This window comes from Salmo salar, chromosome ssa04 (genome assembly GCF_905237065.1).
Source record: "Salmo salar chromosome ssa04, Ssal_v3.1, whole genome shotgun sequence".
Taxonomy (NCBI): Eukaryota; Metazoa; Chordata; class Actinopteri; order Salmoniformes; family Salmonidae; genus Salmo; species Salmo salar.
The window spans coordinates 53325417-53563895 of NC_059445.1; the positions used below are offsets into that span (position 1 = coordinate 53325417).

The 238479-nt window shown below is 43.7% G+C and overlaps 1 protein-coding gene across 4 annotated transcripts; it reads right to left on the reverse strand.

Moving 5' to 3' along the window:
• Window positions 1-31236: 31236 nt before the first annotated feature.
• dscama (Down syndrome cell adhesion molecule a) lies at window positions 31237-211376 on the reverse strand. 4 transcript variants are annotated; one of them, XM_014197410.2, is made up of 33 exons: window positions 210033-211375; window positions 167869-168186; window positions 161950-162099; window positions 107838-107984; window positions 107319-107597; window positions 106887-107162; window positions 98956-99252; window positions 93833-94108; window positions 91696-91974; window positions 87970-88089; window positions 82309-82488; window positions 51808-52007; window positions 51468-51564; window positions 51215-51343; window positions 50771-50938; window positions 49959-50029; window positions 49522-49771; window positions 48950-49096; window positions 43308-43463; window positions 42666-42799; window positions 42189-42342; window positions 39831-39948; window positions 39371-39534; window positions 39104-39202; window positions 38782-38970; window positions 38340-38630; window positions 36816-36992; window positions 36654-36684; window positions 36355-36470; window positions 35936-36085; window positions 35101-35298; window positions 34564-34866; window positions 31237-33177 (listed from the first exon to the last, which is right to left on the reverse strand). In XM_014197410.2, the coding sequence occupies exons 1-33, from the start codon at window positions 210073-210075 to the stop codon at window positions 32783-32785; spliced, it is 6102 nt and encodes a 2033-aa protein (XP_014052885.2). In that variant the 5' UTR covers window positions 210076-211375; the 3' UTR covers window positions 31237-32782. The 4 variants fall into 4 exon arrangements, with proteins under 4 accessions (XP_014052885.2, XP_014052884.2, XP_014052886.2 ...); XM_014197409.2 differs by having other exon boundaries at window positions 35927-36085; XM_014197411.2 differs by lacking the exon at window positions 34564-34866 and having other exon boundaries at window positions 35927-36085; window positions 210033-211376.
• Between the last annotated feature and the right edge of the window lie 27103 nt (window positions 211377-238479).

The window sequence follows — 238479 nt, forward strand, 5'->3', positions numbered from 1 at the left end:
TTCCTGCTCACTTTACATTATTTGAAAACGAAATCATCTCCAAAATATCATTATTTTTAATACAAAGATATTAACATTATTAATTCATTTAGAATCATATACAAGCCCCTTAGATATTCTCACAGATATATTATTAACCCTGTTTTTCACAAGTGTAGCAGGCTGTGAATTCTGCAAACAGCATTTCTAGCAGAACAATATATATTGGTCATATTGGTCTTGGCTCCCGAGTGGCGCTCAATGGGATTACCTTGCAGAGCAGAATGGCGATGGGAGGAGGAGGAAGGGGAGTGGGGCGGGGTGGACCCCCACCCCTTCCCACTGGGTGGCACAGAGCAACACTTTAAGGGGCATTGCATTAATAATGGTGCTGACTAGGGAAACGTTCCCGCTGTTCTTAGTGCCTGTCGTCACGTTCAGTCTAATACAATGTAACTAATAATGGCATGAAAAATGCCCCTTAGATATGAATTCGGAGGGCAGATATTATTACATTTTAAAGCGTTAGACCTCTCACTAAAGGCGTTAGTCAAAAGTTATTTTTAAATCTGAACTGAATTGAACAAAAAATGACATGAAAAGTGCATATTTGTAAATCCAAAACTCTAAAAGTAATTGGAAAGGTAGATACAAATTATTTGTGACATTGTGGTTACAATAAAGCATGTAAACAGGATGTAAACAAGATGCTGTGTTTTTATTTACAGTAGTAATGGACAGCTGGAGGCATTTTGAAAACAGGTTTTCAAACACAAGTGTACCGTAGCACTGTAGCAGGTGTAGCCCTACAGTATTAGACTCTTTAAAACCTTGCTGTATTTGTTGCGTTGTTGTATCGTCAATTTCTCTAGCCAAAACGTCTTAATGACCTTGACCAGTTCATCTTTTCTGAATATTTTCAGTTGATGCCAAACAAGTTCGATCGGGTTTAAATCAGGAGAACTACATGTAGAGATTTAAAAAACATTTTTAGATGGACTGTAGGCCTACCGTAGGTGTTGTACGGATTTGATTTGTTTATTTTTATTGAACCTTTATTTTACTACATAAAGGTCTACTTACTCTGCTGGCGTCTTGACCCAGTGTATGCCCTCATTTGCAATTCAAACCCGGGGGGCAATGTGTTTTGGGTCATTGTCTGCATTTGGAGAAGAATTTTTTTTATTTAGCCTAACAGCCAACATTAGGTACAATACTAGAAATATACATGTAAATAGGCCTAAACATAACAAAATATTGCTAGAGTGCCTTGCAAAAGTATTCACCCTCTTTGGCGTATTTCCAATTTAGTTGCGTTACAACCTGTAATTTAAATAGATTTTTATTTTGATTTAATGTAATGGACATACACAAAATAGTCCAACCCAATCAAGGTTGGGTTATAAAAAAAATTCAGAAATTTGAACATCCCACGGAGCACCATTAAATCCATTATTAAAAATGTTTAAGAATATGGCACCACAACAAACCTGCCAAGAGAGGGCCGCCCACCAAAACTCACGAACCAGGCAAGGAGGACATTAATTAATCAGAGAGGCAACAAAGAGACCAAAGATAACCCTAAAGGAGCTGCAAAGCTCCACAGCAGAGACTGGAGTATCTGTCCATAGGACCACTTTAAGCCGTACACTCCACAGAGCTGGGCTTTACGGAAGAGTGGCCAGAAGAAAATAGGCAAACATGTTTGGTGTTCGCCAAAAGGCCTGTGGGAGATTCCCCAAACATATGGAAGAAGGTACTCTGGTCAGATGACACTAATATTGAGCTTTTTGGCCATCAAGGAAAATGCTACGTCTGGCGTAAACCCAACACCTCTCATCACCCCGAGAACAACATCCCCACAGTGAAGCATGGTGGTGGTAGTATCATGCTGTGGGGATGTTTGGGACTGGGAAACTGGTCAAAATTGAAGGAATGAGGGATGGCACTAAATACAGGGATTTCTTGAGGGAAACCTGTTTCAGTCTTCAAGAGATTTGACTGGGACGGAGGTTCACCTTCCAGCAGGACAATGACCCTAAGCATACTGCTAAAGCAACACTTGAGTGGTTTAAAGGGAAACATTTCAATTTCTTGGAATGGCCTAGTCAAAGCCTAGACCTCAATCCAATTAAGAATCTGTGGTATGAGTTAAAGATTGCTGCATACCAGCGGAACCCATCCAACTTGAAGGAGCTGGAGTAGTTTTGCCTTGAAGAATGGGTTCGGGGCATAGCCGTTTCAGGGCGTAGCCCCCACTCCGCCTGCTGATCCCTCTGCTTTTGTGCCACCGGACCGTGGATCCTCGTCAGAGGAACCAGACTGTTGATCATTGCCGGAGGCTGTGGGCTGCGGGCCGCCGCTGGAGGCTCCGGGCTGCGGGCCGCCGCTGGAGACTCCGGGCTGCGGGCCGCCGCTGGAGACTCCGGGCTGCGGGCCGCCGCTGGAGACTCCGGGCTGCGGGCCGCCGCTGGAGACTCCGGGCTGCTGGCCGTCTCAGGAGGTTCCGGACTGCGGGCCGTCTCAGGAGGTTCCGGACTGCGGGCCGTCTCAGGAGGTTCCGGACTGCGGGCCGTCTCAGGAGGTTCCGGACTGCGGGCCGTCTCAGGAGGTTCCGGACTGCGGGCCGTCTCAGGAGGTTCCGGACTGCGGGCCGTCTCAGGAGGTTCCGGACTGCGGGCCGTCTCAGGAGGTTCCGGACTGCGGGCCGTCTCAGGAGGTTCCGGACTGCGGGCCGTCTCAGGAGGCTCCGGACTGCGGGCCGTCTCAGGAGGCTCCGGACTGCGGGCCGTCTCAGGAGGCTCCGGACTGAGGGCCGTCTCAGGAGGTTCCGGACTGCGGGCCGTCTCAGGAGGTTCCGGACTGCGGGCCGTCTCAGGAGGTTCCGGACTGCGGGCCGTCTCAGGAGGTTCCGGACTGCGGGCCGTCTCAGGAGGCTCCGGACTGCGGGCCGTCTCAGGAGGCTCCGGACTGCGGGCCGTCTCAGGAGGCTCCGGACTGCGGGCCGTCTCAGGAGGCTCCGGACTGCGGGCCGTCTCAGGAGGCTCCGGACTGAGGGCCGTCTCAGGAGGTTCCGGACTGCGGACCGTCTCAGGAGGTTCCGGACCGGGGACCGTCGCTGCAGGCTCCATGCCATGGATCATCACTGCAGGCTCTGCGCCATGGATCACCACTGGAGGCTTTGTGCCATGGATCGTCACTGGAGGCTCCGGGCCATAGATTATCACTGGAGGCGTCGTGCCATAGATCATCTCTACAGGCTCCGAGATTATCCCTACAGGCTTCTTGCCATGGATTATCACTGGAGGCTCCGGGCCATGGATTATCACTGGAGGCTTCATGCCATGGATCATCACTGGAGGCTTCGTGCCATGGATCATCACTGGAGGCTTCGTGCCATGGATCATCACTGGAGGCTTCGGACCATGGATCATCACTGGAGGCTTCGGACCATGGATCATCACTGGAGGTTTCTTACGTGGAGCCGGAACAGGTCTCACCGGACTAGGGAACGTCGCTGGAGGCTCTGGACTGGGAACTGTCACCAGAAGCTCTGGACTGGGAAGGCGCACTGGAGGCCTGATGCGTGGGGCTGGCACAGGTGGCACCAGACTGGTGACACGCACCTCAGGGCAAGTGCGAGGGGCAGGCACAGGGCGTACCAGGCTGGATATACTCACTGGAGGCCTGGTACGTGGGGCAGGCATAGAGCACACCGGCCTGTGAATGCGCACTGGCGACACAGTGCTTGCTCAGTCACTCGCTCCCCACGGTAAGCACGAGGAGTTGGCTCAGGTCTCCAACCTGACTCTGCCAATCTCCCCGTGTGCCCGTGGGATCTTCTGTGACGGACGTCAAAAGGAGTAGACCAAGGTGCAGCGTGGAAAGTGCTAATATTTATATTTATTGTAACTCAGAACAGTCAAACAAAATAACAAACCAAGGAACAACGAACATCACGTTCTGCAGGCTTACTGCATTGACAAAAACAAGATCCCACACTGAAGGGGGGAAAAATGGCTGCCTAAGTATGATTCCCAATCAGAGACAACGATAGACAGCTGCCTCTGATTAGGAACCATACTCGGCCAATCAAAGGAAAAAACAACATAGAAATATAACACATAGACTGCCAACCACACAGCCTGACCTAACAAAATAGAGAAATAAACCGTCTCTCTCAGGTCAGGGCGTGACAGATACAAACCCCCCAAAAATCAATTTTAATTCCAGGGTGTAAGGCAACAAAATAGGAAAAATGCCAAGGGGGTGAATACTTTCGCAAGCCACTGTATAATCCTACCTTGAAAGAAACAAACTTGTCCCAAAAACACCTCTCTTACACACCTCTCTGACATAGGGTCCAGCATATCTCTTATTTCCATATCTCATATTTCTTCCTCAAAGAATTCTCGAGTCACGATACCTGAAAAAGGAGGCAACAGTGATTTATTTAAGCATTCTTTTTAGCATTATTAGGCCTACTTTACAGTATTGTCGCCTACTGTGCCTGTTCATTTTCTGGGCTTTCGCGTTCGGCGTAGCACAGGCATTTGATGATAGTGTTTGCGAATAGCACTGTCCGTGGCCAAAATCCCCAAGTCTACCAGTATTTTTGAAATGTCTCCAGTAGATTTTCCGTTCCTCCTGAAAGCCCTAATCTGCTCACTTAAATGAATAGATACCCTGGTCGTGGTGCTACAGTATGTTGTTACAGCATAATCAAAGTGAGGACAATCGGCGATCTGCTGTATACTTATGGCCTATTGTAAGCACTTTCAGTTAAACCCACCAGAAAAAACAGAACAAAAATAATACAACAAATATTGTGGTTCAACTCAAATATCCTAATTCATTAAAAAAAAACATTTATTAATTGGAACATTAATCATGTAGAAGGGGGGAAAAAGTATAATTATTATTATTATGTATCACATCCGACTGTGATTGGGAGTCCCATAGGGCGGCACACAATTGGCCCACCGTTTCTCTCCCTCTAAAAACAGAAATAAATGTGTTTGCCTTTTTTAAGATTACAATCGCTCACTTTAGTTTTTTTGAAAACGAAATAATCTCCAAAATATCATTATCATGAATCATTAATCAAATTGATGGCACCATCATACAGCCCGGCACCTACATAAAGCTGAGTGACTCATTCATTCATGGCTTTGGATCAACATTCTTTCTGATAGTCTTTAATAAAGAAATGTTTTGGTTATCCTGACCTGTGTTATAATAGCCCATTATTATTGAAATGGGAAGTTTACAAATTTCTTGTTAACAAACTATAGTTTTGGCAAGTAGGTTAGGACATCTACTATGTGCATGGCACAAGTCATTTTTCCAACAATTGTTAACAGACAGATTATTTCACTTATAATTCACTGTATCACAATTCCAGTGGGTCAGAAGTTTGCATACACTAAGTTCAGTGTGGCTTTAAACAGCTTGGAAAATTCCAGAAAATTATGTCATGGCTTCAGAAGCTTCTGATAGGCTAATTGACATCATTTGAGTCATTTGGATGTGTACCTGTGGATGTATTTCAAGGCCTACCTTCAAACTCAGTGCCTCTTTGCTTGACATCATGGGAAAATCAAAAGAAATCAGCCAAGACCCCAGAAAAAAAATCTGGTTCATCCTTGGGAGCAATTTCCAAATTCCTGAAGGTACCACGTCCATCTGTACAAACAATAGTACGGAAGTATAAACACCATGGGACCACGCAGCCGTCATACCGCTCAGGAAGAAGACGTGTTCTGTCTCCTAGAGATTAACGTACTTTTGTGCAAAAAATGCTAATTAATCCCAGAACAACAGCAAAGGACCTTGTGAAGATGCTGGACGAAACAGGTACAAAAGTATCTATATCCACAGTAAAATTAGTCCTATATCAACATAACCTGAAAGGCCGCTCAACAAGGAAGAAGCCACTGCTCCAAAACTGCCATAAAAAGCCAGACTACGGTTTGCAACTGCACATGCGGACAAAGATGGTACTTTTTGGAGAAATGTCCTCTGGTCTGATGAAACAAAAATAGAACTGTTTGGCCATAATGATCATCGTTATGTTTGGAGGAAAAACGGGGAAGCTTGCAAGCTGAAGAACACCATCCCAACCGTGAAGCACGGGGGTGGCAGCATCATGTTGTGGGGGTGCTTTGCTGCAGGAGGGACTGGTGCACTTCACAAAATAGATGGCATCATGAGGGAGGAAAATTATGTGGATATATTTAAGCAACATCTCAAGACATCAGTCAGGAAGTTAAAGCTTGGTCGCAAATGGGTCTTCCAAATGGACAATGACCCCAAGCATACTTCCAAAGTTGTGGCAAAATGGCTTAAGGACAACAAAGTCAAGGTATTGGAGTTGCCATCACAAAGCCCTGAACTCAGTCCTATAGAAAATGTGTGGGCAGAACTGAAAAAGCGTGTGCGAGCAAGGATGCCTACAAACCTGACTCAGTTACACCAGCTCTGTCAGGAGGAATGGGCCAAAATTCACCCAATTTATTGTGGGAAGCTTGTGGAAGGCTACTCAAAACGTTTGACCCAAGTTAAACAATTTAAAGGCAATGCTACCAAATACTAAACTTCTGACCCACTGGGATTGTGATGAAATAAATAACAGCTGAAATTAATAATTCTCTCTACTATTATTGTGACATTTTACATTCTTAAAATAAAGTGGTGATCCTATCTGACCTAAGACAGGGAATCTTTACTAGGATTAAATGTCAGGAATTGTGAAAAACTGAGTTTAAATGTATTTGGCTAAGGTGTATGTAAACTTCCGACTTCAACTGTACCTTTACCAACACCTCTCTGTAATTTGATACTTTGTGCAAGGCAATTGATCAGCATTAACAACTTGTGGCTTGGGCCACCCAAGTGGCGCAGCGGTCTAAGACACTGCGCCACAGTGCAAACTGAGATTCTGTTTCGATGCCGGCTGCCACCAGGAGCTCCATGAGGTGACTTTTAGTTTCTCCAGAAATAAATAATTCTAAATAACAAACTGACTTTATTTACAAATTAGTGAGAATGTCTCACCCCATGTTCAAGAATGGCCTTTTTCTCGCTCGCTCTCGTTTAAATGAAAACTATATAATCTCCAAAATATTGTTACTTTTTAAACAAAGCGATTATTATTATTGTTAATTCATTTAGAATGATATATTCTCAGATATTCACACAGATCCTAATGAAAAAATGTCCCTTAGATATTAATTTAGAATCCTCTAAATGTAATTATTGATGGAGAGTCCCGTCATTGAAAAAATATTTTTTAGATATACTGTAGGCCTACCGTAGGCGAAATGAGTCTCACTAGTGTTGGGTAATGTGCTGTTAAAAGTGGTGTATGTCTTATTTATTTAAAAAGCATATTGAAGTTAGAAGCAATAGGATTTGAAGCAATAACTATTTCTGCATTGTTTCGCATTGCTCTGAGACAAGCATGGGGACTGGTCTTGATAAATCAATTATATTTTTATTTTCACTGAATCTCCATTTGGGTATTGGTTACACTACAATTAGGGTGTGGAAATGTTATGCCCCTTAGATATAAATTTAGAATCCTCCAATCCTCTTATGCTGTAGCCTACTCCCGACCGTCACGTAGTACAGCACCATATTTTCCATTCCATCCTAACAGAAACCCTGAGGGTTTCGTTTTTCATTTTTCTTGGAATAGAAAAATCAAATTAATTAAGCTACATTTCTTAAAATCAATCCCATATACTATGTTCTTACAAAAAGGTTTTAAATTCTATAGTAATGCCAATATGGAAGACTATCAAATGCTTCTCAAAGATGTCCTCTGATGGTCAAACTATCACTAACTTGCATTAATGGTAAAAATGGCTGACAATTAAATAACGTGCCATAGAATTCTGCAGCAGCTGTAACGGTCGTCGTGAACACAGGACCAAAATGCAGCGTGGTAAGTGTTTGTCATTTTTAATGATAAAACTGAACACTAAATCCGACAAGCAAAACAAAAGAACAACCGAACAGTTCCAACAGGTGCAAAACACTAAACAGAAATGATCTACCCACAAACCCCAAAGGAAAACAGGCTGCCTAAGTATGACTCCCAATCAGCGACAACAAAGTACAGCTGTCCCTGATTGAGAGCCACACCAGGCCAAAACAAAGAAACACAAAGCCTAGAAAAAAGGACATAGAACGCCCACCCCAGTCACACCCTGGCCTAACCAAAATAGAGAACAAAACCCTCTCTATGGCCAGGGGCGTGACAGCAGCCCGCAAGGTGTGCTGCAGTATGACGCAACTTTTAAAGGAGGAAACACTGTACATGTACAAATTACCTTGACTAACCTGTACCCCTGCACATTGACTCGGTACCGGTACCCCCTGTATATAGCCCCGTTATTGTTGTTTTATTGTGTTACTTTTTATTATTTTTTACTTCAGTTTATTTGCTAAATATTTTCCTAACTCTTTTTTGAACTGCACTGTTGGTTAAGGGCTTGTAAGTAAGCATTTCACGGTAAGGTCTACACATAAAGTTGGATTTGATTTGATTTGATTTGAAAAGGCACATCTCAACAAGTGGTCCAGATATCCTATTGAAAAAGAGCTGAAAGAGGTGCCGGTTTAGATAATAGGTACAACTGTCCTAGAGTCCAGGTTAGAGGACAGAAATGACCAGTAGGAGACAGATACACAGTTCACACATTTATTACCAGACAGACATTCCCACACAGACAGAAAACAGGAAGAGGATAATAATGAAAGTGATAATGATGGTGATTAGTGATGTTCTGTAGGACAGAAGAGAATATAGAGCATGTATTACATAATGGCACTAATGAGTATATAATAGCAATGCTAACAGTGCTATGCTAGCAGTATTTCACAGCAGTAGTACATAATGCAATCCCAAACAAATAGCAGTATAGTAATATAGGCTAGCAGAAATGGCAGTAAAGAAATAGCAGGGCTATAGGCTAGCATATATTGGCTATAGCATATATTGGCTAATAGGCCTTAGTCTATTGACTGGCATAGCAAAAATATGAACGGTATACACATGGTGACTTTTAGCAGGGCTAGGCTCACAGTGTTGGCTAATGGGGTTGCTATAGCACACAGTATTCCTGTATAGACAATAGCAGGTAGCAGTAGCATGCTATGCTACTGGTGCTGAGCTAGCATGTTAACAATAGCAAGGCCATGGCTGCAGGAAGTGACCAAGTGCTCAGAACCAGTGCTGGTTGTGGGTCTGGCTGTGCTGTGTCCTCGGGGGGATGGTGAAGGTTATGGACTAGGGCTGTAGCTGATGGCATTGGGCCTGTGACAGTGGATGGAGGGCCCAAGACTGGAACTGAGTCGGCTGGTGGGACCAGGGCTGGGCATTCAGCTCAGAGTTGGTGCTGGGTCTGGAGATGGGCCCAGGTCAGTGCTGAACTGGTCCTCAAGGACGCAGTGGACACTGGGTCCAGGACGGTGGTCAGGTCTGGTGACAGCAGGTCGACCAGGAGAGACATGGGTTGTGTCGGTTGGGGTGCCAGCTCAGGTACCGGTGGCTGCAGATTGGGGTGGCAGTCTGCAGGCGGAGGTGGAGCAGGCTGGAGCTCTGTTGATCGCAGGGCAGGCTGCAGCACTGGCAACAGCTTGTCTGACTTAGGTGCTGCTCGTGGTAGCACCGGCTGTGTTGCAGGATGGTGCTTGGCCGGTTGCTGAAACGAATTGGGCTCTAGTGGCTGTCGTGTTGGAGGCTCGAGCACCGGCAGTTGTTGGTCTGGCTGTACCACTGTTGACTGGGTGACTACTTGGAGCGTGTTGGAAGTAGTTGGATGCAACTCTGACAACTGCTTGGCTGGCTCAAGGGCTGGCAACTTGGTTCCGGCAGCTGGGCAGAAACAGGACTCAGGACTGGCGCTACAGGTCTTCTAAGCCTGGGTAGTTTCATGTTCTTTCTAAAATAGTTTTGGTAGGCCTCCAACTGCCATCTGGCTCGTTCCTTCCTGTAGGGGGACAGCAACCCGACTCAGGAGGTCTGCTGAACTTCCCAGTCCTAATTTTTTTGCCAGCGTGTGTGCCTTGTCAGGGGCATGGCTTGCGGCATGATCTGCATCCCGTCATTACTGGTCATAGTCCAGGACAATTGTACCTATCCGGCTTGAAGATCCATGAAAAAGAGCAGTCTGGTGAATAAAAGGACCCATGTTTTTTGTCCCTTTAAGCTACTCTAATCCCATACAATCAGTACCTACTCAATGTACAGGATAGGATCATGAATATGTTGTATGGAGAGACTATTGATTTACAGCACCATAAGGTGTACTGTGGTGGAGCTAGCCAATCCTCTTCAGTCTGTGTAGAATGTTTCTATGGCTGACCCTAACCCATGAATGTCGTATTTATCCTTTCCACTGACAGCTGCTGCACACTTGTGCTTTCACGTACCAAGAGATACAGCCTTATGACTCAGTGCTGGTGGTCAATAGAGGAGGGTCTGCGTCAGAGGTGACAGAGACAATCAACACTCTACTCTAAATACATTGCACGCGACCAATGACTCTCAGTAGCGATTTGCCAAGAGGTTAATGCACCCCTGAGCCCATGCAGATGGAACGTCATATTAGCAATGTTGGTGTCAGACTGGGATAAAGCATAAAGCTGAGTGACTCATTCATTCATGGCTTTGGATCAACATTCTTTCTGATAGTCTTTAATAAAGAAATGTTTTGGTTATCCTGACCTGTGTTATAATAGCCCATTATTATTGAAATGGGAAGTTTACAAATTTCTTGTTAACAAACTATAGTTTTGGCAAGTAGGTTAGGACATCTACTATGTGCATGGCACAAGTCATTTTTCCAACAATTGTTAACAGACAGATTATTTCACTTATAATTCACTGTATCACAATTCCAGTGGGTCAGAAGTTTGCATACACTAAGTTCAGTGTGGCTTTAAACAGCTTGGAAAATTCCAGAAAATTATGTCATGGCTTCAGAAGCTTCTGATAGGCTAATTGACATCATTTGAGTCATTTGGATGTGTACCTGTGGATGTATTTCAAGGCCTACCTTCAAACTCAGTGCCTCTTTGCTTGACATCATGGGAAAATCAAAAGAAATCAGCCAAGACCCCAGAAAAAAATCTGGTTCATCCTTGGGAGCAATTTCCAAATTCCTGAAGGTACCACGTCCATCTGTACAAACAATAGTACGGAAGTATAAACACCATGGGACCACGCAGCCGTCATACCGCTCAGGAAGAAGACGTGTTCTGTCTCCTAGAGATTAACGTACTTTTGTGCAAAAAATGCTAATTAATCCCAGAACAACAGCAAAGGACCTTGTGAAGATGCTGGACGAAACAGGTACAAAAGTATCTATATCCACAGTAAAATTAGTCCTATATCAACATAACCTGAAAGGCCGCTCAACAAGGAAGAAGCCACTGCTCCAAAACTGCCATAAAAAGCCAGACTACGGTTTGCAACTGCACATGCGGACAAAGATGGTACTTTTTGGAGAAATGTCCTCTGGTCTGATGAAACAAAAATAGAACTGTTTGGCCATAATGATCATCGTTATGTTTGGAGGAAAAACGGGGAAGCTTGCAAGCTGAAGAACACCATCCCAACCGTGAAGCACGGGGGTGGCAGCATCATGTTGTGGGGGTGCTTTGCTGCAGGAGGGACTGGTGCACTTCACAAAATAGATGGCATCATGAGGGAGGAAAATTATGTGGATATATTTAAGCAACATCTCAAGACATCAGTCAGGAAGTTAAAGCTTGGTCGCAAATGGGTCTTCCAAATGGACAATGACCCCAAGCATACTTCCAAAGTTGTGGCAAAATGGCTTAAGGACAACAAAGTCAAGGTATTGGAGTTGCCATCACAAAGCCCTGAACTCAGTCCTATAGAAAATGTGTGGGCAGAACTGAAAAAGCGTGTGCGAGCAAGGATGCCTACAAACCTGACTCAGTTACACCAGCTCTGTCAGGAGGAATGGGCCAAAATTCACCCAATTTATTGTGGGAAGCTTGTGGAAGGCTACTCAAAACGTTTGACCCAAGTTAAACAATTTAAAGGCAATGCTACCAAATACTAAACTTCTGACCCACTGGGATTGTGATGAAATAAATAACAGCTGAAATTAATAATTCTCTCTACTATTATTGTGACATTTTACATTCTTAAAATAAAGTGGTGATCCTATCTGACCTAAGACAGGGAATCTTTACTAGGATTAAATGTCAGGAATTGTGAAAAACTGAGTTTAAATGTATTTGGCTAAGGTGTATGTAAACTTCCGACTTCAACTGTACCTTTACCAACACCTCTCTGTAATTTGATACTTTGTGCAAGGCAATTGATCAGCATTAACAACTTGTGGCTTGGGCCACCCAAGTGGCGCAGCGGTCTAAGACACTGCGCCACAGTGCAAACTGAGATTCTGTTTCGATGCCGGCTGCCACCAGGAGCTCCATGAGGTGACTTTTAGTTTCTCCAGAAATAAATAATTCTAAATAACAAACTGACTTTATTTACAAATTAGTGAGAATGTCTCACCCCATGTTCAAGAATGGCCTTTTTCTCGCTCGCTCTCGTTTAAATGAAAACTATATAATCTCCAAAATATTGTTACTTTTTAAACAAAGCGATTATTATTATTGTTAATTCATTTAGAATGATATATTCTCAGATATTCACACAGATCCTAATGAAAAAATGTCCCTTAGATATTAATTTAGAATCCTCTAAATGTAATTATTGATGGAGAGTCCCGTCATTGAAAAAAATATTTTTTAGATATACTGTAGGCCTACCGTAGGCGAAATGAGTCTCACTAGTGTTGGGTAATGTGCTGTTAAAAGTGGTGTATGTCTTATTTATTTAAAAAGCATATTGAAGTTAGAAGCAATAGGATTTGAAGCAATAACTATTTCTGCATTGTTTCGCATTGCTCTGAGACAAGCATGGGGACTGGTCTTGATAAATCAATTATATTTTTATTTTCACTGAATCTCCATTTGGGTATTGGTTACACTACAATTAGGGTGTGGAAATGTTATGCCCCTTAGATATAAATTTAGAATCCTCCAATCCTCTTATGCTGTAGCCTACTCCCGACCGTCACGTAGTACAGCACCATATTTTCCATTCCATCCTAACAGAAACCCTGAGGGTTTCGTTTTTCATTTTTCTTGGAATAGAAAAATCAAATTAATTAAGCTACATTTCTTAAAATCAATCCCATATACTATGTTCTTACAAAAAAGGTTTTAAATTCTATAGTAATGCCAATATGGAAGACTATCAAATGCTTCTCAAAGATGTCCTCTGATGGTCAAACTATCACTAACTTGCATTAATGGTAAAAATGGCTGACAATTAAATAACGTGCCATAGAATTCTGCAGCAGCTGTAACGGTCGTCGTGAACACAGGACCAAAATGCAGCGTGGTAAGTGTTTGTCATTTTTAATGATAAAACTGAACACTAAATCCGACAAGCAAAACAAAAGAACAACCGAACAGTTCCAACAGGTGCAAAACACTAAACAGAAATGATCTACCCACAAACCCCAAAGGAAAACAGGCTGCCTAAGTATGACTCCCAATCAGCGACAACAAAGTACAGCTGTCCCTGATTGAGAGCCACACCAGGCCAAAACAAAGAAACACAAAGCCTAGAAAAAAGGACATAGAACGCCCACCCCAGTCACACCCTGGCCTAACCAAAATAGAGAACAAAACCCTCTCTATGGCCAGGGCGTGACAGCAGCCCGCAAGGTGTGCTGCAGTATGACGCAACTTTTAAAGGAGGAAACACTGTACATGTACAAATTACCTTGACTAACCTGTACCCCTGCACATTGACTCGGTACCGGTACCCCCTGTATATAGCCCCGTTATTGTTGTTTTATTGTGTTACTTTTTATTATTTTTTACTTCAGTTTATTTGCTAAATATTTTCCTAACTCTTTTTTGAACTGCACTGTTGGTTAAGGGCTTGTAAGTAAGCATTTCACGGTAAGGTCTACACATAAAGTTGGATTTGATTTGATTTGATTTGAAAAGGCACATCTCAACAAGTGGTCCAGATATCCTATTGAAAAAGAGCTGAAAGAGGTGCCGGTTTAGATAATAGGTACAACTGTCCTAGAGTCCAGGTTAGAGGACAGAAATGACCAGTAGGAGACAGATACACAGTTCACACATTTATTACCAGACAGACATTCCCACACAGACAGAAAACAGGAAGAGGATAATAATGAAAGTGATAATGATGGTGATTAGTGATGTTCTGTAGGACAGAAGAGAATATAGAGCATGTATTACATAATGGCACTAATGAGTATATAATAGCAATGCTAACAGTGCTATGCTAGCAGTATTTCACAGCAGTAGTACATAATGCAATCCCAAACAAATAGCAGTATAGTAATATAGGCTAGCAGAAATGGCAGTAAAGAAATAGCAGGGCTATAGGCTAGCATATATTGGCTATAGCATATATTGGCTAATAGGCCTTAGTCTATTGACTGGCATAGCAAAAAATATGAACGGTATACACATGGTGACTTTTAGCAGGGCTAGGCTCACAGTGTTGGCTAATGGGGTTGCTATAGCACACAGTATTCCTGTATAGACAATAGCAGGTAGCAGTAGCATGCTATGCTACTGGTGCTGAGCTAGCATGTTAACAATAGCAAGGCCATGGCTGCAGGAAGTGACCAAGTGCTCAGAACCAGTGCTGGTTGTGGGTCTGGCTGTGCTGTGTCCTCGGGGGATGGTGAAGGTTATGGACTAGGGCTGTAGCTGATGGCATTGGGCCTGTGACAGTGGATGGAGGGCCCAAGACTGGAACTGAGTCGGCTGGTGGGACCAGGGCTGGGCATTCAGCTCAGAGTTGGTGCTGGGTCTGGAGATGGGCCCAGGTCAGTGCTGAACTGGTCCTCAAGGACGCAGTGGACACTGGGTCCAGGACGGTGGTCAGGTCTGGTGACAGCAGGTCGACCAGGAGAGACATGGGTTGTGTCGGTTGGGGTGCCAGCTCAGGTACCGGTGGCTGCAGATTGGGGTGGCAGTCTGCAGGCGGAGGTGGAGCAGGCTGGAGCTCTGTTGATCGCAGGGCAGGCTGCAGCACTGGCAACAGCTTGTCTGACTTAGGTGCTGCTCGTATTAGCACCGGGTGTGTTGCAGGATGGTGCTTGGCCGGTTGCTGAAACGAATTGGGCTCTAGTGGCTGTCGTGTTGGAGGCTCGAGCACCGGCAGTTGTTGGTCTGGCTGTACCACTGTTGACTGGGTGACTACTTGGAGCGTGTTGGAAGTAGTTGGATGCAACTCTGACAACTGCTTGGCTGGCTCAAGGGCTGGCAACTTGGTTCCGGCAGCTGGGCAGAAACAGGACTCAGGACTGGCGCTACAGGTCTTCTAAGCCTGGGTAGTTTCATGTTCTTTCTAAAATAGTTTTGGTAGGCCTCCAACTGCCATCTGGCTCGTTCCTTCCTGTAGGGGGACAGCAACCCGACTCAGGAGGTCTGCTGAACTTCCCAGTCCTAATTTTTTTGCCAGCGTGTGTGCCTTGTCAGGGGCATGGCTTGCGGCATGATCTGCATCCCGTCATTACTGGTCATAGTCCAGGACAATTGTACCTATCCGGCTTGAAGATCCATGAAAAAGAGCAGTCTGGTGAATAAAAGGACCCATGTTTTTTTGTCCCTTTAAGCTACTCTAATCCCATACAATCAGTACCTACTCAATGTACAGGATAGGATCATGAATATGTTGTATGGAGAGACTATTGATTTACAGCACCATAAGGTGTACTGTGGTGGAGCTAGCCAATCCTCTTCAGTCTGTGTAGAATGTTTCTATGGCTGACCCTAACCCATGAATGTCGTATTTATCCTTTCCACTGACAGCTGCTGCACACTTGTGCTTTCACGTACCAAGAGATACAGCCTTATGACTCAGTGCTGGTGGTCAATAGAGGAGGGTCTGCGTCAGAGGTGACAGAGACAATCAACACTCTACTCTAAATACATTGCACGCGACCAATGACTCTCAGTAGCGATTTGCCAAGAGGTTAATGCACCCCTGAGCCCATGCAGATGGAACGTCATATTAGCAATGTTGGTGTCAGACTGGGATGTACTGCCCAGTGATTTGATGTATGTCTGGGACTGAGGCATGAGGGACCATCATGCAGATATGTGAGGTGGTTTCTATTCCTGGAAAAAGCTGCAAGATTTTTGGTTCAAGTCCCACTCAGGTCACCCCCGAATTTGATGCACTGTTCTTATATTCTCCCTCTGGTAATGAATTGAGCTCTGGATACTCACTACATGTATGATGCAGAAGCTATTTTTGTATTCATATCACTCAATCACCTATATAAAGTTCTACGATCAAAGTAAGTTCTGAGACAAAAGTACTGTTTGATGTCAAAGCACTCAGGATGCCAGGTTTGAAGTAGACCAATATACTGAGTAGAATGGTGGTAGATTGGATAAATACACTGACTTTAGAGTAGGATGGTGGTACAATGGAAGTTAAAAACCAATGCAGTAGATTATTGATCCCCAGAGGTACGCAACTGATCCCCGATGGTACGGCAACTGTAGGTTACTGTAACACACACCCAGTTCAATAATGCTTATTTCATCTCCATTGAGTCATATGTTCGAAACAATCAATCTTCCCACTTCCATGTCATTATATACCCATGTCCCACTATCTCATAAAGAAAATGGTATGTACCGTATGCCACACCAGATGCCAAACAGACTCCATACCCCCACCCTCTCTAAACACACACTCGCACGCACACACACGCACACACACACACACTCCCTTAATCCCTTGGCCGACGGTGTGATTGCGTTTAACACATCCTAATTAAAGCAAATCAAGCTGCACTCCACGTCCTTCCCCAGATGCAATCAACATCCCACCTGACCTGGTGACAGAAAGCTCCATATTTCTCCTTCAGATCAAAGCGAAGAATTCAATCTGGCCCTGCCTTTTATTTATGACAGCAGTTTATAACGGCCAAGTGTGGTGGGCCGAGTAAATCTCTGTCACCACGCTTAATTTGTTGTGTACTTCAGAAGCGGATGGCGAATATAGTTGTCATGCTGAGTAATACGCCTTCCCATTAGTCTGTGATATAGGACTGTAGAAGCAATTTTCAGGCTGAGGTGTTGTTTGGGGAGCTCAGGCTGAATCTCCAGAGTGACAGTCTGGAAGGCTCTCAATCAATAGACCAATTTAGGAGAAAGGAGCTTCTCTACTCAAGTCACAGCTCACTGGGGGATTGAAATGGAGCAGTTTTAGCACCTAATGGGTTAAAATGACAAGTTGTGCCAGCAACTGACACCTCAACTCGCACCTCAGAGAGATTTTGTTTGAAGGGATTTAATTGTTAGGCCCTGAAACATAGCCTTTGCATTCCAGTAGCAACTGAGTGTGTTTGTTTAGGTTTCACTCATGCGAAGCAGTCCCATGAGAGTTGAATGTAGGCTAATTCTGACTGTAATTGGCACACACTTATTTGCAGCAGGTGCGTAAGGATTGATTAGTGTGATCCATCCTGGCTATGGATCCTGTCAGGTCTCATTCCCCCTCTCATTCTCCCTCTCATTCCCCCTCTCATTCTCTTAATAGTCTTTGAGAACACCACACACACAGATTCTCATTTCCAGGCCTCTACCAACAATATGTCACAGAATGGAAATCATCTCCTGGCTACACTCTTAGAAACAAAGGTGCCATCTACAACCTAAAAGGGTTCTTTACCTGTCCTCAAAGGACAAGCCTTTGAAGAACCCTTTTTGGCTCCAGCTAGAACATTTTGGGGTTCCATGTAGAACCCTTTCAACAGAGGGTTCTACATGGAACCCCAAAGTGTTCTATCTGGAACCAAAAAGGGAACCCTTTTGGAACCCTTTTTTCTAAGAGTGTACACTACTGCCTTAAATCCTATTGTTCCTCGATGGATTTGATGTCAATGTCCTTATCCGCTGATTATTGCTGATTAAAGCATCTACAGGTGTGACAGACTGAATAAGGGGGACAAACTTGACTGCTTTTGGGAGAGGCCCCTTTTGGGATAGCTTGCATCCAAAAATGAAAGGGGCAAAAGTTATCTCGACCAACATCAAAGAAGCTCTTATAAAACATTGACTCAAAAACAGCCCAATCGACTATTTCACAGAGTTATCATCATAGTTATTATCATAGTTCTACAGATAATCATATTCACAGGGGTATTGTCAGTAATAATCTTGTGATCATAAAGTTGAATTCAGCTGTTAACTCTGTTACTGTTAGCCCAATTGGGAAGCCCACTGTGGTGAACATGTCCAGTGCTATTATTTCAAATACCATAAATATGAATAACCCCTATGATTTAAAATCGCGTAGAGGGACCACAGAATCGTGTTTCTCATGGTCTGAGAGTCTTTAGGTTCCTTTTAGCAAACTCCAAGCGGGCTGTCATTTGCTTTTTACTGAGGAGATGCTTTCATCTGGCCACTCTACCATAAAAGGCCTGATTGGTGAAGTGCTGCAGAGATGGTTGTCATTCTGGAAGGTTCTCCCATCTCCACAGAGGAACTGTAGAGCTCTGTCAGAGTGACTATCGGGTTCTTGGTCACCTCCCTGACCAAGGCCCTTCTTCCCCGATTGCTCAGTTTGGCCAGGCGGCCAGCTCTAGGAGGAGTCTTGGTGGTTTCAAACTTCTTCCATTTAAGAATGATGGAAGCCACTGTGTTCTTGGGGACCTTCAATGCTGCATACATTTTTTTGGTACCCGTCCCCAGATCTGTGCCTCGACACAATCCTGTCTCGGCGCTCTACGGACAATTCCTTCAACCTCATGGCTTGGTTTTTGCTCTGACATGCACTGCCAACTGTGGGACCTTATATAGACAGGTGTGTGCCTTTCCAAATCATGTCCAATCAATTGAATTTATCACATGTGGACTCCCATCAAGTTGTGGAAACATCTCAAGGATGATCAATTGGAACAGGATGCACCTGAGCTCAATTTCGAGTCTCATAGCAAAGGGTCTGAAGTAAGGTATTTCTGTTTTTACATTTTAAAACATTTCTAAAAAGCTGTTTTCGCTTTGTCATTATCGGGTATTGTGTGCTGATTCCTGAGGAAAATGTTTTATTTAATCCATTTCAGAATAAGGCTGTAACGTAACAAAATGTGGAAAAAGCCAAGGGATCTGTATACTTTCCGAAGGCACTGTATCTGTTGCCGGGGGGACGCTGTTGGTTCTATTTCTGAGTATTTCAAACCTTTTATGTCATCTGAGTAAGTTGTCTCAGGGGATTTTAATTTGGCTTACCGTGGCCTCAGACCATTTGAATAATATTTGTCTTGACTGCAAAACCCACACGGATGAATGTAAAAGATTCAGCAAACTCCTAACTGATTGACCTAATTCTGACTTAAAGCCCCCACAAGTAATTGTCCAATGGTGGCTTTGCTAATGATCTCAGTGATCACTGTCCTGTTGCATGTATTAGAGATATCAAACAGATGAACACTGATCCTCTTATTTTCGATTTAGGACAAAAAGTTAGTGCCTGAAATACTATTTCAAGTTTGGTACTGATAGTCCTGCTATGTCTTTCCCTCTTAGTAAGTTTGTTAATTTTATCTGGGATCGCTTACCTTGCCATATACATTTCAATACCACACTATGGACTTTATCCCAATAGCCAGAAGGGGGTGACAAGAGAAGCATTGAACTACAGAAATTCAGCTGTGGTAATATATTCATTTTGACAATAGATATTCTGCTGGTTAAAGCAACTGGGATGTTAGTCCATCTACTGAGGTAGAATTGATTTGTGTCAAAGTTTCTATATAAAATAAATAGAGCCGCACACTCATAAGCTCCACCACGTACCTTTATTAATAAACAAACAACATTTCCATCCTACAAGGATCATTGAGGTGGTAATCAGATATGTTGGAGAGCCTTGGTTGTCTGTGGATTGTAGTTGGTCTTGTTAGATGTCCAGAATGGCATTCATGTGTGTCTCAATAACCAGTAGGTATTCAGTTAATTCTAACAATATGCTGTTCAGAGAATCAAAAAATGTAGGATTATATGAATTTGGAGTATACACACTAATAAAAGCATTTTTTTTTGCATTATACAGTTAAAGTCGGAAGTTTACATACACCTTAGCCAAATACATTTAAACTCAGTTTTTCACAATTCCTGACATTTAATCCTAGTAAAAATCCCTGTCTTAGGTCAGTTAGGATCACCACTTTAAGAATGTGAAATGTCTGAATAATAGTAGAGGGAATGATTTATTTCAGCTGTTATTTCTTTCATCACATTCCCAGTGGGTCAGAAGTTTACATACACTCAATTAGTATTTGGTAGCATTGCCTTTAAATTGTTTAACTTGGGTCAAAGGTTTCGGGTAGCCTTCCACAAGCTTCCCACAATAAGTTGGGTGAATTTTGGCCCATTTCTCCTGACAAAGCTGGTGTAACTGAGTCAGGTTTGAGTTCTGCCCACAAATTTTCTAAAGGACTGAGGTCAGGGCTTTGTGATGGCAACTCCAATACCTTGATTTTGTTGTCCTTAAGCCATTTTGCCACAACTTTGGAAGAATGCTTGGGGTCATTGTCCATTTGGAAGACCCATTTGCGACCAAGCTTTAACTTCCTGACTGATATCTTAAGATGTTGCTTCAATATATCCACATAATTTTCCTCCCTCATGATTCCATCTATTTTGTGAAGTGCACCAGTCCCTCCTGCAGCAAAGCACCCCCACAACATGGTGCTGCCACCCCCGTGCTTCACGGTTGGGATGGTGTTCTTCGGCTTGCAAGCCTCCCCCTTTTCCCTCCGAACATAACGATGATCATTATGGCCAAACAGTTCTATTTTTGTTTCATCAGACCAGAGGACATTTCTCCAAAAAGTACGATCTTTGTCCCCATGTGCAGTTGCAAACCGTAGTCTGGCTTTTTTATGGCGGTTTTGGAGCAGTGGCTTCTTCCTTGCTGAGCGGCCTTTCAGGTTATGCCGATATAGGACTCGTTTTACTGTGGATATAAATACTTTTGTACCTGCTTCCCCCAGCATCTTCACAAGGTCCTTTTCTCTTGTTCTGGGATTGATTTGCACTTTTCACACCAAAGTACGTTCATCTCTAGGAGATAGAACGCGTCTCCTTCTTGAGTGGTATGACGGCTGCGTGGTCCCATGGTGTTTATACTTCCGTACTATTGTTTGTACAGATGAACGTGGTACCTTCAGGCGTTTGGAAATTGCTCCCAAGGATGTACCAGACTTGTGGTGGTCTACAATTTTTTTCAGAGGTCTTGGCTAATTTCTTTTGATTTTTCCATGATGTCAAGCAAAGAGGCACTGAGTTTGAAGGTAGGCCTTGCAGTACATCCACAGGTACACCTCCAATTGACTCAAATGACGTCAATTTGCCTATCAGAAGCTTCTAAAGCCATGACATAATCTTCTGGAATTTTCCAAGCTGTTTAAAGGCACAGTCAACTTAGTGTATGTAAACTTCTGACCCACTGGAATTGTGATACAGTGAATAAGTGAAATAATCTGTCTGTTAACAATTGTTGGAAAAATGACTAGGCCATTCTAAGACATTTAAATGTTTCCCCTTAAACCACTCAAGTGTTGCTTTAGCAGTATGCTTAGGGTCATTGTCCTGCTGGAAGGTGAACCTCCGTCCCAGTTTCAAATCTCTGAAAGACTGAAACAGGTTTCCCTCAAGAATTTCCCTGTATTTAGTGCCATCCATCATTCCTTCAATTCTGGCCAGTTTCCCAGACCCTGCCAATGAAAAACATCCCCACAGCATGATGCTGCCACCACCATGCTTCGCTGTGGAGAAGGTGTTCTCGGGGTGATGAGAGGTGTTGGGTTTGCGCCAGACATAGCGTTTTCCTTGATGGCCAGAAAGCTCCATTTTAGTCTCATCTGACCAGAGTACCTTCTTCCGTATGTTTGGGGAGTCTCCCAAATGCCTTTTGGCGAACACCAAATGTGTTTGCTTATTGTTTTCTTTAAGCAATGGCTTTTTTCTGGCCACTCTTCCGTAAAGCCCAGCTCTGTGGAGTGTATGGCTTAAAGTGGTCCTATGGACAGATACTCAAATCTCCGCTGTGGAGCTTTGCAGCTCCTTCAGGCTTATCTTTGGTCTCTTTGTTGCCTCTCTGATTAATGCCAACCTTGCCTGGTCCGTGAGTTTTGGTGGGCGGCCTTCTCTTGGCAGGTTTGTTGTGGTGCCATATTCTTCCCATTGTTTTAATAATGGATTTAATGGTGCTCCGTGGGATGTATTTTTTTATAACCCAACCCTGATTTGTACTTCTCCACAACTTTGTCCCTGACCTGTTTGGAGAGCTCCTTGGTCTTCATGGTGCTGCTTGCTTAGTGGTGTTGCAGACTCTGGGGCCTTTCAGAACAGGTGTATATATACTGAGATCATGTGACAGATCATGTGACACTTAGATTGCACGCAGGTGGACTTTATTTAACTAATAATGTGACTTCTGAATGTAATTGGTTGCACCAGATCTTATTTAGGGGCTTCATAGCAAAGGGGGTGAATACATATGCACGCATCACTTTTCAGGGTCTTATTTTTTAGAATTTTTTGAAACAAGTAATTTTTTTCATTTTACTTCAGCAATTTGGACTATTTTGTGTATGTCCATTACATGAAATCCAAACAAAAGTCAATTTAAATTACAGGTTGTAATGCAACAAAATGGGAAAAACGCCAAAGGGGATGAATACTTTTGCAAGGCACTGTATTGCCATATTTAGCCCAAATGGATTTAATGCGCTGTTGCCACACAAGGAAACATTTTACTCCAGTGGGCTAAATCAGGGTCACACACAGTGTTTCCTGTTAGTCTTAAAGTATAAGACAAATACACCTCACACACATGGTTAGGGGCTTAAAAAAAGAAGACACCTGTACCGTGTCAGATATAGAGTTGAAATGTATTCAAATTTGAGTTTGTAACCCAATATCATACTTTATATACATTACAGAAGACTGAAATATAACAAAATTGTTTCACATAAACACCAGATTTTTGGGAGTATTTAAAAAAAAAAGTTTATTAATTATGTCATTATTACTGTGAAAATGTCCTGGACCATAGGCAATATAATTATAACAAGTTCAGTGCTCAGTATTAATAGTAATATTGTTCCTTGTACCTAAACATGAGGGGTGTCCTCATCATTGTCTGATTGTGCATGGATAGCCACCTGAATAATGAGCCAATCATGGGGTTCCATCTGTCGTCTTGTCCCCTTGTGTGTTGGATTTGATGTGCTTCTCGAAGAAACCATGTGTTTGAGGTATTTGATACCATTCCACCCAGCCATTAGCACAAGGCCATTCTCCCCAATTAAGGTACCACCAACCTCCTGTGCAGCAGTTTCAAGTCCTGTGATCCGCACATTTAATTTACGGGAATGATTTGAGTGATTCTATTTTCTCTTTTACGAGTTTAATTATCCCTTCCGATTTAGCTCGCGCTGTTTCCAGGTCATGGAGTCGCACCTCTGTCGCAATGGCTATCCTCACCAGACTTTCCACTTTAGTAGAATAGGTATCCACTTTAGCAGTGAATACTGCCAATGATTAATTTACCGGTTTTAATTGTAAGTCAATGGGAGAGATAATCTCCTCACAAACAATCTCTTGTATAGCAGTGACCAGCTCCTTCTGTTGTTGAGAGTTGCCATGTTCCCACAGTTGAATTGTGGACAGACAAATTCTAGTTGCTGGAGTGTAAAAGACCTGCTTGTTATTTCTTGTCACACAATGAATGCTCCATACCTTAATATAATTTTTAGGAAATAGGTCTGTCAATTCATAGTAATTTTGCAACAATTTGCAACATATTTAAAGGGATGGCTTAAGATAAATGTACTGAAAACCCTATTGAATGAAAAATTAGATAGGGTTTTCAGTACATTTATCTTAAGCCATCCCTTTAAATACGGTGTACCTTTAATTTCAATTTTATCGAAAGACTAGAATACATCGAGAGAATGGGTTCAGAATATAGGGATCAATGAAAGAAAGTATAAAGGCACAAGGTGAGACCCAGATGCAGACACGGGAGGCAGATGGTTTGAGTCTTCATATTTATTAAACAATCCAAAAGGGGAAGGCAAGAGAATGGTCATGGACAGGCAAAAGGTCAAAACCAGTTCAGAGTCCAGGAGATACAGAGTGGCAGGAATAATGGTCAGGCAGGCGGGTACGGTGTCCAGAAAACAGGCAAGGGTCAAAAACCAGGAGGACTAGCAAAAGAGAATAGAAACAGGAGTACAGGAAAAACGCTGGTTGACTTGAAAAACATACAAGACGAACTGGCACAGAGAGACAGGAAACACAGGGATATATACACCAGGGGATAATAAGTGACACCTGGAGGGGGTGGAGACAATCACAAGACAAGTGAAACAGATCAGGGTGTGACAGAAAGACACCTAAATATATGCATATTCGTCTCCGTTTCAACAATTGGTCAATTTAAAAATACTCCGATTTTGTAGATTATTTAGGCAAATTTTAGGGTCAGGAAAGTATGTTTGAATCATAAAAAACAGGTTTGGATAAACTTTACACACTAAATATATTAATGAATCATTAATACATTAGTTTGATTCATCCTGAAAGTTGCCATATTCAAGTACAATCCATTAAATATTGCAAGGCGAAAAAAAGTGTACAATAGGAGTTCAACAATAGTCCTATAAATGTACCCTTAATCCTCACTATTCATGTAACTCTATTACAACAGTCCAGTTGTTGTGAACCATGTGCCAGGCTCCAGGTTTAAACTGCTACCTGGTCTGAGTTCCATAATGATTCAAATAGACTACATGTCCCAAATTACTGCACAACGTTAGCCTAATATGATCCACTAATGCTAGCAACCCCCAGGAACAACTACACGGACGGGAAAGAGGAAAGAAAGGTAAACAGAATGGAATGTAATGATGCAAATTGTAAGCAACAAATTGAAGGAAACTAAAGTGACAGTTCTAAATATATGTGGGTATTACTGACAGTGATAGGATTGTCAGTTTGCTTCCATATGACTGGTTTAACATTCACCTCCATGGATCAAAAGGAACAGTTATCTAAAACAATTGCTATGTGTATTTACAATCCCCTTTTCCAAACAGATTACTCATTTACCTAGCTCTTAACAATATCTCTTATCAATTTATAAATTACAGTGAATTGAGAATGCTGTTATTTCTATTGGAAAAAAAGAAAGTCAATACTTTTCCCATTTATAACTGGCAGGTTCACTCAACCTTATTAATGGATTCCTCGCTCGTAAACGTGGTGGAATTATGGGGGAATTAAATTAAGGTCAGGATACAGCATATCTGTAAAAACACCTCCGCCACACCTTAATTTTGTTAATCTCCACCGCAAACGAATAGTGAGTGGGTGAATATCACGCTACTTAAATTCACGTCAGAATACACATAGAAAAAGTGCATAAAAGGGGAATTTAATTTAATTTACACATGCTTAACTCAGTTCGGAATTCCCCCCTTTTTGTCTATAAAGACCTCTTGCATAAACCTCCGCCATACCTTACGTCATTCATTGTTAACCTTCGGACGTATAAATGACCAGACCTGGACTCAGGGATGACCAACCCTAGAGATCCGTTCAGTCTCCAGCCAGTTAGGTAAATCTGCTTTTTTTCACCTGGAGATCATTTTGGAATGATCTCCAAAACTTCATAAAGTGGGTGGAGTTGGTGCCTCTAGGGCAATTCAGGCGGATGTTTCTATTTTACTGAAGAATGTGTTTGTTTCATCTGATTGTGTTATGATATTCATGTATTGTGTAATTGATTTGCATATAGATATGTATAGTGTAATTGATTTGCATATAGATATGTATAGTGTAATTGATTTGTATATAGATATGTATAGTGTAATTGATTTGTATATAGATATGTATAGTGTAATTGATTTGCATATAGATATGTATAGTGTAATTGTTGTTTATTGATGTGTTCATGCAGGGCTCATCTGCGAAAGAGACTGTGGTCTCAGCATGACTCCCTGCTTAAATAAAGGTTAAATAAAAATTGTATAAGTCGATAGGAAGGAACAGTCTCACACCCTTCACAATACATTAAGTATGCAAGATGGCAATCATTACCAAATTTGCTCAAAGTTAGTGTTATAATCAGAAATATGAGAAGGTAAGTGTGACATTTGCCTGATATGACTGGAGGCAACTTGGAGATGATGAGTTAGATGAGGTATGTTATTCAATGCAATGCAGGTAGGCAGCTTAACTTTGCAACACTGCCACCTGCAGGCAAGGAGTTGCGCACATGTTAGCGTCGATGTCTGCGCCCCACCCCCGGAAATCCAATTAGCATTAAAAATCAAAATCCCCATCAAAATCAGTCTGTTTAAGCTTGAGATTTCTGTTTTTTTTGCATGGGCTGCGTCTTAATCCACCGCATCTGCTGATGTTGACATTCCACATCTGTGGTGGAAGGTGGCAGAGGTACAGCGGGGTTTGTCAGAACAGGACACATCCCGAAAATCAGTCTTCTCACGATTAAGTCTGTAGCGGCCAAACGGAACATGACGATGTTCTCCATTTTGCTCTATGACACCCACAAGCATCACAGGACGGTTCTGAGTCGGTACCGCCGATCTGCCAACATCTCTCTGTAGTGTCCAACCAGTTTGTGCTACACACTAAAGGCGTCTGCATAAAAAGTTTGGTTTGCTACTAGCAGAATGCGGCTAAGTGAAGTGATAACTCAAGAAATCTGTAACTAATTATGACGTTTTTTCCGAGGAGGTCTCACTCGAGCAATTTTACATCTAACTAAGATGTTTGGTGCAGTATTTCTCAAGTGAATGAAAACAAGTAATCTCTCATCTCTCATTAAGAAAGATGGTGCCGGAGAAGAAGGCAGACGTTTTATGTGCCCCCAGCCATTTGTTTTTTTGTTTGTTTATTTGTGTTGTTTGTAATATATTTTTTGTACTTATTTTGTACATAATGTTGCCGCTACCGTCTCTTATGACCGAAAATAACGTCTAGACATCAGGACTGCGATTACTCACCACGGAGTAGCAGAATCCTTTTTTTCCTTTCACGACTCTAATGAGCCAGAAGAGAAAGGTATACTGCTTCCTCGGGAAGAGGCCCCGATTTGCATGAAGAGGAGGTGGAGAAAGAGGGCTGAAGGGCGGGCTGCCTTCTGAGAATTCACTTCGCTCCATTCTGCTAGCAAACGTGCAATCCTTGGAGAAACAAATTGACGAGTTACGCTGAAGATTAAACTACCAACGGTACATTCAAAACCGTAACATCTTATGCTTCACGAAGTCGTGGCTGAATGACGACAATATCAACATACAGCTGGCTGGTTATATGATGTACCGGCAGGATAGAACAGCTGCGTCTGATAAGACACGGGGCGGCGGACCATGAATTTTTGTAAAGAACAGATGGTGCACGATATCTAAGGAAGTCTCAAGCTATTGCTCGCCTGAGGTAGAGTATCTCATGATAAGCTGTAGACCACACTACCTACCGAGAGAGTTTCCATCTGTATTCTTCGTAGCTGTTTACATACCACAACAGTCAGAGGCTGGTACTAAGACAGCATTGAATTAGCTGTATTCCGCCATAAGCAAACAAGAAAACGCTCACCCAGAGGCGGTGCTCCTAGTAGCTGGGGACTTTAAAGCAGGGAAACTTAAATCCGTTTTACCTCATTTCTATCAGCCTGTTAAATGTGCAACCAGAGGAAAAATAACTCTGGACCACCTATATACCACACACACAGACGCATACAAAGCTCTCCCTCACCCTCCATTTGGCAAATCTGACCATAATTCTTACAAGCAAAAATTAAAGCAGGAAGCACCAGTGACTAGATCAATAAAAACGTAGTCAGATGAAGCAGATCTAAGCTACAGGAATGTTTTGCTAGCACAGACTGGAATATGTTCCGGGATTCCTCCAATGGCATTGAGGAGTACACCACATCAGGTCATTGGCTTCATTAATAAGTGCATTGATGACGTCGTCCCCACAGTGACCATACGTACATACCCCAACCAGAAGCCATGGATTACAGGCAGCATCCACACTGAGCTAAAGACTAGAGCTGCCACTTTCAAGGAGCAGGACTCTAACCCGGAAGCTTATAAGAAATCCCGCTATGCCCTCCGACGAACCATCAAACAGGCAAAGCATCAATACAGGACTAAGATCGAATTGTACTACACCGGCTCTGACGGTCATCAGATGTGGCAGGGCTTGCAAACCATTACAGACTACAAAGGGAAGCACAGCTGAGAGCTGCCCAGTGACACGAGCCGACCTGATGAGAAAAACTACTTCTATGCTCGCTTTGAGGCAAATAACACTGAAACATGCATGAGAGCACCAGCTGTTCCGGAAGACTGTGTGATCACGCTCTCCACAGCTGATGTGACTAAGACCTTTGAACAGGTCAACATTCACAAGGCCGCAGGGCCAGACGGATTACCAGGACGTGTACTGCGAGCATGCGCTGACCAACTGGCAAGTGTCTTCACTGACATTTTCAACGTCTCCCTGTCCTCCCTGTTCGAGTCTGTAATAACTCGGACAGTCTGCATAAAACATGTTTTAAGCAGACCACCATAGTGCCTGTGCCCAAGAACATTAAGCTAACCTGCCTAAATGACTACCGACCCATAGCACTCATGTCTGTAGCCATGAAGTGCTTTGAAAGGCTGGTCATGGCTCACATCAACACCATCATCCAAGAAACCCTAGAACCACTTTAATTTGCATACCGCCCCAACAGATCCACAGATGATGCAATCTCTATTGCACTCCACACTGCCCTTTCCCACCTGGACAAAAGGATCACCTATGTGAGAATGCTATTCATTGACTACAGCTCAGCGTTCAACACCATAGTGCCCTCAAAGTTCATCAATAAGCTAAGGATCCTGGGACTAAGCACCTCCCTCTGCAACAGGATCCTGGACTTCCTGACGGGCCACCCCCAGGTGGTAAGGGTAGGTAACAACACATCCACCACACTGATCCTCAACACAGGGGCCCCTCAGGGGTGTGTGCTCAGCCCCCTCCTGTACTCCCTGTTCACTCATGACTGCACGGCCAGGCACGACTCCAACACCATCATTCAATTTGCTGATGACACAAGTGGTAGGCCTGATAACTGACAACAAAGAGGTAGCCTATAGGGAGGTCAGAGACCTGTCCGTGTGGTGCCAGGACAACAACCTCTCCCTCAATGTGATCAAGACAAAGGAGATGATTGTGGACTACAGCAGGAAAAAGAGGATTGAGCACGCCCCCATTCTCATCAACGGGGCTGCAGTGGAGCAGGTTGACATCACCAACAAACTAACATGGTCCACGCACACAAGACAGTCGTGAAGAGGGCATGACAAAACCTATTCCCCCTCAGGAGACTGAAAAGATTTGGCATGGGTCCTCAGATCCTCTAAAGGTTCTACAGCTGCGCCATCGAGAGCATCCTGACTGGTTGCATCACTGCCTGGTATGGCAACTGCTCGGCCTCTGACCTCAAGGCACTACAGAGGGTAGTGCGAACGGCCCAGTACATCACTGGGGCCAAGCTTCCTGCCATCCAGGACCTCTATACCAGGCGGTGTCAAAGGAAGGACCTAAAAATTGTCAAAGACTTCAGCCATAGACTGTTCTCTCTGCTACCGTACGGCAAGTGGTACCAGAGCGCCAAGTCTAGGTCCAAGAGGCTTCTAAACAGCTTCTACCCCCAAGCCATAAGACTCCTGAACATCTAGTCAAATGGCTACTCAGACTATTTGCACTGCTCCCCCCCCCTTTTTACACCACTGCTACTCTCTGTTGTCATCTATGCATAGTCACTTTAATAACTCTACCTACCTCTACATACTACCTCAACTAACCGGTGCCCCTGCACATTGACTCTGTATTGGTACCCCCCTGAATATAGTTTCGCTATTGTTGTTTTACTGCTGCTCTTTAATTACTTGTTACTTTTCTCTCTTCTCTGTATTTTTTTTAAACTGCAGTGTTGGTTAGGGGCTCGTAAGTAAGCATATGTGACTAATACAATTTGATTTGATTTGAATGACAAAAACTTAATTGAAGAATCGCTACTGTTGACCAATCACTGACAAAGGGGCGTAAACTTTGGCTACTGAACTTCGGTTGCCTCAGGAAAAAAATGATTGTGCACGAACAGCCAAAAACACCCTTACTGAAGACCAAAACGAACAAAAACATCACAAAGTAATATATAATGTAATATACTGTATGCACAAACTGTTTCAGATGGGAAGCATGTGGACGCCTTAATATGAGCCCACCATTGAAAGATGGGACTCTCACGAACACATCGGTTGTTTTGCTCTAGGACGCCCACAAGCCCCACAAGACTTGTCTGAAGGTAGTCTGGGACCAGTTAAAAAATTCATGGAAGTATACTGTATATGGAAGTATGCTGTATATGGAGGTATGCTGTATATGGAATTACTTTAGTGACCAAAAAATTGTTAAATATGTGTAATTCTTTTTTTAAAGAATTTGATGATCTTTCTTAAATCTCTCAGATATAGGACAGACACTACAAAACATACTTCCTTTTTATTTTTTGGGACTATTTTGCCATGTTTGAATATTTTATTCAATGCGCTTCAATGGGCTAATAGCAGTAAGGCCAAATTCAATGTTTCATCAAATAATTTTCTACATATTTTGGGGGGATGCTTAAAGGGGTATAAATTAACCTTGGTATGATGATCTTAAAACAATGACATATGTTAGCTTAGTAGAAACCCAGCCACGGGCCCTTGGGGGGTTTAGTACTGAAAAAACATGAAATGTCATTGGTACAACAATATTTTTATTTGGAGAGTTTGAGTTTTATGAGACTCATGAGTGCTTTTACATAAACAGGAATTAGTGATAATCAGTGACTGTTGTTCAAATTCATTTCAGATGAATTACCCAACAATCCACCCCTATCACCACTCAATCACTGACTCAGTTCCTCGCTCACTTATTCACTCACTCACCCAGTGACACACCCCACCCACAACCTTTGCGGGCGTGCTCCTCTATCCGTGCCTCTAAACAACCCATCGCCAGTCATTCATGTCAAACTGTGAAGGATCATTTGGGGAACAGCCTTTTTATTAATAAAATGTGAACTGTGGGTTAGTTTCTCTTTATTTCAGTGCCACCATGGTGAACACCATGTTAAAAATAAAAAGCGACATCTTGTTAAAAGGAATATCATAATGAAGACAATTAAAACAAATAATATAAACTGGCAGTAATGACCACACAGCATTCTTATCAAACTCTCCCTCCAGGACTAAAATACAAAGAAAAATGGGCCAGGGTAAACAACAACTAAAACTGTGTAGTTATATCCACACTTTAGATAGACATTTCCCATAGATTTTGGTTTGGTTTGAAGGGGGGGGATTGTCTCAAGTTTTTTCCCTGTAGAGGAGCATCACGGCAATGCAGCGACAATAAATCTACTGAGGAGGAGAGTGAGAGCCTTGAAGACTCGACCTAGTGCACTGAGAATAGGGGCTCTGTCTGGACTGTTGTTGGGGGTGTCGCGAAGTGCAAACCGTTATATCTCTGACCCTCCCTGTTCTAACTAACTTCATTTACCACCCTGGCAAATTAGCAGTGGTAAACTACACCTGAATACATAGCTGGGGTTTGTCCCGCCCTGTAAGTATACTAACATAGTTATTCTTCATTACAGTACAGTATAGAGCAAATAGTATCAATATAATTTTCATAATCTTTTTTCATATTGCACCATCAGAGTATGCGACACAGAGAAAGATCAACAGAGACTCCATTTCCTAATCAAAACAAGATATGTGCAAACATGACTAAGGACTTTATTAACCAAATCAATTCTTCCCTGTATCCACAAATAAAAGTGATTTCTCTTTTTATATATATATATATATATATATATTTATATTAATAAGAATAATAAATCTTCACATTTGATAATTTCATAGTGTGACAAAAATGGTCAACTGGGCTGTCCAGTCGTGATCATAATCCTCTTAATCGTCTTTAATTGGTCAGTCCCCATGCATCCATAGGAAATAGATTTTTTTTCTTCAAAAAAGTAATAATTTGAGAGCAGCTGACAAGTTTGGACTGGTGTTGATTGCTTCCATTCCAGATTTCTCCAAAGTTTCATTCTGTGTTTTAGAGGAAGTTTCCATAGAAAAAAATGACAGGCTCCAAATTATCATCTCATACTCCGGGAAAAAAGTTGTCCAGGTTCTAATTCAAATAGTGTAGTAATGGTAATAATCGATCATTTGTAATCAATAATTAATAATCATTAATAGTTGAGAACTAACAACAAATAATCAATGATTAATAATTCATGATTAACAATAATAATCAAGAATAAATAATGTTCCCTCATAACATAATTATCTTGGCAAGCTCCGCATGGAGTCATTTCAGATGAATGAATTTTCTCACAAGTTTAAAAAACAAAGAAAGAAAGCTCCAAAAATAAATAAAAGAAGATTAGTAAAAGTTACCCATCCTTTAAGAAGAAAGGGGACATTATATACAGGACTGTTTGGTGAGAGTCAGTTTACTGCACTTGTAAGTGTAATAAGTCCAGTGTTAGTGTGAGTTTTAGTCTGGCCCCATGCCACTGATGTTATACCAGCGTGTAGGACTTTGCGTAGGGGTTGTTGGTCTGTTTGAGGTGTCCTCGTGAGTCCAGCAGGGACTCTTGGGAGGAGCTAAGCTTGGCAGCCTGGGCCAGCTCTGAGCCCTCTCTGTGGGGCAGGGTGGCTGCTGAGCCGGGTTGCCACTGGGCCACTGGGTCCCTGCTGCTGGCCCTGCTGCTGGCCTGGGGGGCCTCCGTGGGAGTTGGGGGCGCCATGCGTGATGGCCGTTTCAGGGAGCGACTCTTCTGGGGCTCCAAGCAGGCCTGGCCCATGGCCCCCTCTCCCCCGGCGCCACCCCTCCCTCCAGTGCCAGAGCACGATATGCCGCGGTTCAGCAGGAAGTCCATGCGCAGGTAAGGAGGCAGGTGCACTAGCTCGCCCCCTAAAGGACAAAGGAAGGAAAGAGAGGGGAGTTAGTTATGATGCATTGTGTTTTATGGACAACAACCCCATAGAATACACATATGGCCAGTGGAATTATGGAAAAATCTCATTCAAAACACTTCAGTAAAGAGAAATGACTGGCCCTGGGGAAAAGGTTAGGTGAGATACAAGCTCATCACATCTTCCACACCAACCCACTAAACTAGGGTAGTTTATATGCCAAAGTCATCCATAGATTCTGACAGACTATTAAAGTATACTGCTTTGTCTGGTTATTGAGGTAATATGCCAAAGAATGTTCTTCATCTGAATTTGGCCTTGACCATCATTAAATGAAATGGCAATATTTTACAATGTCATTAAACCCCCCCAGATCCCATTATACTTATTAGGTTAATGGATGGAGAAGGAGACTGTTGCTTTTCTATAACATAAATAAGTAATGTTATAGATTTAAGACTCCAGCGCAGCTCATTACAAATGTATCTGAGTAAAGTCTACAGAGTTTAATAAAATATAACTATAATGAACCAAAACTATATAGAATGAATAAGATGAAGACTTTATCAAAAAGACTGAATTCATGAGGTGAAGTGACCTCATAGCAAGTGGCCTCAAACAGATTTGGAGTTTTGTCAATAGAATAAGCTTAATTCATTCATTAATACATTACCTTAATTAATACATTAATTTATTCAAATCGCTGTCTGCAAAACTTCACATTTATTCCTGCAAGTAGCATTACTAGGGTTGCAAAATTCTGGAAACTTTCAATAAATCCCCTGGTTTTCCAGAAATCCTTTCATGTTTATTCCCTGTTGATTCCGGGAATCCTCCATCTGGGATTTCGGGAAAACCAAGGAATTTATTGAAAGTTCCCAGAATTGTGCAACCCTAAGCATTGCTAGACCATTATCTTCAGAACAGTTAAATTGATATATCAGTAGTAAATATTTACGAACCCCAAACCCTGGGATATGATCTCGTTGGCCTGACATTTACGAGGGTGAGGGAAATGGCCCTGAATTGATTTGTTTGGTCTGACTGACCAGCTTTGTGTTTTAAATGGATATTACAGAGTTTGTTAGTTTTTATTGGCACATGAAGAACATAATACCTTGAAATGTTACGACACAGAGTTATTCAATTCAGCTACAGTTCCGCATACAGGTAACAGACCATAGACTAACCCCACAGTGTATATATGAAGAAAATATGTATCAGATCTTAAAGTGAACGTTAGGGTTAGGATTAGCGTTAGGGCTTGGGGGGGGCTCTCAAACCATAGCATTACAGGCATGGTGAAGGCTAGCAAACATTAGCAACAGAGCTCAGAGTTAGCTACAGCTACAGCAGAGTTAGCAATGTGTCTACGTGGCCTCACCCGGTCTGTGAGCTTTTGGTGCGGCCATGTTCATGACTCGGCTGACGTCCTGAGGCTTGGGCGGGGAGGCAGTGAACCTGCAGATGCCTGACTCGGAGGGTGTGCTGGACGTCAGGCTGTCTGTGTATTCATTGGTGCCTGCTGTCATCTGCTCCGACGACGTATCCGAGATGAAGCACTCTGTGATGGTAAACTTGGCGTGCCGCAGCTGCTCCTCCATCTTGGCATGCTCGTAGGCCCGCGCCAGCTCCTCGTAGGTGGACGAGGCGCTCTCTGTGGACACCATGCTGCTCCGTGCCCGGTCTATACCAGGGGTTAGGGTTAGAGGCCATGTTAGTAGAGCAGTTAGGGGCTAACACTAGCAGTAGCATTGCTATAAACTGTTGGCATTGTTGAAAGTTCTATAGTAGGCAGATCTGTTTTTATTAAAGAGGTGAGAGGTGTTGTTATGGTTAAGGGTGATGTTACAGACATTCTTATATGGGGACTGTTACAGCGGTTGTTACAGACTTGTCTCATCTTCAGGTGCGTTGTTACCTGTGTCCTGAGATGGGCTGACGCTGTAGCTGTCACTCTCCTTGTCCACAGAGCCGGCCACCCGTGGCGTGGGCAGTCTCCAGTCAGTGCTCAGGGTGTGGGCCGAGACAGGCGGGTGTGGTCGGTTCAGGGTCCACTGGCTAGCGTAGCGGTTACGTGCGGCAGGGCCTGCTTTGGCTGTGCGGCGGGCTGTGGGATCTGACAAGGAAGGATACAGAAAATGACATCACAGTCACACACCAGGGTGTTATGTCACATAGCAAGGGTTCATCTTGAGTACTGCAATGCTCTGTTTTTTTAAGCTGACTGTGAGTGTTTTTAAGGGTGGCAGTAAGTGTGTATCTGGCAATAGCAATGACGGCTGGACACCCAATCCTCACATAAACCAACGAAAAGAAAACGCCCTTCATCACAATATCTCACCTGGAGTTCATCTCAGGACCTCGTGTCCACACAAATACAATAGCTTACAATAACAGTGAGAAAACGGTTTGATTGGGTTGACTGCAGCCCTCCACAAATATGTACATTTTTGATTGGATGCAATACACATACATAATCATTCATGTTTAGAATTGAAAATAATATAACAGCAATAATCACTGTGTTGAAAGTAAATGGTTATCAGTGTGAACAACATCAGTGGAGATGGTAGGGGCAGTGCTCCTAATGCTTCTGATGACTCTCTGAGGACTGGAGCTGAATGAAACCAGTCTGTTGTCTGGAATCAACTCTAGCTGAATAAATTCCAGCTGTATGAATGCAATCCTGATCGCACTTATTAATTCTAGCTCCACCGCTAGTAAAGTAAAGAGGATGTCCGTACTGGACTTACTGGTTCCTGGCCTAGCATCAGATACATCCACTAGAGGTCCGGTGGCCTGGGACAGGGACTGGTAGTGGACGGTGTGGGTAACCGTAGATGACTTCTGTTTCTGAGTCTCCCCAAAGTCATTGTCAGTCAGCAGCACTGTGGACCTGTCGTCTGAAATAGAGAGAATCATTTCACAAACATGGTCACCCACAGTATGATGAGAATCGCCACAGTAGATACTACTACCACATAGAAGGCCACAGATATGTGATATTCACATATTGTTATCCAATGTTACACAAGTTTCCCACTCGTATTTCCTACTTGGAAGCTCATTATGAGTTTTGACATGTCCGGGAGCTTTCCTGGAGTTTCAGTCCAAAGTTTCCGATAATTCAGAGAACACATGAAAGCAGCATAATGTATCAGTGTCCACTCACCGACTGTCTCCATGGTGTCTCGCTCCTCTATGAGCAGCTGGGCTCGGGGGATGTCGATGTGCATTCTAAGGGTCTGCTGCTGCTTGTTGATGGTGTCTGCAGGTCGTGTGTTTTTACTGTGGAACACAGGAAACAACATACGCTGGTCAATAAAGACCTCATTACACTGCATCAGATATTCAGATACTGGTGATTCTAATATGATTCTATAGATACAGTACTGAATGTTTTTTCTTCCATTAATGCATTAGACAATAGTAACTGTCTATAAAGTTATATGTCAAACTGCTCATGCTTACCTCATCAGCATCTCTGCCAAACTTTTCGCATCTACAGAGAAAACAAGAACAAAAATCACATTACATACAGATGATACTCACACTATACTTGACAATAGTTACAGAAATTTTATAGAAATCTAACCAATCAGGTGTTGCCCTGTTGCTGCTGTGACCTCTCACCTCTGAGCCTCTTCAGTCTCTGTTCCCTCCTCCTCCTCCTGAGGACTAGCAGCAGGACGAAGACCAGCACGATTCCCACCAGCACACAGGAGATGATGGTCACCATCTTCAGACCCTCGTTACTGGACGTACTGTCCACACTCACCGTTGGAGCCTTCACCAGTGGAGCAATGGTACCTTGAGAGGTCATAGAGATGTCATTAGCTGACAAACTATGACATGTGTTATGACAACATTATGTAGGTTGATGTATAACACCCTCAGCGGGGCTGGGTAAATTAGGTTTTCAGGGGAATTGGAAGAGTGCCTGTAATGCGACTTCCGCTTTGGCGATCTTAACTCCTCCTCTATATTTAGTGGATTGGTTGAATTGTGCAGAAGAGAAACTCCCTGACAGTTTTCTTTCTCGTCAGGACCAGAATCTGGGGCATCCCACTCAGGCGTTTCTTTAACGCCTGCTACGTTAGGTTACTTGTACAATAACTAGAAGGTTGTCAAGTGTCGCAACCAGGCCTGGTAGATGAGAGAATGACTGCAAAAAAATCATCCAAACACGAACACATATTAAGCCTATACAGCAGTGGAGGCTGGTGTGAGGAACTATAGGAGGACAGGCTCATTGTAATGGCTGGTAGTGGTTTCCATATGTTTGATGTGTTTAATACCGTTCCCATAATTCCATTCCAGCCATTACAATGAGCCTGTCCTCCTATAGCTCCTCCCACGAGCCTCCTCTGCTATGCAGTGTCTGTTGATGAATAGTAAATACTAAATGAGCTTTGTGTTAATGTTTAAAACATGGATCAAGCACCTGGCACAAGGTAACAGTGCCTCTACATCTTGAATCCCAATCTTAATGTATTTTCCATCAAACCCACCCAATCTGCTCCAACAAGCTGCTGCAGCACTGCGCTAGCTGCAATCAGCACCTGACCTTCTGCCAAACTGGCAGTAATGCCCACTTGACAGAAAATCAACTCATCCTTCTTAGCTGAAAACAAAGCTCTTTTTTCCCCCTTTTACACTTCCTGGATGGCTGGGGGGTTAGATGGATGTGGTGGGGACAAATAGACTAAGGTCTAGTGAAGGTGTGTGTGTGTGTGTGTGTGTGTGTGTGTGTGTGTGTGTGTGTGTGTGTGTGCGCGTGCATCTGTGTGTGAAATCGCCACGGCCACTGGAGTCAGCAGAACATCTACTTGAGGTACTTTACTGCCCCATTCATCAGTTAGGCCTAGAGCCTTTTAAAGCCTGGACCAGGGAAAGACTAGCATGAGACAGTCACTTTAATGGCAAGGAGGAGAGAAGAGCTCCAAGGACCAGTAAGTAGCTAAATATGAGGTAATTTCCTTCTCCTCTACGGCAGGTATAGGACATACCGTAAATGAACGTTTTTGATGGAACCTCAGGCAGTTGTGACACAATTTTCAAGGAATGGTTAGGTAAACTTTTAAACTACAGTTCTTCATTCTTTATTCAGATATCCTGAATAAGTCACTATAAACGTGTATAGACAAGTGAACTCACTGCCATCGTAGCTCAGAGTGGAAAACTTGACCCTCTTCTCTGCTGAGCCGGCGCTGTTAAACACCTTCATCTGCAGTTCGTACCAGGTGGCCTCGGCCAGGTCATACAGGATGTAGCTCTTGGTCAGAGAGGTGCGCTGGGCCGTGGTCCACGTGGGAGACTCCACCGAACGGTACTCTAACGTGAAGGATGTGATTGGACAGCCGCCGTTGTTCCAGCCAATCAGGTTGAGCCTGACACGTGTGGCATTGATACTGGTGAAGAGCTCCTGTTCTTTAGAGTACTGGGGTTCTGTTGGGAGTGAGGAGAGAGGAGTCAGACCACACAAACACTTCAATGAGAGGTCTTTCCATAAGAATGAGTTTTTCCATTAATTCAGTAAAAGCAATGGGGTCACTATTTATTAAAAACCATACGTAAAAGGATGTCACCATCTCCCTACCTTTCCCATGAGTCTTAGCCTCGATGATCTCACTGATGCGCCCTGGCCCCACAGCATTCTGGGCAGTCAGGGTGAACTTGTACCAGGTGCCACACTTCAGGTTCTCCAGTCGATAGGAACGCTCACTAGGGCTGATGGCAAAGTTGCCCCACTTCTCACTGTTGTCCTCTGAGTATTGCAGGATGTAGCCTGATGTGTGAGAGAGAGGTTGGGATGTTACAGTGTTGCCTGCTATTTAATAAAGTCAGTAAGTTGTTGTCCAAGGGAAAACAAAAATCTCCAATAATAGTTAGTGCTGCTGCTAGCTGCGTTGGTGTCTGACCTCGTATGGAGCTGCCTCCGTTGTCTCCTGGTATCCAGGACAGAGTGATGGAAGTGGTGGTCGTCTTGGTAACGGTGAGACGAGGCTGGTCCGGGGGAACTAGAAGTACAAATATGGATTTTATTTAAGTCCTTCTACCTCATGATGATATCCTTTCACTTCACTACCTATGACTAGCTATGATGAATACATGTCTATTTAGTATTGTTATGAACTGACCTGAAGACTGGTAAACTGGATTGTTCCACCATACACTAACTGACTTACCTTGAACCTGCAGGTTGAGGATGATTTTATCTGGCCCAAAACTGTTGCTAGCCACACAGGTGTAGTTCCCAGAATCCTCAGCTTTCACTGTGCGGATGACCAGGCTGCCGTTACCCTGAACGATGCGTCTACTGTCAATCACAGCAGGGGCGGGGCTTCCATTGCTGAATCACAAATGTACGAAAGACAGTCAGACAATGAACTACAGTGAGATACACCACAGAGAAAATCTTTGAAAAGTATTGGATAATGTTACAATACTTTTATGTGTATAGGAATATGCGACACATGTAAACAAACATAATTTTTTTACATTCTGCTGATAAGTGTGAAAGGATAGTGCAAACACACAAGGTCTTCACTGGTATTTAGTGTGCGTTAAAAGTGACTCAGAACACAGTCTGTACTAAGTTCTACTGTCTGTCCTACATGCAGCAGATGTGTTGTACTCTGTACTCACGTCTCCTTGAGCCACTTGACCGTGGGGGCTGGGTCGCCCACCGCCTTACAGGGCAACACGATGTCCCTCATCCAGGGGGTGGTCACTGTGCCGTTGAATGTCAGGATCTGAGCAGGAGCTGCACACACACACACCACAACCGGGTCAAATACTTTGGCTGACTTGATTTAGTTTTCCTGGTACAACAGAAGTAATGGAATAGACCCAAAGGTGGAAATTGATCCCAAATACTTTCAAGGGAAGCTCTATAAAAGCAGAGTAAACTGTTAGTTTCTTATCCAACTTTATTGAATTCCCCACCTCTTTGTCTACACCTGCACCCCTTAAGACATACAGAGCCCATCTCTGTGCTTAGACAGATATAAAGTGGTCTGTTTGCAGAGGTGTAAAAAGTATTCAATTGTCTTACTTGAGTGAAATTAAAGATACTTTAATGTAAAATGACTCAAGTAAAAGTGAAAGTAACCCAGTAAAATACTACTTGAGGAAAAGCCTAAAAGTATCAGATTTTAAATGGACTTAAGTACAGTGGTGGAAAAAGTACTCAATTGTCATACTTGAGTACAAGTATAAAGTAAAAGTAAATGCTATACCTCAAATTCCTTATATTTAGCAAACCAGATGGCACAATTTCCTTTTGTATTACTTTTTTTGATAGCCAGGGGCACACTCCAGCACTCAGACATAATTTACAAAGGAAGAATTTATGTTTAGTGAGTCCACCAGATCAGAGGCAGTAGGGATGACCAGAGACATGTGAATTTGACCTTTTTCCTGTACTGCTAAGCATTCAAATTGTAACTGTACTTTTGGGTGTCAGGGAAAATGTATGGAGTAGAAAGTACATACTTTTCTTTAGGAATGTAGTGAAGTAAAAATAAAAGTAGTCGAAAATATAAATAGTAAAGTAAATTACAGATACCCCAAAAAATGACTTAAATATTTTTACTTAAGTACTTTACACCACTGTCTGTTTGGGACGAGGATGGTCAGGCAGCAGATTGATTTCTAAAACACATCAGGTCTGGAACTCCAGACTGGAAACCACATGTATCACCCTTGCCTCTAACAGGATGAGAACGTCCAGATAATGTCGCGAGGTCCCGACTCTAACCACTACACTGCCTACCACTGCTCACCATCAGCTTATCAGTTCTCACCAAGAAGCACAGCGCTGTTAGCTTATCAGTTCTCACCAAGCAGCACAGTGCTAACAGCTTATCAGTTCTCACCAAGCAGCAAAGTGCTGACAGTTTATCAGTTCTCACCAAGCAGCACCATGCTGACAGCTTATCAGTTCTCACCAAGCAGCACCATGCTGACAGCTTATCAGTTCTCACCAAGCAGCACCATGCTGACAGTTTATCAGTTCTCACCAAGCAGCACCATGCTGACAGCTTATCAGTTCTCACCAAGCAGCACCATGCTGACAGCTTATCAGTTCTCACCAAGCAGCACCATGCTGACAGTTTATCAGTTCTCACCAAGCAGCACCATGCTGACAGCTTATCAGTTCTCACCAAGCAGCACAGTGCTAACAGCTTATCAGTTCTCACCAAGCAGCACCATGCTGACAGTTTATCAGTTCTCACCAAGCAGCACCATGCTGACAGCTTATCAGTTCTCACCAAGCAGCACAGTGCTAACAGCTTATCAGTTCTCACCAAGCAGCAAAGTGCTGACAGTTTATCAGTTCTCACCAAGCAGCACCATGCTGACAGCTTATCAGTTCTCACCAAGCAGCACCATGCTGACAGTTTATCAGTTCTCACCAAGCAGCACCATGCTGACAGCTTATCAGTTCTCACCAAGCAGCACAGTGCTGACAGCTTATCAGTTCTCACCAAGCAGCACAGTGCTGATAGCTTATCAGTTCTCACCAAGCAGCACAGTGCTGACAGCTTATCAGTTCTCACCAAGCAGCACAGTGCTGACAGCTTATCAGTTCTCACCAAGCAGCACAGTGCTGATAGGGTGAAATATCAGACTTATTTCATTCAGTTTGATGAGCTCGTTTCAACTACATTCACATCCTGAGATGGAGGTGGGGATAGTATGGTCTCCTCTTTTTACTGATCTTACCTAAATTCATCCTGATGAAACTCTCTTCCAACTTTTGTCAATCTGAGTAAACTCTAAGTTAGGCAACTCATAGGGAGAGGTTCTCAGGGTTATGCCCCTTTAAATGTTCTGATCAAGACTTTGACAGAAAACATAACTCAAATACATCAGCACACATGCACACAGTGAAAATGAGCTGATGTCTTTTGTGTCTTCTAAAAACATTCAGAGACTGAGACACCTCAACTTATCATCTGTTTCAGGATAATGAGAAGGGAAACAATAAGCTCCACCTACCCTCGGTCTGGGGCTTGACGGTGATGATGTCGCTGGCGTTGCCACGGCCGGCTGCGGTGACGGCCACCACCCAGATGCTGTACTGGCGGTTCCTGCTCAGGTTGGGGATACGGTAGAAGAATACGTCTGGAGCTGCTTCAAACTCACTGCTCACCTGTAGGCGGGGAGAGACCGGCATGATGTTAGCAGAGAGATACAGGACTTACTCCAAATGTCTGTACCAAGGTATCAATTATTAGAGTTGAACATTGATGTCACAGCCCAGACAATTTTAGATAGAGGGTTTATAAGCCAGCAGTACTTCATCAGTCTCCCTGTAGCCTTGTGCACCATGCAGGCTTCTTATCTAGTCTAGCCCTTGAACCTGGTGCCTCCCTCTCCTCCAATTATATCAGGTCTCTTAAATCTACTGTATGCCCACCACTGGCATGGCTTCATCCCTGTACTCTGAAACCCAGTACTCTGTGTCCTCCTTACCGTGGGGTGTGGGTTAGAGCAGAAGACTGTGTATTTCCTGATGATGCCGTTGAGTTTGAGAGGAGGGAGCCACGACACAAACACCATCGAGTTAGACGCCGCCGCTGCCTTCACGCCAGCCGGCGGACCAGGAACTGGTGAGGGAAAACAGTGAAATAGGGAAATATACATTATTACCCTTATCCTCGTTTTGTGTATCATCTAAGGAAACCACTCTGTATTTAAGTTTTGCCAGTGTCAAAATCAGTCATTCCAGTAACCGTGCCTGAACGTCTGATGCTACAGGGCGATCTGCAATATGCAGGAGCTGCAGTTTTTCAGCTACTTATGTGAGTCTTCTGCACCAACTGTCAACAAAAATTGATATAATTTCACACCAAATTCAAACAGAAGTCCTGTCATAATTATTTACTTTTCAAAACGCTCTTCCATAATGCAAGAGGGGATATGCAAATCTAGGCACGGTTGACCTACCACAGTTGACCCCTGACCTCTAGTATGATTAGTATGATGCAGTTTCCCCTACACAGTGATCTAAGGTCAGTTTAGCATCTTCCCCCTAATAGTTAAGGTTAGAATTTAGGGAGCATAAGCTGATCCTAGATCAGTGCCTGAAGTCTTCTGGTCTACTGGTGTGCGTACCGTCCTCCTTGGTGCGGGTGAAGATCTGCTCGCTGCGCACCCCGTCCCCGGCCCGGGTGAAGGTCAGCACCTGGATGCTGTAGTTGGTGTACTTCTCCAGACCATCCAGCTCCAGAGACGGCTTAGAGGTGGTCACGTTTCGGATCTCCCCCAGCTCTGAGATCGGAGAAGGAGAGGAAGGGATAGAGGGCAGTGAGAGGAAATAAGGGTAGGGAGCATGGAAAAGAGACAGGGAAGAAGGGAGGGAGAAAAACAAGGATGTCAAATGCAGAATTACTGTAAATGTCAACTAACTTAGATGAAAAGGTGCTTGTATGCTACAGGTAAATACAAAACATTAAGAACACTTGCTCTTTCCATGACATAAACTGACCAGGTGAATCCAGGTGAAAGCTATGATCCCTTATTGATGTCACTTGTTAAATACATTTCAATCAGTGTAGATGAAGTAGAGGAGACAGGTTAAAGAATGATTTTTAAGCCTTGAGACATGGATTGGGTATGTGTGCCATTCAGAGGGTGAATGGGCAAGACAAAATATCCAAGTGCCTTTGAACGGGGCATGGTAGTAGGTGCCAGGCGCACTGGTTTGTGTCCAGAACTGCAACGCTGCTGGGTTTTTCACACTCAACAGTTTCCTGTGTGTATCAGTAATGCTCCACCTTCTAAAGGACATACAGCCAACTTTACACAAATATGGGAAGCATTGGGTTCAACATGTGCCAGCATCCAGGTGGAATGCTTTTGACACCTTGTAGAGTCCATGCCCTGACGAATTGAGGCTGTTCTGAGGGCAAAGGGGGATGCAACAATATTAAGAAGGTGTTCCTAATGTTTTGTACACTCAGTGAATGCTTGTATAGTATAACACATACAGTACCAGGCAGTAGTTTGGACACAACTACTCATTGCAGGGTTTTTCTTTATTTTGTACTATTTTCTACATTGTAGAATAATAGTGAAGACATCAGAACTATGACATAACACATACGGAATCATGTTGTAAGCAAAAAAGTGTTAAACTGACCAAAATATATTTTTGATTCTTCAAAGTAGCCACCCTTTGCCTTGATGACAGCTTTGCACACTCTTGGCATTCTCTCAACCACCTTCACCTGGACTGCTTTTCCAACAGTCTTGAAGGAGTTCCCACATGTGCTGAGCACTTGTTGGCTGCTTTTCCTTCACTCTGCGGTCCAACTCATTCCAAACAATCTCAATTTTGTTGAGGTCGGGTGATTGTGGAGACCAGGTCATCTGATGCAGCACTCCATCACTCTCTTCTTGGTCAAATAGCCCTTACACAACCTGGAGGTGTGTTTTGGGTCATTGTCCTGTTGAAAAACAAATGATAGTCCCACTAAACGCAAACCAGATGGGATGGCGTATCACTGCAGAATGCTGTGGTAGCAATGCTGGTTAAGTGTGCCTTGAATTCAAAATAAATCACAGTGTCACCAGCAAATCACCCCCACACCTCCTCCTCCATGCTTCACGGTGGGAACCACACATGCGGAGATCCTCCGTTCACTTACTCTGCGCCTCACAAATACGCGGCGATTGGAACCAAAAGTTTCAAATTTGGACTTATCTAATGTCCAATGCTCGTGTTTCTTGGCCCAAGCAGCTCTCTTCTTCATATTGGTGTCCTTTAGTAGTAGTGGTTTCTTTGCAGCAATTCGACCATGAAGGCCTGATTCACGCAGTCTCCTCTGAACAGTTGATGTTGAGATGTGTCTGTTACTTTTATTTATTTGGGCTGCAATTTCTGAGGCTGGTAACTCTAATGAACTTATCCTCTGCAGCAGAGGTAACTCTGTGTCTTCCTTTCCTGTGGTGGTCCTCATGAGAGCCAGTTTCATCATAGCGCTTGATGGTTTTTGACATTTTCCAGATTGACTGATCTTCATGTCTTAAAGTAATGATGTACTGTAACTTCTCTTTGTTTATTTGAGCTGTTCTTGCCATAATATGGACTTGGTATTTCACCAAATAGGGCCATCTTCTGTATACCACCCCTACCTTGTCACAACACAACTGATTGGCTCAAACGCATTAAGACAGAAAGAAATTTCACAAATTAACAAGGCAACTGTTAATTTAAATGCATTCCAGGTGACTACCTCATGAAGCTGGTTGAGAGAATGTCAAAAGTGTGCAAAGCTGTCATCAAAGCAAAAGGTAGTTACTTTGAAGAAGCTCAAATATAAAATAAAAAACACTTTTTTGGTTACTACATGATTCCATATGTGTTATTTCATAGTTTTGATGTCTTCACTATTATTCTACAATGTAGAAAATAGTAAAAGAAGACAAACCCTGGAATGAGTAGGTGTGTCCAAACTTTTAACTGGTGCTGTACATAAAATAATATGTCCAAGGATGTCATAGCAGTGATAGCACAGCCTTGAATCAAAACATGGACACAAATACAGGATTAAAAAGCCCATCCAAGGTCTGTTCTGGTGTGTCTGCCCTTGACTCTGACGATGCTTTTCTAAGTGTTGAATAATGGATGCCTCTCCCTCTCTCTATTTCTCGATCTTCCCCTCCTCTACTGCAGTCTGGATTAGAGCCACAGTCTGTTAATGCTCCATCCTCCCTGTTAGTACACTTAATAGGTTTATGAGTCATAATAGTGTGATTTGGAAACGTGCAGTAAAATATATGCTGTATACTACAATAGCTGTGATCAATGAATTCTGACTCACTGTACTGTAGGTACTGTGCATTCGGTAAATATTCGGACAATTTCCCTTTTTCCACATTTTGTTAGATTACAGACTTATTCTAAAATGGATTAAATAAAACACTTTCCTCATCAATCTACACACAATACCTCATAATGACAAAGCAAAAACAGGTTTTTAGACATTTTTGCAAATGTATTACAAATAAAAAACAGAAATACCTTATTTACATAAGTATTCATTTGCTATGAGACTCAAAATTGAGCGTCATTTGCTATGAGATTCGAAATTGAGCTCAGGTGCATCCTGTTTCCATTGATCATCCTTGAGATGTTTCTACCACTTGATTGGAGTCCATCTGTGGTAAATTCAATTGATTGGACATGATTTGGAAAGGCACACACTTGTCTATATAAGGTCAAAAACCAAGCCATGAGGTTGAAGAAATTGTCCGTAGAGCTCCAAGACAGGATCGTGTCGAGGCACAAATCTGGGGAAGGGTACCAAAATATTTCAGCAGCATTGAAGGTCGCCAAGGACACAGTGGCCTCCATCATTCTTAAATGGAAGACATTTGGAACCACCAACACTGAGCAATCAGGAGAGAAGGGCCTTGGTCAGGGAGGTGACCAAGAACCTGATGTTCACTCTGACAGAGCTCCAGAGTTCCTCTGTAGAGATGGGAGAACCTTCCAGAAGGACAACCATACCTGCAGCACTCTACCAATCAGGCCTTTGTGGTAGAGTGGCCAGACAGAAGCCACTCCTCAGTAAAAGGCACATGACAACCCACTTGGAGTTTGTCAAAAGGCAACTAAAGGACTCTCAGACCATGAGAAATAAAATTCTCTGGTCTGATGAAACCAAGATTGAACTCTTTGGCCTGAATGCCAAGTGTCCCGTCTGGAGGAAACCTGGCACCATCCCTATGGTGAAGCATGGTGGTGGCAGCATCATGCTGTGGGGATGTTTCTTAGAGGCAAGTATCGGGAGACTAGTCAGGATCGAGGGAAAGATGAACAGAACAAAGTACAGAGAGATCCTTGATGAAAACCTGCTCCAGAGCGCTCAGGACCTCAGACTGGGGTGAAAGTTCACCTTCCAACAGGACGATGACCCTAAACACACAGCCAAGACAACGCAGGAGTGGCTTCGGGACACTCAATCGAACATCTCTGGAGAGACCTGAAAATAGCTGTGCAGCGACGCTCCCCATCCAACCTGACAGAGCTTGAGAGGATATGCAGAGAAGAATGGGAGAAACTCCCCAAATACAGGTGTGCCAAGCTTGTAGCGTCATACCCAAGAAGACTCGAGGCTGTAATTGCTGCCAAAGGTGCATCAACAAAGTATTGAGTAAAGGGTCTGAATACTTATGTAAATGTGATATTTCCGTTATTATTATTTTTATACATTTGAAAAAAAAACTGTTTTTGCTTTGTCATTATGGGGTATTGTGTATAGATTGATGAGGGGAAAAAACTATTTAATCCATTTTAGAATAAGGTTGTAATGTAACAAAATTTGGAAAAAGTCAAGGGGTCTGAATACTTTCCGAATGCACTGTATATGAAATCCATAAAATATCTGATAAATATACACCATTGATGGGTGCTGAGTTAGATTACTGCAGTGACAGACTGGTGCCAAATGTTTAGAGCAGAGTTGATGGATAAGACAGTTGCTCCACCATCTTAGAAAAAGGGCCTATATCCCCCTCTGCTGGTGCATGAGGTGAACAACCCATGATACTTTCCCAACAACAACATTTATATTGCTCACATTTAAAATATATGAAGAGCACAACAGGCCCTGGCTGAGGGTTTAGACAAGTGTCTTTGACAATAAATACATCAATATGATATCTATCACACATATCACACATTCTTAGTATATATTTTCAGTGAATATATGGATTGCATTTGGATTACTGATACAATGTAATTTGGGTTGTTCATTTAATTCCTTCTGACATTTCTTAATTTCTTAATTTTAGATTATTTGTATATTTGTTTGACATTTTACTGCACTGTTAGGAGCTAGACATTTTACTGCACTATTAGGAGCTAGTAACACAAGCATTTTGCTGCACCCACTATAACATCTGCTAAAAAACTGTGTACGCAACCAATACACTTTGATTTGACATAATTAGTGACATTTTTCATTTAAATGAATAATATATGTATTCATATGAATTGTTGTTAATGTTACATAAGATATCAATATATATATAATATATGTAATACATGGCTATGGCTGTAGTATTGTTGGGAGTGTGTCCCAATATGACATGCACTGTTACTATGCAAACTAGATTGAGTGTTGCTTTTCAATTGGTGCATCCAGGGGCCATCAGAGGGGATGTGATATGACAGATGAGGAGTCAAAAGCAACGGGGCTGTCAGAAGCCATCACTCTGACGTCTCTCCAGCACGTGGCGACTGCATGCCATGCCAGGCTGTCTGACTTGGACTAGAAAGCCTGGGTCACTGCTAATATGTCTCATTCACCCACTTGAATTATCATGCATAGGTAATCATGTTGATACTGTATACATTCTATGTGTCTTGGAGGTTACGGACTAGGGCAGATACAGTCTAACATCTACATCATTCTCTCTCTTTGTGTGTGTGTGTGTGTGTGTGTGTGTGTGTGTGTGTGTGTGCCTGCATGCATCTGTGTGTGTGTGCCTGCATGCATCTGTGTGTGTGTGCCTGCATGCATGCGTGTATGTGTGTGTGTGTGTGTGTGCCTGCATGCATCTGTGCGTGTGTGCCTGCATGCATCTGTGTGTGTGTGTGTGTGTGTGTGTGTGTGTGCCTGCATGCATTTGTGTGTGTGTGTGTCTGCATGCATCTCTGTGTGTGTGTGTGTGTGTGTCTGCATGCATATGTGTGTGTGTGCCTGCATGCATCTGTGTGTGTGTGTGTGTGTGTGTGTGTACTGTACCTCCGTCGGGCAGGTTGGCCCAGTAGATGACTCTGAAGCCGAGCAGGATGCCGTTGAGAGCGTCTTTAGGAGGGGTCAGCCAGGATAGAGAGATGATCTCTGGAGACGCTGCTGTGGCCTGGACGTTCTCTGGAGGCCGGCTGGGAACTGTCACAACCAGGGAGGAGGAAAAACAACATTGTTACCTCAGTCTCCAAACAAGTAGAATGAACAGAGGAGTTTACTGAAGAGAAGAGAATATTGAGATACTCTTGGAAGTGAACTTAATAATGCTTAAAACTAGTGTTTTGGGACCAAGCCTTCATCAGGTATGTTTTTAGCCATGACAAAAATGACCAGCCATGCATGACAATACTGAACATGATAGACACGGTGTCACTATATCAGCAGTACCAACATCATCCACTAGATGTCGATAAAACTCCATCCTGGGAGTTCACTTCCTTCAGAGACAAAACATCAGCCATTTGACCCTTGATGCACCACAATACTGTTTGAAATCAGTCAGATTTCCACTGTCCACAATATTGTTACTGATAGCTAAAGGCAGACTGTGTGTGTGTCCTCCTCACCATCCTCCAATGTGGTAGAGATGACCTCCTGGGAGGAGGGTCCTGTCCCAGCGCTGTTGCTGGCCTGCACCACCACTCCATACTGGGTGAACTTCTTCAGGTTGTCCAGGGTGACGCTCTCACTGTGGTCGTTGTCCCCCGTCGTCTCCATGCTGATGACGTTGAACTGGTAGTTTCCCCCGGTGCTGAACTCCCTGTAGCCCACCTGGTAGCCACGGATCGCCCCGTTCTGGAGGTGCTTCTTAGGGGCCTGGTGAAGGACAGAGGGAGGGAAGAGAGGGGAACGTACATTTAGGTATTGGGGGACATCTTCTTGAGGACAGAATAATGGTTGTGGCCCTCAATGACCTGATATGTAACAGACCATGTAGCTAGTAGACCACTGAGCTACAGTAAATTCTTCTCAGTCCTGATGGAATTGATTGAACATATTTTACCCTCCAGGAGACTCTGATGCTCTGAGAGGAGAAAGCTTCAAGCTGCACATCTTGTGGGGGACCATCAGGAGCTAGAAGGAAGAACATACATCAAGGTCATTCAGATCTGAGCTACTGTCAGTTGAGTAGAGAAGGTGCAGGAAGGCAGAAATTAGTCAGCAAAGGAATTAAACTATCCAGTCTGAGTGTATTCTGTAGATTATTCCAGGGTTAAGGCAAAGATCCTGAGACATGGAAGGCTAAGGTTCTACTGTATCTTTGGGTTGACCAGAGTATTTGGTCTCAGATGGCCCAGCCCACTTGAACAGTAATAAAGATGGAGGTCATGTTTATGAGAGGTCATGGGGGACAGAGTCAGAAGAGAAGTGAGAGAGAGAAGTGCAGTAAGGGGATTTGGAGGAACCACCAAAGGGAATGGGAGCAATTTACAGAGGGGCTGGCCAGTGATCTATTGACCGCAGTGTGACATTTACAACATGGTCTGCTAATTGAAAAGTCACGCTTTTAGTGCAGGGTCAGCATGTGTTCAATAATGCAACGGAGCCAATGGAGCTGATGTCACTCTGCTGTTAATGAATTGACTTCCTCATCCCCATTACCCTCTTTTCTACCTCTTTCATCCTAGTCACTTATGTAGGTCTTTCCTTTTGCAGTTCATCATCCTGCCTGTTTGCCTTATGTATTTATGTAGTGCAACAGTCTAAATGTGTATGTACAGTATAGCTACGCATGTCTGTGTGTGCTTGCCTTGTTGTTGTTGTATGTCTGTGTCTGCATACAGTGTGTGTATACATATAGTGGTGGTCTAATACCTGCTTCGTCTGTGGTGATCGTGAGTTCGTTGCTGGCCTCACTCTTGCCGATGTGGTTCTTGGCAAACATGCGGATGCTGTATGTGGAGGAGGGGTGCAGGTCTATGATGGTGGCCTGGTTGAGCTGGGGAGACACGTCTTTGGTCCTTTGGGCCATTTCCCAGGAGCCTGTGGGGCCGGGGTCAAGGGTCAAGGTTTACAGCTAAGTGGGGCTGTAGGTCAAAGCCTGCTAAGTGCATTAGTCTGCTGTATTGAATTATAGCACTGAGAAAAAGTTTAAAAAAATCATTAAAAATCATTATCTGGAAGGCAAGAGGAGCACATTCAGCTTAACATGAGGATACAGAGAATAATTTCATCAGGAGAGACCTTAAAAATACACAAGAAGTGAAAATATTTGTGTTCTGTGCCATACAGAAAAGATAACTCTTGTTTGTCTTGTACCTGATTTGTTCTTGCACTCAATGTCGAAGCCTGTGATTGGGCTGTTTCCATCGAAGCCCATGGTCCAGCGGAGGGCGATGGTCCTGTCCTTCACCTCTCTGATCTCCACCTCAGGAGGGTCCGGGGGCTCTGAGGGACACCACAAAGTCATACAACGCTAGGGTGTTGATTTTGCATCATTACCCTAATTGTGGCGTTATATTTTGTATTTCATTATGTTTTCATGACAATTGTCAGTGGAAGGCAGCTGTACCTTGCACTGTTAGCTGAATGATCCCTCTGTCTTCACCATAGGAGTTGATGGCATGGCAGGAGAAGAAGCCAGAGTCTTCCCTCACTGTCGGCCGGATCTATGTGAAGGGGAAAAGAGGGTCAGCTACATAGATGAGGAAGTGCATGGGCTATATCATTCACAGACAGGGCTCATGATGAGCCATCATCAAACCTGTCTACAAACTGACGAACTTAGTGCAGGCTTTTGCTACACCGCTTTACTCCAAGCAAATGCCCTGCATACCCAGTAGTTCTCCACCTGGCCTCAGCAGAGGTAACTGGGAACAGGGCAGCACCATTCCACTGGTGTGTCTGTATACCTGCAGGGTGGAGATGACCTCGTCGGCCACCTCTTTGACGGTGACCACGTAGCGGTGGCTGCTCTCCGGGTTGATGATGCGCTCCTCCTTCTCCCAGCGCACCATGATGGGTTTTTCCCCGTGGGCCGTGCAGCTCATCCTCTTCTCACTGCCCTGCGTGGCCAGCGTGGTGTTGGGGTACGACGTGATCATGGCCGGGACTGGAAGGGAGAGAGAAAAGGGGGAGGGAAAGAGAGAGAGAGCGAGACAGACAGACAGACAGACAGACAGATAGATGGACAGCAAGAGAAGAGAGGGTGAGAGAGAGAGACAGCAAGAGAGAGAAAGAGAAAGAGTAGAGGAGAGGGGGAGGGAGAAAGATAGAGAAAAGAGTAGAAGGGACATATTACATTAGTTATGAAGTAAGACAGGCTGAACATAAACACGGTTAGCCATAATCCAATTCCAGTTGGACATCATAGTGATACCTGTCACATGGAGGGTCGTTAAAAGACAGGGGAACAGTGTAATGAATCAAATCTCTCTGCTCAAATGACACTTAATTGAGTCATAGTAAAGCTAACCAGTGGTTGCTAAGTGTTTTGGTTTACATTCTGCAGACATTGCTCCAATTTCTAACATAAAACACAGTGAACGCCATGCTTCTTGTTGAACTGTGACAACAAACATCTTATGACAACAAGCAGTCAAGGCTTGGATCTGAGAAAATCCCTATTGGCCGGTCCCTGACAGCACACTAGAACAGCACACTACACACACTAACGACTCACACACACAGCTCATTACCCCCACAACCGAGTGTGTAATGACACACACACACACACACACACACACGGCTCGGCTCCTGTGATGTGATGGAAAGTGTCAGGCGAGGGGTCCCAGATGTTTAAGCTTCATCTCTTATTCATTCCCCGGCCATTTTGAGACACGCTGCAGAAAAATAAGGTTGATTTATTTTGCATGAAAACTATGAATTTTTTGTGAGATGCACTTGAAGTAGTGAGGGAAAAAATAACTCCTCACCCCTTCGGTAAATGTTAGCGTTTTGAGCAACGGTAGTCTCATTGTGCCATTTAAAGTGGCTCCGAGGTGAAAGTTTACCCCAGACAGAGACTGACACTACACTAATGGGTTAATTATAAACTATAAGCTCAAACTAGCCTAGCTAAGACTAACATCATGATGAGATCAGGTGAGAGCCCTCCAATGGGACACTACAGTGTTGATGCGTAGTCAATGAAACACCTATTGTACAGAAGGACTACATGAGGTGAGGTGGCCATAACACAGGGGGAGATCACACAGACAGGACCAATGTAATCAGTGTGTGAGTGGGAGAGTAGCACAGCTGTGTCTGTCTGCCCCGAGGCACATGCCACGGTGCCAGGCTGTTTCATGGGCCTGTAATTGCTGTGTTGATGTATTTTTTTAATATCCGGCAGAATTATGGGTAGTGGAACACGGCTCTGGGGGCGTGGGGGCGAGGTGACTCCTCCACTGGGAGACTCAAACATTGGACAGACACTCATTTTTTATTTCACACAGTGAACTACATAAACACACATGCACATGGTTTAATTAGCAGTACTGACTGATATGTGTATCTCTAGCTGACAGAGTAGAGGTTAGGAGAGCCCCGTCTCTAAACCTGAAGCCCAGAGGGCAACAAACATGATTTATATCAGCCTGCCTCACTAACTGCCTGCAGGGAATTCTGGGATATTCTGCTCCCGTGAGACAAAAGCTGCAGCTCCCCCTCCCAGGCTCCCTTTCACCAGACCAGGTTACCATGCCAACTAGCATCGGACAAGCTATATCTCCCTCTCCCTCTTTCCCTCCATCCCTGTCCTCAAAGGAGGCCATTTATAGTATCCAGGAATAGAACATGGAGCAGCCATTGATTTTCTACAGGACCATGATTACATTATCCCAGCCCAGAATGTCGCAATGCAGACCCAAAATGAAAACAGGGATATACAGTACCAGTCAAAAGTTTGGATAAACCTACTCATTCAAGGGTTTTTCTTTATTTTTATTATTTTCTACATTGTAGAATAATAGTGAAGACAGCAAAACTATTAAATAACACATATGGAATCATGTAGTAAGCAAATAAGTGTTAAACAAATATATATATATTACATTTTAGATTCTTCATAACAACCACCTTTTGCCTTGATGACAGCTTTAAACACTCTTGGCATTCTCTCAACCAGCTTCACCTGGAATGCTTTTCCAACACTCTTGAAGGAGTTCCCACATGTGCTGAGCACTTGTTGGCTGCTTTTCCTTTACTCTGCAGTCCAACTCATTCCAAACCATCTCAATTGGGTTGAGGTCGGGTGATTGTGGAGGCCAGGTCATCTGATGCAGCACTCCATCACTCTATTCTTGGTCAAATAGCCCTTACAGAGCCTGGAGGTGTGTTTTGGTCATTGTCCTGTTGAAAAAAAATGATAGTCCCACTAAGCGCAAACCAGATGGAATGGCATATCACTGCAGAATGCTGTGGTAGCCATGCTGGTTGAGTGTGCCTTGAATTCTAAATAAATCACAGACAGTGTCACCAGCAAAGCACCCCCACACCTCCTCCTCCATGCTTCACAGTGGGAACCACACGGTGGGAACCACACAACCTACTGGTGGACCGCAGACCTATACAGTCGCCCATGGTCTGTGAGTCTTCCACACCCTTCTCTTGTCCACCACGGTCTAATAGCCCCTCTCACGCCTGCCGAGAGACATCGGAGGTTACGTGAAACCTGCGCCTCTATTGTGGAGAGAGTTACCACCTACTCAATAGCTGTCCTATTCGCCCCCCACAAAGGGGTGACCACAACCCCTCCACTTCCGCCTGGGTAAGCACCTCTACATTTTTGAATATTACCAAAAGGCAGTTTGGTATCCCGGCTCTTCTTTCTGCTAATGGGGTCACTCAGTTTGCGGAGGGACTAGTGGACTCGGGGGGCTGCAGGTAATTTCATTGACAAACAATTGGCACAACAGTTAAGAGTCAAACTAATCCCTGTTAATCCGCCCCTTAATGTGCTGGACGGATAACCTCTCGGAACTGGTCTTGTGACTCACATGACCGAAAGTATAACCCTTCAGATTGGCCTCCTTCACTCTGAGGTCATTCAGTTAACCTGTTGGGGGTAGGGGGCAGTATTTGCATGGCCGGATAAAAAACGTACCCGATTTAATCTGGTTATTACTACTGCCCAGAAACTAGAATATGCATATCATTATTGGCTTTGGATAGAAAACACCCTAAAGTTTCTAAAACTGTTTGAATGGTGTCTGTGAGTATAACAGAACTCATATGGCAGGCAAAAACCTGAGAAGATTCCTTACAGGAAGTGACCTGTCTGACAAGTTCTTGTTCTTCTTGGCTCTGTTTATTGAAAACTGAGGATCTTTGCTGTAACGTGACACTTGTTACGGCTCCCATAGGCTCTCAGAAGGCGGGAAAAAGCTGAATGATGTAATTCCAGCCACTGGCTGAAAAACATTAGCGCTTTTGGTAAGTGCTCTATCAGAGGACAATGGGACGGAGGCGCGTGCACGAGTCGACCCCATGTTTTTATTTTCTCTCTCTTTGAACCTAAACACGCATTCCCGGTTGGAATATTATCGCTTTTTTACGAGAAAAATGGCATAAAAATTGATTTTAAACAGCGGTTGACATGCTTCGAAATACGGTAATGGAATATTTAGAAATGTTTTGTCACGAAATGCGTCGTGCGCATCACCCTTCTTTACCATTCGGATAGTGTCTTGAACGCACGAACAAAACAGAGGATATTTGAACATAACTATGGATTATTTTGAACCAAACCAACATTTGTTATTGAAGTAGAAGTCCTGGGAGTGCATTCTGACGAAGAACAGCAAAGGTAATAACATTTTTCTTATAGTAAATCTGACTTTGGTCAGGGCTAAACTTGGTGGGTGTCTAAATAGCTAGCCCTGTGATGCCGGGCTATCTACTTAGAATATTGCAAAATGTGCTTTCACCGAAAAGCTATTTTAAAATCGGACATAGCGAATGCATAGAGGAGTTCTGTATCTATAATTCTTAAAATAATTGTTATGTATTTTGTCAACGTTTATGGTGAGTAATTTAGTAAATTCACCGGAAGTTTTGGGTGGGAATGCATGTTCTGAACATCACATGCCAATGTAAAAAGCTGTTTTTGGATATAAATATGAACTTGATTGAACAAAACATGCATGTATTGTATAACATAATGTCCTAGGAGTGTCATCTGATGAAGATCAAAGGTTAGTGCTTCATTTAGCTGTGTTTTGGGTTTATGTGACATATATGCTTGCTTGGAAAATGGCTGTGTGATTATTTGTGGCTATGTACTCTCCTAACATAATCTAATGTTTTGCTTTCGCTGTAAAGCCTTTTTGAAATCGGACAATGTGGTTAGATTAATGAGAGTCTTGTCTTTAAAATGGTGTAAAATAGTCGTATGTTTGAAAAATTGAAATTATTGCATTTTTGAGGTTTTGTATTTCGCGCCACACTCTTCCACTGGCTGTTGAATAGAGTGGGACGGTGACGTGCCACCTAGCCCATAGAGGTTAATGGTGTTGTCTTCACCTAAAGAACCCCTCATCCTCGGTCACCCCTGGCTAAGCCTTCACGACCCTGCCATCTCCTGGCGGCAAGGGGAACTACTGTCATGGTCTCCCGCCTGTTTTAAGAACTGCTTCAATCTACTCTGTCGAGCCACCTCTATAGAAGGATCGGAGACGGCCATTCCAACCCACATCCCACCTGTATATGCCCAGTTCCAGAGTGTCTTCAGCAAGAAAACGGTGTCCATTCTGCCCCCCTCATCGCCCGGAGGACTGCACGATCGACCTCCTTCCTGGGGCATCGCCCCTGAGGGTTGGATCTACCCCTTGTCCATCCCAGAGAATGAGGCTATGGACACCTATATAGAAGAGGCGGGAGACCATGGGATTAATCCGTCCATCCACATCTCCGGCTGCATCCAGTTTCTTTTTTGTGAAAAAACGATGGTAGTCTCCATCCCTGCATAGATTACCGACCCCTCAATGACATTACTATCAAGAATCGCTTCCCTCTTCCTCTGATTACGGCCGCACTAGAACAAGTTGGACAAGCTACCATCTACTCCAAGCTGGACCTACGTAGTGCTTACAACCTGGTCCGTATCCGAAGTGGAGATGAGTGGAAGATGGCGTTCATCACCACTAGGGGTCACTATGAATACCTGGTTATGCCCTATGGTCTCAACAATGCTCTCGCAGTCTTCCAGTCCTTCATGAATGATGTTTTCCAGGACATGATCAACCAGTTCCTCATCGTGTACATTGACGATATCTTGATCTACTCAACAGGTCCTCCAATGGCTACAGGACCACCATCTTTATGTCAAGGCTGAGAAGAGTGCCTTTCACGTTACTACGGCCTTCCTAGGTTTCGTGTTGACACCAGGAGGGGTCAACATGGATGAAGGGAAAGTCACGGCCGTACTTAGCTGGCCCAAACCTACCACCGTAAAGGAACTACAACATTTCCTAGGATTTTCCAACTACTACCGCCGGTTCATCCGAAACTGCAGCAGCACAACCGCTCTTCTCTCAGCTCTCACCAGTCAAAAAACTTGTATCCTCCAATGGACCGACACCGCCCTTACTGCATTTGAGATCTTGAAATGCCTCTTTGCCTCTGCACCCATCCTTAGGCAGCCAGATCCTACCCTTCCTTTTGTTCTGGAGGTTGATGCATCCGAGGTCGGCGTAGGAGCGGTTTTCTCTCAGCGGATAGGGACACCTCCCAAATTACACCCATGTGGCTTCTATGATATCAGGAACCGAGAGCTCCTTCAGCTGGCCATCGAAGAGTGGCGCCACTGGTTAGAGGGAGCTCATCACCCATTCCTTGTCCTTACCGACCACCGCAATTTGGAGTACTTCAGGAGTGCTAAGAGGCTCAACCCCAGACAGGCTCTGTGGACACTCTTCTTCACCCGATTCAACTTCAACTTCACCGTCACCTATCTACCTGGCAAGAAAAATGTGAAGGCTAATTCCCTATCCCATCTATTTGACTCCCCTTCCTCTAACCCAGCTCCCGAGCCTATCCTGCCTCCGTCTTGTGTTGTGGGACCCATACAGTGGGAAATCCAATCAGCCATCCAAGAGGCCCTATGCCATGACCCAGCACCTACCGACACCCCTGCAGGCAACACCTACGTTCTGGCGTCCGTCAGACCCCAACTAATGCAGTGGTGCCATACCTCGCTGAGTTCTGGCCATCCGGGATCACCCAGACCCCGGAGCTACTGACATGCAAGTTCTGGTGGTCATCCCTAACAGCAGACATCCGAGATTACGTTCTTTACTGTCCCGTCTGTGCATGGGCAAAGAGCCCTCACCAACTACCTACCGGTAAGCTCGAGCCTTTACCTACACCACACATACTATGGTCCCATATTGCCATGGATTTCCTCACTGATCTGCCAGACTCTTCGGGCTTCACTACTATTTTAGTTGTAGTGGACCGGTTCTCCAAGATGTGCTGACTCATCCCCCTTCCGCATCTACCTAAGGCCATGGAAATGGCCGAGTGCATGTTCCAACAGGTGTTTCGTCTGTATGGGATCCCGGAAGACATCGTTTCGGATCAGGGACCCCAGTTCGTCTGCAGGGTGTGGTGAGCCTTCTGCGACCGTCTGGGGGTCTCCATCAGCCTATCCTCCGGATACCATCCACAAACCTACGGGCAGACGGAACGCCTGAATTAAGAAATAGGGAAGTACCTTTGCCAACACTGCACCCACCAACCACACGAGTGAGGTTGCTATCTAGCCTGGGCCAAATATGCACAGAACTCCCTGGTTCATTCCTCACTCCATCTCACTACTTTTCAGTGTGTCCTCAGATACCAACCCCCTGTGTTCCCATGGGAGACAGAGCCCAGAACTGTGCCTGCCATCGATGAGTGGTTTCGACGGAGTGAGCAGGTTTGGGAGACCACACATCGGCACATAGATCAAGCTTCCCTCTCCCAGAAACAGTTCGCTGACCGGCGTCGCCAACCTACTCCACTCTTCCACCCTGGGCAACATGTGTGGCTCTCAACCCGGGACATCCGGCTTCGTGACCCCTGCAAAAATTTCAGTCCCCGGTTCATTTGTCCCTTCAAAATAACACACAGCATCAATCCTGTCACCTACCATCTCCAGTTGCCCCGCCATTACCAGATCTCCTCACCCTTCCATGTGTCCCTTCTCAAACCTGCGAGGTACAGCCCTCTCCATCCTCCAGTAGCGCACCTTGGCACACCCCCTCCATTTGACGTCGGCAGTGCACCGGCTTATTCCGTCCAAGCCCTCCTTGACTCCAAGAGCCTGGGTGGTCGCATCCACTACCTGGTGGATTGGGAGGGGTACAGACCCGAAGAACGGTCCTGGGTCCCTGCCCAGGACATCATCGACCCAGCCATGATCCTGGCTTTCCACCGTAACCGTCCTGCCCGCCCAGGTTCACGTCCCCGGGGGAGGCCCCCTGCTCAGCTTCCTAGGCCTTCAACATACACTCAATTAGTATTTGGTAGCATTGCCTTTAAATTGTTTAACTTGGGTCAAATGTTTCAGGTAGCCTTCCACAAGCTTCCCACAATAAGTTGGGTGAATTTTGGCCCATTCCTCCTGACAGAGCTGGTGTAACTGAGTCAGGTTTCTAGGCCTCCTTGCTCGCACACGCTTCTTCAGTTCTGCCCACAAATGTTCTATAGGATTGAGGTCAGGGCTTTGTGATGGCCACGCCAATACCTTGACTTTGTTGTCCTTAAGCCATTTTGCCACCACTTTGGAAGTATGCTTGGGGTCATTGTCCATTTGGAAGACCCATTTGCGACCAAGCTTTAACTTCCTGACTGATGTCTTGAGATGTTGCTTAACCTGTTGGGTCTAGGGGGCAGCATTTGCACGTCTGGATAAAAAAATGTACCCGATTTAATCTGGTTACTAATCCTACCCAGTAACTAGAATATGCATATACTTATTATATATGGATAGAAAACACTCTAAAGTTTCCAAAACTGTTTGAATGGTGTCTGTGAGTATAACAGAACTCATTTGGCAGGCAAAACCCTGAGACATTTTCTGACAGGAAGTGTGACTCACATGACCGAAAGTATAACCTCTTCACTCTGAGGTCATTCAGTTAACCTGTTGGGGGTAGGGGCAGTATTTGCATACGGATAAAAAACGTTCCGATTTAATCTGGTTATTACTACTGCCAGAAACTAGAATATGCATATCATTATTGGCTTTGGATAGAAAACACCCTAAAGTTTCTAAAACTGTTTGAATGGTGTCTGTGAGTATAACAGAACTCATTGGCAGGCAAAAACCTGAGAAGATTCCTTACAGGAAGTGACCTGTCTGACAAGTTCTTGTTCTTCTTGGCTCTGTTTATTGAAAACTGAGGATCTTTGCTGTAACGTGACACTTGTTCTACGGCTCCCATAGGCTCTCAGAAGGCGGGAAAAAGCTGAATGATGTAATTCCAGCCACTGGCTGAAAAACATTAGCGCTTTTGGTAAGTGCTCTATCAGAGGACAATGGGACGGAGGCGCGTGCACAGTCGACCCCATGTTTTTATTTTCTCTCTCTTTGAACCTAAACACGCATTCCCGGTTGGAATATTATCGCTTTTTACGAGAAAAATGGCATAAAAATTCGATTTTAAACAGCGGTTGACATGCTTCGAAATACGGTAATGGAATATTTAGAAATGTTTTGTCACGAAATGCGTCGTGCGCATCACCCTTCTTTACCATTCGGATAGTGTCTTGAGCATCGAACAAAACAGAGGATATTTGAACATAACTATGGATTATTTTGAACCAAACCAACATTTGTTATTGAAGTAGAAGTCCTGGGAGTGCATTCTGACGAAGAACAGCAAAGGTAATAACATTTTTCTTATAGTAAATCTGACTTTGGTCAGGGCTAAACTTGGTGGGTGTCTAAATAGCTAGCCCTGTGATGCCGGGCTATCTACTTAGAATATTGCAAATGTGCTTTCACCGAAAAGCTATTTTAAAATCGGACATAGCGAATGCATAGAGGAGTTCTGTATCTATAATTCTTAAAATAATTGTTATGTATTTTGTCAACGTTTATGGTGAGTAATTTAGTAAATTCACCGGAAGTTTTGGGTGGGAATGCATGTTCTGAACATCACATGCCAATGTAAAAGCTGTTTTTGGATATAAATATGAACTTGATTGAACAAAACATGCATGTATTGTATAACATAATGTCCTAGAGTGTCATCTGATGAAGATCAAAGGTTAGTGCTTCATTTAGCTGTGTTTTGGGTTTTATGTGACATATATGCTTGCTTGGAAAATGGCTGTGTGATTATTTGTGGCTATGTACTCTCCTAACATAATCTAATGTTTTGCTTTCGCTGTAAAGCCTTTTTGAAATCGGACAATGTGGTTAGATTAATGAGAGTCTTGTCTTTAAAATGGTGTAAAATAGTCGTATGTTTGAAAAATTGAAATTATTGCATTTTTGAGGTTTTGTATTTCGCGCCACACTCTTCCACTGGCTGTTGAATAGAGTGGGACGGTGACGTGCCACCTAGCCCATAGAGGTTAATGGTGTTGTCTTCACCTAAAGAACCCCTCATCCTCGGTCACCCCTGGCTAAGCCTTCACGACCCTGCCATCTCCTGGCGGCAAGGGGAACTACTGTCATGGTCTCCCGCCTGTTTTAAGAACTGCTTCAATCTACTCTGTCGAGCCACCTCTATAGAAGGATCGGAGACGGCCATTCCAACCCACATCCCACCTGTATATGCCCAGTTCCAGAGTGTCTTCAGCAAGAAAACGGTGTCCATTCTGCCCCCTCATCGCCCGGAGGACTGCACGATCGACCTCCTTCCTGGGGCATCGCCCCCTGAGGGTTGGATCTACCCCTTGTCCATCCCAGAGAATGAGGCTATGGACACCTATATAGAAGAGGCGGGAGACCATGGGATTAATCCGTCCATCCACATCTCCGGCTGCATCCAGTTTCTTTTTTGTGAAAAAACGATGGTAGTCTCCATCCCTGCATAGATTACCGACCCCTCAATGACATTACTATCAAGAATCGCTTCCCTCTTCCTCTGATTACGGCCGCACTAGAACAAGTTGGACAAGCTACCATCTACTCCAAGCTGGACCTACGTAGTGCTTACAACCTGGTCCGTATCCGAAGTGGAGATGAGTGGAAGATGGCGTTCATCACCACTAGGGGTCACTATGAATACCTGGTTATGCCCTATGGTCTCAACAATGCTCTCTTGCAGTCTTCCAGTCCTTCATGAATGATGTTTTCCAGGACATGATCAACCAGTTCCTCATCGTGTACATTGACGATATCTTGATCTACTCAACAGGTCCTCCAATGGCTACAGGACCACCATCTTTATGTCAAGGCTGAGAAGAGTGCCTTTCACGTTACTACGGCCTTCCTAGGTTTCGTGTTGACACCAGGAGGGGTCAACATGGATGAAGGGAAAGTCACGGCCGTACTTAGCTGGCCCAAACCTACCACCGTAAAGGAACTACAACATTTCCTAGGATTTTCCAACTACTACCGCCGGTTCATCCGAAACTGCAGCAGCACAACCGCTCTTCTCTCAGCTCTCACCAGTCAAAAAACTTGTATCCTCCAATGGACCGACACCGCCCTTACTGCATTTGAGATCTTGAAATGCCTCTTTGCCTCTGCACCCATCCTTAGGCAGCCAGATCCTACCCTTCCTTTTGTTCTGGAGGTTGATGCATCCGAGGTCGGGCGTAGGAGCGGTTTTCTCTCAGCGGATAGGGACACCTCCCAAATTACACCCATGTGGCTTCTATGATATCAGGAACCGAGAGCTCCTTCAGCTGGCCATCGAAGAGTGGCGCCACTGGTTAGAGGGAGCTCATCACCCATTCCTTGTCCTTACCGACCACCGCAATTTGGAGTACTTCAGGAGTGCTAAGAGGCTCAACCCCAGACAGGCTCTGTGGACACTCTTCTTCACCCGATTCAACTTCAACTTCACCGTCACCTATCTACCTGGCAAGAAAAATGTGAAGGCTAATTCCCTATCCCATCTATTTGACTCCCCTTCCTCTAACCCAGCTCCCGAGCCTATCCTGCCTCCGTCTTGTGTTGTGGGACCCATACAGTGGGAAATCCAATCAGCCATCCAAGAGGCCCTATGCCATGACCCAGCACCTACCGACACCCCTGCAGGCAACACCTACGTTCTGGCGTCCGTCAGACCCCAACTAATGCAGTGGTGCCATACCTCGCTGAGTTCTGGCCATCCGGGGATCACCCAGACCCCGGAGCTACTGACATGCAAGTTCTGGTGGTCATCCCTAACAGCAGACATCCGAGATTACGTTCTTTACTGTCCCGTCTGTGCATGGGCAAAGAGCCCTCACCAACTACCTACCGGTAAGCTCGAGCCTTTACCTACACCACACATACTATGGTCCCATATTGCCATGGATTTCCTCACTGATCTGCCAGACTCTTCGGGCTTCACTACTATTTTAGTTGTAGTGGACCGGTTCTCCAAGATGTGCTGACTCATCCCCCTTCCGCATCTACCTAAGGCCATGGAAATGGCCGAGTGCATGTTCCAACAGGTGTTTCGTCTGTATGGGATCCCGGAAGACATCGTTTCGGATCAGGGACCCCAGTTCGTCTGCAGGGTGTGGTGAGCCTTCTGCGACCGTCTGGGGGTCTCCATCAGCCTATCCTCCGGATACCATCCACAAACCTACGGGCAGACGGAACGCCTGAATTAAGAAATAGGGAAGTACCTTTGCCAACACTGCACCCACCAACCACACGAGTGAGGTTGCTATCTAGCCTGGGCCAAATATGCACAGAACTCCCTGGTTCATTCCTCACTCCATCTCACTACTTTTCAGTGTGTCCTCAGATACCAACCCCCTGTGTTCCCATGGGAGACAGAGCCCAGAACTGTGCCTGCCATCGATGAGTGGTTTCGACGGAGTGAGCAGGTTTGGGAGACCACACATCGGCACATAGATCAAGCTTCCCTCTCCCAGAAACAGTTCGCTGACCGGCGTCGCCAACCTACTCCACTCTTCCACCCTGGGCAACATGTGTGGCTCTCAACCCGGGACATCCGGCTTCGTGACCCCTGCAAAAATTTCAGTCCCCGGTTCATTTGTCCCTTCAAAATAACACACAGCATCAATCCTGTCACCTACCATCTCCAGTTGCCCCGCCATTACCAGATCTCCTCACCCTTCCATGTGTCCCTTCTCAAACCTGCGAGGTACAGCCCTCTCCATCCTCCAGTAGCGCACCTTGGCACACCCTCCATTTGACGTCGGCAGTGCACCGGCTTATTCCGTCCAAGCCCTCCTTGACTCCAAGAGCCTGGGTGGTCGCATCCACTACCTGGTGGATTGGGAGGGGTACAGACCCGAAGAACGGTCCTGGGTCCCTGCCCAGGACATCATCGACCCAGCCATGATCCTGGCTTTCCACCGTAACCGTCCTGCCCGCCCAGGTTCACGTCCCCGGGGGAGGCCCCCTGCTCAGCTTCCTAGGCCTTCAACATACACTCAATTAGTATTTGGTAGCATTGCCTTTAAATTGTTTAACTTGGGTCAAATGTTTCAGGTAGCCTTCCACAAGCTTCCCACAATAAGTTGGGTGAATTTTGGCCCATTCCTCCTGACAGAGCTGGTGTAACTGAGTCAGGTTTCTAGGCCTCCTTGCTCGCACACGCTTCTTCAGTTCTGCCCACAAATGTTCTATAGGATTGAGGTCAGGGCTTTGTGATGGCCACGCCAATACCTTGACTTTGTTGTCCTTAAGCCATTTTGCCACCACTTTGGAAGTATGCTTGGGGTCATTGTCCATTTGGAAGACCCATTTGCGACCAAGCTTTAACTTCCTGACTGATGTCTTGAGATGTTGCTTAACCTGTTGGGTCTAGGGGGCAGCATTTGCACGTCTGGATAAAAAAAATGTACCCGATTTAATCTGGTTACTAATCCTACCCAGTAACTAGAATATGCATATACTTATTATATATGGATAGAAAACACTCTAAAGTTTCCAAAACTGTTTGAATGGTGTCTGTGAGTATAACAGAACTCATTTGGCAGGCAAAACCCTGAGACATTTTCTGACAGGAAGTGGATACCTGATGTGTTGTATTGACTTTAAACCTATCCCATTGAAAAACACAGGGGTTTAGGAATATTTTGGCACTTCCTATTGCTTCCACTAGATGTCACCAGCCTTTACAAAGTGTTTTGAGTCTTCTGGAGGGAGATCTGACCGAACAAGAGCCATGGAAAGGTGATGTCCCATTAGACACCTGGCGCGCTACTTCATGTTGGGTACCCTCGTTCCAATACGTTATAAAAGGCTATGCATTCGTCCACCTTGAATATTATTCATGTTCTGGTTAAAAAAGGCCCTAATGATTTATGCTATACAACGTTTGACATGTTTGAACGAACGGAAATATATTTTTTCCCCTCGTTCATGACGAGAAGTCCGGCTGGCTTACATCATGTGCTAACGAGACGGAGATTTTGGACATAAATGATGAGCTTTTTGAACAAAACTACATTCGTTATGGACCTGTGATACCTGGAAGTGACATCTGATGAAGAGAATCAAAGGTAATGGATTATTTACATAGTATTTTCGATTTTAGATCTCCCCAACATGACGTCTAGTCTGTATCGCAACGCGTATTTTTCTGGGCACAGTGCTCAGATTATTGCAAAGTGTGATTTCCCAGTAAGGTTATTTTTAAATCTGGCAAGTTGATTGCGTTCAAAAGATGTAAATCTATAATTCTTTAAATGACAATATAATATTTTACCAATGTTTTCTAATTTTAATTATTTAATTTGTGACGCTGACTTGACTGCCGGTTATTGGAGGGAAACGATTTCCTCAACATCAATGCCATAGTAAAACGCTGTTTTTGTATATAAATATGAACTTGATAGAACTAAAAATGCATGCATTGTCTAACATAATGTCCTAGGAGTGTCATCTGATGGAGATTGTAAAAGGTTAGTGTATCATTTTAGCTGGTTTTATGGTTTTGGTGACCCTGTCTTTGACTTGACAAAACATTACACACAACTCTTGTAAATGTACTGTCCTAACATACTCTAAATTTATGCTTTCGCCGTAAAACCTTTTTGAAATCGTAAAACGTGGTTAGATTAAGGAGATGTTTATCTTTCAAATGGTGTAACATAGTTGTATTTTTGAAAAATTTGAATTTTGACATTTATTTGGATTCAAATTTGCCGCTCTTGAAATGCACCTGCTGTTGATGGAGTGCACCACAGGTGGCACGCTAGCGTCCCACCTAGCCCCAAGAGGTTAAATATATCCACATAATTTTCTTTCCTCATGATGCCATCTAGTTTGTGAAGTGCACCAGTCCCTCCTGCAGCAAAACACCCCCACAACATGATGCTGCCACCCCCGTGCTTCACGGTTGGGATGGTGTTCTTTAGCTTGCAAGCCTCCCCCTTTTTCCTCCAAACATAACGATGGTCATTATGGCTAAACAGTTATATTTTTGTTTCATCAGACCAGAGGACATTTCTCCAAAAAGTTCCATCTTTGTCCCCATGTGCAGTTGCAAACTGTAGTCTGGCTTTTTTATGGTGGGTTTGGAGCAGTGGCTTCTTCCTTGCTGAGCGGCCTTTCAGGTTATGTCGATATAGAACTCGTTTTACTGTGGATATAGAACCTTTTGTACATGTTTCCTCCAGCATCTTCACAAGCTCCTTTGCTGATGTTCTGGGATTGATTTGCACTTTTCGCAACAAAGTACGTTAATCTCTAGGAAACAGAAAGTGTGCATCATCCTTCCTGAGCCGTATGATGGCTGCGTGGTCCCATGGTGTTTATAATTGTGTACTATTGTTTGTACAGATGAACGTGGTACCTTCAGGCATTTGGAAATTGCTCCCAAGGATGAACCAGACTTGTGGAGGTCTTCAAATTTTTTTTGAGGTCTTGGCTGATTTCTTTTGATTTTCCCATGATGTCAGGCAAAGAGGCACTGAGTTTGAAGGTAGGCCTTGAAATACATCCACAGGTACACCTCCAATTGACTCAAATGATGTCAATTAGCCTATCAGAAGCTTCTAAAGCCATGACATTATTTTCTGGAATTTACCAAGCTGTTTGGGCGAGCGTCCCACCACGACAACATCCTGTGAAATTGCAGAGCGCAAAATTCAAAATACAAAAATCGTAATATTAAACATACATGAAAATACAAGTGTCTTACATCGTTTAAAAGCTTAAGTTCTTGTTAACCTCTTATGGCTAGGGGGCAGTATTTTCACGGCTGGATAAAAAACGTACCCGATTTAATCTGGTTACTAATCCTACCCAGTAACTAGAATATGCATATACTTATTATATATGGATAGAAAACACCCTAAAGTTTCTAAAACTGTTTGAATGGTGTCTGTGAGTATAACAGAACTCAAATGGCAGGTCAAAACCTGAGAGATTCCTTTACAGGAAGTGGCCTGTCTGACCATTTCTGGAACTTCTTTGCCATCTCTATCTTTTAACTAAGGATCTCTGCTCTAACGTGACACTTCCTACGTCGTCATAGGCGCTCAGAGCCCGGGAAAAACCTGAATGTCGTCATCCCAGCCCCAGGCTGAAACACATTATCGCCTTTCTCAAGTGGCCGATCAAGGTACTCTGGGCTTAGGCGCGTGACCTGGTCGCCCCCGTCTTTGTGATTTTTTCCTCTGTTTGCCGAAAAGGAGATTCCCGGTCGGAATCTTATCGCTTTTCTACGAGAAAAATGGCATAAAAATTGATTTTAAACAGTGGTTGACATGCTTCGAAGTACGGTAATGGAATATTTAGAATTTTTTTTGTCACGAATTGCGCCATGCGCGCGACCCTTCTTTACCATTTCGGATAGTGTCTGGAACGCACGAACAAAACGCCGCTATTCGGATATAACGATGGATTATTTTGGACCAAACCAACATTTGTTATTGAAGTAGCAGTCCTGGGAGTGCATTCTGACGAAGACAACAAAGGTAATGAAACTTTTGTAATAGTAAATCGGAGTTTGATCAGGGCTAAACTTGGTCGGTGTCTAAATGGCTAGCCGTGATGGCTGGGCTATCTACTGAGAATATTGCAAAATGTGCTTTCACCGAAAAGCTATTTTAAAATCGGACATATCGAGTGCATAGAGGAGTTCTGTATCTATAATTCTTAAAATAATTGTTATGTTTTTTGTGAACGTTTATCGTGAGTAATTTAGTAAATTCACCGGATGTTTGCGGGGGGTATGCTAGTTCTGAACGTCACATGCTAATGTAAAAGCTGTTTTTGTGATATAAATATGAACTTGATTGAACAAAACATGCATGCATGGTATAACATAATGTCCTAGGGTTGTCATCTGATGAAGATCATCAAAGGTTAGTGCTGCATTTAGCTGTGGTTTTGTTTTTGTGACATTATATGCTAGCTTGAAAAATGGGTGTCTGATTATTTCTGGCTTGGTACTCTGCTGACATAATCTAATGTTTTGCTTTCGCTGTAAAGCCTTTTTGAAATCGGACAGTGTGGTTAGATAAAGGAGAGTCTTGTCCCTTTAAAATAACACACAGCATCAATCCTGTCACCTACCATCTCCAGTTGCCCCGCCATTACCAGATCTCCTCACCCTTCCATGTGTCCCTTCTCAAACCTGCGAGGTACAGCCCTCTCCATCCTCCAGTAGCGCACCTTGGCACACCCCCTCCATTTGACGTCGGCAGTGCACCGGCTTATTCCGTCCAAGCCCTCCTTGACTCCAAGAGCCTGGGTGGTCGCATCCACTACCTGGTGGATTGGGAGGGGTACAGACCCGAAGAACGGTCCTGGGTCCCTGCCCAGGACATCATCGACCCAGCCATGATCCTGGCTTTCCACCGTAACCGTCCTGCCCGCCCAGGTTCACGTCCCCGGGGGAGGCCCCCTGCTCAGCTTCCTAGGCCTTCAACATACACTCAATTAGTATTTGGTAGCATTGCCTTTAAATTGTTTAACTTGGGTCAAATGTTTCAGGTAGCCTTCCACAAGCTTCCCACAATAAGTTGGGTGAATTTTGGCCCATTCCTCCTGACAGAGCTGGTGTAACTGAGTCAGGTTTCTAGGCCTCCCTTGCTCGCACACGCTTCTTCAGTTCTGCCCACAAATGTTCTATAGGATTGAGGTCAGGGCTTTGTGATCTTAAGTTCTTGTTAACCTCTTATGGCTAGGGGGCAGTATTTTCACGGCTGGATAAAAAACGTACCCGATTTAATCTGGTTACTAATCCTACCCAGTAACTAGAATATGCATATACTTATTATATATGGATAGAAAACACCCTAAAGTTTCTAAAACTGTTTGAATGGTGTCTGTGAGTATAACAGAACTCAAATGGCAGGTCAAAACCTGAGAGATTCCTTTACAGGAAGTGGCCTGTCTGACCATTTCTGGAACTTCTTTGCCATCTCTATCTTTTACTAAGGATCTCTGCTCTAACGTGACACTTCCTACGTCGTCCATAGGCGCTCAGAGCCCGGGAAAAACCTGAATGTCGTCATCCCAGCCCCAGGCTGAAACACATTATCGCCTTTCTCAAGTGGCCGATCAAGGTACTCTGGGCTTAGGCGCGTGACCTGGTCGCCCCCGTCTTTGTGATTTTTTCCTCTGTTTGCCGAAAAGGAGATTCCCGGTCGGAATCTTATCGCTTTTCTACGAGAAAAATGGCATAAAAATTGATTTTAAACAGTGGTTGACATGCTTCGAAGTACGGTAATGGAATATTTAGAATTTTTTTGTCACGAATTGCGCCATGCGCGCGACCCTTCTTTACCATTTCGGATAGTGTCTGGAACGCACGAACAAAACGCCGCTATTCGGATATAACGATGGATTATTTTGGACCAAACCAACATTTGTTATTGAAGTAGCAGTCCTGGGAGTGCATTCTGACGAAGACAACAAAGGTAATGAAACTTTTGTAATAGTAAATCGGAGTTTGATCAGGGCTAAACTTGGTCGGTGTCTAAATGGCTAGCCGTGATGGCTGGGCTATCTACTGAGAATATTGCAAAATGTGCTTTCACCGAAAAGCTATTTTAAAATCGGACATATCGAGTGCATAGAGGAGTTCTGTATCTATAATTCTTAAAATAATTGTTATGTTTTTTTGTGAACGTTTATCGTGAGTAATTTAGTAAATTCACCGGATGTTTGCGGGGGGTATGCTAGTTCTGAACGTCACATGCTAATGTAAAAAGCTGGTTTTTGATATAAATATGAACTTGATTGAACAAAACATGCATGCATGGTATAACATAATGTCCTAGGGTTGTCATCTGATGAAGATCATCAAAGGTTAGTGCTGCATTTAGCTGTGGTTTTGTTTTTGTGACATTATATGCTAGCTTGAAAAATGGGTGTCTGATTATTTCTGGCTTGGTACTCTGCTGACATAATCTAATGTTTTGCTTTCGCTGTAAAGCCTTTTTGAAATCGGACAGTGTGGTTAGATAAAGGAGAGTCTTGTCTTTAAAATGCTGTGAAATAGTCATATGTTTGAAAAATTGAAGTTTTTGTATTTTTGAGGAATTTGTAATTCGCGCCACGCCTATCATTGGATATTGGAGCAGGTGTTCCGCTAGCGGAACGTCTAGATGTAAGAGGTTAATCCAAACGCGTTGTCAGATTTCAAAAAGGCTTTACGGCGAAAGCATACCATGCAATTATCTGAGGACAGCGCACCGCATACACCAGCATTAAAAACATTTTTCAAACCAGCAGAGGCGTCACAAAAATCAGAAATAGCGATAAAATAAATCACTTACCTTTGAAGATCTTCCTCTGTTTGCAATCCCAAGGGTCCCAGCTACACAACAAATGGTCGTTTTGTTCGATAAACTCCTTCTTTATATCCCAAAAAAGTCTGTTTAGTTGGCGCGTTTGATTCAGTAATACCGTTCCACTCGTTCAACATGCAGACAAAAGGAATCCCAAAAGTTACCGGTAAACTTCGTCCAAACAAGTCAAACAATGTTTCTAATCAATCCTCAAGTACCCTAATATGTAAATAAACAAGACAGAATGTAGTTTATTCAATACCGGAGATAAATAACGAAGTGCATGCCCTCATTCACGCGCGCTACAAGATTAGAGTCCTACTGAGGGACACCTTGAAAAACTACAACTACTTGATCATTTTTCAAAAAACAAGCCTGAAACCCTTTCTAAAGACTGTTGATATCTAGTGGAAGCCATAGGAACTGCAATCTGGGAGGAATTATTTTGAATATTCCATAGACTAGCATTGAAATTGCCTGTGACCTCAGAAAATACATTCCTGGATGGATTCTCCTTGGATCTTCGCCTGCCATATCAGTTCTGTTATACTCACAAACATTATTTTAACAGTTTTAGAAACTTCAGAGTGTTTTCTATCCAATGCTTCCAATTATATGCATATCCATATCCAGTTTACTTTGGGCATGTCAGTCATCCGAACTTCCGAATACTGCCCCCTAGCCCAAAGAGGTTAAAGGCACAGTCAACTTAGTTTATGTAAACTTCTGACCCACTGGAATTGTGATACAGTGAATTATAAGTGAAATAATCTGTCTGTAAACAATTGTTGGAAAAATTACTAGTGTCATGCACAAAGTATATGTCCTAACCGACTTGCCAAAACTATAGTTTGTTAAAAAGAAATTTATGGAGTGGTTGAAAAACGAGTTTTAATGACTCCAACCTAAGTGTATGTAAACTTCCGACTTCAACTGTATATTCGGAGCTCTGTTTTTCCCGTAATTTAATCCTCCCGTGTATCATAGTTTTTGCCTGCCTCACTAATGACGCCTTTTGCCTATTATTCCCTGCCTGTACCTTAGCCTATCGGATTTCCTGTTATCAACCTATTGCCTGATCTCCCGGACGACGTTACTATCCTTTACCCTGCCTGTACTGTTGCCTTTCTGGACCCCCTGTGTATGACCTTCTGCCTGCCCCTGGACCCAGCTACCTGCCTCCTCCTGTGTATGACCTTCTGCCTGCCCCTGGACCCAGCTACCTGCCTCCTCCTGTGGTCCTTTACAAATAAACACCTGCTGCGCCCTGCGCTTGAAACCAGCTATCTGTCTCCCATCGTGTTCATTACAAAGGCTAAGATTGGCTACTTTGAAGAGTCTAAAATAGAAAATACATTTTGATTTATTTAACACTTTTTGGTTACTACTTCCAGACAAAGACATGAATAATATTGCTTCAGGTTGTCTTACCAGCCAGGCTTATATACATTCAGGTCCATAATTATTGGTACCCTTGATAAAGATGAGCAAAAAAAAAGACCGTATAAACCAAATAATACAAATATTGAGCTATATTGTATGCAAAAAAAAAGGGAAATTATTTATACTAGTACAATTGCTCAGATAAAGTAGATTTTTTTATTTGTTATTATCAATTAATAAAAAACATCTAAAAAAAGATAGGAGTCAAAAGTATTGGCACACTTGTTTGCAATACTCTAGCACTCTCCCTTCGCAAGGATAACGACACTGAGCCTTTTTCTAAAATGTTTTATGAGATTGGAAAAAATGTTGGGAGCAACAGTATCTTAGACCATTCCTCCATACAGAATCTTTCCGGATCCTTGATATCCTTTGTCTGCTCTTATGGACTGCCCTCTTGAATTCAAACCACATGTTTTCAATGTGGTTCAAGTCTGGAGACTGAGATGGCCATTAAACATTTTGATTTTGTGGTTAATTAACAATTTCTTTGTGGAATTTGATTAGTGCTTGGGGTTATTGTCTTGCTGGAATATCTACTTGCGGCCAAGTGTCAACCTCCTGGTAGAGGTAACCCTGTTTTTGGAAAGTAATTCTGACCTCTATCTTTTTTGTATATTTTTGTATTACTTGTTAAACAAAATCTCTTTCTCTGAGAAATTGTATTAGTATGAAATAATATAAGCACAGTATTTGTATTATTATTTATTTGATTGTCTTTTTTTATTATTATTATCAAGGGTGACAATAATTATGGACCTGACTCTCGATCTACCATACTTATGCCAGATGTGAAATATACAGTAGGCCTACATGTCCACCATCTTATGTAGTCAGTTGAAACAGACAAAACTTCCTGTCTCCTACCAACCTTTTTATTTTATATATATATTTTTTAACCTTTATTTAACTAGGCAAGTCAGTTAAGAACAAATTCTTATTTACAATGACAGCCTACCAAAAGCCAAAAGGCCTCCTGCGGGGACTGGGACTGGGGCTGGGATTAAAAATTACAAATAAAATACAAATATAGGACAAAACACACATCACGACAAGAGAGACACCACAACACTACATAAAGAGAGACCTAAGACAACAACATAGCATGGCAGCAACACATGGAAACACAGCATGGTAGCGACACAACATGCCAACAACATGGTAACAACACAACATGGCAGCAGCACAACATGGCAGCAGCACAACATGGTAGCAGCACAAAACATGGTACAAACATTATTGGGCACAGACAACAGCACAAAGGGCAAAAAGGTAGAGAGTACAATACATCACGCGAAGCAGCCACAACTGTCAGTAGGCCTACTTGTCCACCATCTTATTCAGTCAGTTGAAACAGACAAAACTTCCTGTCTCCTACCAACCTTTTTGTTTTTTTATGACACCACTGTTCCATCCACATGCAGTACATTTAATCATATCCATATCTACCCAGCATGGACATCTAACAGTAACATTAACCTATGACTGTAGATTCCAGGTCGAATAGATAGCCGCAGGCATCAGGCTCCGTTTACCCCACCAGAGTGAGTGTCTGGCTGTGGAATGTAGGCCACAGGGTGCCCTGGTTGGATGACTGGGCCATGGGTGTGAGACGAGAACAAGACAAGATCACTCCCTACTGGAACCCACTGCCCCTGGGGCATTGTGTGTGTGTGTGTGTGTGTGTGTGTGTGTGTGTGTGTGTGTGTGTGTGTGTGTGTGTGTAGGTAGGGGGAAGGGCGGTGATGGCACAGATTTGACTGGTTCACTGGGTGCTAGCTCCACTCACTGCACCAAAATAATTCCCTTAGCTGCACAATTGGGTTGGACATTGAGCATGATGCTGAGTATATGGCTGCAGACAGGCTGCTTTGTGTGGGTAGTTGGAGGGCTGAAACAAGGGAAGGAATGAGAGAAAGAAAGCGAGAGTGAGAATAATTCTTACTTCAGTCTGAGGGAAGCGGTCTGATTGGGTGATTGGGAGCTTGGCGACCAGGCGACAACGCTGTTTTTCTCCAGTTAAGTCTCATTATGTGTGTGCTCTCATCATTGTGTCTCGGTGCGTTATGAGTGTAATGCTCTTAATTGATCCTAATTGGCACTGATAAACATTGAGTGGCTGTTGACCCACTCTGATAGAATAAACCTACTCTGGATTAGTGATGCATCCAGTCAATTGCATCAGTGGAGGTAGGTATACGGTAGAGGAGACTGTCGTCATTTACACATGGGAATGGGTTCAAATCCTGTTGTTGCCCTCAGCTGCACAAAATATAAATAAAGACATGGATAGTTTTAAGTAAGGTAGACTTAAGTATTAAGGTGTCTAGGCAATATGCCAAATATTATGAACCTATGATGAATAAAGAGTGAATACTGTGAGCACACACACAAAGCTGTGAAAATACTGCTATTGCGACATAAGCAATTTCAGCTGACTGTGGGTGTCTGTGACATCGTTCATATACGAGGATGCATGGTGTATTATGGTTAGGCATTAGCCTATGCACAGACACTAATCACAATAAAAGTGTTTCACTACGACATCACAATAGCTGCAATTCATTTCCCTGTGGGTCCGCCACAATAGCCTGGCCGAATGGAATCTGTCGAAACCACTGAATTACAGTAGCAGCCTGCGAGGGCCATGATTCTTCAGTAATGGCCTCTCTCTCTCTCTCTGTGTGTGGTGTGTGGTGTGTGTGTGTGTGTGTGTCTATTAGTGTCTTTTCCAGAAACACAACCAAGTAAACTTGTGAGCGGGGTAACCCAGCCAAGAGCTCATCCAGTACTGTATATCACCTGACCACTTTACAACCAGTCAGTTCCAGTGATGCTGTAATTGTCTCCTAAGCCTCTTAAGTGGCAGCAGCTTCTCCAGCAGCAGTGGTGTCGTATGGCCTGGATAAACAACACACACCAGCACAGCACAGAGTGTACTGTACGCTACAGTAGTCTGCTGAATGTTTACTGTCTATGAAGAGGAGGACACAGTCTGGTGTGTGTACAGTATGTAACATTACACCTGCTCAGAAGAGGACAGGTTCAGTGGGTTAATGAGGGTCACGTCTGGCACAAATGCACTGATCCACAGGACACCAGGGAAGAAGGCTCCCAGGGAGGCTCAGGTTCCAGAGAGCAGGAGGGCCAGACACAACCAACACCCTGACCACACGACCACCCGCACAACGATCAAAACAACAACCTGAACCTGAGCTCAGCTGAGGGAGAACACTGACACAGGCTCACAAACAGATACACACACACACACACACACACACACACACACACACACACACACACACACACACACACACACACACACACACACACACACACACACACACACACACACACACACACACACACACACACACACACACACACACACACACACACACACACTACAGAGGGACATTAATAACAGGGTGTGTTCATGTGTGTGTGTGTACGTGTGCGTGTGTGTGTGGACACAGAAAACACTCGAAGCAGCCTATGTCCAAACAATTTACACGGGGATGAAAATCGACCACTGCTATGGGTACTCTGCTGTGTGTGTCTAGACATAAGGTTTTAGCTACTGTAAGTACATATAATTGTGTTTATCGGGGTGTGCATCCATATGAGTGTTTGTAAGTGTATGTGTCCTGGTATATGTATTGTGTGTGTGTTTCTAAGTGTACGTGTCCTGGAACATGTATTGTGTGGGTGTGTTTGTGTAAGTGTGTGAGAGTATTATATGAGTGACTGAGTCAGAGAGACTGGCTTGGCAATCTCAAATGGAGGTCGCTATGGAACATTTTCAATGGTGCAGTGGCTGTGTTTATTTTGTTTTATTCCGGAACAATGTGGACTGCCCTGACTTTCAACGCAGCAACTGTTTGCTTGCAGAGGACTATAGGGTCGAAGTAGCTACTCTTAGAAAACAAGTAGCGAACCTGCACAAGCTACTTGGGAATCCACGCCTGTATACTTTTTCTTTTTCTTCTACCCCAGTAGCAGGACGCCGTTCTGGTCTGGTGGAAGTGTCGGCTCTCCACAGACAACTTGTCGGTACTGTGCAGGGATCCCTCCCCGGAGGGGCCTCCCCCTTCCCTGGAGAACGAAGCTAGCAGGATGCTCCTGGATGATGGGGGATGTTCCTGTTCTTGACCCAACCAACCAGCCATGGAGATACAGTGAGGGAAAAAAGTATTTGATCCCCTGCTGATATTGTACGTTTGCCCATTGACAAAGAAATGATCAGTCTATAATTTTAATGGTAGGTTTATTTCAACAGTGAGAGACAGAATAACAACAACAAAAAATCCAGAAAAACGTATGTCAAAAATGTTATAAATTGATTTGCATTTTAATGAGGGAAATAAGTATTTGACCCCTCTGCAAAACATGACTTAGTACTTGGTGGCAAAACCCTTGTTGGCAATAACAGAGGTCAGACGTTTCTTGTAATTGGCCATCAGGTTTGCACACATCTCAGGAGGGATTTTGTCCTACTCCTCTTTGCAGATCTTCTCCAAGTCATTAAGGTTTCGAGGCTGACATTTGGCAACTCGAACCTTCAGCTCTCTCCACAGATTTTCTATGGGATTAAGGTCTGGAGACTGGCTAGGCCACTCCAGGACCTTAATGTGCTTCTTCTTGAGCCACTCCTTTGTTGCCTTGGCTGTGTGTTTTGGGTCAATGTCATGCTGGAATACCCATCCATGACCCATTTTCAATGCCCTGGCTGAGGGAAGGAGGTTCTCACCCAAGATTTGACGGTACATGGCCCCGTCCATCGTCCCTTTGATGCTGTGAAGTTGTCCTGTCCCCTTAGCAGAAAAACACCCCCAAAGCATGTTTCCACCTCCATGTTTGACGGTGGAGATGGTGTTCTTGGGGTCATAGGCAGCATTCCTCCTCCTCCAAACACGGCGAGTTGAGTTGATGTCAAAGAACTCCATTTTGGTCTCATCTGACCACAACACTTTCACCAGTTGTCCTCTGAACCATTCAGATGTTCATTGGCAAACTTCAGACGGGCATGTATATGTGCTTTCTTGAGCAGGGGGACCTTGGGGGCGCTGCAGGATTTCAGTCCTTCACGGCGTAGTGTGTTACCAATTGCTTTCTTGGTGACTATGGTCCCAGCTGCCTTTAGATCATTGACAAGATCCTCCCGTGTAGTTCTGGGCTGATTCCTCACCGTTCTCATGATCATTGCAACTCCACGAGGTGAGATCTTGCATGGAGCCCCAGGCCGAGGGAGATTGACAGTTCTTTTGTGTTTCTTCCATTTGCGAATAATCGCACCAACTGTTGTCACCTTCTCACCAAGCTGCTTGGCGATGGTCTTGTAGCCCATTCCAGCCTTGTGTAGGTCTACAATCTTGTCCCTGACATCCTTGGACAGCTCTTTGGTCTTGGCCATGGTGGAGAGTTTGGAATCTGATTGGTGTCTTTTATACACGTAACAAACTGAGATTAGGAGAACTCCCTTTAAGAGTGTGCTCCTAATCTCAGTTCGTTACCTGTATAAAAGACACCTGGGAGCCAGAAATCTTTCTGATTGAGAGGGGGTCAAATACTTATTTCCCTCATTAAAATGCAAATCAATTTATAACATTTTTGACATGCGTTTTTCTGGATTATTTTGTTGTTATTCTGTCTCTCACTGTTGAAATAAACCTACCATTAAAATTATAGACTGATCATTTCTTTGTCAGTGGGCAAACGTACAAAATCAGTAGGGGATCAAATACTTTTTTTCCCTCACTGTATGTCACTCATCATGTATCATGGAGATACTGTATGTCACTCGCCATGGAAGTCGAAGAAAACGTCCTCTGGCAAAGAGGGCCTCCTTGGAGATGTTAAGCCCGGACCGGACACAGACCAGAAACGGCTTTGCTGCCCTGGATCCAGAGGTTCCGGCGCATTCTGCCCTAGTGGTGTGGTCATGTACCACAAAGAGGGATTTAGGAAAATTACAATTGGCTCAAAACAGGGCAGTACGGCTGGCCCTTAAAAGTACACGAGGAGCTAACATTAATGATATTTGTATTGAAACTTTATTTAACTAGGCAAGTCAGTAAAGAACAAATTCTTATTTACAATGACGGCCTACCAAAAGGCAAAAGGCCTCCTACGGGGATGGGGGCTGGGACTAAATATTTTAAGTAAATAAAATAAAAATATTGGACAAAACACACATCACGACAAGAGAGACAACACAACACTACATAAAGAGAGTCCTAAGACAACAACATAGCATGGCAGCAACACATGACAACACAACATGGCAGCAGCACAGGGTACAAACATTACTGGGCTCAGACAACAGCACAAAGGGCAAGAAGGTAGAGACAACAATACATCACGCAAAGCAGCCACAACTGTCAGTAATAGTGTCCTTGATTGAGTCTTTGAATGAAGAGATTGAGATAACTGTCCAGTTTGAGTGTTTGTTGCAGCTCGTTCCAGTCGCTAGCTGCAGTGAACTGAAAAGACAAGCGATCCAGGGATGTGTGTGCTTTGGGGACCTTTAACAGAATGTGACTAGCAGAACGGGTGTTGTATGTGGAGGTTGAGGGCTGCAGTAGATATCTCAGATAGGGGGGAGTGAGGCTAAGAGGGTTTTATAAATAAGCATCGACCAGTGGGTCTTGCGACGGGTATACAGAGATGACCATGATATGCATGTCAATCTCTAATGGCTCAAAATGGAAGAGAGATTGACTTCATCACTACTTGTTTTTGTAAGAAGTGTTGACAAGCTGAATGTAGCAAGCTGTCTGTTTAACCTACTAGCACACAGCTCGGACACCAATGCATACCCCACAAGACATGCCACCAGAGGTCTCTTCACAGTCCCCAAGTCCAGAACAGACCATGGGAGGCGCACAATACTACATAGAGCCATGACTACATGAAACTCTATTCCACATCAGGTAACTGATGCAAGCAGTAGAATCAGATGAAAAAACAGATAGAAATATACCTTATGGAACAGCGGGAACTGTGAACAGACACTCACAATGGTACAGACACACGCATTCACACACACGAGCTAGCACATGCACTCTACAAAAATGTACATTGTAATATTGTTGTATGGTGGCATTAACCATTTAAGCAATAAGGCCTGAGGGGGTGTGGTATATGGCCAATATACCACGGCTAAGGGCTGTTCTTATGCATGACGCAATGCGGAGTGCCTGGACACAGCCCTTAGCCGTGGTATATTGGCCATATATCACAAAACCCCAGAGGTGCCTTTTGCTATCATAAACTGGTTACCAACATAATTAGAGCAGTAAAAATAAATGTTTTGTAATACCCATGGTATACGGTCTGATACACCACGGCTTTCAGCCAATCAGCATTCAGGGCTCGAAACACTCAGTTTATCATTTGTATTCTAGACATGTAGTGGTGTAATAACGTTATATGATGTACTGTTTTATCTTTTATTTTATATATAACATAAGTGCCTTAATGTGTTTGGACCCCAGTAAGAGTAGCTCAGCTGATGGGGATCCTTTATAAATACAAATACAGACCGACAGACAGTAGTCATGAGGGAGCAGTATTTAGCTGTGGCAGACAGACAGACACTCTGCAGGGCGGCCTCTGCTCTGGCCAGATAACAGCTACAAGGATATAAGCCCCCACACTGTGTGACTCGGATCAAATGAGCACCCAGCCCAGCCATAGGGGAGCAGCGGGACATCGCACATGCATGCGCGTACAGATACACACACATGTACACAAACCGTGCACACATACAGTACCAGTCAAAAGTTTGGGCACACCTACTCAATGCAGGGTTTTTCTTTATTTTTACTTTTTTCTACACTGTATAATAATAGTGAACACTTCAAAACTATGAAATAACACATGAAATAATTTAGTAACCAAAAAAGTGTTATAAAAATCGAATTATATTTTATATTTGAGATGTAAGGGCTATTTGACCAAGAAGGAGAGTGATGGAGTGCTGCATCAGATGACCTGGCCTCCACAATCACCCGACCTCAACCCAATTGAGATGGTTTGGGATGAGTTGGACCGCAGAGTGAAGGAAAAGCAGACAACATGTGCTCAGCATATATATGAACTCCTTCAAGACAGGTGGAAAAGCATTCCTCATGAAGCTGGTTGAGAGAAGGCCAAGAGTGTGCAAAGCTGTCATCAAGGCAAAGGGTGGCAACTTTGAAGAATCTCAAATATACGTAATTCCATATGTGCTATTTCATAGTTTTGATGTCGTCACTATTATTTTACAATGTAGAAAATAATAAAAATAAAGAAAAACCTTGAATGAGTAGGTGTCCAAACTTTTGACTGGTACGCACACAAACAACACATACCTCTAAGACACACTAAGAGCCTGATTTACCCAACAACTTTGGCGTATAATGTTTACGTTGATTCAGGAGAATCAACAGTTCCTCTTTCATACAGAAAATCTATGCAGTTTACACAGTCTATTCACCATCAACATCAAAAGTGGGAATCCTTCAACAGACAAGATAAAAACAATAGTCTAGCCTCAATTTTCTACAGTTTACTTTTTTTCACCTGAAGAGGGCAGTGTTTCTATTGGGAAAATCTACAGTGAGAACGTATAGTATAGTATAGTATAGTATAATGCGGTATGCATGTGGGAGCAGCAGACTGAAAGTAAGGAATGCTTGGAGGGATCCCGCTTTTGATTAGTTGTCAAATAAAACTGCTTTCATTTCACTTGAAGCACAAGAATATGGTACAGTGCATGTCATCTAGGTTGTATAACTACTTTGCATCGTAAGAAATAATGCCACATTTAATTGTAGAGATAACGTTAGATTGGGAACCATGTCTGAAGAGGCTGAAAACATCAAATCAATGGACGTGTGTGTGTGTGTGTGTGTGTGTGTGTGTGTGTATGTGTGTGTGTGTGTGTGTGTGTGTGTGTGTGTGTGTGTGTGTGTGTGTGTGTGTGTGTGTGTGTGTGTGTGTGTGTGTGTGTGTGTGTGTGTGTGTGTGATGAGGGGGATGGAACTGGCTCTAGAGAGGGGGTGATGGGCACAACTCCCCATCATGTCACTACCAATCAAATCCCAGTGGTTAGACTGGGAGACATACAATGATGGGAGATGGAGGGAGGAGGGAGGAGAGATAGATACAGACAGACAGGGGAGGGGAAATCATATTGCATCAGAAATGAAATACAGTTAAATACTACACACACATAAAGACAGAGAGGGAAATACAGAAAGGGAAGACTGAGCAAAATAGGAAGCAGAAGAGGAGGAGGAGGAGGAAAAGGAGGAGAGGAAGCCAGACATACAGAAAAGCATCCTAGGGAGGGGGAGAAGAGAGAGAAGGGAAGAAAAGGGAGGGAGATAGACTGGTAGCCCATCCCTCCCCCATCCCTCTTTTCCACATGGCAGCCTCTGCCTGCATATAGAATTCAGAGCCTAATGGAGGGGAGCTAAGTCCATGGCCACTCAGCGGATAAACGTCTGTGTTTCTCAGAGAGAAAGAGAGCGATGGAGACCGGCGACACTGCATGGTTGCTTTTGTGGGATGTGTTCAGGCAGAATGACACAGGGCCGTGGTGGTGGTGGCACCACACTGGTGGCCTCTCTGTCACAGAGCACAGTGACTTCAGTCATCTTAACCTTTAGCCATTTAACGCCACCACCACCACGCAGCACTTTACTGGATCACCCCACTGTAAATACAGGGAAAGATGACCAGCTAAAAACCGCTGTCCATCCATACAGGCTGAAATGTGGATCTTTATAACACATTATTCCGAAACAGAGACACTCACTCCAGCACAGAACAGTAATATGACTCAACAACAAACAGACTCCACAAAATGAGTGCTATAAATGTCTCTAATGGGGGCCAACATGTAGCCTACTGCTTCCCCATGGGTCTCTCTTTGGAAGTTACAGTACATGATCCTTTCAAGAAGAGAGGTCTTACTTTTAACACTGAGCTTTAAAAAAAAATGGACATTGGAGAACACAGACATTCCAGGATAAAGAGGGGGTCTTCCATTTGACACTGAGATCCATGTATAAAGCCATGAAAGATGGGGGTCTTTAGTGACTTACTTTTGACGTTGAGGTACATGGACTTGCTGACGTCAGCTCCCACGTCATTGCTGACTTTACACAAGTAGTAGCCGCTGTCCTCCTCCAGCACGTGTTTGATTAGCAGAGAGCCGTTGACCAGCACCTGGATACGGAAGCCTGAGTTCAGGGCTATAGGCTGGAACTGGGGAACCCCCGCACCTGGGGAGGGAGAGAGAGAAAGGGAGGGGTGGATGGAGGGAGAGGAGGAAGATGCTTTAATAACACCCTTACATTGTTTATGATCAAATTACGAGAAATTATTACATAATGGATGGATGTTTTGCATCAACAAACATTACAGTACATTTCCTTTTACTCTGTTATCGTAATGTGAGAAGCTGTTGCTTTCCTTTCTCTTACTGTTGGTTTAGACTTACAGTACAGTGCTGTGCTTTCACCATTCAACCTCAAGGCTGTGGACACTGTGTTTGCTGTTTTGGCTCTCATAAACTAATAATCTATAATAAAAAAGCTTGCCGTAGAACACACAATGTTGTGTTTACGCAATTCAGCAAGATAGTCAGAGGAGTAGAAATGGAAGATGCACAGTTACAAAATAACTCTGTTCTCCTCAATCATGAACCCAGTGTGTAAACAGATCATCATAGTGGTCAGAAGCGAGAAGAGTAGCTTCTAATTAATGCTGGGATGTGTTCAGCAGGGTACACTGTACTGTAGCAAAACGTTTTGCAATGGAAAATGAACATGTGTGTTCTAATTGGACAGGTTCAGGCAGTACCACACCATTTCACTCCATGTCAAGACATTTACTCTCTACTAAACACAACCCTTGTACACTGAGTGTACAAAACATTAGGAACACCTGCTCTTTCCATGACAGACTGGCCATGTGAAAGCTATGACCCCTTATTGATGTCACTTGTTCAATCCACTTCAATCAGTGTAGGTGAAGGGGAGGAGACAGGTTAAAGAACGGTTTTTAAGCCTTGAGACAATTGAAACATGGATTGTGTATGTGTGCCTTTCAGAGAGTGAATGGTATATATTGACTCTTTTTTTTTAGGGGGTAGATCAGCTATAATATTACAGATAGATTATAGCTTTCATCAATGTAATTGTCTGCATCATTTACAATCCCCCCTATATTTTTAAGTCTCTGAATGTCCTTGAGTGGCCCAGCCAGAGTACAGACTTGAACCCAATCTAACATCTCTGGAGAGACCTGAAAATAGCTGTTCAGCGACGCTCCCCATCTAAACTGACAGAGCTTGAGAGGGTCTCCAGAGAAGAATGGGAGAAACTCCCCAAATACAGGTGCGCCAAGATTGTAGCGTCAAACCCAAGAAGACTCGAGGCTGTAATCACTGCCAAAGGTGCTTCAACAAAGTACTGAGTAAAGGGTCTAAATTGTAAAAAAACGAACTGTTTTTGCTTTGAGTACAGGGTCTAGGTATTCTTATGTAAATGTGATATTTCCATTTTTTATTTATGATACATTTGCAAGAATTTCTAAAAACCTGTTTTTGCTTTGTCATTATGGAGTATTGTGTGTAGATTAAGGAGAGAAAAAAAACAATTTCATCTATTTTAGAATAAGGCTGTAACGTAACAAAACGTGGAAAAAGTCAACAACAACAAAAAGTCAACTTCACAGATCTTCATTGTAAAGGGTTTAAACACTGTTTCCCATGCTTGTTCAATGAACCATAAACAATTAATGAACGTGCACCTGTGGAACGGTCGTTAAGACACTAACAGCTTACAGACGGTAGGCAATTAAGGTCACAGTTATGAAAACTCAGGACAATAAAGAGGCCTTTCTACTGACTCTGAAAAACAACAAAAGAAAGATGCACAGGGTCCCTGCTCATCTGCGTGAACGTGCCTTAGGCATGCTGCAAGGAGGCATGAGGACTGCAGATGTGGCCAGGGCAATACATTGCAATGTCCGTACTGTGAGATGCCTAAGACAGCGCTACAGGGAGACAGGGCGGACAGCTGATCGTCCTCGCAGTGCCAGACCACGTGTAACAACACCTGCACAGGATCGGTACTTCTGAACATCACTCCTGCGGTATAGGTAAGGGATGGCAACAACAACTGCCCGAGTTACACCAGGAACGCACAATCCCTCCATCAGTGCTCAGACTGTCCGCAATAGGCTGAGAGAGGCTGGACTGAGGGCTTGTAGGCCTGTTGTAAGGCAGGTCCTCACCAGATATCACCGGCAACAACGTCGCCTATGGGCACAAACCCACCGCCGCTGGACCAGACAGGACTGGCAAAAAGTGCTCTTCACTGACGAGGCGCAGTTTTGTCTCACCAGGGGTGATGATCGAGGTGGAGGGTCTGTCATGGTCTGAGGCGGTGTGTCACAGCATCATCGGACTGAGCTTGTTGTCATTGCAGGCAATCTCAACGCTCGGCGTTACAGGGAAGACATCCTCCTCCCTCATTTGGTACCCTTCCTGCAGGCTCATCCTGACATGACCCTTCAGCATGACAATGCCACCAGCCATACTGCTCATTCTGTATGTGATTTCCTGCAAGACAGGAATGTCAGTGTTTTGCCATGGCCAGCAAAGAGCCGAATTTCAATCCCATTGAGCACATCTGGGAACTGTTGGATCGGAGGGTGAGGGCTAGGGCCATTCACCCCAGAAATGTCCGGGAACTTGCACGTGCCTTGGTGGAAGAGTGGGGTAACATCTCACAGCAAGACCTGGCAAATCTGATCTGGTGCAGTCCATGAGGAGATGCACTGCAGTACTTAATGCAGCTGGTAGCCACACCAGATACTGACTGTTACTTTTGATTTTGAATCCCCCTTTGTTCAGGGACACATTATTCAATTTCTGTTAGTCACATGTCTGTGGAACTTGTTCAGTTTATGTCTCAGTTGTTGAATGTTGTTATGTTCATACAAATATTTACACATTGTGGTAAACCGTGGGGTGTTGGGTTGAGCGTGCTGAGATTGACACAGAGACAGGGAGGTTTTAGTCCGCAAAAACAACTTTGCTAAGACAGAAAATAAACATAACAAAGAAAATCACTTAGGTTTGGCTTGGTCCTTCTTCTCTACTGTGGCTTGGTGTCGGTCTCTCCCCGTTCTCTCTCGCGGTGTGGCACCGTGCTCCTTCTATTTGGCCTCCATGGCTGGTTGGCACTTTCCTCTAATTACCCCCACTTAGAGCTATCCGTGTCGGGGTGCCCAGCTCCTGTATTCCCAGCAGAGGGAGCCAACGTCGCCTCACGTACCTCCCCTCTATTACCATCCCCCGGGGTAGACCACCTGGGATACCACAACATGTTAAGTTTGCTGAAAATAAACGCAGTTGACAGTGAGAGGTCGTTTATTTTGTTACTGAGTTTATTTAAGATATAATTGGAAAAGATTCTATAAAGTTATATAACATTTCAAAAAATAATGTTCTTTTAATCAATTACTATATTTGAGTTTAACCACAATATATGTTGTATTATTTGTTCTTTCTCTTATGGTGGATTAAACTGAAATTGCAACCTTTCTATGGCTTGTTTAAAAATATACATATTTTGGAGATGATTTCATTTTCAAATAACCGAAAGTGAGAGGTTGTAATCTGAAAGGGGAAATGGGAAAAGGGCATTCTAGAACATGGGGTGAGACAGTTTTACTAATCTGCTATAGAACCAGTTTTAAGTATAACTTTTGTATGACTGACGCCTTTAGTGAGAGGTTTAATGCTTTAATATTTAATCATTTCTGTCCTCTGAATACATATTCATTATATAAATAGGCCCGTTTAATTATGTCTGGCTTGCTGTTCCAAATAAAATGGAATATTTTGGGCTCATATAGTTTAAAAAAACAGGTCACTAGGTGTAGGCAAGACCATAAGCAAATATGTAAACTGGGATATGACTAAAAAGTTAATCAGGGTGATTTTTCCACAAATATACAGGTATTTATCTTTCCATGGTAGAAAGATCTTATCTACTTTTGCTAACTTTCTATTCAAATGTATTGAAGTGAGATCATTTCTTTCTTTGGGGATATGTATACCGAGTATGTCCACATCACCGTCAGACCATTTTATTGGTAAACTACACGGTAATGTAAAAGTTTTATTTTTTTTGTGATCCAATATGTAATATAGAACACAATTTGGTTGTAATCCAGAGAGGTTAGAAAAAGTATCTACATCCTCTATGAGGCTGTGGAGGGATCCAAGTTGTGGATTTAAAAGAAAACATGAATTATCAGTGTACAATGACACCTTTGTTTTTAAGCCCTGGATTTCTAACCCCTTGATATTATTGTTGGATCTGATTTTATTAGCTAACATTTCGATGGCCATAATAAATAGATACACAGATAGTGGACAACCTTGTTTTACTCCTCTTAACAGTTTAATACTTTCCGAGAAGTATCCATTATTTACTATTTTACACATAGGGTTACTATACATAACTTTAACCCATTTTATAAGAGATTCTCCAAAATTGAAATATTCCAGGCATTTATATATATCAATTCCAGTTGTACTTAATCAAAAGCCTTTTCAAAGTCAGCTATGAATACCAGGCCTGATTTCCCAGATGTTCATAGTGTTCTATTGTTTCCAGTACTTGTCCTATATTATCTCCAATATATCGTCCATGTAAAAAACCTGTCTGATTAGGATGAATAATATCCGACAATACCTTTTTAATTCTATGCATTTTGCTTGAATTTTTGCATCACAACACTGAAGTGTAAGGGGACTCAATTTTTTTCAATGGACTAGGTCTTAATATTTACCACTTGGATACTGTTTCAGTAATAGCGGCATGTAGCCTAGTGGTTAGAGCGTTGGACTAGTAACTGAAAGGTTGCAAGATTGAATCCCTGAGCTGACAAGGTAAAAATGTGTTGTTCTGCCCCTGAACAAGGCAGTTAACCCACTGTTCCTAGGCTGTCATTGAAAATAAGAATTTGTTAACTGACTTGCCTAGTTAAATAAAGGTTAAAAAAAATTGTTGAGTATCTGATAATCTACCATTTTTATAGGAGTGGTTAAAACATGCTAATAAAACAGTCCTCTGAGTATTTCAAAAAATGTTTTGTATACCTCCACTGGTATGCCATCCAGCCCTGGAATTTTCCAGACTTAAAGGCTTTAATTGCATCAAGAAGTTCCTCCTCTGTAATTTGGCCTTCACATGAGTCTTTCTGCACAGCTGTTAATTGTACATTATTAATAGAAAAAAAATCCATACAATTAACTTCGGTTAGTTGAGATGGAGGTGACTGAAACTAATACATATGCTTTAAGTACTTTGCTTCCTCTTTCAAAATATGGTTTGATGAATCATGGGTGACTCCGTCATTTGTAACAAGTTTTAGTCAATCATTTTAGGTAGCATTTCTATGTTGAAGATTAAAACATTATTTGGTGCATTTTTTCCAATATTCCATCCATTTCGCTTTACTTGTATAATATATTAAACTCGATTTTTCTGGAATAAGTTCCTCCTTTTATTTTTGTTTTTCCTTTAACTAACTTCTGTGCCTCTATGGTACACATTGACACCTTATAGAGTCCATGCCCTGACAAATTGAGGCTGTTTTGAGGGCAAAAGGGGGTGCAACTCAATATTAGGAAGGTGTTCCTAATGTTTTGTACACTGAGTGTATATTGTGGTGCTATTTACCTTTGGAATACTTCCACACTATGGTAGGGACGGGGTATCCCTCTGCAGAGCAGTTGAGGATCACAGCTTTCCCATAGATGCCATCCTGGTCCTTGGGCTGCACCACAAATTTGGGAGGGACTGGTTAGGAGAGGAACAGAAAAAAGGTAATTGATTATTGTATACCTTTATTTAACTAGACAAGTCAGTTAAGAACAAATTGTTATTTACAATGACGGCCTACCCCGGCCTAACCCGGACGACGCTGGGCCAATTGTCTACCTCCCTATGAGACTCCCAATCCCGGCCGGATGTAATGCAGCCTGGATTAACACTGGTTATACGGTTATGGTGTTTTAGTTTGAGTTTGTAATACATTGTGGCTTAAATAGTGGAAATTAGAAATTATATATTTTCACACCGAGTGTAAGAAAAACAAGAAGAGCCAATGCTAACGTAGGTTAGCATATTAGCAGGGTTGGGGTCCATTCCATTTCAATTCCAGTCAGTTCATAAAGTAAACAAAATTCAAATTCAAATTTGTTCCTCATTGAAAAACATCGAAGAGAATTGGAATTTCAGTTTCCTTTGTGAATTGACTGGAATTGAAATGGAATTAACCCCAACCATGCATATTAGCCTTCAGTAGTGGAATCTCACATCACAACATTAAAATAAAATTACGGTAATCGCTGCTATTGGGATTACATGCTGACCAGAGCGAAAGGGTCGCGTGCTCGAGTGTTACAAAATAAATTTACACATACATGTTATTCAATCATTGCAGCCACACTGCTCGTGGTGTTTTATGCGCGTCAGCGAGCATCTGCGAAGCCAGGTGCTAAAATAGAACTTGGTTCTATTTCTGACGCTCAACGCGATGCAAGTCCTGCCTTAAAGGGGTTTGGGATCAGCCAGGATGTTCTGGAGAGGGTGTACAGCAGCTTGGTGGAGAGCATCCTCACGTTCAATATGGCAGTCTGGTATGGTAATCTGAGTGTGAGGAGCAAAATCAAACTGACCAGAATAGTAAACACAGCCAGCAGAGTAATTGGTTGACCACAGGCATATTTGAACATTCTGTTCCACAAGGCAACCAAAAAGAAGGCACTGGCTGTCATTGGCGACCCCTCCGACCCTCTACACCCTCAGATTGAGAGGCTTCCCTCTGGCCGGCACTTCAGAAAGCCCATGACCAAGAAGAAGAACATGTTCAAACATGAATTCGTTCCTTGTGCTGTTGGACTACTAAATGCAAAATAAATTGTATCGGTATACAGTTGACGTCGGAAGTTTACATACACCTTAGCCAAACACATTTAAACTCAGTTTTTTAAGGTCAGTTAGGATCACCACTTTATTTTAAGAATGTGAAATGTCAAATAATAGTAGAGAGAATGATTTATTTCAGCTTTTATTTCTTTCATCACATTCGCAGTGGGTCAGAAGTATACATACACTCAATTAGTATTTGGTAGCATTGCCTTTAAAAAAATTTACTTGGGTCAAACGTTTCAGGTAGCCTTCCACAAGCTTCCCACAATAAGTTGGGTGAATTTTGGCCCATTCCTCCTGACAGAGCTGGTGTAACTGAGTCAGGTTTCTAAGCCTCCTTGCTCGCACACGCTTCTTCAGTTCTGCCCACAAATTTTCTATAGGAGTGAGGTCAGGGCTTTGTGATGCCACAATACCTTGACTTTGTTGTCCTTTAGCCATTTTGCCACAACTTTGGAAGCATGCTTGGGGTCATTGTCCATTTGGAAGACCCATTTACGACCAAGCTTTAACTTCCTGACTGATCTTGAGATGTTGCTTAAATATATCCACTTAATTTTCTTTCCTCATGATGCCATCTAGTTTGTGAAGTGCACCAGTCCCTCCTGTAGCAAAGCACCCCCACAACATGATGCTGCCACCCCCGTGCTTCACAGTTGGGATAGTGTTCTTCGGCTTGCAAGCGTCCCCCTTTTTCCTCCAAACATAACGATGGTCATTATGGCCAAACAGTTAAATTTTTGTTTCATCAGACCAGAGGACATTTGTCCAAAAAGTACAATCTTTGTCCCCATGTGCAGTTGCAAACCATAGTCTGGCTTTTTTATGGCGGTTTTGGAGCAGTGGCTTCTTCCTTGCTGAGCGGCCTTTCAGGTTATGTCGATATAGGACTCGTTTTACTGTGGATATAGATACTTTTGTACCGGCTTCCTCCAGCATCTTCATGAGGTCCTTTGCTGTTGTTCTGGGATTGATTTGCACTTTCGCACCAAAGTACGTTCATCTCTAGGAGACAGAACGCATCTCCTTCCTGAGCGGTATGACAGCTGCATGGTCCCATGGTGTTTATACTTGCGTACTATTGTTTGTACAGATGAACATGGTACCTTCAGGCGTTTGGAAATTGCTTCCAAGGATGAACCAGACTTGTGGAGGTATACCATTTAATTTTTTTGAGGTCTTGGCTGATTTCTTTTGATTTTCCCATGATGTCAAGCAAAGAGGCACTGAGTTTGAAGGTAGGCCTTGATTGACTCAAATTATGTCAATTAGCCTATCAGAAGCTTCTAAAGCCATGACATCATTTTCTGGAATTTTCGAAGCTGTTTAAAGGCAGTCAACTTAGTGTATGTAAACTTCTGACCCACTGGAATTGTGATACAGTGAATGATAAGTGAAATAATCTGTCTGTAAACAATTGTTGGAAATATTACTTGTATCATGCACAAAGTAAATGTCCTAACCGACTTGCCAAAACTATAGTTTGTTAACAAGAAATGTGTGGAGTGGTTGAAAAAAAAGTTTTAATGACTCCAACCTAAGTGTATGTAAACTTCCAACTTCAACTGTATCTAGTGCAGTTGGGACACCGGTTGTTTGTGAATGAATGTATTAATGTCTTCTATGTTTTTAGTGTATGCAACATGATGGACATGATGGTTTAAATGTGTATGATGTGAGAATGTCTGATTATTTTAATGAAGGTGATGCCAAAAAAAATAAATGTCCATCCTGGATGGACAATAAAGTTTTATTCTATTCTATTCTATATCCTCATTGTTTTATAGGGGCATACACCCAATGCCATCTCCTCATAGATTTTTAGGAGCATATACCCACATGGGTGATTAAAAGATGAATTGAGGTCCACACTCCGGTCAGTTATGGTAACGCACCTTAAAGTAGGTTGCCAACCGCCATATGAAGTCCAAAGAAGAAGCAGTTTGAAGGAAGGAGGAGATGACTAGAAACAAATTCGGTTTTATCTGTGGATTAATTGACGGAGTGGAGAACCTTGTGAATTACAGGTAAAATAACAACCCAATGTTTATATCCCAGGACAAATTAGCTAGCAACAGCAAATTAATATAATTGGTTCAGAGTTTGTTTCAACCTGCGTGTCCTGATCGCTACTGGTGTGGGTGGACAAAATCAACTTGCGTGAGATAGCGCACGTGGGCGCACGCGTTCGTGCGGTCTGGTCAGCATGTTAGGGTTATATTTTGTTTAAGCATATAGTTTTGCCAGGTTTTCCTGAGCTATACCCAACATAGGCCTAGTGGTAGGTTGATTTGGATCCACTCCAACTGTAGGGGAACATATGAAGAGAGTTGTATCTAGCAAAATACTGTCAAGCCTTCTCGCCCCTTTTCCCCATCCTCCCTCCCTCCCTCCCTCTCTCCCCTTCTCACCCCTCTCCACCCCGCCCCTCCCAGCCCACCTCCACCCTTTCTCCCTCCCCTCCTCCCTCACCCCTGACAATGAGCTGACTCTGGTGTTCCACGATGGCGGCCTGGTTGCGTGCAATGCAGGTGTAGTTGCCATTGTGCAGGAGAGACAGGTTGGAGATACGCAGGGAGCTGGTGAAGTCTATGTTGTCGATGGTTACACTCAGGCTGGCCGGGATTGGCTGACCGTCCTTCTGCCATGTGATGAAGACAGGCTGGTCACCTGACATCACCACACATGGAATGAACACACGCTGGCCGATGGAGAAACGAGGGAACTCGAAGGGATGGATGGTGGGAGGAACTACGGAAGAAAGAGAGGGGTTGAGTTAAGGCAAGCATATTTATTTATGTCTCTAAAAGCAAGGATTCAACTCAGTCAGTTGTATTTGTGCATTGTAAGTTTAGCAGGTACCATCCTGTGAAACCCCTGTGAAAAGATTTCCCTAATCAACCATCATCACATCCAGTCCATCACCTTATTAATAGCATGGCTTAACACAGTGGAGATGCAAGTGAGAGAGATAAACTGATTATATTTCCCATTGTGGGGAGGCAGAATTCTCACTGAAATAACACGAATATGCCTGACTGCATGAGCATGGATGTGCTCTCCCTCTCCCTCTCTCTCTCTAGGGACACTGTAGACATCGTGAGAAACAGATGCTTTGGAGAATTAATGATTTAAAATAACATTGGAATAAGCAGCACTTCAGCGCTTATTTAATTCACAACAAAGTAGGCATAATGGGCTCCTGGGGATTCCCTCTCCTCTCCTCTCCTCAGCCTCGGAATGCTAAGCAGCCGAGAGGCAAATTAGGCAGAGTGGGAATGACAGTGTTCCCAGCTTTGTCTAGGGCCGTAGCCAGCGTGATTTCCCCCGCCTTGCACACTCGTTAACGTGTAAATCACCAACAGTGTCACCAGCAAGCACCCCCACACCATCATACCTTCTTCTCCATGCTTCACGGTGGGAACCACACATATGGACATCATCCGTTCACCAACTCTGCGTCTCACAAAGACACGACAAATCTCAAATTTGTACTCATCAGACCAAAGGACAGATTTCCACCGGTCTAATGTCCATTTCTCGTGTTTTTTTTTGTTGTTTTTTTTAAGAGCAAATTCTTCTTTTACAATGACAGCTTACCCCGGCCAACCCTCCTCTAACCCAGACGCCGCTGGGACAATTGTGCGCCGCCCTATGGGACTCCTGATCGCAGCCAGATGTGACACAGTCCGGGATCAAACCAGGGTCTGTAGTGACGCCTCTAGCACTGAAACGCTGTGCCTTAGACCGCTGCGCCACTCGGGAGCTTGGTCCATGCAAGTCTCTTCTTCTTATTGGTGTCCTTTAGTAGTGATTTCTTTGCAGCAGTTTGACCATGAAGGCCTGATTCACGCAGTCTCCTCTGAACAGTTGATGTTGAGATGTGTCTGTTACTTGAACTCTGTGAAGCATTTATTTGGGCTGCAATCTGAGGTGCAGTTAACTCTAATGAACTTATCCTCTGCAGCAGAGGTAACTCTGGGTCTTCCTTTCCTGTGGCGGTCCTCGTGAAAGCCAGTTTCATCATAGCGCTTGATGGTTTTGCGACTGCACTGCAAATTTTCCAGATTGACTGACCTTCATGTCTTAAAGAAATTATGGACTGTCATTTATCTTTGCTTATTTGAGCTGTTCTAGCCATAATATGGACTTCGTCTTTTACCAAATAGGGCTATCTTCTGTATACCACACCTACCTTGTCACAACACAACTGAAACGCATAAAGGAAAGAAATTCCACAAATTAACTTTTAACAAGGCACACCTGTTAATTGAAATGAATTCCAGGTGACTACCTCATGAAGTTGGTTGAGAGAATGTCAAGAGTGTGCAAAGCTGACATCAAGGCAAAGGGTGGCTACTTTGAAGAATCTCAAATATAAAATATACCGTTTTTTGGTTACTACATGATTCCATGTGTTATTTCATAGTTTGATGTCTTCACTATTATTCTACAATGTAGTAAATAATATACATTTATTAAAACAATGGAATGAGTAGGTGTGTCCAAACTTTTGACTGGTACTGTAGCTCTAGGTCGGGGAGCCCTGCGTTATATGTTTATTAACTGAGTCTGGCAGAGTGAGACCAGGTTTGAGTGCGTACTGTACCTTTCACACTGACGTGCACACTTTGGCTGGTGGAGAGAGAAGGTGAGACCAGCACGCTACACGTGTACTCTCCCTCATCCACATCCTTCTGTACATCATACAGCTTTAGCGTGCCATTGTTCTCAAACGCCCGCTGCCGGTGGTTATAGGGGAGCAGGTTGGCATCCTTGTGCCACTTGATGGAGTAGTACGGGTAGCCAATGACGCGGCAGTGGATATACATGTCCCGCCCAGCAATGGCGGTGAGGTTTTTCATTGGTCGTATGCTGGCAGGCCCTTAAAGGAGACAGAAGAGAAATACCTCTCTTAAAATGATTTTGAGGCTAAGAAATGTGAAACTTTAGAAGTGTGAGATGTTGAAGTGTGTCAAAAACCATGGATACAGACAGTGATTCATTCTGAAAGACAAAGGAAACATTTATTGGGGATTGTAACATATTAAAACAATATCTTACTGTGGATAATAGATTGGTATAATATCAACACCTCTTTTCCCTGTAATTAGTAAATAAAGGGTAAGAATTTACATTAAAAAAACAATTTACAAAAATAAATACTTCTCTATTATAAAGCAGTGCTCATTTATGTAAATTCTTGCCATTTATTTCCTATAATAGTCTTATGGAATAATAGCAATATAAAATCACCTCGTCCTGGGACCTATCCATAGCTGAGTGTTCCAGAAGGGGTTTACCAACCTTCCAATTTTACTCTCTCTGAGGTGAAGTGAATATTATTATACTGTTCTAGCACCTGCTAGACGCCAGCCATGATTGTGTTTGACAAGCATTAGAGTACAATGTTCCCATTCTCCACTCATGAACCTATTATCAAAACTATTACTCATGTTCCCCCTGCTCTCTCTTTCACTGCTGGAAAACCCACAGCATATATAACAAATATGACTCCATAATACAACCCCTATCAGGGATACTGACTGACTATAAGTATATTTGACATACTGTAGATCAGTGTTTCCCAACCCTGGTCCTCCAGTACCCCCAACAGCACACATTTTTGTTGTAGCCCTGGACAAACACACTTCATTCAGCTCAATGAGGGCTTGATGATTAGTTGACAAGTTGAATCAGGTGTGCTTGTCCAGCGTTTCAATAAAAATGTGCACTGTTGGGGGTACTCGAGGACCAGGGTGGGGAAACACTGTACTAATCTACATTTGGATACTGTAGCTCGATACAGTGCCTTCAGAAAGTATTTACACCCCTTGGCTTTTTCCACATTTTGTGGGATTAAAATGGATTTAATTGTAATTTTTTCTTAACGATCTAGAAATTCTAACATTTGTAAAACATTTATGAAAATCATACACTTATATATCTTGATCAGATAAGTATTCAAGAGTCAATACATGTTAGAGTCACCTTTGCAAATGATTACAGCTGTGAGTATTTCTGGCTAAGTCTCAAAGAGCTTTCCACAGCTGGATTGTGCAACATTTGCCCATTATTATTTTCAAAAGTCTTCAAGCTTTTGAAATAAATAAATTCTCCCCAATTTCGTGATATCCAATTACGATCCAATTACAATCTTGTCTCATCCCCGCAACTCCCCAATGTGCTCAGGAGAGGCGAAGGTCAAGTCATGCGTCTTCTGAAACATGACTTGCCAAGCCACGCTTCTTAACACCTGCTCGCTTAACCCGGAAGCCAGCTGCACCAACGTGTCGGAAGAAACACAGTTCAAGTTACAACCGTGGTCAGCCTGCAGGCGCCCAGCCCGCCACGAGGAGTCGCTAGAGCGCGATGAGCCAAGTAAAGCCCCCCCAGCCAAACCTTAACCTGGACGAGGCTGGGCCAATTGTGAACCGCCCTATGGGAGTCCCGGTCACGACCGGATGTGACACAGCCTGGGATCGAACACCAGGATGTAGTGACGCCGTAACACTGTGATGCAGTGCCTTAGACCGCTGCGCTACATGGGAGGCATAGCCCATCTTTCTGATGCTGTATGGTCAAAAATAATATGATATTGTTGCCACCTGTAGTATTGAATGCAAGGGAAGCCATCAACCATTTGGCCTCCCTTCATAAAAAAAATATGCAATAACAGCCAATCAGCGTAGCACTAAACTGACTGAGCTCAACTGTGAATGGCCCTGGCGCACTAAAAAAAAGTGTCAATGGAAACCAGCTTGGATTTGGCTTCACAACAATCACATCACATCAAGCCAAAAGTAATTTGACAGAAATAAACTTGAATTGTTGCATCTCATTGTGTTGTTGTCCAATGGTGGCTAGTTAGCATGCTAGCTAAAATTGTCCCTTTCCTAAATTAGCCATGGATGGAGATAGGGATTTGGACTTGTGGTTTTACTTAATTCTCTGTACTGGCCAAGTATTATAAGGATAATTCTGATCCAACCGTAAATTCATACATAGTGCCTCTGGCCTGGGAGGATGGAAGTTCAATATATAGATAGATGTAGTAGGCTAATGTTAACTAACTGGCTAATCGTTGCCCATGAAAGGAAGTTTGGCTAGCGAGCAAGTATTTTAACCAGGTAGCCTTAGACAACAAAAACTAAAAGCGTGTACTGTACGACAGAGTCCACCTTTACTGCAACATGAAAGAGAAGAGGACGGCATTGGCGTTTCTCTACAAGTAGGGTGAGCCAACAGGTTTCTTCTACACGCAGACACACACACACACACACACACACACACAAATTAGTACTATAGACAGCCACATGATATTTAGCTTACATTGATTGGACTAAATTGTTTTTGGAATCTTTTAGTTGTCACTGTATTAGTGATATGTGATTTAAAGATGTTGAAATGTTGAAGTTGAAATGGTGCTGGAATAATGGAGGAAGCTCTTGTTTTCATTGCGACTTGCGGAAACTCCCCAGTGTTCTAAATCAATAGTGGGTTAGTAGTCTGAAAAGGTCGGAAACATTAACTTGATTGACCATGCTGTAGGTAATGTAACTAACTGTTTGTTACATGCAATATCCTTTGCTGACTCCACCGGACAGATGTTGCTCTCCAGTTTTGTGATGAAACAAAGGTGTGATTGAATTTATTCTGCCACTGTGTCTTATTGTCTTGGCCTATGGCAAGGCATTTGAACAAACAGGTTCAGGCTTGGCTTTCCCAGTTATTTTACCCACGCACTGCTATTGCTGGCAACTGAGTTAGGAAGGACACCTGCGTCTTTGTAGTGATTGGGTGTATTGATACACCATCCAAAGAGTAATTCATAACTTCACCATGCTCAAATGGATATTCAATGTCTGTTTTTTTTTTTTTACCCATCTGCCAATAGGTGCCCTTCTTTGTGAAGCATTAGAAATCCTCCCTGGTCTTTGTGGTTAAATCTGCTCGACTGAGGGACCTTAGAGATTATTGTATGTGTGGGGTACAGAGATGAGGTCGTCATTCAAAAATCATGTTAAACACTATTATTGTACACAGAGTGAGTCCATGCAACTTGTTAAGCAAATGATTACTCCTGAACTTGTTTAGGCTTGCCATAACTAAAGGATTGAATACTTACTGACTCAAGACATTTCAGCTCTTCATTTTTGATTAATTTGTATACATTTTTAAAACATAATTCCACTTTGACATGATGGGGTATTGTGTGTAGGCAAAAACAACAACAATGTAATCCATTTTAAATTAAGGCTGTAACACAACAAAATGTGGAAAATGTCAAGTGGTGTGAATACTTTGAAGGCACTGTCGAATAGAAGACAGTTTAACTATGTGGTGGTGTGCACCTCTAGTGCATTGCACAGGCATCCACGCTGCTACTCTCTTTAGCACGATTAAGGAGCCAACGATGCGAGAAACAGTCATTACACTATCTCCGCAATGGCACCTGTGGAGATTTATCTTCTATGCTTGGCTGCATTCAGTGCTGTGCTCTGCGCTAGGCTAGCTAGCCTACTGACCTGGAGACTTTAACATCCCTTCACTAAGCCCAAGCTAAAGCTGCAACATGGTGATTTCCAGTAGGGTTGTCATGATACCAGTATCGCGTTACTAGGATACCTAATAATTATAAGAATTGTTCTTAACTGACTTGCCTAATTAAATAAAGGTAAAATAAAATAATCAAAAAACAGATTTTCCATGGCAAAAAGGAAAACACAAAGCAGACTAAACTCTTTGGTCCTTTAAAAAACCTACTCTATGTAAAATAGTGTGTGCTATAGCCTGGGGAAAAAACGTGATTCTAGTTGACAACATAAGGTTGCTTGTTTCCAACATTAGGACTGTTTTCCTTCATGTTTTGTTTCCTTGCCACGATACCTCTGAGTATCGCGATACTGGTATTGTGACAACTCTACTTTCCATGGGGCAAACCATCAAAAGGAGTTATTCAATCCGTAACACATATGCCTATCCTTCTCTGTTTTGAATTAGCATTAAGTAGAGGATGGAGGGCCTGGAGTCTCTAGATAGACCCCCAGAAACCATGGTGACAGTCAGTCCTACAGTAGCTGGCTTTAAAGCTGCCTGGCACCTCCCTGCTGAGTGTAGATTGCTCCTCAGTCATATGCTAGTGCAAGTGTAAATCAACTTAATGGTGTCCCAATATCAAGCCATCAGCGGGTGTTAGATAGGGCATTAGAGAAGTTACCACTGACAGCAGAGAGTGATGATCGCAGCACTATACGAGCCCCTAGGATAATTTGCCATGTTCTGAATAGGAAATGAAAGCAAAAGGGGAAAAAATTGGGACAGACAGACAGAGGAACTAGTTGACACAAAGAGACCCACATCGACACAGACAGGACGACAGATGGGGAAAACAGACCAGATAGAACACACAGACACACACATCAACACACACCCAGAGGAAGACACACAAGTACACAAACCCAGACACACGTACACCTCTTTGTGATGACATACGTAAACAAAACATGAAGGAAAGAAACAAACAAATGGTGCACAACTAACACAGCACACACAGAAAACACACACAACCAACATAGAGACCCTGGAAAGAGCTCAAAAGAGGTTATTCAGGCACACTCAAAGGAGCTTAGCAAAAAAAAACACGCATCAGGAAAAACAACAAAAACAACAAATTCATTCATAAACATGTGTAAAATGTAATTGTTTTGGAGGAGCTGATCTGACAAGCACCTCTTACGTTTATTCGCGCCTGGTAGGAGACCGCCCCGGCCGAATTGTTGCAGATACACCGGTAGACACCCCCGTCCGGCCCCGTGGTCTGGCTGATGTTCAGGTGGCTGACCACATGGCCCTCCTGGTTGGTGTAGTGGCCGATCCGGTGGCGGGAGTCCCTGATCACCGGCTCATCGTCCAGCGTCCACGTCACCCTGGGCTCCGGAGTGCCTTTCACCGTGCAGAACAGTGACACAAACTCATTGGTTCCAAACACTTTCTCACTGAAGGAGGAGATGATCTTGGGCGTGCCATCTGGAGAGAAGGGGAGAGAGAGACAATATGGGAGGTGGGTTAGAGCTAAAGGTGTTTCTTCTAGTAGATGTGGGGCGGGATAGAGCTAAAGGTGTTCTAGTAGATGGGAGGTGGATTAGAGCTAAAGTTGTATCTTCTAGTAGATGGGAGGTGGGTTAGAGCTAAAGGTGTTTCTTCTAGTAGATGGGAGGTGGGTTAGAGCTAAAGGTGTTTCTTCTGGTAGATTGGAGGTGGGTTAGAGCTAAAGGTGTTTCTTCTGGTAGATGGGAGGTGGATTAGAGCTAAAGGTGTTTCTTCTAGTAGATGGGAGGTGGGCTAGAGCTAAAGGTGAATGTTCTAGTAGATGGGAGGTGGGCTAGAGCTTAAGGTGAATGTTCTAGTAGATGGGAGGTGGGTTAGAGCTCAAGGTGTTATAGTAGATGGGAGGTGGATTCGAGGCAAACGTGTTTCTTCTAGTAGATGGGAGGTGGATTAGAGCTAAAGGTGTTTCTTCTAGTAGATGGGAGGTGGATTAGAGCTGAAGGTTTTTCTTCTAGTACAGTGGTTCCCAACCAGGGGTACCAGGACTTGGTACTTGGCTTATCCATTGGGGGAACTTGAGAAGACTCATTAGACCATAAGCTTAAAATGCACACGAGGGAGCACTTCAGGGGTATTTTGGGCAGAGCAGAATTCAGTTAGTGGTACAGTAACCGAAAAAGGTTGGGAACCACTGTTCTAGTAGATGGGAGGTGGGTTAGAGCTAAAGGTGTTTCTTCTATTTACAGATCTAAGGTCAGATGCATATTCTCCCCCTAAAGGTTAAATTGGATTTGAAGGTGAGGATTAGGTTTGGGTTAGTTGATCGTAGATATGTGTCTACAGACAATTTCTACCTGGAGTGTATACAAAGAAGCAGTGCATTAGCTGACAATAAGTAAACATCACTGTTTAGCAGGTACAGTAAATCAGGGAGAAATAAAATAGTTGACTTTAATTCACATGCATTGAGGGACCCATACGAAAAAAGGTATATTAATTTTAAGTATATTTAAAATATATTTTAATTAAAATGTTCAAATAATGTGTTTAATACATTTTAAATACATTCCAACATATATTCTGGATGTCACAACTTCCGTCGAAGTCGGTCCCTCTCCTTGTTCGGGCGGCGTTCGGTGGTCGACGTCACCGGCCTTCTAGCCATCGCTGATCCACTTTTCATTTTCCATTTGTTTTGTCTTACACACCTGGTTTCATTCCCCCAATTACTTGTTCATTATTTAACCCTCTGTTCCCCCATGTTTGTTTGTGAGTGATTGTTTGTTTGTAATACGGTCCGTTATTGTGAGCTCGAATTATTGCATTGCATTTGTTAATATTTGAGTAAATTATATTTATTACTCATATCTGCTGTCCTGCGCCTGACTCCTCTACACCAGCTACACACAGGCACTATTACACTGGAAAGTATTTAGAATGTATATATAAATGTATACAACATTTATATCCCAATATATGTTAAATGCAAAATTGATTTAATGTATTTCAAAATCCATTCTGAAATACACTAAGCAATGTATTATAGAATATATTTTCACATGTATTTATTGATATATTTGGTAAATGTATTTGGAATTGTCTTATGAAATATATTACATTTTATTGTAGTTGTAAGAAATATATGTCACATTAAAATGTATGGCAAATATATATATATATATATATATATATATATATATATATATATATATATATATATATATATATATATATATATATATATACACTGCTCAAAAAAATAAAGGGAACACTTAAACAACACAATGTAACTCCAAGTCAATCACACTTCTGTGAAATCAAACTGTCCACTTAGGAAGCAACACTGATTGACAATACATTTCACATGCTGTTGTGCAAATGGAATAGACAACAGGTGGAAATTATAGGCAATTAGCAAGACACCCCCAATAAAGGAGTGGTTCTGCAGGTGGGGACCGCAGACCACTTCTCAGTTCCTATGCTTCCTGGCTGATGTTTTGGTCACTTTTGAATGCTGGCGGTGCTTTCACTCTAGTGGTAGCATGAGACAGAGTCTACAACCCACACAAGTGGCTCAGGTAGTGCAGCTCATCCAGGATGGCACATCAATGCGAGCTGTGGCAAGAAGGTTTGCTGTGTCTGTCAGCGTAGTGTCCAGAGCATGGAGCCGCTACCAGGAGACAGGCCAGTACATCAGGAGACGTGGAGGAGGCCATAGGAGGGCAACAACCCAGCAGCAGGACCGCTACCTCCGCCTTTGTGCAAGGAGGAGCAGGAGGACCACTGCCAGAGCCCTGCAAAATGACCTCCAGCAGGCCACAAATGTGCATGTGTCTGCTCAAACGGTCAGAAACAGACTCCATGAGGGTGGTATGAGGGCCCGACGTCCACAGGTGGGGGTTGTGCTTACAGCCCAACACCGTGCAGGACGTTTGGCATTTGCCAGAGAACACCAAGATTGGCAAATTCGCTACTGGCGCCCTGTGCTCTTCACAGATGAAAGCAGGTTCACACTGAGCACATGTGACAGACGTGACAGAGTCTGGAGACGCCGTGGAGAACGTTCTGATGCCTGCAACATCCTCCAGCATGACCGGTTTGGCGGTGGGTCAGTCATGGTGTGGGGTGGCATTTCTTTGGGGGGCCGCACAGCCCTCCATGTGCTCGCCAGAGGTAGCCTGACTGCCATTAGGTACCGAGATGAGATCCTCAGACCCCTTGTGAGACCATATGCTGGTTCGGTTGGCCCTGGGTTCCTCCTAATGCAAGACAATGCTAGACCTCATGTGGCTGGAGTGTGTCAGCAGTTCCTGCAAGAGGAAGGCATTGATGCTATGGACTGGCCCGCCCGTTCCCCAGACCTGAATCCAATTGAGCACATCAGGGACATCATGTCTCGCTCCATCCACCAACGCCACGTTGCACCACAGACTGTCCAGGAGTTGGCGGATGCTTTAGTCCAGGTCTGGGAGGAGATCCCTCAGGAGACCATCCGCCACCTCATCAGGAGCATGCCCAGGCGTTGTAGGGAGGTCATACAGGCACGTGGAGGCCACACACACTACTGAGCCTCATTTTGACTTGTTTTAAGGACATTACATCAAAGTTGGATCAGCCTGTAGGGTGGTTTTCCACTTTAATTTTGAGTGTGACTCCAAATCCAGACCTCCATGGGTTGATAAATTGGATTTCCATTGATTATTTTTGTGTGATTTTGTTGTCAGCACATTCAACTATGTAAAGAAAAAAAGTATTTAATAAGATTATTTCTTTCATTCAGATCTAGGATGTGTTGTTTAAGTGTTCCCTTTATTTTTTTGAGCAGTATATATATATATAAAATTGTCAAATTATAATGAATGGTGACTGTTTTAACAATGGAGCTCTTTAGTATCACATGCACTTACACTGAGTGTACAAAACTTTAGGAACACCTGGTCTTTCTATGACATAGACTGGCCAGGTGGATCCAGGTGAAAACTACGTATGATGCCTTATTGATGTCACTTGTTAAATATACTTCAATCAGTGTAGATGAAGGGGAGGAGACAGGTTAAAGAAGGATTTTTAAGCCTTGAGACAATTGAGACATGGATTGTGTATGTAACAAATATGTAAATATGGTACAGTATGGTAGTAGGTGCCTGGTGCACCAGTTTGAGGGTGTCAAGAACTGCAACGCTGCTGGGTTTTTCACACAACAGTTTCCTGTGTGTATCAAGAACGGTCTACCACATAAAGGACATCCAGCCAACTTGACAGTACTATTGGAAGCATTGGAGTCAACATGGGCCAGCATACCTTTGGAACGCTTTTGACACCTTGTAGAGTCCATGCCCCAAGAAATTGAGGCTGTTCTGAGGGAAAAAGGGGGTGCAACTCAATATTAGGAAGGTATCCCTAATGTTTTGTACACTTTGTGTATGTCAGTCTCATTAAGACTACAGAACTGGTAGTGTACAAGCTAAACCTTTAATAACAAGGTACAAGATAACACATGAACTGACATGACACTTTCTCAGATGGGTGGCCTAACCAAAACTCACTCAAGGCCACGCCTCCAACAAGCCACATCTCCAGATCCACAGGTGGCCGCAGCTACAATACATTTTGTCCAAATTGATTTTATTGTACTTAACACATGCCAAAGGCATACCTAAAGCACTCAAATGCATTTAAATGCATTTACAGTGCATTCAGAAAGTATTCAGACCCCTTCACTTTTCCCACATTTTGTTACGTTACAGCCTTATTCTAAAATGACTTAAATTGTTTGTTTTCCTCAATCTACACACTATATCCCACAATGACAAAGCAAAAACAGGTTTTTAGATTTTCTTTTGCACATTTATTAAACATAAAAAACTGAAATGTCACATTTACATAAGTATTCAGACCCTTTACTCAGTACTTTCTTGAAACACCGTTGGCTGCGATTACAGCCTCAAGTCTTGGGTATGAAGCTTGGCACACCTGTATTTGGGAGTTTCTCCCATTCTTCTCTGCATATCCTCTCAAGCTCTGTCAGGTTGGAAGGGGAGCGTCGCTGCACAGCTATTTGAAGGTCTCTCTAGAGATGTTAGATCGGGTTCAAGTCCGGGATATGGCTGGGCCACTGAAAGACATTCAGTCCTGAAGCCACTCCTGCGTTGTCTTGGTTGTGTGCTTAGGGTCGTTGTCCTGTTGGAAGGTGAACTAGTCCGAGGTCCTGAGCATTCTGGAGCAGGTTTTCATCAAGTATCTCTCTGTACTTTGCTCTGTTCATCTTTCCCTCAATCCCGACTAGTCTCCCAGTCTCTGCCACTGAAAAACATCCCCACAGCCTGATGCTGCCACCACCATACTTCACCGCAGGGATGGTGCCAGGTTTCCTCCAGACGTGACACTTGTTATTCAGGCCAAAGAGTTCAATCTTGGTTTCATCAGACCAGAGAATCTTGTTTCTCATGGTCTGAGAGTCCTTTAGGTGCCTTTTGACAAACTCCAAGCGGGCTGTCAAGTACTTTTTTACTGAGGAGTGACTTCTGTCTGGCCACTCTAACATAAAAATCTGATTGGTGGAGTGCTGCAGAGATGGTTGTCCTTCTGGAAAGTTCTCTGGAGCTTGGTCAGAGTGACCAACGGATTCTTGGTCACCTCCCTGACCAAGGCCCTTCTCCCCTGATTGGTCAGTTTGGCTGGCCAGCCAGCTCTAGGAAGAGTCTTGGTGGTTCCAAACCTCCTCCATTTAAGTATGATGGAGGCAACTGTGTTCTTGGGGACCTTCAATGTTGCAGAAATGTTTTGGTACCCTTCCCCAGATCTGTGCCTCGACACAATCCTGTCTCGGTGCGCTACGGACAATTCCTTCAACCTCATGGCTTGGTTTTTGCTCTGACATGCACTGTCAACTATGGGACCTTATAAAGACAGGTGTGCGCCTTTCCAAATCATATCCAATCAATTGAATTTACAATAGGTGGACTCCAATCAAGCTGTAGAAACATCTCAAGGATGATCAATGGGAACAGGATGCACCTGAGCTCAATTTCGAGTCTCGTAGCAAAGGGTCTTAATACTTACATAAATAAGGTATTTATGTTTTTTCTTTTTAATTTAATCAATTTTAGAATAAACCTGTAACGTAAAAAAATCTGTAAAAAGTCAAGAGGTCTGAATACTTTCCGTATGCACTGTCCTCCATTGTCTTCTTTGTTTTAATATTATATGGCCACAGGGAGAAATGATGGTACCTGTAAGTGTGACATAGCCTATTTCAAACAAGTTGATGTTTTGTTAATAAGTTATTATTTTTGTTCCTGTCACGCCTGCTCCCGCTCTCCCTCCCTGGCGCTCGAGGGCGCCAGGCTGCCCACCATTATGCACTCCTGCCACCATCATTACGCACACCTGCTTCCCTCGTCACACACATCAGCGATTCATTGGACTCACCTGGACTCAATCACCTGTGTCATTACCTCCCCTATACAGTATCTGTCTGTTCCCCAGCTATGTTCTCCGCTTCTGCATTAATTGTCATATGTCGTTGTGTTACCCGGTTCTGACGCTGTTCCTGTCCTGTTCCATGTCTGTGCAAAATGAAATGTTCACTCTCTGTACCTGCTTCTCTACTCCAGCGTTGGTTCTTACAGTTCCCTCTTTAGGCCTTATCAATAATGAATTGAATCTTGCTTATTGAAAATGTTTGGCATGTCCATGCTGAGCCATAATGTAATTTACAATTGGCCTAGCCCCTATATCAGTGTGAATGCTATTGAAGCCATGCAATTACTTAGAACAATGTGGACTGCAAATGGGTTCAAGTTAACGTATTTAGCAAAGATAGATCTTCATTTTGTTATTTAGTGTTTGTAAGCCATTTCCATTCACTCTGGGCTCCTGAGTGGCGCAACGGTCTAAGGTACTACATTTCAGTGCTAGAGGTGTCACTACAAACACCCTGGTTCAAATCCAGGCTGTATCACAACCGGCCATGATTAGGAGTCCCATAGGGCGGCGAAACAATTGCCCCAGCGTCATCTGGGTTTGGCCGGTGTAGGCCGACATTGTAAATAAAAATGCGTTCTTAACTGGTTTACCTAGTTAAAAATGAAAATAATTTAACAAACTATAACAGACTAACATTGGAGTTGACTCCAAGGAAATACATAAAATACCGTAAATGCACAACTTAAAGCAAGCACATATTTCGCCATAGAGCATGTTCTGATTGGCCAGTGAGGGGCCAAGACTTGACATACCCACAACTTATTCATCAAAACCCAGCCCTTCCGCACCAACGCCAGCAAGTGTGCCGATAATTGTGATAGTGAAAATAGCAAAAATGTTTTTCACACTCCCCTGAACCTATTGTGCTTCCGCCTGTGCTTAGATTTACCATTGCGTTAGGTTTGTTAAAATAGAGCCCTAGATGTCATAGCCATGCATTTCTGGAATTGTCAGGCATTACATGCACTTGAGCAAAAATGCAAATGTACATGTATTTGAAATACATTTTACGTGAAGTTAAATATATTGAAATGTCTGTATGGGGATCATGAAGAGCACATACTGTCCATTCAAGCTAATACTGTATATTTCAATATACTGTGTGGATTTCACACGTGGGCCAGCGAGAGAACTGAGTGGAGAGAGGTTTTGAAATTGTTCCTCCTCCTTCTCATCACCATTATAGATTATCAATACCGTCTTTATACTGGTCCATGGCAATGGGAGACAGTTGCCCCAGCAACGGAGCTCAGGCGATGTGAGCAATGCGAGGCTCATTCTGATAATCTAATAACAGGGGCTGTGGCAGGGCTTTACTGCAGCCCTCATTAGCACACACACACAGACACAGACACACACACACACACCTGATCAATTGTTGGTGTTCCCCCATTCTGCATAGTCACACAAACATACACAGAAACATGCAGGCAAGCACACATAGTGTATGGACACACTATGCATGGTCACACAACGCTCACGCGCACATATACACTAAAAACACTCAAATACCTAAACACAAAAACCCACATTCAGAGACGTTCCCTACTGTTATTCACAGTAACATCATTCATATGTAATCAAATAACTCCCTGACCACACAGACATCCACTGATTGTACTGACCTTCCAGGATGACCTGGACAAAGTCCTGGGCGGACATCTTGCCATTCCTGGCGAAGCACTGGTAGGCTCCTCCATCACTCTTAGCCATCCCAGCCATGACCAGGTTCTCCCGGTTGTTTCCAGTCATGCGGACACTGTTTCCAGGGTAGATGATCTCTCCATTCCGGTACCAGGACAGCTCGTACTCCTCCGAGCCACTCACGCTGCACGACAGAGACACCTGGCTACCCACGCTGCCTTTCACCTTCCTCGGGCTGACCACCGCCTTCAGCGGCTCTGGGAGAGTTACACATATGTCAATGTGACATACTCTATGTCAGCTAAATACATATCAACTCTGAAATGGATTTTAAACTCCAAAGACAAACATCATCTTAACAACAAACATACTGTACATTTAGCACAACATGCTGCACACAGTCTATTACTGACCTTTGACCTGCAGTCTCCCCACCACCTCTGCATTGCCATAGCTGTTCCACACCTCACACACGTAGCTTCCCGTGTCACTGGGCTGGGCCCTCTCGATCAGCAGGCCCGTCACACTCTGCCTGAAGCGGCTGTCCGGCTCCAGCGGTCGGTTGTCCTTCAGCCAGCGATATTTGGGGGCCGGGTGACCAGATGCCTTGCATGGCAGCTCCACCCGGTGTGATGTCATCACCTCACGACGCTCAAAGCCATCCAGGATGGCCGGCGCCGAGTTAGTGGGGTCTGAGGGAGGAGCAATGGCCAAAGGTGAGATGGATTCAATATTTAATGCATACTGTAGCATGGTCAAAGGTATGCATTGTTAGCCATACTCTGTTAACTAGCTTGGAGCAGGTTCAGACTGAAGGAGTGAAGGGAAACAATAGTCAAACCTAGCAATATTCAGAGTGTATTCCATGCAAACAGTGGCACCCAGACTTGCACAACAGAAAGGCATCCAAACTGTAATGTCCCTCTGCTTACCTGACAAAAAGAGGCGTGCACTGTTGCTCTGCCTGGTCTCTCCTGTGTAGCGGTGGCGTGTCATACACCTGTAGTTATACAATCCATCCTCATTCTGCACGTCCAGGATGTACAGGGCTCCTGTGGAGGTGATGAGGAACCTAGGCGCTGCAAGACAAAACATACATCACATCGTTAGACATACTGTACATACAGCAACATGCTGTACAACCATCTGTAGCTTTGCTTTTGAATTGAAATTCACACCAGAATGGAATCAAATCAAATTGTATTGGTCACATGCGCCGAATACAGTGAAATGCTTACTTACAAGCTCTTAACCAACAATGCAGTTTTAAGAAAATACCCCAAAAATAAAAAAAATAAAGTAACAAATAATTAAAGAGCAGCAGTAAAATAACAATAGCGAGGCTATATACAGGGGGTACCGGTACAGAGTCAATGTGCGGGGGCACCGGTTAGTCGAGGTAATTGAGGTAATATATATATGTGGGTAGAGTTATTAATGTGACTTAGGCATAGATAATAACAGAGAGTAACAGCAGCGTAAAAGAGGGGTGCAATGCAAGAATGTCTGGGTAGCCATTTGAATAGATGTTTAGTAGTCTTATGGCTTGGGGGTAGAAGCTGTTTAGAAGCCTCTTGGACCTAGACTTGGCGCTCCGTTACCTCTTGCCATGCGGTAGCAGAGAGAACAGTCTTTGACTAGGGTGGCTGAAGTCTATGACAACACCACCCTGTGTAGACACTATAAAAACACTCAAAGCCCTACTAACAGTAGTACATAGAATATCAAAGTGGCTTTGTAAATATTTGCCTGGCCATGAGACTACAAACACTGAACACCAGTTCCAGCCCATTTAGATGAACACATTTGAGAGGAAATATGACAGTGTTGTGTTGTGGCAGTCTAACACAGCTCTTTATCATGTAGCGCTCTCTTTCTCAGACTAAAGCAGAGTGACCCAGGGATAGAGATTGCACAGAGCTTTGATATGGCACCGTGGCACGGCGCAGCTCAGGTCGGCTGTGCTAATATCATGCTAATTGGTGGGAAAGCTGGGAATGGGGGGAAGTCGTCAACGTGTAGGAGGGCTAATGCCTGATGGCTGCCGGAGCTGTCATAGCAGGCTGGGAGGATATTCCTCAGTCACAGATGATAGAGGATACTGTTTGGGATGGTGTTGGGGATGGCATGTGTACAGTACCTCCCATTTCCTTCCCATCTAGACTATGCCAGTCAGTATTGAAGCTATGAGAATCAGTTCAGTGACCGACACCTCTTATAGAATATTGTCTCAAAAACACAAAACCCATTACAGCACTGCTTCAATCTACACTATTTTCAACATATTTTGCCCGAATTTTCTTTTTGATATAGAAAGGGAAACATTTGTATTGCGACATACTGTATTGTTTTTCCACTGGGCACGCCAGGTCATTTCAATGTGGATAATTGGGTAATATTTTGTTGAGACGTTGACCAATGAGATTACAACTAGGAATTGATTCACCGATAAGCATCGGTTCCCAGTTCAAATGTTTGAGTGCATGTTGTGGCAGTCTAACAAACTCCAAAACGATCCAAATGTAGCATTCATCGATCAGAAAATCGATTCAAACCTTACGAATCACTGGTTCATTAAAATATTTTGGTCATATTACTTTCTTTCTAGCTTCCAAAAATACCTTTAATCTTTTGTGACAAATGCATCCTCTCCTTCAGTGTCGAACTAAACTGCAGATGATGTTGACAGTCGTTAATCTACAAGTCATTTTGCATGCTGAACAACCCCGGGCAATATCAGCAGCCTAACTGCACACTGTGGGCAGCTTCGCACGATGACCAATGAGAGGTAGACCTATTCCTGATGTGGCACATGTTTGTGTCACCTTCAACATTCAAATATTTATTAAATGGCTTGCATAGTATTAGGCTTTATTAGTTGAGTAACAACTAAATGTTTTTTTACCGGCATAAAAGTAGCCTAAACTACTGCTGGAGTGTCACAACTTTAGCCGAAGTCGGCTCCTCTCCTTGTTCGGGCGGCGTTCAGTGGTCGACGACACCGGCTTTCTAGCCATCGCCGCTCCATTTTTCATTTTTCCTTTCATTTTGTCTTGTTCCCTGCACACCTGGTTTTCATTCCCCAATCACACTACATGTATTTATTCCTCTGTTACCCCTCATGTCTTTGTGTGTGATTGTTTGTGTGTTACGTGTTTTGTAACGCGCCAGGCTGGCGTTCGTTATTTTCCGTGTTATTTTCACAAAGCTTGTATGAATTGTTAAACATTGATGTTTTGTGACTGTTTTTACGCGTGTTACACTTTGCCTTGTTGGCTGGAGGTTTTTGACGCAGCTGCGTCCGTCTGTATATTTCTCCTGACGAAATAAAGTGTGCGCCTGTTCACAATTCTCTGCTCTCCTGCACCTGACTTCACCACAAGTACGCACACGCCTGACATGGAGACAACTCTCATCTGGCTATAAGTAGGCTACATGCTGATCGGGGCTTGCATTACATTTTATTTGGATTGTTCAGATTCACTATCAGCAAATTTGGTTTGAAACAGTCAGTATTTATGGTCATTTTTAGATATACAGGGTAAAGTTGATAATTTCATAATGAGGACAGCGATCTCTTTTGCTACCCGCACTGCATGGTCCAAGAGGGAGAAAAAGAGAAGCTAACACTTTTAATCTGCAGGGCCTTCCCTGTGGCTCAGTTGGTAGAGCATGGTGTTTGCAACGCCAGCATGGTGTGTGCAACGCCAGGGTTGTGGGTTCGTATTCCCACGGGGGGCCAGTACAAAAAAATTAAAAATAAATAAATAATAAATAAATAAAATGTATGCATTCACTACTGTAAGTCGCTCTGGATAAGAGCGTCTGCTAAATGACTAAAAATGTCAAAAGAAACGTAAAAATGATGATTTCAAATGAAAAAAGAAAATAATATCTTCCTAATATTGAGTTGCCCTCAGAACAGTCTCAATTTGTCGGGGAATGGATTCTACAAGGTGTTGAAAGCGTTCCATGCTGGCCCATGTTGACTCCAATGCTTCCCACGGTGGTGTCAAATTGGCTGGATGTCCATTGGGTGGCGGACCATTCTTGATACACAAGGGAAATGGTTGAGCGTGAAACACCCAGCAGCACTGCAGTTCTTGACCCACTCAAACCTGGCACCATTCTAAGGCACTTAAATGTTTTGTCTTGCCCATTCACCCTCTGAATGGCACACATGCACAATCCATGCCTCAAGGCTTAAAAATCCTTCTTTAACATGTCCCTTAATTTACATGGATTGAAGTAGGTTTAACAGGTGACACCAATAAGGGATCATAGCTTTCACCTGGTCAGTCTATGTCATGAAAAAAGCAGGTGTTCTTAATGTTTACACACACACACACACATAACATCAAACCGAATCGCATCGATTCGTTCCTCTATTGAAACCGAATCCCACCGAATCGTTTAAAACTAAAACGTTTCGTTCCTGTATTGTATTGGAAACCATGTATCTACTATAAATATGCATCGTCTTGAACGGGCAAAAATGCACATTCCTTATTACAACCTATATTCACCCACTCAAAAATCAGCCAAAATTCTTTCAACCATCTAAAAGCACAACAAAATTCCAATGGAAAAACAATTTCTGATTATTGTTTTAGTTGTTACCCAAATGTCTATAACTGCGCTTTCAACTATTTAAAAGCACAGCAAAGTTCAGGAATACAATGTGAATTTATTTTTATTTATACACCAAATGAATGTGTTATCACTGTGCTTCATCTAATAGCAGAACCAAATCACGTGGTTTGCCATTGAGATTACATTAAAAGTTACTCATTTTAAGGTTGAATGTTGTAAGATAGCCTTTACTTTAGGCTATTTACTGTATTACAAGTACTATTATATAAGTAATACAACAAGTAATACAATAAGTAAGACAACTCAACCAAATATCAACATTTAAAGGAGCTGTATCTACTGCTTGGATAGTTACATCTGAGCCACTGGCTTAATCACATTCTTTAACTTAAAATGTTGGTTGAGTTGGAGACATGAATCTATCAAATCATTTGTTAACTTGTCGACAAGTTAATATGCTTTTTATTGTATTTGAAAAGTGATACTGAATTGTGTTTGGTTGTCAAAGCAACCAAATATAAACATTTCAGGGAGATTTAAATCTGTTTGGATGGTTCCATCTGCGCCGGTCGACAGGAAGTTAAAGCTTGGTCATAAATGGGTCTTCCAAATGGACAATGACCCCAAGCATACTTCCAAAGTTGTGGCAAAATGGCTTAAGGACAACAAAGTCAAGGTATTAGAGTGGCAATCACAAAGCCCTGACCTCAATCCTATCGAAAATGTGTGGGCAGAACTGAAAAAGCGTGTGCGAGCAAGGAGGCCTACAAACCTGACTCGGCTACACCAGCTCTGTCAGGAGGAATGGGCCAAAATTCACCAAACTTATTGTGGGAAGCTTGTGGAAGGCTACCCGAAACGTTTGACCCAAGCTAAACAATTTAAAGGCAATGCTACCAAATACAAATGTATTTAAACTTCTGACCAATGGAAATGTGATGAAAGAAATAAAAGCTGAAATAAATCATTCTCTCAAGTATTATTCTGAAATTTCACATTCTTAAAATAAAGTGGTGATCTAACTGACCTAAGACAGGGACTTTTTACTAGGATTACATGTCAGGAATTGACAAAAACTGAGTTTAAATGTATTTGGCTAAGGTGTATGTAAACTTGCGACTTCAACTGTACATGGTTATACCTCATTTGCTCACTTTGTATATCGACTTATTTTTCTACTATATTATTGACTGTATGTTTGTTTTACTCCATGTGTAACTCTGTGTTGTTGTATGTGTCAAACTGCTTTGCTTTATCTTGGCCAGGTCGCAATTATAAATGAGAACTTGTTCTCAACTTGCCTACCTGGTTAAATAAAGGTGAAATAAAATAAATAAATAATAAATGGTTCAGGTGATCAATGCTGTTCGAGATTCTGCACAGATTATTACAGCAATTGTGAAGATCTCCACAGACCTGAAATAACTTATGCATGTTACATTAGCCTTAACTTTAGACTCTTTACTGCATTACAAAAGTAATATTGAATTGTGTTTGGTTGGAAACGTAACAAAATACCAGGTACAAATTCAAGGTTGGTCTATGTTGAAATTTGTTGAAATGGTTACCATGATGATGATGGTTGAAATTTCACTCTCAAAACAACAGTTTTTACTTTTTTCAAATAGAATGTTTTTAGACGTAGATTCCACGTCACAATACGTTGACACATTATGTTGAAGTAACGTTTATTCTATCAGTTCGTGCCCGGTGGAATGGGCCTGTGTATAGAATGCTACAATAATCCAAAGAAAGCAGTAAAATGAACCTCTGTTCATGTAATTGATGTTTAATTAAAGAATATTGATTCAACCTTGTGGGGTTTTACATTTAATAGAAATAAGAGAGTTGACATAAAGGAGAAAAAACATACACACAGAGAAAAACTGAAATAGAGAGAGAGAAAGAGAGAAAGATAGCTAGAGAAGGAGAGAGAGAAGGAGGCGAAGAGGATGCAGCAGCAGTAGTGTATTGTGAGGAGCGAGCGTTGACCTAGTTAGAGCATAGATTTGATATCCTGAAGGGCTTTTCAGCTTGTGGTCTAGCTGCAGTTGTGTGTGACAAGCAACCACTGGTAAAATAAGGGGGAAAGGAGAGTGTGCATACATCTGTGTTATCAGAGGGGGAAGCAGTCAGTCTCTCCTGTCTTTCTTTCTCCTCCTCCTTCTCTTCTCACTTTCTCCTGAACCTTGCCTGACAAGCTGCTAGATGTCGAAAGGTGAAAAGATTTTGTTCTATGGGTTTATGAATGAGAGGCGCTTTCATTAAAACAGACTGCCCTTCATCCATGGGTAATGTGAGTGTGAAACAAGGTGTGTGTGTGTGTGTGTGTGTGTGTGTGTGTGTGTGTGCGTGTGGCGAGGGGTGTGTGTGCATGCGCGCTTCAAAAGCATGTTAAAACAGCACCAATGCTGGGTTAGCGACAAACAAACACACACACACACTGTCTTGCTCACTCACACACAAACACACACAGAGAGCAGCTACATTGTTGAATCCCTCTCCTCCTCTCAGTGCAGGGCTGTAATCAGATTTCTGATTCATGCGAGGGGTGTGTGCACGTGCTTCAAAAGCCTGTTAAAACAGCACCAGCACTGGGGGTCTGTGACACACACACACACACACACACACACACACACACACACACACACACACACACACACACACAGACACACACAATTACACACACACAGAGCCTCTAGATTGTTGTATACTGAATCCCTCTCCTCCTCTCAGTGCAGGGCTGAAATCAGATTCCTGGTGCATGCTTAGGGGTTTCTCTCTACAACCATCCATGATCATATTTATTTTCTCAAGCCCAATTAATCAATACATTTTTTAAACAATTCTTTGGTGATAATTTAGCATTTTGAATGTTCTACTGTCCCCTACTACAGTAACCATTGAGATGAAACATTTGTCCATACATCTGACCTCATACCCCAGTCCTCTCTGTCTGTGTCCCTCCCTTTCTCACACCCTCCCTCCCTCATGAATAACACAGTCAGGTCAGGCCTTGGCATCTCTGACCTCCAATAAGTATCCCACAGTGCACTGGGGCACTGTACTGCCTCTGCTCTGCTCGGCTCTGCTCTGCTCTGCTGAGAGATGGATCCTAGCTGGGACCACGCCTTAATGGAGAAGACCCTCCCTCACCTCATCACGCTCTCTCTCTCTCTCTCTCTCTCTCTCTATTTCCACTCTCTCACCTTCTCTCTCTCCCCATTCCCCCTCTCTACCACCATGTTCACTGTCAAGGAGCTCTGTGTCTGAGAAAAAAATTGCCCTGTTAGTGTGTGTGTGTGTGTGTGTGTGTGTGTGTGTGTGTGTGTGTGTGTGTGTGTGTGTGTGTGTGTGTGTGTGTGTGTGTGTGTGTGTGTGTCTCTGCAGCACAGGGCTACACAGATGATAACAATCCACAGCGCTCTACTATGCCCTTCCCTGCTCCCCCAGTCCGCCTGCTGCATACTAACACAAATAAGGTCTGAGAAAGAGAGAGAGCCCTCTGTGTTAACGCAAAGCTGTGGGAGTGTGTGTGTGTGTGTGTGTGTGTCAGTGAAAGTATCTGTGTGTGTCTGAGAGTATGGCAATGGCATCACCAACCCCAGGTGGCATCAAGCCCCTTACATCCCTTTCCCCTCTCCTTCCTCTAGCCAGGTGCTTGGCATGGCCATAGTCAGGGACACAAGTCCCCCTTCTGTGTGTTTCCACAATATATTCAATTGTTCCTCATACAAGCTGCAGAGCTTTCACATAGACTCTGTATTCTCTACATTGGAGGATTTTGCTGAAACTTCACGAAATCACATCCATGGATAGTAATTCAACAATATTACACCAAAAAATGAATAACAATAACAAATCATGTGATGACATTGTTGAGCTCTTCCTCCAGGCTGACCGTTACTTGCTGGGTGACAAATGCCATCTGCCTAAAAGGTGACTTTCTCCATGTCAGTCAACAACACCACTGCATAAGACCCGCAGCTCAGCTCTGAGGCTTCTGCTGATTGTACACTAATACACAGAGAGAGAGAGAGAGAGAGAGAGAGAGAGAGAGAGAGAGAAAGAGAGAGAGAGTGAGGATGGATATTATGAGTCTGGGATACAATCACTCTGTCATCTAAAATGACTTACAAATTAGCATGCACCAATGTACTCCCTGTGCAAGAAAGATAGGAAAAAAGAGAAGACAACTTTCATATGCTAATATAGATCATGGCCAGGCAGAGCAATTATCAAAGAAATATCAGCCATATCTGTTTGACAGATCCCATCAGGCGCCTGAAAAATCTGACCTCACAGACTCGCTCTCTGTCTCTGTCTCTGTCTAAATGGGAGGAGAAACATAGTTAGGCATTTAAATGCTTCTTTCACAAACATTTTTCTCATCCCTTTGCTGAGTTAATGGTATAATGTCACAATGCAAGCTGTCTTTTAGGAGCATAAAGACTTTCATATCACTTTTGAACTGAACCGTGGCAGCTGATCAGCACGCTCACATAAATAAAAACTACACCCCAGCTATCTTTCAACAACAAAAATAGAAATTTGCTTCATCATCATTCTGATTCTCCTCCAAGGAGGGCAGAAGCCCAGTCCCTCTAGAGCCAGCCTGCTAACTGTAGCTGGTGCTCTCTGCCAGGCTGTCTGTGCCAGGCTGTCTCTGCCAGGCTGTCTCTGCCGTGTTGGGGTGTGGAGGTTGGTTCACGCCCTGAGACATGGGTTATTACTGTCACTGTAACCTTGGCCAGTCAGTCACACTACCTAACATTAACAGCAGTATGGTGGCCCTCCTGCAGCTATCTGCATCTATAATATATCCTCTACACGCTCTCTCTGTCTTCACTCCCTCTGTGTGTATGCGCGCGTGCATGTGTGCGTGTTCCCTGCTGCGCTGAGACTTGAACCTGCTGTTGAAAAGACATGAACTGCATAATTATCATGTTCTCTCCACTTCTGAAAGACTCTTTTAAGTATTCACAAGATTTCCACATACTATAATTATTTTCAACCCAGGACTGCTGTGTACAGTAAGTTCTGTCCTGTGTACGGTGCATTCGGAAAGTATTCAGACCCCTTCACCTTTTCCACATTTTGTTACATTACAGCCTCATTCTAAAATGGATTACATACATTTTTCCCTCATCAATCTACACACAATACCCCATAATGACAAAGTGAAAACAGAAATAGCTTATTTACGTAAGTATTCAGACCCTTTACTATGAGACTCGAAATTGAGCTCAGGTGCATCCTGTTCCCATTGATGATCCTTGAGATGTTTCTACAACTTGATTGGCGTCTACCTGTGGTAAATTCAATTGATTGGACATGATTTGGAAAGGCACACACCTGTATATATAAGGTCCCACAGTTGACAGTGCATGTCAGAGCAAAAACCAAGCCATGAGGTCAACGGAATTGTAGAGCTCCGAGACAGGATTGTGTTGAGGCACAGATCTGGGGAAGGGTAGCAAAACATTTCTGCAGCATTGGAGGTCCCCAAGAACAAAGCGGCCTACATCATTCTTAAATGGAAGAAGTTTGGAACCACCAAGACTCTTCCTAGAGCTGGCCGCCCAGCCAAACTGAGCAATCAGGGGAGAAAGGCCTTGGTCAGGGAGGTGACCAAGAACCAGATGGTCACTTTGACACAGCTCCAGAGTTCCTCTGTGGAGATGGGAGAACCTTCCAGAAGGACAACCATCTCTGCAGCACTCCACCAATCAGGCATTTATGGTAGAGTGGCCAGACGGAAGCCACTCCTCAGTAAAAGGCACATGACAGGCAGCTTGGAGTTTGCCAAAAGGCACCTAAAGGACTCTCAGACCATGAGAAACAATATTCTCTGGTCTGATGAAACCAAGATTTATTTATTTGGCCTGAATGCCAAGCATCACATCTGGATGAAACCAGGCACTGCTCATCACCTGGCCAATACCATCCCTACAGTGAAGCATGGTGGTGGAAGCATCATACTGTAGAGATGTTTTTCAGCAGCAGGGACTGGGAGACTAGTCAGGATTGATGGAAAGATGAACGGAGCAAAGTACAGAGAGATCCTTGATGAAAACCTGCTTCAGAGCACTCAGGACTTCAGACTGAGGTGAAGGTTCACCTTCCAACAGGACAACAACCGTAGCTGTGCACGACACTCCCCATCCAATCTGACAGAGCTTGAGAGGATCTGCAGTGACGAATGGGATAAATTCCCCAAATACATTTACATTTTAGTCATTTAGCAGACACTCTTATCAAGAGTGACTTACAGGATCAATTAGGGTTAAGTGCCTTGCACATCGACAGATTTTTCACCTTGTCGGCTTTCGGTTACTGGCCCAACACTCTTAACCACTAGGCTACCTGGAATGTTGGCACAATACAAGCTCATACTCAAGAAGACTCGAGGCTGTAATTGCTGCCAAAGGTGCTTCAACAAAGTACTGAGTAAAGGGTCTGAATACTTATGTAAATTTTATATTTCAGTTGTTTATTTTTATTGAATTAGCTAAATTAAAAATGAAACTGTTTTTGCTTTGTCATTATGGGGTATTGTGTGTAGATTGATGAGGGGAAAAAAAACATTTTAGAATAAGGCTATAATGTAACAACATTTCGAAAAACTGAAGGGGTCTGAATGCTTTCCGAATGCACTGTATGTAAGAGTAGAAGAGGCCCTGACTTGTACTGTAATTAGCAGGCCTCAGAAGTAGCTGTGTATCTATATCGCAGTAATGTACTGCACAGAACAGTAGAGGGGGATCCCACCACATTACCCCTCCTGTAATAACCACCATTTGTCACCATTACAGGAAGCTGTTGACAGCTGCTGGGGTTGTCAGGGCAACGCTATCCCTCTCCCAGAACCTTCCCACCAAACAATTGTCTGCATACTGTACTAAGCACACAATAGAAACACATACACATGCATGGACAATAAGTTAGTACACACACATACCGATTTACACAGATACATCACGTTTTCTCTAGCGAAATGTTCCTCTCTTACCTGGTTGAGCTTACATTTTGGGAACAGTAGAAGGCAAGTTAGACTATCTAACATTGAACCCAGGCAGGCCATGTAGTGTAGATGTACATTATGTATGCAGAGTTGAGTGAGTAACAGTTTCTCTACATGGTGATAATCAGGAGCAACATCCCGCTCTTCATTAACTAGTCACAGTAGCCTGGGGCTAATGACTCCCTCCTTCACTCCGTATGTATGTACGCCTGCGTGGAAGATAAAGATGTCATATTCTGCCTGACTGAACACACACTACTGCTATTAACTGTGGACGGACGTTTAACATTGTCCCAGTGACAAGACAATAATAGTTGAACTAACGATGTCCTGGAGCAAGAGACTGTATCAATCACTCACTACTGTCTGTTCTTGGTCATTGCACGGCATGTTTTAAATTCATATTTAACGTTCATATATTGATATATCTAACGAGGATCAAGGCATTAAAAATGATTAAAAAAAACAAATCAATTATCATCTGCAGTACAACCCCATGACAAGAGCAGGCCGAGACGATGTTCCCTTGATACAAGAATTTCTAAAATAGGGTCACTCACACGTACACAGACACAGTAGTGGCTTAAGGGCATGATGATGTGATGAGCAGAACTGTCTCAATGCTCATACTGCTCATTAGGACTAACTTACAGCAATTCAGCGCTGTCTACTACACACACTCCTACTGTACTGAAGCAGTTTGTACTGGAGCTAAGATTTCTATGGAGCTGAGGTTCTTTGGTTCTTTTGCTCTTTCATGGCCAACTCACATGCATGCAAACACATACAAAAGCGCCACGTGTCTGGTGTTTGGATGTGAATACAGGCTCGTTTCAGCCTCTTTTCTTCTGAAATGAACAGGGGCCATTGGGCCATGGTGAGTGACTGTGCGTCCTAATTGGCCAGTGTTAGACTCAAGTCATTAAGCCACTGATGGCTGTGCATTTACAATGCTATCATTGGCTTCTCCCTGGCCAATGCTAAATGGCCCCAGTGTTGGGCCTCAGCTGTATACCTCATGAATATGTATAGTATTCCCCTCTCAGCTGCACTGATGTGAAACCTTTGTGCATAAGGCTACCGCACCACACTGGCAAGCATTAAGGAAGCTATCATTATCTATTCAATTACTATCTATGATCTGAACACCCAAAATGATGCCACATTTGGAAACAAATGAGCTTTCTATGCACATGACAAACAAGTGGGCCTTTCTCCAGAGAGAGAGAGAGAGAGAGAGAGAGAGAGAGAGAGAGAGAGAGAGAGAGAGAGAGAGATTCCACATGCACGCACACACAAACACCTGCCCACTTTCATGTCCAAACTGTTTTTTTTTTTTTTTTAGAAATTCTGTATTGTAAAATGTGATGTCAATGCAACCTCTGATAACCAGTGAAGCCTCTTAACACACCTATGAAAACCCAACTCAGCTAAGTGAGAGAAAAAATGTCAGTGGAGAATCTTTTAATCCTTGTGATGTTTTATTTGTGCTTCCCATGACCGGGTTATTGTATTTTAATGTGTATATATACACACTACGTGGCCAAAAGTATATGGACAACTGCTCGTCGAACATCTCATTCCAAAATCATGGGCTTAATATGGAGTTGGTCCCTCTTTGCTGCTATAACTGCCTCCAATCTTCTGGGAAGGCTTTCACTAGAGGTTGGAACATTGCTGCGGGGACTTGCTTCCATTCAGCCACAAGAGCATTAGTGAGGTCGAGCACTGATGTTGGGCGATTAAGACTGGCTTGTTGTCGGCGTTCCAATTCATCCCAAAGGTGTTCATTGGAGTTGAGGTCAGGGCTCTGTGCAGGCCAGTCAAGTTCTTGCACACCAATCTCGACAAACCATTTCTGTATGGACCTCGCTTTGTGCACGGGGGAATTATCATGCTGAAACAGGAAAGGGCCTTCCCCAAACTGTTGCCACAAAGTTGGAAGCACAGAATCATCTAGAATGTCATTGTATGCTGTAGCGTTAAGATTTCCCTTCACTGGAAATAAGAGGCCTAGCATGAACCATGAAAAATAGCCCCTTATCATTATTCCTCCTCCACCAACTTTTAAACTAGTAATATCATCCACCATGTGTAGTTAACTAGTGATTATGATTGATTGATTGTTTTTTATAAGTTTAATGCTAGCTAGCAACTTACCTTGGCTTCTTACTGCATTCGCGTAACAGGCAGGCTCCTCGTGGAGTGCAATGTAAAACATGTGGTTAGAGCATTGGACTTGTTAAATAAAGGTGTAAAAAAATGTTTTTTTTATGAAAACTTGAAATCGGCCATTCCGATTATTCGGTCGACCTCTATAGTGTTCTCCTGGAATCCGCCAAACCCAGATTCGTCCGTATGACTGCAAGATGGTGAAGTGTGATTCATCACTCCAGAGAACATGTTTCCACTGTTCCAGAGTCCAATGGCAGCGAGCTTTACACCACTCCAGCTGACGCTTGATATTGCGCATGGTGATCTTAGGCTTGGGTGCAGCTGCTCGGCCATGGAAACCCATTTCATGAAGCTCCCAACTACAGGGAGGAGGTAAAGGCCCTCGGAGTGTGGTGTCAGGAAAATAACCTCACACTCAACGTCAACAAAACAAAGGAGATGATCGTGGACTTCAGGAAACAGCAGAGGGAGCACCGCCCTATCCACATCGACGGGACAGTATTGGAGAAGATGGAAAGTTTTAAGTTCCTCAGTGTACACATCACGGACAAACTGAAATGGTCCACTCACACAGACAGCGTGGTGAAGAAGGGGCAACAGCTACCACTAGAGTGCTACCACTAGAGTGAAAGCACCGCCAGCATTCAAAAGTGACCAAAACATCAGCCAGGAAGCATAGGAACTGAGAAGTGGTCTGTGGTCCCCACCTGCAGAACCACTCCTTTATTGGGGGTGTCTTGCTAATTGCCTATAATTTCCACCTGTTGTCTATTCCATTTGCACAACAGCATGTGAAATGTATTGTCAATCAGTGTTGCTTCCTAAGTGGACAGTTTGATTTCACAGAAGTGTGATTGACTTGGAGTTACATTGTGTTGTTTAAGTGTTCCCTTTATTTTTTTGAGCACTGTATATGTTATAGTTTCTTTTTTCATGATCACAATCTTGTGAAACCCGAACCCTCCAAAATCTCCCCACAGTTCCCCAATCGCTGTCCCTCAACCAATCGAGACCCCTCACACAGTCCCGCCCCCCCACTGAAAAAAAATACAATTAATTCCATTCCATTCCCCACCCCCAAGAACCCCCCAATGCACCAACAACCAAGAGAATGAACTAACGAGAAAAAAGGAAAAGACAGAAGAAAACAGCAAACAACAATGCAAAAAAAAGTAATAATATTCCATTTAAAACAAAGGACATCAAGAACAACTGAAATCTTTACAGCAATGCCTACTTTCTATGTTTGTGTGCATGTCTGGCACTATTACATGTATGTGTGTGTTCTTGTATGTGTTTATTTGAATGAGAGTGTGTGTATATGCATGTGTACAAACACCTGCACGGCATCAGCCTCAGGTAAACCGGCATTAGTTGTAAAAACACTGCCACTTAGTGTCATTCAAATGTATTTTTATTATGTTTTATTTTGACTTTTTTTTCTCCTTTATCTTTGACCATCATTCTCTCTCTCACACAGCAACTCCACTCCCACTTGTCTCCAATTCCACATACCAACCCTCAGCTTCCCTCAGCCCATCCCATCTATCTCTGCTGGCCACCCACTTCGTGTTTCTACACAACACATATCTTTCAACTATGCAATGATGTTTAACATACAATTTCAATCTATCTAATCAAATAGAATCTACAGATTGCGTGTTGAAGATAAATACTTTTACTAAGAGTATTAGTATATTAGTAATTGACTGACCCGGTCGCTCCAGATCTCCTAACAGTACTATTTCTAGGGTCAATTTTAGATCAATGCTATGCATTTTCAGCCATTCCTGAACCTGAGACCAGAAACAGGCTACCTTGATGGCAATACCAAAATAAATGGTCTATTGATTCTGTATCCTCACAACAAAATCTGCAGAGCTTCGATGATTTTATGCCCCAAATATTCAACATTTTGTTGGTGGCAAGAATTCTATATAATAATTTTAGCTGAAAAGCACGAAGTCTTGAATCTTGCGTTGTTTTATATATCAACTCATACACCCTGTACCATGGAATCGGTACATCAAAAATCTCTTCCCATCTATTTTGCAATCTGTACGGCACAGTTGTAAACTTCCTGGTCCTCAAATGAAACTGGTATACTTTCCTATTTATGCTATTATTATTCCTCTGCCAGTTTTGATCCTTTATATTGGGCAGACAGACCAGTTCCTTACCTCCTCCCGCTGCCACCCGCCTCCTCCATTTTTGGGGCTATGCTGTAATCAATTGGTTGTACTCTTGGATTGAGCAGACCTTCCCGTACAATTCTGATAACTCCATGAAGGACATAACTCTACCATTACAATTTACAATATCATTTAAGAACAGAATACCCTTTTCAAACATCTTTCCCATAAATACAGGTATTTTATCAACCAGTACATTTGAGTTCAGCCATAATATTTGTTGTAATATTTGTTCTCTCCTTTCAGGGGGATGAAATTGAAATTGTAGCCAGCTCTGCAATGCTTGTTTGAAAAAGACAGATACTCTGAAAAAAGTATCATTTTCAATTCATCGAATCTGCACAAAGGCAAAAAGGCAATTTTTAAACAATGGATGAGCTTTTCTTATTAATCTACTTGAGAACCATTTAGGGTTCAAATAAAACTTTTGAATGAGTGAAGCTTTTAGAGAGAGTTTTAGTGCTTTTATATTTAATAATCTCAACCCACCCAATTCATATTCATTATATAGATAGGCTCGTTTTATTTTGTCTGGTTTAGCGTCCCAGATAAAGCTAAATATTTTTTGCTCATATGATTTCAAAAACAAATCATCAGGAGTAGGCAGCGCCATAGGTAAGTGAGTAAACTGAGATATGACTAAGGAGTTAATCAGGGCAATTTTTCCATAAATAGACAGGTATTTACCTCTCCATGGTTGCAGGATCTTGTCTATTTTTACTAGTTTTCTATTGAAATTCAATGTGGAGAACTTATTTATATATTTTGTGATATGAATACCGAGTATGTCTACTTCACCATCAGCACATTTTATAGGTAAGCTGCAAGGTCATGTAAAAGTTGTATTTTTTAAGGATCCAATACGTAATATTGTACATTTATCATAATTAGGTTTTAGTCCAGAGAGTACAGAAAAGTTATCTAGATCGTGAATGAGACATTGCAGGGATCTAGCTTGCGGACTTAACATAAAACTTGAGTCATCGGCATACATGAACACCTTTGGTTTTAAGCCTTGGATTTCTAATCCTCTAATGTTGTTATTGGATCTGATTTTAATAGCTAGCATTTCGATGGCCATAACGAATAGATATGGTGACAGCGGACACCCTTGTTTAACTCCTTTTGACAATTCAAAACTCTCTGAGAAGTAGCCGTTATTTACTATTTTACACCTGGGGTTGCTATACATTATTTTTACCCATTTTATAAGAGAATTACCGAAATTGAAAAAAATCCAGGCATTTATAAATAAAATCCAGTCTTACTTTATCAAATGCCTTTTCAAAATCCGCTATAAATACCATTCCTGGCTTCTTATATGTTTCATGATGTTCTATTATTTCAAGTAGTTGTCATATATTATCTCCAATGTATCGTCCATGTAAAAAAAACCTGTCTGATCAGGATGAACAATACCTGGTAAAACCCTTTTAATTCTGAGTGCTATGCATTTTGCTAGTATTTTTGCATGACAACATTGAAGTGTAAGGGGCCTCCAGTTTTTTAGATAGACCGGGTCTTTATATTTGCCATCTGGGTCTTGTTTTAATAATAGAGAAATCAGACCTTCCTGCTGAGTACCTGACAGACTACCATTTCTATAGGAGTAGTTAAAACAATCTAACAATGGAGCTTTTAGTATATAAAAACATACTTGATATACCTCTACCGGTATGCCATCAAGCCCTGGGGTTTTTCTAGACTGAAAGGATTTTTAATAGCCTCAAAAAGTTATTCCTCTGTAATTTGGCCTTCGCACTGATCTTTCTGTACATTTGTTAATTTTCCATTTTTTATATTATTTGGAAAGAATTCCTTACCGTAATCTTCATTCAGTGGGAGAGGATGAGACAGAAAAGAGAACACCTGCCTAAAATAATTCGCTTCCTCTTTTAAAATATCATTCGGAGAATCATAGATGACTCCGTCTTCAGTAACGAGTTTCTGCAAATTATTTTTGTTAGCGTTCCTGTATTTGAGATTCAGGAATAATTTTGTGCATTTTTCTCCATAGTCCATCCAGTTTGCTTTATTTTTGTAATAGATTACATTAGATCGTTCTTGAATAAGTTCCTCAAGTTCTTTTTGTTTTTCCTCAAACTTATTTTGTATCTCTGTAGTATCATTTCTATTGCTATCTACCTATACTATTAGTTCATGGATTTCCCTTGTTAGTCTTGTTTCTTTAGCCAGAAACTGCTTTTTTATTATTGAGGAATATTGAATTGAATGACCCCTGAAGGTACATTTAAAGGTATCCCAAACAATAAGGGGATTATCTGAACCTATATTATACTGGAACAATTCAGTTATAAATTCTTTTGTCTTAGTTAAAAATAAGTTGTCCTCCAATAAACTTTGATTAAATTTCCAATATCCCCGTCCACGTGGAAAATCTATAAGAGTTATGTGAATGCCAATTAGATGATGATCCGATCGCATTCTGTCTCCTATTAAAAAACTTTTTTAACCTTTGATGCAAGAGAGAAAGAGACAAGAAAGTAGTCAAGACGACTAGCTTGATTAAGTCTCCTACATGTATATCTCACTAGGTCGGGGTTTTTTAGTCTCCAAATATCCACTATTTGTATTATGTGTCCATAATATTTGTGATTTCCTTAAGGGCACGGTGATGATAGGTTGTAGAGCGATTACCTTTATGGGCCATTGAGGTACTTAACACTGTGTTATAGTCTCCTACCATAATGATTAGATCATTTGTTGCATGTAAGTTCAATAAATTGGTATAAATGTTTTCGAAGAAGTGTGGATCATCCTGATTTGGACCATATAGAATAATGAGCCAAGTCTATTTTTTTGTCCAATTTCATATTCAAAAGGTACCACCTTCCTTGTGAATCATTCCTGATTATTTGCACATTCAGATTGAAATTTTTGTTAATTAATATCATCACACCCTTTGAGTTCCTTTGTCCATGACAGAAAATTATTTCACCACCCCATTCATTTTTCCACACAACTTCATCTAAGGATGTAGAGTGAGTTTCCTGTAAACAGTATATGTTATATTCCTTTTCTTTTAGCCATGTAAAGACTGATCTTTTTTTATAATCTGCCAAACCGTTACAATTATAACTAGCTGTACTTATTTCACCCCTTACCATAACTAGATACTATTCTCAGGCTAAATTGACCATAATTAGTGCTTGTAAAGTTACTGCCATCAGAGGTATTATGAAGGTCAAAACTAGAGCTTTCAAATGTCTGATATTTAGAATTCAAGAAATAGGTTCTAGCAATATTTTTTGTATTCCCTTGCCTGTTTGCCTGTGAGCCAATGCCACAAATGTTAGAAAATTGAGACAAATTATGTGTGTAACAAATCTGAGTAGGTTGATGTGTATGATATTGGATATGATATAATGAGAGTGTGTATGATGTCTGTATAAGAGTAAGACTATAATGTGTGATGTCCAAATAAATAATAACTCTGCCAATTTGCATGTTTGAGTGTCTATGTGTGTAACATGTAGTGCATATAGCCTTAATATTCATAATTGTAATCCATATCGTATCCCCATCATAGTTGCATCATAATTACCTTTAACATAATTGAAAAACACATCCCAGCATTTCCATAGCAATTGACGTTTCGCATGATCATGAAAGAGACCTTGCATTACTCTAAAGACGGCTTCACTACAGTACAAATGTATTCCGTACAATATGTTATTATTCCCCAATGCCCCTATTTTGATATCTTCCCCTTGCTTGTTGTAAGCATATATAAACTTGTAGACAAATACATAAAAAGATAGACAAACAATAAACACATTAAATTCTAAAACAGTTTTCGACAATAGAGAGAGAGGGAGAGAAGAGAAGAGAAGAGAAAAGAGAGAAAGAGAGAGTGAGAGAAGAGAGCGAGAACAGGTGTGTGTTCATATCCACTTCATAATGTTCAGATATTTTAAACAGTTCCCATACCTTCTTTTTTTTCGTAACCTGAAGTCCCTGTAGAATTTAGTACAGCCACGGTGTTATGGAGCTGTCTCGGAATAGCTGTCCATCTATAAAGAGTTTGTCCACAATGATAAAGGCATGCCTACCATCCATCCTTTGTTGTCTTTGTACCGGATACAGTCTCTTACGACGTTCGTTTATCTCCTTTGGAAATTGGTCATTGAGACCGAATTTGGTCCCTTTAAGCTCCCTTCCTCTGCTTTTGATCAGCTCCTTTTGTTGGTAGTGTTCAAATTTTGCGATGATCGGTTGGGGACCCTTGGTCTTGTCGCTCCGAGCTCCAAGTCTGTGTACTCGGTGAAAAGCCACCTTGTTTACAGTCTCTATAGGAAGTTTCCATGCGGATTTCATGAATTCTCTGATCGCGCCCTCTGGATTATCGGATGCGTCCTCAGGAATACCAGAAAAAAAATGATTTTCACGCATGCTACCACTTTGTATGTCTAATAGCGTCTCCTTCATCACCCTGTTTTCCCTGAGTAGACAATCCATGTTGGAATCGTGTATTTTTACCTTGGCTGTGAGTGTCTTGTTTTCTCTTTGGAGCTTGAGAATTTCACTCTGGCTGAACTCCAAACTCCCCCTCAGCCCTGCTACCTCCTCACACAACTTTTCCATTGTTGCATGGATTCCAGCCAGAGCACTAGCCTCTACCTCAATGGTAAGTAAATCGTCCGTGTCTGTAGATGAATCTGTTTTTCTTTTTTTGTCAGGTTAAAGTTATTTTGTGAGGTGGTCCTTACCATGAAGGAGTATGTTGTTCCTCCATAGCGTAAAGCTGTTGGTACTCGTCGATTTCCCTCAGGATCTGCTTGGTATCCAGATTGCTCTATACTGCAACCAGTTGTTTTACGAAAAGATAACAATGAGTCTTTCCCACGACGACGACAGGTGTCTGTAGTACAGCCAGCTAGCACTCGCGGAATCCACGCAAAAAAAAGGAACAGAAACTTGCAGTCTCAGCCGTAAAGGCTAACTGCGTTGTGGAATCCTTAGTAACAAAACTTTAGTTCGGATTAAAATCGATTTAATGAAATGGTTTTAATGTAAACAACAAACGGAGTGTAGACAGTACAGTGTCCTGTTGCGCGCTCTGATGACGTCTCTCTCTCTCGTAACACGACAGTGTTTTAGTAAATAAACAAACCAAACAACACACCGACATGAAACAGAGTCAATAACACCTGAGGAAAGAACCAAGGGGAGTGACAGATATAGGGAAGATAATCAAGGAGGTGATGGAGTCCAGGTGAGTGTCATGAGGGGCAGGTGTGCTTGACGATGGTGACAGGTGTGCAGGATAATCAACAGCCTGATGACCTAGAGGCCGGAGAGGGAGTATACGTGACAGTACCCAGGCTCCAGCCGCAGGACGCCGACAAAGGGGATGAACCTGGGGATCAGGAGCGGACCGGTCAGCCCTGCTGAAGCGTGGGAACCTGTCACGCCGGCTGAGACGTGGGAACCTGTCAAGCCGGCTGAGGCAGGGAAGCCTGTAGCGGCTTCCGGACCCAACGTCATTCCCACCGAAAAAAACACGAGGCGCTGGTGTGCTTGACCATGGTAACAGGTGTGTGGGATAATCAGCAGCCTGATGACCTAGAGGCTGGAGAGTGACAGTGTTTATTTTTGTTCAGTGTAGTTTGGGTATAATGTGCATATTTATGTTGTAAAAGAGACCTAGGTCTCCATGTCTTCCCTATTAAAATAAAGGTTACATAAAACATTTAAAAAGATGTCTGTACTCCTATAGTGTAGTTTCCTTTGACTTCCCGTTGGCCTCAAGTATAGACTGGTCTTAGGTAAATCTAGTGTTCATTGGCATTTCATGGTAATTTGTGGAGGCAAGCGGAGGGAGCAGGCAGTGTGCAGCACGGTAAGTAAAACAGAAGGGCAAGGGAAGGATTAGATAATCAAACAGTGTGCCACTTTAAATAATCTCTGGCTCCTTTGGGATTGGTGAGACTCAAAGCCCAGGCCATTCTGCTTTAATTGTCTGATTCTCCCTTCATTATGGTTAAGGGCCTCCGTAATTCTGCTACCATTAAACATTCAGGAGCCAGACAGAAAAAGAGAGAGAGAGGGGGATGAGAGAGAGAGGGGTGAGGGGGGGAGCGAGCGAGAGGAGAGAGGGAAAGTGAGAGCGAAGGAGAGAGGCTGAGAGAAGACACACTGTGTGAAGATATCCCTCCGTGCTCTACCTCACTCGCTCTAGCTCTTAACAGCAGGCATATTAAAGCTGGGAATCTTTTATATGAACAGTTGCTGATCTTTTATATGAACAGCTGCTGATCTTTTATATGAACAGCTGCTGATCTTTTATATGAACAGCTGCTGCCTGATTGATGCAGTTCAACATGCATATGTTCCACTGAGATAAAACAATCACAACCACTTGTATCATGCTTCATGTAAACTGGCTTTTGACTTTTTAAGAAACCTTTTACGCTGGAGTAAAGATACTGTATGATGCTGCAGGGGAGTTGCTTTAGTTGATGACCTGAAACTGTTTCAAATAAAAAGGAGTGAAAACAAACCACTGAGTACTCTTTGTTTAAGGCCAAATAGCATTCTAGTTTGCTCAGTTTTTTTGTTAATTCTTTCCAATGTGTCAAGTAATTATCTTTTTTTTTCTAATGATTTGGTTGGGTCTAATTGTGTTGCTGTCCTGGGGCTCTGTGGGGTCTGTTTGTCATTCTGAACAGAGCTCCAGGACCAGCTTGCTTAGGGGACTCTTCTCGAGGTTCATATCTCTGTAGGTGATGGCTTTGTTATGGAAGGTTTGGGAATCTCTTCCTTTTAGGTGGTTGTAGAATTTAACGGCTCTTTTCTGGATTTTGATCATTTGCGGGTATCGGCCTAATTCTGCTCCGCATGCATTATTTGGTGTTTTACGTTGTACACTGAGGAAATGTTTGCAGAATTCTGCATGCGGAGTCTCAATTTGGTGTTTGTCCCATTTTGTGAATTCTTGGTTGGTGAGCGGACCCCAGACCTCACAATCATAAAGGGCAATGGGTTCTATAACTGATTCAAGCATTTTTAGCCAGATTGGTATGTTTAATTTTATGTTCCTTTTGATGGCATGGAAGGCCCTTCTTGCCTTGTCTCTCAGCTCGTTCACAGCTTTGTGGAAGTTACCTGTGGCGCTGATGTTTAGGCTGAGGTATGTATAGTTTTTTGTGTGCTCTAGGGCAATGGTGTCTAGATGGAATTTGTATTTGTGGTCCTGGCGACTGGACCTGTTTTGGAACACCATTATTTTTGTCTTACTGAGATTTACTGTCAGGGCCCAGGTCTGACAGAATCTGTGCAGAAGATCTAGGTGCTGCTATTGGCCCTCTTTGGTTGGTGACAGAAGCATCAGATCATCAGCAAACAGTAGACATTTCACTTCAGATTCTAGTAGGGTGAGGCCGGGTGCTGCGGACTGTTCTAGTGCCCTCGCCAATTTGTTGATATATATGTTGAAGAGGGTGGGGCTTAAGGGCAGCAGGTAGCCTAGTGGTTAGAGCGTTGGACTTGTAACCGGAAGGTTGCAAGATCGAATCCCTGAGCTGACAAGGTAAAAATCTGTCATTCTGCCCCTGAACAAGGCAGTTCCTAGGCTGTCATTGAAAATAAGAATTTGTTCTTAACTGACTTGGGGTGAGACAGGGATGCAGCTTATTTTACTAGTTAAATAAATAAAATATAAATTAAGCTGCATCCCTGTCTCACCCCACGGCCCTGCGGAAAGAAATGTATTTTTTGCCCATTTTAACCGCACACTTGTTGTTTGTGTACATGGATTTTATAATGTTGTATGTTTTTCCCCAAACACCACTTTCCATCAATTTGTGTAGCAGACCATCTGCCAAATTGAGTCAAAGGCTTTTTTTAAATCAACAAAGCATGAGAAGACTTTGCCTTTGTTTTGGTTTGTTTGTTTGTTTGTTTGTCAATTAGGGTGATGTACGGTAATTTGGTAAAAAGCCAATTTGACATTTGCTCAGTATATTGTTTTTACTGAGGAAATGCACGAGTATGCTGTTAATGATAATGCAGAGTATTTTCCCAAGGTTGCTGTTGACGCACATCCCACTGTAGCTATTGGGGTCAAATTTGTCTCCACATTTGTGGATTGGGTTGATCAGTCCTTGGTTCCAAATATTGGGGAAGATGCCAGAGCCAAGGGTGATGTTAAAGAGTTTAAGTATAGCCAATTGGAATTTGTTTCTGTATATTTTATAATTTCACTGAGGATACCATCAACACCACAGGCCTTTTGGGGTTGGAGGGTTCGTATTTTGTCCTGTAGTTCATTCAATGTAATTGGAGGATCCAGTGGGTTCTGGTAGTCTTTGATAGAGAGAGAGAGAGAGAGAATAAACTGTCTCGCTCTCTCTAAGGGAGGGGAAGGCAGGGGGAGTGGCAAGGCAGGCCACTCTCATGCAAAGGTGGCCCTGTGTTGCCATGGTAACAGTTAGGACACAAGGTCAGGCTGCTTGTTCACTGAGGCCTAGACTCCTTCATTAGTCCAGCCTCAGCTTTATGGCCAAACCGCACAGGTTTACACACACACACAGACACACACACACACACACACACACACACACACACACACACACACACACACACACACACACACACACAGACACACACACACACACACACACACACACACACACACACACACACACACACACACACACACACACACACACACACACACACACACACACACACACACACACACACACACACACACACACACACACACACACACACACACACACACACACACACACACACACACACACGTATGCAGTCACACACACACACTCACACACACGTGTATGCAAAGTACTGTATATATTGTGCCTCATTTCAGCAGTGTTGATACAGGATTTGGGGGTTGACCAACACGTATTCTCATGATTCCTTTCCACAACACCACCATTTTCACCACATGCTGCAGTGTTAAATGAACCTCCCCTCCCCCTCTCTCTGTCATCAACCTCCCCTCCCCCACTCTCTAGCTCCCTGAACCTTTCTCTACCCTTACCTCTACAGCTCCCCTCTCTCTCTACTTCACTTCCTGTCTCCCAGCCCCCACCACTCCTATTTCTCTCCCTGACCTCCATCCCTCTGGCGGATGAGAAGAGTGTTAGCCTGCAGTGGTCAGCCCTGCCACTCCACCTGAAGAATATCAATCAATGTTACTGTGGAGACAAAAAAGAACAGAACAGAGCTTCTCTCGTCTCTGGGTTCTCTTCCCTCTCTCTCTCTCTGTGTACAGTGTAAACATACTGTACAGTTCAGTGCTAACCAGAGTCATTCACTGAGAAAAGAATTGTCCATATATATTCAATGGGGTGCCATTGCAGTAGGCTCTGTCCATGTCATCTACTGTATTCTCAAACTATTACAACACAGTCTCACAAGTCTCGTCTGCTGTGCGGGGTAGTTGGCCAGTCATTTCTATATATCTATCACTAAATTGTTTTTAAAAATCACTGTTGTTTTTCTCAAGACCTTGGTTAGGATTGCATCCCTCCTCGGGGTCAGAGAGGCAAGGCGGATGGATATGCTGCTGACTCACTTAAGCACTCAGAGACAGATAAATGTGAGTAGGATTATTTTTACGTCTTGTGTAGCTAATTACTTTGAGGTGCGACTAATTAGGTTTAGGATGCAAACTCTGAGATGTCTCCAGCTATCACTCTAAACAACACAACCAGACAGATAGACATGCAAAGAGATGGAGATGTCTGCCACCACTGACACAGTCACTGACACATCAATCAAACACTGCACCCTGAGTCTTCTTATGGAGATTATCAGCCTAAAAATAGCGTTGGATTAAAAAATCTAAATTAGTCAAAAACCAGCAGCCCAGGCACCATGCATGCCCCAGCACAGCTCCTCTGCTGTTGATATACAACACCAGTCTCCCCATAGACCCACCAGGCCAGAGCCAGAGCCAGAGCCAGAGCCAGACCAGGGTAAGCAAATATTGGGCGAAGAGGAAGGAAAGCAGCTGCTGTCTCAGTCTTATTGTGTTCCTGCTCTCTCTGTCCCAGACCCAGGCTGGCTGGCTCGCCAGTATAAATCACAAAGAGCAATTAGTGCAGCATGTCCCCTTGCCCTCGTTAACCAGCAGGAGGGAACCCCATTTACATCATGCTCCACGATGGCTGGAGACACGCCTCTAGTCTGGAGACACTGGATGGGTTAACTGGGCTGGAGCCTGCAGGGAGGATACATACACCATACTGTACAGATAGACAGGCTAGGTACCTCCATTACAAATCAATGCACCTTCAATGTAATCAACGTCCCACTATTTCCATCAATGAGTAACTTGTATTCTGTGAGAGGGGAAATTGATGTGGGTATGTGTGGCACTATAAGAGTACAACATACATAGGATGAGGATGAGGAAGAGGGTGATGTTGATGAGAATGATAGTTTAATAACAGTATCAGAAAAATCTAAATGATTAGTCCACTACCCAGTACCCATCATCTAAAATGATCTGAAAGGTAATTCCACAAGATGAATAAATTAAAATAAACTGCTTAGAGAAATAGCCATCAACACCCTCATTTCCATATCGCTCTAAATTACCACAATCACCAGGGGAGCCTTTAACATGTGACAGCCCCCTTGCCCCCCCATCCATTGAAAAATCCCTCTTGCAAATAATGTCAAAATGAATGTAATTGATTTATATTGCGTTTTAGCTGTGATTGCCGCGGTAACAGTGGCTGTTGTGTCCAGGATAATTAGGTGGTAATGAGGGTGTAATTGGCGGCGTCTGAGCATGTGCAGTAGGGCGCAGAGCAAAGCGTGCTAGTGCTCAGGTGGCAAACCAACGAAGGACTAGCCTTGTCTCTGGAACGAGACTGCCTGCAGGGCTACTCTACACACTGGGGCTGGGCAGACAGAGACAGCTCCCCCTCCACCAGGAGAGGGATGGGGAAAGTGAAAGGAAGGAGGGAGGTGGGTGGTGGTTTGTGATGGGGAATTTTGAAAAAATATGACTGTCCTGTGAAGCCTGCAAATGTACAAAAGCAAGGTTGTCATGTCAGAAACGCCCCACGCCCTCCACACATACACCTCCTTCTCCCTCTCTCCCTCCCCCCTCCACACATACACCTCCTTCTCCCTCTCTCCCTCCCCTTCACACATACACCTCCTTCTCCCTCTCTCCCTCCCCCCTCCACACATACACCTCCTTCTCCCTCTCTCCCTCACCCCTCCACACATACACCTCCTTCTCCCTCTCTCCCTCCCCCTCCACACATACACCTCCTTCTCCCTCTCTCCCTCCCCCCTCCACACATACACCTCCTTCTCCCTCTCTCCCTCCCCTTCACACATACACCTCCTTCTCCCTCTCTCCCTCCCCCCTCCACACATACACCTCCTTCTCCCTCTCTCCCTCCCCTTCACACATACACCTCCTTCTCCCTCTCTCCCTCCCCTTCACACATACACCTCCTTCTCCCTCTCTCCCTCCCCTTCACACATATACCTCCTTCTCCCTCTCTCCCTCCCCCTCCACACATACACCTCCTTCTCCCTCTCTCCCTCCCCTTCACACATACACCTCCTTCTCCCTCTCTCCCTCCCCCCCTCCACACATACACCTCCTTCTCCCTCTCTCCCTCCCCCTTCACACATACACCTCCTTCTCCCTCTCTCCCTCCCCCTCCACACATACACCTCCTTCTCCCTCTCTCCCCCCCCTCCACACATACACCTCCTTCTCCCTCTCTCCCTCCCCCTTCACACATACACCTCCTTCTCCCTCTCTCCCTCCCCCCTCCACACATACACCTCCTTCTCCCTCTCTCCCTCCCCTTCACACATACACCTCCTTCTCCCTCTCTCCCTCCCCCCTCCACACATACACCTCCTTCTCCCTCTCTCCCCCCCTCCACACATACACCTCCTTCTCCCTCTCTCCCTCCCCCTCCACACATACACCTCCTTCTCCCTCTCTCCCTCCCCCTTCACACATACACCTCCTTCTCCCTCTCTCCCTCCCCCTTCACACATACACCTCCTTCTCCCTCTCTCCCTCCCCCTTCACACATACACCTCCTTCTCCCTCTCTCCCTCCCCCCTCCACACATACACCTCCTTCTCCCTCTCTCCCTCCCCCCTTCACACATACACCTCCTTCTCCCTCTCTCCCTCCCCCTCCACACATACACCTCCTTCTCCCTCTCTCCCTCCCCCCTCCACACATACACCTCCTTCTCCCTCTCTCCCTCCCCCCTCCACACATACACCTCCTTCTCCCTCTCTCCCTCCCCCCCTCCACACATATACCTCCTTCTCCCTCTCTCCCTCCCCCTTCACACATACACCTCCTTCTCTCTCTCTCCCTCCCCCCTCCACACATACACCTCCTTCTCCCTCTCTCCCTCCCTCCCCCTCCACACATACACCTCCTTCTCCCTCTCCCTCCCCCCTCCACACATACACCTCCTTCTCCCTCTCTCCCTCCCCCTCCACACATACACCTCCTTCTCCCTCTCTCCCTCCCCCCTCCACACATACACCTCCTTCTCCATCTCTCCCTCCCCCCTCCACACATACACCTCCTTCTCCCTCTCTCCCTCACCCCTCCACACATACACCTCCTTCTCCCTCTCTCCCTCCCCCTCCACACATACACCTCCTTCTCCCTCTCTCCCTCTCCCCTCCATCTCTCTCCTATTATTTCTTCTCCCACTGACAGCTGTATCTTTTCTGGGGGAGTTCTGCATGGCGCTGGATAAAAACAGAAGAAAAACAGAAATGTGAAACAACAATTTGCCATTTCTGAAACATGTCTCTCGCCCTTTTTGGGGGGATGGGGGGTGTCTACGCTCTCACTCACTTCAAGACCCCCTCCTCACTCCCTACTTCCCTCCCTCTCTCCCTCCCTCTTTCTCTCTCTCCTCGCCAGCAGACATATTCTTCTCTTTAGGTGCACTGTGACTGGAGAGAGAGGTGAACTGGTTACTGTGGTAACCAGGAGAGTGACTCTCAGGCGATGACATGAGCATGGGAAGAGAGGGTGTGGAGTTAGGGAGAGAGGGATGGAGGAATATGAGAGGGGGGGTTGGAAGAAAGCAGGAGGCAGATCAGAGGGAGGTGTCAGTGGGTTACTCCGAGAAGCAATGCACCCTCTTTTTTTCTGTCAGAAAAAAGGAAAGTAAAAACAAAAGAGTCTGGTGAATGAGTGCTGGATTGGGCCGTCAGAGCTCTGCTGTTAACAACCTGACCTGGCTGTTCCTGTTCCTAGAGACACAGTGCAGACTGGAACTGCAGAGGATTGGGTCTGCATTTCCCTCTGTGAATACAATATCATCTCAGTCCATACAGATAGATGCATCATCTGTAGCAATTTACTCTCAATTACATACACTAAATGCATTGGATTAGAACATTTATCAGACAAATAGTGGAATTGACCAAAATTAGGTTTTCATTTCCTCCAAACCAGGTCAGACCAGTTCTGTTGCCATTGACTATACTCTGACTCACACAAAGCGTCCTTTAGCCTTCCCAGGATTGAATGAGGCAGACCAGTAGACCAGTAGCTAACGGCTAGAGATGGAACTACTGTGACAGTCTTGGAGTGCTGTGAGGATGAGTGTGATACTGTAGCTCTTTGACCTTTAGAACGAGGTGAGGGGAGCCCACAGAGAAACAGACTGTCAGGGACAAATTGAGCTATGGGTTGGCTGTAGTAAATATGCTGCCCAATATGATGGGGATGACCTTATGAAAGCAAAAAAAACAACAACAACAACAAACCGTGGATGCTGCAATGCCTGCTGGGAGCTGCCTATGTGGAAGGACAACGGTTTGAAATACCAATTGGAACCAGGTCTCATCCACTATGACTATCTGGTTACACACTATTAAGTTACAATAACTCACGAATAAGCCATTATAAATGATGATCCTTTATAAATGATTTAAAAAATGATGTACATGCACTGTTCTAATATCATACTTTGGACAAAACAACCAATCATAGCCAGGAATACTGCAGTCCTGTTTATCCAACAGCCAATCAGTGAGGCCACACATTCAGTCCCATGACAGAGAAGTTGATGTCCCTATCAGACTGGACACGATCAGATCTGATGATGTCATGGTAATAGAGAGGTACACTACATGACTAAAAGTATGCTCGTCAAACATCTCATTCTAAAATCATGGGCATCAATATGGAGTTGGTTCCCCCTTTGCTGCTATAACAGCCTCCACTCTTCTGGGAAGGCTTTCTTCTAGATGTTGGAACGTTGCTGCTGGGACTTGCTTCCATTCAGCCACAAGACCATTAGTGAGGTTGGGCAATTAGGACTGACTCGTTGTCGGCGTTCCAATTCATCCCAAAGGTGTTCGATGGGGTTGAGGTCTGGGCTCTGTGCAGGCCAGTCATGTTCTTCCACACTGATCCCGACAAACCATTTCTGTATGGACCTTGCTTTGTGCACGGGGGCATTGTCATGCTGAAACAGGAAAGGTCCTTCCCCAAACTGTTTCCACAAATTTGGATGCACAGAATCGTCTAGAATGTCATTGTATGCTGTGGCGTTAAGATTTCCCTTCACTGGAACTAAGGGGCCTAGTGCGAACAATGAAAAACAGCCCCAGAACATTATTCCTCCTCCACCAAACTTTACAGTTGGCACTATGCATTTGGGCAGGTAGCTTTCTCCTGGCATCCGCCAAACACAGACTTGTCTGTCGGACTTCCAAATGGTGAAGTGTGATTCATCACTCCAGAGAGCAAGTTTCCACTGCTCCAGAGTCCAATGACGTCAAGCTTTACACTTCTCCAGCCGACCCTTGGCATTGCGCATGGTAAAATTAGGTTTGTGTGAGGCTGCCCGTCCATTGAAACCCATTTCATGAAGCTCCCGACAAACAGTTATTGTTCTGACGTTGCTTTCAGAGGCAGTATGGAACTCGGTAGTGAGTGTTAGACAGACAATTTTTACGTGCTACATGCTTCAGCACTCGCACTCTAGCAGGCCGAAATTTTACGAACTAACTTGTTGGAAAGGTGGCATCCTATGACAGTGCCATGTTGAAAGTCACAAAGCTCTCCAGCAAGGCCATTCTACTGCCAATGTTTGTCTATGGAGATTGCATGGCTGTGTGCTCGATTTTATACACCTGTCAGCAACTAGTTTGGCTGAAACAGCCGTATCCAGTAATTTGAAGGGGTATCCACATACTTTTGTATATGTAGTGTATTTCATGACACACTATCTACTTCAAACATTCCAGAGTTAGCTAATGGTTATCAGAAGTCTCTTTGCTCCAGTGTATCATGCCTGCTGCACTACCTGTGACTGCAGTGTAAGGTTAACAGACTCCCCTCATTATGCAAGAGGAGCTACACATGGGGTCTGTGATCTCAGCAACACACTCTGTATCAAAAGGTAACAGCCAGCGCCACGCACTACACGATGCCAGAGAGGGAAAGACACATCCTTATGTTTCATAGACGGCAGGGGACTTTCAAGTCATTGTGAAGGAGACCTCGGGGGGGGGTCACAGCCAGGCATATGGTACCTTGAATTTTTGGGAAATGACAAGTGACAGGTTAACTGAACAGTTGGTGGGGGGTAGCGCGTGGTAGGGTGCAGAGGGAGAAGGGTAGAGAATAGGAGGAGAGAAGTAGAGGGTGGGGGGGTAGCAGTAAGGTTGCTAAACGCTCCCATCTGTTCCTATCCCGAGGCACTCCAGCTCTAGAGTACCTGCAGTCTTATGTAGATGAATCCGGAGCGGAGCTCTTCACTTACAGACCATATATAAATATATTTGAATAATGAGAGCAGTCAAATGTGAAAAGCAGGAGCGTATGGGATCAACTGTTGCCTAGAAGTGTTTCAGGATGTTGCCGGTAACTCCTGCCAATGGTGCTCTCCTCATTAAGACCTGCTTTGCTCTGTGCCCTAGCATCGTCCCAGGAGAGATGGGCTTAACGGGGCTCTTCTATGGACTGTATCTCAAATCATACATTATCTACAGAGCCTCAGACCAACATGAAGCAAATAGCATCATGCTTACGGTATTGTGGATGTATCTGTGAAATCTACTGCTGTTCCTCTGCTGTTACTCTACAGGCCTATTGACAGGCCTACTGACAGTGACTGAAGACTTGTAACCTGACCTGTGAATGATATGTTACAGTACATAATCTTGTTTTCTTTTATCTAACATACTGATCCAGTAATGACTTCCTTAAACCATTCCAACTAACCAGTTTAAGGCATGATATAGCCATTTCTTCCTTATGATTTAAAATCCACAAAACCATTTACAAAACCATTTACAAAACCATTTACTAGCTCATACGTATCAAGTTGTATTTTATTCATGTATCTATCTATTAATCTGCTTGCTGTTTTTTAAAGGTGTGTGTGTGTGTGTGTGTGTGTGTGTGTGTGTGTGTGTGTGTGTGTGTGTGTGTGTGTGTGTGTGTGTGTGTGTGTGTGTGTGTGTGTGTGTGTGTGTGTGCCAGGCTGCACTGTTAGTCACACATCTATACCCCAAGTTCTACGATAAAACAGTGAGATTTGCGGCTAGACATTGGTTCTGTGTCTATAGATGTGGATCTCTAAACTGAGCGGATGAATAAGAGAGAATACTGGGGTCATCCCTGTCCATGTGCTCAGTTTGTGCTCCCATTAAACGATAGCATATTCTAATGAGGATAAGGAGCTTTGGTGAGTGTGGGACAGTGAGAAGTGGGTGAGGTAAAGCACTGGCAGATTTACATCTTGAAAAACTTTTATATAGTGGGATTACCAGTAGAACTCTCTGGCAAAAATAGAGGCCCTAGTTATTTACTAGCCTTACAGCTGCAAACCATCTGTACTTAATTGTAAGACACAAACTTTATAAAGATCAACAGGAGATTTGGCCACAAAGCCTCTTACCCTGTGGAATTGGTGTCCACTGGTCCTAAAGAGAAAGGGAGGTTGCTTTGGACTCTCATCACATCATGTGCTTTAAGAAAACAGATGTCACTAATCAGACTGCTCTGTCTGTCCTACAAACACCCACTTTTTGTCTCCATGTCCAAATTAGGGGATTTTGTCAAGTGTGTGTACTATACTTTTCAATCAAAAGGCCTATATCACTGTTATTTACAGTTTAGTGCAACATGGACGTAGAAATGTTGAGGTAGAAAAACACCTAGAGCAGTCAGTAAGCATCAAAGCAGCTAATTGCCTTGAGCCTGAGTGCCCTTCAGTGTGAGGCCACCCATTAGATCCCAATTAGGCATGAAATGCCCCGCTATCGGTGCTTAGCTAACAATGCTTAGCTATGGAAATCAGTACTGAAGGGAAACTACTAGTAGTATAAAAGCTAATCACTGGAGAGGGGCAGCACAGGTATCATAATATTGGTATTATTATTATTCAATATAAATAGTCCCATGTCGTTGTTGGCAGCCATTTGCAAACCAGGAGATGCATAAGAGTACTATTTTAAGCACCTAGCGACAGCTAGGCAGGTAGCCAGTCTAATCCTATTTAACAGGATCTGGCTGTGATGCACGAGGGTGGCTGGGCTGGGGCAATACCAGGAGTGCAAGTGGGGTCAGGGATGGTGATGTGTTAGCCTATGTGGCTCAGTTGGTAGAGCATGGTGTGTGCAACGCCAGGGTTGTGGGTTCGATTCCCACGGGGGGCCAGTACAAAAAAAAATGCATGAAATGTATGTATTCACTACTGTAAGTTGCTCTGCTAAAATGTAAATGATGTGTTAGCCCAAACCAGGCATAGACCTATGTCGTTAGCCCTTAACTCACCTCGAAGCACCTCATTCAAACCTGCACCCTCCAAATCATCTGAACAGGCACCATTTGGAGCATCCATTAGGTAACATTCAAGAGAAGAATAAGGTGTCCTTTAGTCATGCAGTATGTTACTGAAATGCATCTGAGATAACACCCAAAGAGCCAAGCCATGCCATCAATCAAGGCTTTCCAGAAGTGTCCCAATCTGTTCCAAGAAACTCTGCGGTAAGGCAGACCGGTTAGCCAAGACAAAATATTGGGGCCCTGAGCTGCTGGCCGCTTTAACTCATTTATTTTCTTCCGCTGTGTTAATTCCAGCCATCTCCATATGTTGGGGAGATTAGAGACATATTACAACCATACTGTCTGGACCAGACCAGGCCCTCCCTCCCTCCGTAATCACTGGGACCGGGAGAGGCAGGGGGAGGCTGGCTTTAATTCTGTGAGAAGTGCGCCCGACTGACCGACCAGGTGGATGCAGGCAGAGTGAGGCCCCCCTGGGTAAAGGCCAAGCTAGAGCTAGTCTGGGCTGGTATACTGACCCTACTCTCTGACATTAGGCCTGCCATTGGCCACCACAGCTGTGGCTACTGGGGTTGGGGGTTATAAAAACAACTTGACCGCTAGATCTCAAAGACTGAGGGAAGGAAGGATGTTGGAATCCCAGGAAAGGTCTCTTCCATAGAGATATCTATGTAGAAGTAGAGGTATCAGTCTCTGTGGGCACTTAACAAGGAGATAATAGTTATCTACATGAGACACCAACCTTGGGCAAGTCCTCAGAGCATTCTTTTGACATGAGGGTGGGAGGGGATATTAGCCTCTAAAACTATTGTGAGCATTATACAGTCACACAACTTCAGAATGAAGCTCTTTTTCTGTGTTCCACTTTGTTGTATATTATGCAACAATGCATTTCCTCCTAAATAAACACAATATGGAGGGTGTAGGTAATAAAAAAAAAAGATTGTCATGACAACAACCTGCCCTCACCCTAGATTTCCCTCCTACCTCCTCTCCATCCCTCCATAAAGGGCTTAGAATCTGGCTCAACAGGCTGTTGTTGTGTTGTCAGGAGTAGAGAGGAGAGGACAGGGGTCAGCTTGCCACAGATAAGCTCACAGGGGACACAGGGTCAGACAAGTTCTTTGGCAAGGTGACTTCATAACTGTAACAACCTACCCACCCTGCTGCCCACCCTCCTGTCCCACGCGTTCCCACAACCCCCTCACCCCTCCTCCACCTCCTCCACTCATTAGCAGGTATAATCCCTGTAGACCCATCTGCCAGACACACGGCCACAGAGCAGCAAGCAAACAAGCCTTAGAGAAACGACAATTAGAACAGCCATTATGGGCTATTTGAATTGGCTAGCTGATCACCTACCTCACCTGACTGTCTGCTCTGCCTGTACAGATGCAGACAATAGTGCCATTATAGCGTCTCTCTTTCACACAAGATAAGGAACTGTTTGAGTTGCAGGAAAATGATTGTGGCTGATGAACAAGCACACCTGTTGCTGGGTTTCTGTTATGGTATGAGTCTCCCGTCCCTCCGTCTCTGTCTCTGTTTCCATCAGTAGAAGACAGCGTCATATCTCTGATGCAGTGTCTGACACCAATGCAACCATGCTGGAGTCGTTTGAACTTTTATAAGAGATAAATGAAAAAACTCCATGTCAGAATGTTTGGTAGAACATTCCCCACCTATGGGTTCTAAAGGGTTAAACCTAATATTTTTCCTTGTGTTACTGAACTCTACGTTTCGTCACACAGACACTGAGAATAGATAATCGACCAACTATGGTATTATCACTTCATATCTCTTCACCCATAAGACTATAGCTAGGTTTCCATCTAATCGGCAACAGATTTTCATGTGAATATTCTAAAATACGCATAAAAAAATGTGTTTTCATCAAACTGACTTGCTGCAGATAAAAAGCTGTGTGTGATAACGTAGGGGACATAAAAACACGTAAGGTTCCATGTACCAAAAACAGAAGTTCAATGTGTTTCCATCACATCTTCAACTCTACCGATGGTTTTGTCACAAAAACTGTTGCGATAAATAGCAAACTTGCCCAATCTGGTTTTGGCGCATGCTCTTCAGACAGCAGTTCACTGATGAAGTGGACAGGGTAGGTTATATGAGATACATATAAGAGCACAATCATTTTTATTTGATGATTGGCAGCCAAGCACCGATCGTCATGTCACCAGCATTCAAATAATACCACCGATATGCACACAACCACCATAAGATATACAGTTCATAATAACTTATTTCATCTGCCTATAAACTCTTCATGCCAACATCGTGGTGGTATCCTACAACATAGCATATCATCACGTGACTCCAAGTTAACTTCGACATGATGGCTATTATCAGTATTTTTATTATCAGTATTTGCACATAAATGCATTTCCACCGCAATTGTTTCGTTTCACCGACAGAAAAATGATCCACCCTTGTCTAACGTATTATGTTTTGTTGACATCGGGAAATTTTTTAGACAAATTTGCTGTTTCCATCAGGCCTGTCGTGACCTTTAGTGAGGTAATTCATCCGCTTGAAATGGTTGGATTGAAACCTGGTTATTGACTAGATATTTGATTTAGAACTCATTTCAGCTCTTTAAAGAATTTCATTAACAGCCTAGGGGAGATAGAAAAGAAAGACTGTGCTGATTATATTTTTTCTATATTGATCAATTCATCTTTTCAATACTCAGGGAGTCCCAGGCAGCACTGTCTTCGATGTAGTATCAGAGGCCTGCTCACAAAATGGCTGCCGTTGGTTCACAACATAGCCCCATGGCTCCCAGCAGTGCTCCCTGGAAAGAATAAACTCATTACCAGCGGCCTTCCTTCTCTGTCTGTCTATTCACCCTGATTGGGAGCAGATTCAGAACTATCTGTTGTATAAGATAGTTGATTGCTTTTTCTTCAAGAGTATTGCCATGGATGCCAAGAAATCTTGGGTTGCGTCGCACTCATTGAACAAGGCTTTGTGGAAAAGTAATCCTGGTTTGGGGCTAAACTAGGATCAAGGAACCAGAAACACACAATGTAATCAGTGACACATCACACCCAATGAATCAGACACTAGGATAAATCAACTCAGATGTTTACCTACAATGTCAATTACAACATATGTTATAGCGTACTAATTGGAGAGTATTAAATGTGCCATTCAAGGATTCGAGGAGCCTGTGTCAGAACACGTCGTTGCAAAACAAACAAAAGAAATGTACAGTGCTACCAAATTCTACAGTTCCATTCAGATATTTCTGAGAGTTCATAAGAGATATAAATAATAGAGAGAATCTGTAGCCTGTCCATAATCTATTAAACACCTGCAGGAACACTAATTTTGGCATTTGTAAATACTTAAAATACGCATCTATTCAAATAAAATATTAAAAATAATATAATATTCAATATCAGTTCATAAATTGCAGAAAAACATATTTTTAAATGGCATTAAAATGGCAGGAAATTCTGTGGTGTAGAGGAGTGCATGGTGCCTTCCACAGAGGGGGGTTCTTCCACTACAATCCTAGGGATGTGTGAGAGACCCCACAGTGATGTTCTGTGTGTGTGTGTGTGTGTGTGTGTGTGTGTGTGTGTGTGTGTGTGTGTGTGTGTGTGTTTGTGTGTGTGTGTGTCTCTCTCTCTCTCTCTCTCAGTGAGACAGAGAGAAAATGGCTGCACAAGGTCACATGGTCTAGCCTCCATTTTGAAGTTTGAATAATGTTTCTGCAGGTTCAACTGCTGCCTGTCATGTGAAAAACACCCCACACACACACACACACACACACACACACACACACACACACACACACACACACACACACACACACACACACACACACACACACACACACACACGGTAAAACCTACGCCACAGTGCCGTGAGTGCACACAGGCAAAAGCTTTTAAAAACCAGAATTAAAAAAGAAGAAGAAACTGTCTAACATACAGTGAACTTAATAGCTGTTGAGAGAGAGGAGCTTATCTTCCCACCACAGCTAATATGAGCTTCTCAATGAGATGAAAGCCTCGCTCCCTTTCTTACATTTTTAGTTCAATTTCTCCAGGCAATTTATTTGGAGAGAAAAAAACAGTGTACGCGCTGCAAACGCTATTGGCTAAGCATTCGACAAGTCATCCACCCAATGCACCAATCCGGTGCCTCAGCTAACATCAACTGAGAACCTCAGCAACAACATGGCTATTTACTGTAGGTTCAGGGATGTTATGGAAATCCTGACAGACAAATATTAATACATCAAACACAAAAGACATCACATTAAATACAATTTCATTACTCAATATTATTTGACAAAAATTTTGTTATATATTTGTTCTATAATTTTCAAATATTTCATACATATAGCCTAAATGTACACACTGGTAGGCTCTAAAACCCGAAATTATTTTGCATATTGTATTGCGTGATCAAAAAATTCAAATCAATGGCATGGACAAGAGCAATGACACACACCAGATCATGTTTCATCATGCCATTTAAAAGGGTTCCTCCGCATTTGAACGCTGTCACTGGTATTTTTAGTTAACACACTTCCTTCTGTATTCTGTGTTATAGATTAGCCTGGATTATGCAAAGAACCCTACACACACATTTATCAGTTTAATTCCTTTGTGCCCAGAATCATTTTTACAACTGACTCTCCTAGTATTGTATCTCTCTCTGCAGCTGCAAGTGTAACTAAAGGATTATGCAAGCAGCTTCCGAAAGCAAATAGATTTCTACACCTCAGAGAGAAAATGCTGGATGAAAATGCTGTACCACTGTCCACCATACATACACAATGTGCACTTGAGTTGTATGACTAGGCTTTCAGTGTGCATGTTAGGGGGATGGGGTCCAGGGTGAAACTGACCTTGACATGGGAACACTGTATATCTTTATCAAATAAGAGCTCACCTGTGATGGGCCACAGTTTTATTTTTTAAGAATGACACTCCTATATTTACATAGATTACAATATATACATACATTTACATTATTCTAAATATATTTTGTAATAAATATTTACAGTGGAAACATAATTTGTTGACTGAATTGAAAAACAAAAACAAAAAGATTTGATAAATATCTTTAACATATCAATAAAAAATCTATGAGCATGAAAAAATATAAATGCAGTCTTTTAATGAAAATAACATCAACGACTAATTATATTATCTATACAAAATCTCATTACAAATGTAGCTTAGAAAATGCAACATCAAAATATAAATGTGTTATATTTAGTTTCATTTCATTACTTCAGATATGTAGAATATAATCATTAAAAACACTACAACCACCATCATTTGTTTGTATTACAAAATGTAACAACAGTGAAATTCACTATAAGTAAAACAAATATAATTTCCATATTCAAATTTTAAATTAGCAAACATTGTGATCATAAATAGATTTTTCATTCATCTATCTACTAAATTCTACCTATTTACGTTATTCGAAAATAGATTAATTACTACTCATGATAAGAAAATCGCCTAATACAAACACCCACAAACAAACAATTTCTAAGGGCCTTAGAGTGTAGACACACTACTTAGCATACATCTTCCAGTCATCGTTCCCCATCTGTTCTTCAATACCACATCAAACTCAAGGTCCTTTATTACAGCATTTAATAAATACACTTCTAAGAGTAAGACATGACATGACAGTGCATCTGGATAGGGGAGACTGGGACTGCGTGGGGCGAGATGGAGGGTGGGGTGAGATGGGGGCTGGGGTGGGAGGTAGAATTCCCAGAACCCACTCTGCTATTCGGCACAGTGATGTGCCCAGGGATGTCACTATCCCAGCTGCCCAACATGTCTACCTATCTATCAAGGTGATTTCCCCTGGTGGGGAGGTACTGTAGCCTTGGAAACACCTTTGGGCAGGTCACCTGATGGCAGGTCAGCCTTATCCTGGCAGAGCACCTCCCTCCCTGATGAATTAATGAACTGTATTATTCTCTGTTCTGATTAGCATCATGACCTTCGGGGGGTTTCATCATCACTATACACTATCTGCTTTTGACAAACTGGGAAGGGAGGGACGGGATGGGGATGACTGAGCTCTTCCTCTGATTAAGTTGATCAAGATTCCTACATTTTTATATTCAATAATTGAAAGTATGTTGTCAATAAATAATATTTAGTCTACATACAGTTTGGATGAGCAAATCAGGCATGTTTTTGAAAGAGGATTTGTTTTGCAGCTGAGGGGATCTCAGGGCCATGGGACTTGTAACCAAGGTGATTTTGTTTCTAAGGGCACTGTAAACATTGGTTCACTCGGCTGTGAATTACACATGATTCCAACAATTCATACAGATGGGTTGATTTCTGTATCAAAACGGTACAAATTATATATCTGCAGAAGTGGTGAAAAAGAATGGGTTGTTGTAATATATTATATACATTTTTATATCTCAATAAATGTATGTAATACATATGAAGAGTTTATTTTCAAAACGCTATATCCACCAATTTTTCACAATTGTGTTGTTTCATCAGAAATGATTGCTTATGGGTACCTTTATGTGTGTGTAAAATATTACTGATCTCAGATTTTTAATTAATAGATTTTAAATATCTATTAAAACATTTTTTTGTCGCAAAACACTATATATCCATTGTTTAGCTGGAATGGAATGTTCGTATCCTGTATATTTAACATATAAATAGAATATATAAAACATAAATATTTTCATGAGATGACTGGTAATGTTGTATAGTTTTAGAAAGGTCTGGAACTCACATTTCTGTTAAGAATAGTTATACATTGCTGAGATGACACAAGCTCAAGTACATAATACAAAATTATGAAAAGTGGGGCTTGAAATGACTGAAATGCATTCTAAATATAGTAACAATAGAATTATAAATGACTTACTATAAGAATTCACCTTATAACTGTAAAATAAATCTAATCATGCTTAGTTAAAGAACAATATTTCATATAACTGACAACAGAGAATTTTCTCCTAAATGCCCACTGAGTGGCACAGAGACACCATTCAAATGTGTGCAGACAGCTTTAAGCACAAAGTCATTTTGTCCATTTGTGACTAAGAAAAATTAGTTTTGTTTAAATTCTATAAAATGATTTACTATTTTTTCATGTTGAGAACTCTAAATCTCGCTGACAATATCATGAAACCACAACGGTTGGATTCGCTAGACTGTCACCTTTCAAATGCCAGGCTAGTCGTTCAGAGGAAGAGAAAATCTATTATTTGTCTGGATAGGCCAGAAAACGTGACACGTCACCCTAATGTAAATGTGGGGTCTGAAACTTGACACTTCAAGTCAGCTCTGTTGAGGGAGTGGAAGCAGAAAGCAGACAAATGGGTATTTCTAGCACTATAAGGCACGGGACCCTATGGCGTTCACAGAGTGCTCTGTACACCAAAACGTCAGTTGGAACCGGTCCAGAACCACTCAAAGTCCCTCATACAGTGGACTTAACATCTAAGAGAAATAGCTAATTTACCAACATTTCTGAAAATGGATATGTAGCATTTTGGAATGAAACTCTTCATATATAGTTAAAAATGTAAAGGTCTATTGAAAAGTGAAATCCAAGTGTAAACAAACACACACATCCTACCATGCACACACACACACACGCACACACACAAACATCATAAGAGCAATGCTTTGATGTCAAATGACGTTTCACTTCTCGCCTGTCTTCTGAAATTGTGAAAACATGGACCCATTTGTCGTGTCTCCATCAAAGCTCAAGTCATCTTTTTCTTATTTCCTTCTCACTCACTTGACAGTAAATGCAGCGCAGGCAGAGAGACAGAGGAAGAGAGAGAGAAGAGAGAGAGAGACAGGAACAGAGAGGAAGAGAGAGTGTATGGGTCTTTGCTGTGAATAGGGAAAGTGAGTGGCATGCATGGACAGCCCCTCTGTCTCTCAAAGACGCTGCAGCAGCTGCACACATACGATAAGAGCAGCCATTCACAGCATACGCCCCCCCACCCCCCACCTCCCCGCAAACACGCACACACCTCTCTCTGCCATCAGCCTACTGCAGTTTCCATGCAGATGTCAAGATTGCGCTACGCCATTTTCGCCAGTTAAAGGTCGGTCTTATGGATCACCTAATGGTGATGTCACCATTATCAACAGTAAGGTTAAACATGGGCAAAATGGAGGGTTGGAGGGATGGAGGTGGAGATGAGGAAGAGGGAGGAATAGCCTTTCCTCTCTTTTCTCGCTGAAAGAGAGTCATATTGCGGAGACAGAAGCACAGCCATTTGTTTCTCTCTGGCTGAGTCTGACGCTCGCCTCGTTGTGTGTTTGTCACCATCATCTCTAGCTCCAGTACAATGCCATTTTTTCTGCCTTACTTCTCCTTGCTGCTGCTGCTCGTACATTATGGTTCAAGACTGCCTATATGCTGGAAGTACAGCACAAAAAAAACAGTAAAGCCTCAAAAGACCAACCAGACAGAAATCACGACTAGAAAATTACTATTTATAGAAAGGCCTAAATACATCTACACTCTTACAAAAAAAAGGGTTCCAAAAGAGTTCTCCGGCTGTCCCCATAGGAGAACCCTTTTTGGTTCCAGGTAGAACCATTTTTGGTTCTAGGTAGAACTCTTTCGTGTTCCATGTAGAACCCTCTGTGGAAAGTGTTTTACATGGAACCTTAAAGGGTTCTACCTGGAAACAAACAGGTTCTACCTAGAATCAAAAGGGGTTCTTCAAAGGGTTCTCCTATGGGGATAGCCGAAGAACCCTTTTTGGTTCTAGATAGCACCTTTTTTTGTAAGAGTGTATGTTTAGAGAAAATGTTGTTTGTCTTGGCATTTGTTCTCTGGCACCCTGATGCTGGTTAGCAACACCTGTTCAGACGGAGAGAGTCATAAGTCTCCATCTCGTTCCTGAGCTAATGAGCCCTATCGTGACAGATACACTGAGCAACATTACTGTCTGTCTCTGCAGCCTGACTGTGATGTATAGGCAAAGAAAAGGCCTTGTGGGATGAACAGGGTTCATATGTACCTTGTCTTGTCACGTGTGGCTCGGCGCAAAACAAGAGGAACCCAGAGAAACACTAGTGTCGTTCAAGCCATCGGAAACGCCACCATCGTAATGTCACAAAAACACACATTCTCCACTCTCTTCCCTTTGACCAAATGATAAATCAGTGCTTCCAAAACATCCAGTCCACAGAAAGAAATGCTAATTCATGTGTGGTTCCTTCCATGATTAGCTCATGTTGCGTTTATCGCTAATCTATATCTTGGACCGGGGCCACGTGGGATCTGGCAAGGGGGGGTTGCTGAGGAGTATTTTTGTAATACTCCACAGTATTTTAGTTTTTGCTCAATCTGATTGGGTGGTTCAGGCAGGGTCTGGCTCTTCCACCACTACCAACACCAAGATACATGTGCCAAACTGTAGCAGCACCTAGGAGCCCTTGCTCAGTGTAAATATAAAGCTGTGCTTAGTCCCCCTCCCACACACCGGCTCACAGCTCTAATTGTTCCCAGCCCCTAGAGTTTAATAAGGAACAAATTGTGGTTATTCGTGAGCAAACAGCCACAGTGCGGAGGTGGGAGTTTGATCAGCGCAGGGAACGTGATGGTGGTGTTGGTGGGGGAGAGAAGGGAATTAATATCTCTGACTTTCTAGGTCTGGGAGTGGAGCAGGGGAAGGATGAGATAATCTAGACTGTTAGAATCTAGCTAACCACATATGGATCTGAATTACATTATTTATTAACACTCACAAATGCTCACTGAGTGTCTACGACAGTATCAGGATCTTCATAGAATCTTTAAGAAATGTCACAATCTAATAGAATGCATGGATGGTAAAATATGAGGGACATTTTGGCTTCCCCTCCTCTCTCCCCCCTTACCCCCATGCTTATCATGCTGTGTGCACACTGCCTTGCACACAAATGCATCTCTCCCGTCATGTTCTCATAATGCTTTGTGGCAGCCGCAGTCTGATTCATGTGCACAGGTATTGATTTTCCTCCCTCTCTTTTCTTCTGTGTATCCCTTTATTTCTCCATTTATTTCTCATGCTAAGCCCCCTGCCACTGGGCGTGGGGGGAGAACCAGCCGGGAGCCTGTGAGAGGAGGACAAGAACACTGGCTACATTAGAAACACTTGCTCCCTCACTCGCTATACAGCACACCATTTATTTTGATTTATCTCCTTTATTCTTGTAAGGAACGCTCGGCTGCAGAGTACATTCAACCTTAGTTCGAGCTGTGTGTGTCTGTGTCTGCGGTCTGTACATCTGTACAATCACTCGATCCTCCACAGGCCGCCTGACCCATTTTCTGTGTGTATAACAATACTCCAGCCAATCATGGAGAGAAGGAATGACGAGCACTCGAAAAATACTCTTCATCTAGCCTGTCACACGTCAGAGTCCAAACCCTGCCTGTCGACAGAGAGAGAGAGAGAGAAAAAGAGGGAGGCAGAGGTAGAGAGAGGAAGAGAGAGAGAAACCTCACACCACCTTCCTCCTGCAACATGGCTACGGCTCCCAGAAACACAGCCATGTTAGTCATTCTCCCTCTCTTCTTTCCCCTTCCTTCCTTCCCTCCCTGCTTTCTCTCTCTCTGTCTTCAGCACACAGGGACCAGTAAAACCATTATCCCTCCTCCGCCCCAGCCCCCTTCTCAAGGCTGTGCTGCATTCACGAAAGCCTATGCTGCTTCCATACTGTCTTACCAAAGGGCAAAACCGACAGCGAGCATGCTATACTGTATGAACGCTACCCTATACATTCAACACACCATGACACCTGATACCTGTGGGCTACAGTTAAAGTATTATGAGAAATTACTCACTCCCATTTTATCTTCCACTCAACCAGGGTCTACATCAATACAACTGAATTACTATGGACTTTTTACCTTCTAAAAATGCTGATCTTATACTTAACTGATGAATAGCTACAAAGGCTACAAACCTGAGTTTTATGCTCATTTACATACAGAACCAGTCAAGAGTTTGGACACACCTACTCATTCAAGGGTTTTTGTTCAGTTTTACTATTTTCTACATTGTCGAATAATAGTGAAGACATCAAAACTATGAAATAACACATATAGAATAATGTAGTAACCAAAACAGTGTTAAACAAACAAAATATATTTTAGATTTTAGATTATTCAAAGTAGCCACCCTTTGCCTTGATGACAGCTTTGCACAGTCTTGGCATTCTCTCAACCAGCTTCATGAGGAATGCTTTTTCAACAGTCTTGAAGGAGTTCCCACATATGCTGAGCACTTGTTGGCTGCTTTTCCTTCACTCTGCGGTCCAACTCATCCCAAACCATCTCAAATGGGGTCGGGTGATTGTGGAGGCCAGGACATCTGATGCAACACTCCATCACGCTCCTTCTTGGTCAAATAGCCCTTACACAGCATGGAGGTGTGTTGGGTCATTGTCCTGTTGAAAAACAAATGATAGTCCCACTAAGCGCAAACGAGAAGAGATGGCGTATCGCTGCAGAATGCTGTGGTAGCCATGCTGATTAAGTGTGCCTTGAATTCAAAATAAATCACAGACAGTGTCACAAGCAAAGCACACCTCCTCCTCCATGCTTCACGGTGGGAACCACACATGCGGAGATCATCCGTTCACCTACTCTGCGTCTCACGAAGTCACAGTGGATGGAACCAAAAATCTCAAATTTGGTCTAATGTCCATTGCTTGTGTTTCTTGGCCCAAGCAAGTCTCTTCTTATTGGTGTACTTTAGTAGTGTTTTTTGTTGTTGCAGTAATTCAACTATGAAGGCCTGATTCACGCAGTCTCCTCTGAACAGTTGATGTTGAGATGTGTCTGTTACTTGAACTCTTTGAAGCATTTATCTGGGCTGCAATCTGAGGTGCAGTTAACTCTAATGAACTTATCTTCTGCAGGAGAGGTAACTCTGGGTCTTCCTCTCCTGTGGTGGTCCTCATGAGAGCCAGTTTCTTCAAGGCGCTTGATGGTTTTTGCAACTGCACTTGAAGAAACTTTAAAAGTTCTTGAAATTTTCCGGATTGACTGACATCCATGTCTTAAAGTAACGATGGACTGCCATTTCTCTTTGCTTATTTGAGTTGTTCTTGCCATAATATGGACATGGTCTTTTACCAAATAGGGCTATCTTCTTTATACCACCACTACCTTGTCACAACACAACTGATTAGCTCAAACGCATTAAGAAGGAAAGGAATATGGTGTTGAACACAGCTGAGCATCAACACTGTCATGCCTGAAACCCTAGACCCACTCCAATTCGCATACCGCCCCAACAGATCCACAGATCACGCAATCTCAATCGCACTCCACACTGCCCTTTACCACCTGGACAAAAGGAACACTTATGTGAGAATGCTGTTCACTGACTACAGCTCAGCATTCAACACCATAGTGCCCTCAAAGCTCATCAATAAGCTAAGGACCCTGGGACTAAACACCTCCCTCTGCAACTGGATCCTGGACTTCCTGACGGGCCGCCCCCAGGTGGTAAGGGTAGGTAACAACACATCCGCCACACTGATCCTCAACACAGGGGCCCCTCAGGAGTGCGTGCTCAGTACCCTCCTGTACTCCCTGTTCACTCATGACTGCACGGCCAGGCACGACTCCAACACCATCATTAAGTTTGCCGATGACACAACAGTGATCACCGACAACGACGAGACAGCCTATAGGGAGGAGGTCAGAGACCTGGCCGTGTGGTGCCAGGACAACAACCTCTCCCTCAACGTGATCAAGACAAATGAGATGATTGTGGACTACAGGAAAAGGAGGACCGAGCACGCCCCCATTCTCATCGACGGGGCTGTAGTGGAGCAGGTTGAGAGCTTCAAGTTCCTTAATGTCCAAATCACCAACAAACTAACATATTCAAAGCTCACCAAGACAGTCCTGAAGAGGGCACGACAAAACCTATTCCACCTCAGGATACTGAAAAGATCTGGCATGGATCCTCAGATCCTCAAAAGGTTCTACAGCTGCACCATCGAGAACATCCTGACTGGCTGCATCACTGCCTGGTATGGCAACTGCTTGGCCTCCGACTGCAAAGCACTACAGAGGGTAGTGCGTACGGCCCAGTACATCACTGGGGTCAAGCTTCCTGCCATCCAGGACCTCTATACCAGGCGGTGTCAGAGGAAGGCCCTATAAATTGTCAAATACTCCAGCCACCCTAGTCATAGACTGTTCTCTCTCTGCTACCGCACGGCAAGTGGTACCGGAGCGCCAAGTCTAGGTCCAAGAGGCTTCTAAACAGCTTCTACCCCAAAGCCATAAGACTCCTGAGCATCTAAACAAATGCCTACCCAGACTATTTGCATTGCCCCCCCCCCCTCTCTCTTTTCCACCGTTGCTACTCTCTGTTGTTATAATCTATGCATAATCACTTTAATAACTATACCTACATGTATGTACATATTACCTCAACTAACCGGTGCCCCCACACATTGACTCTGTACCGGTTCCCCCTGTATATAGTCTCGCTATTGTTATATTACTGCTGCTCTTTAATTACTTGTTACTTTTATTTCTTATTCTTACTCATATTTTTTTTAACTGCATTGTTGGTTAAGGGCTTGTAAGTAAGCATTTCACATGTTGTATTCGGCGCATGTGACTAATACAATATGACTTGATTTGAATTCCACAAATTAACTTTTAATAAGGCACACCTGTTAATTGAAATGAGTGTGCAAACTGTCATCAAGGCGAAGGGTGGCTACTTTGGAAAATCTCAAAAATAAAATATATTTTGATTTGATTAACACTATTGAGTGAGTCCAAACTTTAGACTGGTACTATGTATGACATAGAATATTAAATGGTGTTGCTCCAACGCATTACAAAATGTAATACTGATATTAAATATATTTATATTGTATGGTGACTTCATGGCCCCAGTGACAGAGCAGACTGTTTACACACCGGCTGCCATGTTCACTGTGGTGTCTTCACTGTGTCCATGGTGACATACAGACCAGTAACAATACACCAGGGGGAAACTGGCTCTGGCTGGGCCTCAAACAAATGCTACAACATGATTCCACACAGAGAGAGGGAGAGAGGGAGAGAGGGAGAGAGAGAGAGAGGGAGAGGGAGAGGGAGAGGGAGAGAGAGAGGGAGAGAGAGAGAGAGAGAGAGAGGGAGAGGGAGAGGGAGCCCATGAACACATGATGATAACGGCCTGGCTTTTGATAAAACTCTTGATATTTACTTCAAAGCCACATTACACACAGCCAATTAAGCACCATGGTGTGGTTGGCTTGTCTCCCTCAGAGCAAACACCAGCCAGGTGACACACGACTGACAAGCTGGCCACTAAACGACTTGAAAATGTCAACGAAGCATGAGCGATCAACTGAAATACAACAGATAGATAGGCAACTCCCAACCAGAAGAATAAATCATCTTGTATGAATACCAATGAAACAGGAATAAGAACAACATGAATAATGTGTTGTTTCTGAACACCATTATATCACATATATTTTGGGTAGATGACTCAACAAGAAATACAACACGTTCAGGTGTAATACATACAGTCAGACACCCTGTACATACTGATACTATCAGGATACTACTAAGACAACTGATGGTAGATTTTCAATATTGATTGGATGACTTCCCATTTCATTATGTATCTTATCACTTTGCTCCTAAGTACAAGGACAGAGAGTGACTGTGGAACGAGAGGTAAAGAGAGAGAGAGATATGGCAGGGTGGAGCAGAAAAGGGCTATGTACTATGATGGCCAATGGCCCTGCTGTGTGGCTCGTGTGTGGAATGAGAAAGAGTGTATAGAGCGTGTGTGTGTGTGTGTGTGTGTGTGTGTGTGTGTGTGTGTGTGTGTGTGTGTGTGTGTGTGTTGTGGAATGAGAAAGAGTGTATAGAGCGTGTGTGTGTGTGTGTGTGTGTGTGTGTGTGTGTGTGTGTGTGTGTGTGTGTGTGTGTGTGTGTGTGTGTGTGTGTGTGTGTGTGTGTGTGTGTGTGTGTGTGTGTGTGTGTGTGTGTGTGTGTGTGGAATGAGAAAGAGTGTATAGAGCGTGTGTGTGCGTGTGCCTCTCTGCAGTGCTGGGGTCCGGCCACAGTGAATGCAGAGGGGGCCAGATCAGACCATGGCAAATCCCTACAAGGCCTTCCTCAGTGACTGCAGCACAGCACAGCCCAGCCCTGCACCTGGGGAATGGGGCAACACTGCTAGGGCTGTGTCTCTCTCTCTCTGTGAGGCAACAGCAGCAGAATCAGCAACCCAATCCCAACACGACACAAACACATCCAATAAGAACACTCATTTTGGTATTGATGCAGAATAAGTGTTGGGGTTGGTTTTACAAATAGAATGTCAATCAATAAAATATCAATAGAATTTAGAGTTTACTTCTGCATGAAACAAAAACGGTTTTGTCAGAACCTATCTACACAACAAATATGCATTGTTGCAATATGAGAAGCTCTTTTGAGGTTTCAGTTGAATTTGATCCCTCAGTATCATCAGCATAGTTGATACAGGAAGAGCTTGCCACCAATATCCATTTCATTAATTGGTACTGATACTGACCTTGTATATAGTGTATATTATCTAGTGCATTTCTTTCATTCTTGTGTGTACTCTACAGAGGGTGTATTTAATTTATTCTTGTGTGTACTCTACAGAGGGTGTATTTAATTTATTCTTGTGAGTACTCTACAGAGGGTGTATTTATTTTATTCTTGTGTGTACTCTACAGAGGGTGTATTTATTTTATTCTTGTGTGTACTCTACAGAGGGTGTATTTATTTTATTCTTGTGTGTACTCTACAGAGGGTGCATTTATTTTATTATTGTGTGTACTCTACAGAGGGTGTATTTATTTTATTCTCATATGTACTCTACAGAGGGTGTATTTATTTCATTCTTGTGTGTACTCTACAGAGGGTGCATTTATTTTATTATTGTGTGTACTCTACAGAGGGTGTATTTATTTTATTCTCATATGTACTCTACAGAGGGTGTATTTAATTCATTGTTGTGTGCATTTCTTTTATATGACTGCATTGTTGAGCATTTCACTGATTATACCTGCAGTGCCCGTGACAAATAAACTCTGATTCGATTTGGTACTATTAGACATATCTCATAATATCCCTTGTCTAAGTCTGACTCACCAACAGTAAAGGTAAGAAGACTGAATCCATGATGAGATTCATAAAATGGTTCTCAGAAGGACCAAATCTATAAGACAGTTGCGGATGCAAGGTACCCTTCACTATTGGAATGAAAACATTCCAGAGCTTAGAACCAAGAACAATACATAACAGGATTGATCCTGCATTCTGCTATTGCAGCCAGCCAGCCACACAGCAGAGCAGAGAAAATATAAATGTGTGGGTGCTTTATCCGCACCTATATCTTCACCCATATCTTAGTGCTTATCAGAGGGGAGCATGTAGCTATAGACACAATTTAATGGGATATGGGCCTTACTTTTCCCTCTTCAAATCATTGCAATAATTCCTGCCACACGATCATCACTTTACCATTTTGCCTTTCCATCTAAAATAATGTTACCATATTGTTTGTGTTTTGAACCATGTCATGAAAAAGGTTCAGTGTAATTATGTATCATCTATTAGATTCACCAGCGGTCCTCAACTCTGAGCATGGAGAGCTACAATATATGGTGTGCAGCTTTTTGTTCCAGCCCTGCATTAACCATCTGGTTTAACTAGTCAAGGTCCTGATAAGCAGTAAATTGTTTCAATCAGTTGTGTACTATAAGACAGTGCTGGGCTGCAACAAAAGCCTGCACACCCGGTAGTTCACCAGTACCAAAAATCAAATCAAATCAAACTGTATTTGTCACATGCGCCGAAGAGAACTTTACAGTGAAATGCTTGAGCCATTCCGAACAATGCAGAGTTCAAAAATAAAAATAGATAATAATAAGAGTAAAATAAAGAACAGAGCAGCCAGGGTTGACCTACAACTACTGACATAGACAATGCACTTTAATGCAATGCAACTCCTACCCAGTGTCTTCTTAAATGTGTGTATTTTCCACGGTCATTAGCACATCTTTCCACGCATGCAGACACTGGAGCTCTTTGAGTGGTGTATCGTTAGGTTCTGCACAGCAACCTAGCCTAAAGTGGGCCTAACCCCAGTGAGACTTACAGAGGAATGGTTAAAGGGGGACTGCTGCCTGCGCTTCATGGTACACCTCTCCAAACAGAAATACTACCATCTATAATTCATACTACCAGATACAGAAAAGCTACATTTTTTCATGTCTAAGTGTTGATATTCTCATTTTTAACTCATTAAACATTTAAAAGGTGGGCTTTGGCGGCCCATCGAAAACAAGAGTAGGGCTTGGAGATCTGTCTAGAGCCACCAGTCAACATGTATACCACATACACACAAACACACAAACACACATATTCTTTCACACACGCAGACTCTTTAAATTGCACTTCATATGCATGAGCCATGAAGAATGGGGAGAATGGATGGTGGGTTTGTGCGTTGAGACGTGGATAAAGACTATTTGCTCATGGATTCATAGACTTCCATCATTTATTATTAAGCATGGAGAAGAGCACTGGATTGGTGGCGGCAACATTTTTCTGACAGTGTTTACATATGGATTTTAACCTGTTGGGGCTAGGGGGCAGTATTTTCACGGCTGGATAAAAAAACGTACCCGATTTAATCTGGTTACTAATCCTACCCAGTAACTAGAATATGCATATACTTATTATATATGGATAGAAAACACCCTAAAGTTTCTAAAACTGTTTGAATGGTGTCTGTGAGTATAACAGAACTCATTTGGCAGGCAAAACCCTGAGACATTTTCTGACAGGAAGTGGATACCTGATGTGTTGAATTACCTTTAAGCCTATGCCATTGAAACACACAGGGGTTGATTAATGTTTTGGCACTTCCTATTGCTTCCACTAGATGTCACCAGCCTTTACAAAGTGTTTTGAGTCTTTTACTGTGAGATCTGACCGAACAAGAGCCATGGAACGGTGATGGCCGATTAGACTCTGGCGCGCGAGTTCATGTTGGGTACCCTCGTTCCAATACGTTATAAAAGAGAATGCATTCGTCCACCTTGAATATTATTCATGTTCTGGTTAAAAAAGGCCCTAATGATTTATGCTATACAACGTTTGACATGTTTGAACGAACGTAAATATATTTTTTTCCCCTCGTTCATGAAGTGAAGTCCGGCGGGCTTAGATCATGTGCTAACAAGACAGAGATTTTTGGACATAAATGATGAGCTTTTTTGAACAAAACTACATTCGTTATGGACCTGTGATACCTGGAAGTGACATCTGATGAAGAGAATCAAAGGTAATGGATTATTTACATAGTATTTTCGATTTTAGATCTCCCCAACATGGCGGCTAGTCTGTATCGCAACGCGTATTTTTCTGGGCGCAGTGCTCAGATTATTGCAAAGTGTGATTTCCCAGTAAGGTTATTTTTAAATCTGGCAAGTTGATTGCGTTCAAGAGATGTAAATCTATAATTCTTTAAATGACAATATAATATTTTACCAATGTTTTCTAATTTTAATTATTTAATTTGTGGTGCTGACTTGACTGCCGGTTATTGGAGGGAAACGATTTCCTCAACATCAATGCCATAGTAAAACGCTGTTTTTGGATATAAATATGAACTTGATAGAACTAAAAATGCATGCATTGTCTAACATAATGTCCTAGGAGTGTCATCTGATGGAGATTGTAAAAGGTTAGTGCATCATTTTAGCTGGTTTTATGGTTTTGGTGACCCTGTCTTTGAATTGACAAAACATTACACACAGCTATTGTCAATGTACTCTCCTAACATAATCTAACTTTATGCTTTCGCCGTAAAACCTTTTTGAAATCGGACAACGTGGTTAGATTAAGGAGATGTTTATCTTTCAAAGGGTGTAAGATAGTTGTATGTTTGAAAAATGTGCATTTTGACATTTATTTGGTTTCAAATTTGCCGCTCTTGAAATGCACCTGCTGTTGATGGAGTGCACCACGGGGGGGACGCTAGCGTCCCACCTAGCCCATAGAGGTTAACAGTGCAAAGTAAACACTTTGTTTTGTCAGTGAAGTTCACTTTTGAAAGACAGCTAGGAAAAAGGCCTATTTAGCCTTGCATTAGAAAATGATGGCATTGCATCCATACAGTACATACATGTAATTCATTCATATGAACAATCAATCAATCTTTCAAACACTCAAGTATTAATTCTAGGAATGAAATGTAACTCAACATTATGAAAAATATGTATTCCATAAACCATAACCCTGTATACCCTCAGCTCCAAAAGATCCTTGCGGCAAATCCATTTATGGACGATTAAGAGATTCATATAGATTTCAACATGGTTGCTTTCACCTCAGTAGACAAATTGTAAAACGTCAACAAAAAAGAAATCACTGCATTTGCCCTCCGTTCAAAAGCCAAAACAACATTAGCTTTGTCTATTGAGTTTGTTAAATGCCCGACATAAAGTGAATTTGCCCCCGGGGGCTAGGAAACAATCGAGTAGACGAGCAACGCAGACCGAGTAGACGAGCAAGGCAATGGCTCCCATCACCAGAGAACTGGGTCAATAGCAGTGAGGCTAAGTGACACCACAGGGTTGCCATGCCCTCGTCCCTGCTCTCGTGGAAGACTCTCGTCCAGCCTGGGTCAGCAGGGAAATAGGGACACTCTGTCATGGGGTCCGACAGATGTGGACACACAACAGAATGCAACGAGCTGGTTGCATGGCTGGAACAGGGGCATGGGTGCTAATCTACTAGTCCAGTCTGACCTCAAAAGGCCTTGCAGACAGACAGCGCAAAGCACATCCACACATCCCTTGGGTCAAAACACTTAGCTATCTCAGAACTATGGCCTTCTATTCTTGCAGTGAGATACTCACTTACCAGACTGGTATGGTGAAGATTTTTACATAACATGTTCTCTATATACAGTTGAAGTTGGAAGTTTACATACACCTTAGCAAAATACATTTTTACATTTAATTCTAGTTAAAATTCCCTGTCTTAGGTCAGTTAGAATCACCAGTTTATTTTAAGAATGTGAAATGTCAGAATAATAATAGAGAGAATGATTTATTTCAGCTTTTATTTCTTTCACCACATTCCCAGTGGCTCAGAAGTTTACATACAATCAATTAATATTTGGTAGCATTGCCTTTAAATTGTTTAACTTGGGTCAAACATTTCGGGTAGCCTTCCACAAGCTTCCCACAATAAGGTGGGTGAATTTTGGACCATTCCTCCTGACAGAGCTGGTGTAACTGAGTCAGGTTTGTAGGCCTCCTTGCTAGCACACGCTTTTTCAGTTCTGCCCACAAATTTTCTATAGGATTGGAGGTCAAGGCTTTGTGATGGCCACTCCAATACCTTGACTTTGTTGTCCTTAAGCCATTTTGCCACAACTTTGGAAATATGCTTGGGGTCAGTGTCCATTTGGAAGACCGTTTTGCGACCAAGCTTTAACTTCCTGACTGATGTCTTGAGATGTTGCTTCAATATATCCGCATCATTTTCTTTCCTCATGATGCCATCTAATTTGTGAAGTGCACCAGTCCATCCTGCAGCAAAGCACCTCCAAACATGATGCTGCCACCCACGTGCTTCACGGTTGGGATGGTGTTCTTTGGCTTGCAAGCCTCCCCCTTTTTGCTCCCAAGGATGAACCAGACTTGTGGAGGTCTACAATTCTTTTTCTGAGGTCTTGGCTGATTTCTTTTGATTTTCCCATGATGTCAAGCAAAGAGGCACTGCGTTTGAAGGTAGGCCTTGAAATACATCCACAGGGACACCTCCAATTGACTCAAGTGATGTCAATTAGCCTATCAGAAGCTTCTAAAATCATGACATCATTTGCTGGAATAATCCAAGCTGTTTAAAAGCACAGTCAACTTAGTGTATGTAAACTTCTGACCCACTGGAATTGTGATACAGTGAATTATAACTGAAATAATCTGTCTGTAAACAGTTGTTGGAAAAATGACTTATGTCATGCACAAAGTAGATGTCCTAACCGACTTGCCAAAACTATAGTTTGTTAACAAGAAATTTGTGGAGTTGTTGAAAAACGAGTTTTAATGACTCCAACCTAAATGTATGTAAACTTCCTACTTCAACTGTACATTATATAGTGATTAGAGAGTGATTAGAGAGCAGAGACTTACTCTGGACGTTGATAGACACTGTGTCTTTCTCCCAGGACACAACAGTGATGTAGGCCTCCACCGAGGCTGGGATAATGCACTTGAACACCGCCACATTGCCTCTCATGGCTTTCTGGTCCTCCACACGGACCGTGTAGGGCTCTCGTAGAACTAGAAGAGATGGGGGAAACAACAAATGAGAGTCCTCAATGAATTGACTTTCATTTTTCTGTTCTGGAAAATTATATGCTGTCTATATATTTTGTTTCTTTGCTTTCTTCACTGCTTTAATCACAAGCATAACAAATGTGACATCCCTGGTTAGACTCTGAACATTACCAACTGAAATGTTTAGCAGGTGGTCACTAGTCACCCAAGTGGTATACTATACCCCATTTAGTGACCAACAAGCTTCTGTTCAACATCTCCACACTGTCTGCAGCCCTAATTCCCACCTCTGTAATCAACTGTCCATTTCCTTAACCACACTGGACACTGACCACTATACTGTAGGGCTGGGATTTGCCAGGGACCTCACTATACAATATTATTAATATTATTAACAACTACAGACCAGTATCCCTTCTTTCTTTTCTCTCCAAAACTCTTGAACGTGCCGTCCTTGGCCAGCTCTCCTGCTATCTCTCTCAGAATGACCTTCTTGATCCTAATCAGTCAGGTTTCAAGACTGGGCATTCAACTGAGACTGCTCTTCTCTGTGTCACGGAGGCTCTCCGCACTGCTAAAGCTAACTCTCTCTCCTCTGCTCTCATCCTTCTAGACCTATCTGCTGCCTTTGATACTGTGAACCATCAGATCCTCCTCTCCACCCTCTCCGGGTTGGGCATCTCCGGCGCGGCCCACGCTTCGATTGCGTCCTACCTGACAGGTCGCTCCTACCAGGTGGCGTGGCGAGAATCTGTCTCCGCACCATGCGCTCTCATCACTGGTGTCCCCCAGGGCTCTGTTCTAGGTCCTCTCCTATTCTCGCTATACACCAAGTCACTTGGCTCTGTCATATCCTCACATGGTCTCTCCTATCATTGCTATGCAGACGACACACAATTAATCTTCTCCTTTCCCCCTTCTGATAACCAGGCGGCGAATCGCATCTCTGCATGTCTGTCAGACATATCAGTGTGGATGACGGATCACCACCTCAAGCTGAACCTCGGCAAGACGGAGCTGCTCTTCCTCCCGGGGAAGGACTGCCCGTTCCATGATCTCGCCATCACGGTTGACAACTCCCTTGTGTCCTCCTCCCAGAGTGCTAAGAACCTTGGCGTGATCCTGGACAACACCCTGTCGTTCTCCACTAACATCAAGGCGGTGACCCGATCCTGTAGGTTCTTGCTCTACAACATTCGCAGAGTACGACCCTGCCTCACACAGGAAGCGGCGCAGGTCCTAATCCAGGCACTTGTCATCTCCCGTCTGGATTACTGCAACTCGCTGTTGGCTGGGCTCCCTGCCTGTGCCATTAAACCCCTACAACTCATCCAGAACGCCGCAGCCCGTCTGGTGTTCAACCTTCCCAAGTTCTCTCACGTCACCCCGCTCCTCCGCTCTCTCCACTGGCTTCCAGTTGAAGCTCGCATCCGCTACAAGACCATGGTGATTGCCTACGGAGCTGTGAAGGGAACGGCACCTCCATACCTTCAGGCTCTGATCAGGCCCTACACCCAAACAAGGGCACTGCGTTCATCCACCTCTGGCCCGCTAGCCCCCCTACCTCTGAGGAAGCACAGTTCCCGCTCAGCCCAGTCAAAACTGTTCGCTGCTCTGGCACCCCAATGGTGGAACAAGCTCCCTCACGACGCCAGGACAGCGGAGTCAATCACCACCTTCCGGAGACACCTGAAACCCCACCTCTTTAAGGAATACCTAGGATAGGATAAAGTAATCCTTCTAACCCCCCCCCCTTAAAAGATTTAGATGCACTATTGTAAAGTGGTTGTTCCACTGGATATCATAAGGTGAATGCACCAATTTGTAAGTCGCTCTGGATAAGAGCGTCTGCTAAATGACTTAAATGTAATGTAATGTATTATCACAATACTTAGGTGCCCTTAGGTGTATCACGATTCTATAAGTATTGTGATTTGATACTGTGATTTTATTGTGATATGATGTTCCTAACAGAGACAAGAGAGAGCCATGACAAAACAAGTTTTGATCAGTAATGGAAATAAAACTGCTGAATACATGTTGGCTCACCATGTAAAAAGAAGATGGAGAACAAGCTATAGAAGGAGAAATACTGGTGTTTTGGAACAGGTACAACAGACTAGCGCTAGATAATGTTAACTACCTAGAAGTTCCGGAACTCCAATTTGAGCAGCAGCAGCTGAAAAATGAGCTCCTACAAATATTGAAATTTACATGGTTTTTAGAGTGAAGTACATCGGAAAAAAGCAAAAGAAAACTGCAAGACTGAATAGGAGAAAAAACAAGCAACAAACAAAGAAGATAGGCTTTTGAAAAATAACTATTTTTCATAAAATTCTAGTTATCTTAGCTAGCTGAATTGTTTACCAGTTGCTAAGCAGTTGCTAGGGACTCTTTTGGAAGAAGCTAGCTAGCTAAAGAAGAACAACAAAGAATATCTAGTTAACAGAAGAAAAGAAAGAGAAAATTAGGACAGAAGAAAAAGGATATCAAAGTGAAACAGTTCTCTAAAGACACAAGAGACAATAATACAAGAAACAACACTTCTGTAGCTTGTCAACTATGTGTCTGTCTATCCCTGTTCTCTCCTCTCTGCACAGGCCATACAAACGCTTCACACCGCGGGGCCGCTGCCACTCTAACCTGGTGGTCCCAGCGCGCACGACCCACGTGGAGTTCCAGGTCTCCGGCAGCCTCTGGAACTGCCGGTCTGCAGCCAACAAGGCTGAGTTCATCTCAGCCTATGCTACCCTCCAGTCCCTAGACTTCCTGGCGCTGACGGAAACATGGATTACCACAGATAACACTGCTACTCCTACTGCTCTCTCTTCGTCTGCCCACGTGTTCTCGCATACCCCTAGAGCATCGAGCCAGCGGGGTGGTGGCACTGGAATCCTCATCTCTCCCAAGTGGACATTCTCTCTTTCTCCCCTGACCCATCTGTCTATCTCCTCATTTGAATTCCATGCTGTCACAGTTACCAGCCCTTTCAAGCTTAACATCCTTATCATTTATCGCCCTCCAGGTTCCCTTGGAGAGTTCATCAATGAGCTTGACGCCTTGATAAGTTCCTTTCCTGAGGATGGCTCACCTCTCACAGTTCTGGGTGACTTTAACCTCCCCACGTCTACCTTTGACTCATTCCTCTCTGCCTCCTTCTTTCCACTCCTCTCCTCTTTTGACCTCACCCTCTCACCTTCCCCCCCCTACTCACAAGGCAGGCAATACGCTTGACCTCATCTTTACTAGATGCTGTTCTTCCACTAATCTCATTGCAACTCCCCTCCAAATCTCCGACCACTACCTTGTATCCTTTTCCCTCTTGCTCTCATCCAACACTTCTCACTCTGCCCCTACTCGGATGGTATTGCGCCGTCCCAACCTTCGCTCTCTCTCTCCCGCTACTCTCTCCTCTTCCATCCTATCATCTCTTCCCTCTGCTCAAACCTTCTCCAACCTATCTCCTGATTCTGCCTCCTCAACCCTCCTCTCCTCCCTTTCTGCATCCTTTGATTTTCTCTGTCCCCTATCCTCCAGGCCGGCTCGGTCCTCCCCTCCTGCTCCGTGGCTCGACGACTCACTACGAGCTCACAGAACAGGGCTCCGGGCAGCCGAGCGGAAATGGAGGAAAACTCGCATCCCTGCGGACCTGGCATCCTTTCACTCCCTCCTCTCTACATTCTCCTCTTCTGTCTCTGCTGCTAAAGCCACTTTCTACCACTCTAAATTCCAAGCATCTGCCTCTAACCCTAGGAAGCTCTTTGCTACCTTCTCCTCCCTCCTGAATCCTCCTCCCCCTCCCCCCCTCCTCCCTCTCTGCGGATGACTTCGTCAACCATTTTGAAAAGAAGGTTGACGATATCCGATCCTCGTTTGCTAAGTCAAACGACACCGCTGGTCCTGCTCACACTGCCCTACCCTGTGCTTTGACCTCTTTCTCCCCTCTCACTCCAGATGAAATCTTGCGTCTTGTGACGGCCGGCCGCCCAACAACCTGCCCACTTGACCCTATCCCCTCCTCTCTTCTCCAGACCATTTCCGGAGACCTTCTCCCCTTCCTCACCTCGCTCATCAACTCATCCTTGACCGCTGGCTACGTCCCTTCCGTCTTCAAGAGAGCGAGAGTTGCACCCCTTCTGAAAAAACCTACACTCGATCCCTCCGATGTCAACAACTACAGACCAGTATCCCTTCTTTCTTTTCTCTCCAAAACTCTTGAATGTGCCGTCCTTGGCCAGCTCTCCTGCTATCTCTCTCAGAATGACCTTCTTGATCCTAATCAGTCAGGTTTCAAGACTGGGCATTCAACTGAGACTGCTCTTCTCTGTGTCACGGAGGCTCTCCGCACTGCTAAAGCTAACTCTCTCTCCTCTGCTCTCATCCTTCTAGACCTATCTGCTGCCTTTGATACTGTGAACCATCAGATCCTCCTCTCCACCCTCTCCGGGTTGGGCATCTCCGGCGCGGCCCACGCTTGGATTGCGTCCTACCTGACAGGTCGCTCCTACCAGGTGGCGTGGCGAAAATCTGTCTCCGCACCATGCGCTCTCACCACTGGTCTCCCCCAGGGCTCTGTTCCAGGCCCTCTCCTATTCTCGCTATACACCAAGTCACTTGGCTCTGTCATATCCTCACATGGTCTCTCCTATCATTGCTATGCAGACGACACACAATTAATCTTCTCCTTTCCCCCTTCTGATAACCAGGCGGCGAATCGCATCTCTGCATGTCTGTCAGACATATCAGTGTGGATGACGGATCACCACCTCAAGCTGAACCTCGGCAAGACGGAGCTGCTCTTCCTCCCGGGGAAGGACTGCCCGTTCCATGATCTCGCCATCACGGTTGACAACTCCCTTGTGTCCTCCTCCCAGAGTGCTAAGAACCTTGACGTGATCCTGGACAACACCCTGTCGTTCTCCACTAACATCAAGGCGGTGACCCGATCCTGTAGGTTCATGCTCTACAACATTCGCAGAGTACGACCCTGCCTCACACAGGAAGCGGCGCAGGTCCTAATCCAGGCACTTGTCATCTCCCGTCTGGATTACTGCAACTCGCTGTTGGCTGGGCTCCCTGCCTGTGCCATTAAACCCCTACAACTCATCCAGAACGCCGCAGCCCGTCTGGTGTTCAACCTTCCCAAGTTCTCTCACGTCACCCCGCTCCTCCGCTCTCTCCACTGGCTTCCAGTTGAAGCTCGCATCCGCTACAAGACCATGGTGATTGCCTACGGAGCTGTGAAGGGAACGGCACCTCCATACCTTCAGGCTCTGATCAGGCCCTACACCCAAACAAGGGCACTGCGTTCATCCACCTCTGGCCTGCTAGCCCCCCTACCTCTGAGGAAGCACAGTTCCCGCTCAGCCCAGTCAAAACTGTTCGCTGCTCTGGCACCCCAATGGTGGAACAAGCTCCCTCACGACACCAGGACAGCGGAGTCAATCACCACCTTCCGGAGACACCTGAAACCCCACCTCTTTAAGGAATACCTAGGATAGGATAAAGTAATCCTTCTAACCCCCCCCCACCTTAAAAGATTTAGATGCACTATTGTAAAGTGGTTGTTCCACTGGATATCATAAGGTGAATGCACCAATTTGTAAGTCGCTCTGGATAAGAGCGTCTGCTAAATGACTTAAATGTAAATGTAAATGTAGAAATGATTTTTTAAATAATAATAATAATAATTCTCACATCACTGCTACTGTAGATAAACAACCCTACTGTACAATATACAGTATGCATAAACCAAGCAGATAGACCCCTCACCAGCCTTAATATGGACATCTTGGCTCCTGATTTTCCCTGAGGGGTTCTCCGCTGTGCAATAGTAGGTGTTGTCATGGATGAGGTTGCTGAAGCTGGAGGGGTTGAAGTGGAAGATCTGGAGGGTGCCATTGGGGTGCACGTGGCGGATCCCGGGGACATCGTAGATTTCCTCTCCGGTGGCCAGGTACCAGCGCAGCGAGGCGGGGGGCACGCCCACGGCGGGACAGGGCACCGAGGTCCCTGTGGTGCTTGCAAACACTACCTCTTGCACAGATGCATTGACAAAATATAAGCTGGAACGTAGATCTTCACTGAAAACTGCAAAGAAAACAGAGCAGAGGAGGGAATGTTAGTCATTGGTAGTGTTTAGGTTTTTTGCTGCCCATCTTCTCAACTAACGTTCAGCCTTTAGCTACCTTTGATTTTTACCAATATATACTGTATATCTCTGATCCTGATCAACGTGAAGAAAAAACACTGAGCCTTTTTAAGTTTTTGGAAAATATTTTTCTGAAATGTATTCTCTATCCCCTTATTTGGAGGGGTATTTTTATGGGAGTTGTTTTACAATGTAACATTTTGAGTGAAATAAACAACCGATGAATGGCCAGAAGAACCAGTCTCCATCTTAACAATGGAGGCCATTTTGCAATATTTCTAAACTAAAACATCTGAATGCCTCGTCAGCAGAGCTCCACTATGCATTTATCTCTAAGACTTCTTATGTTGTATTTCACTTTGAGTCTGTGGTGCTGTAATGGTGTTGTGCTCTGACTGCATGGCCAAAGTGCTATTTTCAACTGCAGTGAGGAGGAATGGAGAAAGGAGAGTTGTTCAGTATTAAGAGGCATTTCAGAGGAGCCGAGGGAGAGGAGAGGAACTTGGAGGGCCAGCATAGCACCAGACCTGATTACAAACACAGTGCATAATGGGAAACTGGGGCTGGAGGGCTGCTTGTGAAGGGGTGAGCCATGACCCCGCTAAGAAATGTGGCGTGTGTGCAGGTGGATGCTGCTACTCCCTCCCACCCAACACAATACTGAACCAATCCTTTATGAGCTGGTATGGTGTACTGCGTAGGCAGGCACCGAGGCTTCTGGGAAATCAAAGATACTAAGCAAGCACTCCATGTAACCTAGTGTGTCTGCAAATAGATTGGAATTGTTGTTGGGTCTTTGTCATCTCATCACAGTTTGTAACAACTTAATTATGTAAAAAGTATTTTTCCAGACTATTCCCACAACCTGCCTTGTCACTGTAGACAGCCTACCTGTTGGTGTGTGATCCTACACTCCCTGTCCTGTCACAACTTATCACTGAAGCAATGTACTTTGTGATGTACTCAAAGGTGCTCTATTATAGAGTACCCAGCCTGCCTCATTCCCTGCCCTGTCACTACCCAGCCTGCCTCATTCCCTGCCCTGTCACAACCCATCCTGCCTCATCCACTGCCCTGTCACTACCCAGCCTGCCTACATGCCTGCCCTGTCTCTACCCAGCCTGCCTCATTCCCTACCCTGTCATTACCCAGCCTGCCTCATTCACTGCCCTGTCACTACCCAGCCTGCCTCATTCCCTGCCCTGTCTCTACCCAGCCTGCCTACATGCCTGCCCTGTCTCTACCCAGCCTGCCTCATTCCCAGCCCTGTCTCTACCCAGCCTACCTCATTCCCAGCCGTCTCTACCCAGCCTGCCTCATTCCCAGCCCTGTCTCTACCCAGACTGCCTCATTCCCAGCCCTGTCTCTACCCAGCCTGCCTCATTTCCAGCTCTGTCTCTACCCAGCCTGCCTCATTCCCAGCCCTGTCTCTACCCAGCCTGCCTCATTCCCAGCCCTGTCTCTACCCAGCCTGCCTCATTCCCAGCCCTGTCTCTACCCAGCCCACCTACATGCCTGCCCTGTCTCTACCCAGACCGCCTACATGCCTGCCCTGTCTCTACCCAGCCTGCCTACATGCCTGCCCTGTCTCTACCCAGCCTGCCTCATTCCCAGCCCTGTCTCTACTCAGCCTGCCTCATTCCCAGCCCTGTCTCTACCCAGCCTGCCTCATTCCCAGCCCTGTCTCTACCCAGCCGGCCTACATGCCTGCCCTGTCTCTACCCAGCCTGCCTACATGCCTGCCCTGTCTCTAACCAGCCTGCCTCATTCCCAGCCCGGTCTCTACCCAGCCTGCCTCATTCCCAGCCCTGTCTCTACCGAGCCTGCCTCATTTCCAGCATGTCTCTACCCAGCCTGCCTCATTCCCAGCCCTGTCTCTACCCAGCCTGCCTCATTCTCAGCCCTGTCTCTACCCAGCCTGCCTCATTCCCAGCCCTGTCTCTACCCAGCCTGCCTACATGCCTGCCCTGCCTCAACACAGCCTGCCTAAATGCCTGCCTGTCTCTACCCAGCCTGCCTACATGCCTGCCTTGTCTCTACCCAGCCTGCCTACCTGCCTGCCCTGTCTCTACCCAGTCTGCCTACATGCCTGCCCTGTCTCTACCCAGCCTGCCTACATGCCTGCCCTGTCTCTACCCAGCCTGCCTACATGCCTGCTTGTCTCTACCCAGCCTGCCTACATGCCTGCCCTGTCTCTACCCAGCCTGCCTACATGCCTGCCTGTCTCTACCCAGCCTGCCTACATGCCTGCCCTGTCTCTACACAGCCTGCCTACATGCCTGCCCTGTCTCTACCCAGCCTGCCTACACGCCTGCCCTGTCTCTACCCAGCCTGCCTACATGCCTGCCTGTCTCTACCCAGCCTGCCTACATGCCTGCCCTGTCTCTACCCAGCCTGCCTACATGCCTGCCCTGTCTCTACCCAGCCTGCCTACATGCCTGCCCTGTCTCTACCCAGCCTGCCTACATGCCTGCCCTGTCTCTACCCAGCCTGCCTACATGCCTGCCCTGTCTCTACCCAGCCTGCCTACATGCCTGCCCTGTCTCTACCCAGCCTGCCTACACGCCTGCCCTGTCTCTACCCAGCCTGCCTACACGCCTGCCCTGTCTCTACCCAGCCTGCCTACACGCCTGCCCTGTCTCTACCCAGCCTGCCTACATGCCTGCCCTGTCTCTACCCAGCCTGCCTACATGCCTGCCCTGTCTCTACCCAGCCTGCCTACATGCCTGCCCTGTCTCTACCCAGCCTGCCTACATGCCTGCCCTGTCTCTACCCAGCCTGCCTACATGCCTGCCCTGTCTCTACCCAGCCTGCCTACATGCCTGCCCTGTCTCTACCCAGCCTGCCTACATGCCTGCCCTGTCTCTACCCAGCCTGCCTACATGCCTGCCCTGTCTCTACCCAGCCTGCCTACATGCCTGCCCTGTCTCTACCCAGCCTGCCTACATGCCTGCCCTGTCTCTACCCAGCCTGCCTACATGCCTGCCCTGTCTCTACCCAGCCTGCCTACATGCCTGCCCTGTCTCTACCCAGCCTGCCTACATGCCTGCCCTGTCTCTACCCAGCCTGCCTACATGCCTGCCCTGTCTCTACCCAGCCTGCCTACACGCCTGCCCTGTCTCTACCCAGCCTGCCTACATGCCTGCCCTGTCTCTACCCAGCCTGCCTACATGCCTGCCCTGTCTCTACCCAGCCTGCCTACATGCCTGCCCTGTCTCTACCCAGCCTGCCTACATGCCTGCCCTGTCTCTACCCAGCCTGCCTACATGCCTGCCCTGTCTCTACCCAGTCTGCCTACACGCCTGCCCTGTCTCTACCCAGCCTGCCTACATGCCTGCCCTGTCTCTACCCAGCCTGCCTACACGCCTGCCCTGTCTCTACCCAGCCTGCCTACATGCCTGCCCTGTCTCTACCCAGCCTGCCTACATGCCTGCTCTGTCTCTACCCAGCCTGCCTACATGCCTGCCTGTGCTGCCAATCCCCCTCCTCTGGGAACAAACATTTTAGTGCTTCATCAATTCCTAACAAGGGCTCCATCTACCACAACCTGCTTCCACCTAGCCTGGATGGCATGTGTTGTCATCAGTCAGGGTTGTTTTAGTTTCTAAATTGAGACTTCCATAAGCATGGAATGACGAAGGGAAGTGCATGACCGCTCCATTCTTATGGATCTGCTAACAGGAAATCGTCAGACCCCAACATTAACAGTTCAATAGATTGGCTGTTTGGGAGCACGCACACAACCAAGATTCACGTTTGACTGATGAGTGGTCTGAATAGCATGGTGTAGTAACGCCTACTGTGTCTGTGTGTGTACGTGTGTGTGTGTGTGTGTGGTGTGTGTGGTGTGTGTGGTTGCGTGCATGTGTGAGTGTGACTGTGTGTGTCCTACAGTAGGACACACACACTACCCCTGTGGTTAACACAGAGATCAATAGCTCTCAGACCAGCTAGTCATCATAGTAATAATACATGCTAAGAGTTAGCCTGAAGCTCTCATAAATATAAATCCAACCAGCTGCATCGTCAGCCATTACAGAGGGAATGGATGAACAATGAGTGGATCCCACTTAGCAAGGCAAAGACAGGGTTGAGAGACAGTCAGAATACATACAGGTTCCATAAGGTTTGTAGCTCTTGTTTGGAGAATAGGGCCAGCCTCCTCTGTTGTACTTTGCAGGTTCTAAATGCGAACAAAGAGCCATCAAAGCTGAACTCTGAGTGTGTTTGAAAGGTGAAAAATGAAGAAAGGCTGCCTCATGACTGCTTTTGTCTCAATCCACCTTTTTACATACTCATTAAAAATGTAGCTCCCGTTTCTACACGGCTGATTCCTTAAAACAGTGAAGCCGTGACGGACGAATGCAGGCGCTGCTAGAGCCCAGAACCCAATGGAGGAGAGCAGAGAGATACTTTACAGAGCATTGTCAAGGAAAACAGTGAGGTATAGTGGAGGAGAGAGAGAGAGAGATTGAAAGCACTCAGCCAATAAGATACAGGCAGTTACTAGCAGAGAGAGAAAGAGAGAGACAGAGAGAAAGTGAGAAAGGCCACTAAGAATGTCAGAGGCATTCTCCCACTCTCTCTGTCTCTGCAGCTCTCCACTGCTCTCTCCAGAAAATGACCACCCCTCCTTTTTTCTTATTCACTCTGTCTCTTTCTCTCTCCCTTCCCTCTCCATCCCACTCTCTCTCCTCTCCTCTTCTCTCCTCCTTTCTCTCTCTCTCTCTCTTCCCTCTCCATCCCATTCTCTCTCCTCTCCTCTTCTCTCCTCCTTTCTCTCTCTCTCTCTCTTCCCTCTCCATCCCACTCTTTCTCCTCTCCTCTCCTCCTTTCTCTCTCTCTCCCTTCCCTCTCCATCCCACTCTCTCTCCTCTCCTCTTCTCCCCTCCTTTCTCTCTCTCTCCTTTCCCTCTCCATCCCACTCTCTCTCCTCTCCTCTTCTCCCCTCTCCTCTCCTCCTTTCTCTCTCTCTCCCTTCCCTCTCCATCACACTTTCTCTCCTCTCCTCTTCTCCCCTCCTTTCTCTCTCTCTCTCTCTTCCCTCTCCATCCCACTCTCTCTCTCTTCTCCCCTCTCCTCTCCTCCTTTCTCTCTCTCTCCCTTCCCTCTCCATCCCACTCTCTCTCCTCTCCTCTTCTCCCCTCCTTTCTCTCTCTCTCCCTTCCCTCTCCATCCCACTCTCTCTCCTCTCCTCTTCTCCCCTCCTTTCTCTCTCTCTGCCTTCCCTCTCCATCTCACTCTCTCTCCTCTCCTCTTCTCCCCTCCTTTCGCTCTCTCTCCCTTCCCTCTCGATCTCACTCTCTCTCCTCTCCTCTTCTCCTCTCCTTTCTCTCTCGCTCCCTTCCCTCTCCATCTCACTCTCTCTTCTCTCCTCTTCTCCCCTCCTTTCTCTCTCTCTCCCTTCCCTCTCGATCTCACTCTCTCTCCTCTCCTCTTCTCCCCTCTCCTCTCCTCCTTTCTCTCTCGCTCCCTTCCCTCTCCATCACACTCTCTCTCCTCTCCTCTTCTCCTCTCCTTTCTCTCTCTCTCCCTTCCCTCTCCATCTCACTCTCTCTCCTCTCCTCTTCTCCTCTCCTTTCTCTTTCTCTCCCTTCCCTCTCCACCCCTCTCTCTCCTCTCCTCTTCTCCCCTCCTTTCTCTCTCTCTCCCTTCCCTCCTCTCCTTTTCGTGCCTCCTTTCTCTCTCCCCTCCCTCTCATCTCACTCTCTCTCCTCTCCTCTTCTCCCATCTTTTCTCTCCCCTCCCTCTCCATCCCACTCTCTCTCCTCTCCTCTTCTCCCCTCCTTTCTCTCTCCCTTTCCTTTTCTCAGTTTCTCGGTACCATTCAGCTCTTCATGGTCACCTGACCCTGTCTCTCACATCCAGGCTTGCTCAGCCCGTATAGAACAGGGGGACGCAGATGCAGGAAAACAAACAACAAATAACAAGACAGCGCATCTCTCTAACACAGAGAGTAGAGTACACATACGGCCTGGCCGAAATGGCCATTTATTATCTCCTCCTGGACCTCCATGAATGCCCACACTGACTCACAGCCCAAATGACTGGAGTTAGACAGTGGATAACGTAGAGATACACAGAAGATTAGCAAACTGCAATCGCCATCACACTGCACACTGCCCTATCCCATCTGGATAAGAGGAATAACTATGTAAGAATGCTGTTCATTGAATACAGCTCAGCATTTAACAACATAGTACCCTCCAAGCTCATCATTAAGCTAGAGGCCCTGGGCCTCAACCCCGCCCTGTGCAATTGGGTCCTGGACTTTCTGACGGGCCGCCCCCAGGTGGTGAAGGTAGGAAACAACATCTCCACCTCGCTGACCCTCATCATTGGGGTCCCACAAGGGAGCGTGCTCAGCCCCCTCCTGCACCCACAGCTGCGTGGTCATGCACGCCTCCAACTCAATCATCAAGTTTGCAGACGACACAACAGTAGTGGGCTTGATTACCAACAACGACGGTGAGGGCACTCGGAGTGTGGTGTCAGGAAAACAACCTCTCATTCAACGTCAACAAAACAAAGGAGACGAACGTGGACTTCAGGAAACAGCAGAGGGAACACCCCCCTATCCCCATCGAAGGGACAGCAGTGGAGAAAGTGGAATGTTTTAAGTTCCTCGGCGTACACGTCAATGACACACTGAAATGGTCCACCCACACAGACAGTGTGGTGAAGAAGGTGCAACAGCGCCTCTTCAACCTCAGGAGGCTGAAGAAATGTGGCTTGTCATCCAAAACCCTGACTAACTTTACAGATCAACAATCGAGAGCATCCTGTCCGGCAACTGCTCCGCCCACAACCGCAAGGCTCTCCAGAGGGCGGTGCGGTCTGCACAATGCATCACCGGGGGCAAACTACCTGCCCTCCATGACACCTATAGCACCCAATGTCACAGGAAGGCAAAAAAGATCATCAAGGACAACAACCACCTGAGCCACTGCCTGTTCACACCTCTACCATCCAGAAGGTGAGGTCAGTACAGGTGCATCAAAGCTGGGACCGAGAGACTGAAAAACAGCTTCTATCTCAAGGCCATCAGACTGCTAAACAGCAATCACTAACTCAGAGAGGCTGCTGCCTACATGGAGACCCAATCACTGGCCATTTTGACAAATGGATCACTAGTCACTTAAAACAATGCCACTTTAAATAATGGCACTTTAATAATGTTTACATCACTCTGATCATATGTACTGTATATACTGTATCTTATATCATCTATTGCACCTTGCCTATGCCGCTCGGCCATCGCTCATCCATGTATTTATATCTACATATTCTCATTCACCTCTTTTAGATTTGTGTGTATTAGGTAGTTGTTGTGGAATTGTTAGATTACTAGTTAGATATTACTGCACTGTCGGAACTAGAAGCACAAGCATTTCGCTACACTCGCATTAACATCTGCTGACCATGTGTATGTGACCAATAAAATGTGATTTGATTCTATGTGATAGATACAGTCTGGGGACTTGTATGCACTCATGTTCAAGTTCAAGTCATCTTTATTGTCCCAATTGGGAAATGTGTTGTGCAGTCAGGGTTCAACAATAACAACGGTGACAACCATACAACCTATATATATATATACATAACATGAAGCAATGAGATGGATAAAAGATGCAATCATTGTGCAAAAGTGCAGCAATTTAAATACATTTCACTTCATGTGCAGATTCAGAAAGTTTATGGCCTGTGGGATAAAAGAGTTCTTGTATCTGCTGCTATTGGGTTTGGGAAGTCTTTGATGACCTGAGGGGAAAAGCACAACATGGTCAAGCAGGGGGTGATCAGGACAGTCTAGGATACTGTTAGCTCTCCTCACCACTTGCTTTCTGAATGTCACCGAGAGATGTGCCTGTTGCACCCCGTTATCACCACTTTATGCTCTGCTGTAATGTCAAATATTACCACAAACACACACAGCAAAAAATACTTAGCTGTCTCTTATGACCAAGCTATCTTCAGCTGTCTTATTAACTGAATGACCTAGTCAAACTGAGGTAAATCAACAGACTGTTAGGACCAAAAACGACCATGTGTGTGTGGGTGGTGCTGGCAGTGAACTTCTAGAGGGTGGCTGTGTGAATAATCATCTCATTAACAGCAGTGATAAAACAGTCAGATCACATGAAATAAACATTGCTGCCTGGCTGAAGTATATACAGTTGCTTTAACAGAGTATCAGCTATACTTCTGAGAATCTATTGATAATACTGAGAGGAGAAAAGCAAGGGAAAGCTCAAAACCAGGCCGAGGGAATTTTAAAAAGACAGATGAAAGATTAATGTGTAGCCTATCAATACACATCCATCAGCCTGGGCCAGACTACAGATGTCTGTCTGTCTGGCTATCTGTCTTTCTGTGTGTCTGTTTGGTCTGAAAGGCTACTATAGAGGCTACTAGCTACTATAAGGCTACTATCTATATAATAGCCTCCAACACTCTACTCAACAAACTGGATGCAGTCTATCACAGTGCCATCCGTTTTGTCACCAAAGCCCCATACACTACCCACCATTGCGACCTGTACGCTCTCGTTGGTTGGCCCTCGCTTCATACTCGTAGCCAAACCCACTGGCTACAGGTTATCTACAAGTCTCTGCTAGGTAAAGCCCCTCCTTATCTCAGCTCACTGGTCACCATAGCAGCACCCACTCATAGCACGCACTCCAGCAGGTATATCTCACTGGTCACCCCCAAAGCCAATGTTTCCTTTGGTCGTCTTTCCTTCCAGTTCTCTGCTGCCAATGACTGGAACGAACTGCACAAATCTCTGAAGCTGGAGACTCATATCTCCCTCACTAGCTTTTAGCACCAGCTGTCAGAGCAGCTCACAGATCACTGCACCAGTACATAGCCCATCTGTAAACAGCCCATCTACCTACCTACCTCATCCCCATACTGTATTTATTTATCTTGCTCCTTTGCACCCCAGTATCTCTACTTGCACATTCATCTTCTGCACATCTACCATTCCAGTGTTTAATTGCTATATTGTAATTACTTCGCCACCATGGCCTATTTATTGCCTTAACTTACCTCATTTGCACTCACTGTATATAGACTTTTTGTTTTCTTTTGTTCTACTGTATTATTGACTGTTTGTTTTGTTTATTCCATGTGTAACTCTGTGCTGTTATATGTGTCGAACTGCTTTGCTTTATCTTGGCCAGGTCGTAGTTGCAAATAAGAACTTGTTCTCAACTAGCTTACCTGGTTAAATAAAGGTGAAATAAAATAAAATGAAAATAAATAGACTTACTCTAGCTCTGCTGATATCTGTTATTTGCAGGTGTTTTGGATCTTATACATCCACCACAATTAGGCTATGCGATTATATGGGAATGAAGATATGTGTGATGATGTGCCTGTGAGCTAGGCCTATTGCCACGTCCAGACATTTTTCTCCATTTCTCCCCAAACAAATGGACTGATTGTTAGGTACAAGCATTTCTTGCTAACCCTGTGCTATCGCTAATCCCAAACAGTATGTCTTACTGTATTAGGCCTATATAAGAGCACAAACCAGGGGCGTAGGCACGGGTGGGCCTGGGTAAGCCCCACCAATCAGATTGAACAGATGTTATGCTCTTTACTTGTCAGTGTTCCAAATGGGACATTATTTGTCTTTTTACCTAAACATGCAAACACAGTCAGATAGAATTCATACCAAGCAGTGCACTGGGTTAGTCAGATTTTATTAAATATAACAGACCAGATAAACGAGAATGACATTCGCTCTCACTGGACGGGTTGCCAAAAAGAACTAACTGAAAGTCACACCCACAATAAAACACGAATATGACTGCATCGAGGCATAATTATGTCACTGAGCTTCTATGGCTATATATAACTTGCCACTGCCTATTTCATTTGATAATATAACAAACAAGACAGTGCATAATCCAGTGCCTTTATCACAGTCAACACACCTATGTTTTCATTTTAATTAGCTTTAAAAATGCTAAATGTTCTCTCAGCCTCATGGCAAAATGTATAGAATTGCAGGAAATTTGCTTTAAAACAGCAACATTTTCTCTCAGTTTCATGGCAAAATTTAGAATAGCATGAGATTAGCTATAAAACTGCAAACCTTTTTCTTTGCTCCATGGCAAAATGTTCCAAATTGCAGGAAGTTTTCCCCACCCAAATTTCTGCAGGTCCATCCACCAATACATTTCTGGCTACACAACTGGCACAAACACCAGAGTCTGTTTACCATTATATAAATATTAGCATTGTTTCTCTTTGTTTGGTACTGCCAACCCATTTATGCAAATTATGTCTTTGTTCTCATGAATGTGTTATGTAGGCTATTGGCCATGTTTATGTCGAGTGTGCAATAGTATTTCCTTAAAAGTAAATTTACACGGTTTATTTAAAGTTGTCAGTGATTCATGCCAGGTTAGGGCAGGTCATTTAAGGATCCTGACTTCCTCATTCAAGAAGAGCAGCTTGTATACAGTGCCTTCGAAAAGTATTCAGACCCCTTGACTATTTCCACATTTTTGTTACGTTACAGCCTTATTCTAAAATGGACTCCAAATTGAGCTCATGTGCATCATTCCATTGATCATCCTTGAGATGTTTCTACAACTTGATTGGAGTCCACCTGTGCTAAAATCAATTGATTGGGAAGGCACACACCTGTCTATATAAGGTCACATAGTTGACAGTGCATGTCAGAGCAAAAACCAAGCCATGAGGTCGAAGGAATTGTCTGTAGAGCTCCGAGACAGGATTGTGTTGAGGCACAGGTCTGGGAAAGGGTACCAGAAAATGTCTGCTGCATTGAAGGTCCCCAAGAACACAGTAGCCTCCATCATTCTTAAATGGAAGAATTTTGGAACCACCAAGACTCTTCCTAGAGCTGGCCGCCCGACCAAACTGAGCAATCAGGGTAGAAGGGCCTTTATCAGGTAGTTGACCAAGAACCCAATGGTCACTCTGACAGAGCTCTAGAGTTCCTCTGTGGAGATGGGAGAACCTTCCAGAAGGACAACCATCTCTGCAGCACTACACCAATCAGGCCTTTATGGTAGAGTGGCCAGACGGAAGCGAGTCCTCAGTAAAAAGTACATGACAGCCCTCTCTCTCTCTCTCATGCACTCACGCCCACTCAACCAAAAGTCACACATACTGTACACCATCCACTGACCTCAGTCATCCTCACAGACACCTCTCTAAAAGCCCTAACACAATCAGTGACCTGTAACTTTAATCAACATCATTTTTCCATGAGCCAAACCACAAAGAACTAAAAAGTGATACTGTTCAATAATGAATCCAACACATATATAATGAATGGGGCTTTTGTATTTCCCTCTATCAGCAAAGATGAGGGGTCTAAGGGTGTGGCTGGTTTGGATGTTGGGTTTGGAAGAGGGATTTCTCTTGGTGTGAAATAATGTATGACACTGCAGTTGTGTCACTCCCTGTTGGTGAAGGCCCATAGCGAAGGCTCTGATTCTGGATTGCTGGTGACTCTAATGCTCCCTCCCTGTCCTGTCCGCTCAGGTCTGGCTCTGAGTGCTTCCTGTCTGTTACACTGCTAGAGGCCTACCTGCCTAACAGTTCAAGGGCACGCACCATCACACACTCCTCCAGTCAAGGTGAATGTGTGTGTGTGTGTGCTGTAGGGCAATCCAGCTAGTGGCGCTGAATGAACATATTTGGTGGTGTCCATCTACAATCAACATTTTCTTGCTCTAATCAACAATAGAGATAATAATGTGAAACAATCATGTGGAATCTACCAGCTCCTCATGCTGACTAGGAGAGGAGATTTTCTTTGTACGGAACACTTAAAACTCTCTCTGTCTCTCATGTGAAGATCAACGGCTGCTCAATCAGCCCCAGTGAAACGTGTCCAGGGACAGTTTGTAACTGCCCATCACCGACTGCTGCTTTCAAAACCACCCAGGTGATTTATTTAAGTAAATGTAGGAACAGAACTGACCGAGCTTACAGCTCTGTGTACGTGTTTACCTCCACTAAACAACACCCACCCAACAGATGACAGCCAAGCTCCTAAATGTTCCTAATTTCAGTCTCCCGAATTCTTAATAGTGTCCTCCATATTCACAAGTGTGTGCAACAACGGTACAGTATCTCAACATCCCTTGACCTTCATACAGTTATCAAGCAACTGTCCATATTATGTCCTCCAGTCCATTCCTAAGACAAGGCTGTCGGAGTGATAGCGGCTGTAGCATTGTTGGTTTGCTGTTAGCCATTACAGCATGGCCATGCTTGTTGAGGACAGTCTGTGGTGTGATCTGGTCCGGTGCTGGGCTGCCTTCCCCAGTGGCAGACAGTGACTGTGGTACACTGACAGGCCATGTCGGGGCTCAGGATTGTAGCTGCAGGTGATTAAGGCAGAGCACCTCGGGAGAAGAGAGGAAGGAGGGGGTGGGGTGGGTACGGAGGGGACGGGAGGGTGTGGAATAGGGGTGTGTGGGAGGGGTAGGATAGGATGGGGGAATGTAACAGTGAGAAAGCACACTCCCACACCCCCTTCCCTCTCCTGCCCCCAGGGCTTACACGACAAGAGGCGCATTGCTACAGCCCAGGAACGAAAAGGCCCACGCCTGCCTGCCGCTGCTGCAGACTGACTCCCCGGCTCCCAATTTGCTCTCATGAATAATACTGAGAAGCATGCTTAGTGGCACTGTGCTCCAGCGCTATGTAAAACCAATGATATCCTCCTCTGATGTGGATCCTCCTGAGGACACGCAATGAGATGAGGGTCGTTCTCACACTTTTCTCTGAGACACTGATGTCTGAATCACAGAGAGGAGAGAGAGAGAGACAGAGAGAGGAGTGAGTGAGTGAGTGAGTGAGTGAGTGAGTGAGTGAGTGAGTGAGTGAGTGAGTGAGTGAGTGAGTGAGTGAGTGAGTGAGTGAGTGAGTGAGTGAGTGAGTGAGTGAGTGAGTGAGTGAGTGAGTGAGTGGGTGACAGAGAGAGAGAGAGAGACAGAGAGACAGAGAGAGAGAGCGAGCGAGGGGAAAGGGAGGAAGCGGGAGGAGAGAAGAGAGAGAGAGTGGGGGAGAGCTGGCTTGATGAGGAAACAGAGAAACTCTTTTTACTAATGGCTGAACGAGCTCCCTCTACTGCCGTTATAAAGCTGAACGTGCACATAAACACACAAACTCATATGACAAAACCTTTATAATACTTCCTTTATAATCCCTTTATAATGCTTTGACTGACAACATTTGGAATGACAAGTGGTGTAAAGTTCTGAAGTAAAAAATACTTTACTTTTACTTTTACTTCACTACATTCCTAAAGAAAATAATGTACATTTTCCTGAAACCTAAAGGTACTCGTTACATTTCAAAAGCTAAGCAGGACAGGAATGGTTGAATTCACGCACTTATCGAGTGAACATCCCTGGTCATCCCTACTGCCTCTGATCTGGACTCACTAAACACAAATGCTTCGTTTGTAAATTATGTCTGACTGTTGGAGTGTGCCCCTGCTTATCCGTATTTTATTTTTTAAAGTAAATTGTGTCTTCTGGTTTGTTTAATATAAAGAATGTGAAATGATTCATACTTTTACTTTCGACACTTAAGTATATTTTAGCGATTACATTCACTTTTGTTAGTTAAGTATACACTACATTGCCAATAGTATGTGGACACCTGCTTGTCGAACATCTCATTCCAAAATCATGGGCATTCATATCGAGTTGGTCCCCCCTTTGCTGCTATAACAGCCTCCACTCTTCTGGGAAAGTTTTCCACTAGATATCGGAACATTGCTGTGGGGACTTGCTTTCATTCAGCCACAGGAGCATTAGTGAGGTAGAGCACTGATTTTGGGCGAATCTGGACCTCGCCAGATTCGTCCTGTCGGACTGCCAGATGGTTAAAAGTAATTCATCACTCAAGAGAACACGTTTCAAACTGCTCCAGATTCCAATAGCAGCGAGCTTTACATAACTCTAGCCGACGCTTGGCATTGTGGATGGGGATCTTAGGCTTGTGTGCGGCTGCTCGGCCACGGAACCCATTTCATGAACAGTTCTTGTGCTGACGTTGCTTCCAGAGCAGTTTAGAACTCGATAGTGAGTGTTGCAACAGAGGAAAGACGATTTTTACGCGCTACGGCATTCAGCACTCGGCATTCCCGTTCTGTGAGCTTGTGTATCCTAGCACTTCGCAGCTGAGCCGTTGTTGCTCCAAGACGTTATCACTTCACAATAACAACACTTACAGTTGATAGGGGCAGCTGTAGCAGAGGAAAACATTTAAGAACTGACTTGTTGGAAAGGTGGCATCATATGACGGTGCAACTTTGAAAGTCACTGAGCTCTTCAGTAAGGCCTTTCTACTGCCAATGTCTGTCTATGGAAATTGCATGGCTGTGTGCTCAATGTTATACACCTGTCATTAATGGGTGTGGCTGAAATAGCTGAACCCACTAATTTGAAGGGGTGTCCACATACTTTTGTATACATAGTGTATATAACTTTCAAAATACAGAAATACAGTCACTATTTTAGGGTGCGGTAATAAGGAGACCAATAATGGTTGCAATTGAGATCAGCTGTGCGGGTCAATTTAGCGCTATTGATTGTTTAACGAGACATCAGCTGGCGATAATATAGTGCCATCAATGGTTGCAATAGCCCCCTTGTAATTTGATTATATTCCAATAGGCTACATTCTGTAGGCTACCCGTTAGCCTATCCATTGTCACATAATGGAAGATATGAAAACCGATAAAAGGCTACCCTACTGTTTGTGTTTCCCTGGCTGAGTTGATGAGCTGATTTCGGCTATCAGTTGATTGACAGATGTAGGCCTACTGTAGAACAATACACTTTCCTCCAGTGTGGATGCTCGCCAACGTTTTATAGCTTGTTTCTGTTTTAACCCTGTAAACACACAGAATTAATGTGTAAAAAATAAACGTTCATCTGTAAATCAAAGGCAGTGGGCCGGATTGTAATTCATGCCGACTCTGGCATATGTGTTGGGGTCAGTGGCTGTAACTGCAAAACCACACAGGCACGGAGCCCAAAAAATATATTTATTCTGCCTTCAATATAAACTCAGCAAAAAAAAAAGAAATGTCCCTTTTTCAGGACCCTGTCTTTCAAAGATAATTCGTAAAAATCCAAATAACTTCACAGATCTTCATTGTAAAGGGTTTAAACACTGTTTCCCATGCTTGTTCAATGAACCATAAACAATTAATGAACATGCACTTGTGGAATAGTCGTTAATACACAGCTAACAGACAGTAGGCAATTAAGGTCACAGTTATGAAAACTTAGGACACTAAAGAGGCCTTTCTACTGACTCTGAAAAACACCAAAAGAAAGATGCCCAGGGTCACTGCTGATCTGAGTGAATGTGCCTTAGGCATTCTGCAAGGAGGCATGAGGACTGCAGATGTGGCCAGAGAAATAAATTGCAATGTCCGTACTGAGACGCCTAAGACAGCGCTACAGGGAGACAGGACGGACAGCTGATCGTCCTCGCAGTTGCAGACCACGTCTAACAACACCTGCATAGGATCAGTACATCCGAACATCACACCTGCGGGACAGGTACAGGATGGCAACAACAACTGCCCGAGTTACACCAGGAACGCACAATCCCTCCATCAGTGCTCAGGCTGTCCGCAATAGGCTGAGAGAGGGCTTGTAGGCCTGTTGTAAGGCAGGTCCTCACCAGACATCACCGGCAACAACGTCGCCTATGGGCACAAACCTACCGTCACTGGACCAGGCAGGACTGACCAAAAGTGCTCTTCACTGACGAGTCGCGGTTTTGTCTCACCAGGGGTAATGGTCGGATTCGCGTTTATCGTAGAAGGAATGAGCGTTACACCGAGGCCTGTACTCTGGAGCGGGATCGATTTGGAGGTGGAGGGTCCGTTATGGTCTGGGGCGGTGTGTCACAGCATCATTAGACTGAGCTTGTTGTCATTGCAGGCAATCTCAACGCTGTGCGTTACAGGGAAAACATCCTCCTCACTCATGTGGTACCCTTCCTGCAGGCTCATCCTGACATGACCCTCCAGCATGACAATGCCACCAGCCATACTGCTCGCTCTGTGCGTGATTTCTTGCAAGACAGGAATGTCAGTGTTCTGCCATGGCCAGCGAAGAGCCTGGATCTCAATCCCATTGAGCACGTCTGGGACCTGTTGAATCGGAGGGTGAGGGGCTAGGGTCATTCCCCCCAGAAATGTCCGGGATCTTGCAGGTGCCTTGGTGGAAGAGTGGGGTAACATCTCACAGAAAGAACTGGCAAATCTGATGCAGTCCATGAGGAGGAGATGCACTGCGGTACTTAATGCAGCTAGTGGCCACACCAGATACTGACTGTTACTTTTGATTTTTTAACCCCCCCTTTGTTCAGGGACACCTTATTCCATTTCTCTTAGTCACATGTCTGTGGAACTTGTTCAGTTTATGTCTCAGTTGTTGAATCTTGTTATGTTCATACAAATATTTACACATGTTGTGTTTGCTGAAAATAAATGCAGTTGACAGTGAGAGGAGGTTTCTTTTTTTGCTGAGTTTATAATGAAACAATTGACAAAAAAATATATAATCTTCCCTAACGAAAACTACATCTACCCCCTACAAATATGTCAATTTATTATAATCCACATAACAATTTACACGAAACGCACTGTAGCCTGCATGTAGTCTACTGTACATAAGGTAGCATACAATGTAGGTATGGTACTGCATTGAAGTTTACAGTTTATTCGCTGTTAGTCAGCACCTCCACACAAACACATTTTTCTGGGTGTGGGCCAGCTAATGTTTTTTATACTGCATTGTATACAAACACCGCTTCCAGCAGCCCCCTGGCGGCAATTCTAAATATTTATTCAGATATTTCCTGCTGCGATGAAAAGGGTCAAAATTAAGATCCGACATCTGGGTCACAACTTGCAGACTTGTTTACGCTGCTGTGCGTTTTTGTTGCCGATCTTACTTTGATACCTGACGGTTTTTTACTTTTTCATTACCGTATATTTTTACTTTTTCCCTCACTCAACTTTTTTCCTCACTCAACTTTTTTCATTCATCCCCGGAGGTTTTATCTGGACATGGTTCGTCAGGACTTCAAACAGCCGAAGCTAAGTAACATTAACATGATGCCTTCTAATTGCAGTCGTTGTACTTATAATATACAGGAGAACGATCGCCTTACGGCAAGGATAGCTGTGCTGCAAGCCCAGCTTCAGACGCGATCGTTAGGCAAGGGTAATTTCAGTGTAGGAAAGGATGAAACAGCGTCTGTGCCACCAGTAAGTACAGATAGTAACGTTAGTATAAACCCCCTCGCACGGTCCCCGCAGCCGGACATCTTTCTCATGGCTTCTGGAGGGAAACGCTGTAGGAATGCTCAACCGGTGTCGCTTATTCAGCCGACAGAAACTTTCAACCGGTTCTCCCCATTAAGCGAGTCGGAGTCGGAGGCCGAGACTTCTCTGGTCTCTACTCCTCCCGTTGTGGGGTCTGAGACGCCGACGGCTCCCACCATTAGCTCTGACAAATTGAAAACCCTAGTCATTGGCGACTCCATTACCCGCAGTATTAGACTTAAAACTAATCATCCAGCGATCATACACTGTTTACCAGGGGGCAGGGCTACCGACGTTAAGGCTAATCTAAAGACGGTGCTGGCTAAAGCTAAAACTGGCGAGTGTAGAGAGTATAGAGATATTGTTATCCACGTCGGCACCAACGATGTTAGGATGAAACAGTCAGAGGTCACCAAGCGCAACATAGCTTCAGCGTGTAAATCAGCTAGAAAGATGTGTCGGCATCGATTAATTGTCTCTGGCCCCCTCCCAGTTAGGGGGAGTGATGAGCTCTACAGCAGAGTCTCTCAACTCAATCGCTGGTTGAAAACTGTTTTCTGCCCCTCCCAAAAGATAGAATTTGTAGATAATTGGCCCTCTTTCTGGGACTCACCCACAAACAGGACCAAGCCTGGCCTGTTGAGGAGTGACGGACTCCATCCTAGCTGGAGGGGTGCTCTCATCTTATCTACGAACATAGACAGGGCTCTAACTCCTCTAGCTCCACAATGAAATAGGGTGCAGGCCAGGCAGCAGGCTGTTAGCCAGCCTGCCAGCTTAGTGGAGTCTGCCACTAGCACAGTCAGTGTAGTCAGCTCAGCTTCCCCCATTGAGACCGTGTCTGTGCCTCGATCTAGGTTGGGCAAAATTAAAAATGGCGGTGTTCGCTTTAGCAATCTCACTAGTATAAAGACCTCCTCCATTCCTGCCATTATTGAAAGAGATTGTGATACCTCACATCTCAAAATTGGGTTACTTAATGTTAGATCCCTCACTTCCAAGGCAGTTATAGTCAATGAACTAATCACTGATAATAATCTTGATGTGATTGGCCTGACTGAAACATGGCTTAAGCCTGATGAATTTACTGTGTTAAATGAGGCCTCACCCCCAGGTTACATTAGTGACCATACCCCCGTGCATCCGGCAAAGGCGGAGGTGTTGCTAACATTTACGATAGCAAATTTCAATTTACAAAAAAAAAACAACAATGACGTTTTCGTCTTTTGAGCTTCTAGTCATGAAATCTATGCAGCCTACTCACTCACTTTTTATAGCTACTGTTTATAGGCCTCCTGGGCCATATGCAGTGTTCCTCACTGAGTTCCCTGAATTCCTATCGGATCTTGTAGTCATAGCAGATAATATTCTAATTTTTGGTGACTTTAACATTCACATGGAAAAGTCCACAGACCCACTCCAAAAGGCTTTCGGAGCCATCATCGACTCAGTGGGTTTTGTCCAACATGTCTCTGGACCTACTCACTGCCACAGTCATACTCTGGACCTAGTTTTGTCCCATGGAATAAATGTTGTGGATCTAAATGTTTTTCCTCATAATCCTGGACTATCGGACCACCATTTTATTACGTTTGCAATTGCAACAAATAATCTGCTCAGACCCCAACCAAGGAGCATTAAAAGTCGTGCTATAAATTCTCAGACAACCCAAAGATTCCTTGATGCCCTTCCAGACTGCCTCTGCCTACCCAAGGACGTCAGAGGACAAAAATCAGTTAACCACCTAACCGAGGAACTCAATTTAACCTTGCGCAATACCCTAGATGCAGTTGCACCCCTAAAAACTAAAAACATCTGTCATAAGAAACTAGCTCCCTGGTATACAGAAAATACACGAGCTCTGAAGCAAGCTTCCAGAAAATTGGAACGGAAATGGCGCCACACCAAACTGGAAGTCTTCCGACTAGCTTGGAAAGACAGTACCGTGCAGTATCGAAGAGCCCTTACTGCTGCTCGATCATCCTATTTTTCCAACTTAATTGAGGAAAATAAGAACAATCCGAAATTTCTTTTGATACTGTCGCAAAGCTAACTAAAAAGCAGCCTTCGCAAATGGAGGATGGCTTTCACTTCAGCAGTAATAAATTTATGAACTTCTTTGAGGAAAAGATCATGATCATTAGAAAGCAAATTACAGACTCCTCTTTAAATCTGGGTATTCCTCCAAAGCTCCATTGTCCTGAGTCTGCACAACTCTGCCAGGACCTAGGATCAAGGGAGATACTAAAGTGTTTTAGTACTATATCTCTTGACGCAATGATGAAAATAATCATGGCCTCCAAACCCTCAAGCTGCATACTGGACCCTATTCCAACTAAACTACTGAAAGAGCTGCTTCCTGTGCTTGGCCCTCCTATGTTGAACATAATAAACGGCTCTCTATCCACCGGATGTGTACCAAGCTCACTAAAAGTGGCAGTAATAAAGCCTCTCTTGAAAAAGCCGAATCTTGATCCAGAAATTATAAAAACTATCGGCCTATATCGAATCTTCCATTCCTCTCCAAAATTTTAGAAAAAGCTGTTGCACAGCAACTGACTGCCTTCCTGAAGACAAACAATGTATACGAAACGCTTCAGTCTGGTTTTAGACCCCATCATAGCACTGAGACTGCACTTGTGAAGGTGGTAAATGACCTTTTAATGACGTCAGACCGAGGCTCTGCATCTGTCCTCGTGCTCCTAGATCTTAGTGCCGCTTTTGATACCATCGATCACCACATTCTTTTGGAGAGATTGGAAACCCAAATTGGTCTACATGGACAAGTTCTGGCCTGGTTTAGATCTTATCTGTCGGAAAGATATCAGTTTGTCTCTGTGAATGGTTTGTCCTCTGACAAATCAATTGTAAATTTCGGTGTTCCTCAAGGTTCCGTTTTAGGACCACTATTGTTTTCACTATATATTTTACCTCTTGGGGATGTCATTCGAAAACATAATGTTAAATTTCACTGCTATGCAGACGACACACAGCTGTACATTTCAATGAAACATGGTGAAGCCCCAAAATTGCCCTCGCTAGAAGCCTGTGTTTCAGACATAAAGAAGTGGATGGCTGCAAACTTTCTACTTTTAAACTTGGACAAAACAGAGATGCTTGTTCTAGGTCCCAAGAAACAAAGAGATCTTCTGTTGAATCTGACAATTAATCTGGATGGTTGTACAGTCGTCTCAAATAAAACTGTGAAGGACCTCGGCGTTACTCTGGACCCTGATCTCTCTTTTTGAAGAACATATCAAGACTGTTTCAAGGACAGCTTTTTTCCATCTACGTAACATTGCAAAAATCAGAAATTTTCTGTCCAAAAATGACGCAGAAAAATTAATCCATGCTTTTGTTACTTCTAGGCTGGACTACTGCAATGCTCTACTTTCCGGCTACCCGGATAAAGCACTAAATAAACTTCAGTTAGTGCTAAATACGGCTGCTAGAATCCTGACTAGAACCAAAAAATTTGATCATATTACTCCAGTGTTAGCCTCCCTACACTGGCTTCCTGTTAAGGCAAGGGCTGATTTCAAGGTTTTACTGCTAACCTACAAAGCATTACATGGGCTTGCTCCTACCTATCTTTCCGATTTGGTCCTGCCGTACATACCTACACGTACGCTACGGTCACAAGACGCAGGCCTCCTAATTGTCCCTAGAATTTCTAAGCAAACGGCTGGAGGTAGGGCTTTCTCCTATAGAGCTCCATTTTTATGGAATGGTCTGCCTACCAATGTGAGAGACGCAGACTCAGTCTCAACCTTTAAGTCTTTACTGAAGACTTATCTCTTCAGTAGGTCCTATGATTAAGTATAGTCTGGCCCAGGAGTGTGAAGGTGAACGGAAAGGCTGGAGCAACGAACCGCCCTTGCTGTCTCTGCCTTGCCGGTTCCCCTCTTTCCACTGGGATTCTCTGCCTCTAACCCTTTTACAGAGGCTGAGTCACTGGCCTACTGGTGTTCTTCCATGCCGTCCATGGGAGGGGTGCGTCACTTGAGTGGGTTGAGTCACTGACGTGGTCTTCCTGTCTGGGTTGGCGCCCCCCCTTGGGTTGTGCCATGGCGGAGATCGTTGTGGGCTATACTCGGCCTTGTCTTAGGACGGTAAGTTGGTGGTTGGAGACATCCCTCTAGTGGTGTGGGGGCTGTGCTTTGGCAAAGTGGGTGGGGTTATATCCTGCCTGTTTGGCCCTGTCCGGGGTATCATCGGATGGGGCCACAGTGTCTTCTGATCCCTCCTGTCTCAGCCTCCAGTATTTATGCTGCAGTAGTTTATGTGTCGGGGGCTAGGGTCAGTCTGTTACATCTGGAGTATTTCTCTTGTCTTATCCGGTGTCCTGTGTGTATTTAAATATGCTCTCTCTAATTCTCTCTTTCTCTCTTTCTGTCTTTCTCTCGGAGGACCTGAGCCCTAGGACCATGCCTCAGGACTACCTGGTATGATGACTCCTTGCTGTCCCCAGTCCACCTGGCCGTGCTGCTGCTCCAGTTTCAACTGTTCTGCCTGCGGCTATGGAACCCTGACCTGTTCACCGGACGTGCTTGTTGCACCCTCGACAACTACTATGATTATTATTATTTGACCATGCTGGTCATTTATGAACATTTTAACATTTTAACATTTTGACCATGTTCTGTTTTAATATCCACCCTGCACAGCCAGAAGAGGACTGGCCACCCCTCATAGCCTGGTTCCTCTCTAGGTTTCTTCCTAGGTTTTTGGCCTTTCTAGGGAGTTTTTCCTAGGGAGTTTTTCCTAGCCACCGTGCTTCTTTCACATGCTTTGCTTGCTGTTTGGGGTTTTAGGCTGGGTTTCTGTACAGCACTTTGAGAATATCAGCTGATGTACGAAGGGCTATATAAAAATAAATTTGATTTGATTTGATCTGTACACAACACTGCCCCCACGGATGCACAAGGAATGATACAGCTCCAAGTACTTCGAATGTCGGCGCATAGTACAAGCAGCCACCCCATTTGTGACAGAAAATTATATTGCAACACTATCCTTCGCTCCGAACATTCATCTCTGTACTGCTTTAAGACCATCCACATGGCATGCAGCATCAAGAATTCTGCTGCTGTGTGACACGTGCTTGGTAAAGGGCAAGCAGTTGACAGAGAATCACAGTAAACATTTGAACATTGACTATTAATGGTTGATTAGTATCGGGATGACACATGCCCTTTCCATATCTGTAGGGTTGCATGAAGAAAATGGTTGACGTTACTGTATACAGTGTCTTCAGAAAGTATTCAGACCCCTTGACTTTTTCCACATTTTGTTACATAACAGCCTTATACTAAAATGGATAAAATAAAAAAAATGTCCTAAGCAATCTACACACAATACCCCATAATGGCAAAGCAAAAACAGGTTTTTAGACATTTTTGAAAATGTATTAACTTCTATGGGCTACACAGCCAGTGAAATATCAGGGCGGAAAATTCAAAAACAACAAAATGTCATAATTGAACTTTCTCAAACATACAACTATTTTACACCATTTTAAAGATAAACTTCTCATTAATCTAACCACATTGTCCGATTTCAAAAAGGCTTTACAGCGAAAGAAAAACATTAGATTATGTTAGGAGAGTACATAGACAAAAATAATCACACAGCCATTTTCCAAGCAAGGACATGTGTCAATAAAACCCAAAACACAGCAAAATGAAGCACTAACCTTTGACGATCTTCATCAGATGACACTCCTAGGACATTATGTTACACAATACATGTATGTATTGTTCGATAAAGTTCATATTTATATCCAAAAACAGCATTTTACATTGGCGCGTGATGTTCAGAAAATGCATTCCCACCAAAACGTCCAGTGAATGTGCACATCAATTTACAAAAATACTCATCATAAACGTTGACAAAATATACAACAATTATTTTAAGAATTATAGATAGACTACCCTGGATGCAACCGCTGTGTCAGATTTTAAAATAGCTTTATGGAGAAAGCACATTTTTCAATATTCTGAGTACATAGCTCAGCCATCACGGTGAGCTATTCAGACACCCGCCAAGTTCGGGGCAACCTAAACTCAGAATTAGTATTAGAAATATTCTCTTACCTTTGCTGATCTTCATCAGAATGCACTCCCAGGACTGCTACTTCCACAAGAAATGTTGTTTTTGTTCGAAATAATCCATATTTATGTAGAAATACCTCCGTTTTGTTTGTGCGTTCAGGTCACTATCCAAAGGGTAAAGCGCGAGCGCGGAACGAGAGACGAAAAGTCTAAATGTTCCATTACCATACTTAGAAGCATGTCAAACGCTGTTTACAATCAATCTTAATGGTATTTTTTACGTAAAATTGCGATAATATTCCAACCGGACAATAGCATATTCATTCAAGAAGAAAAAGAAGGAGGGGCGCACTCGCGGGACCGAGCATATCCAATCCCTTTGTTGCCAGGCAGACCACTCAGTAACTGAGCTCCTATTATCTGCCCAGTGACAGGAAAATGCTCAAACCACTTTCTGAAGGCTTTAGACAGCCAATGGAAGCCTTAGGAAGTGCAACGTCACCCCACAGACACTGTAGCTTCGATAGAGAATCAAAAGAAGAACTACAATTCTCAGACTTTCCACTTCCTGCTTGGAATTTTCTCAGGTTTTTGCCTGCCATATGAGTTCTGTTATACTCACAGACACCATTCAAACAGTTTTAGACACTTCAGAGTGTTTTCTATCCAAATCTACTAATAATATGCATATTCTAGTTTCTGGGCCAGAGTAGTAACCTGTTTAAATTGGGTACGTTTTTCATCCGGCCGTGAAAATACTGCCCCCTAGCCCAGACAGGTTAACAATGAAAAACAGAAATACTTATTCAGACCCTTTGCTATTAGCTCAGGTGCATCCTGTTTCCATCGATCATCCTTGAGATGTTTCTACAACTTGATTGGAGTCCACCTGTGGTAAATTCAATTGATTGGACATGATTTGGAAAGGCACATACCTGTCTATATAAGGTCCCACAGTTGACAGTGCATGTCAGAGCAAAAACCAAGCCATGAGGTCGAAGGAATTGTCCATAGAGCTCTGAGACAGGATTGTGTACCAAAAAATGGGAAGAGTACCAAAAAAATGTCTGCAGCATTGAAGGTCCCCAAGAACACCGTGGCCCAGGGGCGGAAATCCCGGGGGGGACGGGGGGGACACGACCCCCCCATCCTGGGAAAAATATGATTTGTCCCCCCCAATATATCACTGAAACATAACTATGTAATTTAAATAATATTAATAATACGCAATGAAAGCAATTGTGCTGATTATAGACCCTTAATAGCGCGTTTTTAAGTTTCAAAAGATTGCGACCCCCCCCGCCCTTTGCCTCACAATGGTTTGATCCACTGCCAGTTCCTTAGTTTGCACGTAACTGCCGTGAGGTTCATCCAGTCAATCGCGCACACACACACTAGCTGAATATGCAGAGCTAGCGCGCAAATATTAACTATTAAGCTAGCTAGTACCTATTCCATTTATGTGGCGTCGTCAAATATGGAATCAGCATGCAGATGATGTAAGTTAGTGCTTCAAAGTCCCTGTGATAAGGTTAGCGATAAACTGAAATCCAAACTGAACAGAACTACACTCTCTTCTACCATTGTCTTAAATATATTTAATGGTCTCGTTGCAAAAGCTAAATTGTCGCAAGGGAACTTTTATTTATTTATTTTATTTCACCTTTATTTAACCCGGGTAGCAAAGATTATAGCAAACACCACTGAAACTGAATTGGTGCTCGCTAGCTTTGCAAATTCAGCTATTGTTGGAAGCCAGCCAATATGAAACAAACTATTACAATTACAAAAGGTTGCAGCATATGTTGTGTAAATGGTGAACTCATACAGCTGTCAACTCTTGTCATTTTAATCCGTTTCACATTTGCTAGCTACCTTTTAGATCGAAGCCCAAATAGAATGATTGAAGATGATAGAAGCCCATCTCCTACTGTAAATAACCTACACACTGTGTGTGTGTGTGTAGCCAGCCAGCCAGCCAGGTAGAAAAATGGCAGAAAAATAAAAGACGGACATCAGAGTATTTTTTCAATACACCAAAACGCATAGTAAGAACCCTAGTAGCCTAATATCTCAAAGACTAGTTGATAAAATGTCCATAAGAAAGAAATGAAATTCTAATGGAAATGTTTCACAATGATGTCATTAGGCAGAGCAGGCAACAGATGGCACACAGACAGCAGAGTTGGGGACAGATATGCAGGGACAGACTGGCAGAGACAGGGAGTCTCAGGTAAGTTTGTTGAGTCTTTGTTTGGCAACATTATGAAAGATTCTCCATTTTTTTTACTTGTAAAATAGGAACATAATTGGAAAATGCCATGGATACCCCCACTCTCAACTTAAACTGGTGACTGAACTAAGATTTGTTAAAGGCAATGGTATTGCTGTTGTGATTAGTTGTGTAGTTTTGGGTACCGGTAGTTAGGAGTACGGCAAACACCTTATTTCTTTGGTTCCTCAATATACATTTACCATATTACAATGTAGGCTATGTGTTACAGCACTACTTTTGGTGTCCCCCTCAGGAATTGCTCTTGAGAAAATTTAATGTAATTGTCCCCTCCAAAGTGGATATCAGATTTTCGCCCCTGCCGTGGCCTCCATCATTCTTAAATGGAAGAAGTTTGGAACCACCAAGACTCTTCCTAAAGCTGGCCGCCTGGCATTACTGAGCAATCGGGGGAGAAGGGCCTTGGTCAGTGAGGTGACCAAGAACCCAATGGTCACTCTGACAGAGCTCTACAGTTCCTCTGTAGAGATGGGAGAACCTTCCAGAACGACAACAATCTCTGCAGAACTCCACCCATCAGGCTTTTATGGTAGAGTGGCCAGACGGAAGCCACTGCTCAGTAAAAGGCACATGACTGCCCGCTTGGAGTTTGCAAAAGGCAACAAAAGACTCTCAGACCATGAGAAACAAGATTCTCTGCTCTGATGAAACCAAGATTGAACTCTTTGGCCTGAATGCTAAGCGTCACGTCTGGAGGAAACCTGGCACCATCCCTACGGTGAAGCATGGTGGTGGCAGCATCATGCTGTGGGGATGTGTTTCAGGGGCAGGGACTGGGAGACTAATCAGGATAGAGCGAAAGATGAACGGAGTACAGAGAGATCCTTGATGAAAACCTTCTCCAGAGCGCTCAGGACCTCAGACTAGGGCAAAGGTTCACCTTCCAAAAGGACAACATCTCTAAAGAGACTTGAAAATAGCTGTGCAGCAACTCTCCCCATCCATCCTGACAGAGCTTGAAAGGATCTGAAGGGAAGAATGGGAGAAACTCCCCAAATACAGGTGTCCCAAGCTAGCATCACACCAAAGAAGACTCAAGGCTGTAATTGCTCCCAAAGGTACTTCAACAAAGTACTGAGTAAAGGGTCTGAATATGTAAATATTTGCTGGGGTTAAAAGGGATTGTGGGTCAGATGACTAGACATCACTGCCTTCCATCCCGCTCACAGCCATTCCCTGATGTTTCATAAAACATGCCCTTCACTCTCCCCCTCTCTCTATCTATACCTCCCTCCCTCTTTCTCTCTTTCCCCCACCACCCTTTCCACTTGCCTCACAGGCAGGGCTTTTCCATCTTGGGTAAGCCTACTGCAGTGGAGTCCTCTCTAATACCACAGTGGGGCAGAGGGAGAGAGAGCCAGGTATCCTCTCTGTGTGTGTGTGTGTGTGTGTGTGTGTGTGTGTGTGTGTGTGTGTGTGTGTGTGTGTGTGTGTGTGTGTGCGTGCGTGCGTGCGTGCGTGCGTGCGTGCGTGCGTGCGTATAACCCAGAGAACACCCAAAATGTTGCCCAACAGGAGGGTTGTAGGGGACACGCAGGAGACTGTCCTCATCAGTCAGTTTTAAAGTTAACTTCCTGCAATTCTACATATTTTGCCATAGGGTGGAGAGAAGATTTTGCAATTTCATAACTAAGGGTGGAGGCAAATGTTTGAAGTTTTTAATATGATAACTGATGATCAATGGGCCCCACCACGGTCGGTAATTCGACCATGCTTACTACAAGTTTAGATAGCTGGCCGCTAGACTAATTTACCAATCTAAAAACAATTAGCTGACATGGGCTAATTTAGTGACTGCTGGTGCACAAACACCTTGCAGTAAGTTGAGACCCCGACTGAGTCCCCCCCCCAAAAAAAAAATATATATAATTGGTCCGAGAGCCTACAAAAGGGCCCATCCCTGCTATAAATCATTGTGACGGACACATGGCCAACTGAGGGTACACAAGACAGGCAGGAAAATCCCTAGGACAATGATCATACCAACCTGCATTCAGGCTATACTGTACTCTACTCACTGCACAAATAGGCTAAACTAACATTTATTTAACACTACAATTATGATACACGTTAAGACCAAAAAAAATGTGGGTTAACTTTTATAAAGAAACACAATCTAAAGTGACACATCATATTTTATTTCCTAAAAATAACATTTGTTTATCTTATCTTTTTATCTGGATAGTGTGTCTCAGTCATTCTCTGGTCACCCCTCCCTTCCTCCGTCACGTCTGCTTGCCTAGTAACTGGGAACGTTAGCTCTGCAAAGCCAGGCAGCCAAGCGGACGTAAATGTATTCGCAACGTTTAGTGCTCAGGATTAATCGAATTATAATTTAATCATCTGATCAAACAGTAATTAGCATAATCACTTCTGGGGAAGGCCTGATAAGGCAGAGACTGAAACAGAATGGACCTGGGGCTAGCAAAACTTTAATGAGACATTTATAGAGAATCTTTGAAAATGGCTATAGAAATTGTGCCGATATTTGAATACAAATCAGGGCTTGTTGGATATGCCTCAAACTCATCCAATAGTCAGCCGAGCAGCTAACAATCAAAGACACTGGCTTAATAACACAAACACGCATTAATACACACATTGACACGCAATAAAACACACTGACCTTGTATGTAGCTTTGTTATAATTGGGGTATTTTTTTATTTTCTCATTTAATATGTTAAACTCATAAGGGAAACATTTTAAAAGCAATATGAGTCATGTAATTGTTCCTCATTTACAAACGTTTTAGAGGGCTCTTTTTTCAGAATTATTTCTATGGACAGAAGACAATTCAAACATTTGATAAAAATCATCCAAATTGGCTACACAATTTTTATACACAATATTGGTGCAATAGGATACAATGTATAACATTGTATTTAAAGGGCGGCTGAACTTCCTGATTTGGCCTTGTTTTAGATATGTTTAATTAACATTTGCTGGTGACTGAATTGAAATGTGAGTTGGTTTGGTGTAGTTTGATGTGGGTGTCTCGTGTGTCTGTTAGCAGGTGGGAAGAGTTAGTCAAATTATTTTACCAATTAGCTTCAAGCGGCTGGTGTGCGTCCATGGCAAAATTGGTTTGACTTTGGGTAGCCTATCTGCGGGACTATAGGGACCGTCAATAAATGTACACAATGTAAAGTAGACAATATTTTCATGTTGCACACCTTTTCGTTTTCACATTAAATGCTTTCAATATGTATATATGAATGTATACAATTTATAGCTGGTTTTAGGTTTTTAACTCATTGAAATTTGCAGCTATTGTAATTTGAACATATTTTTCCATGTACAGTTACTTCATACCCCTTGACATATTTCCACATTTTGTTGTCTTACAAAGTAGTAATTCAATGGATTTAATTGTCATATTTTTGTCACAAAATACTCTGTAATGACAAAGGGGACAAAAAATTTGAACATTTGTAAAAATAAAATAAAATAAATGAAAAACGCTAAGTATTCAACCCCCTGAGTTATTGCATGTTAGTATCACCTTTGGCAGTGATTACAGCTGTGAGTCTTTCTGGGTAAGTCTCTAAGAGCTTTCCACACCTGGACTGTGCAACAATTGCCCTGTCCAATTGGTTGTTGATTATTGCTAGACAACCGTTTTTAGGTCTTGCCATAGATTTTCAAGCCGATTTAAGTCAAAACTGTAACTCGGCCACTCAGGAACATTCATTATCTTCTCGGTAAGCAACTCCAGTGTAGATTTCAAACCAAAATCAAATCAAATGTTATCAGTCACATGCGCCATGTAGACCTTACAGTGAAATGCTTACTTACAAGCCCCTAACCAACAATGCAGTTAAAAAAATACAAATAAGAATAAGAAATAAAAGTAACAAGTAGTTAAAGAGCAGCAGTAAAATAACAATAGTGAGACTATATACAGGGGATACCAGTACAGAGTCAATGTGCGGGGGCACCGGTTAGTCGAGGTAATTGAGGTAATATGTACATGTAGGTAGAGTTATTAAAGTGACTATGTATAGATAATAACACAGAGTAGCAGAGGAGTAAAAGGGGGGGGGCAATGCAAATAATCTGAGTAGCCAGATGATTTGGCCTTGTGTTTTAGGTTATTGTCCTGCTGAAAGGTGGCAGGTGTCCCCAGTCCTTAATGATTACAAGCATACCCATAACATGATGCAGCCACCCCTATGCTTGAAAATATGGAGAGTGGTACTCAGTAATGTGTTGCACTGGATTTGTCCCAAACATAACACTTTGTATTCAGGACAAAAAGTTAATTGCTTTGCAACATTTTTTGCAGTATTACTTTAGTGCCTTGTTGCAAACAGGATGCATGTTTTGGAATATTTTAATTATTTTCACTTTGTCAAATAGGTTAGTATTGTGGAAAAAGTGCAAAGTTGTTGGCCCAGCCTCAGTTTTCTCCTATCACAGCCATTAAACTCTGTAACTATTAGCCTCATGTGAAATCCCTGAGCAGTTTCCTTCCTCTCCGGTAACTGAGTTGGGAAGGGTGTATTTACTGGGTGTATTTACACACCATCCAAAGTGTAATTCATAACTTCACCATGATCAAAGGGATTTTCAATATCTGCTTATTTTATTTTTACCCATCTACCAATAGGTGCCCTTCTTTAGGAAGCAATGGGAAACCTCCCTGGTCTTTGTGGTTGAATCTGTGTTTGAAATTCAATGCTCGACTGAGGGACCTTACAAATAATTGTATGTGTGGGGTACAGAGATGAGGTGGTCATTAAAAAATTATGTTAAACACTATTATTGCACATAGAGTCCATGACTTGTTAAGCAAATGTTTACTCCTGAATTGATTTAGACTTGCCACAACAAAGGGGTTGAATACTTATTGATTCAAGACATCAATAAGTCATATTTATTTTTTATTAATTAGTAGAAATTTAGAAAAACATAATTCCACTTTGACATTATGGGGTATTGTGTGTAGGCCAGTGACAAAAAAATCTCAGTTTAATCAATTTCATATTCAGGCTGTAACAAGGAGTGTGAATACTTTCTGAAGGCACTGTACGTTGTGTAATTTGCCAATGGTCCCTAACTAGCCCCATAGGGATATTCAAAGTCAACCCAAATTTACCACAGGCATTACGATCGGGTCGGGTGCAGCTGCACTCCGAATTGATGATTACTTGTGTGTTGCCAGCTGTGGGCATGTGGGCAGAATTGAAACAAACCCATCCTTCATTTACGTTGTGATGCAGTCACAACCACAAGTCTGACAAAACTATGTTTTGAACGAGACTGACTTTATGGCCAAAATGATCCGATTTACACTTTGTAGTCAATTATGACAGAATAATATTTTTGGGGGACTCATATCGATGTTTTCTAAAGGAGAAGTTGGTTTTTAGGGGCAGTTGCTCTTTAATGGGCTACATTGCATTGTAATATATAGTATTAATTTGATCAACTATAATGTTATTCCCTAGAGAAAAAGAAGAGAGTGTGTTCTGTGTTGATGCATAAGACACCTCACCTGCCTCCTATGTCAACTAAGGAGATAAATCAATTTGGGCTTTTTTTCATGGCAGGGTACCTGTCCCATGTGTTATAAATGAGCCTGACCTGGTGTGTATGTGTATGTGTGTGTGTGTGTGTGTGTGTGTGTGTGTGTGTGTGTGTGTGTGTGTGTGTGTGTGTGTGTGTGTGTGTGTGTGTGTGTGCGTGCGTGCGTGCGTGCGTGCGTGTGTGCGTGCGTGCCTGTGTGTGTGAGTGAGTCAACCCTGAAGGCAGTCTTTCTGTAGAGGTCATTTGCCACTTCTTCCATTACCCATGTGACAGCCTTTAGAAATTGCCTCCTAAAAATAGCTCTGCAGTGTGTCTGTGTATGTGCACAACATTACATACAGAAACCCACCAGGCAGGAAACTCTTCGCCTGGCAAATACTGTTTCCTGATCTGGTGACCCCAGCAATCTCTGCCACTGGCATTTCCTGTCTCCAGATCTGGAACCTGGGCACAACCCTTATCTCAGGAAGAACTGTTGGCACTGGTGTTCTAAAGCTTGTTCAAAATAGCAGATAATGGCGCCGGAGGGGTTGGCTGCCGTTTTACAGGCTCCTAACCAACTGTGCTATTTAGTTCGTTTTTTCGCATTGTTTGTAACTAATTTTGTACATAATATTGCTGCTACCGTATCTTATGACCGAAAAGAGATTCTGGACATCAGAACAGCAATTACTCAACCTCGAACTGGACAAATATTTATTTCTTTAATGAGTGTGACACGAAGGATATTCTGCTTTGTCGAGACAAGGCCCAAATCCCCATCATCCGTGTGAAGAAAAGACGGAGAAATTCGCCGACAAGTAGGTAAGCCATCACTACCCTCATTATTATTGGCCAACATGCAATCATTGGAAAACAAACTGGACGATCTACGATTAAGACTATTCTACCAACGGGCCATTTCACTGAGACATGGCTAAACGATGACACAGATAATATAGAGCTGACTGGCTTCTCTTTGCATCGGCAGGATAGAGCAGCTACGTATTGTAAGAGGAGGTGTGTCTATTTGTCAATAACTGCTGGTGCGCAATGTTTAATATTAAAGAAATCTTGAGGTATCGCTCTCTTGAGGTAGAATACCTCATGATAAGCTGTAGACAACTCTATCAACCAATAGAGTTCTCCTCTATATTATTCGTAGAGGTATATTTACCACCCAAAACTGATGCTGGCACTAAGACCGCACTCAATGAGCTGTATAGGCCATAAGCAAACAAGAAAATGCTCATCCAGAAGCGGCACTCCTAGTGTCACATGCCACATGTGCAACAAGAGGAAAGCATCAATACAGGACTAAGATTGAATCGCACTACACCGGCTCTGACGCTCGTCGGATGTGGCAGGACTTGAAAACTATTACGTACTACAAAGGGAAACCCAGTCACGAGCTGCCCAGTAACACGAGCCTGCCATATGAGCTAAATGACTTTATGCTTGCTTCGAGGCAAGCAACACTGAAGCATGCATGACAGCACCTGCTGTTCCGGACAACTGTGTAATCACGCACTCTGTAGCCGATGTGAGCAAGACCATTAAACAGGTCAACATTCACAAAGCCGCAGGACCAGACAGATTACCAGGACATGTACTCAAAGCATGCACGGACCAACTGGAAAGTGTCTTCACTGACATTTTCAACCTCTCCCTGACCGAGTCTGTAATACTTACATGTTTCAAACAGACCACCATAGTCCCTGTGCCCAAGAAAGCGAAATAACCTACCTAAATGATGAGCGCCCCATAGCACTCACGTTGTTACCCATGAAGTGCTTTGAAAGGTTGGTCATGGCTCACATCAACACTATCATGCCGGAAACCCTAGACCCACTCCAATTCGCATACCGCCCCAACAGATCCACAGATCACGCAATCTCAATCGCACTCCACACTGCCCTTTACCACCTGGACAAAAGGAACACTTATGTGAGAATGCTGTTCACTGACTACAGCTCAGCGTTCAACACCATAGTGCCCTCAAAGCTCATCAATAAGCTAAGGACCATGGGACTAAACACCTCAACTCTGCAACTGGATCCTGGACTTCCTGATGGGCTGCCCCCAGGTGGTAAGGGTAGGCAAAAACACATCTGCCATGCTGATCCACAACACTGGGAACTCTCAGGGGTGCGTGCTTAGTCAACTCCTGTACTCCCTGTTCACCCACGACTGCGTGGCCAAGCATGACTCCAACACCATCATTAAGTTTATGCAACAGTGGTAGGCCTGATCACCAACAACGATGAGAGAGCCTATAGGGAGGAGGTCAGAGACCTGGCAGTGTGGTGCCAGGACAACAACCTCTCCCTCAATGTGAGCAAGACAAAGGAGCTGATCGTTGACTATAGGAAAAGGAGGGCCAAATAGGACCCCATTAACAATGATGGGGCTGTAGTGGAGCGGGTCAAGAGTTTCAAGTTCCTTGGTGTCCACATCACCAACAAACTATGATGGTCCAAACACACCAAGACAGTTGTGAAGAGGGCACGACAACAGCTTTTCCCCCTCAGGAGACTGAAAAGATTTGGCATGGGTCCCCAGATCCTCAAAGTTTTACAGCTACATCATCGAGAGCATCCTGACCGCCTGGTATGGCAACTGCTCGGCATCTGACCGTCAGGCACTACAGAGGGTAGTGCGTACTGCCCAGTACATCACTGGGGCCAAGTTTCCTGACATCCAGGACCTATATACTAGGCGGTGTCAGAGGAAGGCCCTAAAATTTTTTAAGTCTCCAGTCACCCAAGTTATAGACTGTTCTCTCTGCTACCGCACGGCAAGCGTTACAGGAGCGCCAAGTCTAGGACCAAAAGGCTCCTTAACAGCTTCTACCCCCAAGCCATAAGACTGCTGAACAATTAATCAAATGGCCACCCGGACTATTTACATTGACAACCCTCCCTCCACCCCATTTATTTTTACACTGCTGCTACTCGCTGTTTATTATCATCTATGCATAGTCGCTTAACAAATTACCTCGACTAATCTGTACCCTCACACATTGACTTGGTACCGGTACACCCTATATATAGCCTCGTTATTGTTATGTAATTTTCTTGTGTTACTTTTGATTTTATTACATTTTCTTAACTCTTTCTTGAACTGCATTGTTGGTTAAGGGCTTGTAAGTAAGCATTTCACGGTAAGGTCTACACCTGTCGTATTCGGCGCATGTGACAAATAACATTTGATTTGAAGGAAATAGTACAGTGCCATGGTGATTTCAAAGAGGGCAAGAGTGAGCATGTGAGCACAAACCATGACTTTAGCAGGAATGTCACGACTCCTACCGAAGGTAGCTCCCCTTCCTGCTCGGGTGGTGCTCAGCGGTCGTCGTCACCTGCCTACTAGCTGCCACTGATTCCCTTTTTTCCCCTTTCTGTTTATTGGTTTCACCTGTTTTGTGTTAGGCTGATTAGTCGGGTTATTTTAGCCAGTAGGCCCGCCTGCTCTGTGTGCGGGATTGTTTGTGTGTTGCATCTGTGCACGCTTGTGTCTGACGTGTTTCGGTCGTGGGTTTTTCCGGACTGTTTCAGACCCCAGTGTTTGGGGCATTTGTTTTGTGTGCGCCCTGTATTTTCTTGGGGTGGCTTATGTTCGCCGTGTGTGCAAATAAAGCACTACCCTGTACTCTCTGCTTCCTGCGCCTGACTTCGCACCCACTACACCCAGAGCCTTACAAGGAAACATTTTATTTCAGCTGATCCTGGAGCTGCACAAATTGGATGTATATATTAAATGTCCAACGCCAAGTCTACAGTATACTGTAGGCTATGTGTGTGTGTTGGCTTAAGCGCCTGTCCCTCTTTGACCTGACATAGTACATGACATATCTTAAACTACTCATCCTGTATACTCAACTCATCCTAAAATATGTACCTTTCAGGCCTCAATCTATGATGATATTGTATCTGAAGGGGTATCTGTATCTCAAAGGTAAAAGAGGGCCTATTATGCTGAACGAGGATAGTTTTTCCTTTCTCTACATAAAATCTCATACAAAATTGACAAACTGGAAGTTCTGACACACGGCACAGTACAACAGTCAAATATCAGAAACAAATTTCAAGCAGGACACTTGTAGTGCCTTTGGTCCATACTGTAAAGGCATACTGTAGGGCCTTTGGTCCACAGCATCCCCGATTGTAGGATAGTTGTGCCACATTTAGATCAGCTCCTGCCATCCTGAAGGGTTAGGGCATTAGCCTACAGTCTCACTTTAACGTGGAAACATTAGCATGCCAGCTAAGTTGAAAACAAATGATATAGGCTATCTACTAACTACTGATCTTGTTTTATTAATTCACTGATATAAAACTCCACCTACCAGCACGAACCTGTGTGCATGTGGGAACTTGCCCTTGACTAGTAGTTTAGTTATTTACAGTGTGTGACACATGCTGACTCTCCCGCTCTCTCTCCCGCTCTCTCTCTCTCTCTTGCTCTCTAGCTCTTACTCTCTCTCTCTCTCTCTCTCTAGCCCTTTCTCTCTCTCTTGCTCTCTAGCTCTTACTCTCTCTCTCTTTTGCTCTCTCTCTCTTGCTCTCTTGCTCTTGCTCTCTCTCTCTCTCTCTCTCGCGCTCTCTCTCGCGCTCTCTCTCGCGCTCTCTCTCTGCTTAGTTGCACACCATCATCTCTTTAAGCATTCTGGCCTGGGTTAAATGAAACAGTTAACATTTCAATGTGCATCCATTACCATATGGTTCAGTCTGTTCTGCATGTAACAGCCAACTAACTCCAAGCTCAGGGATATGTTAGGAGATGACATTACATCCATCTTGCACAATGTTTTAGATATTGCAAATACCTGCCACATTCAGATTTTTATGGGGAAGGATGTATTTTGGAAGGCTTTATTTTACAGTGCTGGTATTTATATTTATCTATCTACCAAAGGATACCACCAGCCAACACAGATCCAGTTTCCCACTGACCTAAACACGACCTCCAAACGATGTTGTCTTATGTTTTTACTGCTAATAACAACGATAATAGGATAAGGGCGTTTTCTTTACAGTGTTCACTGTCTTTCATAAGTTAAAATTATTCACATTAGGTAAAGAGAAAGGATCCCAAACCAAATCTATGAGTTGCAGATATCAGGTTTGGAGTGCAGGTTTGTTGATTTTTGATATTTTAAGCAATGAATGGAAAGAAGTACAGTATCTAGATTTTTTTTAAGGATTCCGTATCTAGTACAGAGTGATTCAACACAATGGGGATCTCTCTGAATACTCATAGTCGGTTTTCTTCTCCTCACACTTTCAGATATAAAGTGAAGATAGACTTTTCCTTCACAATGACACAGTTACCTACACTACATGACCAAAAGTATGTGGACACCTGCTCGTCGAACATCTCATTACAAAATCATGGGCATTAATATGGAGTTGGTCCCCCCTTTGCTTCCGAGTGGCGCAGCGGTCTAAGGCACTGCATCTCAGTGCAAGAGGCGTCACTGCAGTTCCTGGTTCGTGACTGGGAATTGGCCCAGCGTCGTCCGGGTTTGGCCGGGGTAGGCCGTCAATGTAAATAAGAATTTGTTCTTAACTGACTTGCTTAGTTAAATAAAGATTACATTTATACAATTTTTTTACAACAAAAATAACAGCCTCCACTCTTCTGGGAAGGCTTTTTACTAGATGATGGAACATTGCTGCGGGGGCTTGCTTCCACTCAGCCACAAGAGCATTAGTGAGGTCGGGCACTGATGTTGGGCAATTAGGCCTGGCTGGCAGTCAGCGTTCCAATTCATCCCAAAGGTGTTCGATGGGGTTGAGGTCAGGGCTCTGTGCAGGCCAGTCAAGATCTTCTACACCAATTTCGACAAACCATATCTGTATGGACCTCGCTTTGTGCACGGGGGCATTGTCATGCTGAAACAGGAAAGGTCCTTCCCCAAACTGTTTCCACAAAGTTGGAAGCACATCGTCTAGAATGTCATTGTATCGTTAAGATTTCCTTTCACTGGAACTAAGGGGCCTAGCCCGAACCATGTAAAACAGCCCCAGACCATTATTCCTCCTCCACCAAACTTTACAGTTGACACTTTGCATTGGGGCAGGTAGCGTTCTCCTGGCATCCGCCAAACCCAGATTTGTCCGTTGGACTGCCAGATGGTGAAGATTGATTCATCACACCAGAGAACGTGTTTCCACTACCCCAGAGTCCAATGGTGGCAAGCTTTACACCACTCCAGCCGACACTTGGCATTGCGCATGGTGATCTTAGGCTTGTGTGCGGCTGCTCGGCCATGGAAACCTATTTCATGAAGCTCTTGACGAACAGTTACTGTTCTGATGTTGCTTCCAGAGGCAGTGTTGCAACTGAGGACAGACAATTTTTACGCGCTACGCGCTTCAGCACTCGCCGGTCCCATTCTGTGAGCTTGTGTGGCCTACCACTTCACGGCTGAGCCATTGTTGCTCCTAGACGTTTCCACTTCATAATAACAGCACTTACAGCTATTCAGTAAGGCCATTCTAGTGCCAGTGTTTGTGTATGGAGATTGAATGGCCTTGTGCTCAATTTTATACACCTGTCAGAAACGGGTGTGGCTGAAATAGCCGAATCCACTCATTTGAAGGGGTGTCCACATACTTTTGTATATATAGTGTACACACTGATCTTCGGTGTGTAGATATTCCTGCTGTTTGTGATAAACGACATCCATCATTCGCACATACATTTACACTCAAAGTACAATTGTCATTTTCTTCCACCCTCTCATCCCTGACTGCAATGACAAAAACACAGTGTCCAATTACTAAGTCAACATGTCTGCTATGATCACCCCAAACCTGGGTCTCTCTTTCTGTAGATCTCCCAGATGGGTTGATTAAAATCTCTGTGGTCATGACAGCTTTATCAAGGTTAATCCTGTAGCCTGGTTCCCTGGGCTATTCCTGTTCTAAACGAGCAGTCTAACTGATACTGACAGCTATTCAGATGCCAGGCCTAGGATGGCTTTAATCTTCAAAAGAAGGAGTCCTCCTACTGGCAAGCACAGATGAAGGTATTTTCCACATTGGAACTCTTACTCCTGTATGTGTTTAAATAAGAGGAAGCACACAGGGAGAGAGAGAGAGAGAGAGAGAGAGAGAGAGAGAGAGAGAGAGAGAGAGAGAGAGAGAGAGAGAGAGAGAGAGAGAGAGAGAGAGAGAGAGAGAGAGAGAGAGAGAGAGAGAGAGAGAGAGAGAGAGAGAGAGAGAGAGAGAGAGAGAGAGAAAGAGAGAGAGAGAAAGAGAGAGAGAGAGAGAGAGAGAGAGAGAGAGAGAGAGAGAGAGAGAGAGAGAGAGAGAGAGAGAGAGATAGAGAGAGAGAGAGAGAGAGAGAGAGAGAGAGAAAGAGAGAGAGATAAAGAGGGAGAGGGATAGAGAGATGAAGAGGGAGAGGGATACTGAGTGCCAATTGAGGAGCATTGTTGTATATTTGCACTGATTATTAGTGTCCAATTGAGCGTGTGTCCAATTTGCCCCCTGGCATTGCTGAGCAAAAACAACATTATGCCATTTCACCAATCTGTCTCTCCATTTATGTTCCCATCACATTTGGGTTTTAATAGAGATACTGATGCAAGAGCACTAGAAAAGTGTCATTGAAATCCACTCTACAATGCTTTTTATTTGTTGCAACTGCAAATTGTTTATGATTGCAAATTATATCCACAGACAAGATGAGTTTGCACCTCAGTCGTGAAAATGGAAAACAGCATTAAGTATATGCAACACAAAGAGTCCGGTAGATTTAAATGTTTAAATGTCAGGCTGTTGCTAAAAACAGAAAACATGATCTAACAACTTTTACATAAATTGCTCGATACCTTTACATAAATCACAAACTATAAATAAACAATCTAAAACAAGATCTAAAGCAAACAAATAGACTTGAGCTAATTATCACTGATTGGGGTAGTCAGTCCTGAAAAAATAACACAAACCTGGGAAAATTGTATCACTGTCAACTGATGGACAACTCACCACCAGAATAACATCTTTAATACATGCAATAATAACCTTCACATCTCCTCTCTCTATCTACAATAATATCACTTGGCTGCAGGAGTGATAGGTCTAATCCGTGGGGAAGAACTTCCGGGGTCACCTGCACAGAGCGTGGCCTTGCTCAGACCCAGTCCACACTGTGCCAACACTCATTAGCCATGTTTCCATAGAGACAGTAGAAGAGTAGCTGCAGCTTTCGCAACAACTACTGGGGATCCTAATAAAATACCAAATACCAAAAGACCACCTCAGGAGCATGTGCTGTTTGACCAGAACCCTAAAAGCCTTTATTTCTGGAATCCAATATATCTCTCTCCCTCCCCCCTCTCTCTCTTGCTGCCCAGAAGAGCTAGGCTACACATTGCACTATTCAAACAGAGGATAGTGCTGGTGATGTGGATGTTGCTTGGACATTAAAACAATACAAATCAGGAACAAATAGAGCAATATGCCAAGTAGACGGATATCATAAGCAAAACTGCTGTATAAGACCTATTTTTCCCATGTTTTGAAAGAAACAAGCATAAAAAAGGAAAGAATACTGCATAATATTATTGTATGCAATTCCTGACCACAAACCAATAATTTGAATAACTTCAAAGATTGACAAAGTGACCCCTGCATAAAGTGCATCTGTCAATAAAACACAGCGCATCAACATCAACCATAGACGCTGCATGCATCATAATCCACAATGGTATTTTCATTTTACAACGCTGTAGCCTGCATGGTCAAAACACACTATGTGAAGCCGTTCAAAAGCCTAGATAGAGATAGTGCTCTCAGCTCACACAAGGGTGTATTGTAGAACATCATTGATTTATATTTGTAATGGACATCATACCATGGAACAGGTGCTCTCTCTAGAACCAGTCACGCCTCAGTTGTGTTAAAATGCATTTGTACACCTCCCTCACTGCCTTAATGTATTCTCTGTGGCAAACAATGACTGCCTCATTCAGCCCTTCAGCACTGCCACAAAATGGTTTTCCTGTCATCTTTGGTTGATGCATTGCCCTCTCTCCCCTCAGTTTACATGCATGTGTCCACTTTTCATTCCCTCCCGGAACCCTCCCTCCAGCCGTCCATCCGTCCATCTTTAAAAAGACCCTCTAAATGCCCCAATTTTCTCTCTGACTTCATTCTACCCCCCCCCCCCACACACACACACACACACACACACACACACACACACACACACACACACACACACACACACACACACACACACACACACACACACACCCCTCACACACACACACCCTTCTTGTATTCGCTAAGTGTTCAGGCAGCCCCAACCCAAAATAACATTTGCCTCTTATATATCCATCCATATTTTGTAGGAATTACAGGCCAATCACCTTTGCATTGTGTAAAACAAAAGGAGTGGGTTAAACTGTTTCAGTGGGAACAGAGGGAAATGGGCGATAAGGGGCTTGCCTCAACTGTTTTATTTTTTTTCCTGATGCCTCCATGTTTGTACTTGTAATACGGCGGGTGTAACGCCATAAAAAAATTTTTTTAAAAGACAGCACCAACCTAGTTGTTTCCTTTTTAAGTATTATCTCAAAGGATACCGGACTGATTGTACATAAATAAACAGATTATCTCGTGCAAAAATGAATTTACTTAATCCCTAGATGTTACTGCATTTTATTTTTTATATAAAACATTAATTGGCCTATTGCATCTCCCATATAGCAAACAAGCATCCTTTTTTTCAATGAATCAATATACCGTATGTGGTTAGGAGAAATCATTACATTTTATTAAGTGGTACACTATTTAAGTGTAATTCACATGTGATTATGCTGTTATGAATGAATATATGGAATTAGTAATTGTATTGATGTAAGTATGCAAATTAGCTACAATAATCCCTAATTGGTAATTATGAAGAAAAATAAATATTTGATATCAATTTAAACATGAAGTTAATCTTCTAAACAGTTTAAAAAATAAATCAAAATACACAATATCACTAAATTTCATTAGATTCAAAATTCAAAAAAGTACAATTAGACCAAACTGAAATAAGGTTACTTATTATTGAAGTCTAACCTGAGAAAAGTATCAAAATGATACAAGCATTTAGCTAGTATTTTCATATAAAGCCATCAGGGGAAAGAAAATATAAGCATCAGCCCATATACACTGCCTATGCACTGTTACACTATTCTAGAAATGTCTTACTATCAAATATTCTTACTATCAAAGAAAAAGTGGAGTCTATAATGTTTTATTCCGTGTTTTTAAATTAGTGTTTTCACATAGTTGTAACCAGCTATAGGCATTAGGTAATTAACCTGGATGTGACTGGCAGGCATAGCACAGCCGGTAGAGTACTTCTGCTGCTGCCCAATCCAACCTCGCTCTCCCCTTGGCCTCTCAGGACATAGCATCAGCCCTTAACTATTTCATTTTCTCACAAAATCAATTATATTATTCCGAAAATAATCAACACAGAGCTTGTAGGCCATATCTGGTAAGTTTTGTTCAGAGGTAAATTAACATAAATAAATTAAGTTCATTTTAGATAGCACAACTCACCATTCAAGATGCACTGGAAAAAGATGATAGCCAATATCCACATGCCCCGCTCCGTTCAATATCCAAGCTATGCTTTTTCTTCTTTTCACTCCACACACTTTCTTCCTTAATATTCTTTATATTTCTTCAATATGTCAATAGCAATTGACGATGATCTGTACAAATCAGTCTCTATCTCTCTCTCTCTCTCTCTCTCTCTCTCTAGGTTGGGAAGAGGAGGTATGAGCTTCTGGTGATTGTGTTTTGGTAAGAGCTGAGATCGAACTGTAGGCCTACGTCTCCCTTGAAGTGGCTACGCGGTGCCTTAGTGCAGCCTTCCCGGCGTCTGGGCGCGATACTCTGCGGGATTCGCCTTTCTTGAGCTCTGGTCCAGGTGAGTGCTGCTGAGTCAGAGCGGAGACTGGAGGCTGAAGACGCGACACGAGGAGGGTTAAGCGCAATATGCACAGGTGGAATTCCCAAAGAAAATAAAGAATTAAGTAAAAAAATCGAATTTCAAAAGAATGAAAACACTATGAATAAATAATTAAACAAAAAAAGTTTCCAGTGACCAAAATCATAAAGTTGGATTTGTAAAAAAAGAACGTATGAATTTTGAAGCAGGAGGCAATAGTTGTTGGCTGAAGCCTAGTGAAAACTAATTTCCTTTTCACCGCCTCTCTCCATCCAACAAGCAACAAGCACACGCATCTTCCCGCATCCGTACAAATCACACTGGTCCCTGCGCTAACCCTCCCTGGCTCAGAGCATTATGGAATAACCCTAGCCTCCTCCGCAGCCGCTTTTCTTCTTCATTGCCTTAAAGGTGCAGCAGCTCGCCACTCCATCCCTTCAGCTGAGCGCTAGATTTCATGCAGGGGCTTGTCTCCACTCCTTATGAGAGACAGGATACCAAGGTGTCCATTCAGGGTAAAGGAAATTAATATTGCCTACATTAAAATAATCAAGTGATTCTTAGCCCAATGATTATTCTAATCCACTCCAGCCCCGAAAAAACCCTAAATGATCTCAATGTGAAGGCATCAAGTCATGTCCTTTAATGTGTTTTCTGTATAATTTATGAGCCCCGCGGGCGTGTAGGGATTCAGCCAGCCTTTGACTGCATTTATTAATTGACCTTGACAAATATGAGCAGCGGCCTTCCTCGCACCAGGGGCGTCAACAGCAGCCATGTCAGGAACCCCTGCTCGTGCGACTAGGGAGACCACACAGGAGATGTATCCAATCCATCAGCCGATAGCCTAGCCAACTATACGCTCAAAATGGTCGGTGAATGGTTGGATAAGAATAGCCTCCACTGCGGCATGTCAATGTTGTCGAAGTGCCATAGCCTCAGCCGACTCACCTCAGCCTCACTCTCACCAGCAAAAAAAATACTGTTTTCTTTTGTCACGTGCTGCACATCTTCCCGCGGTTTCCCTCCTGTCAAGTTTTGAGGTTCGTGAAAATTGCCTTTCAAAGCTGCGAGCCAACATATTGAACACAATGCAACATGGGAAGGCCTATACAGCAATCACGAACTGTGATCTGGTAAAATAGGCCTGCATTGTTTGTAATTTTAAAAATACTTGAAATACATGGCTTACAAGGGTTTTAAGTTTGAGCAGGTTCTCTTGTGTATTTCTGATCCACAGACAACCACTCAATCCTCACAACAGATCAGCACCATGAGCAATGCTTTTTAATTGAACCTCTGGGATTGCTTCAAAAGGTTACTATTTGAAAGGCCAGTACTAAGAGAGTAGACATCATTCTCACACTCAGGATTACACTACTTTCCATTACATTAATATTCCTTTGATGTGAATAAGAGTTATTTTATGCTATACAAAATTAAACAATGTAGTTATGCCAGTTGTGCATTGTTTATCACATGGATATTTTTTATATTCTATTAGGTCTACTCTTTTCTATAATCAATTGTTATGATATATTTTGGCTCCCGAGTGGCACAGCGGTCTAAGACACTGCATCTCAGTGCAAGAGGTGTCACTACAGTACCTGGTTAGAATCCAGGCTGTAACACATAATGCCATGATAGGGCGGCACACAATTGTCCCAGCGTTGTCCGGGTTTGGCCGGAGTAGGCCGTCACATAATAGAGATATATAATACACTGTTCTATATAATTATGTAATCAGTATCAATAGTCTACCCTAGAGCAGGGAGACTGTATATGTATTGTCATCCTGGGCTGCCAGTGTCTTTGTTCTGTTTAGTGGGCCAGTCAAACTGCAGCACTCTCCACCTAATGCAGCCTTCATCTCATATACTTAGCATCCACATCAGACCTGTACATGCACTGCACTAGGAATACAAGGCCTGTCTGTCACTTGCCATGCAGTGTGTGCTGTGCCTGTGGCCACCCAGACCAAAATAAAACATATTTCTTAACATTAAGCCTGACTTCAATCCTCCCAACCAAGATGGAATGCAAGGAGGTCTTCAAATGGACACCCATACACTGTGTAGTCTACTAGATTGTACTTTTTTTACTATTTGTGATTGAGCAGTGTTGGTTTTGGTTATTGTCGTTTTCTCTCTCGCTCTCTTGCTCTCTCTCGCTCTCTCCGTGAGGGGTGTGTGTGTTGTTCATCCAGTTATGGCGCTGTTCTTGGTAATCTGCACAGCTCCAGTCCTCTCTGCCTGCTCCTGGCTGCCGCTGCAACCTGGTCTCAGAGCATTTCCTATTATTCTGTACGTAAATCCAAGACACCCATTTAGTATGTTATGTTGGTATGGTATGTATTAATTTGTGAATGTCCATCATTCATTTTGTACGATATGTTACGAATAATAATGTTACGAATATGCAAAACATTCAATATGTTACGAATGTTTTAAATGTACAATATGTTACGAATTTGCAAAACGTATGAAATGTTATGAATTCTAATTTGTTGTGGCTAACGTTAGCTAGGTTAGGGATTAAGGTTAGCAGTTAGTGTTAGGGGTTAAGGTTAAGGTTAGGAGTTAGGTTAACCTCTTAGTGACCCCTTAACACGTGAATCACGTTAGCGGGATCGATTTGACAACAGCCAGTGAAATAGCGCAGCGCCAAATTCAAAAAACAAAAATCTCATAATTCAAATTTCTCACACATACAAGTACTATACGTCACTTTAAAGATAAGATTCTCGTTAATCTAACCACCATGTACGATTTCAAAAAGGCTTTACGGCGAAAGCAAAACATTAGATTATGTTAGCACATCACCTAAACAAGAAAAGACAAACAGCCATTTTCCAAGTAAGGAGAGGCGTCACAAAAACCAGAAATACAGCTAAAATTAATTACTAACCTTGGACGATCGTCATCAGATGACACTCCCAGGACTCAATGTTAGACAATACATGTATGTTTTGTTAGATAAAGTTCATATTTATATCCAAAAACCCCATTTTACTTTGGCGCGTGATGTTCAGAAAATGTATTGCCACCCAACACTTCCGTTGAATGAGCACATCAATTTACAAAAATACTCATCATAAACGTTGATAAACTTTACAACAGTTATTGAAAGAATTATAGATACACTTCTCCTTAATGCAACCGCTGTGTTAGATTTCAAAATAGCTTTACGGCGAAAGCACATTTTTCAATATTCTGAGTACAGAGCTCAACCATCAAAGCAAGCTATACAGATACCAGCAAAGTTCTCGAGTCAACTAAACTCAGAAATAGTATTATAAATATTCACTTACCTTTGCTGATCTTCGTCAGAATGCACTCCCAGGACTCCTACTTCCACAAGAAATGTTATTTTTGTTCGAAATACTCCATATTTATGTCCAAATACCTCCTTTTGTTCGCGCGTTCAGACCACTATCCAAAGGCATAATGCGCGAGCGTAAATCCAGACACAAAAAGTAAAAATGTTCCATTACCGTTCATAGAAACATTACGAATGTTGCTTACAATCAATCCTTAGGGTCTTTTTAACATAAAACGTCGATAATTTTCCAACCGGACAATAGCGTATTCATTCCAGAAGAAAAAGAAGGAACAGCGCGCTCGCATGCTCGCGCATAACCAAGTCCTTTGTCCTCAGGCAGTCCACTGATTGACTGAGCTCCTATTCTCTGCCCAGTAACAGGAGAAGGATGAAACAAGTTTCTAAAGGCTGTTGACAGCCAATGGAAGCCTTGGGAAGTGCAACGTGACCCCACAGACACTGTAGTTTCGATAAGGATTCAAAAGAAAAACTACAATTCTCAGATTTCCCACTTCCTGGTTGGATCTTTCTCAGGTTTTTGCCTGCCATATGAGTTCTGTTATACTCACAGACATCATTCAAACAGTTTTAGAAACTTCGGACTGTTTTCTATCCAAATATACTAATAATATGCATATCCTACCTTCTGAGTCTGAGAAGCAGGCAGTTTAATTTGGGCACGTTTTTCATCCGAACGTGAAAATACTGCCCCCTATCCTTAACAGGTTGGTTAGCGTTAGGGGAAGGGTTAGCTAAAAGCATTAACGTTAGGGCTAGGGGAAGGGTTAGCTAACATGCTATGTAGTTGCAAAGTAACAAAAAAATAGTAAGTAGTTAAGTAACCATACGAAACGTAACATATCATACTAATTTACTTGTGTCAAATATACGTTTTCTATGCTACGCCTAGTCTATGACACCAGGCTGGGCTGCCTGTCTCTCTACAGACACTGGTCTCTCTGCAGTCTGCATGCCTGCCATTTTCAACGCCCACTAGCCTTTTCAACTGGATTATTAAAACAGTTTATTGAATACTGTAGCTCTGAAGCTCTCACCAATCGCTCAACAGTTTAGCTCTCCAAATATGGCAGCTTTCTTACATTTACATTTACATTTACATTTTAGTCATTTAGCAGAAGCTGTTAGCAATATTAAGCATTTTCTCAGAGAATTTCATTAATGCTTGACCACTTATTATTAGCATTTATCTTTGTTTATCAGTCTATTGTTACATTTATAACGTTTTTTGTCTTATTCACTAATAGGTCTATCATCCTTAAAATATGTATTATTTCTCAAATAGTTGTGAATAGTATAACAATTTCTTTCTTGTTCTGTTGTAATGATAATGTGAATTAGCTAAAGATTTTTACCTGATTACCCACCTTTCTTTTCAATTTTGTGCATATGTTTCATGAATCATATATTTATCTGAAGTTATATGAAACAGATAAGGTTATTTTAGTCAGTGGCTCTTAATCCCAGGGGTTTGTTTGGGTGTAACGAGATCATCTTTAAAATCAATGTCAGAATGGTCATAATCCCATGGTCTCTAATCCTTAGTTTTGCCACATGATTTGCTATGAGGAGGTTAAGATGAAATCAAAGGTATTATGGCTCTAGATCATTATATCGTGGCAATGATCTAGTCAACACAAAATCCATAAAGACAATCAGCATCCAGCTAATTTCAGTACAGAAGCTGAAAATATAAAAGTTTGAAAATACATGAACAGATTAAAGTAGCTTTTTAAAAATGATTTGAAACAAGGACGCGGTTTTCACTAGAGACTGTATCATGTCATTCAATTGCACATGGCTTTTGACAGAGTTTGTTTTATTTCCTGTGATACCAAATCTCCAAGTTTCTCCCAAACCACAACTGTTATTTGTATGTGCATTTGTATTGTGTTCCCAATATTCCATGATGTTCTCTTATAACATTTCAATAAAGCTGTCTTGTTGTTGTTGTTGGTGTTACTGTGTGTCAGGTGACTGTATCCCATACTGCCCTGCAGGAGCGGCTTGTTCTCCCTGAGCTTCCACAGCGCCACATACAGAAAGAAAATGGCAGAATCTCTGTTTCACCATCCCTTTGTTGTCCAAAACAATGGCTCTGAGAGATACAGACAGATTAAAGGGGGATGGTGAAAGGAAGAGAGAAAGCGAGAGAGAGAGATAGATAGAGAGCGAGCGAGAGCGACAGCTAGGGAGGGAGAAAGCTGATTTGAGGCTAGTTGCACTATCCATCTATTATGGTAAATAAAATGTGAGTGCAACAGCGAGCCTGTTCAAGGCACTCAATACGTAGACACAATATCAGAAAGAGCCTACATTGTGACATGCACTCGTCAAGTCGCAATTACACTGCAGTAGATGTTCACTCATGTCTGGGCGATTAGGATAGACCAAAAGCATGTGAGAAGTATGATGTTGATGGAACAGTCAATGTAGGTCTCAGTGAACTCACCATCAAATCATACAGTAACAAGTGACCATTTGAGAAAATAATAATTTGGTATTCATACTCCTCCCTCATGGTAATGGGTAGCTTGCCCCTACGTGAAAACTCAAAGGCCATTGAGTATTTTGATAACATTAAAACCACAATTAAACCCCAACCCATCATACAGGCTTTGACAGAAGACACCAAATAAAATAAAATGTTATTTGTCACATACGCCGAATACAACAGGTGTAGACCTTACAGTGAAATGCTTACTTACAAGCCTTTAACCGACAATGCAGTTTTAAGAAAAATACCTAAAAAAAAGTAAGAAATAAAAGTAACATAATTAAAGAGCAGCAGTAAAATAACAATAGCGAGGCTATATACAGGGGTACTGGTACAGAGTTAATGTGCGGGGGCATTGGTTAGTCAAGATAGCTGAGGTAATATGTACATGTAGGTAGAGTTGTTAAAGTGACTATGCATAGATGATAACAGAGAGTAGCAGCGGTGTAAAGGGGGGGGGGGTCAAGGCAAATAATCTGGGTAGCCTTTTGATTAGATGTTCAGGAGTCTTATGGCTTCGGGGTAGAAGCTGTTTAGAAGCCTCTTGGACCTAGACTTGGCGCTCCAGTACCGCTTGCCGTGCGGTAGCAGAGAGAACAGTCTTTGACTAGGGTGGCTGGAGTCTTTGACAATTTTTAGGGCCTTCCTCTGACACCACTTGGTATAGAGGTCCTGGATGGCAGGAAGCTTGGCCCCAGTGATGTACTGGGCCGTACACATTACCCTCTGTAGTGCCTTGCGGTCGGAGGCCGAGCAGTTGCCATACCAGGCAGTGATGTAACCCGTCAGGATGCTCTCAATGGTGCAGCTGTAGAACCTTTTGAGGATCTGAGGACCCATGCCAAATCTTTTCAGTCTCCTGATTGGGAATAGGTTTTGTCGTGCCCTCTTCAGGACTGGCTTAGTGAGCTTTGAACATGTTAGTTTGTTGGTGATGTGGATGCCAAGGAACTTGAAGCTCTCAACCTAATCCACTCCAGCCCCATTGATGAGAATGGGGGGCGTACCCGGTCCTCCTTTTCCTGTAGTCCACAATCATCTTCTTTGTCTTGATCACTTTGAGGGAGAGGTTGTTGTTCTTGCACCACTCGGTCAGGTCTCTGACCTCCTCCCTATAGGCTAGCTTGTCATTGTCGGCGATCAGGCCTACTACCACTGTTGTGTCATCGGCAAACTTAATGATGGTGTTGGAGTCGTGCCTGGCCGTGCAGTCATGAGTGAACAGGGAGTACAGGAGGGGACTGAGCACGCACCCCTGAGGGGCCCCCGTGTTGAGGATCAGCGTGGCGGATGTGTTGTTACCTACCCTTACCACCTGGGGGCGGCCCGTCAGGAAGTCCAGGATCCAGTTGCAGAGGGAGGTGTTTAGTCCCAGGGTCCTTAGCTTATTGATGAGCTTTGAGGGCACTATGGTGTTGAATGCTGAGCTGTAGGTTAACTTAGTGTTCTTGGGCACAGGGACTATGGTGGTCTGCTTGAAACATGTTGGTATTACAGACTCAGACAGGGAGAGTTTGAAAATGTCAGTGAAGGCACTTGCCAGTTGGTCAGCGCATGCTGAATGTTGACCTGTTTAAAGGTGTTACTCACGTCGGCTGCAGAGAGCGTGATCACACAGTTATCCAGAACAGCTGATGCTCTCATGCATGTTTCAGTGTTATTTGCCTCGAAGCGAGCATAGAAGTTATTTAGCTCATCTGGTAGGCTCGTGTCATTGGGCAACTCTCGGCTGTGCTTCCCTTTGTAGTCTGTAATAGTTTGCAAGCCCTGCCACATCCGACGAGCGTCGGAGCCGCTGTCGTACAATTCGATTTTCAATCCTGTATTGACACTTTGCCTGTTTAATGGTTTGTCGGAGGGCATAGAGGGATTTCTTATAAGCTTCCAGGTTAGAGTCCCGCTCCTTGAAAGCAGCAGCTCAGTGCAAATGTTACCTGTAATCCATGGCTTCTGGTTGGGGTATGTACGTACAGTCACTGTGGGGACGACGTCCTCAATGCGCTTATTGATAAAGCCAGTGACTGATGTGATGTACTCCTCAATGCCATCGGAAGAATCCCGGAACAAATTGCAGTCCGTGCTAGCAAAACAGTCCTGTAGTTTAGCAGCTACTTTATCTGACCACTTTTTTATAGACCGAGTAACTGGTGCTTCCTGCTTTAATTTTTGCTTGTAAGCAGGAATCAAGAGGACAGAATTATGGTCAGTACACGTCCTGGTTATCCGTATGGCCCTGCGCCCTTGTGAATGTTGACCTGTTTAAAGGTCTTACTCAAAAAAAGGGTCCGATCCTGAAGAGGTTTTAAAGGTCTTACTCACATCGGCTGCGGAGAGCATGATCACACAGTCGACGAGCGTTGGAGCCGGTGTAGTACGATTCGATCTTAGTCCTGTATTGATGCTTTGCCTGTTTGATGGTTCGTCGGAGGACATAGCGGAATTCTCCAGTAATGGAGAATTCATTTGAATGAGCTCAATTTGAAACTTGTTTAGTGCCCTTTTAAAACCATCTATTAGAAACACTATGTTTTACTACCACCTTTGCTGTTGAGACTATTTTGTTTTGCATTACTTCAAAAAATTGTCTTGCTTTCATATGCAAACTTTGAAAAAAATGACAAGTCAATCTTTTAAAGGTAGAAATAGCTTGCAAAAATCCGAACAGTTAACCTAATTTCAGTTTGTGACAAAACAAGTAGTCATTGTGTAAAGAATCATTGTACCGCTGTGAAATATATTTTCCATAACCCATAATATTGTATTATCAGAGGTTTGAAACTAAAATTAAAAACTGGAAGCATAGAAAGAAAAAGAGAAAAAGCTTCAAACTGTAACCAATGCCTGCAACCTGGTTCAGGTTATCAGTCAACATACCAAAGTATTTACAAACAGCACAGGAATTAATTCATCAACATGTATTGATCACATCTTTACTAATGCTGCAGAAATCTGCTTTAAAGCTGTATCCAAATCCATTGAATGTAGTGATCACAATATAGTAGCCATATCTAGGAAAACCTAAATTCCAAAGACTGGGCCTAATCTAGTGTATAAGAGGTCATACAAAACGTTTTGTGGTGATTCCAATGTTGGTGATGTAAAGAATATTTGCTGGTACACACGTAATGAGGAGCAACCAGACGCTGCACTTGACACATTTATGAAATTTCTTATTCTAGTAACTAATAAGCATGCACCCATTAAGAAAATGACTGTAAAAATGATTAAATCCCTGTGGATTGATGAGGAATTGAAAAATTGTATGGTTGAGAGGGTGGAGTCAAAAGGAATGACAAATAAGTCTGGCTGCACAACCGATTGGCAAACGTACACTAAACTGAACAAAAAGAAGAAGAAACTGTACTATGAAACAAAGATTAATGATGTAAAGAATGATAGTAAAATGCTTTGGAGCACCTTAAATTAAATTTTGGGCAAATGGCAAACAAAAGCTTCATTATTCATTGAATCAGAAGGCTCACTCATCACAAAACCCACTGATATTGCCAACTACAAATTATCTTTTCATTGGCAAGATTAGCAAACTTCTTGACAATTTCTCGCATGGAATAGCATTCATTTCTCAGAAGAAGAATAGACTGAATATACTTTTTTTCTGAAAAAAGTGCTTTGTTTCTGGCCATTTTGAGCCTGTAATCAAACCCACAAATGCTGATGCTCCAGATACTCAACTAGTCTAAAGATAACCTGTTTTATTGCTTCTTTAATCAGAACAACAGTTTTCAGCTCTGCTAACATAATTGCAAAAGGGTTTTCTAAAGATCAATTAGCCTTTTAAAATGATAACGTGCCATTGAAACACCCCCTGCTATATTGTGGATAAATAGTTACCTGTCTAACAGAACATGGAGGGTGTTCTTTAATGGAAGCCTCCCCAACATAATCCAGGCAGAATCAGGAATTCCCCAGGGTAGCTGTCTAGGCCCCATACTTTTTTTAAATCATTACTAATGACTTGCCATTGGCTCTGAGTAAAGCCTGTGTGTCTATGTATGCAGATGACTTAACACTATACACGTCAGCTACTACAGTGAGTGAAATCACTGCAACACTTAACAAAGAGCTGCAGTCAGTTTCAGAATGGGTGGCAAGAAATAAGCTTGTCCTAAATATTTCTAAAACTTAGAGCATTGTAGTTGGGACAAATCATTCACTAAACCCTAAACCTAAACTCAATTTGGTAATGAATAATGTGGAAATTGAGCAAGTTGAGGAGACTAAACTGCTTAGAGTAACCCTGGATTGTAAACTGTCATGGCCAAAACATGTTGATGCAACACTATCTAAGATGGGGAGAAGTCTGCCCATAATAAAGCGTTGCTCTGTCTTCTTAACAACACTATCAACAAGGCAGGTGCACAAAGAGGAACTTAGGAAAATTACAACTGGCCCAGCTGTTCCGGAAGACCGTGTGATCATGCTCTCCGCAGCCAATGTGAGTAAGACCTTTAAACAGGTCAACATTCACAAGGCCGCAGGGCCAGACGGATTACCAGGACGTGTACTGCGAGCATGCGCTGACCAACTGGCAAGTGTCTTCACTGACATTTTCAACCTCTCCCTGTCTGAGTCTGTAATACCAATATGTTTTAAGCAGACCACCATAGTCCCTGTGCCCAAGAACACTAAGGTAACCTGCCTAAATGACTACCGACCCGTAGCACTCACGTCTGTAACCATGAAGTGCTTTGAAAGGCTGGTCATGGCTCACATCAACACCATTATCCCAGAAACCCTAGACCCACTCCAAATTGCATACCGCCCCAACAGATCCACAGATGGTGCAATCTCTATTGCACTCCACACTGCCCTTTCCCACCTGGACAAAAGGAACACCTATGTGAGAATGCTATTCATTGATTACAACTCAGCATTCAACACCATAGTGCCCTCAAAGCTCATCAATAAGCTAAGGACCCTGGGACTAAACACCTCCTTCTGCAACTGGATCCTGGACTTCCTGACGGGCCGCCCCCAGGTGGTAAGTGTAGATAACAACACATCCGCCATGCTGATCCTCAACACGGGGGCCCCTCAGGGGTGAATGCTCAGTCCCCTCCTGTACTCCCTGTTCACTCATGACTGCACGGCCAGGCACGACTCCAACACCATCATCAAGTTTGCCGATGACACAACAGTGGTAGGCCTGATCACCGACAACGACGAGACAGCCTACAGGGAGGAGGTCAGAGACCTGGCCGTGTGGTGCAAGGCCAACAACCTCTCCCTCAACGTGATCAAGACAAAGGAGAAGATTGTGGACTACAGGAAATAGAAGACCGAGCACGCCCCCATTCTCTTCGACAGGGCTGTAGTGGAGCAGGTTCAGAGCTTTAAGTTCCTTGGTGTCCACATCAACAACAATCTAACATGTTCCAAGCACACCAAGACAGTTGTGAAGAGGGCACGAAAAAACGTATTCCCCTCAGGACACTGAAAAGATTTGGCATGGGTCCTCAGATCCGCAAAAGGTTCTACAGCTGCACCATCGAGAGCATCCTGACTGGATGCATCACTGCCTGGTATGGCAACTGCTTGGCCTCTGACCGCAAGGCACTAAAGAGGGTAGTGCGAACGGTCCAGTACATCACTGGGGCTAAGCTTCCTGCCATCCAGGACCTCTATACCAGACGATGTCAGGAGGAAGGCCCTAAAAATTGTCAAAGACTCCAGCCACCCTAGTCATAGACTGTTCTCTCTGCTACCGCACGGCAAGCGATACCGGTTCGCCAAGTCTAGGTCCAAGAGGCTTCTAAACAGCTTCTACCCCCAAGCCATAAGACATCTAATCAAATGGCTACCCAGGCTATTTGCATTGCCCCCCCCCCCTTTTACACCACTGCGCTACTCTCTGTTGTTATCATCTATGCATAGTCACTTTAATAACTCTACCTATATGTACATATTACCTCAACTAACCGGTGCCCCCACACATTGACTCTGTACCGGTTCCCCCTGTATATAGTCTCGCTATTGCTATGTCACTGCTGCTCTTTAATTACTTGTTACTTTTATTTCTTATTCTTATCAATATTTTTTTTAATTGCATTGTTGGTTAGGGGCTCGTAAGTAAGCATTTCACTGTAAGGTCTACACCTGTTGTATTCGGCATATGACTAATACAATGTGATTTGATTTGAACAGGGCAGCATGGCTGGCCCTTAAATGTACACGGAGAGCTAACATTAATAATATGTCGGTCAATGAATGCACCAAGCTGTCTGTTTAAACTATTAGCACACAGCTCGGACACCCATGCATACCCCACAAGACGTGCCACCAGAGGTCTCTTCACAGTCCCCAAGTCAAGAACGGACTATGGGGGGTGCACAGCACTACATAGAGCCATGGCTACATGGTACTCTATTCCACATCAGGTAACTGATGCAAGCAGTAGAATCAGATAAAAAATATATTAAAATAGACTTTACGGAATAGGGGGGACTGTGAAGAGACACAGAGACAGGCCCAGACACATGCTTACAAATACAGTTCACATGATAACACATGCACTCTACACACATACACATGGATATTGTATTAGAGTAGTGGCCTGAGGGCACACACTTCATATGTTGTGAAAAGTGTAAATAATGATAGTAAAAAGCTTTGGAGTACCTTAAATGAAATTTTGGGCAAAAAGGCAAACTCAGCCTTGGCAGCAGCTAATGGCAATCCTTAATAAATACAAATACAAATAGTGCACATAGAACCAATCTACCGCTTATTAGACTTGCTTTCAATGAGAATGGCATATCTATAACTGATATTTCTTTGTGAATTTGGTTGGTTCGCACAAAAAGTTACATTTTGCAGCTTTAAGAAGCACTGTTAGTTGAATTCACTAATGTATTGTCCACCTAATTATTTTGTGCCTTTTTGTCACTCGAACTGGTGATGCTGCTTGTAACATCAGGAGAAGAGAGACAACACTGTTGTTGAGATTTAACTTTTACATCTGTGAAGATACAAATTGCATTTAACAAAGCGTCTTGCTTAATCTTACTTACCTCTTACAAGTCTAGAGAAAGTCTAGTTAAATATCGATCTATGGAAATGACCTGAATTCGCCTGCTGTGTGGAGGATTAACCAACGTTGCAACCGGAGCTATCCTGGCTTCATCGGATCGGGAACTGTAGAGGATGGCTTTGTTCCGAGACGAGCAGAGAACAGAACAGAGGACGCTGGACATATTTTCTATTGCATGCAGGGCATTTTCTGCCATGGATTACAGATAGGCATTGGCTTTGGAATGATTGTTTCAAGGGGTTTGCTATAGTACCGTGGTTAACATTGGTTTTCCATTCATTTCCTGAATTATTCATGTTTTTATCAAGATTCATTGAGCTCCAACGTGCCAACGTTAGCTTGCAAGCTTGCTAAGTTGAACAGAACTGGGACTGAGTTTTAAAAGTGCACTCTATACTCGGGGCGTTCTATTTGTATTTCTATATTGTGATTGATTGTGTTGTGTGACTGATCATTTTTATCTGATAATACATCCAGCAGCATACCACCCTGCATTCCACTGCTGGCTTGCTTCTGCAGCTCAGCAGGGTTGGTCCTGGATGGGAGACCAGATGCTGCTGGAAGTGGTGTTGAGGGGCCAGTAGGAGGCACCCTTTCCTCTGAATGTGGAAAAAGTCAAGGGGTCTGAATACTTTCTGAATGCACTCTATATTTACATACATTTTTTCAACTGGTACCAGGCGACCTTCAGATGAGGCCTGTGGGCATCCTCGAGCAAAATAATGTACAACACCAGTCAAAAGTTTGGACACACCTACTCATTCAACGTTTTTCTTTATGTTTTACTATTTTCTACATTGTAGAATAATAGTGAAGACATCAAAACTATCAGATAACACAAATGGAATCATGGAGTAACCAAAAAAATGTTAAACAAATCAAAATATATTTTAGATTCTTGAAAGTAGCCCCCCTTTGCCTTGAAGACAGCTTTCCACACTCTTGGCATTCTCTCAACCAGCTTCATGAGGAATGTTTTTCCAACAGTCTTGAAGGAGTTGCCATATATGCTGAGCACTTGTTGGCTGCTTTTCCTTCACTCTGCGGTCCAACTCATCCAAAACCATCTCAATTGGGTTGAGGTCGGGTGATTGTGGAGGCCAGGTCATCTGATACAGCACTCATCACTCTCCTTTGTCAAATAGCCCTTACACAGCCTGGAGGTGTGTTTTGGATCATTGTCCTGTTGAAAAACAAATGATTGTCCCATTAAGCGCAAACCAGATGGGATGGTGTATCTCTGCAGAATGCTGTGGTAGCCATGCTGGTTAAGAGTGCCTTGAATTCTAAACAAAATCACAGACAGTGTCACCAGAAAAGCACCCCCACACCATCAAACCTCCTCCTCCATGCTTCACAGTGGAAGCCACATATGGGGAGATCATCCATTCACCTACTCGGCGTCTCAGAAAGATGCGACGGTTGGAACCAAAAATCTAAAATTTGGACTCATCAGATCCAAGGACAGATTGTCAATGGTCTAATGTCCATTGCTCGTGTTTCTTGGCCCAAGCAAGTCTTTTCTTCTGATTGGTGTCCTTTAGTAGTGGTTTCTTTGCAGCAATTCGACCATGAAGACCTGATTTACGCAGTCTCCTCTGAACAGTTGATGTTGAGACGTGTCTTTTACTTGAACTCTGTGAAGTATTTATTTGGGCTGCAATCATAGCGCTTGATGGTTTTTGCGACTCCACTTGAAGAAACTTTCAAAGTTCTTGAGATTTTCTGCATTGACTGACCTTCATGTCTTAAAGTAATGATGGACTGTTGTTTATCTTTGCTTATTTGAGCTGTTCTTGCCATGATATGGTCTTTTACCAAATAGGGCTATCTTCTGTATACCACCCCTACCTTGTCAAAACCCAACTGTTTGGCTCAAATGTATTAAGAGGGAAATAAACGTATTAAGAAGGCACACCTGTTAATTGAAATGCATTCCAGGTGACTACCTCATGAAGCTGGTTGAGAGAATGCCAAGAGTGTGCAAAGCTGTCATCAAGGCAAAGGTTGGCTACTTGAAGAATCTCAAATTTAAAATATATTTTGATTTTTTTAACTCTTTTTTGTTACTACATGATCCCAAATGTGTAATTTAATTGTTTGGATGTCTTCACTATTATTGTAGAATGTAGAAAATTGTTTAAAAAAAAAACTAAAACCCTTGAATGAGTAGGTGTTCTAAAACTTTTGACCAGTAGTGGAATCACTGGCAACTTTAATAATGGAACACTAGTCACTTTAATAATGTTTACATACTGCTTTACTCATCTCATATGTATATACTGTATTCTATTCTACTGTATTTAGTCAATGCCACTCCGACGTGGCAAATCCTAATATTCTTTTACTTTTAGATTTGTGTATTGTTACATACTACTGCACTGTTGGAGCTAGGAACACAAGTATTTCGCTACACCCACAATAACATCTGCTAAATATGTGTATATGACCAATAACATTTAATTTGATCTATGCTCTACCAACTGAGCTACCCGGGACTATATAAGTGGAAGTACCATGGTACATTTTTGTAAGGGAGTGGAGGATACCTAACCAGTTGCACAATTGAATGCATTCAACTGAAATGTGTCTTCTGCATTTAACCCAATGCAGAAGAGGTGCATGGGGCTGCTTTAATTGACATCCACATCATTGGCACCTGGGGAGCAGTTGCTGTGGGTTCACTGCCTTGTTCAAGGGCAGAACAGCAGATTTTTCCACCTTGGGGTTTAAACCAGTGACCTTTTGGTTATTGGCCCAATGCTCTTAACCGCTAGGCTACCTGCCGAATTAATGCATAGAACTGCATGAAATTAGTTAAACAATTGCATTATATTCTCTCTGCTCCATGGCAAAGGTGCAGAATTGCAGCAGACTTGCTTTAAAACTGAAAAATGTTCTCTACGCTGTCAAGAGGAGGGCCGCTAAAATGTTTTGCTCACAACAAAAGTTTACGTAGGGCCCCCAAAAGGCTAGGGCTGGCTCTGACTGCATGTGTGGGTATGGATGTGGGTATGCAAACCCGCAAACCATTGCGGCCCCTCATGATGAGTTAAGATTTTTTATCACCCCATCCTCGTCAAAGTTGCCAGTCCTTGTTTTAAATGGTTGAAAGCTCAGTGATAACGCATTCAGGTGACAATTAAACCAAAAATCGGACATAAATTTTCCATTGGAATTTGGTGGGGCTTTTAGATGGTTGAAAGCATAGTGATAACACATTGGGAATTCAACAAACCTTTGGCTGTATTTTTGAGTGGGTGAAAAGATGTTGGAATCTCATTGATCAACGTATCTACCAAATATTACCCAATTCTCCACGTTGAAATGACGTGGTGTACCCACTGGGCTGTCACACTACCAGCTGCAATACACATATTTCAGTTTGACTTCTCCGATTCGCAACTGTCCAACACCGGGTGGCAGCAGCGTTGCTTAGTAACCACAGCACATGGTTGACCTTATCGGTGTGGTCATAAAAATGTATGAAGTCCTATTATTTATTTTACTTAATTCCTTCTCTGCCTTGTAGTCTCTCTCCCCCTCTCCCCTCTCCACCTGCACCTCTCCTTCTCCCTCACCCTCTCATTCTCACTCTCACTCATACTCACGCTCACACTCACTCACACACACATACACACAGGAATCCAGGCCAGATAGAGCAAACAGAGGTTACATTCAACCTTGTGTGAGTGCACCTTAGAAATAGAATGAATAGAATGGGCTTGGAACCTCTAACCTTGACAATTTGACTGGTAAACTAATGGGTACACTCACAATGGCTACCTGGTACTGTGATGCCATAATTTCCATGGTAGTGTACAAAGATCATTCAAATTATGATAACTGATGTGGCTCATGCAATGGAATGTATTTTTTTGCTATGTCAGTTGACACAGCACAGATTGATGTGTACACTTCCTGCTTTCACTTCCTGCTTTTACTTCCTGTTTTGCTCCAATGGGTACTCTCAAAATTCAGCCATCATTGACTTCAATGGGGACGTCCGTTCTATTCATTCTATTTCTATGGTGTGCACATGATTTTGTGTGTGTGTCTGTCTGTGCACGAGTGTATGTGAGGGACAGTGGTGGTAATGAAGGGCTATCTGACACAAGTCACAGACTGTAACAAGCAGTCGGCAGGGTGGCTGTTGGGGAACAACATTCAGGGACGGACACATCAGACATGACAGGCCACAGACAGACAGACATGACAGGCAGACAGACAGACAGACAGACAGACAGACAGACAGACAGACAGACAGACAGACAGACAGACAGACAGACAGACAGACAGACAGACAGACAGACAGACAGACAGACAGGCAGGCAGACAGGCAGCCAGAGACACAGAGACACAGAGACACAGAGACACAGAGAGGTAGGACCATACTGACTTTGAATACACTGTAGGATTTTTAGCCTGTTTGGACATCAAGCTTTGGAAGGATCTGGTATGCTGAAAATAATTGTGCGTTTCAAAAAACCCTTGCTGTGGGATTGAGAGAGAGGATGACATTTAGATTGGTCACTTATTCCCTGATGTGGAGTGTGATGCAATGTGCTTGTCATATTAATGACATACTGTATTAATCTATCAAAAACATTTTTTAAAGGCCCTTCATATGGGGTGACACGGTTTGATTCATTGTATTGCAAATCCACACTATCTGTAGCCCTAAATGCAGGGGTGGAACTAACGAATTACAAATACTCTCCTTACTGTAATTGAGTAGCTTTTCTGAGTACTTAGTGTTTTTCTAAGTCAGAAATTTAACTTTTACTTAAGTATGTTTTGAATTAAGTGCTTTACTTTGCTACCTTTCTAAAACCATCTGTTACAGAGTACAACTTTGTAGGCTATCCATGATAGTAAATCATGATTGCACAGAAAGTTTGAGGGCGGGAGCCCCTTGGACCCAGATTTTTTTTTATTGTTGTTTATTCAGTGATCAATCAAATACAATTTCTTGCATCAAGTGCAAAACAGGCCAATCAAATCAAGCTGTGCACACAAACTAAATGATGATGATCAGAAGATTTTCAAAAAGTCAAAAATAACCAGATTGTGTCGAGGCACAGATCTGGGGAAGAGTACCAAAAAATGTCTGCAGCGTTGAAGATCCACAAAAACACAGCGGCCTCCATCATTCTTAAATGGAAGAAGTTTGGAATCACCAAGACTCTTACTAGAGCTTGCCGCCCGGCCAAACTGAGCAATTGGGGGAGAAGGGCCTTGGTCAGGGAGGTGACCAAGAACCCGATGGTCATTCTGAGAGAGCTTCAGAGTTCCTCTGTGGAGATGGGAGAACCTTCCAGAAGGACAACCATCTCTACAGCACTCCACCGATCAGGTCTTTATAGTAGAGCAACCAGACGGAAGCCACTCCTCAGTAAAAGGCACATGACAGCCCACTTGGAGTTTGCCAAAAGACACCAGACCGTGAAAAACAAGATTCTCTGGTGTGATAAAACCAAGATTGAACTCTTTGGCCTGAATGCCAAGCGTCACGCCTGGAGGAAACCTGGCACCATCCCTATGGTGAAGCATGGTGGTGACAGCCTGATGCTGTGGGGATGTTTTTCAGCGGCAGGGACCGCGAAACTAGTCAGGATCGATGTAAAGATGAACGGAGCAAAGTACAGAGAGATCCTTGATGAAAACCTGCCCCAGAGCACTCAGGACCTCAGACTGGGGCGAAGGTTCACCTTTCAACAAAACAATGACCCTAAGCACACAGCCAAGACTATGCAGGAGTGGCTTCGAGACAAGTCTCTGAATGTCCTTGAGTGGCCCAGCCAGAGCCCGGACCTGAACCCGATCGAACATCTCTGGAGAGACGTGAAAATCGCTGTGCAGCAACGCTCCCCATCCAACCTGACAGAGCTTGAAAGGATCTGCGTCGAAGAATTGGAGAAACTCCCCAAATACAGTTATACCCAAGAAGACTCAATGCTGTAATCGCTACCAAAGGTGCTTCAACCAAGTACTGAGTAAAGGGTCTGAATATTTATGTAAATGTAATATTTTAGTTGTTTTTTTAATACGTTTGTAAAAAATTCTAAAAACCTGTTTTGCTTTGACATTATGGGGTATTGTGTGTAGCTTGATGAGGATTTTTTTAAAATCCATTTTAGAATAAGGTCTGAATACTTTCCGAAGGCACTGTATATACTGTAGACAGGTGTGTGCCTTTCCAAATCATGTCCAACAAATAGAATTTACCACAGATGGACTCCAATGAAGTTGTTAAAACATCTCAAGGATGATCAATGGAAACAGGATGCACCTGAGCTCAATTTCAAGTCTGATAGCAAAGGCTCTGAATACTTATGTAAATATGATATTTGGCCTTGGCGAAGTGGTGCCAGGAAAATAACCTCTCCCTCAACGTCAACAAAACAAAGGAGCTGATCGTGGACTTCAGGAGATAGCAGAGATAGCACGCCCCCATCTACATCGACGGTGTCACGTCCTGACCAGCAGATGGAGCTGTTGTTGTAGTTTTGGGGTCAGGACGTGGCAGTCTTGTGTTCTGTGTTGGTCTTGTGGCTCCTAATCAGGAACAGCTGGGGATCGTTGTTCCTGATTGGGAGTCATATATGTAGGAGTATGTTTGTCACTTGGGTTTGTGGGTAGTTGTTTTTACACTGCGTGTATAGCCTGTAAAACTGCTACTGTTGTCACCGTCATTGTTTTTTCAAGTGGATGCTTTACTCTTTTTTTTGGTAATAAAATAACCATGAGTATTCACATACCTGCTGCGCCTTGGTCCATTCATGAAGACAACCGTTACAGAACTACCCACCACCAAAGGACCAAGCAGCAGAAGAGGAGGAAGCCACAGGAGAAGGAAATGGAAGAATGGACCTGGCAGGACGAGAGAAAATTCTGGGCGGACAAGTTAAGGGAGCTAAGGGAACCCGAGAGGCAGCCCCAAGATTTTTTTTGGGGGGGGCACACGGGTAGTTTGGCCAGGCCAGGGAAGAGCCGTAAGCCAGCTACCCGTGACTACAGGGCGTTGCGTACGAGGTGGAGGGCGTCATGTTACGCTGAGGTGCGCACCGTCTCGCCTATACGGACGCACAGCCCAGTGCGCCCAGTACCAGCGCCCCGCAGGTGCCAGGGCAAGGGGAGCATCGAGCCGGAAGGGGTGATGCCAACCCTGCACTCAAGACCGCCAGTGCGCCCTTTCGGTCCGGTGTTTCCCGCTAGACACACTAGCATGGAGGTGCGTGTCTCCAGGCTGGTACGTCCAATACCTGCCCCACGCATCAGGAGTCAACAGTCGTCAACGGAGCTGCCCGCCAGTCAACAGTCGTCAACGGAGCTGCCCGCCAGTCAACAGTCGTCAACGGAGCTGCCCGCCAGTCAACAGTCGTCAACGGAGCTGCCCGCCAGTCAACAGTCGTCAACGGAGCTGCCCGCCAGTCAACAGTCGTCAACGGAGCTGCCCGCCAGTCAACAGTCGTCGGAGCTGCCCGCCAGTCAACAGTCGTCGGAGCTGCCCGCCAGTCAACAGTCGTCGGAGCTGCCCGCCAGTCAACAGTCGCCGGAGTGGCCGGACTGCGCTGAACTGCCGGAGTGGTCGGACTGCGCTGAACTGCCGGAGTGGCCGGACTGCCCTGTTCTGCCAGAGTGGCCGGACTGCCCTGTTCTGCCAGAGTGGCCGGACTGCCCTGTTCTGCCAGAGTGGCCGGACTGCCCTGTTCTGCCAGAGTGGCCGGACTGCCCTGTTCTGCCAGAGTGGCCGGACTGCCCTGTTCTGCCAGAGTGGCCGGACTGCCCTGTTCTGCCAGAGTGGCCGGACTGCCCTGTTCTGCCAGAGTGGCCGGACTGCCCTGTTCTGCCAGAGTGGCCGGACTGCCCTGTTCTGCCAGAGTGGCCGGACTGCCCTGTTCTGCCAGAGTGGCCGGACTGCCCTGTTCTGCCAGAGTGGCCGGACTGCCCTGTTCTGCCAGAGTGGCCGGACTGCCCTGTTCTGCCAGAGTGGCCGGACTGCCCTGTTCTGCCAGAGTGGCCGGACTGCCCTGTTCTGCCAGAGTGGCCGGACTGCCCGGTTCTGCCAGAGGTGCCCGCCTGCCCTGATCTGCCAGGGTGCCCGGCCTGTCCTCCGGTCCAGCCCGAGTGGCCCTCCTGCTCTCCGGCCCAGGCCGAGGGGCCCTCCTGCTCTCCGGCCCAGCCCGAGGGGCCCTCCTGCTCTCCGGCCCAGCCCGAGGGGCCCTCCTGCTCTCCGGCCCGGCCCGAGGGGCCCTCCTGCTCTCCGGCCCGGCCCGAGGGGCCCTCCTGCTCTCCGGCCCGGCCCGAGGGGCCCCTCCTGCTCTCCGGCCCGGCCCGAGGGGCCCTCCTGCTCTCCGGCCCGGCCCGAGGGGCCCTCCTGTCCCCCGGCCCGAGGGGGCCCTCCTGTCCCCGGCCCGGCCCGAGGGGCCCTCCTGTCCCCCGGCCCGGCCCGAGGGGCCCTCCTGTCCCCCGGCCCGGCCCGAGGGGCCCTCCTGTCCCCCGGCCCGGCCCGAGGGGCCCTCCTGTCCCCCGGCCCGGCCCGAGGGGCCCTCCTGTCCTCCGGCCCGGCTCGAGGGGTCCGTCTGCCTGGCGCAGCTATCGGCTCCACCGAAGTGGGCGACGCCGAGGGTGGAGCAGGGTCCACGTCCTGCACCGGAGCCACCTCCAGGATAGGTGGGTTGGGGAGGGAGGGTGTAGCACAGTGCCGTCGTTGACGGCAGCCACCCCTCCCTTCCCTCCCTTATTGTTTAGGGGTTATTGTTTATGGGTTTTGTTGGGGATTTTTGTTTGTTGGTGTTTTTTTCATTGTTAGGTGCATTCCGGGGTCTGCACCTTGAGGGGGGGGTACTGTCACGTCCTGACCAGCAGATGGAGCTGTTGTTGTAGTTTTGGGGTCAGGACGTGGCAGTCTTGTGTTCTGTGTTGGTCTTGTGGCTCCTAATCAGGAACAGCTGGGGATCGTTGTTCCTGATTGGGAGTCATATATGTAGGAGTATGTTTGTCACTTGGGTTTGTAGGTAGTTGTTTTTACACTGCGTGTATAGCCTGTAAAACTGCTACTGTTGTCATTGTTTTTTCAAGTGGATGCTTTACTCTTTTTTTGGTAATAAAATAACCATGAGTATTCACATACCTGCTGCGCCTTGGTCCATTCATGAAGACAACCGTTACAGACGGGCCCCAGTAGAGGGTGAAAAGCTTCAAGTTCATCGGCTTGCACACAGTGAAGTAACGTACTTGAGTAAAAATACTTTAAAGTACTACTTAAGTAGTTTTTTTCAGTATCTGTACTTTACTTTACTATTTATATATTTGACAACTTTTACTTCACTACATTTCTAAAGAAAATAATGTACTTTTTACTCCATACATTTTCCCTGACACCCAAAAGTACTCGTCACATTTTGAATGCTTAGCAGGACAAGAAAATGGTCCAATTTACGCACTTATCAAGAGAACATCCCTGGTCATCCCTACGGTCTCTGATCTGACGGATTCACTAAACACAAATGCTAAGTTTGTAAATTATATCCGAGTGTTGGAGTGTGACCCAAAACAAAATAATTGTGCCGTCTGGTTTGCGTAATATAAGGAATTTGCAATGATTTACACTTTTACTTCTGATACTTAAGTATATTTAAAATCAAATACTTTTAGACTTTTACTGAAGTAGTATTTTACTGGATGATTTTCACTTTTACTTGAGTATTTTTTTATTAAGGTATGTATACTTTTACTCAGGTATGACAATTGAGTATTCTTTCCACCACTGCTTGCACATCACTGACAACCTGAAATGGTCCATCCACACAGACAGTGTGGTGAAGAAGGTGCAACAGTGCCTCTTCAACCTCAAGAGGCTTAAGAAAGTGGGCTTGGCCCCTAAGACTCACAAACTTCTACAGATGCATAACTGAGAGCATCCTGTCAGGCTGTATCACCTCCTCATACGGCAATTGCACCGTCCGCAACTGCAGGTCTCTCCAGAGGGTGGTGTGGTCAGCCCAACACATCACTGGGGGCACACTGTCTGTCCTCCAGGACATCTACACTACCCGGTGTCACAGGAAGGCCAAGAAGATCATCAAGGACCTCAGCCACCTGAGCAACGGCCTGTAGCCCATTACCATCTAGAAGGTGGAGACAGTACAGGTGCGTCAAAGCTGGGACCGAGAGACTGATAAATAGCTTCTCTCTCCAGGTCATCAGACTTTTAAATAGTCTGATGACTGTTGCCATATGTACATAGTCACTGAACACTTTAATAATGTTTACATACTGTTTCACCCACTTCATATGTATATTCTGTATTCTAGTCAAGTCTCATCCTATATACCTACTGCTGTACACACCCTTTCTATTCACATACTGTCTATACACACGATTATATACATCTACACTGAGTGTACAAACCATTAGGAACAGCTCTTTTCATGACATAGACTGACCAAGTGAATCCAGGTGGAAGCTATGATACCTTATTGATATCACTTCTTCAAATCAAATCAAACTTGATTTGTTATATGCACCGAATACAATAAGTGTAGACTTTACTGTGAAATGCTTACTTACAAGCCATTAACCAACAGTGCAATTGAAGAGATAAGAAAATATTTACCAAATAAACTAAAGTAAAAAAATCTAAAAAGTAACACAATAACATAACAATAACGAGGCCATAATCCACTTCAATCAGTGTAGATCAGTGTTAATCACTATTTTTTGTAAGGAGGCCACTTTGGGTTGAGACAATCATTCAGAGGGCTGCACAGATCTTTAATTTGTTGTACTTTTTCTTCCAATATTATCAATTGAGAGCAAATTCAGAGCAATAGAGCGCATGCAATTGATTTGATGTACAGCACATCACAAATACATACATACGCACATCAAATAGGCTACATCACATGTATAAGATCCATATTAAGGGTTACATCAGTAGTTGGATGAGCAAAAATGTCCCTTCTGCTCCTTGACTTAATTAATTCTAAATGTATAGTCTGTTGTTGCTATCCTTGTGAGGCAATCCAGGTCTGCGTTGGTCAGTCTGTTTCTCTGTTTTTGTTTCACAATGTTCATTGTTGAAAATGTTGCTTCACATGAATAAGTGCTGATAAAAAAATGATGTCACCTTTTGCACACACTGCTTCAGAAGTGGATACTCTGTCTGACACAAGGCTCCAGAAATGGGTAACACCTGATTTTAGTTCACCTTGCAATGTGTCATTTGCCTGCAGCTCCACTATCTCACTCTCTGTTCCAGCACGGTCAGGACAGAGGGCTGTGATGACTGGGGTCAGAGATGACACTGGCACATGAAAGGGGTTCTCAATGAAGTTGAAAAACTCCTTGAACTCCATGATATCCTTGAATCTTGACTCAAACTCCAACTCTTCCAACACACGCACAAATGCATCATAGCTAAAATGTTGCAGTATGTCTGGGTTGGATGTGGTGACTGCTCTGAGTTTTGGGAAATGAACAAACTGTCTGTCAGGTATGAACAGTGTGGTGATTTATTTTGAAATACTGGGACCACACGCAGAATTTTGCCTGGAGTTTTAGCTTTCCCTTGGAGCTGGAGATTCACCGTGTTCAGGAGGCAGGTGATGTCAGTTAAAAAAAGCCAGCTTTAATATCCAGCTCTGGCTCCTCTCTCCCCTTGTTTGCAACAAATTAATGGATTTGAGGGAGGAGAGAGAGAAATCTTTCCAAAACTCTGCCACGAGACAGCCATCTCACCTCATTGTGAAATATCAAGTCGCTGTATTCTGTCTGATATTCCTCCAGCAACTCGCGGAATTGCCGGTGATTCAGGATAACTTCAATCACCAACTTACCATCCTGAGACAAGGCCGAGTATAGCCCACAAAGATCTCCGCCACGGCACAACCCAAGGGGGGGCGCCAACCCAGACAGGAAGACCACGTCAGTGACTCAACCCACGCACCCCTCCTAGGGATGGCATGGAAGAGCACCAGTAAGCCAGTGACTCAGTCCCTGTAATAGGGTTAGAGGCAGAGAATCCCAGTGGAGAGAGGGGAACCGGCCAGGCAGAGACAGCAAGGGTGGTTCGTTGCTCCAGTGCCTTTCCGTTCACCTTCACACTCCTGGGCCAGACTACACTCAATCATAGGACCTACTGAAGAGATGAGTCTTCAATAAAGACTTAAAGGTTGAGACCGAGTCTGCGTCTCTCACATGGGTAGGCAGACCATTCCATAAAAATGGAGCTCTATAGGAGAAAGCCCTGCCTCCAGCTGTTTGCTTAGAAATTCTAGGGACAATTAGGAGGCCTGCGTCTTGTGACCGTAGCGTAGCGTACGTGTAGGTATGTACGGCAGGACAAAATCGGAAAGCTAGGTAGGAGCAAGCCCATGTAATGCTTTGTAGGTTAGCAGTAAAACCTTGAAATCAGCCCTTGCCTTAACAGGAAGCCAGTGTTGGGAGGCTAGCACTGGAGTAATATGATACATGTTTTTGGCTCTAGTCAGGATTCTAGCAGCCGTATTTAGCACTAACGGAAGTTTATTTAATGCTTTATCCGGGTAGCCAGAAAGTAATGCATTGCAGTAGTCTAACTTAGAAGTGACAAAAGCATGGATTTATTTTTCTGAATCATTTTTGGACAGAAAATTTCAGATTTTTGCAATGTTACGTAGATGGAAAAAAGCTGTCCTTGAAACAGTCTTGATATGTTCGTCAAAAGAGAGATCAGGATCCAGAGTAACGCCGAGGTCCTTCAGTTTTATTTGAGACGACTGTACAACCATCAAGATTAATTGTCAGATTCAACAGAAGATCTCTTTGTTTCTTGGGACCTAGAACAAGCATCTCTGTTTTGTCCAAGTTTAAAAGTAGAAAGTTTGCAGCCATCCACTTCCTTATGTCTGAAACACAGGCTTCCAGCGAGGGCAATTTTGGGGCTTCACCATGTTTCATCGAAATGTACAGCTGTGTGTCATGCGCATAGCAGTGAAAGTTAACATTATGTTTTCGAATGACATCCCCAAGAGGTAAAATATATAGTGAAAACAATAGTGGTCCTAAAACGGAACCTGGAGGAACACCGAAATTTACGGTTGATTTGCCAGAGGACAATCCATCCACAGAGACAAACTGATATCTTTCCCACAGAAAAGATCTAAACCAGGCCAGAACTTGTCCGTGTAGACCAATTTGGGTTTCCAATCTCTCCAAAAAAATTTGGTGATCAATGGTATCAAAAGCAGCACCAAGGTCAAGGAGCACGAGGATAGATGCAAAGTCCATACCTCTCCTCCCCCCTCTCCTCTCCTTCTTAATCCCAGCCTGTCCCTCTCCTCCTCCTCTTCCCCTAGCCTGTAATTACTCTGCATCCAATATCGTGTGGAAATGCCAACAGATGCCCAGCGTCTAAGACAGGTATTATATGCTTAGCGGATGTCCTGGTAATGCTGTTTTTTGCCAGGCTGTTGATTATGACTACATTGCATGGTGTGGTGATGGTGAAACGCTGTGCAGTGGCGCGAGGCAGGCAGGGGACAACAGGTGGACAACATCACGGCTCAATGCTGCCGACGGTCAAAACAGCCTGACTGGGACATCTGTGTGTTTGTGGGATTGGAGGAACTGACGGATTAAGATTCAAAAGACATTAGAGGAAAAATAATTTCTGTTCACTGTCAAGTTCCGCGTAACCATTTTGTGGTTGAAGGCTGAAACAGTTCAACTGATGGAATCTTAAAAAAAATCTTATAGGGCAACTCTTTTCAACCTCATTGTCATTATCTCCAGCACAATACCAGTGGCAACATATGTGAAAACGGCACATTTCTATATTTTGTAGAAACAAATATAAAGTTCTACCCAATGACTTCATCAAAAGTTAAAACATTTAAAAAAAAATGCGATTCTCAAATGCTATGAGATTCACGGTCACATAACATGGGGAGCAAGAAAAGACCTTCCTTTGGGCTAGAAACTTGTTCCAGGTTTTGAAGGCCACCGTTTTTTTTACTTCTAATCCTACCCTGTGATGTCACAGAGAATTCAATTTTTTTTACCTTTCTTATCTTTTTAACACAGAGATCATAGAAATGCGCTGTTTTTACATATGCAGAGGCTGGTTTGATGCTGGAGATGATGAATATGAGGTTGAAAAGTGGTGGAATTGCCCTTTACGTAAAACACAATATGATTGCAAAGTAGCAACAACTGTCTCCTGTGTAGTATTTTATACCATGTTACTCATCAAGAATTCAAAGCCTGAGAAGCCGAGGACTTCACTTGCCATCAGAGAATGTGTCAATCACTGTGACTCTGGGAGAAAGTGGTTTGTCAGGGCCTGAGGGGGCCACACTGACCTAAATATTAAAACTGTGGACAGCATCACATTGACCAGCTAAAAGAGGGCACTGGGGAAATAAATACCAGTAGTCAAATACTAACCAAGGTCTCCAAATTTGTATAATTCACTGTTCCTTCATCTCAATAAAAAATCTGAAGTTTCTTTAGAAAGGGGAAAGCTCTTCATGTGTTGATTTGCTTGGGAAGTGGGGGGCCATTAACGTCTAATTCCATTGTTGTTTACATTTTCTTATGCGATGACAGTTGTTTTTATTGTTATTATTGTTGATATTGTTCTTAGACGGAGTAACCACGTCATCTAACACTGTATGGAGCTCCTGAAGATTAAGATTCACTGGCCCAGTAAAGAGGATTTGGAACCATAGAATATTCCGTAAGCAAAGTCCCAATCATGACAGTGCGTGTGCTCTCTAATGTAAAGTAGAGCCCTTCTACTGTATGTCAATGCAGAAAAGTGCCCTCCCCTGGTCACGAGTGGGACTGCAAAAGAAAAGGAAACGAAGAGACTAAATCAAATGAGGGAATCCCTGCTTTTTCTTTTCTCCAAATATACTGCAGTGAAGACAGCAAAGAGACATTGTCTTTTTGCTTTTTTGTCTTCTTTTTCCATTTCAGCCACTTTTCATTGGACAAAGTCACTAAAGCATATATCAATTGACCATACAATTGTGTAAAATAAAACAAGAATTCCTTTTGAATAAAAACTCCAGTGATGACCACCTTAGAGATGTATACGTTGTCTAAAACTACTGCATACAAGGCTGTGTGGTGGTAGCTGAGCTGCACCCATAGCTCAATACTAGTTGACCTGCAA

Coding starts and splice junctions, on each gene's coding strand:
- dscama (XM_014197409.2), bottom strand. CDS start 210,075: ATGTGGATATTGGCTATCATCTTTTTCCAGTGCATCTTGAATG. Junction 99,253..106,886: donor TGTCCAGGTCATCCTGGAAG/GTCAGTACAATC, acceptor CCTTCTCTCCAG/ATGGCACGCCCAAGATCATC. Junction 34,867..35,100: donor CAGCCCATCTCAGGACACAG/GTAACAACGCAC, acceptor CCCCTGGTATAG/ACCGGGCACGGAGCAGCATG.